Consider the following 263,523-nt stretch of genomic DNA (forward strand, 5'->3'; position numbering starts at 1 on the left):
AGGCTTATATAATAATAATAATATATTTTTTTGCAAAAAACAGTATACAATGGTGTTAAATTTTATAATAAGGAGCTTATATTTTTTGCTAGCACTATACCTAGATGCAAATATTTTAATACATGAATATCAGAATTTCGTTTACATAAATTCCTGAACACTATAAAAATTATAAGCATTTAGCCTATAGCTTATTCTTAAATAATCTAGAATTTAAATTTTTAATGCTACTCCGTAACTTATTATTATGAACACGAACACAATTTCATACACAACTTTTATTATATTTAGTTATTTTGGGAACATCGTGTAGAACGTGTCTTTAGAGTATTTAGATCATTAGCTGATTTAAATGATTCCTAAAATATGAGTGGCGAACGCAATAGTTCAATTCTGGACGCGATGTTACTAGGACTCAAACCGGACTAGGCATATCTTATATCTTTAAATGAGCAATTCTTGTATATATATATATATATAATCTGAATCTCGGAAACGGCTCCAACGATTTTCATAAAATTTAGTATACACGGGATTTCGGGGGCGATAAATCGATCTAGCTAGGTTTCATTTTAAAAAACGTAGTTTTATCCGTGCTTTAATGAGAAACAGCTACCATAACATTAGAATACAAAGGTAAATTTCGCCACTATATACAAGACTGTAATAGCTCAGATGAGATGGGACATTGGGTGATCCAGAAAGCAGAAGACCCCGGTCCGAATCCAGATGTTCTATTAGTTTTTCTTTAGTTCAAGTTTTGTACATTCTTACAAATCCGAGCAAGGCTCGGTCGTCCGGATATTAATAATAATAATAAGACCTGTACTGTGGATGGACAATCACAGAAATCACTTTCAACACATGGGTATACTTATTGTAGTGGGTGGGTACACACTCAGGGTGAATTTACGAAAGTAGCATTATTTATAATATGTCATAAAATTTAAATATAAAAATGTAAAATGTTATAATGTTTGTACCTCTATCGCATTGGAATATTCTGTAATGATAGTGTGTATTTTGATAAAATAAATAAATAAATTATAATAATACATTGATTATTTATAGAATGAATGAATACATTCCAAATAAAGATATAGAACAACACTATAAATACAAGAGATAAAAATATAATCATAATTCCAAAAAAAAGATTCCAAAGAAAAGAGAAGAGCAGTTTTTTAATAATATTCCAAATAATATAAAATTACTAGCTGACCCAGCAAACGTTGTATTGCCGATATTAAAATCGCGATACAAAAGTAACTGTTGATCGTAGCTGGGTGATAATTTGAAGTTTTATGTATTTTTTAATGTTGACCCATAATCAAACAAATATAAAAAAAAATGTCAAAAAAATTAAAAAAAAAAATTGGCGTGGACCACCCTAAACATTTAGGGGGATGAAAAATAGATGTTGTCCGATTCTCAGACCTACCCAATATGCACTCAAAATTTCATGAGAATCGGTCAAGCCGTTTCGAAGGAGTTTAACTACAAACACCGCGACATGAGAATTTTATATATTAGATTACAATAAATTAAAAAATATATATAACAAAACGACTCATTCAAAAAGCCTACGATACGTTGAAGGAATATATAGAGTATATGGAACTATGGTTCCATATCCTCTATACTTGTTCTATTTCCATAGAAAATAGATGTTCCTGGCCCATAATCATAATTCTTCATGTTAGGATTGTATAATCTTATTTATATAAGTAAGTATATATTGTTTATTTAAATAAAATCTTTAAGCATATAAAATACAACCTGACCTGGCAATTTTTAGTGTTTGACGGTTTTTTTTTTCGACGTATTTTACAAAAACAACTAGTAGATATTTTTTTGGAAAGCTAAAAGCCAGGTAGGCTGAGAATTTCACAGGGTTGTAAGATAAGGTTTAGTAGGTATCGATGTACCTATTTACTATGTCTCACCTAAATGACTTGTCGTTCTCACTACACACAGACAATTGATTTAATATCAATAACGCCATGCTGGGCTTTATTTTTGTAGTGTTTTACTTTCCTGTCCTTTTATGGGATTTTTAAATTTTATAATACTTACACATTATTTTACCGGCAACATAAGGTATCAACTTGATAAATTTTATTAAATTAGGTGCATAAGTTGTTGTGCCTTTAGCTATATTATAGGAAACTATAGTTTTCTTTTTTTCCCACGGGAACTCGTTAATTTTCCAGGATGAAAGGTATCCAAGATGTTGATCGGCAATATAATTATCAAAATGCGAAATTTATTAAATTATGTGCATAAGTTATTGTTTACTAAGCAATATAAGTTACTTTAGTTTTTTAAACATACAACGGGAACTCTTTAATTTTCTGGGATGAAATAGTTATTTATGCAACTGTTGTGTAATAAGGGGCATTAAAACACGAATTTGGATTTATCACAAGAGGCGAAGCCGAGTGTGATAATAGTATCACATGAGTGTTTTAATACCTAATTATCAACAGTTGCATAAGACTTTATCTACACCCAGAATATGAATCCTCTAAAAGATTCTGAAACTTTCTGTTAGCTTACTGCTTACATTAAAATACCAGTCCTAGTAGTAACCTAATATCATTAATTACTGATTATATGCAAATAAACTAAGTATTAATGAAACAATTATTTATTTTAGTAGTAATTTACATTTTGTATAGTGCAATAAGTAAAATTCACTCGAATATAATGTTCTTTTGCAGCGTTTAAAATGAATCGCTCATTTTTTGTAACAAAACAATAAAAATAGCGAAGAAAAATGGCGGGGATTCGAATAACCTAAGTAATTTTTTTTACGGCGCGCGACGTTCTGGTAGTGTGGAACGCGCGTAAACGAAAATATTCTTTTTTCGAAATTCATACGGATACCACGCATCGAGCAATAAGAATCTGGCTGTCTGTTGAAACTCTTTACACATGAAGGGATCGAAAAAAAAAACAAAGGAGTGTTGTTATGAAATTCAGTACATGATTACAACACTCGTTTGGATGATGTAATGGTTATTAGGACATTGGGTGTTTTAATGTTGGTAATAAGCTAACTGATTTAGAATCTTTAATAGAGGATTTAAAGCATGGGTGTAGATAAAGTACTTATTTAAAGTGTTGACCAGCAATTTAAGGTATCAACATGGTAAATTTTACTATATTATATATAAGTTGTTGTGTACTAAGCTATATAAGTAAGTAGAGGATTTTAATTGTCCCACGGGAACTCTTTTATTTTCCTAAATGAAAAGTATGTTGACCGGGGATGTAAGGTATATGCAAAATTTCAATTAAATCGACCCAGTAGTTTCAGAGCCCGTGCAAACAGACAAACAGACAGAGAAACAATAAATTCCAAAAAAATCGGGACTTGTTCTATTTCTCTTCTTCTTAAGGGGGGACCCTGACTCTGTTTTCGTCACTTTATTTTTTGGAATCAATTTCTTTGTACAGAAATTTGATTTCTACAGATTTATAATAAGTATAGATTTAAGTGATCATTTATTTAATAATTTCGTAGTTATCTTGCGTATGGCAGCATCGTGTAGCGGATCGTCACCTTCCCTCAAATAATCAAATATGTGTGACGTGAACGGTGGCTGGTTCATGCATCAACTTGTGAACAAGTGTTTGTGGTCGACCTATTAAAGTATTAATCATTCTATTTATTTGATGCATGATTACAAATTATGACTGCAAAGCTCTAAAGGTCGATGCATCCAACAGCCTTACAAATTAAATTGATATAAAGTTATAATTGAGAATAAACCAAGAATAGGCAAAATGTTGACAATATCGCTGACAACACTGTAAATACCTAGTCTTGCCATAAATACTGAAACATGAATTAAAAAAAAATATATTGCAAATAACATTTATTACCTTTACAGTGTGTTAGTTTATTACATAAATATAAAACAATTTAAAATATAAAAAGCTTATTCGAAGTGGTCGCCATTGGTTGCAATTGAACGTTGAGGCAAGTTATCAATAGAAGCACGCACTCTTTTTATGAGAAAATTCCTCACTGCCAACCGTACGGATTGTTCTAGGGACTCCAAATTATCATGGCGTTTAGAGCAAGCCGTACTTACTCTGTAAAACTGACCATAAATCATAATCTAGCGGATCAAGATCGGGACTAGATGTCGGCCAGTCTTCAGCTCTGATGAAGTCCGAAACGTTCGTTTCCAACCAAGACTGCGAAGGCCGAGCTTTATGACCGAGTCTTGCTGGAAGGATCATTCTTGGATATTGAACATGGAGTTGATATGGAGCTTCACTGCCTTCTCATGAATAGTATCTTTATACACATGTTTTGATACCTTTTTCAGAAATGTATGGCTCAGTCACTCCTTCATAGCATAGTACCCAACCAAACTGTTGGCGATGGTTCCACCTGGCATAACAACCATAGATAGAAAAAAATTGTTTTTAAAATTAGAATTTTTAATATGAAGTCGCCCCACATCAACGAATATGCGAGGCGTCAGTTGTCAATTACCGCCCAAGCGCGATACCACGCGCGCCCGCGTTACTTTTGTATTTTATATTATAGTCAGTGCTGTGTGTGTGTGTGTGTTCTTCACAATAAACATTAACATCAAGTTCACAACTTTTTTAATCTCTTCGCCCTATCACCAACACAAACCATCACTGAAGTCGGATTGCCCACGTTGCACTCTGTCGACTAATTGGGATGCTTCCTTAGAGTTTTGAGCATAATTACGGTCATATTGTTTGTTAAAATATTGATAAATTGAAAAAAAATCTCATTCGTTAAAAAAATGTTACCTCCCTTTGCTTACCGCTTCAGTAATTGTTTCAATTTTACCACCCTCTTATTTTTTAACCAGTACGTCTCTTATCGAAAGTCTTAAGTCATCTTTTAAAATACGCGACATGGTGTTATCTTTATCTCCCGAGATAAAGTCTTTTGCTTTCGGACAGGATTTCTTCGAATTATTTCCCTCAAGTTTTTTGTACGAACACTACGTGGACGGCCAGATCTTTTTCTGTCGCAAACAGAGGAGGTCTCATTGTACCTAATAGGTACACTGATAGCTCGGGACACAAACATTTTACTAATACGAAGCGTATGGATAGTTTTAAGTATTGCATTTGGCTCCATACCTACTTTGTGTAATGCAATCACAGCGATTCGGTTCTCTTTACACCCCACTCCATTTTAATATCGCAAAATATTGTACATAGCGCCAAAACGAGATAACTCAATGAACAATCATATAAAAATGACAGATTCCAAATTCAAATGTAATATATTTTTTTTAATTATAACATATTTTTAGCCAGACTAAGTATAATTCTGAAGTTTTCAGAATGTTAGGCAGCCTTGCAAATAAACGCGGGAAACGTTATAAGCCAATCATAGGCAAAATGTCTATTTGTAAACATTTTGCATATTCTTGGTTTATTCAGTTATAAATTTACCGAGTTTGTTTGTAAAGCCGATAGATTTTATTTTTATGAAATATTTCATATTTAAAACGCTTTTAAACTTTGAATATGATTCAAACAGCACCTTACAAACTAATTTGTTACGTATATTAAAAGCCAATGTAAAATAATCTATTTGATTTAAAACAGTTGAAATTCTAGAATGTTCTTCTCACGAGCTCTACTTTTTCCGAATATGTGGTAGATTCAGTAATTAAAATTAAATATTAATAATCACGATTTAATAGCACTTAAGCCTATTTTAATAAAATTTATTTGACTTTGACTTTGTCATAGCCCCTCGAACTGATGTAGCTTCATGACGCTTACCAAGTGCTGTTGCAATATGTTATGTTATTGTCACTCTCTATGGTTAATAAATATAGTTCTATTCTATTCTTTCACCGGCCGTGCCAGCATCTCCCGGGATAGCGTCGACGAAAACCGGAACAAGGTTTGTGTTTCAATCGAGACTATGCTTTGCAAAGTCTCTGAATGGGGCCGAAAAAATTAAGTCCAATTTTTACCCTAATAAGACACAAGTTTGTGTACTCACGGTTAAAAAGTCTCCCTTTGTCGACTTCGATTCGAGATCACTCTAACTCCACAGCCTGTATCGGCATACTGGGAGTCGATATACCGAGTGACGTTCAGTTCCGTTGTCACTTGGAAGAGAAGACCAAACTGGTCTCTAAAAAGCTGTACTCAGTAAGGCAACACAGTACTTTACTACAAACCACCACCTGCAACTATATAAGGCGCAAATTCGTCCTTACGTGGAGTACTGTTCTCACCTCTGGTCTCACTCCCCAGTACCAGCTTGTTCCATTTAACCGCATACAACGAAGAGCAGCTCCAATCATCGACGATCAGGTCACCTCCGATTGGCTTGATTATTTGGCGTTGTGTTAGGTTCTCTCTACATCTTCTCTGGCATTCTTCAAACGCGCGTTTTGCAAGGAATTTCTTGCCTAACACAGCCACATTGTGGAATTAATAACCGGTTGCTGTTTTCTAGAACCGATACAATTTAGAGCCTTCAAGAATAGAGCATACTCCTCCTACCTTAGAGGCTGGTAACGCATCTCTAGACTTGGTGTTACAGATGTTCATAGGCGGTTGCCTCAGCGCTCCCCGTCACGTGAGGGTCATGCTCCTTTGCCCTCTCTTTTATGAACAATGAGAAAACATGAAACAGAGTTTCCAACAACAGAATACGTATTATAGCGAAGTCTCATACCTGTTTATCTTCTTCATCACAATTCAACTTCAGCAAATGAAACCCTTACTAGGTTATAGGTATATGAAATATGGACTCTATTATCAGAAGCCGATTTTGATGATCAATGAATTATTGGTACTTCAACTCAGTCACCGAATCAAAAAGCACTCAGGGTGTATTAGAAAATACTTCAATATTATGAATTGGGGTGGGTTTGTTTATTCAACTATATAATTAAATATGTTAAATGTGGATTGAAATTGAACTGTCCATAACAGTTAGAGGGTTTTTCCTTCGTCTCCAGATTTAGGAAATAACTTGCCTACGTTATTGACGTTTCTTATAAGCTTTTAAAATTGTCCCTAGATCAAAACTGATTTTTTTACGGAATAGGAGGACAATCGAGCGTACGAATCACCTGTTGTTAAGTGAGCACCGCCGCCCACAATCTCTTGCAACACCAGAGGAATCACAGGAGTGTTGCCGGCCTTTAAGGAAGGTGTACGCGCTTTTTTTGAAGGTACCCATGTCGTATCGTCCCGGAAACACATGTAAGTTCATTCCACAGCTTTGAAGTACGAGGAAGAAAGCTTCTGAAAACAGCACTGTGGAGGACCGCCACACATCCAGATGGTGGGGATGATATTCTAACTTGTGGCGTGTTTACCGTGGTAGTATATTTCATTCTCTATCCTTATGTTTTAACAATATTGACTCATTTTACACAAAATATCTAACCTCCAACTAGTCATAGCCTATCGTACCTACTATATTTTTTTTTAAATTACGAGACAACTATAAATTTAACACAATATATATAATTTAACATATTCTACACATACATATTATAAGTATTCGTGACTCAGAGACAAACATCCATATTCATCAGATATATGTTTGCACCTAACAGAATTCGAAGCCGGGACCTCTAGTTCAGTGGACAGGGTCACTAACTACAAAGTCAAAGTCAAATATTCTTTATTCAATTAGGCTTAAAATAAGCGCTTTTGAATAGTCACTATAAATATTTCTATTAAATTACTGAATCTACCATATGTTCGGAAAACGTGAGAAGAACATACAAGAAACTCAACGGCCAATTTTTTTAATCAATGGTGTCTTCTACAACTGCTGTAATATAAAAAACAAAAATAGTTTGTAAGGTGCTGCATCCCAATATATGAAACGTACTAAAAATTTAAACCGATTTATATATTAAATGTTTCATAAAAAGTAATAAAGTAAATATTCCATGAATATAAATTAAACTGTATTGGATGCCTTAGACATTGCCATTGTTTGTTTAAGGATGCTTTGTGAACATGATGGTCATGATTACTGTCATAATTAGTAATCGCATCCAACAAATACAATGATTTTAAAACTATAACAGGTCAACCGACCTGGCACCACAAGCACCACCCGTTCACGAGTTAACGCATGGACCAGTGGGCTATATCGGTGGTCAAATCAACATGGTACGCAGCAGAGGCTTGTAGAGGAGATAATATGCAAATATGTAGTTATGTATTTGGAAATATTGATATTTTGCAAAGTCCTCTTTAATGCACATAATGAAGATGAATCGTTTCTTTTATAAGTTTTTTTGTATATTTATATAATACAGCTGTCACACACATTTTAATCCGCATCATCAATTCAGCCGGAAGACGTCCAGTGCTGGTCCAAAGCCTCCACCAAAGATCACCATGACGATCGGTCCTGCGCTGCCAACGTATTCCGGTGATCTTGACCAGATCGTTGCTCCATCTGGTGGGGGGCCTACCAACACTATGTCTTCCGGTACGTGGGTGCCATTCCAGGACTTTACTGCCCAACTGCCACCTGTCTGTCGAGCTATGTGCCTTATCCACTACAACTTCAGTTTCGCAACCACTGGGCTATGTCGGTAACTTTGGTTCTCCTATGGATCTCCTCATTTCTGATTCGATCTCGCAGGGAAACTCCATAGCATAGCCCACTCCATAGTGGTCAGGACATATAGCTAAACGGACAGATGGCCTTTGGGATAGTAAAGACCTCGAATGGTGTCCACGTACTGGAAGACGTAGTGTTGGTAAATCTGGTCAAGATCGCTGGTATAGGTTGGATGAGGGCAGGGCAGGACCGATCGTCATAGGGATCTTTGGAGGAGGGCTTTATCCAGCAGTGGACGTCTTCAGCTGAAATGATGAATCTTGCCACCGGTATTGTTACAAAAACATACGTGAGACAATAATTTTCAAATTTAAATTCAAAATCACTTTATTCATGTAGTTCACGGAAATGACACTACCGCTACTTCGTAAAGGGTTGAGCTAGTGAGAAGAAGTAGCAAGAAACTCATTTTAAATCAAGATTTACATTTTCATTGTTTTACAAATCATTTCAATTACGATATAATATGTAAAGTGATGCAACAAACATACTCAAACGTCAAATAGTCAACACCAATATTATCAACACCTAAGAGCCCTACGTGATACGTGACCTTGTAAGTGCGATGATGGGCGCGACCGCGAACTCATCACACTCACCCTGTTGACCATGAGCGACTGAACATGAGTTAAGGGAAATTCGTGTGATATTCTCGAGTAAAGCAGTCATTGTAATTATTATGACGGGTACTCACGATACATATTTAAACAATTTGATGCCGATATTTCGGTCCAATTGCATGAATCGTGGTCGCGGCGGAACTGCGGAGGCGGCGAGAAACTCTTGACACATTGACACTTGAGACTAACAGTATATCAATCTGTCCACGTGGTGCTTAATTCATCATTCATTGATACACTCACGCCTTGTTCCCGTCGGGGTAGGCAGAGACAATAGAATGCCACTTGCTTCTATCCTTACAAACCTCACGCGCTTCCTCTGCATTTATTACTCTTTTCATACATGCTCGCCGGTTGCGAGTGCTCCGGATCTTTCCTTTTTTTCAAAACGTCCCCAATTTGGTCGACGAATATTCTAGGAGGTCTCACGCGACCGACTTGCCCACATACACATGCCTTATATTCATTCATTTTGGTATTTGAATCCCTAGTTCACGACACACACTACTGACGATGTACATTCTTTGGGGTTTTTTTTTTTTTGTTGCAATTGTACTGCAGAGTGAGGCCACGGGATTCCATGTTAGCGTTGGTCTAAAACCATCCTTCCTATTAAAATTGTTAGGATGCTTTTTAATTTCAATAGCTTCTCTAACAAGCCGTGGGATGTATTGGCATTCAGCAGAAGTCACCCGTGGGTCATGCAGCTCGGTCCAGTGGTTGGCACCGGCTTAAAGCAATTTATCCGCATAGCCGAAGGTATTGCAGATTTTTTTAGGATCGTTAAGAAATATCGGCAGCAAATTTATAAAATATATATCTTGAGTACCCGTGTAAATAATTACAATGTTAAAGTTCCGCAATGAGAAAAGTTTAAAAATATATAAACCACACATCTTGAAGATGCTAAAAATTACGTAGAATATACTACATATAGACACATACATGCCAAGGACTTAGAAAGCGTATAAAAATAATAACTTTTCGATCCATTTGACCGCGTGCAACGTAGGACACAGTGCTCTGTGAACGGCTGGATTGTGTGTCGTCTACCGCATTCATGGGGAGTGTTCTGAAGAGCTGTTTCATCTGATTCCTGCCACCGAATTCCACCTTCGCACGACACGCCACAAGTTTGGAAATCATCCTCACCATCTGGATGTGTGGCGATCCTCCACAGTGCGGTTTCCAAGGAGCTTTCTTCCACGTTCTACAAAGCTGTGGAAGAACTTCCTTGTGCGCTGTTTCCGGGACGATACGACATGGGTTCCTTCAAAAAAAGCGCGTACACCTTCCTCAAAGGCCGACAACGCTCCTGTGATTCCTCTGGTATTGCAAGAGAATGTGGGCGGCGGTGATCACTTAACACCAGGTGTCCCGTACGCTCGTTTGTCCTCCTTTTCCATAAAAATAATAAATAAAAATAATTAAGAACCTTCTCTTTTTAAAGTCGGTTGAAAACAGATTATGCATAATAAAGTTCGTTCAACGCCTTTAAGATATCGCGGACTAAGCTCTAAATGTAATAATTAAATTTTATATAATAATAGTTAATGTTTATTATGTTTCCTATAATCATTAATTATTATCAAAGTGTGTATAATAATATAAGCCGGATAAATAATATTTTTTCCAGACTCTTACATAGATAATAATTTTTATAAGTTTATTGACATTCCACGCGCTTGTAAACTGATTGAACATAATCTAATATTCCGTATTTTTTAAATCAATGATGAGCCATTTCATCGAATTTACGATATCATATCGATAGTTCAGCCTTGAGATGAATACAGACGAGCTTTCATAACCGTGGACCTTATCGATAGTGGGTTAATGAAGGGAATTGCCTATTGCACCGGAACGCATTATAAATTCAATCAGTAATCTTGTGTTACTGGGAGTACAGGTTAGTGTGGTAGCCAAGTGTATGAAAGATGCACTGCAATTAATGATGTAGAGCGTGAAATGGGGCGTATAGAACTATAGCAGAGTAAGAAGTAGTTATATTTGTACTGAGCTGTATGTACTATATAGTAGGGCGAATCGTGTCGGCGAGTGTCAGTAGCTTCGCGGTTCTTCTGAGACCCTAGTCGCTTCGCCGCGCCGGCTGGTCTTCAAATACTTCGTAAAATAAATAAACTTTATTATGATGCTCGACAACAAGTGGACATACAAAAATAATACTGTGACAAGTAATTATTCTTTCATGCTTTTAGTGAGCTTTAATGGAGAGATGATATCTCCAGCATGTTTGCAGCACTTCCAGCAGGTAAGTTATCTATAGTTATAACTGAAAACTATTAAGTTTTATTGAAATTAATATATTTAATGATTTATTAACAACAATTATTTCAATCGCAAGGCATATAAATATTCTGTTTATAATAACATCTTAGATAACCGCATGTTACTTAAAAAACTATTAATATTAATTATACATTCAAACATAAACACAGTAACTTAATAAAATCGCAAGCACGAAATTGATAAATTAAAATGTAATTATTATTAATTTATCAATTTACGTTACGTTGTTGCTACCATAATTTCTTGCTCTTCCTATATTATGAGCGAGTAAAAACTTAAGCAGGTGGAAACTATAAATTATTTACAGTATACTCTTCTAGTGAATTATGATCTTTGATTATACTGTTTACACAATTATCGCGTGTTTTTGGCATCAGGATGTGCTTGTAATGGTCTACAAGTTATGGCCACATAATTATTAAACGTTGCAGAATGTCAAAGTGGACGCAAAAAAGTTGACTGGGTGGATGTCATCTTGTATACATGATCATAAATAGCACAGATATTAGTGTTAACATAAATCTATCTCTGTGCATACGAACAAAACACAAATCTTTATGTTATTTTTACTTTGTAACGTGCGAGCGTACGCCCGAAACTTTGCACGCGGATATGTCGCCGAATTATTACAATTAACTTTAAATTTTTATATGTGAGCCGATTGTTATGAAACAAACACCACATATTTCGGGGTGCTTGCCAAAATACATCACTGTGTATTCATATCGGCTTAACAGTTTCTGAATTAATCGTGCGTAAATAAACAATCAAACCAAAATCTATTTTTATTTCGTTCGTTGAAATATGTACAACGTGTATATAAGTATTATTTTTTATTGAAAATTTAAATGTATCGTAAAAAATAACATCTATAGGCCTAATTAAATGTGAAAGTCTATTTGATTGATAAAGATAGCTGGGATTAATGTTTCTAAATTTATTGTTAATCAATATTGTGATACTCAGTTGAAGGCTATTGTAACTTTTGTAATTCATCCTGACTTGAACTAAATAACTTATAAGGTTTTGCAGTGAATAAATATGTTTTGAATTTGATTTACACTTTTTATTTTTTATAAACCTGTAATTGACGTCACCCAATCTCAAAGTATATTTTTTTTTGCTTTTAAGAAATAACATCGAATCTGTTCAGTTTCTTCCATCTAGACAATTCAAAATTCAAATTTCAAATATTTTTACTCCAAATAGGATTTAAGATCAGTTATTAAACTTCAAAACCATCCATTCGAAATAGTTCATTATTTTTATTATATAATAATACTCTTTTCCATTACATTATTGGTCGCGTAAAATGAGTCAAGTCCAGTCTTCAAAATGGCCGATTACCTTGATCGTGATTTAAATCTCAGCTTACTTTCCGTGGTTTCTGGCAATTAATAATTAATTAATTAAAAAACACAGCTAAATAATTTACAAAAATACCTTTTCTTTATGGTGACATCGTGGTGCGGGTCGTTACTGGCTTAATTATGTCTTGTCCTCTAATCTTTGAGCATTCAATACATAAATTTCGTATTATGAAATATAATATTACTAGCTGACCCTACCTACAGGCGTTGTTCTGTATATAATAATAAAAAAATTAATGTTTTTTTATGAATTTGTCAATAATTTTTCATAACATCAAGAATAATTATTTCTTAGCGTATGCTCCTTGTTGTTATAATGAAATTGTTTCACAGCATAACTGTCAAACCGTGCGTCAATAAATTCTCTCACAGAAAATATGTCGATACAAAACAAATAATGGAAATAACAATAATTATGGGTCCCAAATCGAAATAAAAACTGTCCTATCTCTCAAGTTGGACTAAACTGCACTCCATGAAGTAATCCCCATTAAAATTCCGTTGATTAGTTAAGGAATCCATCGCGGACAAACAACTTGTCACGTAATTTATATATATTAAGATATAGAGGTATATGATCTACAATACACAATAATATTTAGTAAAGTTATTTCTTATGTTATTTGGTTAAGTTCTGTAGAGCAAACTTCGTCACGTTCGCATAAATGTCAATGCTTGTGGCGGTGTCGTAGGGCAAGTCGTTGCTTTCCCTAAAATATGGGCTGGTCATGTCACTGCTTCTATTGTTAAATTCTTATATAATTTATGCGTCTAGATAGTCTTTTGCTGTTAGTGTACCGATAACAACAGGCCGGGAATATTAGTTTAGTGTGCGTGACGATTTGTATGTCAGTTTGTGTTAGAGTGCGTGCGTTGCTCAAAATAGAGGTTAACTGGCAGCCTCAATGACATAATCAGCAGCTGTTATAGTCTTTTTAGACGTATAAATGATCTGAGGTTAAATTTAAAGCAATACATTTCTTAAGCTACTCTCTACACATTTACAAACTGTTCACATTACACCTTTATTTATGCACAGTGTGTGAAGATTGATTTTACGTAATAAATTTAGCTTTGAAGCTTTATTAATATAAATCATATTTAGTTACTTTGATCAATCGTAAAGTTAATGGATCAGAATGAACATTTGCGATTATGTATATTAATGTTTAACACGGCCTTCCCTGAATTTTCATGTCATTTGCATTTAGGTGATAATATGTACCACGTACTCGAGAAGACACCATGGTCGTCTGTAACACGAGTGGATTTTTTTTATTTGTCGCTAGATCTAGGGCAATACTAGGGTATCTAGCGCATAGTTACGCGCTAAAAATATCGAGAGGAAACTGGCGCAAACTTTATATTAGTTAGCAACCAAATTGTGCAATAATTTTAAGCCGCGCCTATTTACGGTTTGGTAGCTCTTAAAGAAAGTATAGGATCGTCATATTTTAGCGTTTTTGACTATTGTGCGTTTGCGGTCCCTTAAATGAAATAAAAAATGAACTAATTTAATCCAATAAACAGATCAATATGGCCATCTTACTATAATATTTTATATCGGTAAATTAATACCAATGGGAACTTTGCCACTAACTTAGAATCACGAAATTTGGAAGGAGAAGTCTGAAAATCATTTAGATCATATTAAGTTTATTGAAGTATGTTTATGTCTGTTTTGTTGTGGCTCAAAGTTATAGTAAATGTCAAATGGTCAATGGAATAAAAAAATACGAGTTGCTCTGCGGGAGTGCTGGCAGAAGTGAAAACTTGAGCAAAAAAATACAAATATAATTATCGCCTTAGGGATAATGACAAATCTTAAAAAACCAAACTGTAAAATATTTCACGGCTGTGATTCGATCCCCCGACCTCGCAGTGTTTCGGCTTCGCAATCACAATGATTCAACTACTGGTCCATTGACCGTATGATCATTAAGTTGAAATAGCCGAACTATAATTGGTTAGAAGTGTAAATCTTTCATCCATTATTTCAACGTCTTATGAAATTTCGATCAGCCCAGACGGGAGTTTAACATTTTATATCCATCCCAAGAAAAGTGATCAACGCCTCTAAAGAAGTTTAAGCATAATAAGCCATCTACGAAAAATTCTGCGTCGGATGGTCACAGTCCGATCCAGTCAAAGAAGTCTTTTAATATAGTATATTACGTAGATTTAATATTAGATAAGAGCATCCCATGAGCTCGCTTAGCAATACGTTCTCGTGTTTGGCAATGCGTGCGCCAATTTGAGCGTATCGTTCAATATTCAACATCGGTTCACTAACAGTTGTAATACATTTTCAATTCAAACGGTCGCTTACTTTATCTCCAAGGTTGATTATTTTTTGTCGCTTTTTATAATTTAAAGCGAATATACTTAGATATCGGTCAGTATATTTGCTATGAATGTCGCGCGACTCAAGAAATTATTTGGTTCAATTTGACGATGGGATGGGATTTGTAAAATGATGCTGTAAATATTCATTTAAAATAGTGGCTATGAGTTTATTGCTACTTATTCTCATTAAAGCTCTATGGTTAAACATGAAACTTCGACATTAATAAGTGTCATTTCAATGTGCAACTGTAAACTCCCATAATCGCAACGTGCAGTTATTTCACGGTGGAAAGATAGCTTATTCATTGACCGATATAACTGCCGGCTCTTTGGTTTCTAGCAGATATATAAATTGAACAAATACTGCCTTTGTACAATCTCCGCACGCACGGGCCAAGGATCTCGACACTAAAAGGCACAAGTAGGAAGACTGAGGCTGACGTATTTTTTGAAATGTTTGACCATACATGACACACATAAGACCACTCGTCCATTTGTTAGACAATAGTTTAGCCACGGTTTGACCATACATAACACACATAAGACCACTCGTCCATCTGTTAGACAATAGCTTAGCCACGGTTTGACCATACACACACATAAGACCACTCGAACATTTGTTAGACAATAGATTAGCCACGGTTTGACAATACATAACACTCATTAGACCACGCATCAAATTTTTAGATAGTAGTTTTGTCACGGTTTGACCATACATAGCACACATAAGACCACGCGTCCATTTGCTAGACAATAGTTTAGCCACGGTTTGACCATACATAACACACATAAGACCACACGTCCATTGGTTAGTAAATTGTTTAGCCATGGTATGACCATACATAACACACATAAGGCCACACGTCCTTTTCGTAGACAATTGCTTAGCCACGGTTTGACCATTCTTATCATACATAAGGCCACACGTCCATTTGCTAGACAATAGTTTAGCCACGGTTTGACCATACATAACACACATAAGACCACACGTCCATTGGTTAGACAATTGCTTACCCACGGTTTGACCATACTTATCACACATAAGACCACGCGTCTGTTACTTATTTTTCTTGCCATTATCTTCTTGTCCATATTTGATCGAAAAATTGTTGCCATTTAATAACATCGTGTTTATTTACTATCCATTTGAGCCGGAAGACGTCCACTGCTGGACAAAGGCCTCCCCCAAAGATCGCCATGACGATCGGTCCTGCTGCCCTCATCCAACCTATTTCGGCGATCTTAACCAGGTCGTCTGCGAAGGTCCATCTTGAGGACTACATGTACTATTAAATCACATAATAATTGCAACATATTAAATACTTAAATTAGGTTATGTATATATTTGCTATATAAATTTAAATACCACAATTACTACCGAGAACAAAGGAGAACTTTCATGAATGAATTCTATCATGAAACCACTTTATTTTATACTCCAATTACCTGTTGAACACACAAATAACGATGACTCCGGGACATTGGTTTTAGTAAACACAGCTATCAAATATCAGTTGCATACGATATATTATTGATTACGCAAGCCTTACATATTTTATTCATCCGCTATTAAGGCACAATATACGATTGACACTGGAACCAAGTGTAGAAATTTAAATTAGTTTCATTTCAGAAGTGCCCGTGCGCCGCTTTTTCTACTGTGAAGTAGTAATGATTGTTGTGATTCGCTTTGAAGGGCTAGCTATAAGACTGGGCTATAAGACTATTATGACTTATAGTGACGAGCGTATTTACGACGTCGTTCATATTTTGGGTTCATTCAAGAATCTTATTATTATACCTACTACTCGGCTAAGTCGAGTTAGTAAGTCTTTTGTGGGTTGAAGTATATGCTTTTACAACAACATCCCACAAAATGTTCAAAACAAATGTACATATTACGATATTCAATGGAATTGTTACAAGACGTTTATGTGGTAAAGGTTAGTATAACATAAAAAAGTTTCAAAGATGGGGAATGGAGCGACTGTCGTCAGGCTATTTAAATTATAAATTTGATTGTATCTAAATTTTATAAAGAAAAACACAAAGCCCGCTGAGCTTTTCTTGCGCCCGTTCTTCTTATGTCTGAGACATTCATTTCCAAACGGGTAGTAAGCAGGTTTTGACTTGCAATAAGTGATTTCATATCCTACTTTGAACAAAAAAATTGAATTTAAATCCTGGTCGGCATTATAACGGGCAGCATACTACCAGATGAACATCTTGATCATTTTGTCACTTTTTATTATAAAAAAAAGCCACTAAAATACCAGTTAGGAGTTTTCAAGGCTTTAGTTTAGGTTTAGTTTTCATACACAATGAGTAGATTGACAACACAATTTCCAAGAGCAAATACAGATGAGAATATTTTGCAAGGTTGAGTTACATGCCACAGTCAGACCACAATTATAGTGAACACAAAACAGGTCGAAAGTCTAAAGAATAACAGACTGCGTAAACAAGTTATGGCGAATGTAAGAATCCAGAAAGTATGTCAGGACCATCAGGACCTTGGCAGAAGCGATACGTAATGATTGCTTACAGCTCTGGGAGACAGGCGTGAGGATATATAAACAAAAATAGCTTGACATACATGTTAAGAATTGTAGTTAAGACCAAGGATTATATCATATAATATTATATATGTGTATCTACGTTTAACTGACGTTCGTACTCGTACACTGTGAAAAAGCGTTGAGTTTGCGTTAAATTTGTAACATAGATATATTTGCAATTTAATTCCTAAAATTATATTTTTTTTATTTTCTAAACCTATAAAGCAATCGGAAGAAATCGTGAATCTTCTAGTCAGGGGGTCTACTCGTAAAATCGACAACAATTCGTATTCCATATCGGTCATCGTAACAACAGCGTAACCATAGACTTATTTTGATTTTTTTACGATGTTAGAGTGAAAGAATTATGCGCAAACCTTAAAAAACTGAATATTATCTTTGCTATATCGCTGTTAAGTGTCAAAAGTCAAAACATAGTTTAGGCGCTAAGGACCATGCCAGACTTTGCACCACCAATTTGCATCATTTAATTAAAATGTAAATATTCAAAAATTATGTAACGAATATAATATGACCATTTAAAATTGAATAAGTAATACAAAACTTGCGGATAATAAAATGTAAAATAAAAGTAACTCAACCCTTCTCGTCGACTTTCTATTTTCCAGGCGGCCATTTGCATTACTTTCTACGCATAAACGATCAACAAAATAACTTAAATTACTTGTTAGTAAAAAAAGTCCTGTTAAATAGTAAATCACATATAATTATTTTAATAATCTTTATTAAGTATATAATATACATATATTGTATGGCATTAGTATAATATATATATATATATATATATATATATATATATATATATATATATATATATATATATATATATATATACATCTTGAAACGATAATAGCAACGACAGCCTAGAAGGTGTCGTTGAGATTATCGTAAAAGTGACGTTTGATTATTTGTCAAATTCGAATATTCGTCTCTGACATTTTCAACTAAGAGTAGGGTTATGACCGATAATATCGAAAAATGTTTCATTCGTTCAATCATCGTTTCGACATTGAATACGATGTAACTAAGAGTAGGTTTCGACACGAGTAATGCCACGATATACGAATATCGATTTTAGGAGTAGACCTCTAACGCCCGATTTCTGAATTGAGTATTCAAGCTGAGAACGACTTAAGTATCGTTTTGTCTCATTCAGTTGTTAAGATTTCAATGCGACAGAACGATACTTAAGTTGTTCTCAGCTGGAATACTCAATTCAGAAATCGGGCGTAAGTCTATTGCAGGCAACGGGTTTGCCTCGACCCTCCAAACATCAATCTCGCAGGAATCGTTAATATTCTCCTCATCTCGTAAGCGTTAAAAAACTAAGATCAAAAAGTAAAAATTGTAGCAAGACATGTCAGTCTTGTAAGCGAAGACGCTAGGAGCTCAAGTTGTAAGATCGTTAGGAAGGGTAATATTTCTTAATTACGACTAGGTGAGATGTAATACGCAACCTTTGTTGATATTAATATAGTTCTAAGTGATTTCTTTAATGATATAAGGTTAAATACTAAAGTCATAAATTATTTGCCATGGTAGAGTGAACTTTATACAAGCTTGTTATGTAAAAGACAAATAAATATGTGGTGTACAGAGAATAGACTGGGTGTTGCTACATATCTGATGAATTTACAAATAAATTGAATGTAAAATGTGTTAAGTGTGGGAACTAATGTGTGAAGGAAAATCCTTTAAAAAAAATTGCAGTACCTATTTGAATAATACTTCGCCACAAAAATGGTACAATACTTCATCGTGCAATGAGACACGGGGCAAATAGTAATTCGCACAGAGGTAGTGGAACGCGTCTACAGAATATATTTTTATCTCGGCAGATACGTGTCAAACACTGGAGGAACTGAACAGGTTATCACTTTATGAATCACCAAAGCATGAGCAACCCTTGAGTATACTGACTTCCCAATAGTTTGCCTATGGACATCCGCCTCGAGCCAATTTAATTACACTTCCTTAGCTTAATTTAAGTCTAAATAAATAAGTAGATATCTATATATAAAGCGACTCATTCCTGAGCCGTCGAACTGTCTGAACAGTTTTGCAGGGTTTTGTTATCGTGTGAAATGTAAATGATTATTAATTTAATAAATAAATAAAAACGGGTTACATTTCGGGAGTGCCAGCAGAAGTAAAAACTTGAACATTAATGTTGTGCATTTTTGAATAATTTGGAAAGATTAGGAAATAATTTTGCACGAATTACTTTATTTATCGGTATAAAAGTACTAGCACATAAATATGTGGTTAAATACAATATTCATTTACATTAAAAAGTTTATCTCTCAGAAAAATCAATCTTTCGTCCTTAATTTCAAGGACTATCTTACGAATTTTCGATCACGTCACGTGTCCTGACGCGAGTTTAAAATTTCATACCCATCCCACGGACGAGTAAAAAAGGAAGGACTCCGCGCCGTGATTATAGCAAGTTATGCTAGTGTGCGTGCGGTTACGGGGGATACTAGTTACACAATTTTTTCTCCCTTAAATAATCATATATGGCCACAAATACTAATACCGTATCGTTTATACTCTTTTTCACAACGCACGACGGCATGTATATATATACAGGATGTCCCACGGCACGGGTGGAACACTCTGTATAGTTCCAATATAAATTGTCAAATGCCACCCATACGGATGGTTGCCAGGTGCCTTGAAGGTTCGCTGAGTAGGGTACGATTCGTGGAATAAGTTAGGAAGTTAATCGATCGGAAAATAATTAAATGCTAATCCTTTTTATGCTCTCGAGACCACAGACAAGACATTTGAGATTCTAACGTTTCGTTGTAAAACTATACCACGCTGGCATTTTTAAAAAGATCACGGACACAACAACGCGACACTCCACTCGTATTGACCGCGAAAACAGCTTAGGGGCCTCGTCGATGCGCATGTTTGTGTGAGTGTGTTATTTCTTACGTTTGTCAGTAGTTTCCGTACTGGTACGTATGTGTACTGTGACTATACGCATCATTTGATTGATAATAAAGCTGTCGGTTAATTACTAGGTCAAACCTATTTTCTTATAAATTACAAATAATATTGTAAGCCATGCTTGGAATACAGAAAAAATAATTAATTCCCATTTGTTTCTATCTTTAATGAAAATTTACGGTGTTTAATTATTTATAGGTTTTGTTGGATAAACCAGGGTTGAACGTTTTTTCCAATCGTTGACTCATTTATCAGAACACATTCTAAATTATAGTTATATTTATTTAATTCTTCATCAACAAACAGCACTTAATATATAATGTACCTTTTGGAGGCGTGTCTCATTACGACTCATGCACAATTAACCGGTTAGTCTGTAAACGTAATATGACAGTCATTACCTATTTTAACCGTTAAATTTAAAACCGGTTCCGAGCAATGATTGCAATGGAGTTCAAGTTTATTTATTTATTTTTCTTGGGCTGCCAGTTCTACAGCGCTCGAAATGCCAGTACCACACAAAAAAGGCATAAAGGAAACAATTTTCTCAACATTGATTCCTTTAGAATTCTTTTTAATGACATTTCTAATATACTAGATACTACTACCGCTTCGGAAACAAATGGCGCTCTGAGAGAGAAGAAGCGGCGCAAGAAACTCTCCCAGCTTTTTTTTTGCTCTCTTTTCAATAAAAATATACAATATTGTACAGTAATCTAGCACTATCAATTTTGTGACGTAGCTTTAACCAGCCTATAGGTTGCCTGATTGCATAGAGATATATACGGTATAGTTTGATTAATCATTGTGATGATTGCCTGTGATCACCAGCGCCCGTGTTATCTCACAACAACAGATTTTATAGGCTGTTATCACATGCTGTCATAGAGAAATCTCGTTTGTAATAAGCCATAGTTTAAATCTAATTTAAATAATTAAAATCATCACATAAAATAACAGTTTTTTTTACATAAGCGGAGGAAAACGGGCAATAGGCTCACGTGATGGGAGTGGTGAGTTTCGTGTGAGTGAGCGTTGCCAGCTCTTAAGGCTCTTTTCTTGAAAGTCCCTAAGTCGGATCGGAACAGCAGCCGGTTATTGATTCCGCAAAGTTACATTACAAGCTCAATTGTATGAATTGAAATGAATTGTAAATGTACTGTCAAATTTGCACAAGATGCCGGCTAGATTATGGGTACCACAACGGCGCCTATTTCTGCCGTGAAGCAACAATTTGTGAACATTACTGTATTTCAGTCTGAAGAGCGCCGTAGCTAGTGAAATTACTGGGCAAATGAGACTTAACATCTTATGTCTCAAGGTGACGAGCGCAATTCTAGTGCCTGAATGGCACTGCATTCTAATGGACAGGGCGTATAAATAACCATCAGCTGAACGTCCTGCTCCCTTTGATGTCGAGACACTTGGCCCGTGACCTGGGGCCCAGATGCGCGGAGAATGTCCAAAGTACTATCTATTTTTTTATGAAAATCTATGCGACTCAATAGGTTTACTGGAAGCACAAGCGCTGGGAGCTAGTATCATCAACGTATCAGCCAAGCTATCCAACTTGGAGAAGCTGCTGGTATACTTGGGAAACTTATTCGCTGGGTATATGGTCCGTAAATATGTCACAATACAAAAAAACCGTGAATATGTAATGTTAATTTACTTGGTATAGGGGATGCGATCCTAAGTGACAAAATAAAGAACAATTATATAAAAAAAAAAAATTTATTGATGTTTTGACCATATTGATTAATTATTAGGTTATGCTAATGGTTAAAAGAATTTCGTAATTTTTTCTATCTTGGCTGATTTTAAAGGTTCATTGGTTGTATTAATAATGCTTAAGGACCACTTTACTTTTTTATTTGTCCATTAATTGACGACGCGATGATAAAGGATACTGGGTTGGATACCTATTGGAATCATTATATATATATTTAGCCGTGAATAGGTATTGGGTCGCATTTTTTTTCTTTCGTGCATTCTGAACTAAAACTATGGCGATCTTATGCGAGAGAGGTTACCTTGCTCCGCTCGATTCCTCAAGGCCATTGTCTCGGTCCCCAGCCTTAAATAAAGTCGTAGTGTAGCGTGGCAGAGCTAATCGAGTATTTAATTAATAGGTACAATGTTATGGTGAATGTATGATCACGAAAAGCGCCATCTAGGAAGCATCAAGTTAACAAAGCGAGTTTTTAAAGTCATTTTATTATCACACACAAACACAATGACTTCGACGTAAAACTATTTCCTACCTTCGAATGAAGCGAGGTCGGTTTTGTTATAGTGAGTAGTTTTCATAAATTTACTAGGTTTTACCCGCGACTTCATCCGCTTGGAATAGTTACGAGCATTTTTTATATTTTTTAATATGCTTACTTTATAAATAATATACATACAAACTACTGTGGTTAATACATTTTTACAAACTATTTATTACCTATAGAACTGTCATCCGCCTTCATCATCCCCACACAAGTCAAATTTACAAAAAGGCTAGAACAAATATTAAATTATTTCTTATCAAGTACCTAAATAAAAAGTTTCATGGTGTTATCTTTGATAATGACGAACTTCCAAACAAACCTCCACCCCCTATTTCAACCCATCTAAACCTCTAAGGGACGATAAAAGGTAGCCTATGTCCTTTTTCAAGTTCTAGCCTATCCCTGTACTAAATTTCATGAAATTCGTTTCAGTGGTTTAGACATGAAAGCGTAACAAACAAACTAAAATTCAAATTTATAATAGAACCTGTAACGGTACAGAATATATCGGAAATTAAAATCATGCCTGGATTATAGGCTGACTGATGTTGTCACATCCGTTACACAGATTAACTCACGACAATATGCTCGAAGGTGGATTGTGATTACGTACATCCATTGCTTGTAGCATGAGAGCCTCAGTGGATAAGCCTTATCCATAATACCAGTGGGAGGGTCCGTTCCTTTGGATGATATTTCGGCTCCACAGGATGCCGGCTAGATTAGTTTAGATTAGATTATGGGTACCACAATGGCGCCTATTTCTGCCGTGAAACAGTAATGTGTAAACATTACCTTCTGTGTTTTGGTCTGAAGGCCGCCGTAGCTAGTGTAATTACTGGGCAAATGAGACTTAAAATCTTACGTCTCAAGGTGACGAGCGCAATTGTAGTGCCGCCCAGAATTTTAGAGTTTTTCAAGAATCCTGTGCGGCACTGCTTTGTAATGGGCAGGGCATATCAATTACTATCAGCTGAACGTCCTGCTCGTCTCGTCCCTTATTTTACATAATAAAAGCCTTCAAAAGCTACGTACCTAAAAAGCTATACTTGTTCGACTCTCAGGTTGTGGCTCCATCTACAGGATCTACTTTACATTTGATAACGTGCTCAACACCAAAAATTTAATATAAGGAAATTGTCTTGATTCCCATTGGAATCCTTTTTATTAATAAGTATATGGAGACACAACCTGAAACTTGAACAAGATATATCAAAATTAACGACCCAAGGTGAAGGTAATCAATGAGCTATTTCCACAACTCGACCTTTAGTTTGCGGCTTCCGTAAAAACAGCCCTGAGTTCAAACCCTTTGAGCCTGTATGTAGTTTAACAACTTCACACGTCACAGCCTGTGTACGTCTGACATTAAGAGCGTCGAAAAGACGTAGATATACATTCGAAAACACATTAAAATAAAAATAAAAACACAAAAATATAAAGCATTTCTGTGTATATTTAATTTTCATAAACAGATTATATATCTTAAGGTGTGTAAATATTGTGGCTTATAATTTTTTCAAAGAAATAACAACTTATTTTATTCCTGAATATCATTCTATATTAAAACATTAGACTTGCAGATTCACATTTTTGATTAAATTAATAACATGAATAAAACATACATAATATTATAATCGAAATAAAATAATGGAATTCGCTTCTAATTTTGAATTCCTATCATAATCAAGTTTAAAATAGACATAAAACACATATTTGCAAATAAAAGCGCGAAATCACATTGTCTATGCCATGCCACAGAACAAGTAATGTAACAGAAGTTTCACTTAGTACACCTTTTGAAGCTATAGCTTAGACTTTAGAAACCTGCAATTTACTGACCCATTTTAAGTCCTACTCAGTTAGCAAATACGGTGAGTCCACTATTATGAATTTTTGAGTCCATAAATAGGTTGACGAGTTCCACTTGTGAGCAAAAAAATCGACTCGAGCGACACACCTGCAACCTGGGCCCCAAAGCGGCGCTCATAGAAAAATGAGATAGTATAGTAAAAGATCGAGTAAAGAAACTCATTCAATCCATTAAGAATCGATTAGAAGCTGTTGTTAGGGACATTAAATATTGATAAGTTAATTTAAATTAATATTTTGACGAATTTAAGCTCGAATTTTCATTGATGTTAATTATAACGTTTTATCATTGCTTAAGACTCCTGCCCATTTAATACATTTTTCTTTACTTAAAAAATTAAATAGCATCTCATTTTGAAGCTAAAACTAACAGCTTGAAGACATTAAAATTAGAAATAGAATGAAAGTTTCAGATTTTTTTACTAGAGACTTTTAACCGTGTGCGTGGTCTCTGTTAACTGTCGACTTCAATTTATTTCGACGTTTCACAACAGTCTGTATTAGTGATCTAAGCACCCCGATGTCAAATCGACTAGCGTTTAGCTTTATTAGCTTCTGTCAAAAATTATTTCGTATAAGCTAGTTTCATCATCGTCATCAGCCGGAAGACGCCCAATGCTGGACAAAGACCTCGGTCCTGCGCTGCCCTCATCCAACCTATTCCGGTAATTTTGACAAGATCATCGGTCCATCATGTGGGGCCTACCAACACTGCGACTTCCGATACGTAGTCGACATTTAAGGACTTTGCAGCCCCAAGCTAGTTAATTCTTGTTATTTATGCAACTCAATCCATATAATGATTATTTATTAGTAAACAACGTATATTAGTAAACAAAGTGAATTACGCAACTGTAGAACAGTTAGGGCTGAAAGATGTATCATAATATCGAAATACTGTTTACTTTGTTGTGTCTACTCTTACTTATAACAGGTCGCCAACTAAACTACCCCATTTGTATGGTAATTGATAGCCAAACCGGTTGAAAACCTTGATGATACAAAATTCGTATTTCGTAGTGTCTACTTATCCATGAATTGCCTTGAACCCTCACAAACTGGTATTTTAGACAATCAACACAATTCTATTAATTTACTAGCAGACCCAGCAAACGATATATTGCCAAATAAAGTAATAAAAAAAATGAATACTTAAGATTTTTGGGGCACAAAAAATAGATGACGCCAGATTCACAGACCTACCAAATATTGTATTCGATCACTATTACTACAATTATTGTACTAAATTTCCATCTTCCAACCCTATTGCGGATCTGCGGATGGAACAGAATAATATAAAAATCGTGATTTAAAAACAGAGGTTAATCGTAGAAGGGTGAAAATTTTAAGTTCATTCAGAATCATAAAATAATAATATAAAGAAATTTATAAAAGAATAATAAAATATAAAATATTAGGAAGTTTTTCTAAAAATTATGACATTTGAAATCATTGAGTCATTTGAAAAAGTTTTTGAATTAGTTATTAGAAAGGAAGATAGCCACAATTGCCTAGTAAAATACTTAGATTAGTGAGTGATAAATCATTGAGTCATTTGAAAAAGTTTTTGAATTAGTTATTAGAAAGGAAGATAGCCACAATTGCCTAGTAAAATACTTAGATTAGTGAGTGATAAATCATTGAGTCATTTGAAAAAGTTTTTGAATTAGTTATTAGAAAGGAAGATAGCCACAATTGCCTAGTAAAATACTTAGATTAGTGAGTGATAAATCATTGAGTCATTTGAAAAAGTTTTTGAATTAGTTATTAGAAAGGAAGATAGCCACAATTGCCTAGTAAAATACTTAGATTAGTGAGTGATATCTGTAAAAACAGCTCCTTAAATACGGCAACTTTTAATATTGTATACGTTAATCGTATAACTTTCTTATTTCTTTTAGTATCTTGTACAGTGTACACAGTTCACTACGCAAACTGGTGTTTTATTTCGGGTATCCATTAATATATATTCAAATACTCCACACACCCACCTTGCAGAATAAATGCATCGAAATTGTCTCAGGAATTGGGTACATCGAGTTTGGCATAGTATTGATGCCACATTGTACAAGAGCGTACGTCAGCGGTCGGAAACGTGGCGCGCGTAGGAAGACCAATCATTAAATAACACTGCTAACGACACTACCCTCAATGCTATTTTAAAACAAATTACAGTACGTAACGAAATAATAGGTACTTCCAATAAAACAAAAGAACATGTTGGTGTTGTCTAAATAACATTTTAAAAATATTTACAAAAACCACCAAAGTTCTGTTAATGCGTATAATTTAAATAGGTCGTAAATGTGCTAATAAGTCAAAAACCAAAGTTTTAATGGATGCTAATTGATTAAAACAAAGATAAAATTTTGCAGGTAGCCTACTAAAAACATCGCGAGTACTTATATCTGTTTAGGAAGAATGTAATTTATTCCGCCCTCGGTATTGTACGCATAATCAAAGAATATTAATTAGAGCAACATACCATATATCTTACAACAAAATAAATTAGAGCATCATTTTATTTTAATGCGCTGTCTGGCCCGCGGCGTGTCTGAAGGTTACGAGTACAGATTGTAGAAGGGTAGAGCGGGGCCGCCCGCACAGTAAAGGATATATGTGATGGAATACTGACACATATCTGTGGATACACTGAAACTGGGCGGCCTTCGGGATGTAAACCGACCGCCACGGACGCGGGAAGCATATACGTACCTATTTTATATACTCTGTCGCAAGCAAAAAGTCGCCGGGCATGGGATGAACATGTCGAACGCTCTCGTAAAATCCATTGCCTTTTTCATTTTGCTCTCATAATAAACCGGAGCCTTGTTAGATTCTATTACGTGTACAAGAATCAAGAATCAATGTGGGGGGCAACAGTTACACAAACACTGATGTTTTATTTAAATTAAAGTTTTACTCAAATTCAATTATTACAATAACATTAGCAAATTTGAACACTAATAGAATATAAAAGAATATTTCAGTAAATGCAACCGCAACTAGAATGAAGTTTAAGTAATAGTATTTGTTTGTATTGAAAGTAAGTGGCAGTTGTACGGAATTGGTTGTATTGCAATCAATTAAGTTTTCTGTGAACTTTGTGAACCGGCCTCGATAAATGCGGAAGAGAAACATAATATCCACAACTTCACTAATTACCTTGTTACTGAGTTATATTTGTCTCTTACATGCAAGGATATCATATTTCTTTTCAGAGATCTTGTAAAATTCAATGAAAACATGATGAGAATCATCAAAACAACGATTTTGAACTATCTTTGAGTTTAATGATTTAAAATACTTCTGCCTTTGCCTGTCAGTCCACGCTGGTCCCGAGGGAGCATGCAAACTTCACAACCTTAATCTTTGAAGTTATTGGCAGGTGTGTAACCTACACTCGTGAGATGTTACACAATTTTCTTCGAAATGAGAGAGTCGAATAAACTTACATAATCTTAATTCGACAATCAAGAACATATTAATACCTGACAGGGTCAAACTGGCACCTACCAGATGAGAGAAAATAATTGCTGTAACCTTTGTGCCAACTTTTTTCGATCTATACGAACTCATAAAGTAAACGAACAAATATATACTGAGTCACGTTCTGAATATGAACCTAAAGGTATTGATAAAAAAATCAACCAAATAAACATTCTTATTACTTAATGGCACATATTTAAATATTGGTAATATAGAAAAAGTAAACATTAAAACTGATAACTCTTTTATTCTGCAAATTATATTTAAAAAAAAAATAAACGAAACGATTTATTTGAATGTCGCTGATAATATCGATGCAAATACCAGACGCAATATTTGTTGCAACAAAACAAATATTTTTAAAGTAGCTGACAAATATTATATCCAATTAAGGTGACAAATGTGAGGACATTTATCGTGTATTTTTACTGTAATTTTATTTGTATTTTTCAAGTGATACGTTCTTATGGGAGGGTATACCGCTTCGTAACGTAACGCGTTATGGCGTCAGTCTGGCTTCTATTTCTCTCACGCATACGGCACATGAACATTACAGACACAATATAAATAATTAAAATTTTGAACTTATTTCTTCATAAGCACAGGAGCATATATTGCCTTACACGAGATCTAATAATTGCAGCAAATATGAACAGATTGTACCTTTCACAAAACTGGACGTAATAAGCTCAGCTTTTTGGTTATGGTTTAAGAATATTTATGTAACTTATGTTGTCTCAGTATTATTACTGAGAAAACTTAAATTATCTAAAAGTAAAAATTACGCATGCAAGGTATGCATTCAAGATATTAAAACTTTCGTGAGACATTGTAACTTTATTTATTTACACGGCTTTACTCACGTTTTATCGGTGTGGGCACCGACTAGTTTCAGATCATCAGGGTGAGTGCAGTAAGTTCGCGGTGATGTCCCGTCCAAAACCAGTAGGATTTCCTAATATGAAAAGTGAGTAGTCAGAATTCGTTAAAAACCACTAGAACAATAACTAAAACATCGTCGCACAAACAGCGTAAACAGATCCGGATCGCTAGTCACAGAATATGGTTTCACATTTGAAATTACAAGTTCGGAAAAAGTATAATTTATAAGTATATATTATGTGGTACATTGAATTACTGCCTAATTTGCAAGGCTTGTAAATTCGTTTTTCGGTTGACCCCCAGATCTCAACCAAATACTCTAGGTGTGGTTTGACTAGAGAATTGTAAATTATGTATCTTACATTTATTGGAAGACATTTAACATAACCTTGTATCGCACCTGTTAGAGATCGCATTATCGAACAAATCTTCTCGATATGTGACTTCCACTTTTAGTTGATTGTTGAGAGTGAGACCAAGACATTTTCTACTTGTTTTCTTGGATATGACTTGATTATTTATTACAAATGGCTCAAAATCCGGTACTTTTTTATTTTTGGCTGCAAAGATAAGTAGTAAAAAGTAGTTTGTCTTGTCAACATTAATCGTCAGTACGCTCTAGATCCGTTTGTGCTTCTTTGATGATTTTCTGTATAGATTGACTAAAATAGAATAAACATCTGCCGTTGGCATATAGACTTATATGCCGTAAAGCAGTAATGCTAATTGCTATTTATATAAAACAAGAAGAAAAGTGGTCCTAATATGGAACCCTGAGAAATATACGTAATATACTATAAAAGTTCGCATTCATTTTGGCCTATCGTTAGTACTTGGTATCTGTCCGAGGGGTAAGACTTTACTACGTAGAGTGCTACTCCCAGTAACACCACTCTCATATTATTTCTTAACTAACTTTTCATGGCTGACAGTGTGAAAAGCCTTTTTAAAGTTGCACTCGGAGTCTTTATAGACCATAAGACTCCGAATGCAATGCTTTTGGTCAATTTTGATTTTAATGTTTGTAACTAGGTCGATTCTTGCAGACAGTGTAATTGACTTAGGTCTGAGCCCGTACTGTTTAAAAGAAATTTATTGACTCTAAGTAGGTACTTTTAAAGGTGATTATGTTATTTTCACCTTTAAAACCTTATTACCTTTTCAAATATTTTGGAAGTTAATGATAGCACAGAAATTGGCCGATATGTCACTTCTGCAACCCTTAATAAAAAGATATACCTATTATAGAAAAGGATTAAGAATTCTATAAAAAATGAGTATTTAATTTTGGATAGCTTTTTACTCTTTAATGAATTTCTCAGCATGCCTAACAATGTCAAATAATATTTTTTATATAAAATTTAAAAGTTTCATTCATGATTTAATTTAAAACCATAGCATTGCAATGTCCTAGTAGTAAGCTAACTAGAGGATGAAATTTTTACAATATCAATTGTTATCTTACTGTTGTTTCGAAACTACCAAATGCAGCAAGATATACAAATGATTATTCATGATTATGATTATTATAATTATTACTACAAAGTAGTTATATCTCATTCACTCATTTTCATGCCTCTAATGTCGATCTTCGCACTTCGACCTCATCATGTTGACGCGGACGGTTTCCCTCATTTGGTGTCTTTTTGCGGGATTTTCTTGTTAATGCAACCAAATGTTGTGGCGAAATTCATTCCGGGCTGTTGACACATAAGTATAAGATTAAAAAAAAAAAAAGAATATTTTATTTGGCAGCCAGTAGGTACATCATGCAATGGTGACAAAAGCAGTAGGTATTTACTTACGCGCTCTCAATTTTTTGCTCCAATTCCATTAAATAGCGATTCCTTTTAAATTTTCGATACAATTTTATAATGAACACGTTATTATTTGTCGGATGATATTTTACGATGTTCAAGTTTGCGGTTGCATTAATCAGACATGAAACGGGTAAATTATTATGTTACGGATTATAAAACTTGTATATATTTAAACCAGATAAAAATCTGCCGGAATATTATAAAGAGTTTTTTGACCTAGGCACCTCCGTTAAGCTCGAAACATTCTGATAATGCTGTGATATACATATTATAAAAGATAATTCAAAAATGGCTCTACCGTACCAATATATAATATGTCTTACGCAACAAGACTTCATTTTACGAGTATAATATTATAGTTTATTTTTAATTCGTTTGAATCGTAACGGTCATAACACATTTTGATGTAATTTGTAAATGAACTAAGAAAACATATAAATATTTTTTTAACACACCCATACTTCATAATATATCGCGAAAAATTTCCAAATGTTTGCACAATCATAATATTTTATGTGATGATAAGTTAATGGATATCACAAATACAACACTGATAAAGATTTAGTCCATGTAAATAAATCCTCAAACTTGATCATCTTCAAAATTGGAAGCAAATAGATTTATTTAAATAAAGAACAATCTACAACGTTGCCAGTTGGTCGATTAAAACCTAAATTAATTCATGATGATATACATACACATCTAAATTACTCGCCATAGGCTCGGCGAGCCGAAGGCAATCGACGTCGTTCTCAGTGTCCTTGAAGAGGCAGGATACGTGTTTTACGATTGTTATCTGACCTTCATGCGACCCCTTATTTTGGGGAGAGCGATTGCAAAACTGGGGTGGATTATATTATATTGTGTATGAATGTTAATACGACCAACGGATATATTATTAGCAATGTGTATGCAAGTTTATAATATAACTAGCTGATGCCCGCGACTTCGTCCGCGTAGATAAAGGGTTTTTAAAAATAACAATCAAGTTTGGAATTGCAGATTACCTCATGTCCTATTCAAATTCAAATTCAAATATTTTTATTCAAAATAGGATTTATAATCACTTATTGAACGTCAAAATCTACCACCCATTCAAAAGAGACTGCCTCAGACCTGAGAAGAATGGGCGCAAGAAACTCAGCGGGTTTTTTTTATATAAAATATGGATTACAATGTAATATCGTACAATTAACATTAATAATTAAAGAGCCTGAGGGTGTTCGCTTTAATCCCAGTCCGTGGTGTCATTAAGAAATTCGTTTATGCTATAATAACCTTTCCCACACAAACGTTTTTTAACAATTCTTTTAAATTTCGTAACACATTTGTTTTGTACATTTTCTGGGATCATATTGTAGAAGCATATACATCGCCCAACAAAAGACTTACTAACTCGACCCAACCGAGTAGTAGGCATAACAAGTTTATGTTTGTTCCTCGTGTTAACATTATGAATGTCACAGTTTCTAGAAAATTCCTCAATGTGCTTATGAACATACAAAACATTATCAAAAATGTATTGAGAAGCAACAGTCAAAATGTATATTTCTTTAAATTTTTCTCTTAATGATTCTTTAGGACCTAGGTTATAAATCGCGCGAATAGCCCTCTTCTGCAGCACAAAGATAGTATTAATATCGGCCGCACTGCCCCATAACAATATACCATAGGACATAATACTATGAAAATAACTAAAGTATACTAATCTCGCCGTATCTATGTCAGTTAACCGTCTGATTTTCTTAACCGCATATGCTGCAGAACTAAGCCTATTCGCCAATCCTTCAATATGGGGGCCCCACTGCAATTTGGAATCAAGAGTAATGCCAAGAAATATAGCAGATTCCACTGGTTTTACCACCTCTCCATTTAATAAAATATTCGCATCTACATTTTTGACATTTGGCGCGGTGAATTTAATATATTTGGTTTTATGATTATTTAACAATAAGTTATTGGCGCTAAACCAGTACACGATGTCAGATAGAGCATTGTTTACTTCGTCATATAAAACTTGGCTTCGTTTCACTTTGAATATAAGTGAAGTGTCATCCGCAAACAATACCACCTTGTGTTTTTTTTCTACAAGGTTAGGTAGATCATTTCTATAAATTAGGAAGAGGAAGGGTCCAAGAATAGACCCTTGTGGTACCCCCATACCGAGAGGAGTCCCAGGAGATCTCCTGCCATTCACCTCGACCCTCTGAATCCTTTTATTTAAATCCTATAATTCCAGTTCCGGTTCCCGTTTTCGCTCCCGTCCCAACATATATTATGAATCGTATTTCAAGAAAGATTGCTATAGAAAACTAAACCTACTATTGGTATAGTTACAGCTCGTCGACGTGAATTTCAGTTTTTCACAAATACCGCGGGAACCATGAATTTTTCTGGGATAAAATGTAGCCTATGTGTAAACAAACTTACATTCACATTTACAATATTAGTAGGGATTACTTTCGTCAATCTAGACTGAGTCAACGGTGTTCTCTGGATCCTCATCCCAGTTAAAGTCGTGTTAATGTAATGTACCTTCATTTTACTATCGATAAAATCAGATGGAATTTCATAGAAGTCATCGACACCGCGGCAGGTTTTCAAATCGAGTCCCGTTAACATCAACAAAGCTTCGATGATGTTGATTATTATGAAATCACTGCGGTGCTATCTATTTGTTATTTGTAAATCGTTGACGTTAAATTCCAATCGTATCCACGTCTCGCTTAGTTCTAAATCTTATGCTGTACCAAATTCGCAACTTACAGTCTTATATTAAATGTTTCTCTGTCTTCATATCACATGATATCAAAAATAATATTTAGCGAAGCAACAAACAAACTCAGATATTTCTAAGCGAGACTGTGCTCTTTGTATGTGTCAGTCAGAATTACATTTTTATATTACAGATTAGGACAAGCATCTTAAAATACTTTGCTGCTTTGTGCCTTTTTATTTTACTCGTGACCATACTGACTGACAGAAAAAGATAAGGGTCTGTTTGGCTTTTGTAGGTTTTTAATGTCATTTCAATATCAAAATGGCCGACGGTAGCATATCTCGACTAGTTTACTATAAATAATAAGTTCCTTACTAATTTTTCAGATGTACAATATATGATTTTATAAGACAAAACAAGTTTTCTCAACGCAATTAAAATATTCTCTCTTCCTGTTTCTTTTAAAATTATATATTTATAAGGTTAATCTTAAAAAGTTTTTACTGCTTTAAAACTTACGATATTACGATAAAAATATATTGTGTATCTTTATTATTGTTTGTGTTTATTATTTTATGCCAATAAACGAAAAAATGTCAAATTGCAATAGAAGTTACATTGTATCAGCTTAAATAATTTAATCAACAAAATTAAGGTAACCCTGAATAGTAAATTTATTTTTATTTTATTTTTCGTTAAATTTGAGAGCAGCAAGAATTAGTAACTATATTTATTGTATCTCTAATCTCCGTGCTATGTTGATATAATTGTCAATAAGAACATTCACAATTTCAAATATTTTTATAATCTACAAAATGTATATAAATCTATGATGTAGTAGGGTGTGTGTAAAAAACCTGAAACGTCTAGACTACAGACATACATCCAAGTAGATAACGTAAATCCATCCGTCTATATGAAAACCAAGCGTGCCCTTTTTTTGTACCTACTGTGATGTCGTTAAAAATGGCAGTGCATCGAGCCTAAAGTTTAGCCACTCACCTCATCATTAATTGACGTTTTCAGTACATCAATAGTCGGTATTGCTTATTACTAAAATCGACAATGTATTATAAATCATAATAAAAAATAAAATAATGGCGTCAAGGAAGAGCATTGCTCATCTTTTTGTCCTCTTTTTGACACGCGAAGTACATACACTCGCGGCATCTATTTGGATCCATGTCTGTGGTCTGGACCCATTTTAATTAAATATTAGGTAATCTTTAGATTAGTTTGGCATGTTTGGATAGCGATTAGACCAAAATATTTTATTTTTGGATAGGAAAGGTCTCTTTTATGCAAAGTTATTATGTATATTAGTGTTCTTCTACTTAAAAGTATTTTATTTGCCAAATCTCTCACTTGTGCGCATTATGCTTACATTGTCTATTTCCATACATACACCACGGACTAGTAAAAAAAGAAGGACTCCGCGCCATGATATTAGCAAGTGAGGCACCTTAATGCTAGTGTGAGTGCGGTTACGGGGTATACCAGTTATACAATTTTTCTCCCTTAAATAATCATATATCCACAAATATATTTATAGTATTGTTTTTATACTTTTTCACAACGCACTACGGCATTTTTAAAATATTTTATAGCGATGCAAACTGATCTGTCACAGACGATGGCAAATCTCATGATGGCGGCCGATCGGCTTGTATTAGTGGGGCTATGTATTTACACGTTTACCGGCTTGTTTTGGTGCCTCACTGTTATGTAAGATGATACGGAGTCCTTATTTTTTTACTCGTTCGTGACATACACGAGCTTTATATTTCACTATTTTCTAACAAAGTGTGGAGCCATGGTTCAACTTAGCACGAGATAATATGATAATTATGCAAATTTTGAATGACTTATTATTTCAATGAAATAAATAAATTAAATTGTTTGTAGACTTGTAGCTTTACTTGAAGATTTACGGTTCTGCTGATTCCTACAAAAATTTAACCTTCTGCGTCGTAGCCTCAATATTTGACTCATATTCTTATACAACACGAAGATTCTTAATGTAAGTTATTTATAGCTAGCTTATAATAATGTCAGTGCCAAATTTAACTATAAGATGAAACAATGCTCATAAGATTTTCGCTTATAAAACGAATAGATCCCTTCCTCCGCTATGTCCGGCTATATCTATAAAATTTCATTGAGATCTGTTCAGAGATTCAGCTGTTTTGCCGTTATTGAGTAACAAATACTAAACATACAATGTATAATATAGTATTGACACACTTTTACATAAATTATCTTGCCCCAAACTAGACATAAGCCTGTGCTATGGGTTGCAAGACAACTATATACTTATTACAATATACTTACTTAAACATACATACTTAACATCCATGCCTCGGAAACAAACATCCATATTCATCACATAAATGTTTGCACCTACCGGGACTCGAACCCGGGACCTCTAGCTCAGTAGGCAGGGTTACTAGCCCCTGGGCTGTATGGTCGCCAATATACAATAACTGTCAATCGAATACTTACCGGACAGTACAAAACTAATAAATATAATATTAATTAATTTTTGTTTGCCCGACGCACCAATAATAATAATAACCCTAAATTCAGCTCTCCAGACTAAAAATATATTTAGTCATGGCAAAAGATGTCAGTCTTGGGCTGCGAGGCGCAGGCTAGACTAAAAACGAAACGGTGGACAAGGAAGTAATGTGAACAGCCTCGTTCGAGTTACGAAAAGCATTTCGTTGCAGCGGAGGTTATGCACGGCCACTTAAGGTTACATAACCGCTTGTTGCGTAAAACCAATGTCAAGTGCATTGCGTCAACGAGATGTGATCTCGAGGCCGTCGACCGACACATCAAAACAACGCCTCTATTATGACCAGTCAAGTTACGTCACGGCCACGTGGACTCTGTATAGTGTCTGTACACAATCAATACATCATTATTGTATTTTGAAGTTATACTTCTTTAGGCGCGTTATGAAAAAATGACGAGAGTGAAATTTTAAGATGCGCGCCCATCACTATAACACAAAACTAACAGCCTGAAACAAGTTGGTTCCTAAAATTTTCTGACGTTTGAGTCATTCGTTCTTTTTTTTTAGTTTCTTCGTCCATTATAAGGACAAGCAAAGGGTTCAAGCGCATACAGCCCGTATTCATTATTAATTGATAAAGCCATTTTTGCAAGATTTTTACAAAATTATTATTCCTAAAAACGTAGCACGAGGCATAAATCATTTTAATGCTTTTTGCTTTGTTAGGCCAACGAAGTATAACTTCTTGCGTGCATACATAAGTACACACACACTTTTTTTTATTTTATTTACAGTGTAGGGTTCGTACATCTGAAAAAAAAATTTGCCCACTGGTGAACCATCTAATGAGAAGCTTCTTTGACCAGAATGCCCGCTAGAAGGGTATCACAAACTATGGAATAAGCTTCCTGATGCGATGTTTCGATGACGTTAAGATATGACCGCTTCCTCGTGTATGACAGCTTAATGCAGGCGACGGTGATAACTTAATAAGTGACCCGTTAAAAAACAACGCATTATTTGAAGTTTCAATTTAGTTACATCTTTTATGTATTATATTGAAACTTTACAAGAAAATAGTCTCGCTTGATTTATATCAATCATAAAATTTACAGTTAATGTTATTTGACGCTTACCTTGCTTCTGGGCGATTTTGCGCACTTGCTGTAGCACACTTTTTGTAGGAATCAGCAGAACCGTAAATCTTCAAGTAAAGCTACAAGTCTACAAAACAATTTTATTTATTTATTTCATTGAAATAATAACTCACATAATATGGTATTGAAAGAATTACCTCACGGATAAGCTACGCCAAAAACGCCTTTTCAATAGATACTGTCATGTAGGTACAATATTTCAACTGTTTTCTGAGGTTATTCAATTGGAATATACACGCGCGAACGCCATATAAGTTGTTCACAAATTAAATATTGTTTTACTGACGAACTCTTTGGTGTTGTGAGTTTTGTTGTGTTGTGAGAAAGTTTAATCGCATTTAGTTACTGATTTCAGTCGCTAGTGGCTCTTCGTGCGTGGAGGACGTATCTATCTAGTTTTATGTTCCCGAATAATAGTAATAGCCTAAACAACTTTCACAGATAGTTTTTATCAGCAGGGCTTGGGATATTAAAGAAATAAAATTTAAAGCTTCATATGAATTTCCTGTTGCAAGAAATCTTAGTGTTACGGCCAATTTTTCTTTTGCACTAGTACTGTCTGATGTCTCGTAGGAGTAGTAGTATCTAGTAGAGATCTTAGTATATTGCTCTTTAGTATCTTGCTTTTGAATAAACGGTGTCACTAGATTTAATTATATTATGTCAAACGATCTCGAATCTATTCGTAGATAATTTCTGAAGTCTGCTGTTTCTAAAACACCTATTCTCTTTGTAATGTTTGCTAACTTTCACCCATGATTTTCATTTTCGTTTTTCACAGTGTGATCAGAAGCTTCTAATGTGTTTCTAAATTTGCTTCTCAATTTAGATGACTTAATTCAGTCAAGTGTAATAACCACATTACTTCTAATTGATCAAGAAATCAATCTAATTTGGCGAGTGACACGGCATCAGGTGAATCACCAGATACTTTCCGCGCGTTATGGTTTGTAAAGCGGCTTTGATCCAGTACAGTTCAGCCCTGTTTCACTGCGACCAATGTGATCTATTGTGATAGCCACTGATAACTATAGCTCACTACCACCATTGATTCTTTTCATGAATCTTATTATGTATTTTGCAGTGAGCTGACGTATCTCAAATGGTTGAAGAATTGGACTTCCCAAAGAGATGCTACGTTTACGCATTAAAGGACCACATTCAGAGAGTCAGAGAGAATGTGTAACGGGGTTTCATCTGCACTATTACAGAACCTACACGCTCTGCAATCTCTGAGACCTAAGATTGAGAGGTGTTTGTTTAATCTGCAGTGCCCCGTTTATGTCCTGGTTAATATTCGTAAGTTTTCTCTACTTAGCCCTAGTGCCTCATTCGCAGCCTTCTTGTTGAAGGCTTGGATTAGGGTTTTTTTTGTATCAAAATATACTGTTAACAACTCTTGTCTATAGAGTTTTTATTGTGAATGTTCAAATTAAAAAAAATTTTCATAACCTGTCGCCAGGGAAACTTCCTCTGTAAAATAAGTACCACCGATATCTACTTAGTCATGTTTCGTATTCATCTCGACATATCCAAATCTAGTCAGAGAAATTATGTCGGCATTATTAATGAGTATGGAAACAATTATTCAACCTAAGTTGTTTCTTTTACAGAGTACTCCAACACCTTTGGTAGATTGGTCTGGAATGCCTACGATCATATTGGCAGTACTGGTAGTAGTGATCGGAACTACCGCAATCCTGGTGCGGCCTGCAGAGCAAAAGAAGAAAAAGATTCCTCGGCCGCCGTCTGTGCCATTTCTTGGAACGAGATGGCTTTTCTGGATTAGATACAAGTTAAATAAGCTCCATGAAGCATATGAAGGTAAAACAAGTCCCAGCTATCGGATTATACGTCTGTTAAATATCTCTCTCTATCTCTACTATAAAAAGAACGGAGAACTGCAAGTTGGCTTGCCTTTCCGAGGGTTCAGAACTAGTTTTTTTTTTAATTTATAACAAACATATCATTTTACAATTGCTATTGATTTCCTTCAGAGTGTCGAAATATATCTTTGTTTTTTGATTTTTTTAAACGAATAAAAATCAAAAAGTAATATATTTATAGTATACTCTTAGATAAACATGTCACTAATGGCATGTAAGAAAGAAAGCATTCACCCTAGTAGTCACAAAGAGAGATTTGCACGCAGATATGTTCAGGCGTTACGGGCTGATCTTCGAGGAGGTGACCCCTGGGGGAGTCATCGTATCGATAGCTGACCGAGCAGCCCTGGAGGCGGTGTTGCGGACAGCAGCGAGGAGACCCTACCGACCTCCCACCGAAATAGTCCAGATGTACCGACGGAGTCGTCCTGATAGATACGCATCCACCGGACTTGTCAATGAGTGAGTGTTCAGTGTCAATTATTCAAATTATAATTTTCTAATATATAAAATTCTCGTGTCATGGTGTTAAACGTTGAACTCCTCCGAGACGGCTTGACCGATTCTCATGAAATTTTGGGTGCATATTGGGTAGGTCTGAGAATCGGACAAAATCTATTTTTCATCCCCCTAAATGTTAAGGGTGGTCCACACGAATTTTTTTTTTAATTTTTTTGACATTTTTTTTTTCAAATTTGTTTAATTATGAGTCAGCATTAAAAATACATACAACTTCAAATTTTTTTCACCCATCTACGATCAACAGTTACTTTTGTATCGCGATTTTAATATCGGCAATACAACGTTTGCTGGGTCAGCTAGTTTCTATATAAGGATACATATGCCCATTTATATGGATGGTGACGAGGGCTATGCATATTGAAGCTGTAACAGACTTAACATCAAAAGGCTTTCTGGCTTCGTTTAAACGCTTTACATCAAGAAGAGGCCATTGCCAAGATCTGTACAGTGACAATGGCACAAATTTTGTTGGTGCTGAAAAATTATTACGAGACATGTTTAACAATTTCAAATCAAAATTTACTCACGACATTGCCGAAGCACTTACACTCAAAAATACAAACGGGCACTCCATTTCCCCTTAAGCACCAAACTTTGGTGGATTATGTGAAGCCGTTGTACGTTCTGTTTAAACACATCTTAAGAAAGGCTAGATTAACAAATCTAACGCAATTAAACATAAACTAATTAACATTATAAATGTACATTTTGAAAAATCTACCTCAAACATAACTACAGATATCGCGCGAGTCGAATGGAGTCGGGGCCTGAGGTAAAGAGAGGAAGCATCTCCCCCCGCATGCCTCGCCTCGCGCGCCAACAGTGTAGTTGCTCTACCATCGTTGACAGTTATCGTACATTTACAGTGTTATCGTGTTAATACTGAAGCTACGATCCCGTCTTATTTTTTCATTTTAATAATGACTGATCATAGTCAATCAGGTTCCGTTAAAAAAGCGAGTTTTTATTCATCGCCAATCACGAGAAATGGCTAAAAATGCTATAGACATGTGTGTTGCAGAAAGGCCGAACAAAAATTTGAGATGTAAAATTAAGACATTGCGTCCGTACAAAGTACACATGTCAGAAGTGAAACCTGCATGGTGCATGAACCTCTAAACTGCATATGAATTCCTGGTACGTGTTGCTAGGATGCCACATGATTTCAACCGCTATGAAAGACATTCCTACCACCACTAATATATATAATAATATGTTCTCCTGGTGTCTATGTAGTAATACGTCGTCAGAATTTATTAAGGTATACTCGCGCCATACTTAAGACAATCTCTTCTTTAACTATGATCGCCTGGTACCAAAACATTGTATTATGCTTGGTTATAAGTTAAACGTAGATACACATATATATTACATAATAATCTCTGTTCTTAACTACAATTCTTAACATGTATGTTAAAGCTATTTTTGTTTATATATCCTCACGCCTGTCTCCCAGAGCTGTAAGCAATCATTACGTATCGCTTCTGCCAAGGTCCTGATGGTCCTGACATACTTTCTGGATTCTTACATTCGCCATTACTTGTTTACGCAGTCTGTTATTCTTTAGACTTTCGACCTGTTTTGTGTTCACTATAATTGTGGTCTGACTGTGGCGTGTAACTCAACCTTGCAAAATATTCTCATCTGTATTAGCTCTTGGAAATTGTGTTGTCAATCTACTCATTGTGTATGAAAACTAAACTCAAACTAAAGCCTTGGAAACTCCTTACTTGTATTTTAGTGGCTATTTTATAATAAAAATATGTTCTCCTGGTGTCTATGTAGTAATACGTCGTACGCTTGGAGTCAGAATATATTAAGATATACTCGCGCCATTCTTAAGACAATCTCTTATTTAACTATGATCGCCTGGTACAACAACATTGTATTATGCTTCCTTTCTCATTATCTCCCATGTTAAATATTATGAACTGATTTGACTGCTCTTTTTATTGTCGCTTTTTCGTTTCATCGACTTTTTCAAATCACAACGATGACAAAGAACTTTTAAATTCAATAGTATGCATATTTCTGTCTCATTCTTTGCCGGCTTCATCCTATACATTTTTGTATTTGTGTCTCTTACCTGTTGTTGTTTCCGTTGCATCGATTCTATAGAAGTTTCACTTCAAAATATGCTTTCATCATTTTGACGGAGTCTAAAATTGTAAACTTAAAGCATTGATTGATATTTATCGACACACTCATGATTATGGTCATCAATTATTATTAGATCACAGCACTATCGCATTCCTGAACTCTGCATTCAACTCATGCGTTATCTGTATACACAGAATAGGTAGAGACATGCTTTATGTCGATAGATTATTGTATTGTAAGTAAGCGTAAAACGATAGATTTGTCTACCTCTAGTAAGTTAAACTAAGGATAGATAGGTTGTTGAAAACGGCCGTTAAACACGTGGTTGGCAAACCGGATAAACGCGAATCCATAATATAATAATTGAGATCCGGATAAGATAGTCTCTACTGTATATTGATATAATATTACGTATTTTTTGTTGTGTAAAGCTGCATAATAAATATTTAAACTAAGATTTTTTCGATTAAATACTTTTAACTTAACATTAAAACACAATCGGCAGTGTTTTAATATTTGAGATTATGATTTATGAGCCTTAAAGAAATGTAATAAGATTCACATTATGAGCAAGTTGTTGAAAAATATTTATCCAGACTGAGAACCTTAGATTAAGGATTGGTCCCCGCTGCGCTCCAACTAGATGCCGCAGGCGAGACTCAAAGTGCAGCAATTATTACTACGCCCAAATGGGCGTACTCGAGCTAGTCTCGAACAAATGTGTGACGTTGACGTGCCACATGTTCTGCTAAATTTTGCTAATAATTGAAACTTTACTGCCGGATTGCGTGGTAAAAAATTGTAAAAATAATACTACAAGAATTAAGAAAGATACCGGGATCGCATATCATCAGTATGTATTTTGGTATTTTATTAATTTCATTGTAAAATAACACGAAGCGTATCTTATAAAATTTTAAAGATGCCATTGAGTGTCAAGATGCCACGCAGACAAGTATCTAATAGTTGCCAAAATAAAAAAGCTATTTTTCTAGCAGCGGAGACCAATCCTTGATCTAAGTTTAGAACTTTATTCAAGTCACAAAGTGCTGAGACTTCTAAGAACCCCAAAGTTCAGTGAATGATTCAAACGGCGTACCTAACACATAAAATCGCGTGTAACTTATTGCTTAAATACTTCCTGCCGTGTGCCCACAATGATAATGATGTGTCTGTTTTATAAAAATCATTGTAGGGTAGGACCGCTGATATTAACAAAATAATTGTGCTGCAGAAAAGGGCAATTCGAGTAGTCTATATTCTATGAAATGCGTTCAAGGAATTAATCGAAAGAAAAGTACAGTGAAATTAATACTATGACAGTACACTGCTAGTACATATACGGTATCCCCTGTACGCTCATAAACATATTATTAGCCAATTTAAAAAGAATAGTGATGTACATAATGTCAATACTCGAAACAAACATAAACTCGCAATCGTATCTGCTAGGCTCCGTAAAATTGCTAAATATTTTAAAGTGGACTATGTTATATTTTATAATAAACTTCCAAATAATATTAAAATATTAACAATAAAACAGAATATTTCCCTTATAGCACAAAAGTGCGAGTGTGTTTGGCACATTTACCGTTAAATAAAAATGTACATGACATCAATATGATTAAGGTTTTTATTTTACACTCTAATAATATGCTTTAAAGGCCGTGCCTTTTGCTTGGTTTATCAAGAAGAAGGTAACAGCTTTAAGGTACCTAGGCCTTAGGTCTTGCCGACATAACAAGACCAACGTACTCGTTGTGTGTGTGTGTGTGTGCGTGTGTGTGTGTGAAGAACATTCCCTAGCTTTGGTTACTACCAAAGTAAGAACATTCCCTAGCTTTGGTTACTACCAAAGTAACCAAAGCTAGGGAATGTTCTTCACACACACACACGCACACACACACACACACACACACACACACACAGCTAGCATCGTACCATGTCCACACGTCAATAACTTTATTCTTACTTAAAGGATATTTATTGACAATATGTATATAATTGAATAATGATGTTATTTGCTGCTCGTCAGTTTGGACTGATTAATTTTTTTTTTATTTGAAATGAGTATACTTCCAGTATAAAATCATTAAAATCAACAGCTTACAAACTATTACAAACTTAACAAAGTTCGCTGAATATTTCGTTTTTAAAAGCTAATAATAATAATACCCATTTAGATTGTATTCATCGCAGCCGGTCAAAAGTATATTTCATTGTTCGTTAACAATTCAACTTCATTGTTATAAGTTACACGTGTTTTTACATTCCATTGGTACCAATAACAATTTCGGCAAGCGGAAATGCTACATATAAATAGATTCAAACAAGACTATAAAGTTTGGAATACATTATTATTGCTGTGATCTCGTAGACATATAAATTATCTAAGATATTTTACTGTGGTTTGAAAAATAAAATATGAAGACCATTTTTGGTGAGTCGTAATTGAGAATTAAATCATTACGATTGAATAAAAACCGGGTCGTGTCCTGAGAAAGTCCTGTGTATTATTTTGGAGAAAATGTACACCTTTCTTAGTGATCGCGATGCACTAAAGCCGCCTTCCATAATTTCGGGACTACGCCGGATGAGTAGGAAAGCTGGAAAAGACGGGTAAGGACCGGTGCGAATTCCGGAGAATATTAAAAAGTCTTAACATCGATCAATCAAATCGCACCCAGCGCATCCGTTGTAAATGCAATAATATAAAAATCATTTATTTTCTCGAAATTACTCAAATAATTAGTCAGCTCTGGCATTCCGACATGATAATATTTTGTTTTCATAATATCTTCGAACAATTTTTCATAATCACTTTAAGTAAGTAAGAAGCTACAAGTCGGTAAAAAACACACTTAGATCACGGATTCACACACCTGACGGAGAGTGCTCAGGGATTTTTTCACGTATGGGTTTAGTCGAATACCACCAGCCGAATTACCCGGACATAACGTCAAAACGCAAATTCAATCCGCACCATGTTGACGTCTGGAAGTCTACTCGCAAAATCGACAACGATATATTCGGAACGATGCGATAATACTCCTAATATATCGCACCTACCCTACTCTAACAAATGTTCGTATACCACATCGTTTATCGTAACAACATCGTAACCATAGACTAATATTTTGATTTTCTTACGATGTTAGAGTGAATAAATTATGCGCAAGCCTTGAAAAACTGAATATTATCTGTGCTATATCGCTGTTAAGTGTCAAAACATAGTTGAGGCGCTAAGGACCATGCCAGACTCTGCACCACCAATTTACATCATTTACACAAAATGTAAATATACAAAAATTATGTAGTAAATATAATATGACCATTTAAAATTGAATAAATAATACCAAACATGCGGATAATAAAATGTAAAAGAAAAGTAACTCAACCCTTCTCGTCGACTTCCTATTTCTCAGGCGGCTATTTACATTACTTTCTACGCATAAACGATCAACAAAATGACTCAAATTACTTGGTAGTAAAAAGATCCTGTTAAATAGTACATCACATGTACTTATTTTAATAATATTTATTAAGTATGTATATTGTATGGCTAATATATCTATACAACTTGAAACGATAATTGCAACGGCAGCCTAGAAAGTGTTGTTGAGATTATCGTAAAAGTGACGTTTGATTATTTGTCAAAATGTTTCGTTCGTTCAATCATCGTTTTGACATTGAATAACTAAGAGTAAGATTCGACACGACTAATGCCACCATATATCGAATATCGATTTTAGGAGTAGGCACCCTGGCATTCTAGAACCGCGCGTTCTGCAAGAGTTTGTTTGACCCGCAACAGCACTTTGAGGAGTCAGCAGGCTGCAGTAAACAGACTAAACTGAACAGATACGACTTAGGGAACTTTAATTGCCATGTTAATAGTAATAGTGATAATAATATGAATTACTGGATATTGGAAACCAAAAACCAAAGTAACTTGTAACAACTTAAAATAATTAACTGACATTTTGAATACGCTGCACTCATGTTTAATACTTAATAATAGCATGCTCACTTAAACTTTACTAAGGTAAGACTTAGCTGAGTATTATAAAACGCGAACTCTACTTTTGAACTGCGCTGTCTGAACTTAAGCTCAGTATAATTTTAGCCGTCAAATGACTATAAAAACGAAATCAAAGTAATCATTGATAGCATGATTGCTAATTTTACACTCAGCTATGTTTTGCTAAGTCTGACAAAAGTCTAATTTCGCTCTATAGATGTCAACCTTAGTGTTACATTGTGGCCCCTTCTCCGATAGACGAAACAATAAGTTCAAATCAATGTTGTTGCAGGCAAGGGGAGAAATGGCAACATTTACGACGTCATTTGACCTGCGATTTGACGAGTCCACAAACTGTACTGAGGTTTATACCTCAATTGAACAGTATTTGTGACGATTTCCTGAATCTTATCAAGGGAAGCAGGGAGCACGATGGAACTGTTTCCGGCTTTGATCACCTTACTAACAAAATGGGCTTGGAATGTAAGTATATCCTATCTAACAATTGGTTTCCCCTTAGTTCCTGTAACACTTCCCCAAATCTCACAGCTGCAGCAGAGGACAAACATTGTGAATCTCCGAATCGGCCCTGAGCTGATAGTGAAGAGATATCTCCTGATCAAACCCCAGGTCTTCCCGATGGATTCCACTGTAGAGCTTGTACGTATTTTGAAACCTTTTTGAGTTTGTAGCGCTCAATCTATGCATATTTTTTTACTTTTGCAAGTAGACGTAATTGTTCGGGAATATATCGGAATATAGATGATTCCATAAAGCGGCACAACGATGCAAGTAATTTACACGAAACGCGCGGTTTTGGAATGCCAGAAGTCAATGTGATGTGGGTTGATTTCAGCTGCTCGTATTCTGAACGATTCCCGAGAATACTCACTTAAAGAAAATATAAAAGAAATCAATGAAGCTTGTGTATAGCAGAGCTTTAAAACTCCCTGCTATAGTCCGGTGGTGACAAGTGCTTTCAATCATAGGATATCTCCTGCTTAGCGTGCTGACCACTCCTAGATCAATTGATAAATAACTTAATAGTCTTGCGTTAAGCACCAAGCACACGATATCGCCCCCTATTCATATGCAAGTAATAACATCTATAAAATACATTGACTATACAATGTTGGTATTATTTGCTCTTTGTTGAACAGTGGTATAATATTGGTATTCTTATTTGACTCGAAAGTATTCGAATTGGGACGTATTTTGATATTAAGCGACGCTTGTTTACACTTATGCGCAGATGTCAAACACTAACTGCTTGACTTTTTAAATACTTTTTTCGGTTGTTTGTTTCGGTGAGGATATAACGTGTCCATAATATTATAATATCATTAATAACTAAACAACATCTGTGACTCAACTCTAAATTGGCCCTCAAGCGCTTTTGTTGATATTTTATTTAAAAAAAGAACGGCAAAGGGTTCAGTAAATTCATACAAGCTGTAACACTATGTACCAACATTTAAATATTAATGAAATGGATATTGTTTCTTTGTTTTGCATGGCGACTTTTTTAAAATCGCAGTAGAGTATCGCATAGATACATAACGTAGCGTAGATAAGTATTTTCACTTCAAAATTAAAGAGAAATTATTTATGCAGTATTTTTGTAACTGTGTTCTTATCGATGGAGAGATAATGAGCGGTGACGATCAATAGAAAGAATAAGTCTTACAAAATATTATTATCTAAATATTATGTTAACATTTAGAGGCCGAACATCAAATCACTTACCCTAATAAGAAAAATAAGTATAAGAAAATATTTTTAGAGGTACATCATCTTTTTAATATGTATGTTTACATTTAGAGCCCGGACACTAAACTTGCAGATAAGACGTCCGTGTATGTATACCAATTAAGAGATTTCATATCCCTAATATTTTGTTCGTTTAAGATAAAATATAATGATCGTTGACTCCAAATACTTATCTAAATGATGTGGCGACATAACTTAAACATTTTATTGTTTTGGCGATAACTTGAATTCTTTATTGCTTCCTTTCAAGTTTTTGTCTATTTATCTAAGTGTTTAATATTTTTAATCTATGGAAATATTATTGATGATCGACTGTCCGTGACTCAATTATATATTTTGATCGTTTATTTAAAATTATTTTGATTTTTTTTTTATTGAAAATAAGGGACGAGACGAGCATGACGTTCAGCTGATGGGATTTGGTACGCCCTGCCCATTACAATGCAGTTTCGCTCAGGATTCTTGAAAAACCCCGAAACTTCTGAGCGGCACTACAACAGCGCTCGTCACCTTGAGGCATAAGATGTTAAGTCTCATTAGGCCAGTAATTTCACTAGCTATGGCGCCCTTCAGACCGAAACACTTACACATTACTGCTTCACGGCAGAAATAGGTGCCGTTGTGGTACCCATAATCTCGCCGGCGTCCTGTGCAAAGGAGCCTCCCACTGGTAAAGATTCCAGAGGGCTTTATGTTCTTTGTTTGATTGGTCTTGGCGTCATTATTGCCTAATATTTGACCATACACTAGTATTTAAACATTATTTTTTATTTTAAGAGTGAAAACTTCTTTAGCCGAGTTGGGCAGTTATTGGTAGGCGAAATACTTATACGTTCGCGTCACCGACATACGTTCGCGATAAATAAATAATTAAAAAATAAATATAAATATATGTAGAGTTAGATACTTCTTGGATGGGTGAAATGTCGTGTTTTTGTTTGTTTTATTTTTGTACACAGACTTAGTTTACCTCGCTTCGCTCAAATATTCGCCGCAGCAATGCGGTACGACGACCGATTGCGGCATCCTAGTAAATACAGTAGTTATTATATTACTAACGTCACTGTGAGAAAATAATCGAGTTTTGTTGAATATCGATTTTTGCTCTTGAGGTTTTGTTCTCATTGGTCGTATATTCAAAATGTTAATAAGTTTCATTGCTAATTTAAAAGAAAAAGTAAATTTAAAAAAGTAAAGATTTCCGGTTTGTACTGTAATAAATATAATTTAATACAAAAATATCCGATTTGAATTTTTTTTTATGAAGTTTTAGAAACTTCTTTGAAATCATTTCAATCAAAAATCAATTTAATTTTTCAACCGTTAAATTAAATATTAATGTAAAATAAGTTAATGTATATATCTGTTAATTATTCCTAAAGTTCCAATCACGCGTGAACATCACACGCACATACCATTTTTTCATCACATATATATATATACTTATATATACTTATTATTATATTAAAGCGTGTTTTATTAGTTTTGTTCAACTGACATCGAACATTTAGTGCCGTGCATATTAAAAAACCCTAACGGGATGGGATGGTTTATGAAAATAAGGGACGAGACTAGCAGGGCGTTTATCTGATAGTAATTGATACGCCCTGCCCATTACAATGGAGTGCCGCTTACGATTATTGGCAAATCCTAAAATTCTGAGAGGCACTACGACTGCACTCGTCACCTTGAGACATAAGATGTCAAGCCTCATTGGCCCACTAATATCACAAGCTAGGGCGCCCTTCAGACCGAAACACAGTAATGCTTACACATTACTGCTTCACGGCAGAAATAGGCGCCGTTGTGGTACCCATAATCTAGCCGGCATCCTGTGCAAAGGAGCTTCCCACTTTTCAGCACTTCCACTTTATCCACCTCTTCAAAAAAGAAACGTGAACAATGTTGATTTGCAGCAATTTGCTGTCAAAAAGAGCAAGGGGTTAAATCTTTTACTTCTTATCCTTTTCAGACTGGGAAAGTCTGACGGAGAATTTTGATTTTGACCTCATTTTACTTGTTTTTTTGGGGCAAAAGGATTAATCGACGACATAATATCAATACCATTTCAATCTATACAGAAGTTATGGCCGTATTAAATTATGATTGTGTAGTATAATAATTAAGATATCGATGAGTGACATAAATTTATTGACTCATTAACTATCTGTGTTTACTTTATGCATACTCTAAGTCGCATAATATTTACATATTCACAATAACATTAGAATTTCGTAATTAGGTGCTATTGTTTATAAATAAATATTGGTTGGAGGTTACACTCAAACACCATGATTTTTAGCCGACTTCGAAAAGGATTAGGTTCTCAATTCGTCGGTATTTTTTTTATGTTTGTTACCTCAAAACTTTCGACTGGGTGAACCGATTTTTATAATTCTTTTTTTATTTGAAAGCTGGTGCTTCCCGTGTGGTCCTATTGCTTCAGATCTGACAGTGGCATCCATGAGAAAACCATAAAAGTCTTAAATTTGCTATACGTATGTGGCTGATAAGTAAATTTGTCATTGCTGCATTGAAAAATTTTGTATATCTACACGTATTTAGACAAATTGTTTAGTGTTCTTCAAATTACCTAAAAATAAAAAAATAACACTAAAAACTATCGACTTCAAAAACACTATCCAAAACAATAGATATAATATACACTAAAAAGTATAAAAATTATTGTGTATTTTTATACAATTTAATTAATAAATCTAATTCTAGTTACGATTATTGTAATTTTTGGAGTCGGTGCATCCAGGATAGGTTTGTAACTACATACATAGTTATAGGTGAGATGTGCTTGAGTCGTGAGGAGCCGAGAGGCGAGAGCGGGTCGCAGCGGAAGGACACCGACTCCAAAATAACAATAATCTTTACTAGAATTAGATTAATTAATTTGATTGTATAAAAATACGCAATTATTTTTATACTTTTTAGTGCATAGTTTTTGAAGTTGGTTGTTATTTGGTTATTTTTTTTTTTTATAAAAGGAGGATAAACGTCATATTACGCACGGGTAACCTGATGGTATGTTTTCACCGCAGCCCATACTCAGTTGTTACACCAGCGGAATTACAAGAGTGTTGCCGACCTTAAGCGGCGAATTAATAAACATACTATGAAAACACGTTGGTACGTGGCGGGCTATACATGTGAGAGGCTCCTTTGCACAGGATGCCGGCTATATTGTGGGTACCACAACGGTGCCTATTTCTGCCGTGAAGCAATAATATACGAGCATTATTGTGTTTCAGTCTGAAGGGCGGCGTAGCTAGTGAAATTACTGGGTGAAATGAGACTTAACATCTTAGTCTCAAGGTGACAAGCGTAATTGTAGTACCGCTGAGAATTTTTAAGTTTATCAAGAATCCTAAGTGGCACTGCATTTTAATTATAGGGCGGTATCTAGTTGGAACGCTGCCGAGAACAATCCTCTAAGCAAACAAATAATTTTTTCTGACAACTCAATACACTTTGCTCTTAAACACAATATTATACGATTTCATTTTATTACAGGATATTTTTATCTTCAATAACATACAAACACGACCTAATAACAGAGATAAAATTAATTGACCGCTTTTAAAAGCACCGAAAATTAATTATCTAACTTATGCCTAATAGATCAATCAGGTTTTTATATATTTTGTTATTTATAAAGAGGCAAAAAATTTAAAAATTGTTACTTAGAAGATAATAACTTGTTATTTGCGATTTATTTCTTTCTTTCTGAGGTTCACTGGTGATAATTACAATATTACTATAGTTATTATGCTATAATGCTTCATCACCAGCCGGAAGACGTCCGCTGCTGGACAAAGGCCTCCCCCAAAGATATCAACGACGATCGGTCCCGCGCTACCCTCATCCAACGTATTCCGGCGATCTTGACCAGATTATCGGGCCATCTTTGTGGGGGGCCTACCAACACTGCGCCCTCCGGTACGTGGTCGCCATTGACTTACTGCCCCAACGGCCATCTGTCCGTCGAACTATGTGCCCTGCCCACTTCAGTTACGCAATCATTTGGGCTATAATGCTTACAATGTTTTTATTGATAAATGCATCACCTACCTTTTAAGGTAAATAGCGTATACGAAAATACATGGTAAATAGTTTGTACATCAGTTGGTGCTGGGGCTGCTGTTTCGACTGCCGAAGACGGCAAGCCTCGCAAATATGTTGTTCTCAGTGAGTCATACATCTTTGTGCCGTTTGGTGTCGAGACACTTGGACCATGGGGCCCAGAGGCGCGGAGTATACTATCTTTCAAAATACTATCTTTGCGCCTCAATAAGGCTACTGGAAACCCAAGCGCTGGCAGCTATTTCGGTCAACGGATCAGCCTAGCTATCCAACGCGGAAATGCTGCCAGTATTCTTGGTACGCTTCCACGTAATTAAAGTTTTAATTATATGTAGTCATAGTATTGTAAATATAGTTATAAGATTTGTTTTGTTTGATCATTGATGATTCTATGATCTAGACATATTAAAGAAAGAGAATCTAGCAATCGAATCGAGGCATACGTAACAAATCAAGAATGTTAATTAATTTGTTTACATCCTTGCGATACTTGGCTCTTCAATTTGAAGCTCATTCTATGATCTAAAGACTAATTTACATAAAGATGGAGTCCAGAAACAAATGAAAAAATGTATAACCAATAAATTGAAACTTGATAAAATGTCTCACGTATATAAGTAATTAATTACTTGGTATGTTTATTATGGTACCTGGCTGGCAGAGTATCTGAATTTCGTAAATATTTTTGTTCCCCACCTTGATGAAAACGTCGCTTTTAGTCCCTGGTACAATGGACTAAAATGGCCGGGACTTAAAGCGAGCTTTTCATCAAGGTGGGGAAAAAATCGTAAACGCACCACGTGAGATAAGTAAGGACATTGCCAATATTCCGCGGATGACATACTTTTCTCCCTAGGTGCGTAATATACTATTTCAATTTCATTGAGTGATAGTAATATAATTCAGATGAATCTATGTATAAACTCTATCTTTTATCTTGATGTATGAAGCATATTTACAATTTTCCGGATCAATCATGCTCGGCTAACGGCCGTTCCCAATATTCAGTCTATCTCTTACTTGAGATAAAAATCGTAACAATCGTTGACTTTTCTGTCCCAATAAACTTATCGACGGTAACTCACCTTATCGGTAATGACGTATGAATAACGCTGATTGTCAAATGGGAGGACGTATAGCTTACCAGCGATATAAGTTTGTATGGAAATTGCAATTCACGCGTCCCAATATAATGCGATAAGAATGACTTATCGGGTATATTGGGAGAGCTTCAGATTATTGACAGCTAATACTATCTGTAGATAGTATATTGCGAACGGCCGTAATACGAGAAGATATTGACAGCTTGGTAGTATTGCATGTATTTGGCAAGCGATCCAGTTGCTAATGTCATAACGGTCACATTATTTCCTTAGACTCCCTAATAAGCGTTTCGGATTTATAATGAAGATATTTAATTTGGTTTTGTATATTTATTATATATACAGTCGCGAGCAAAAGTTTGGAATCACTTACTTGAAATAGGTTCCGCGCGATGTTGCTTATCTAGTGAATTAATTTTTAACTATCATAAAAATTACATCACTATAAAGGTTCAACTCTTAACTTTAAACTGATACTGAATTCAGTTAAATCAAGCCAGTATTTAAGAAGCTATCCCGGATTAAGTGAAGGACTAACGACGTAAGTGATTCAAAACTTTTGCTCGCGACTGTATATTACTCGCTGACCCAGCAAACGTTGTATTGCCATATAAAGTAATAATAAAAATTCAATAATGAAAATTTTTGGGACTAAAAATAGATGACGACCGATTCGTAGAACTACCATATATAATATCATACATAAAGTTTATCATACCTACATTAATCATTATATTCGAGTGTCATCTTGCAACTCTATTGCGTGTCTGTGGATGGAATAGAATAATATTTAAATCGCAATAAAACATAGGTGTTGATCTTAGTCGGGTGAAAATTTGAAGTTGTATGTATTTTTAATGCTGAATCATAATAAAATAAACATAAAGAAATGGACAAAAAAAAATATAAAATATATTTAAGGATGGGTAACCCTTATCATTTAGGGGTATGAAAAACAGATGTCGGCCGATTCTCAGACCTACCCGATATACACACAAATTTCCAAACAAGTTGATTTGACCGTTTTGGAGGAGTTTCGTAATTTTTTTTTATTTTTTTTTATTTTTATGAAAATAAGAGACGAGACGAGCAGGACATCCAGCTGATGGTAATTGAAACGCCCTGTCCATTACAATGCAGTGCCGCTCAGGATTCTTGAAAAACCCCAAAAATTCTGAGCGGCACTACAACTGCGTTCGTCACCTTGAGACATAAGATGTTAAATCTCATTTGCCCGGTAATTTCACGCGCTACGGCGCCCTTCAGACCGAAACACAGTAATGCTTACACATTACTGCTTCACGGTAGAAATAGGCGCCGTTGTGGTACCCATTATCTAGCCGGCATCCTGTGCAAAGGAGGTAGGTAGGAAGGTAAACACCGGGACACGAGAATTTTATATAGGAAGATATTATTTACCTATTTATTAAAAAGAGGGAAAAAATCGGTCTAGTACAATAAAATATAAGTATAACTATTTTTAATTACAAAGTTCCAACGGAGTTATATTTAAAACATTAGATCCGCGAACTAACGACTGTCTTCTGACAATACACATAGTAAGTTAATATGACAACATTACATCCCAGTTCCAACGCGCGGGGCTATATTTAAAATATCTAGCATTTTTTCTTTTATTTTCCCAAATTAACGAATGTCTTCTGACAATACACATAATATTTTAATATTACAATGTTTCATCCCAGTTCCAGCCCGCGGGATTAAATTTTATAAGTACTAACGAACGGATGACTGCTTGCGATCCTCACTCCTCCTTTAATTAGGGGAGATTCCCTTCCTGTTTCAGGGTGATAAATAGATAGTGTACCCATTACCTATTTATCTTTTTAAGAGAGTTTTTTGCGCCGCTTCTTCTCTCTCAGAGCGGCATTTGTTTCCGAAGCGATAGTGTATCTAGTAGTTATTATAAATGACATCAAAAAGAATTCTAAAGGAATCAATTTTGAGAAAATAAATGCCTTTATGCCTTTATAACATCTTATAATTAAACTAGCTGACCCGGCAAACGTTGTTTTGCCATATAAAGTATAATTCACGCGATAGTTTTATAAGTAATAAAATATTGCCTATATTATAGCCTGTACATCATTTTGTTCTATTGTCAATAGTTTTTGCAGCGCACGCAAAAATAGGTTTTCGATTTTACACCTTGTGTTACAAAATAGCAATTTTATTACGGATCCATAATTTTGAAAAAAAAAACATAGCCTATAGCCTTCCTCGATAAATGGACTACCCAACACTGAAAGAATCATTCAAATCGGACCAGTAGTACCAGAGATTAGCGCGTTCAAACAAACAAACAAACAAACACTGCAGCTTTATAATATATATACTTTATAATTAGTATAGATAAAGCAATTTTACTGGATTAAAACGCGTGTAATTGTAACTGTGTTCTAACATTAGATCTTACGTAAAAGTTAAATTTTTTTATATTACATATTTTATATTTATATTTTCACAATCAAACTCAATTCGGACGCCGAATTGTGTATGACTGCTCGCAAATAAATTTAATATTACCAACGCCATTTAATATTTGTTGTAATCTAAATCAGTTGCTTTGCTGTAAAAACCTATTAATATTCTGTTTACTTATCAAGGTTAACATTTCTTGCTTATCACATTGAAGAGTGGTTTTTACACACAAGCGTTTATAAAAAGCTTTTAATACGCGGTACAATAATAGTTCACTAGATCAATTAAATTCAATGGGATTTTTTTTGCGTCGATTTGTTACAAAGAGCGTGTGAAATAGACACGTGAATAATTCTCGGAAACAATTGAGGATTAGTGTATTATATTTTGATGTCGATTGAATTTTCTTATAGATGTTATTTTAATACTTTCGTACTCATAAAATACAATAGAATCCCTTATTGGATGACTTCATTGTCTGTATATCAAGGCTCATTGTGGGAGGAACCAAGGAAGTGAATATTAAAGAAATAAGAAAAAAAGAAGAAAGAAACAAATGTTTATTGACGTCATTATACATTCTGATAATAGTTCTTAAAGTAATACTAATCTAATTATGATTAATGACGCCAATGGGCCCCCAACTCAGTTATAGTTGTGGTTTCGAAAGAATCCACAACGCTGGTCTTCCGTGGAAACCCAGAGAGCGCTACTAACGCACAGTCCTGTCACACGAAGATGTACAAACTATGAGCACAAAGCACAAAAAATAGTGAAACTCGGATGTAAAATTAAAACTAAAGCAATATTTTTTTTTTCCGGAACAATACAATTAAACTTGATTTAAACTTGCCATTGCCACACAAAACAAACGAATTTTTTTAAATATTTTAAATTGATTTTTGGACATTAATTAGATATTCCTTGTATTTTAATTTAAATAGCCCTAAACTAACGCAGTTCCGTATGGGAGGCGGAATATTATTCCAACACTTCATGGGAGCATACCGAAAGCTGCCACGAAATGCAGTTGCTAAATGCTTTCTTACAAATTATTAACCGACTTCAAAATGGAGCAGGTTTTCAATTCGATATTATATAAACTGCAGTTTACAGAACAACCTACTACAGACCCAAAAAATTTAAAAAACTACGTAACATTTAAAAAAGCCGACTTCAAAAACTAAAACTAAACAAAATTACTTAATAAAGATTTAATTTAATACACCTCTTATGCAAACCTAGTTTTCAATTCAAAATGTCAAGTTCATGACGGTAAAGAGTTTCTTTATAGTTATTATCGGGCTGTCAGTTCGACTATTCGCTACTATATTCTAACGGCCGTTTTCAATAACGTATCTCTAGTTATGGATACATTGCTGTCACCGTTTAATGACAAGATCTTATCTATCCATAGTTATGTCCAGTATAGTTATAGTCCAATGCTTTATGTCGATAGGTTATTGAAATGTAAGTAAGCGTAAAAGGATAGATTTGTCTTATCTCTAGTAAGTTAAACTAAGGATAGATAGGTTATTGAAAACGTCCGTAAGTTTATGTGCCAGCAATACGTTTGAATGTTGATATTGAGAAAGCATGCTTAAAAAAAACAAAACAAAATATTTTACTATAGAAACAAAATAATAATAATAAAACTCTTTATTCAGATAATAATAAGTTAAAGATAACTTATAGCGTAATATTTATATATTTTTTTTTGTCTTAAGTTTGTTTGTCTACAATCTGTTTGACATTTCAACCAATAGTTCTATTCCTTTCTATAGCAAACTTTGAATGTGAAACCAACCCACTGCAATACCCGACACTGAAACTATTGTTATTAATACAACATTTGTGCTGCAGAAGAAGGCTATTCGCGCTATTTATAACCTAGGTCCTAAAGAATTATTAAGAGCAAAATTCAAAGAAATTAACACCTTGACTGTTGCTTCTCAATGAATTCTTGATAATGTAATGTACGTTCATAGGCACATAAGTGAATTTGCTAGAAATTGTCATAACCGTAATGTTAACACCAGGAACCGACATAAGCTTATTATGTCTACTTCTCGGCTAAGTCGAATTAGTAAGTCTTTTGTGGGGCGATGTATATGCTTTTAGAACAAGATCCCAGAAAATGCTCAAAACAAAAGTATTACGTTATTCAAAATAATTGTTAAAAAACGTTTGTGTGATAAAGATTACCTACTATAAAATAAATGACTTTCTTCATGATATCATAGATTGGGATTGGAGCAACCGCCCTCAGGGTATTAAATAATAAGTTTAATAATTGTGCAATATTACTTTGTAAACCTATTTTTATGATGAAAAAAAAGGACCCGCTGAGTTTTTTTGCGCCCATTGTTTTCAGTTCTGGGGCATTCGTTATGGAATGGGTGGTATTTTTTTTCACTTTCAATAAGTGATGTCACATCCTATTTTAAATAAAATATTTGAATTTTAATTTAAATTTAAATTATAACAATACGATTTTATTAAAAGAAAATAACTTACAACAAACGATATGACCTTTTATAGTAATTGGTTACTAACGACCGAATTGAAAGCACTAATCTTTGTTCCATTCCACCTTCGCACGACACGCCACAAGTGAGGATATCATCCCCACCATCTGGATGTGTGGCGGTCCTCCACAGTGCGGTTTTCAAGGAGCTTTCTTCCACGTACTACAAAGCTGTGGAATGAGCTTCCTTGTGCGGTGTTTCCGGGACGATACGACATGGGTACCTTCAAAAAAAGCGCGTACACCTTCCTTAAAGGCCGGCAACGCTCTTGTGATTCCTCTGGTGTTGCAAGATAATGTGGGCGGCGGTGATCACTTAACACCAGGTGACCCGTACGCTCGTTTGTCCTCCTATTCCATATAAAAAAAAACTTATCTTTGTACTTGTTTGAAACAGATTGATAAAGGACGGGACCACCCACTTAAATCGATATCATAATTTAAATTCCAGTTGCTAATATTAATAACGAGTCCGAACAACACTTTTAGTAGTTTATTTGCACCGAGTGGTTTGGCAGACATAAACTGACGTCACTTAACTAAAACGAATTATAATTTATATGAATAAGCTCTGCGCTAGCAAAAAAATTAATCAAAAAACTACAAGCACCGAATGACAAATTAAGTTGGATTTACGCGCTTTAATACCTCAATAGTATATATAGACGACCTGTATAGCCGAGTGGTTAGCGATCATACCTACTAAGCTAGAGGTCCCGGGTTCGAATCCCGGTAGGTGCAAGCATTTTTATGATGAATATGAATGTTTGTTTCCGAGTCATGGATGTTTAAATGTACTTATGTATGTTTATAGGAATTTATGTATGTTTAAGTAAGTATATTGTATTAAATATGTCGTTGTCTTGTAACCCATAACACAGGCTATATATGCTTAACTTGGGGCAAGATAATTTGTGTAAAAAGTGTGTCAATATTATTATTATTATTAATAGTAGATTAGTAGCCAAGGGCTGTAAGGCCAACCAGAGATATTTAGGCGCACGAGCGCAGGGAGGGCGCCTATAGTTCGAGGGTGCAATTGATGCTTACACCCGAGCTAACTACTCTGCTTTACATCTCGATTCAAATTCAAATTCAAATATTTTTATTCAAAATAGGATGTGACATCACTTATTAAAAGTCAAAAAAAAAACTACCACCCATTCCAAAATGAATGCCTCAGACCTGAGAAGAATGGGCGCAACAAATTCAGCGGGCTTTTTTTTCATCGAATAAATATGTTTACAAAGTAATATATTGTACAATTAAGCTTATTATTTAATAGTATGAGGGCGATCACTCCATTCCCAATCTGTGGTATCATTAAGAAAGTCATTTATGTTATAGTAACCTTTACCACACAAACGTTTTTTTAACAATTCTTTTGAATAACGTTATACTTTTGTTTTGAACATTTTGATTGTGAGGTAAGTAGAAAAAACTGGCATTATAATAATAAAATATTGTTAATTGCTGCTTCAGCTTCCATTTTCATTGAATTGGAAGTGCAGCATATATATTCATCATTTGCAGAACTCATATTTTTTTCCTAATTAGCACGTAATTATAAAAAAATCCCAAAAACAAACAATATGTAAAGTAAAAGTTTTCTCATCTTTTTTATTTAATTATTTTTTTCAACAACGAAATTGAGCTTTGCCGTTCGATATTTAAAATTGATGACTATTATACTCATACGAAGACAAGGCTGAATAGCGAAGCGACCTCTTTTGTCATTGGGCTGAATGCATGATGTCTATTGCCAGTATGATGGTAAGATGTACGCGAACTTTTTGAAAGAGTGAAGAGTTTTTTTTAATTACTTACCGCCCTAGGGCTTTTCTAGCTACATTATTACAAGCCCCATTTGGGGGTAATAAGGACCTACTTACCGAATATGAGAGATGTAAATGTATATTAAATATAAAAATCTTACACCTATTAAAAAACATGTACATGCCTGCGAACTAAAAGAACGGGCGCAAGATCCTTTGCGGGCCCTTATTTTTTTTACTGAAATTGCTCCCTTATATGTTTTTCTTTTAAAAAAGGGACAAGATCAGCAACACGTTCTCTTGATTTCCATAGCCTTAACACAATCGGATTTGGTACGGCCGAACAATCGGACTCGGTTTGGTAGCGGCAGGGGCTTGCATATCATATAGGCAATTAGGCAGTGCCTACCACGTTATAAACATAAATAAATATAGCACTAGTGTTAGAGTTCATTTACTACCTCGCTACTACGCGTTTCATACAACTTATGTCGTACTATCCGACTAAAGCACAACTACGACTAGTTAGATCTACCTTGCTAGAAAACCAATGCATGCCCCTGGGTAGTGGACTATATTCGATAGTATGTCGCATTGTTCATCCCCCAAAATTATTAATATTACCGTCAGGACTGTCCCGAGTACAACGCGGAACCAACTGAACACTAACTGGATATGGTATGAGATAGATACAAAATATGTCTCAGATGATGTGTCTAAATAGGTCTCGACTGTTTTACTGAATATGTTATTGTTGTGAAGAATGCACCTACAAATGAAAATAACCATGAGATATATCAAATAACGGAATGCACTTACAAATAAAATATGACCATGCTATTGTGATGTACTCGCATGAAACCTCAAGTTTACAAACCGTGGATCGCGTAGCTCACGGGTGAAGTTTCGTATTTCATTCGCAAAACAATTCCTCCGGTATATACCTGTCGCGGACAATACCCTGCAAAAACAGAAAGTGAAATGTTTTAAAAGGGTGAATGCAGATATACTTAATCCTGCCATAAAGAAACAAAGAAATAAAAAAAACATCTATTGCAAATAACATTTTCAACAGTCAGTTCTATACAAAAATATAAAACAATTTAAAATATAAAAACTTTCGCCTTCGAAGTGGTCTCCATTGGCTGCAATACAGTCCTTTAAACGTTGAGGCCAGCTATCAATAGAATCACGCACTCTTTCTATGGGATAATTCGTCACTGCCAATCGTACGGATTGTTTTAGGGACTCCAAATTACCATGGTGTTTAGAGCAAGCCGTACTATCTAAAACTGACTATTAATCATAATTCAGCAGATTAAGATCGAGACTAGACGACAGCCAGTCTTCAGCTCTGGTGAAGTCCGAGTACCGAGTACGAGTAAATTACCGAGCTTTCTTAGAGTTTTGAGCGTAAATGCGGTTATTTTGTTTTTTAAAATGTTGATCAATTGTAAAAAAATATTCTCACCCGTTTTACCAACCTTTTTTTAATTATCAGTTTAGAAATTACCAGTACTTCTCTTATAGGCTGCAAGTCCTAAGTCATCTTTTAAAATACGCGACATGGTGCTATCTTCATCTTCCGAGATAAAATCTTTTGCTTTCGGACAGGATTTCTTCGAATTCCTTCCCCTTATTGCTTTGACCACCTTTTTCGTACGAACACTAACAGAGGTGCTCTCATTGTACCTATTAATAGCCCAGTACACAAAAATTTTACTAATACCATGTGTATGGAGAGTTTTAAAAATTCCATTTGGCTCCATACCTAATTTGTGTAATGCAATCACGGCGATTCATTTCTCTTTATCACCCCATTCCACTTTTAATATCACAAAATATTGGCGCTAAAATGAGAAAACTCAATGAACATAAAAATGACAGATTCCAAATTCAAATGTAATATTTTATTTATTTTTAATTGTGACAGTATTAATGGACACACTAAGTAGTTACGGGCAGATTCCGCTGTTAATCAAAAGGATTATCTTCCGATTCCGTAACTTACATACATTAAAAAAGTTTCATTCAATTCTGATTACTAGCAGGTTCGAAGGTTATCGACGACTACACGTTTTTTATCTGAATCACGTTCCTCTATTGACTGTCTTGATTGCCAACCCACGGCTTATCAATAATTTGTAAACTCGACATTCTTAAAATAAATTCGCACAAATACGACTAATTGCGCACAACAGAATATCAAATAACAAGATATGTTGCTTCTCTGGATAATTTGTTTGTTATTGCTATCGTTACATTTTCGATATTGACTGTTGCTTTATACTCGTACGTAATCAAGTCTTGTGAATATATAATATGTTCCTTTCTGTTTAATTACCATTTATTATTCTATTTGCCATCTTAGTTTTTACTTTTTACGGCAATATTATGATTTGATCCACACCTTATTCTGTGCGAGTCAAATTTTGCCACAGTTTTTTTAACAGGCTTTTTTTATAAAGGGAAACTATGTGTTATTTCCAATTTACTGCTATGTGTTAGAATCATTCGAAAATTCCGCTAGGTACATACATACATATAGGTGAAGCCAATATTATAGTCATATCAGGCCACTGCTGGACAAATATATCCCTGATATATATATAAGCCAATATCAGGCGTAAGTATTAAAAAGATCAATGTAGACATAGCGAAAGCTAAAATAACTTTGTATCAGAATTACCAAAAATGTTAGATAAAATATATTAAAATCAACCCGTTGGCATCGACCCAATAATTAATAGCCCTTCTAAATGCAAGTGTCCATGGTTTGATAAAGCAAGGTCTTTTCTTTTTACGACTATACGTAATAACGGTACGATATTTTCTTGTTTTGATGCGATGTTTTCTATTCATCTACTTGAAGAATAACAATTATGACCACTATGAATATAATTCTTGAATGTTCTGTATATTACAGGATTTTTTTTGATACCACATATACATCGTTCTCCAGGACGACCTTTCTTTCCTTTTGATTTTTTTTTTTAATTCAGTGCATTAATTTCTGCGGGCCTCTTATTTTAATAAAGTTTTTTCTTACAATTAGATTAATTATTAATCAAACAACTTGAGGGTGGTCGTTCCATTCCCAATCTGTGGTATCATTAACAAAGTCATTTATATTATAGTAATCTTAACCACAAAAATATTTTTTAATTGTTCTTTTGAATTTCGCGTCACATTTGTTTTTTACTATTATTACTAGTAGTACATACATTTCATTATCAAGAATATGTTGAGAGGCAAGAGTTTATATGTTAATTTCTTTAAAATATCTCTTAATGATTCTTTTAAGCCAGGTTATGAATAGCGCGATCTCTTCTGTGGCCCAAAAATGGTATTAATATCGGCTGCAATGCACCACAATAATATCCCATAGGACATAATACCACGAAAATAACAAAAGTAAACTAGTTGTGCCATATCTTTGTCCGTTTGTTTATTCAGTTATATAAGTAATTTCATTAAGTAAGCCTTTTGGGTCATCTTGACTGCGTCCTGCGAATCATTGGTGAATGGGCGTGATTCTTTTGCGCTGCCATTCGATGAACCATCAATTTCATTTTAGATCACCCATTAATGACTTATCACATCATGTTTATTTCCAAAAAATATTACCCCCGGCTAAATTGAGCGGAGTTATACCGAACTCCTTAGGCGCAGTCTACGCCAAATTTAATCAAATCAAAACAGATTCTTCCATATGACCTCGCCTTACCTTTGGCCGCGCTTTTTTGGAGCGAAAATAGTTAAAGTAATGCGTGCCGCGTATGCGTGCTATGAAGTGCGCGAGAGTAAATCTAAGTTTCTGCTGATGTATGGCGGGCTCTTATGCAATCACGTACAAAAAATGTGCCAACGCGTGAAGGATACACCTTTGCAGCACCTTTGAAGGATAGCCTGCAAATGAATTAACATTTTTGTTTATGCTGGCTTGTTCAAGTATATTCATCGAGGGAGGTACTTATAGAAAAAGTGAACATAGTTACATTTCCACTATTATTTAAATCTAACTCTGTAAATCTTTGATAAACAATAGACCTACTTAAAGTCTGCAAGACAATCTAAGTAGCTTCATGTTATCATATTAGGTGAAGAATATTGCATGATTTGAATCTAGGTCTCTTACTTGTTATTATACAATTTCAATACTTTTGTAGTTTATTTTGCATCGATTTCTTGGACGTCATGACCGTGACCTGACGTCTTTGTAGTATTCATAATAATCTTATCGTCCTTTGATAAATTATTTGTATTCTGTAATAATTCAAGAAATAGTTTAATTCAATCATTTTCATCACATTTGCACACACAGTGGATCTTATTAAAGAGCACTTAGGCTCATAATCGAAGATATTAAATGTGCGTCCTTTCTTACGAGTATATTGCCGCTTGCGTCAAGAGGCTATCTAGTTATCTATCCCACAGAGTAAATATTTGTACTGTGGTTATGCGGCTATATAAAATGCCTTTAGTAAAGTTCAGTGCAGTCCTGTTTTACAGTGCCCAATGTGATAGCTCACTGCTAAGACTGATTCTTTTCATGAATCTTACTATATATTTTGCAGTGAGATGCCGTATGTTAAGTGTTTGAAGAATTGGCTTCCACAAAGAGATCCTACGTATACGCATTAAATTGACACATTCAGAGAGGATGTACAACGGCGTTTCATCTGTACTATTACAGAGTCTATACGCTCTGCAATCTGTGAGGCCTAGGATTGAGAGGTGTTGGTTTAATCTTTAAGGTCCCGTAAGTGTCCTGGTTAGAATGCGTAAGTTCTTCCTACTTAACCCTAGTGCCTGATGCGCAGCCTTTTTGTTGAAGGCTTGGATAAGGCTTTTGGAATTGGTTAAACCCGGAGTGTTGCTCCAGAGTTTACTCGTATTATACTCTCGGGAACATGATGTATCAAGGGTTGATTTAACAAGACTCATTGGGATACCGCAGAAGGGTTTAGCGCTAAATTGAGCGCTTTTAGCACCAATTCTTGCAAGTTCGTCAGCACATTCATTGCTTTCGATCACTACATGTTCTGGAACCCATCGAAGTGTAAATCTTTGTGTTTCTCACAGAGTGTTCAGAATAGTCCGGCAATTGTCTACAAGTTTTGAGACTGCTCTTGTTTGAGTCTATAGTGGACAGAGCTGACTATCCGTGTGGGTATAACACACTTGCTGACGTAGCCTTGATTAAGTATTGTTTCCTCACTTTCTATTATGTCGTATACCTCCGACTGGAAAATGTAGGTCGGTTTTCCCAATTTGACAGATTTTTCGAATTTGGAACACTCTCCGTAGATTTCACAGCTAATGTCAGATCCTGACTTGGATCAATCGGTATAGCATTTGAGGATCTCGTTTTTCCAAGTAATTCGGCAACATGGCGTCATTCACAATGTCCAGTACAGGGCTTCTCAGTAAGGTTTGTTCAAATAGCCGCAGCGAGCTTCAGAGCCAGTTCGTTTGCGTATGTGACTTTAATCTGTGCATGCTGGCCCTCATCACCTTAAGCTCTACGAGCCCTCCTGATTTCATATTGTATTCCGTCAAGGCTTTTATGAAAACTGTCTAATTTTGGGTGTTTTATGTGTTGTTGAATAAAGAGAGGATTTCTTTCTACGCTTTTCTTGTTTAGAGTTCTACCACGATGCTTCTCGATTACAGGTTTTTGTTTCTAGTGGACAGCTCTATTAATAGTGCTTACGTCTAAATATACATATATTATAAATGGCAATGATTGTAAGTATGTATAATATGTGCTTATATAGGTTTGGATGCTTGTTACCCAAACACGACAAGCGCCTGAATTAAACCGGGTTAGTCGGAGAGAACAGATAGTGTTGGTGTGACTGATATAGCAACAGAAGAAATGAATCCCTTGACCGACATTGATAAGTCTATAAGTATAGCAAGAACATGCAACCAAATTTTTCAAACATTTCAAATTTGTCACCTTTGACTCTAATATAAATAAAGCTCATATTGTACTGTTTGAAAATATTTTATAAGTACACCACAGAATATGTATTGTACCTTTCTGTTATAATATGAAGGTACTTCGTTAATTTAATTTAATATGTTAATATTTAAGTATACGTACATGTATTACTCGTTTAATAATATAGGATATTAAATAAATAATGAACACCTTCAACAGCTGTTTGCGGTCTCATGCTGGGGACAAGATTAGGGTTCCTGGAGCGCTGCATGTCCGATCGGGCAGCCACCTTAGCTGCTGCTGTGAAGGCACACTTCAGAGCACAAAGAGATAGCTATTACGGTGCACCATTATGGAAGTTTGCGCCGACAACAATTTACAAGACTTTTGTGAAGAGCGAAGAGACCATTCATACGTGAGTTTTCATGCAGTCGACGTTAATTTTGCCACAGTTGAGCGTGGAGCGACAATAATCTCCATTTCATATATATGGGGGGTCAACGGATAGTTTGCTCACGGGATAGGAAGTGTCAATGCAATTAACAGTCATTAGACATCCTCAATACAAGAGCTCGAAATATGCGTTGCCGGCCTTGCTGACATGACAATGATTCGAGCCGTTCTTTGTTGTATGCGGTCAAACGGAAGAAGCTGGTACTGGAGAGCGTCAATCCAGAGGTGAGAACAGTACTCCATGTGAGGCCAATCTTGCAAATTATATTGTTGCAAGTTTTAAGTTTTTAGAGGCCAATTTGGCCTGCGTCCTGTCTTCTTGCACGTTGGCGTCGGCTTTTTTGGGAGTTTGCTCGTAGGTCCCTACGTCGTATCGATTTGGGAATACTACTGCCGGTGAGAGCGTCGGTGGCCCGTTAGTGCCGTTGCCTTTCATTCGGGAGGCACCGGTTCGACCTGTGAGCCACGTACAGTTATTGCGTGTTTCCTTTTTCGAGTTTATATGTACGTTTATTCAAAGCTCTTACGGTGAAGGAAAACATCGTAAGAAAACCATCACATACCTGAGAAGAAATTCATAGTGGGTGATTACAAACCGGTATATTTTTACGCAAACAGGCGCACAGTAGACGTCGAATATTTCTGTAATTACCGGTATCTGTATCGGTAAATTATTCCAGTTACACGGCACTAAGCCACTTCACGCCGATTTTATATGCGAGTGTGATACTTAATCCGGACGAGTCTGAACCGTTCGTGCTGACAGATGACTAATATAGAACACGTATTCTTTCACTTGTCCCCAAAGGTTAAAAGTCGCGTGAGGACAGGAGACCGCGGCGGCAAGGCGACACCACCTCGCCGAATCCCGCGAATTGGAGATACTCTCGAACGGCGCCCGAAAAATATGGCGTGGGCGCTCCCCGTAGTATTCGTAGTGTCGTATATGGACTGGAAAGGCAGCATCGGTCAAAGGACAGCGGTATACGGTGCGAGTCGAGATGCCTCGCCTTTTTCATTTGAGCCGCCGCTCAGCTGACGCTAGCTCTACGCCATGACTGACCGAGTACAGGGCGATGACCCTATTTTACTGGTAGAATAAATAAGTCAGGGGTTCTCAAGATTTTTGAAACTATTTATGAAATTATGAAATGTTCTTTCTACTGTAGCATTAAATCTAAGAGGTTTTGATTTTTAATTTATTTTTAGTGGTGTCTGCGTGTTCTACTTCATATCCGTGTCAACAGTCATACAAGGTTTTCTTAAGACACACATATATATACTTAGTCTCGCCATAAATACTGTTACGCATGGTATTAGTAAAATTTTTGTGTACTAGGCTATTAATAGGTACAATGAGAGCACCTCTGTTTGTGACAGAAAAAGATCTGGCCGTCCACATAGTGTTCGTACGAAAAAGGTGGTCAAAGCAGTGGGATACAATTCGAAGAAATCCTGTCCAAAACCAAAGAACCATGCCGTTTTAAAAGATGATTTAGACTTGCAGCCTGTAAGAGACGTATTGCTCATTTCCTAACTGATAATTTATAAAAGAATAGTTTGATAAAATCGAAACAACTACTGAAGCGGTACGCAAAAAGAGTTCACAGAAAATTTTTGTTTACGGATGAGAAACTTTTTACAATTGAGCAAGAATTTTAACAAACACAATGACCGTATTTATGCTCAAAGCTTTAAGGAAGCTTCTCAATTAGTCGACAGAGTGCAACGCGGGCACTATCCGACTTCAGTGATGGTTTGGTGGGGTATTAGCTATGAAGAGTGACTGAGCCATACCTTTTTTTAATGAAAAAGAAGGACAAACGAGCGTACGGGTCACCTGGTTAAGTGATCACCGCCGCCCACATTCTCTTGCAACACCAGAGGAATCACAAGAGCATTGCCGGCCTTTAAGGAAGGTGTACGCACTTTTTTTAAGGTCGTATCGTCCCGGAAACACCGCACAAGGAAGCTCATTCCACAGCTTTGAAGTACGAGGAAGAAAGCTTCTGAAAACCGCACTGTGGAGGACCGCCACAAATCCAGATGGTGGGGATGATATGCTAACTTGTAGCGTGTCGTGTGAAGGTGGAATTCGGTGGCAAGAATCAGGTTAAACAGCATTGCGGAACACGAAACGACGTCTCTACGCAACGCCAAGTGATCCAGCCGTTCACAGAGCACTCGGTCCTCGACAATTCTAGCTGCTCTGGGTTTCAAGCGGTCAAATGGATCGAGCTGATACTGGGGTGCGCCAGACCAGAGATGACAACAATACACCATGTGTGGCCGGACCTACGCTTTGTAGAACGCTAGAATTTGGGCCGGCTTGAAGTATTGCCGTGCTCTATTAATGACGCCCAGCTTCTTCGAAGCTAATTTGGCTTTGCCCTCCAGATGGCCACGGAATTGGCAATCGCTCGAGATTTCGAGACCCAGTATTCCGATACTAGGCGAGGCTTTAAGGGAAGTGTTGTCGAAGAGCGGTGATACGACAAATGGGGTTTTTTTAGTGGTAAACGCGCAAACTTAAGTTATACCTTTGAGAAAAAGGCATCAAAACATCGGCACAAGTGTATCAAGATACCATTCTTGAGAAGGTCGTGAAGCCCCTTAACAATACCATGCTCAATAACCAAAGATTGTCCTTCCAGCAAGTCTCGGCGCCGGGTCATAAAGCTCGGACTTCATCAGAGCTGAAGATTGGCCGTCGTCTAGTCCCGAATTTAATCCGATTTTAGGTTAGTTTTAGAGAGTACGGCTTGCTCTAAATGCCATGATAATTTGGAGTCCCTAAAACAATCCGTACGATGGCACTGAAGAATTTTCCCATGGAAAGAGTGCATGCTATTGATAACTGGCGTCAACCTTTAAAGGACTGTATTGCAGCCAATGGAGACCACTTTGAATAAGATTTTTATATTTAAAATGGTTTTATATTAAACTAACACACTGTAAAAGTAATAAATGTTATTTGCAATAGAAAATTTTTCTTTTTCTTCGTTTTAGTATTTATGGAAAGATTAGGTGTATATAAATTATGTGTGTTTGTGTGTGTTAAAAAAAAACTATTTATATATTAAATTATTAGTTATATATATATATAGAGGTTCTCAATAATTGTGAAATCATTTATTATGAAATGTTCTTTTTACTGTAGCATTAAATGTAAGGTGTTTATTTTTTTTTAATTTTTAGTGGTTTCTCCGCATTCTACTTCATATCCGTGTCAATTATCGTACAGGGTTTTTTAACACACACACACACATATATATATACATATTTTGATCGACTATCAAAAAACTCCTCCTTGTCGTCTATGGCATATTAGGAAAATAGACACCAGGGGTATGTTCCAATATGCACTGCAACCACTGTACAGTGTGACGTCAATTTAGTATACTGTGAAGCCGTTCCTTTATAGCCAGTTATATTGGTTACTATTTAAAACGGAACGCAGTCCCTTATACTGTCAGCTGCATTTTTTGACGCAGCATTCAAATGAGTGTATTAAAGGTTTCTAATTCATTAAAAAAGCTTATGTTGGAGTACTGTCAAATTAAAAATATTTTAATTAATATTTAAGGCACTCGAGTGGTTTTGACTGATCACGTGATCAAAGTACTGCGAGTTCCTTACCTCGAAAACGCCAGTGCTCACAGTAGTGGCGGCGATTTATGACGTCATATATTTTTCCCTCGGGTACTGCGGCAGTATACTGGCAGTCCATAACGGAATGATTTTTTCTACAGTGATAGCACTGTGCAGTGCTCGCAGTGCATATCGGAACATACCCCTAGTCTTTATATTCCGATATGCTGATGCACTGAGCTGTTGTCACTTGCAAAGCGACAATAGCGCTCAAAAAGAATAGTAACTACTTAACTACCGTAATTGTAAATTTAAGTATAAAGTCATTAATAAATTGAAAGACTTGTTATTTAAAACTACTGATTGTTATTAACATTTTAGTAGGTACCTTTCGCTTTCGACGAAAGAACCCCGCTTTTTAGTATTAATTTTTCAAAAGCGTGCTATTGTTTTGTCTTACAACGGGTTCAACTTTATTAACTAAATATTAATGTCTGGAATGTTTCACAAGAATAAGAATCAGAGGATAGGTAGGTACAATATCTGGAAAAATCGCGAATGGATATCAAAGGTAAGATCAATTTCAAATGCTTTAATGGTCATATTTTTTTTGATTGACTTTGTCAAGTTCAAGTTTGACAGTTCTAATTAAATAAATGGCGTGAAAAATATATATTAGAATTTCAAAGTTCAGAAGTGCCGATGGACAGTTGACATTCAAGTGACACAGTCACATAGAGTTGAAGTGATTAATGTTAAAATTTAACTTTTGATGAACCAACTATTGTCGTTCCAATTTTGTTGAAAGGTTTGTCCGGACGCGGACGTAATGTAAATTGTCAGCTATTTATCATTTCAATCACTATTAACTATAACCTCTCCATATGAACATGATATGATTATAAGATTGAAATCAAGATTTAAAAATTTTCAATCAACTGTACCTATTTAAAAAATAGCTCGTCATCTAACAACGCTTCTCGCGACTGATACACCAGATGGGGTTTGGTAACAAACTGAGTAATATTTTAGTGTATTTGTTACAAAGCGCTGCCACTATCCATTGATTATAATAAAATATATAAATAAATTCAGTCCGAACTATTTCTTTTCCTAATCTGCTATCATGCTTTAACGACAAAAGAACTACGTAAAAGTATGTACAGTTTTTTAATATGTAAGTCGCTTACTACATAGGACGATACTAAGTTAACTTGTTTCGCTGGCTTCCGAAGATGTGAAAAACAAGATTGCACTATAGAACTGCAAAACGGTAACGATATTTATAATTATTTATATTGTATTACAATCTACATATTTTGTACGATAGTACACTATGTCACCTTTTTAATTCGTGTACGGACAGCGAAGACAAACGAGAAGCCATTAGGGATAGAAACTAGAAACGAGCTAGCGATTGTAGATCCGATAGTTTTGTAGATAGCGAGATTACAAGAGCGACGGGCGATTACTCGTATACTGTAGCAAAAAATTACCACTGGCTCTAAGGTCTACAAGTATTTCACCGGGAAACTATGGCAGCGCAACCAGTCGCCGCTACCAGCAAAATATATACAGCTACAGCTACTATAGAGAGTTACTCACTGGTGTCCGTTTGGTTGCGCAACTAATTTGGAGGCGCGACCAACTCTTTGGACGCGTGCACGGAATGCTGCTATCACTAATAACTATAGAGCTGTATGCTGTGTCAATCCTACCTAAGTGACATTCCTACCTCAATGCATGCAACACGTGTGAGTTGTGTTTTTCCTACTTACAGCAGTAGTGCTATCTCTTCGGGGTACATTTTAATACCGTCTCAGTGTGGTGCGGCGACTCTGTGACTGTACGGTGTCTAGTTTGGTAGCTTACGGAGTACGGACACAACTGTGGTGCGACTGATTGCGCCGCCATAGTGTGCCGGTAAAATGCCCTTAGTGTGCAGCGTGTATTTCTGGCCGCTAAATGAACTTCGCTGGTGGGGTATTGTCTTTAGCATCTCTTGTCGTAGCGACAGACAAGAGCAGAGTTCTTGCCAAACAGTGTGAATATATCTCCTTTTCTACTATTGGTTCTTCGGCGTGAAAATTGTTGATAGTATTTTTTTTCGACCACATTTTCTTGTCGACTGTAGGACAAGTCTCTAAATTCCCATTCTCTTCGGGAATGGATCCTGACATATAAGATGACATAGCTTAGCTTCATGATTAACAGAGAACAATATGCCTGCAGGATCGTTTCCGAGCTGATGGAGGAAGCTAAGTCAAGGGCACGTGCTTCCGCGAATGATGATGGCATGCAGGAGATCTTCCTCAAGATACTATCCAACCCCGAACTAGACATGCGTGACAAAAAAGCCGCTGTCATTGACTTCATCACGGCTGGCATTGAAACTGTGAGTACACGCGTAAGATTGTAATCTACGACAAAGGCTCATATGAATCACAACTAGCGTATCTAATACAAAAAATCAGACGATATCTGATTTTGTGATGTTATAAACTGTTTCAACTGAGTCTTGTTCTTTCAACCGACTCCAGAAATGAAGCGGTGTATAACTCGACTTTATATTTAGAATAGTCGTTCCCGCCCGCTTTGCTGGGCGAATTTTAAAAGGAAATAAATTTAAACAATAATAAAGAAGTAGCCTTAAACAATCTAGGCTAAATTTCACATTGAATGGTGGTAGTTTCATGTCGATACGATCAGTGGTTTACGGAGTCGTGGAGTCCATCGCGGACAAACAACGTGTCACGTAATTTATATATATATACTAGCTGACCCGACAGACGTTGTTATGTAAATAATAAAAAAAATACTGTTTTATAGGAATTTGCCAATAATAATTTAAAACATCAAGAATTATTTCTTAAAAAATGCTCCCTGTTGTTATAATGAAATTGTTTCACAGCGGAACTGTCAAACCGTGCGTCACAAAATTCTCTCATAGAAAATATTTTCATACAAAACAAATATAGAAATTAAAAATAATTATGGGTCCCAAATCGAAATAAAAATATCCTATTTCTCAAGTTGGACCAAACTGCACTCCATGAAGTAATCCCCATTAAAATCCTAGTTTAGGATTCCATCGCGGACAAACAACGTGTCACGTAATTTATATATAATAAGATATAGATAGCCCAGAGTTACTTTATAGTATCTAGTATATAAGAAATGAGATCAAAAAGAATTCTAATGGAATCAATTTTGAGAAAATAAATGCCTTTTATATATGATTTTGTAAGTTACCCAGTGTAAAAACAATGATGATGAAACCTATGAGTAATTAAGTAAGGGAACTATTCAAGTTTTATGAGTTTTTGATTCTTTCAACATAAAATCAAGCATTTCTATACAGAAAATATCATAAAATAAGTAAGTAACCTGATGATTATGATGAAAACCTCAAATGGCCACCGGCTATTTTAAGTGGTGAGTATTTTACGTGTGGTGGGAAGATATTCAAGCAACTATTAGCAGCCATAGCAGCCAACTTCAAAGGGCATAAAAATATTAAAATCGAACAAATCTGAACTCATTAATAGCATCTTGTATCCTTGCCGTTCTTGGGAGGTGCGTACTCTTAATTATAATTCCACCTTCGCACGACACGCCACAAGTTAGGATATCATCCCCACCATCTGGATGTGTGGCGGTCCTCCACAGTGCGGTTTTCAAGGAGCTTTCTTCCTCGTACTACGAAGCTGTGGAATGAGCTTCCTTGTGCGGTGTTTCCGGGACGATACGACATGGGTACCTTCAAAAAAAGCGCGTACACCTTCCTTAAAGGCCGGCTACGCTCTTGTGATTCCTCTGGTGTTGCAAGAGAATGTGGGCGGTGGTGATCACTTAACACCAGGTGACCCGTATGCGCGTTTGTCCTCCTATTCCATAAAAAAAAATTGCCATTCTTTATATTGTAAGGTACTGCTTCAAGTCAGCTCACAAGTGCTTTATAAAGAACACACCACCATATGTTGTGGAGCACCGGTGAAAAAATTTCACCTCTGGTCTGGTGCACCCCAGTATCAACTCGAACACTTGTCCGCGTGTAAAACAGAGCTCTAATTGTCAATGTGAATTATTGACAGGTTTAAATGCTCGATTAATTGGCGCTTAGTTGTGTGCCTTCTGTCGTATTTATTACTCTTTCTTTAGACTCTTTTCTCTTTTTCTTATGATTAAACACTTCCTTTTCTGTTTTTTACTGAACTAACACAAGTAATTCTATTATTAGATTTTGAGTAATTTTGGTGTATCACTTTAAATTCATTATAAAAATATAAAACTACTAAATGTAAAATGCTGAAACTGTAAGATTAAAAGGAGTAGCAATGAGTTTCTAGCCAATTCCTCTCATCAAATCTCAACTTTTCCGAAGTGGTCGTAAAATATTTGGCATTTCTAAAGTGTCATTTTGTTCTGGTGTAATCTTTCAATAAATATAAAGTTTTGAAATATATTTATATATATATAGTTTTGAAAATAGATATAAATAAACACTATACTATTTATACGCGCATTTACACGTTATTTTTTTTTCCTGATCGTGTATTATATATTATTGACATGAATGATATATGATCGTATATTACATAGGAGTTAATTGAAAATTATTATTTTTTTCTATAAATTAACATTTACTTACACTCGTTATTTCAAATATTTTTTAACGTAAATTAATCCACACCTTAGGCCAATCAGGCCCTCACTGTTGCTTGTTCCTTGCTCTCGCTCGTACGCTCGGCTCAGGCGGAACGTGACATTGAGTCATGTTTTTTCGTGCGTGCAGACGGCTTCATCTTTTTATACATTATCACGTCAAAATTGATCATTAATAATATGTTTTTCGCATATGACCCTCCATACTCGAGTTCGACTTGCATTTGTCCGGTTTTTTTTTAATTAGCTTAACTTTTGAAAACAAGTCACATAAAGTGTGACCCCGTTGTCTTGTGAGACGACTACAATGCAGTGCCGCTCAGGATTCTTGAAAGCTCAAAACTTCTGAGCGGCACTACAATTGCGCTCGTCACCTTGTGACATTTTTTTAATTTAAGATAAGTTAAGTCTCATTTACCCATTAATTTCACTAGCTACGGCGCGCTTCAGACCGAAACACAATAATGCTTGCACATTACTGCTTCACGGCAGAAATATGTCCCTTGTGGTACCCATAATCTAGCCCGCATTCGCTCTTATTTTAAGATCTTTAAATAAGTTAGTATAAGTCGCTACCTGTTTCATTCCAGCTTGCGAACAGTTTGGTCTTCCTTCTATATCTATTGAGCAGTCGACCTGACTGGCAACAGAAAATCCGCTCCGAGTTGCCATCCTGCGGAGAACTCAGGATAGAGGATCTATCATCTGCACCATCTGTCAAAGCTGCTGTCAACGAGGCTTTCCGGGTGCTGCCCACTGTTCCGTTCCTGGCAAGACTTCTTGAAACTTCTATGACCATTGAGGGCTATACGATACCGGAAGGGGTGAGTATATTTATCAGATTTAAGTACCTACGTACGTACAAATCTTCTCGAACGACTTATAGACTAAATAATAGTAGGATGAAACCCGTTGGAAATGGAAGAGAATATAATAAAATTGAAAGGAATAATGAATTACGAACGGAAAAGGGGACGCCCCCTTTAATCCGCGTTACGCTAACTACACTAAGGACGCCGTTTAAGGGTAAAAAACGGTCTATCTCGATTTCCGGCGAAACTAAAAGTCCTATGGAAAAAAGTCAAAGTTGTATGTAACAACTTTTGTTTTTACACTTTTTTCACATAACCTCAAAATTTATGTGAAAAATTCAAATAGCCAAGTGTTTGGTTTTCTTTTATCTTTTACAAAAAAAATCCACGAAATTTGGTAAATAGGTCCCTTTTAATATGATTGTATGATGATAATGATTTGAAATATATATTTTTTCACCTTATTTTGACTCAAATATCGAAAAAGAACTCTAATTTTCCATTAGAAATTCAATTTCCTCAAATTAAAAACAAAAATGAAAAAAAAGGATATGATAACACTGAATCATTATCCTTTTTACATTTATAAATAGATTTGATTAATTGTAATCTATATTTTGCTGATACGAAATAACAGGAATGAATTCTGTATGAAATGCTTTTTGATGGGGTTTGTATGGGGTTATAATAAATTCTTTATTGCCATACAAATCATTACAAATATAAAATAAACATTTAGGATACGCGATGAAACAAAAGGCAAAAGGAAAAGGCTCAGCTTCACCTGACATGGAATCATGGATTTATGTTTCCATGCAGCGCTGTTTTTCAGCCATCCCCTCCTCCCTAAGGTGTTGAGCGGGAGTGGATGTATTGTGACTCCCCGATTCCCTACTTAAGATATCTTTTTTTTATAAAATGTAATATTGGAAAAAAAAAACTGATTACCCTTGCAAGTGTATGTAAGTGTGTGTGTATGTATGTGTGTGCTTAGGTATGTGCATGAGTGTGAGCGTGTGTTTATGTCCGTACACAGAAAAAATCTTATTTTCCAAACATTTACCATAGTAATGTATATTTTTTTCACTTCATCAAACAGTAGGAATTTCAACGAACACAAAAGCTCACTAATTTTTTTGAAAAAGCTGATTTTTTGACGGAAGAATTTTTGATTGAAATTTAGGGGAGATGGACCGTTTTTTACCATAAAACACCTTTTCCACTTCCCGACCTCAGATCGCGCGTAATTTATTATTCTTTTCATTTTTGTTATATTCTCTTCCTTTTCCAATAGGTTTCATTCTACTTTTTTTTCACTTTTTATCATTGTCAAAGGCTTCAGCACTGGTCTATTATAGCGTATTACTTGGTCCATAATTTGAATTGGGATAAACATCATATTTTCAATTAGGTTTTAATTATACGTGCCTACAAGATAACCGAAGGAAACCCTACCACCCTAAGACTCTACTCCACTACGTACTACGTAAATACGTTCACGTTATTTTTATACTTTTATTTCTACAGATTAAAATAAAATAAAAATATTTTATTTCGGACAGATTATACCATCCATAGCCAATTTTGCATTAACAAAGGTATATAACATTACTTAATTAATTAGATGACATTTATTAATTTAAAAATAAAAATATAAATTAGAATTAAAAAGTAAAATTAATAATATTAAAACAATGTTAAAAATTAAAAATTAAAAATACTAAATATTAAAAATTATTAAAAATAGCATTATTATATAAGAAAAAATGTCTAGATGTGTGTATGTTTTGTCATGTGATATTAAATTACTAAACTCTTGGATATTACCAGGTAAGTACCCGACTTACCTTAAATTCAACGGTATGTATTGTTAGGTGTTGTTAAGTAATGAATAGTACAATGAGATGATATTATGGTTTAAGATAACATATCAAATAGGATTGTCTGTTATAATTCTAAAGCTCATTTGTTGTTGTCCAACTTCTGCATACTATCTTGTTTTTTCTTCTACAAACCAGACTAATGGCTTTGCAGATGTGTTTCTCGTTCACATAAAACCAATATCCCTGATCCATAGAACATTGATTAGTCCCAACAGCATCCATCTGATAGATTTATCCCGCTACTATTGAGGTGTCTCGTGCGGAGGGGGATCACAGAAATAAGTTTGTTTCCTTAATCACTCTCGGAGTGCAGTGTCTTTTACTTAAAGTACTTTGTGTTAGAATTGATGGATGTTATCCGGGCCAGGCAACAAAATAATATTATTTATCTTACTTTACTTATATTGCGCGTCTCGACCACTCTGAGTCATCGCAAGGTTGATATAAAGCTGATTACTTTATTTGCTTGGAAGCTTAAAATTGTTGATTGATCCCCTAGATCTGGGATTGATTGCTTGTGTCAGATTGGAGGAATAATTCGATAAAGTGGCAACGTATTTTTCATTTGTCGCTGCTGCGGTGAGCCTTAATGCGCAATGGAATAGAATGGTCAAAATTATAAAATATGTGAGCTGTATTGTCTCACAGCAGAAGTGAAGAATAAAAAATTGTAAATTACATCCTATTCGTTTATAGCAGATGCCAGCAAGCAATGTGTCCGCGTGGACGTGTCGACACCAAACTATGCTTTAACGTTCCCAACGATTACATCTGTAGATTAGCGCGTAAAATGCTTGGCTTCTTATTCAGAAATGCAAAACCGTTTAAAAACCTCAAGACTAAAACATGCAATTCGCCGAACTAGTACGAAGTAAACTCGAGTATGGGACGGTACGTGGGTAACACTGAAAATGTTTTAGTATATTTCATTCATTCGTCATTTGTTTTTGTGAATTGGCGGCAAATCTAAAAGTCTTGTTACACGTGAAAATGAATGCTAGAAGGTGGAAGGACAGTTACTGCAGACTAGTATGTCAATCGCTGTTTGCCTGTTATCTTCGAAAAAATTCGACAGCAGCGCCCTCGAAGCAGCGTCCTAAAGGAGGAAACCACGACAATACTTCAACGCACTACGCAAAACGGACTGTTGAATATTTGACTATGGCAGGTGTCGAGATAAGGAGTCATCCGCCATACAAGCCTGACCTGGCGCCCTGCGACTTTTATTTATTCCCAGGAACTAAAGATAAAATTCAAAGTATTCGCTTTATGAGCCCTGAAGATGCGGTGAAAGCGTACGAAAATGCCATAGAACTGACCCCTTAGGAAGTTTGGGCCCACTGCTTTTCTCGGTGGTTCCATCGAATGTGACGATGTGTAGAGAGGAACGGAGATTACTTCGAAAGACTATAAACATATTGACAACTTTCTACATTAAGCCGTTTTTCATTTTCTCCCAGTTACCAAATACACATAGATCGCTTAGAAAGTATCCAAAGACGGTTCACACAATTGTATTCCATTGGACATGACAAAAGATCACCTTATATCTCTCGTCGAAAAAAGTTAATTTCACTGTTCGATAGACACAAACTATATGATATGTTATTCTTACACAAACTCGTAAACGGTACCATGAATAACTCGCAACTGTTGAGCCAAATTTCTTTCAAAGTTCCCTCTCGTATACCGCGGTATCCTACTTTACTCTTTCTACACCGAATCTACAGAAAAATAAAACTTGTTTTAATAACTAGTAATTTACTTGACTCTCAAGTGGGAGATGTCAAGCACTAACTTCTTAGAATAGTAAATGTTGTGTGTTTTCTCACCATTATTTTTTTTATGTTCATTTATATCCGTTAATTCTTAGTTCTGTCGCACGACTTATCGGTATAAATTTGCATGTAGTTGCCGCCTGTAAATGGAATTAAACTATGTAAAAATTTTGTGTGTAATTCTGTTGGTGGTTCGAATAAAATAAAATAAAATAAGAAAAATGAAGTAAAAGTTGAGGGTTTAGATAAAGACGTTATTTTGGCATGCTGGCTTTTGCTTACACTCCTATAAACTTTACTTTTTTACTTTATTCTTTACTTCTGCTATAAGGCAATACAGCTCTCATATTTTTATATTTTGGTCCATTCTATTCCATTTTGCAATAAGGTGCGTTCACCGCGCAACACAACCTATCAATACCAGATCTAGCAGATCAAGCTGGATCTGGATAACTTTTTTTTGGATCGCATGGTCATGGCATTACTTGACTTTTTTCATTTAGAGCTCCTGAGCAGTTTATTTTTATTTTAGGATATCCCGATGTAAATCAACACGTGTAAGTCTAGTTGTAAACGTTTCAGACATTTGTGTTAGCGCACACAGTGACTGCATGCAGACAAGAAGAAAACTTTTGGCGAGCGAACGAGTATCTCCCCGAGCGATGGATTGATGTCCGCGAGCCTCATGCTGCTTCGCTGGTAGCCCCGTTCGGTCGAGGGAAGCGAATGTGTCCGGGGAAGCGATTCGTTGAGCTGGAACTACATTTGATTCTTGCCAAAGTGAGTACAACATTGGAGCGGCTCACGGTAGACGTATGAACACGTCATGTGAAAAAATAAATATTTTTTTAATTGTTATTCTATTTGTTTGTATTGTTCTTTTATTTGTATGTCAGGTATGATTATACTTAAATCTGTAATGACAGTAATTACAGCCACTATAGACATTCGATTAATGTGTTATGTCTCTATTAAGAAAAGTATCCACTATATTAAAAAAAAAATACGTTAGTGTAAGGCCGCGAGAGGACTATCGAAGGACAAATTGTGAAAAATATTGTTAAAATATGCGTAAACTTTCATGTGACATATAAAAGTTTAAAGTGATAACTTATTTTGGATTTTAATGACGAACGAAGTATGTTTTTACTGTAGAGGTTCTACTGTAGTCAGTAGAACCTCTATAAGTCGAACATCAAGGGAGTCGCCAAAATATTCGACTTATAGAGTTTTCGACTTATAGAGAATTTCTTATAGAATGACTTGCCCCGCTTAAGTTCAAATGACATAATAAAATATAATGATCTCTTACTATATAGTTCATACAGCCGTTGTCTGCTCCTATGAATGTCAGCTGTTGCCCAATCATTTAATGACAAGAGACCACCTAAGTCAACTGTCTTAGAAGTAAATACAGAAGCAAACTCTGTTTTAATTATTTTAAATAACATATCATACATCTACATACAAATGTAATAAATTGTAATTTGAGAGTTCATTGAAACATTACCTCTATTTTCTCCATTCGCCTATAATAGTGAATAATAATTATTCACAGTTACAAACGTAAAGTTTTTAATTGTAGTACATTTATTAACCCAATATTAAAAAAAGGCTTATTTTCCAAAGTGGTTTGGTCTCAGCTTGGTTATTATTGACTGAGGATAGGATTGGTAAATATATTATCAATACAGCTTTTAGAGGGACACCCGTAACCGGTAGGTTACTCAAGTAGGCTTTAAGAAAAGACCAGAAGTTTCCCCAAAACTTTCAGCATTCATGTTGCAATTTATAAAAACGTGATTGATTTTTCGGTCTATAGCTATCCCAGCCCATGCCGTTAATTTCGAGCCGCCATACGGGTGGACTTCCTGAAAACATCTTACGTTTTATCGAAACGTTAAACTGAGCGACGATACAACCTCCTTGTTGCACTCATAGTATCCATGGTCTGCACCATGAATAACGACGAGCTCGATTCCTATATATATCTGTGCGTATTCCATTTCGGGCAGATCTGTAGGTCTTTGCATTTCTCCCACGTTAAGATGACGCCACTTCAATACTACACTAAAAACTAGTGGTACTTTTCGCCAAACATTTTAACAACAAAAATTAAGAGTTACTTAGTATTTTTGGATTTGGATTTTGCAGATCATTGGAGTTATAATTAAGTAGAAGTAAAATCAAAGCCTTTAAACAAAAATGTCTTCCATATAAAAATGGATATGCAACATTGAAACGAATGTTTCTTACATAAAGGTAGTCTAAAAATAAGCCGACTCGTTGTACGACAAACTACCCAATGGAACTTGTTTATTTATTAATAGTTGGTATTAATAACCAACCGGGAGGACCTCTCGCCTCGCCTTTTTTATGGATTAAGAGAAACGTAACACTAGGACTAAGAACGATAATCATCGTTGGTAAAGTTGTGCACGCCTTTAGGTATCTATTTTTGTAACGGAAGTACTAAGTTCGTTAGCTATAGTTCAAAGTACAACATATTTACTGTTGCTTACCAACATACCTACTCTTAGTAAGTACCTACTTAATGTTATAGGCGTATTAATAAATTTTCAATATCAAAATTGCGACTATCGCAATTTTGATACTAATACCAGGAACAAATAAACTTCTTATAATTTATACCGGGATAAATCAAGTCTGTTGTTGTACGTATTCAAAAATGTGTTGGAAAGATCAAAAGAATTTTTTAAAAATTTGGAAAGTCCAAAAGTGCATGCCTCTTAATCTCATTTTCCACAACATTGTAAGGTGAGGAAAAAATACTATAGTAAAATGTTAGGTACTTATATATTACATCCTAGAAATATTCATGAATGGAATGCTCATATTAGTGAAGGAATTCCGCAGTTTGCAACTTTAGATAATAAAAGAATATTCCGGTACGATAATTTTATCGACCCTTTTCACTGCCACCATACACCACATAAAATTGGCAGGCCGTATCAGTTGTCACGCCAGCATTAATGAAGCCATCCGCAGGGCATTTGCCGCTCTTAATATACCAGCTGTTTTAGAACCAAATAGTATTACCCGCCGTGATGGCAAGCATCCTGATGGAATAACCCTGGTGGCTTGGGCACGGAGAAGGGCGCTGGTGTGAGACGCGACTTGCGTCGACACTCTGGTTCCTTCTCATGTCCAAGCTACGTCAGTTGGTGCTGGGGCTGCTGCTTCGACTGCCGAAGACAGCAAGCGTCGCAAATATGTCAGTCTCAGTGAGTCATACATCTTTGTGACGCTTGGTGTCGAGACACTTAGCCCGTGGGGCTTAGTGGCGCGGAGAATGCACAAAGTACTATCTTCACGCCTCAATAAGGCTACTGGAAACCCAAGCGTTGGCAGCAACGAATACTGGCAGCTATTTCGGTCAACGGATCAGCCTAGCTATTCTACGCGGAAATGTTGCCAGTATTCTTGGTACGCTTCCCCGTAATGATAGTTTTAATTTTATGTAATCATAGTATTGTGAATATTTTTGATTGTGATTTGTTTTGTTTGAATAAATGATAAATTGTTATTATTTAAACATATTTTATGACAACCTTGAGATTTTGGTGACAATTAAATCACGACAGTGCTTATTACTATGAACAATTATAATATTATACAATACTAGCTGACCCGACAGACGTTGTTCAGTTAAGTTGACCTCTACTTGGCGAATGGAATATTCCTACCAAATTTCAACTCTTACGGCTTATGGTTCCAGAGATATCGTGATGAGTGACTATATACGTAGAAATCTCTTATATATGTATTATATAGATCATTGACTATGAAAGTAAAGTGCATTCTGAGAGAGAAGGGACGCCGAAATAAACTACTCTCAAAGTATTCTTTTATTGCGCTCTTTCAATAAAATTTATTTTATCATTTCATAAATATAGGTTGGTATTAATTCCTGGCGGTGCAATCGCTTAGATAATCTGACAATGAAAATCCACAGCAATTTTCAAAATTTACTTTTAAATAGATACATACACACACTGTTCGAAAATAATCTGGCAATTTATTATAAAATTGAGTACAATAAATGATATCTAACATCAAAAGTTTACCTTAATTTGTGTTCCTTCAGAACTGCAAAATCCATTGCCTTAATTTTTATTAAACTGAAATTTTCTGTTAACAGATCCTGCAGCAATGGAGAGTTGAATTCGATGGTGAAATTGACGTTCAGTTCGATTTCCTATTATCGCCGAAATCACCGGTTTCCATCCGACTTGTGGAGTGGTGAATTGGTAGGATTCAACGTTAACAACATTCCACCGATGATTAAGTTTCGTACTGATTTATTATAATTTATTAGATAGTTAAAGATCAAGATATTGTATAATTAGGCCTATCGCAGACGACACACATTTTGAGCTATCGAGACTGCGGCAAACAAAAGTCTGGATTGCGCACAAAATGTCTTTGGCAGATATTTCACAGACTCAACACACACGACGTACATTTTTGGTTCATTTTGTCGGCAGAACTGTAGGATATTATTTCGTACTTGAGATACAAAAAAAGAAGAATAAATAAAGAATTGAGTTCATTCTATTCTTTCAGGAAGATTATTAAAGGGGCCGTTTCATAAACATTCAATTCTAAAACTATATTCAAATAAGTCTTTCAAATTTTATAAGATGCCTGTTACTACATTTGACGAGCTGCTATTAATTAATTATATTGAAACCTGCTTTAAAAAATTTAAATATAAAGCATTGGGAAATTTAACTTTTTCGTGAAACAAATACATTTTGAAAATACATATTATCGAACTCCTTGTACTAAAAAATAGATTTTTATCGATAAGACATTATTTATTAAGGTATGTTCCATGTTTTTCATAAAATTTATATTATAATAATTAATAAATATGTAATATTTATTTACATTATTATAAATGCAATCTCGGAAATTAAATCGATTCTTTAGATATTGATCATTTAGGCCTTCGATTTATTTGTGAATCGATTCATCAGCTAAGGATTTGAATCGATTTAAAAGTCAACCTTTGGAAAGAATCGCCATCCCTAGGCGTCACGTCCCGTGAGCGTCGTCTGCGTTATCGCGTGTTGACGCAATCGTTATATTTTTTGGCGCAATTTATGTACGGCGCGGTGTGACGCGGTCTGTCAGATCTGCCAGAATATTTTGTGTGTCAGACTTTTTGCGCGTCGGCTCATCAAACTTAGCCCCCCAAAAAAAAATTTTTTCTATTTTTGAATTTTCAATATCGCATATCGTTAGTTCGTAGTTTGTTCTTAATTGTTCGCTTTAAATAATTGTTTGTTCTTTTGATGTTTATTTAAAAACAATTAATTAAAAATGGGGGGAAACGCCTACTATTTGGTTCTGGCACTCGCCGGCCGCTGCCGCGGAACGCTACGCTCGGCTCGTGCGTTGTTTTAACTGTTCTAACATAACCTAACCTAACCAATTTTAATGAAATGCAAATTTAAAAAAAAAAATCGAGAACAAACAAACGTTTATAGAGAACAATCAAGAACAAATGGCGAACTAACGATGTAATAAAAAAAAATAAAAAAAATCTGGGGGGGCTAACTTTCTTGAGCTTTGCGCGTCGTATGCGTTACTGCTTATAATTGTATAGGTTTTTTTTATCACAGACTAAAAAGTGCCTCACGGATAGTCGTCGTCTGGGAAAGGCCTTATAGTGTTAAGTTTTCATCTGTTGTTTCATATACCTGTTTGTTGGGACATATTTTCCGATAACTGTTATTATTCCTTAGATAATTTATGCGTCTAGATAGTCTCTTGCTGTTAGACAACCGATAAAAACTAGTCAGGAATATGAGTTTAGTGTGCGTGACAAGCTACGTCTTACACTCGCGATTTGTTTAAAAATTTAAAGTTAGTGTGTGTTAATTGTTCAAAATAGAGGTTAGTTCTAAACTCAATGTTTTTCGACGTTTTCACAGCTTTCAGAGTCTATCTAGTCGTATAAATGATCTAAGCCTATTTCCGTGAACAAGTGTATTGTTGTCTCTGTCTTCAGAACTTTGCATAAAAGAGACAACAATACGTTTCGGGAATACGGACCTTAGACTTGTAAACTTTTATGAGATTGTTTCATTGTTGAGCAGCTACCAATTTTAGCTAGCCTTAGCTTAAAAAATGTATAAGCATAAAACTTTATGTAGGTATAAATAATAAATTTTGATAGGTTTTACCTGAATGACTTTCTATAGTCGATAGCCGCCAGATTAAAGATATTATATTAAATAGATTTCGTATAGAACCAATACAGACAACCCCTCTAAATTTAGATTAAACTACTTTTCAACTTTATGACAGTGGGTTTATGATTTTTTGTTAGTTATGTTAAACTTATCACCTATATTTCGATCGAACCAAACACATGTTTTGCCCACCGCGCTGTAGCCTTTCTGGCGTGCCCATTATCCGTGCAATTAGACCGAAATATCGGCGGTACAAATGTTGAATCTATAGTATGTATTTGATATCAAATGTGGCTAGGATACAGACAAAATTTGATAACAAATTCGTGCCAAACGAAACTAAATCCAGACTATTTCGGTTACAAGTAATTACGTATATAAAATATAGGTACTAAGTAAATATAACATTAAAAATGAATTAACTGATTTTATCATTCCAACATTAACAGTTACAGAAGTATGGTGTCCCAAAAAACAATTAAGTTCTACTTTGGTGAGATACATTTAATAAACGTTGTTATAACAATTGTTATTGTTACACTGTTGCGATTTAATATCTAATGTAGATATAAATAGATAATATAGTCGACATTACACAATATAAATAATATACAACAGGGTACTTCGACACTCTGCTCAAATATAGTCTTGAACTTCCATAATCCAATTAAATTCTAAATAGTTATAAGTAATTGACACTTACAACCCGTTCGAGTTAACTGTACACGTCGCATTGTGTAATTGTCTTTGGTCGGTAACAGTACGGTTTGCTTAAATGTGAACGTTACATCAAGTTATTAAAATATTTTTTATAGTTTATTTGAATAGTCAAAAGTAGTATTTAAATCAAATAAATATAAAAATATGCTTAATCACTGTCACTATTATAGTTTCTTCCATCGCCAACGTAGTGTCATAATATTCGTCATTATCGTTGGCAGGAATGAGAGAGTGTTAGTTTACTTTCAAATTGTAAAAAACTTAAAGTTTTTTATCAAACTGTTGTTAGTTTCATATAAGCTTTTCTTCAGGAGAGTAACAAAAACAGGCTACTCTAAAATTAATAAAATGAATTAAAAATAATTAAAATAAGAAGAGTACTTAGGTAATAACTTTTAACCTTGACGAGCAAAAAAGGCAACAAAAATTTTACTTACCAAAATAAGTTACATACTTACGTTACGTTGTTTAAGATACAGTGTATATCATAAAACTGCAAAGAACACCAAAAAAAACGTTGACCAAAGAATAAATAAGTATATAAAAATAAAGTAAAGCCACATTGCAAACAATGAAGTATTAATAATTATAACTGGTAAAGTTATAATAATTAATACTTCATTCAATCTCTAAATCAATATATAAAATTATAGAAAAGGAATAAATGTAAAATAGTACAGTAGAGCCACATTGCAAACAAAGAAGTATTAATGATAACTGGTAAAGTTATGATCTTTAAATGTAAACCGTAGCCAAATTGAATAGCATTATCTTTACAAATCTAGTGAGATTGTAGACGTAGATAAAATCGCGCTTATGCTACCTAAATGAACTAGATGGCTTGGAATTAATGACGTTCTATACATATGGACATATCATTCGCAGTCTGATAACGGAACGGCAAAACTGTGCTTATAGACAATTATACACACTTTTCTCCTTAGTCGTGTGTCAACTGTGTGTCAATCAACAAGCCTTAGTGTGCTATATGAAGTGCCTATACATTAAAGACTCAAAAAAAAGATGGTGTGACTTATCATCGGTAAAGTTATTTTATTGGTATAAGATTGATATGCAAAAATCGTAAGTAATTTAATAAAAACGAACATTTTTTCATTAATTATGGTACAATTATTGACAAGTCCCCAGACAACATCCCCTTGTCAGAATGGGACACAGTCAGAAATGAAAACAATAGAGTCGCTCTTTTTAACCGACTTCAAAAAAGGAGGAGGTTCTCAATTCGTCTTTGTGTTTTGTTTTTATGTTTATTACCTCAGAACTTTCGACTGGGTGAACCGATTTTGATAATTATTTGAAAGCTGGGGCTTCCCGTATGGTTGCACTGGTCCAATTTGGTCCAACCACGAGAAAAGCATAAATCTTAAATTTGCTATAAGTACATGCGCAACAAATATACGAATAACTCAATATAGCACCAACCGATATCGATAATTCTTTTTTTATTGGAAAAAATATACTTCAAAGGTAGTTTGGTCATAGATTGGTTAGGTTCTGCTTATGGGATTCAAGACAAAGTAACGGAACTCTTCAATTCTTAGGATCAACGATACTAGACCGAAGCTTTTTTATGCTATACGGATATTTGAGTCACCTACCGTAACGTCGTTATGATCAAGTAATTGTCGTAGTAAAATATGATATTCAATGGAACTCTTTAACTACTGACAGTAAGGGTGCGATCTGTCGCAGAATTTCTAACAGTCTGTAATAATATTGCAATGCGCTTACGTTCATTGCTGCATTGCAAAATTTTGTAGATCTGCACAAATTTAGACAAATTATTAGTAAATGTAGTTTGAATTCACTAAAAAATCTAAGAAGGCCTAGGGAACAATGATTAGCAATTTTGTATTTTGTGTAATGTGAAAGGCTTACAAGAATGTGAACAATTACATACTACTTTAACGTTATCACGGAAGTATTGTTACTGTGATAATCGATACTTATTTACATCGCAAATATATAAAAGCTTATATTTTTCAGCTTTTCCGTATACGAGATAATGAAAGAGAATTAGCGCCAGTGGTAGCAAGAGAGAGAATTGAAGAAATTTACAAACCAAATAAGCATATTTATATTTCTCCACTAAAATATTTAAGATTTTGGATTTAACCACATTTAAAATTTGACTAAACCTGTCATACAAATATATGTTGATGTCCGCTTACACTACATATCCTGGAAAAGATATCTAAATCTAAAAAACAATTTTTATTTAAGTCAAGGAAGCTAACATTTAAATAACCAGTGATGAGAGTGATTTTTGTTTAAAATGTAAAAAACCCCCGACTGAACAGATCTTGACCGGAAAATAAGGACAGACTGACGAACGTGATACTTATACTACTAGGGGACGTTCAACAACGGATGCAAGTGTTGAGCTGATCAAGAATATTTTTGATGCCTGGGAGGAATCGCAGAATGCACTTAGCATCTTCTGTGATTTATCTAATGCTTTGGATTGTGTTCAACATTCAACGCTGGTCAGGATGCTATGGCATAAAAGGAACTGCGCTCGATCTTCTGACTTCATATCTAAACAATAGAATTCAGAGGGTCGACGTGAATGGCAGGAGATCTCCTGGGACTCCTCTTAGTATGGGGGTACCACAAGGGTCTATTCTTGGACCGTTTCTCTTCCTTATCTATATAAATGATCTTCCTAATCTTATAGAGAAAAAACATAAGGTAGTATTGTTTGCACTTCACTGATTTTCAAAGTGAAAAGAAACCAAGCTATGTATGACGAAGTGAACGATATTTTATCTGACATCGTGTACTGGTTTAGCGCTAATAACCTATTGTTAAATAGCAAAAAAACTAAATTCATTAAATTTACCGTACCAAATGTCAAAAATGTTAATGCAAATGTTTTGTTAAACGGAGAGGAGAATAGAACCGGTGGAATCTGCTATATTTATTGGCATAACTCTAGATTCCAAATTACAATGGGGCCCCCATATTGAAGGATTGGCGAACAGACTTAGTTCTGCAGCATACGCGGTTAAACAGATTAGACAATTAACTGACATAGATACGGCGCGACTAGTATACTTTAGTTATTTCCATAGTATTATGTCCTATGGTATATTGCTATGGGGCAACGCTGCCGATATTAATACAGTATTTGTGCTGCAGAAGAGGGCTATTCGCGCTATTTATAACCTAGGTCCTAGAGAATCATTGAGAGCAAAATTCAAAGAAATTAACATCTTGACTGTTGCTTGTCAATATATTCTTGATAATGTATCTTGATAATAATGTTCATAGGCACATAAGTGAATTTGCCAGAAACTGTCATAACCATAATGTTAACACCAGGAACAGATAAACTGATGATGCCTACTACTCGGCTAAGTCGAGTTAGTAAGTCTTTTGTGGGGCGATGTATATGTTTTTACAACAAGATCCCAGAAAATGTTCAAAACAAAAGTATTACGTTATTCAAAAGAATTGTTAAAAAGCGTTTCTGTGGTAAAGGTTACTATAACATAAATGACTTTCTTAATGATACCACAAATTGGGAATGGAGCGACCGCCCTCAGGCTATTAAATAATAACTTTAATTGTACAATCTTACTTTGTAAATGTTACTTTAATTGTAAAACATATTTTTGATGAAAAAGAAAACCCGCTGAGTTTGTTGCGCCCATTCTTCTCAGGCCTGAGGCATTCATTTTGGAATGGGTGGTAGTTTTTTTGACTTTCAATAAGTGTTTTCACATCCTATTTTGAATAAAAATATTTGAATTTGAATTTGAATACAGCAGCCCACATTTCGTCTGGGTTTAAAAAAATACCTAACTGCTACTCCACTGATGTCGCTGTCCAAATCGGGTTCTAAATTCAAAATACGCAGCTGAAACTGAAATAGTGTATACATTACTGTCTATTGACCAATAATATTTTAAGCAATTGGAGTAAACGCAGAAATGTATAGACATAGCAGTCGAAGGTTATTAAGGTGTAATTTGTGGCATGTGCCATATTTCGGCTTTGATTTTGTATGAGGTGCGTTGTCTATATGTATAGAACGTCATTGCTTGGAATTAATTATACTTAGTGTATAATTAATATGTAAAATTTTTCGTTATGAACTTTTATTGGCAAACGGAAAGTTACATATTATGTCATTAAAAGTTTAGCTGTTTTTAAATATGCTGAAGTAATCATAACTTTCTACTCCATTTGGTAAGCAGTTTAAAATAAACCAAAAATATATAAATAACTAGTATTTAAGAAACTTAACTATGTGAAAACTTAACAAAAATATATTTGTTAATTCCGATGGTAGAAAACACGCTGTCGATACTATGCGTTTCAAACACGAGGTGGCCGGAGGGGTTTGAGTGGGAGAGAAGTCGAATTCCAGCGAAGTGTACAGTTAATTCGGCCGTGTTATACCTACACAACCTAGTAAATAATAGTAATAACACGCTATGGCTGTGTTAATTAATATCTTAAGTAGGTATCAATTAAAAATAAGGCTCAATTTACATTCCGTCAAGGACCCCATCTCGGCCCACTTAAGTTTACTTTATACATTAATGACTTGAATTAAAAATCCTATTTGCTTCGCCTATCAACTAGATTATTTGATGATGAACACTTGAACGGAAGTGTATCCCGTAAAACAAACCTTGGAGTTGTTTCGACTCAAAACTATATCTACAATAACTGAACCCCTTGTGTATGTAGCATACCTGTATTGCTTGGTCTTGACTGTTGTATTTAGCTCTTAGATTTTCGAAAACCGCTTTCATAAATATCTTGGCGTACAAAATAAGTATGAGCCATAAAAGAGCTCACGCTTTTACCGTAAAATTTACACGCCTGTACGGCCTTACAAATAAACTTAGCATAAATTATATCTGGGAATAAACCAACAATATGTAAAATGTTAAAAAGGGCCAACAAGATAGATCGTAAAGTTAAAAATTTAGTTCCATTTCTATCCCCGGCAAATTGAATTGAGTCTAAACGTCTACCTCTACTATGCTGCAAGCTCGCATTTGTACACCAACTATTTGTATTTGCAGTACTTGTATTTTAGATAAATTAGCTTTAAGATGTTTTACAACTATAAGATTCGTGATACTAATATTGTTGTTATAGTAATCACGAATTATTATAATAATGTATTTAAAGCTTTTGTCACTTATGTTAATCTGACATTGTAAGACCATTCGGTAAATGTTATTAACTTTGTTATATTTTATGTATGTCATAAAAGCTATTTTTGTATGAAGCGAGAATATTGTTAACAACAAGAGTGTTTTTGGTCTGCATATTTTTCCTGTAATTGTGACCTACTAATAACTATAACATAGAGCATTATAAACTCGTGTTTCTCGGTGAACATGAGTGTTTTAGGTCAGATGGTTATTTTATATTGACATTTATATAACTTCACGAAATAGTGCTATTTCTGTATGTAATCAAAAAGCATATGCATTTTTAGAGATGGGCAAAGTTTTCAATATAGGTATTGTGTAAATATTTTCTAAAACATCCACGGACGAGTAAAAAAATTAGGACTCCGTGTCACCTACATAACAGTGAAGTATCAAAACAAGCCAGTTAACGTGTAAATACATAGCCCCACGCACATACTTACACTAATATAAGCCGATCAACCGCCATCATGACATCTGCCATCGTCTGTGACGGACAGTGAAAATGTTGTGGAACAAAACTCCAATACGGGTATCGTTCTCATCTTTGATCTGGTGCATCCCAGTATCAGTTCTAAACATTAAATCGCGTGCAACGCAGAGCTACCCAAATTTGAAATCAAACAAACGAATTTAAGAATTAATTTTGTGTAGGTATTCTTCAAAATAAGAAATGTTAGTACGTCATTTTTATATCAGTTAGAACAAAGATACTACAAACAAGACATGGACACAGAAATAAAACCCCGCAATCCTTACTTTCAAGGTGTACCTGTTTTTTATGTAATTTATTTATTTACTCATGCTATACCTGCGATATTTATTTTTAATATAAGAAACAATCTGACTATCAGAAATTAGAAAATCGGGGTGAAAAGTAATGTGGCTATATAATACTATGACTTATAACGGGACATAATTTGTGTTAGCTGGTATCCCCCGTAACTGCACACACACTAGCTTAATGGTGCTTCACTATAACATCACGGTGCGTTTATTACTCGTGCGTGAAAACATGGACGTGGACTTTCTGTAAAATTTTGTTTTGATTGCAATATTTTAGATGTTTTGTGAAAAATATGTAAGTATTAAAGTGATAAATGCTTTTGCTTTGCAAAACAATGCAATTTAAAAAAAATGCGGCTTTAGCCTTATTCAGCCAAAATACTTTCATAGGTTAGTAAACAATTTTAAGTGACATTGTAAAGAATGGTACAATTTCGTGAATAATTCTACTGGATTTTGGTATATTGCTTACAATATACGCCGGGATCGGGAAGTGGACCGCGAGAAAAAAATTCTTGCGGTTCACTTCCCGATCCGTTAAATGAAATGAAATGAAAATGAATTTATTTTGGAAGAAAAACTGACACATTCACACAAAAAAGTTAATGAGAACAAAATATATGCTTAATCTAATACTCAATTTATTACGTTACTGCATTATCACTGTGGATCTGTAGATGCAGACGTGAGCTACGAAATTGACTAATTGTATTCTTATGAGCACATGAGGCATAAAACTTCTGGAGACGAACTCTTAGTCTCCGTCTGAAATAATAAGAACAGCAGTCAATCTTAAGATGAAGCAAAAGTCTACGTTATTCGTAAAGACCGATACTTACAGTATTCTTGTTTATCTACTGCACGAGAATGCTCGTGAATTATTCAACAATCCACGTAAAGTTGATATCCTCCTATTATATAACAACTCTTTCAGGGACGCTGACATAATATAGTGGAGGATTTAGAAAATTACTTACTCTCCTAGATCGTATAAGAATAAATTTATTAATTATTTTAAAATAATATAGTAAATGTATTTCGTAAACATGATTTATTCCACATCAAATTCAAATTCAAATATTTTTATTCAAAATAGGACTTAAAATCATTTATTGAACGTCAAATACTTTTAAGATATTGTGACTCAGACCTGAGAAGAACAAGCGCAAGATACTCAGCGAACTTTTTTTATCGTATTTTAATTCCACACTTACAGTTGGCAACATTTACGCCTACTCTCATGATATTTATGTTTAAAGTTGTTTTGCAAGTAGCCCTAACTTTTGAAATAGTGTGAAAAATAATACTAGAGGCTACAGTTGATTTAGATTGTATTCTTGATATGATAAATACCGACGTAGACTTTAGCGTGTAATTTTTATTTTATCGTGTTTTAATTTTAAGCATCGAAAATTGTACCTATTTCGTATCGAACAGTTATCGTTATTAACTAAAAATTATAAAGAATTGACGTTTAGATTTTACTGACCAAAAACACCCTTATTTTATACTAATGCGTTACGTTGAATAAAGATATACAAAGTTAAAAAAAATGTTTTTTTTTCACAACCCTCAATTATTATAATCCCATTTCATCCGACAAAATCTCGAATGTTACTTTTTAGTGTGACAACAGCAATAAATATGCATCAACAATGTGGATCATTAATATTAAATGCCTCATTTCTTTATTTCTGTTTAATCGATAGATAATTATTTGACTTTCGCCGAGTCAACAACGTTGTTTTCTTAGTTCTACGATTTTGTGATGCTTAACTTGTAAAATACATTTAAAATAAACACAAAAAGTGATTAAAAAAATGTAAATTAATAAGTAAAAATACAAGAGTTATAGAGTACATAGTAAAGAAAATAAGGGAATTAGGTATGCGAGCATTTTATTAGCTATTACTTATAAAAAAATATGATAACATTAAATAAAAAAAAAAGAAATAAAGAAACATGAAACAGACTTCCCAGTGAAAGGATCATCCAGCCACCATAAGCAGCGCCCGTTCACGAGCATGACGCATGGACCAGCCATCGCGGCCCTTAACTATATTTTAGGATGTTCATACACATATTATGCAATAAGTACTCACGAAATGCCTCTTCTTACAATTTGACCATTTTGTTTAAATTTACATAATATACCTCAAAAACGTACTAGAGAAGATGTTTTTTTTTATAACAATAAGGGACGATACGGACAGGACGTTGATGTCAATTGATACGCCCTGCCCATTACAATGCAGTGTCAACAAAACGGGAACCTTGAGGTACATTTTGTGGTTTGATCCCTATCAAAGGCAAGGTGCAGAAATTCCAGAGGAGTACCTACTGAAACTTAGGATTCGGTGCAAGTGTGGTTCTAAGGTTTGCGGATATTTAGCGATCAATTATTGATGAAAAAGGATACTCTCTGTGGTATTTCTCATTGATATGCCATGCATTGGATATGAACTAACAAATCGTGTGGCAAGTACATAAAAATAATTGTGGCGAGAGATCACTTGACTTTTCGACGATCCGTGGCTGTGGATTTACTGGAAAGCTATAATAACCCCTATAATACTCACAAAAATAGCCGCAGTCCAAATTAATTGCATAAACAATCTCGTTACGACTATGGTCATTACTGGTATATTACTAGCATATCAAGCAATAATAATACATAGTTGTATGTTGATACGAAGTATCATATGGTGCTTTTTCCAAAAAATGGAAATTGTACGAATGCAACCCCTACGCCTTCGGGGTACCTTCGTACACGGTGTGGAGCACATTCGTACATAGTGGTGAGCCTCCGTACAACGTAATAAAAAAGCCATTTCTTTTAAGCAAAGGCTTTATTTTGATCAAAATAAACACAGAATTGGCCTTAATGGCAGTATTAATTAACAATATTGTTTTTCTACACTTTAGTGGTTACAAAAATTAAACAATTGAACACTTGTCATAAAATTAAAATAATATAACAATTTTTATAAAGTTTTCTTATTTCCTTAAATAATCAAACAAAATTACTTACTATTTATAAATCAAAACAGAAAATGGCACTAGATAATGGATCTTTTATTGCACATTGTACACACACAGGGTATAGGTAATTAAAGTTTGTATTCAGAGTGGCTTTATTATCATACCACCCGTCCAATATAATGTAGAACCGTTTTTTTCTTTTCAAATTTGACCGGTAAAAAGCATTATTTTATGTTTTCCCTCGTAACAGGATTTTCATCGTAAATATCCAAGCTCTTCAGACATCTATTGTGAGGAAAAACAACAACTTTCTTTTTAACCTCTAAGAGTCTCGTCCTCACTGTCAGTCTCTACAGTTTTCTTGTGCCTCTTTCCTTTAGTTTTGATATTTGTCTCTGCCAGCAAGTGTATATCTGGCTCTTTGTTTCCTTATACGCTCGTGCTTCTTCAGCTCTTCTGATTTTTCCGTTTCTTCCAATCTGTTCTTTTCAGGTGTATCAATATATATATATACTTGATTTTCCTGGTAATGTTCCTTTCTTTTCATGCATTTCTGTCTAATTTAGGGTCACATAATTGCTGGCGTATCTAATCCTATAGCTGATGAAATTAAGGCAAATGGTTCTGACAGCAAAGAGGGTGATACAGCTGCTGTGTTGATTAGGATCCATTTCTTCAGGTATAGCTTCTATTCGCGGTTTGATTCTTTGCAATCACATTATCTGACCTCAATGGGGAGCATTCGTACAGTATGAATCCACCCCATTCATAACTGAACGAAGGTGCCCCAACCCAAATATTTGACAAACCGGCCAAGTTAGCCCAAAATGAATACTGACCTAATAAACTAAGGCAACAATTCATGAGCCATAAGACATTACTTCACAATTTGAGCAAAAAAATTAACATTAAACAGGTACAAAGGTACATCGAAAAATTACTTACGAAGCGTGAAAACACGTTACGCCTCGTTCCAACGAAGCTCGCAGTCGTACTGCCACCCCCCTCTTGCGGTTTGTCTTTATAGTAATACATATAATACAAACGCATCAGTGTGTTGAATAGTAATAATATGACCACTGTACGAATTCTCCATCTGTACCAATCCTACCTGCTCTCCCCTAGTGAGCACCAGTTCATTTTACTACTGTTCCTTCAAAAGAACAACACATCCCCCTTTTTCCTGGGGAGTAGAATTTTTTTTAGACCATAATAATAACTTTAAATAAAACGAAATAAAATTGCTCATTTTCCATCTCAGTTTTTCTATGTTGTGATCCCGTTCATGCACGGTTGTCGGTTATATTATTAATAATTATTTGCTTGTCACATCCATCTAAATACTTCATCCAAGATTTTGATAGTAGCTGTGGTTGGAACTTAAGTTGGAGGTTGCCCTTGAATGATAAAATAAGTTTGTTTTGAAATCACGGTAGCTGTTTGGTTAGATAACAGGATAACAAACACACAATATGCGATAACGTAGTAGCATATTCATTTCACTATTTACATAACAGTTATTTAAACTTCATACACAGTAGGTATGTGATTAAAATTTTATTGCAATTTAAGAATTGAATAAAATGAAGTTTTGTGCGAATTTATCTTTTATGTTCACTGAAGGGGCAACTGTACTAGAAAGGTACGCTTTAGCAAAGGATGCAGGTTTTAAGGCCGTTGAGACTGGCTTTCCCTTAGGTTTTAGTATAGATCAGGTAAAAAAAGCTAAGGAAAATGCGGGTGTTGAACAAGTTCTCATTAATTTGAAAACAGGTATGTAATTTTATTAACATTCTATTATTAAAATTTTCTACCAGTTCTTATAAGCATACCTATTGGTGATGCATATGTACTTAACGATATATATAATTTTTTTTATGCTACAGAATATTATAAGTATCAAATGGTTATTACTAGGTGATCTAGCAAAGGGAGAGTTGGGCGTAACAGCTGTGCCAGGAAAAGAAAATGAATTCAAAGAAAATTTAAAAACTACAATTGATTATGCAAAAGCACTTGGTGTAAGAAAAGTGCATATCATGTCTGGCAAGGTGGACCATGTTACTCCTGAGAATTGGGAGGTTTTTGAGAAAAATCTGAATTATGCAGCTAATGAACTGAAGAAATATGAACTGTTGGGTGTCATTGAACCAATAAACCAACATACTGTACCCAAATACTTTTTAAGTGATTATGGAAAAGGTATAAAATAATTTCTTTTACAATATTATATTATCCTGAGTGGCACTGCATTGTAATGGGCAGGGTGTATCAATTACCATCAGCTGAATATCTTACTCATCTCTTCCCTTATAAAAAAATATATTATGTCACCTTAGTAACTAACTTTAAATTAGAAAATGACTGAAGTGCATAAATCATGATAAAAATTTCCAGCTGTTGAAATAATCAAGCGAATTGGATGTGAGAATTTAAAGTTACAATTAGATATATTTCACCTGCAACATATTATTGGAGATCTGTCATACAATATTAAGGAACTAATGCCATATGTTGGACATGTTCAGGTATGTTGTACATTTATTCTTTGGAGAAATAAGCATTACAACAATAATATTAGTGCCTAATAAGCCACTGTTCCCATAATAAGCTGGGTATTATTATATTACCATGAATATTATGTGTACCTAAAGCCCAGACATGAAACAGGAAGAATTTTGTATGTTAACCTGTTCACATCTCACTTGCACAGCCTCCATGCTCGGGGATTGTAAACCTTTTACAAGAACATGTAAAGTTTATTCTTGTTTGCATGTGTTTTTTGGTTGGCCTTGAGTATCAACAAAAAAAATCCTTGGTTGCTTGACAAAATTAATTATTTTCACATAACAAATAAATGACATTCCATCTTAAGATGTGTTTGTTTCTCAGACTCAGTTTTCAGAAACAGGGGGCCTACCATGAACTCTTATTGCAATTCAATTGACAACCTAAAATGATCTGTTTTGCTATTTCATACCACAACATGATTAGAGCTATCTAATTTAGGTTGACATCAAATCAACTGATTAAAACTGATTTAGTTCGTTCATTCATACCATGAGGTAATATTTCGACCTAAACTGGATAGCTTATGTGTCAAAGTGAGCGATTCGAAAAAAGGTGCTACTTAAAACATACAGAAAAGGAAAATTTTATTGATTAAAGATGAGATGAGAATACTTTATTGGTCTTTTTTGTAAAACAAAATACTGATAATAAATACCAAAATGAAAATACTAAAGACGAGGCAGTAAGGGCCCGGGCTATAGCCTGTTCGCAAAAACGTATTAAAAAAATGTACTCTGTGGTCCTATCAAATCAAACATGAATGGAGGTGCGTTCATAACTCGTTATTTTACGAAAACACATAAGCAAACATTTAATTTGTAATTCAAAGTACAATATTTATTTATATTACTATTATTTAATAAGTACAAAAAAGGGCGTAATGGTTTATAATTTGAAGCTATAAAGCGCAATTTTAAAATGTATTTTTAGTATTTTCTACGCAAAAAAACCGCTAAAATCATATCATTTTAGGTTTCGAAACGCAACGCATATGGTTCGAGTAAGAGAGACAAACTTATGCAACGACTGTAGATCATCATCTCTTTCTCTCACTGCGGACCACAGACAAAGTTATTTCGTTCATTCTTCATAAGCTTAACAATAAGGGTTCCATTTTTACAATTTTACTAACGACGGCTCCCAAAAAGTTTTAAGTTTACAATTATTATTTCTTGTATATTATATTATTTATGAATGTATTTTTGTTGAGGGTTTATTACAATAAGATAATGGGAGAAACAAAAAATGATCCATTGCTTGGAAAGGGCAGTGTTACTGAAAAAACTCCTACGCAAGCACATAGCACTTACTGTCTATGTCCGCTACCTACCCTAAAACTTGTTTTTGTAGTTTGATAGTTCAGCTATACGCACTTGTTTATTAAAAATATTAAATTTCGTATTACATTCACTGTAGCAACGCCTTTTTTCCATCATTTCCCAAAATATACTACCTCGATCATCCCGCAGCGGACAGGGTAGTTGCGGTATATTCGGAGTATTATCGTATCGTTCCAAATGTGTCGTTGTCGATTTTGCGAGTAGACCTCCTGGTACGTTACATACATTCCAAGATTAAGTACTAATAAAATATCAAATAGCCTGCTATTACTAATCTCATTCTATACCACCTTTATTATAAGACTTTGAAAGCCAGAACTTATTATAATCATCATAATATTATTTAAGAAAGACGCTCACTAACTAACAAGAAAACTCAAGTTCCGCAATCAAGTGGTTACGAACGCTATGTATTCTGCCTACGATTTCACTTCTGGTTGATTAACCTATGACACATACTATTTGTCCTTGTCGCGCTGCAGTTGACATCATAATCTCTATCTTGCTCGAACCACCACGTTAATAATTCGAGATTTATTTGTAAATAAGAAATAAAATCGTGATAAAATACAAATACGACGTTCTTTTATATACTTTGGTACGGTATGAAATACCTTCACTCTTATATATCTTTCAAACATAGTGTTTACATTTTCTTAACACACAGGTTGGCATTTTAGATTATTATTATTGTCAAGCCACGAAAACGTTCCGCTTAGCTCGCTGCTATTAGCCGACTAAATGAAATTACGACAATTGTCTGAATTTGTCTGCAACATTTTGCGCGCGCTAGTCGATATCAACCTCTTTATTGTATATAATATCATTGATAGTCTTAATTTATATAAATTACGTGACACATTGTTTGTCCGCAATGGACTCCTAAACGAATGAACGGATTTTCATGGAGTGCACTTAAGTCAACTTGAGAGATAGGATAGTTTTTATTTTTAATTCCAATATTTGTTTTGTATGGACATATTTTCTATGAGAGAATTTATTGACGCACGGTTTGACAGTTCTGCTGTGATACAATTTCATTGTAGGTTCTGGTAGAATCGGTTGAATAGCTACCACGCGCGAGTCGAGTTCGGAAATTCAGTGATCATTTTCTTAAGGGCTTTGTGTAACGTAGCCTATTGTTAATTTGATTTCAGGGGTTTCCTTTTCTCTTTTTGGTGGTGGACTTTTTTATGTTTGATAAGATTAGTTATTAACAATTAACATAGACATCCGTCTTACATTTTACTAACAACTTAATAATGGATATTTCTCCCCCGGAACCTCCGGATCCTTCGGATATTCCCCCACTCGCCGGATCAAAACGGCGCTTACACACAGATAACTCAGCAGACAACGCTGCAAAAAAAACTATTACTGACACGGATCTGGCTTCTGCCTCCATTCAGAATGTATATTGTGACCCAAGTTTAGTTATTGGTTGTAAACAATATACGGATCTTGACAAAGGACCATTTATGATCCATGTTTCTCGTATCGAGGAAGACCCTTCCTCAGGCCAAACTATAAAACCCATTAAATTCGGTCAGCTACTGCATAGGCATAAAATTGTAAATATTTGCCCTGACGGCATCAAAAAAATCGGTAGACATAAAATATCCGTAACATTCAAATAATCTGGTGATGCTAACAAATTTTTAGATAGCCATGTATTATCTGCCAACAAATATACAGCAACAATCCCAAACTTTAACATAACCAAGATGGGTATAGTCCGCCGGGTTCCTGTGCACTTATCCATGAATGAGTTTGTAGAGTCAGTCAGTCTTCCCACTGGTTGTGGTAAGATTTTAAAAGCTCGCAGATTCAACAGAAAGGTCATTGAGGAAGGTAAAGTTACTTGGTTACCTACTCAAACAATTGTAATAACATTCCATGGTTAAGTGCTTCCCGAAAAAATATTCCTCTTCCATAATTCTCTTCCTGTTGAAACCTACCTCTTCCCTACAATCCAATGCCTAAACTGCTGCCGATTTGGCCACATCAAAACTGTATGCAGATCCAACCCAAGATGTTTCAAATGTACTCAAGCTCATGCTGGCAGCTCATGTGACATATCTGAAAAAGATGCTATTTGTATTAATTGTTCAGGACAACACTTTGCCACAAACAAGGAATGCCCTGAACAGGGCAGACGAAAAACAATTAAAATCATTATGTCCCAAGAGAACATTTCCTATGAGGAGGCTTCAAATCGTTGCCCAAAGGTGATGAGGCCATACTCAGAAATTCTCCGTAACCCCTCTGTATCCCATAACTACTCCACAAGTCACATGAGCCAGACACCAAATCCTTCTCCCACAGTCAGCTATAAGAAAACTGTATTTTCATCCCTACGTTCCAAACCCCTATTAAGTAAACCTTATGATCGAGCTGCTCACCAAGCTATCATTGCTGATGTACCTTCAGCCTTCCCGAATGGCTCTGCCCTAAACCACCTTGTAACTTCTTCTTCATCATCACAGGATGATAAGCTCTTGGAGGTCCTCTTGTCAATCTTACTCTCTTTGATAACTAAGAACAATATTAGCCTACCGTCCAACGTTGCCCATCAACTATCACAAATCTTATCCAAAATTAATGGCCCCAGTGTCTCTTCTTCAATGGAACACCAGAAGCTTTCATCCTAAGAAACCCAGCCTTATACACCTAATTAATAAGTATCTTCCTTCTGCCATCGCTATCTCTGAGACATGGCTGGTTATCATAGAGGTCTTACTCATAGAAGAAGAAATTAGTGACTTTTGGTTACTATGACTACAAAGCAGTTATTACGTTGTCATGCTTATAAAAAGTTGTAATTAATTTATAAAATTGTTTTCTTATATTAAATAATGGTGAATGCACTGATTTGCTCATAGTCTACTGCTGATACTCTGCTCTATCTCATATAACAGGTGATGGGCCCAGAAACGGGAATAAAAGAGAAAAATGAGTAATCACGTGCACATAGAACAATTGAAAAGAGAAAACTACGATACATGGAGGATCCATGCAAAAGCCGTACTATTAAAACTTGGCCTTTGGAGCTATGTTTCAAATAAAATTAAGAGACCAACGCGAGAAGGTGATGCATTGAATGACTATATGGAAAAAGATGAGTTAGCATTAGCCGAGCTATTTCTCATAATATCACCGGGCGAATTAAAACAAGTTAAAAATTGTCAAACAAGTAAAGATGTCTGGGATACGCTAGAAAGCATCTATTATAGCAAAGGTCCTGCAAGAAAAGCAAGCCTATTAAAAGAGTTGATATTGAAGAAAAAGAAAGATGGTGATAATATTGTCAATCACTTGAATAAATTTATGGATATCGTCGATAAACTAGCAGATATGGACATACCAATTAATAAAGATCTTCTTAGTATTATGATGCTTTACAGCTTACCTCAATCTTTTGAAAATTTTAGAATTGCAATAGAATCCAGGGATGATCTACCAGATCCAGACAACTTGAAAATAAAGATAATTGAAGAAGCTGAGGCAAGAAAAAATATAGCTAGTACAAGTGAACAAAACTCTGAACAAGAGGCGCTGTATAGTAGACAACGTGGCAAAAATAAAAACTTTATTGTTAAATGTTTTAAATGCAAAAAGAAAGGACACAAAGCTCATGAATGCTGGTCAAAAGTGGACCGAGTTAATAAAAAAAATGCAAGTCTATGTTGCTTAGAAGAAACATGCCTAAATACGTCTGATAATAAAGAAAAAATTAAGAAATGGTGTCTTGACAACGGATGGTCACTAATGAGTCATGAATTGAAAAGATTCATTAATATGGACAAAGCTGGTAACAAAACGTTAAGGTTAGCATCAGAGAACTGTCTTGCACAAATCGAAGGACGAGGTCCAGCAAAACTTTACACCTATAAAATACCAAATCTGAAACTAACTGAAGCCTTGTACGTACCATCGCTGACTACAAATCTAATGTCAGTTGGAAAAATAACAGACGAAGGTGGAACAGTTTTATTTAAACAAAATAATGCTATCGTGATGCGAAACAATAAAATTCTGTTAAAAGCAGAGAGACATTCAGACGGTTTGTACTACGTTAAAGAAAACATAGAGGAGAAAGCTAATTACTGCGAAGCAAGCAAAATCCAGCAATGGCATAGAAAGTTAGCACACCTAAATGAAGGACAAATGAGAATAGCACTTGATAAGAAAATTATGGAAGGCTTAGAATTCAATAAAAGTGACACAGTTAAAGACTGTGAAGTCTGTGCTAAAGGCAAAGCAACAAAACTACCGTTTAATGCATCTAAAAATGAGCAACGTACAAATGAAAGATTAGAAATTGTGCATACTGATGTATGTGGTTCCATGAGGCAGCCATCGAAAGGGGGTTCCAAATACTTCATCACATTTACAGATGATTATTCAAGATATACAAGAGTATATACAATGAAAACTAAGGATGAAACTCTATCAAAATTTAAGGAATTCAAAAATGAGGCTGAAAGATTTACCAAAAAGAACATAGTATGCTTACAAAGTGACAATGGGACAGAATATATTAACAATAATTTTGACAAATATTTGAAGGAGAATGGCATCAAAAAGAGACTTTCCGCACCATACACGCCAGAACAGAATGGTTTAACAGAAAGAAAAAATAGGACATTGCTTGATAAAGCTAGATGTATGTTGATAGACGCCAATATGAAAGAAGTTTTTTGGGCTGAAGCTATTAATACAGCTAACTACTTGGCAAACCGTAGTCCTTGCACAAGTATTGATAACGCGACTCCATTTGAAAAATGGGTAAAGAGAGTTCCGTCAGTAAGACGTATAGTAAGTAGTAGTAAGGCGTTTGTACATAAAAATGGAAAGAAAATGGAAAATTTGAAGCCAGAGCGACACCTGGAATTTTTGCAGGATATTCGGAAAATCACAAGGCATACCGGATTTTCAACCCAAAAACAGACCAGGTAATGATTAGCAGAGATGTCACAATACTGGAAAAAATGTTTTATGAAAACGAGATCAAAGGAGAACAAAAACAAGATGTAGTTAATAAAAAGGAAATAGAAATTATATTTTCTCTTGAAAAAGAAAATGTAGAAGATAATAAAGATTTGAAAGAACATGAAATTGATAAAACTGACCAGGAATTGAACAATGATGAAATATTTGTTGACGCAAATACAGAAACAGATGAAATAGATCCGACTAGTTCTACTGATAAAAGACAGAGAAAACCACCAGCATGGCATCAAGATTATGAGATGGATGCTGAACAATCATTCCTCTGTGAAATAGACGAGAACATGGATGAATGGGAAGATGCAATAACAAGCGAGATTGAATCTTATCTTATTTTTAAGATTACAATTACAATACAATTTTCATAGTATTATTTTTAATACTATGAAAATTGTACACAGGAACGAAAGCAAAAATTTGATTGATAGTAAAATGATTTTAAAATATAAATATAATGCAATGGGAGAAATAGATAGACGAAAAGCACGACTTGTGGCGCGTGGGTTTAATCAGAAAGAAGGAATTGATTACACTGAAACATTTGCACCTGTTGCAAAAATGAGTACTCTTAGAATACTTATTGCACATGCAATTGAAAATAAATTTAAGTTATCCCAACTAGACGTGTGTACTGCATTTTTAAACGGCGATTTAGATGAACAAATTTATATGAAGAAGCCGAAAAATCTGGATAAATATTTTAAATACATAATTACACATGGAAAAGACATAGAGTTGATTAAAAAAGCAAAAGAAATGCTTTTAGATATAAAAATAATGGGATATGTCAACTAAACAAAGCCATATATGGTTTGAAACAAGCAGGAAGACAATGGTTCTTAAAGTTACATGAGAAATTGTTGGAAATCGGATTTAAGAATTCTTCAGCGGATCCTTGCTTGTATATATTAGAAAAAGGAGGAGAAAAGCTGTTTGCAAACATTTATGTGGATGACTTAATACTAGCATATAAATCAGAAATGTTGTTACGAGAAGTCAAAACAAAACTGCAAAAAGTTTTTGAGTTACGAGATATGGGTTCGCTCCATCATTGCCTGGGCATACAATTCTCCCATGTAGGGGGAGAAATAACATTGTCACAGGAGAATTATATTGAAAATTTAATAAATAAGTTCAACATGGCTGAATGTAAGCCAGTGTCAACGCCCATGGAGACTGGTCTGAAACTGGAGAAGGGTAATGGACTCACAGAGATGGAGAATATACCATACCAAATGTTAATTGGATCTCTAATGTACCTCGCTGTAGCCACAAGACCAGAGATAATGTTTGCTGTTAGTTATTTGAGCCAATATAATACATGTTTTGATAATACACATTGGCATGCTGCAAAAAGGGTGATTCGTTATTTAAAAGGAACGAAGAATGTAACCATCAGATATAAACAATCAGGAATGGCACTAACAGGCATGGCTGACGCTGACTGGGCGGCATGTACCGTTGACCGTCGTTCATATACCGGTTATATTTTTAAGTATGGTGGTGGCCTTATCAGTTATGCATCAAAGAAACAAAGAACAGTGGCTTTGTCAACAGCAGAAGCCGAATATATGGCGATGACAGAAGCAACGAAGGAAGCTTTACACTTGAAATATCTGTTGGAAGATATTGGAGTTTTTCAACAAACTGTTACGATCTATAATGATAATTTGGCTGCACAGATGTTAGTAAACAATCAAATGACTGGTAAGAGATCGAAACATATCAGCATAAAGGAACATTTTATACGGGATTGTGTCCAGAAGAAATTAGTGACCATCCGTTACAAGGACACAGAGCATATGGAGGCAGACCTTTTTACAAAGGCAATACCACAGCCAAGATTGTTAAAGCTTCTAAAGATGATAGGCGTCACTCAGACCTGAAGCTCATCGTGAGGGGGAGTATCATAGAGGTCTTACTCATAGAAGAAGAAATTAGTGACTTTTGGTTACTATGACTACAAAGCAGTTATTACGTTGTCATGCTTATAAAAAGTTGTAATTAATTTATAAAATTGTTTTCTTATATTAAATAATGGTGAATGCACTGATTTGCTCATAGTCTACTGCTGATACTCTGCTCTATCTCATATAACACTGGTCCCTGGAGCTCACTTCAGGGTCCCCGGCTATATGTGCCTTAGGGATGATAGAGCAGAAAGTGTTGGTGCGGTCTGCGCCTTATTTATAAGACGCACCCTTCCCTTTTCCCCAATTATCCTTCCTAATCCGAATCCTGGTATAAATATTGTTGCAGCAAAGGTAATGAACATCTCCTTGGTATCAATATATGTGCCTCATCCTCAGTCAACTATGATTGCAGATATTCTCCTTTTGCTATCTTCTATTCCCCCTCCTATTATTATAATGAGAGACTTTAATGCTCATCATCCTTCATGGGGTTCAAGTCACACTGACTATTTTGCCCTTTCTCTGTTGGATTGATGAGATCAATCTCTGCATTATTAATGATGGCTCTCCAACCCGCAGGGTTTCACCTTCTCAGAATCCCAAAAGTGCGGTTGATCTCGCCTTATGTTCTCCGTGTCTGGCTCCTCTCCTTTCTTGGAACATCTTACATAACTCCCATGGTAGTGACCATTTTCCTATCATCATCTCTATCCCTGACAAAGTAATTCCACCCCAAAAATTTTCCCCATCTCTTAAATATAGATTACTTGATGCAAATTGGCTTAAATATTCTTCGTGTCTAGATAAAAAAATTGCTGAGTTTCCAGTCACTAATCATTTTAATGCAGTAGATATGATTACTTGTGCTGACAACAACTTCCCTTTAAAAAAACCTGGTTTAAATAAGATTTCAAGTCCTTGGTGGGAGTGCACTGCTGCAGGTAAAGAAAGGAAATTAGCGGAAAAAAATTACATTAGAAACATGTCTATGTCGAACTTTATTTATAATAAAAAAGTGGCGGCCAAGGCTGCCCATTTATTTAGAAAAATGAAGGTTGGATTAATTTTTGCCAGAATTTAAAACCTAGCACTCCATCCTCAAATGTCTGGGAACAAGTTATGGTTTCAGAAAGGGCAAGAGCTCCCTAGATAGCCTGGGTATCCTTACAACTGACATTAGAATAGCACTCCTCAGAAAAGAACATCTCTTGGGAGTTTTCCTTGACATAGAATCTGCATATGATAACGTTTCACTTCCTCTACTCAGGAGTAAACTCAACCAGCTGAGTATCCCCGTGAAGTTATCTCGTTTCATATGTAACATGTTGATGGAGAGAACCATCACTATTAAAGGTCCATCCTCTTACCTCCCTCCTAAGTCAGTTTGGAAAGGTTTAACTCAAGGCTCAGTCCTTAGTCCCCTTCTATATAATCTGTATACCCACGACATCAATACTACCGTAACACCTTTCTGTCAGATATTGCAATATGCAGATGACATTGTCCTGTATTCTTCTGTCAAGTCTATACAAGATTCATCTAATCATTTAAATAATGCCCTTGATTATCTTGCTGAATACTTAATGCAATATGGACTATCTCTATCAACATCTAAAAGCAAAGTAGTTTTATTCACAAATAACAGAATTCTTCATCCTATTAAAATTAAAATCTACTATTAATATAATGTTGAACTACCAGTTGTTCATAATGTTAAGTTTCTAGGTATTTGGTTAGATCACAAATTATCAGGTATCAAGCATTTTGATTGTGTCACAGAAATGTGAGAAAAATATTAATATTCTTCGCTCATTGTCTGGTGGGGAGCTCACCCCTTAACTCAATAACTATTATACAATGCCATAATTCGCACACATTTAGATTATGGCACAATTTTTTTAATCCCAGGAAACAAAGCAGGTCTGAATTAATTGGACAGAATTCAGGCTAAATGTTTACGCATAGTATTGGGAGCTATGAAATCCAGTCCTATTAATGCAATGCAAGTAGAATGTGTGGATCCTCCCCTCTCACTACGTAGACAATTCCTTGCCAATAAATTTTTCTTTTAACTAGCTGGCTGCCGAGCTCATCCCTTACTCCAAAAATTAGAACAATTATCTGTTTTATACAATGATAATAATATTGTACCTGAAGACAAAAGACCTTGCGTGATAAATAGTTACCTTTTATTTTCTCAGCTCTCTAACCCTCTCTTTCAATATTCTAAATTGCCTTTATTTTCTGTGCCTTTCAATGCTCTTACTTTCCAACCCTCAGTAATTTTAGACTTAGGTGTTGATAAGTTTTCTATAGAAGCAAATAATTTTTTTCTCATATAATGGACTGAGATTTTCGACATTGGTATAAAATCTACACGGATGCTTCAAAAACAGACATGAGTCCGGTTGGGGCTGCAGTATGGATTCCCTCAACAAGAATTATACTGAGTTACAGCTGCCCACCTACCACTTCTGTGTTTACAGGGGAATCAATCGCCATACTTGAAGCTATTCTATTTGTTAAGTCTCACAACATGAACAATTCTATTATCCTTTCAGACTCTAAAAGTTGCCTCCAATCAATTCTCTCAATTCCGTTTAAGTCAAAAAGTCAGTTTCCCATTATTCTCAAAATAAGAGAAACTTTGAAAGAGTGCTATGAACTCAAAATTAACATAGTTTTAGCTTGGATTCCAGGTCACATGGGCATCTCTGGTAATGAAAATGCAGATTTATGGAGAACTCCAACCAGAAATTCCTCAAAAACCTTGGTTGCGGGGGTGGCCAACCAACGGGCAAAAACCTTAACCAATACGAGGTCGCTCCAAGAAGTCTATGAACACCCCAGGAATGTTCTGAACTTCTGGAAGGAGCTGGGCTGGTTGGAGTAACCGGCCATTACTGCACGCAAAATGGACACATGCTAGTGGTTTAATTGCGGAAACAGGAGCCCCTATACCATACCATACCTTGGTTCTCAAAATGTAGGATACATAGTAAAACAATAATCTCGACTATATGCCGCTTACGTTTAAACCACGCCTGCACTCCAGTTTTTCTGGCTAAACTTAGAATAAGAGATCATTCCCTATGTGATTGTGGCCTTGATGATGGAAGCATGGATCATTTGTTCTTCAGTTGTCCCTTAATGCAATCTTCTCTGTACAATTATATACCTGCTGAAGTCATCCGTCCAACCTCCATTAAATGTCTCCTCTCCCTAGTTTACACTCCTTTTGTAAATATTTTGTGTAAATATATTAAAATAAATAAGATTAAGTTGTAAATATCATTAGGTACTTATATTAATTAATAATTTAAGTAATTCTATCTGTGTAAGTCCTTTATAGTGTAATAGCATGTTTATTATTTGTTTCAGATATTATAAGAAAATAAAACTTTATGTAATCTTAACACGGATCATTACCGTTAAACTTGGAGACACATACTCATAGCTTGGTAGTCTACTTTAACGTGATACTGGCAAATCTGCGGTGTGTCTTCCACAGAAGCCACAGTAGGAAGAATAGAATAGAATTGTAGGTTCTATACATAATAATATAGAACAGTATTTTATTTATTATGCACAGAACAATGTCTGTCGAGTCAGCTAGTAGTGTATAAATAAACACGTACTAATGTTTTTTCACTTCTAAGTTTTAATAATTATGAAAGTGTGTCTTGTGTTAAAATGTGTTGAGCAAGTGATTATTTAACTGTATAATATGTATATCATAATTATATTTAAATAGCAATATACAGGCATACTCTAGTGGTTAATATCCTTGACCTAGCTAAGGGCCTGGGTTTCAAGACCTGGTAGATGCAAACACTTACAAGATGAATATGATTTTTTTTTGCGGATGAATTCTATTATGTTTCAGTATGTATATAATTTAAACAATATAGTCTATTCTAGATACTTTTATTTTTAAACTTGCCATAATATAATGTCTGCAGCTTTCACATAAATATGATAAATTAGCTAAGTCTTTATTTATGTTCTTTTAGATAGCCCAGGTTAAGTATGTATATAATTTTAACAATATAGTCTATTCTAGATACTTTTATTTTTAAACTTGCCATTATATAATGTCTGCAGCTTTCACATAAATATGATAAATTAGCTAAGTCTCTATTTATGTTCTTTTAGATAGCCCAGGTTCCAAGCCGAAATGAGCCAGATGTTCTTGGTGAAATAAATTATGAATACATCTTGAAGCATTTAGAAAGCTCTGGTTACAAAGACTGGGTTGCATTGGAGTACAAACCTGCAGGGAACACCAAGGAAGGATTGAAATGGATTACAAAATATGGATATACTTTGTAATTCTTTTGATGTGTTTGTGAATTTTGGAGGGGTATAGAGGAAAATAAAACTGTTATGTTAAATTACAATTTTATTACCTATATTTTACAAAGTAAGATTGAGAGTATACTAGTTACTGTCACTATTCTTTCAGCAGTATTTATATACTTAGCAATTATGTGTTCTTGATTGTTATTAAACAGAATAAGCCATTTATAACATATAAATGATAAAATACATAGCATAAAATTATTTATGTAATTTAATTTAAAGAAATAACTAGTAAGTCATAAGTATGTATGTCTACTAAAGAGTCATATTTTTAGTCCTTTTTGTAGAATTTTTGTACCCAATAATGTTTCTTTACACCATCTAATGACAATCTATACTTGCCTGTGGTTTGCAGGAGCTGCAAAGAAAATGCCTATTTTAACACAAAATAATTATTAACATTGGTTTAGGTTTACAGTTTTAGGGTTTTTCAGCTATGAAGTTTTTTCTAGCTTTATTTATGACTCCCAGTTTCTTTGAAACGGACAATTTGGCTTTCATCATCAATTGATGATCTATGAGACCAAGTATTCCGATACAAAGTGAGCATTAAGGGGAGTGCTCTCAAAGAGTGGATACTGTCATCTGCATAATTTGCATGTTGGACACATCCAACATATCATTGATATGTAGAAGAAACTGTCTCTGTCCTTTTGTTGAAGGAAGTACCCAATATATCTTGGTTGGGGGAGGGATGGCTGGTTCTTGACACTAACCGATGTGAAACATGGTGACACTATACTGCAATTTTAAGCCGGTTTTTTGTGTGAGTGAGTCTGTCGTCATAGGAGAGATTGTGTGAGTGAGTCTGTCGTAATAGGAGAGATTGTGTGAGCGAGTCTGTCGTCATAGGAGAGAGACTGCTACATTGAAAAGGTTTTAGTGGCCTTAAAAGTGTTGTTAGCAACACTTTTAAGAATGGGACTCCCATTACTCTTTTTACGGCCTGGGCGACGTGGTTTTCTATTTTCATAATAGATTTCAATCTATTTCCAAAAACAATAAAGTGTATTTGATACCAAATCAAGCGAGCATCTGTGCTCGGTGCAGAATGTTTATTCTGAAATGGATTGAAATTCTTGGCTTCAGCATCTTTCCTAGACCTAATTGGTCTAAGAAGATGAAACACAAATTATGGGAAAGGAAATTGATTTTAAAAAAGGTTTCAACATGCTTGATGTCCTCTCAGTACATCTAAAATAAAAATAATATTTAAACTTACATGAGAAATGAGATCTCTAGCACCCTCTGACACAAAGGACGGGTAACTAAGGTCTAACGCCAATATCCTTTCTTTTGTTCTGTCTTGCGCTTCACTCTCAAACGGTGGTTGCCCCACCAAGAACTCGTACAACAAGATACCTAAACACCACTGGTCCACTGTTACATCATATACTTCCCTTTTTATCATTTCTGGTGGTAGATAGTCCAGAGTACCACACATTGTTTTTCTCCTACAATAAAATGAATGTTATAACAAATTAACCATTTATTCCTGTAATTATTTATTGGAATGTGTTTTACTATTAATATAATAGATATATGAAAACAGCAAACAGAGAATAACTCTCAGCATCAGAGATCATCTAAGAGAACAATCACTTAATATTTGGATGATCATTTAAGTCATTACCTATATAGTTATCACTCTGCCAAAAAACATGCTCCAGTTAAAATCATTCTATGTTACAAAAACTATCAGTTTCTTATTTTTACCTGACTGCCAGAAGGAGGGTTATATGTTTCAAGATAATATATACATATAGATAGTATAAATGTATGTATGTATAATTGTTTGGCACACTTGGCAGCTAAAGGGCTTCATGGATTTTAGCTTCAGGGGTGTCGTTAGAATTATATTTCCTATGGTTCTCTAGTCACACATTAAAATAATAAAAACACAATGGCAGATTTTCATTGCCAATTTCAATGTTAGGCATGCTCGCCTGAACCATTGATGGATTTTAGCTTGAGAGGTGTTTAGATTCCTATTTCCTGTGACAGTGACACTAGGTATATCAAAATAAATAAATAAAAAACAAAATGGTGGATTTTTGGCGCCAATTTCAATGCTTGGCACTTACGTATGATGGGTGACATGATTGATTTTAACTTCAAGGGATAGGGTTTTGGAGACTTTCTATACTTATAATGGTACAGGTTATATTAATCATAGGAGCTTTAAAATGCCCACATCAAATTAAACTGGAATCACCGAGATAGGATGTTTATTCTTTAGTTAATTTCACATTCATGAATGCCTACTATAAGGTCAGGGAAAGTCTTTTTGCATATGTAGAGCATATGCAACACAATTTACTAATAAAATTTGTTACTTTATGGACCAAAAGCAGTGTGAGTAAGAGTAGCACAAAGTTTGTTTAAGTGTTTTCCATCTGGTAATTTTGGTGTTAAAGATGCACTTTGGCCACCCTGTCACTGCTAAAATGGAGGCCATTTTTGAAAAAATAAAACAAGATTAATGACACAGCTGAATGACTGGGAAAACTATTTTGAACCATTTGAAAAGAGCTTGGTAAACACAATGTTTGATATTTTAGTGCCATACAAGCTCACTGAATCTAATGAGTGATGTACTCTTTTTACCAAAAGGCACTTTGGCTGGGAGGTGTTAAAGCATCCACCACATAGCCCTGACATTTCAACTTCAGATTTTCACCTGTTTGTCCCTTCAGAATTCCTTACTGAGTGTATGATTTACATCAAATGCAAAATGGAGCCAACTAAGTGGTCTAATTGTGGTAACAGAAAGGGGGCTCCTTTACCATGCCATGATTAACATCAAGAGCTACCAAAACTACTTGCAGCCTTTTTTTTATATGGATCATGAAACTAACTTCAGGATAGCAATGGTCCTCAAATAAAAAGGCACAAAACTGTAAATAAACTTAAAAAAAAATGTCTTGAGTTTTCATATCATTTTATATGAAGAATTTTTTTTCTCCAACTTATAATTAATCATAAAAAAATTGATTTAATGTTGGTTTTACTTTTCCGAAGGTGCATGCACTGACCACCCAAAGTCAGCTAATTTTAAATCTCCATTCAATGCTAATAATATATTCTCTGGTTTTATATCCCTGTGTATAACATGATGTTTGTGACAATATTCAACTGCATCTGCCACCTACAAATAAGAACTAATTATTTTCATGAATTTATATATATATAGAATTATGTAATTGCCATAACAATGCTTAAATATATTTATGTGCAAACAGTAAAGTTTATTGTCTCAGTAAATATATTATTAAATATTAAATCATATTTTTTTTTATAACACACATAATATAAACTACAATTTTCATTTATATTATACCAGGAAAACCTATTTTATATGGTACTGCCAAAGTTTGAGTAACCTTAGCATAAGTCCACTCAATAATGCAATAAAGTTTTAAGATGTGCAAGGGTTTAAAATGTGGTCAAGTCTTGCATGGACACCAATTCAACCTCCATTCACCATACACAAGATAGAACAGATCACCAAAAATTGGAATCCTTAGGAAAATGAATAATGCCCAAGTCAAACATAATATAATGTTTATTAGGCTTTTGAGCCTACCAGTAATCACTGCAGAAACAATGGCAATTGGCAAGATCTGTAGAGAAATGAGACACAAAGCTTAAACCAAAAAAAACAGACCTGGTAAATATACTTTGCTGCTACACTTTCAGTCAAACGATGGTTTGGAGCACTAGTTATTTGTTTGTACAGTTCACCACCAGCTGCAAATTCCAGCACAAGGAAAATTCGTTTCTCATCATGAAACCATGTTAGCAATCGTAGAATATGAGGATGCCTGAATTAATAATAACATGTATCAATTCTTGGGAATTTAACACAACAAAATGCATTTTTGTACAGAATATTAAATGTGCAGAGACACAATGAAAGTAATTATTATAAGAATGAAATAAATACAAGTGTAGCTATTATTTACTGTTCAGTAATGAAACCACTGAATGCTCATTGATTATAACAGGTCAGCTTAGATAATTTATGTATAGATAGAGTCTCTGATAGACAACCCATAAAAATAGGTCAGGAATATGAGTTTAGTGTGTTACTTGATTTTTATTCTATAATATTAAATATAGTTAGGTATTATACCACTGCACTTACTTCAGATGAGATTGAATTTCAATTTCTCTTAAAACTTGTCTTTCACATCTAGACTGTTGTATTTGAGATTTGAAAAGTGCTTTTATCGCTACAAGAATACCAGTCTTCTTTTCCCTTGCAACGTGAACACGACCGAACTTTCCTTGTCCTAGTGGTACACCAAGCTCGAAGTCTCGTGGTGACCATTTATATCTACAATTGAAATAGTTAATACAATTACAGTAACGTAAAAAAAAGTTATGTCTTGTAAATGTTTTTGATAATAACTTACGGTTTTGCATAAGCTTCGTGATTTAATATTTTGGTTTCGATTTCTTTTACTTCGTCCTCTAGTGCTGAATACATAATATGAAATATGAACACAATCGCTAGGTACAGAATTATAAACAAGTTTTTATGTAGAAGCCTAATTAACTATAGACACGTAATCTATACAAATTACACACGAATGGTCAGAGGAAATATTATCATTTAATCTAACGAGCCAATGCTACGGTTTTTTTTAAATATTCTCAGGTTTTAAGATTAGACTTTTTGAGCAAGTTTTGAAAATGCAGACTATTATCAATAGTTACTGTACGTTACATTAAATTTTTAAATTTATCAGACAGTTATCTTTTTAATTTTATTAAGTTATTGACTCGGATACAAGTTCTTCTAGTCATGGATTATTGCTTCATCTTCGTTGGGCAGCCTACTAACAACAATATAATTATATGATAATATTGTTTGTCTTGATATCCTTTAAATATATTCTAATTCTGTTTCAATATTATCATATCCTTATCGAAATCATAGGTGTATAATATATCACGGAATACAAAAGTCTGTCAAATTAACACGGGACCTGGCTTGAATAACAGCTGTAGGAAGTACGGTCAGCAAGAAAAACCAAAGCGATTTAGGTTAAAAATAGAATTTAACCTCGCACAAAATTTCCAACCCAATTTTTGGAATGAAATTCCTTACGAAAGGTTTGGAGGAGATGGGGATTTTGCTGCGTGATCAAACTGAAAAAATGTGACACTAGAAACGTAATATAAAGGGAGTGCTACAGTCGTTTTTGAAATATTTTTATACAACATTTTATTGAATGTTGCTGGAAACAATTATTTTTTTAATTTTTCTTTGAAGTTGTAGCTGTACCTACAACAAATAACATCAATCAATATAAATGGTTAATCCAACCTTTACCGTAATACCTTTTGTTCAGGCGTCTAAAAACGTGCACGGCGGTACGTCAAAACGCGTCAATATTTTTCTAACATTACCGACAATGTTGTGGTTGGATCTGTCACATTGATTTTATAGACACGTAATGGTGGCCGCTCGCCTCTACAAGACAGTCGTCGACTCTTTTCCTTACCCCTCACTTCCTGCTTGGACGCCCGCTGATTGCGTTACCTTCACCGAGCTTAGAAGATTGCAAGGCCTCTTAATTGAAGAGATACCATCGGATAAAACAAATCCAGCAGATTTTTGACGTAGATGGCAGAAAGAATATTTGTCCAAACTCCAACAAAGATCAAAATGGAGGACTAATGACTCTTCCCTGAATGTTGGTGATCTAGTATTGCTAAAGGAGGACAACCTGCCACCACTTTGCTGGCGTATGGGCCGCATCATCAAACTCTATCCTGGCCCTGATGGCGTAAGCCGTGTAGCTGACGTTCAAACTACCCATGGATGTTACCGGAGGCCCTTACTAGCCGCGGAGGAACTCATCGAGAGTTAAAATTCAGAGACATTTAACGGCCGGGAAGATGTTCAGGCGTCTAAAAACGTGCACGGCGGTACTTCAAAACGCGTCAATATTTTTCTAACATTACCCACAATGTTGTGGTTGGATCTGTCACATTGATATTATAGACACGTAATGGTGGTTGCTCGCATCATTCTTTTTAAGAAACTTCTATTGTAATTAACGAGTACTTACATTAAACCGTTTTCTACAATTTATTCGATAATATTATTTTAAATAAGTACTCCAGTGTACGAGTAACGTACACCTTTATAGAATTATAATAGATCGCAGAAATATAAATGGTGCATATTAATAGTGTATACAGACAGATTCGTTCTTAAAAGAACATATTTAATATACCGTAGCTGTACATCAAGTCATAGAATCATGTAGATCACCAGTACTCAGCTCATCGAACTACAAGTCACGTTCTCTCGAAGACTGCAGTAATTCTCATGTGATCAGTCGTATGCTCCGCGTTACACAACCTCACAGAGTGGCCGCGCTCCTGCTACTAAAAGAGCATAGATGCTAATTCCTATCCATTCAACTTTAGTGAATGAATTATGAAGCACGCCATTGAGGCTACACAAGCAACGGCTGGCCAGCTAACTTGACATGTTTTACTGCGATAGCACTAGTTTTAGAACGAGATAGAAGATATTGTATTGCTCTCAATTCTAATTGAATGAAACATTTAACTATTAGTCAAAATGTATGCTTTGGTATTGGTGTGTTATTTCTAAATTTGTAAAAATAATTCTTATAATAACAATTGGTTTTTAGTTTTAAAAAGCTTCTTGAGCATTATCTGGATTATACGCATAGTTTAGTGAAGCTCCGTGCAATTTATAATTTAAAATAGTTAAAATCGAATATCAGAAGTAAAATTTGAATACACATATAAAATAACAATTTATTAAATGTGTTTAATAAGTTTTTTTAAAGAAATAGTTAAAATTTTCGTTACATTTACAAAATCGCTGTGTTCGCTTTAAAAAACATTGACCTATAATAGTTCGATCCAGCAGTCTGTTCGTGTTTTATAAATTGAAAATAGTGTTAATTAAATACCTATCTAAGTAAATATATAAGAAGATAAGTACTAAAAAAGTGTTATATACTATTTATTAATTACAAATCAAAAGTGCTTATTGTGAGTTGTAGGTAGTTAAAAAACTTTGCCCTTGATTCGACCTAGTAAGACGTGTTGTTCGTTCTGCTCGAATACTAAACCCATTTAGCGACTTGACGTCACTAGCCTCGTGGCACACTGCGTTAGTTTTATATCAACACTGCATCGAACCGAGTTCGAATCCCATCCACATAGATAAAATATTTTTAATTTAAATTAATTGCAAAATAAATATAAAATAAAAGCAAAATTATTTCACTTGAGTATTTCGAATGTGCCGACACATAAATATACTGACGTTCTTCTAGTGTTTCGTGTTCGTGTTCTTTAGCACACAGTGTCCTGATTTTAACTATTTTATTTCCATGTGGCACAACAATTTCCGAAAGATATTTAGTTACTTTTAGTTGTTTGGCATTATATATAATTATAACCTCCACGCATACGTATGGATCGAAAAATAGTATTGCGCGACGGCAATCATGGATTTGAAAAAAGATCCCAAATTCGTTCTCTGCACCCTCGAGAACCTCAGATACCCATATTGTTGAAATCATATTTTTTGCGCGGCGGCTACCTTCGATTTCAAAAATGATCCCATAATTCGTTCTTTGCACCCTCGAGAACCTCGGGTACAATAGCCATATAGTTGAAATCATAATTTTTCCCAGCGGCGGCCATCTTGAATTTCAAAAATGTCCCATAATCGTTCTCTGCACCCTCGAGAACCTTGGATGCGATACCAATATTGTTGAAATCATAATTTTGTGCAGCGGCCATCTTGGAAAATTATCCCAAATTTTAGTTACTTTTAGTTGTTTGGCATTAGGGATATCATTATAACCTCCACGCATACATATGGATTGAAACAGAGTATTGCGCGGCGGCAATCTTGGATTTAAAAAATGATCCCATATTCGTTCTCTGCACCCTCGAGAACCTCATATACGATACCCATATTGTTGAAATCATATTTTTTGCGCGGCGGCCATCTTTTATTCCAAAAATGATCAAAATTCGTTCTCTGTACCCTCGAGAACCTCGGATACGAAATACATATTGTTGAAATCTTCAATTTGTGCGGCGGCCACCTTTGATTTCTAACTACCCTAGCACATGCATACAACAATCCCGCGTGACATAATATACAAAATAGCATTATGTATATTTTATTTTAGTACTTTCCGACTTCGTTTACCTTTTTAATTTACCTATTATATTTTAACATAATACGCTACGGCATCATGATCATTTATTTACTATGATTCCCCATTTGTACTTGATTGCTAAAATCTTACGCAAGGCCGCCCGAGAGAAAGAAATACAGTACCGTCCTTAACAGTGGTCACGGGCGTACTGCTGGTATGCAACCAAAGCGTCGCGTTTGGTTGATTACGAAACAAAAGTGATATAAAATAATTCACAAAGCGTATTCATAAAACCAACGAAGAAAATTTATAAATACTAATAAACTATCAAATAAAATAAGTTTTGTGTAGATAGCTATCATAGATTTATGATTATATAAAACAATTCAATAAAAAAAGCCTATTTTTCAAAAAATAAATCTATCGAGATGTTTTTTCGTAATCGTGTTTTCGAAACTGCCATAATTTAGATAAAGAAATGAAGATAAACATGTCATAAATTTGGAAGCATAGTATTTGTAGAAGTATTTTAAGTAGATTTTCAAAAATGTTAGTTTTTAGGACTATAGCGCCATAACAGAGGGAAATCACTGCTTTATAAGGTAGGCACCACTCTTCGGGCTCCTATGGTTTTACATGGTACCTCTGGGCGGGGGTGATCACATCATTTGTAGAGCCGCGTACTCTTTTGTCCTCCTCTTCCATTAATGTAATATAAATGAAAAAATACCAAGTTATTGTGTAGTGTATCAATTCACCTACACTCTAAATAAATAAAGATATTATGCAAGCACTATATTAACGACTATAGTTATATATTTATTATAATAATAATTATTACATATTTACTATCATCATCATTATTATTATATATTTATTATCATTTCTTTCTTAATAATAAATAACTTTAAGTAATTTTAACATCATCAGCAGTTTCCGATGACAGGATAATCCAGGGACATGACGCATGGACCAGCCATTGCCTCCATCGACCATATTTTTTTGGGATGGAAACGATCCGCCCTAGGACGCCGCCACATGCAATGCCATTTAAGCGAGCATGGCGAAGCCAACCAAATAACAATAAGAATTTATCAAACGGTGATGGTACCATGCCTAACCTACCTACCTACCTTTACTTTTACCGTTACCTACTTAAAATTCATGGTTTTTCTGCTTACTTTCTTAGGTAGGTACTTTCAAATATGCTGCAATATCAAAAATAAAGATGTTTGTCGAAAGATAATTAAACTGCTTAAATAAACTTGACAGTATATGGACAAATTATCAGTGTGATGACCTTCAACCTTAATGAGTAAGATAAACACAGTTTGCTCTTAATAACATTATTGTGTCAGTAATTTTGTAATTTGTTGCTCATATATTACATTGAGTCCGTGACACAAAATATGCAGGGCTTCAGAACGTTTTCGAAACCTCATTTATTTGCTACACAAGTGCGCCGTTTAAGTGATAAAGCTCATAATGTGAAAAAGACCCCTTTGTATAATTTACACGAGAAATATGGAGGTAAAATTGTTGATTTTTCTGGTTTTCTTCTTCCCGTGCAATACACCGATATGAGCGTTTCGGCATCCCATCTCTTTACCAGAAGCAGTGCCTCTATCTTCGACGTATCTCATATGTTGCAGACTAATGTTTACGGTAAAGACTGTGTGAGTTGGTTTGAATCAATATGCCCCGTGGACCTAAAAGGCATGGTTGATGGATCCAGCTCCCTTACCGTGTTTTTGAACGACAAAGGGGGTATAATTGACGACTTAATCGTCACTAAAGTAAAAGGAGATCAGCTGTATATAGTTTCTAATGCAGGAAGATTAGAAGTAGACAAACAACATATGCGTGACACCTCTGAAATATTTCGGAAATCAAATAAGGACGTCACAGTTGAATTTTACGACGTCAGTGAAAGGGCTTTAATAGCAGTGCAAGGGCCAAAAGCTGCCGGTATATTGCAGAAGCTTACGAACTTCTCCTTAGATGATCTGACGTTTATGACCAGTCGAACTGGAACCGTGGCAGGAGTTGAGTGCAGAATAACTCGGTGTGGTTATACGGGTGAAGACGGTGTAGAAATTTCGATACCACCTGAGAAAGCGGACATAGTAACTGAAGCTTTGCTTCAATCGAGCGAAATAAAATTGGCTGGGTTAGGCGCACGGGATTCTTTACGTTTGGAAGCTGGATTGTGTTTGTACGGGAATGATATTACCGATAAAATAACTCCTGTAGAGGCGAATCTGACATGGTTGATAGCAAAAAGGCGTCGCAATGAAGCAAACTTCCCTGGGGCTGATGTTATATTGAAGCAAATCAAAGATGGAGTGAGTAAGAGAAGAGTTGGAATAAGGATAGAAGCGGGCGCCCCAGCAAGAAAAGGTGCAGTGCTTAAAAATTTTAACGGAGATGTCGTTGGAAATATTACGAGCGGTTGCCCCAGTCCTTCACTAGGGGGCAATGTAGCTATGGGATATGTACTTGAACAAAACAAAAAAGTCGGCACTGAACTTCAAGTGAATGTAAGAAATAATAACATTGCTTGTGTTGTATCAAAAATGCCCTTTGTACCCTCTAAATACTACATAAAGAAATAAAAAACCATTGAATTAAGTTATTCTTTATTTACAAGTCAACTTAAAAGTTTTACAATAAAACGAACAAAACAATAGCTTATATACAAACAAATTGCAATTGTAAGACAATTGAGCAATAACTATTAACAATAATTAAATTCGAAATAATTTCAAGAATTAAATGGAATATGTTTGATAGGAATGTCAACTTTTAGAGCGTTGTCAATAAGCACAAAATGTTTTTCAAGTATTTATATGTATTTTTTTTAATTTTAGTATTATTGATCGCCCGGATCTTCTTTTAATCATAGATAGTCTATACATATATAATCAATGCTTACTGAAATTTGATTTCATCATGAGACAGTTTAAAATTTTAATGTCAAGTCAATAAATTATTAACTTTAAATAATTTGAATAATCCGTTCACAGTTATTTGGCCTATGAAATTTGCATTTAAATTTTTGTTCCGCGAGTTTAGCATGTTGCAATATAGCACTTAGGTTTCCAACTTTACAGCAACAGGCAAAATCACTCTAAACGGACTGTACCTAATAAAAATTGTCTTAGTCATCCTTTCCCTTATTGTTATTATAGTAAATGTTATTGCAAATGTAAATAAAATTGAGTTTTATGAAGCAAATGACTGATCTAATGTTTTCTTAAGTCGATTGCATATATATATTATATATAGGTAATAATTAATTAATATTAGTGAGCTCAAATTTTCACTTAGGTGTTTAAAAGATTTAATAATCCATTACGCGTATTTGCCTTTTACTTCATACAGATATCTTGGGATCTCTTATATCTTCTCCTACTCTTCAGAGTTGCCATTTAAAAAAACTAGGCTAATACTTTTGATTTCAGTTTAAAAAAATGTATTAATTATAGAAAAATATCTTATTCTTGTCTAAGTTCTCTTTATCTTTCTTCTTACTATTAATTTATTACTGTCATTTATATAAAAACCGTACCTACTTTAAAATATGAAATCAGTCAGCACTAGCAATATGATAATAAGAATAATTTCATGAATTGTAGTGGCTTTGAAAACCTGATATACCTACCACCTACAAGCATTTCTTTCGTAAGTTTGCATTCAGTCTTGTTATTTAAATCTAATAAATTATATATTGTATAAAATTAATACGCTCTGAAAACGACATTAAAAATCATATAAATAAGACTGAAACGAACAATAAAAATTGAGCTATTGAAATAATTTATTTCTAAAAAGAACTAGTATAGGAAAGATATGATAGGTTGGAAGGACTGCACAGTCCCCTATATGAGTCATGAGCACGCTTTTGATTGGGCGATATCAAGCGAGACCACGTGCTATTGGATAAAATCGGATGCATGCTGCACAGCTGAAATTGGCACCATGCATAAACTGGGGGAGTGCTAATTAATCAGTTCATGGACATCAAAGTACACGCGGTGTAGGTATTTACCCAATATTTCTATTTACATATTTTATTTTTAATAATGATTAAATTTTAGTTCAAAACGATTCTGAATTAAATTTTTGACTCAAATATTACTTTTCTAAAATAAATGTTATAGAAATCTTATAACTTGAGCTATTCGCCAATGAAAGTTCCATAAAAATACGTTTGGCCGTTTCACGACTCACGCTATCAGCAATAAAACTCTACAATCTAATTTAATTAAGGTATTTGTTTGTAGATTAATGATAAGGAAGGGTTTAATATAGATATTTAATTAATTTCAGTTCCTAAAAGTTTAGAGTGGCATTTTATATCAAAGCACATTATTATTGTGGGACGGAAATTGTATCAAACAGATTTTGCATGTTTAGTCTTAAAAGTTTTAGTCCAATTAAATCATTTTGCGAGATCATAGTTTTGGACTTAAAGAAGTTGAGTGTAACGATGTCACAAGATACAATTTTCTTGTAATGCATGTTATGTTATTCGAATATTTTCCCGGTTTCATGTTTTAGTAAATATTGGCAACTAAAAGGAGGGCCCAGTGAATTTTATGTTTGTTCTTAAGAGCCTTATATGTTCTTTTATTAAACATACGATTCAGAAAATGAAATAATGTATTATTAAGGGCTTAATCTAATATTAAGCTCTTTTTTAATTTTATTAAGATTATTTTAGTTCGAGTTTAAATAAAATTTATCGACGCTCGAGCCGTACTTCACCAATGAAAATCAGAGATGTGCTAAGTGCCCGGCTCAACCTCAATTGCTGAATTCAAACAACAATTATTAATCTAGCAACATTCGCGCAATCTCTAGCAACGATCAGTTGTTGACATGGTCATCACAATTTTATTTCTAAATCGAATCATAAATACTATAGAATTACTATAGAAACAGAAAAACAAAAAAAATACTATAGAATTGTTGCGACTAATCGACCGTTTTGAAGTTGGTTTAAAATCAGAACAGGTTAAGAGGAAAAAACATAATAAATTAATAAATGTAGACAGAAATAGTACTAATAGTTGACATTTTTTATGCAGAAAATTATTTAAAAAATAATAATATAAATTAAAATACGGAATAACATTAAAATTAAAAACGAATACTTAATTTTGTACTATAAGATGATATCTTTGTATTACAAACTTAACATAGAACTACATTTACATTTCAAATATGGCAACACCATAGTTACTTATATTTATAATATTGGGGCGCCGTTGATTCGCACAAATAATGTGCTTGTAAATATAAATTTAATTCGATATTTTAATACTTCACATCATATAAGAATTTTCGTACAACATCGACGTATATGTACGAAGGAATGTCAATATTTATTATTTAGCAAAAATCAAAGTAGGCCACGAAAACAGTGATTTTCTGGTTACTTTGAATAATTCGGACAATTTATAGTGATGACAAGAAAATATTTTTTCTAGCTCAATGCCACCTGTTATTTAAAATGTTTACCAAAACTTGTTATAACGTAACAGTGTAAATTGTTGACATTGCCTTCTGACGCTTGGCTTTATTGCCAAATATCATATTCTTCAACAGCAGAACAGAATATAGGGCACTGCCCCTGTGTAAATTAGTACACAACAATTACGTAACACTCTCCTATAACGTAGTGTTTTATATAATTATTTTATACTTATTATCAGTTTTATGTTATAAATAATATAAGAATTCGGTATTGTGTCAATAATTCAGATTACAAAAATATTTCAAACCCTAACTCATTTAGCATTCAAAGTCTATCTTCTTCACAAAGTTTTTCACTGCCTATAGAGAGAGATTCCAATAACCCTTAACCCCATTATTCACAATGGTCCGCTAACTTTAAACAGCCGCTAAGGATTGTTTTTTCCCATTCTGACTTAGGTCAATAGAAGAAGACAGAGTGAGAATTAGCAATGCTTTAAGTTAGCAGACTATTATGAATAAGGGGGTAAATATATAATCAAAATACAGTAACGTGTTATTTATTGCTCTGTGTCGGCGTTACGCTGTCCGCGAAGTTAGAGTGGGCAAGACGAGCGAAATCTTCGTTAAGTTTCTTCATAATCTCGGTACACTGAAAAAACAACATGTGTTTTTACATTATTACTTGCTAAGACAACAACCATACGTAGCTATTTTCAAACAGACAGCGAACCGAAAGCGTTTTCATTTTGTTACGTATAGTGTCATTTGAATCAAGTCACATAGAAAAGCGAAAGCAAACCGAATACGTGGTGAACCGAAAGGCGTGTCACGACAGGACAAACCGCGAAGGCAGGCGTGAGCGGGATAGTTGTATTAGCTGGCTTTGTACACACGACGTCAAACAGAGAGCGAATGGATGATGCCAAGCAAGTGCGAAGCGCGACGGATGAGTTTATTTAGTATTTACAAAACTTTGACACAAGTGGTATCCATCAATGCTTCGATTTCGGTTCGCTGTGCCTACTTTGTAGTTCGACTTCTCCACTTCGGTTCGCATTCTCCATGCTTTTAGTTCGGTTCGTATTCTCCATGCTTTCAGTTCGGTTCGGTTCGGTTAGCATTTTCCATGCTTACAGTTCGGTTCGGTTCGCATTTATGTTTGACAATACCTTTACTGTGCACTACAGTGGCTGAACTTGAAGCCTTAGCCTAAAAATTTATAGCCTTGATTTTGCTTAAGATTGCTTTCTTACGATATGCCTTATTGTTACAAATAATTTATTCCTAAACATAACTATAGCCAAATACAAAGCAAAGTTGCTTTACAAAGGCACATTACAAATTGGTACAATGGTCTTGACTCTATATAACGCATTGCTTTTTCTGAAACAGAAGAATCATTATCAGCGGGAAGACGTCCACTGCTGTACAAAAGCCAAGATCTCCACGACGATCGGTCCTGCGCTGCCCTCATCCAACGTATTCCGGTGATCTTGACCAGATCAACAGTCGTTCTTGTGGGGGGGCTGGCCTACCAACACTCCGTCTTCCGGTAGGTGGCCGCCATCCGAGGAATTTGCTTCCCCACCGGCCATCTGTCCGTCAAATTATGTACCCTGCCCACTGCCACTTCAGTTTGGCAATCAGTATGTAACAGAAGAATATAAGACAAAACATCTACTAACATCGTATGGCTGATACTGTTGTGCCTGTGAACCACCCCTCCTCTCCTCGTTGACGCGACACTTCACCAGGTAGTTGATCTGCTTCTGAAGCGCCACAAATATATTTCTATACTCTTCCTGTATCCTGGTCATCTCGCTATTTATATGAGAGTCCTTCTTAGACATGTAATCCTAAAAAATAGAAAATATAATAAAAAGGATCGGACATGTTATTAGCATGCGCATTTCATGATTTGAAAGATAACCAATTGGGGCTGACTTTAGTGGTTGGCAAACTTTTGTAAACAAATGTTGTTTATAAACCTTTGACGGGGAAAATGAAAGCTGTTTTTTTTTTCTCTTAACTATAGTTGATAGGGGTTTATCAATTTTGTGAGCATATATGTATAAATAAAAAAATAATATAATGTTGCGTAAACATAGACTTTGGTGCTTTTTTACCAAAAAATAATTTTGGTAATGTTTTGTGCCTTATGAAATTATGAATAATACAGTGAAAAATAATGTATCAAAAACCAGACACCTTAGCAGGTCAGACTATTAGAAATAGAATTAATATGAAATATTTTTAAAGAAAGGCTGTTAGCACACAGGTTTGGCCCGATACAAGCCCTTAAACTCTCGAACTTTGCAAAAAGCATACAAATTTTCACAAATACCTTGTAAGTATAAACAGTTTTCTTCACATTTTTATATTTGTCAAGCAAAACTCCATGTTCAGACCTCACACTCTTATATTCCTCCTCGATCTGCAACATCTGTGACTGCAACTCATTCAATTGGGCTTTCAAACTGTTACATTCCTGAGTCTTCAACTTCAATTCGTCTCTTTCTTTCTTTAGGACATCATCAAATGAACTGAGTCTTGCCAATCTCTCTTTGTACTTCTCCGCTTTGTGTCTCCATTCCATCGCTTCTTGCTTCACATTCTGGCATTGTGCCTGTAGTTTATTATGATCTTTGATCAGCTCTGATATCTCATTCTCCTTTGACTCTAGTACTTGTGTAACTTTTGCTCGTTCGGATAGTATAAAATCTTTCAGTGTGCCGACCTCTTTGGCTTTCCTCTCCAATAAGTCTTTCAGTTTGGTGACAGTGGTTAGCTGTTCTGTTTCCATTTCTTTCAACTGTCTCGCAAAGTTCATTTCCATTGTTTTCATTTCGAGTGTGAATTTGTCCGCTATTTGTTCTCGTATCTCTTTCTCTTTCTTCATCAACTCAGTCTGTAACACATTGAAGTTTTAAACTTTTCTATATTTTTCGATGTAAGAATATTTCGCATAGAACATAAATTATCTTATCCACTTTATTTCATTAATACCAAATCCAATCGGAAGTTATTAATGGTTTCACCTACCCTACAGTTAACGTAACGTCAGGCGTACCTCAAGTAAGTATTTATTATATGATTTAAAATTGTATTCCCACATTGTTGATTATGCAGGAAGACTTGAATAGGTTAGATGACTATTGCAAAAGTAACAAACTCATTTTAAGTTACAATAAATGTAAGCATACCTCTTTTACAAAAAATAAAAACAAAATTGAAACGACATTACACTAGGCGATTAAGAACCTGAAAAGTTACCTGTTTTCGTGATCTTGAGGTATACCTTGATGCCAAGTTGACACTTAATGACCACATTGATCACATACCGAATAACGCATATCGTATGTTAGGCTTTATTACACGCGTCTCTAAGGCATCTAAAGATAAAGATACATATATGTGTCTTTATCGAACAGTTGTGCTGTCGCAGCTTGAATATGTTACTCCAATATGGAATCCGCTGTATAAGACCATCAGGTCGAGATAATACAAAATAAATTCTTGCGTATCTTAAACATTCGCTTGGGTGGACGTCGAGACCACTACAAGAAAAAATTAATATTCTTTCATTAAGCCTGCGACGCAGTTTAATTGAATCTGTCACTTTGAAAAAAATATGTACGAGTGAAATTATATCCTCAGAATTACTTCATTTAATAGATTTTCATATACCAGCCCGTGTTACACGCTCTAATAATTTATTTCATCTCTCAAACACCAGGACAAATACTGGTTATACGTACGCCACTGCCCAGAATGTTTGCTCTCCATAACTCAAGATTTAATGATGTAGATATTATGGTTTCGTGTTCCTCTAAAACTTACAAACTCATAATAAAATAAATCCTGGCACAAACAGTGTAAGTTAGAAATCACGAAATTTCTTCAAATTGTAACAATGTCTACAACTGCATTTTGTTAAATTTATTTATTAACTAGCTGTTTGCTACGTGTAAGTGTAAATTTAAATATTAAGTGTACTTAGTGAAACTGTTTAAGGAGACATCCTTGTTTTCATATTTCAATTTTTACTGTATCTACTTTATGTTTAAGGATGTATCTGTATTTATTTCCAAATAAATAAATAATACTATTTAAAATAAAAAATCTTAATAAAACTTTAACGTGCATAACCTGAAGTACCGGAAAAAAATTAACCAATGAAAACAAAAAACAGTCAAGTGTTAATCGGACTCACACCGAGGGATGCCTAACATCGTACAAGATATAACACTGTGTACTATTTTACATGACCATAGATATTAAATTCGCCATCTTGGATTTTATCAAAATTTTAGATGTGTAACTATTGGGTTTTATGAAATACCTACAGCCCTTTGACACACAGACGGGCGGACGGCGAATAGACGCACGGACAGCGGATGCGTGGCAATAGAGTTTCCTTCCCTTTGAATAGGAAGCACTAATAGTTGTTTCATGAAACAAATGAAATCTTTACCTGAGCAGCAATAATATTGTCACCATTAGTTCCAGCCTCCTCGTCTGACGCACAGCGCCCGTCCCCGTTCACAATGGGCATGTCCTGGTCTACTTTCCGCTGATCTTGTTGAATCTGCTTGAATCGCTCCATGATGTAATTTTGGAAGAACTCAGCTTTACCCCTCAGCTCATTCATAAGGGTTTCATTGCTCTCTTGAGACGCTGTGGATTTAAATTGTATTTAAATAGCTATTCACGTGTTGCAATTCTTAAACTATTAAATACTATTATGTGTACGCATTCAATGTTTGTCACAAATTAATATTTTTATTTAACCTAACCTTTAGTTGTTTTCCACAAGAACGGTTGGCAGAACGTACCGAAGGAGCCGAGAAAGTCAATGTGAAAGTTGTCAAATTACATATACTATGTATTGTATATAGTAATGTAATGGTAAAGGGGCTCCTTAAAACCAATTAGTAATTGGGTCCATTTCGCGTGCGGTATTGGCAAGTTATTCCAACCAGACTAGCACCTTCCATAAGTTCCGAACACTCCTCGGATGTTCGCAGACTTCTCGTAGCGACCTTATCTTTCCTAAGGTGTGCCTCATACTAAAAAACAGGAGTGTCCTGTCATTTCTAAGATAGATATAGGCGAAGCTAATATAACGCGTATATAAATCTAATGTTATGATACGACCATATCAGTATGGGTTTTCATTAAAACGCTCGAAATATGAAATGAATTTTAATAATCTGTGTAAGGGATATTGGCACTTTATTATTTAAATTAAAAGGACATTCGATGACATTATGTATGGAATATAATTTCAGTCAATTGTCCACCGCGACTGCGTTGTGTCCTGGTGAACCAATTTTGAATGATATGTTCGCATATTAAAAAATGTCATGAAGAAACGCGAATAATGTTGGCCAGGGAAGCAGGTGTCTGCACTGATATCAGAGATTTCACGTAACGATCTCAGTGGCTATCATTTGAAATGAAGCCCTCAAACTTATCAAATTAAAACAATTTGTTATGTTTTTAAAGTGATAACCCTCACTTCCAGGATTACTACACAAATAAAATATGAAAAACAAAATTTTATGAACGACTCGAACCCACGACCTCTGGCGTTCCGTGCCAGTGCTCTTACCAACTGAGCTAACCGTTCGAGTGATGTATCGTCATAAATTCTTGTATACCTTTGTTCAACTCTCAGGGTGCGTTGTTCAAAAGCTACATCTCAAGTTAATTTCCTAATATGCAAATATTGGGGTTGAGCATGTTACTGTAAAGTAAATCCTGTAGATGAAGCCACAACCTGGCCAATCAATTTTCGTTGGGTATTTAGCCGTATATTCAAACTTGAAGCGTCCACAGTGGACTTCACAAAAAAATTTACAGTTTTAACTTACATTACGAAAGGTTTTGTTGGTTAAGAATGGTTTATTCGAATGATGAACGCAACTCAGATTTTTGTGTTTTTTAACTGAGCGGCATTGTATTGTTATACAGGGCGTATCAATTACCAGCAGGCAAGTTAGTCTTGTCACTTTAAATTGTAAAAAAAGAAGTAATTACCCAATCGAATGTTACATTTATTTAGTTGATCTTCTAAGTACTTGATATGTTTCAATTGGTTCTCGCACTGAATACAAGCTTCCATCTCTTTCCGCATTGCACATTTCTCATCTGAAACATAACTGTATTTTTATTATTTACTTTAATAGCTCACACATTGATCTTGAACAACACTGGGTAATCTCACCCAGTACTGGGGGGAGACTCCATTGCACAGGATGCCGGCTAGATTATGGGTACCACAACGGCGCCTATTTCTGCCGTGAAGCAGTAATGTGTAAACATTATTGTGTTTCGGTCTGAAGGGCGCCGTAGCTAGTGAAATTTCTGGGCAAATGAGACTTATCTGAATTAAATGACATCTTATGTCACAAGGTGACGAGCGCAACTGTAGTGCCGCTCAGAATTTTTGAAGTTTTTCAAGAATTCCGAGCGGCGCTGCATTGTAATAGGTATCAGCTGAACGTCCCTTATTTTTATTTAAAAAAAAAACGATTTGCCGCATGCATTATAAGACCAATACAAAGCCTTCCAGAAACAGAGTTATGAATAAAGCGAGAAAATGCTTAATGCCGGCCCCACAGAGAGATAGCCGTAGGCTCTTTAAGGCGCGGTTACATATTCAGTATTGCTCTCGCTCTTGTGATTCCTCTGATGCCGCAAAAGAGCATAGTCGGTGGTGATCACTTACAAAGTATGACCATAGAGTCATTTGACCACGTACACAGCAGACCTGCTAGAATAAAAATGCTATTTTGAAAACAAAACAAATAGGTAAAAAAATAATTTGGATGCAACGTAGGCCTCAAAGTATTTTTATATTTAAATTGTCGATCTAAGCGCTGCTGTGACTGCATTAAAATAAACTCACTCATTATGTTATGAGCGGGCCTCTGATGGCGCAATGTATGACGTAACGCGGGCATTTCGCGCCATCTGAAATACAAAATCGACCAGTGCCATTTGGCACTAGATCTTTAATCTACACCAAAATCTTAAGTGCCGTTTGGCACACTACGCCCTGAGCAAGTTCTGTGTTTCATTTTGTTTATAAGAGGTCTTGTAGCTTGTTTCAATAGTTTTCTTATATATTCTCTCATATCATCCTAATTATAAGCAATCTATTAATGCACGTAAAATAAATGCGCAAAAGTAGACGCCAGCGCCAAAATGGCGCCGATTTATTACGCGGGGCACTTGCCGATCGTGTAAGGTTTATTTTAATACGAGGGGCACACTGAAATGATCGGGAATAGAATATTTTGGATTGAGTTACAATAAAACCTTTTTTAAAATTTAAATACTGGCCTCTTAGAATCTTAATGACATTCATGAAATTAAAAAAAAAAGTTCACAAACAAAAACTATGTTGGTTTAAAGCTAAGCGAACGGAAGTCAAATGCCGTTTATAATATCGTCTCAGGTGACGAATCATGGATTTATTCATACGAACCTGAAAGAAAACATCAGTCAGCAGTTTGGTTCTTCGAAGACGAGGTCAAACCAACGAAAGTGGTTCGCTCCCGCAGCGTGTCAAAGAAAATGGTCGCTACGTTTGTCTCGAAAAAGGGGCATGTTGCTACAACTCCTTTACAGGAACGCAGAACGGTTACCGCTGAGTGGTATATCATGGTTTGTTTGCCAGAAATGATAGCCGAACTGTGAAAAAATAACCCGAAACGTCGCATCATCTCACATCACGATAATGCGAGCTCCCATACTGCTCGGAATACAAATGATTTTTTGCAGCAGGAAAACATTGAGGATGGCCCATCAGGGCCATCCTCCGTACAGTCCTGACCTGAATGAAAGATTTATTACACGGTCAACGGTTTGAAAACCCCGAAGCAGCTGTGGAAGCGTACAAATCAGCCTGGAATTATTGTTTTAATGATTGGTTTGCACGAATGGAAAAGTGCATTAAGTTGAACCGAGAATACTTCGAAAAACAATAAAATACAATTTAGTATGTACCGTGCATGCAGTTTTTCTGATTCCCGATCAATTCAGTGTGCCCCTCGTAATGCGGAAACGAAAATTATCAATAACATCAAAACTACTCGTTCGTTTTAATTTTTTTTTTATGGAATAGGAGGACAAACGAGCGTACGGGTCACCTGGTGTTAAGTGATCACCGCCGCCCACATTCTGTTGCAACACCAGAGGAATCACAAGAGCGTTGCCGGCCTTTAAGGAAGGTGTACGCGCTTTTTTTGAAGGTACCCATGTCGTATCGTCCCGGAAACACCGCACAAGGAAGCTCATTCCACAGCTTTGTAGTACGAGGGAGAAAGCTTCTAGAAAATCGCACTGTGGAGGACCGCCACACATCCATATGGTGGGGATGATATCCTAACTTGTGGCGTGTCGTGCGAAGGTGAAATTCGGCGGCAGGAATCAGGTTAAACAGCTCTTCGGAACACTCCCCGTGATAAATGCGCTAGAAGACACACAATGAAGCGACGTCTCTACGCAACGCCAAGTGATCCAGCCGTTCACAGAGCACTGAGTCCCCGACAATTCGAGCTGCTGTACGTTGCACGCGGTCAAATGGATCGAGCAGATACTAGGGTGCACCAGACCAGAGATGACAGCAATACTCCATGTGTGGCCGGACCTGCGCTTTGTAGAGCGCTAGAATGTGGGCCGGCTTGAAGTATTGCCGTGCTCTATTGATCACGCCCAGCTTCTTCGAAGCCAATTTGGCTTTGCCCTCTTGATGGCCACGGAATTGGCAATCACTCGAGATTTCGAGACCCAGTATTCCGATACTAGGCGCGGCTTTAAGAGAAGTGTTCTCGAAGAGCGGTGATACGACGAATGGGGTTTTTTTAATGGTAAACGCGCAAACTTGAGTCTTCTGGGGGTTAAATTGGACAAGATTCAATTTACCCCATTCCGCGACCTTCTCGAGAGAGGACTCGATAGAAGACACAAGTTTCTCCCGGCACTGGTCGACGATTTCCCGAGAGAGACCTGCATGGCCCGTGTATACGGCATCACCAGTGCATCTGCATAGCAATGCATGTTGGAGGTGTCCAACATATCATTGATATGCAGAAGAAACAGCGTAGGAGATAGCACACAGCCTTGGGGCACTCCAGCATTCACGGGCTTCGTGTTCGAGCAATATCCGTCGACAACGACCTGTATGCTACGCCCAGTGAGGAAGCTGGAGGTCCACTTGCATAAGCTCTCGGGAAGCCCAAATGATGGAAGTTTGGAGAGGAGCGCCTTGTGCCATACACGATCAAAGGCCTTCGCTATATCCAGGCTAACTGCCAGGCCTTCCCCCTTGCTTTCAATAGCCGCCGCCCATCTATGTGTTAGGTATACCAGAAGATCACCTGCCGACCGTCCATGGCGAAAGCCGTACTGTCGGTCGTTGATCAACTGGTGACCCTCTAGGTATACTAAAAGCTGGTGACTAATTATGCTCTCCATTATTTTGGAGAGCAGGGAGGTGATAGCAATAGGACTGTAGTTCGCCGGATCCGAACTGTCTCCTTTTTTTTGGATCGGACGGAAGGGCTGACTTCCATGAGTCAGGGACTACGCCTTTGGAATAAGAGTGCCGGAATAAACGCGTTAGCACCGGCGTCAACTCAGGGGCACACGTTCTAAGCACGATTGGAGAAATGCCATCCGGCCCGCTCGATTTTCTGACGTCCAACGAAAACAGAGCTCGCCTAACAGTTTTCTGTCTGAACTGTACTTCAGGCATAGAGCTCTGACACCGCGGGATGGTCGGCGGTGTTTTTCCGTTGTCGTCAAGAGTCGAGTTGGAGGCGAAAAGAGCGCACAGGAGCTCGGCTTTCTCTTTTGCCGTATGGGCCAGGGTGTCATTCCTCATGTGCAACGGCGGCATGGACGGCTGGTTGAAGTTACCAAGAGCAGCTTTCGACAACGACCAGAACTTGCGTGTTCCGGTCGGGTAACTGGAAAGCTGCTCGCCGATTTTGACGACGTGCTTAGACTTCGCACGGGCGATTTGCCGCTTAAAAAATCTGGAGGCACGGTTATATTTCCTCTTAAGAACTTTGCAGTTCGGATCCTTTGTGCCCAGCGCCGCAACCCAAGTTCGATACGCCTGTTTTTTGCAGTCAGATGCTGCTTTAACTGACGCATCGAACCAGGGCTGTGATCTGCCACCGATCGGTACTACAGAGCTTGGTATAAAAATATCCATGCCCTGCAGTATCGCATCGCCTACTGCAATGGCGCAGGCACTAGGATCATCCGAAGGGAAACAAACCTCGCCCCAAGGGTAGGATGCAAAAAAGGAACGCATCCTATCCCAATCTGCTGACTTGTAGGTCTGCGACGTTGGCGTCGGATAGGCACTACACTCCTGACCAGGCAATGGTCGGACGTTCCGAGAGGGGCGTCGACAAAGACCTGGTAACCATCGGGATGTGTAGTCAGCAGAAGATCTAATAAGGACGACATGTGGCTATCCACATCCGGGAGCCGCGTTGGCGACTCAACCAATTGGGACAGACCATACGCCAATGCAAAATTATGCACAGATCGCCCTGCGTAGTCTGTGGTACGTGATCCACGCCATTCGGCATTGTGCCCGTTGAAATCACCCAAGACTACGATTTCAGCGGAGGGGATCTGTGCAAGCACGACGTCAATTGCCGCTTGAAGGCAGCCCATGAGATGATAGGTTTCTGCGTTACCACTATGGGACCTGTAGACACACGCATAGATACGGACGCGGTCGTCTAAATCTACGCGGAGCCAGAGAGTAGACAGGTCCCTACCCTCAAAATTGCCGACACGGCGACAGCAGATATCCTCCCTTACGTACACACATACCCCGGCATGAGGCAAAGAGTTGTGCTCAATTTTGTACCCGGGGTACGTTAAATATGACGTATCGCTAGGTCGAGATATCTGCGTCTCCGTAAGGAAACACAAGGCCGGCTGCTTCTCCGGCTCTGGTAGAGCCGGTACCCTCCTGGGGTAATATCTTTTTACGGACCGCTCTCATATTTTGTCGGGGGGGAAGGGATGGCCTCCGGTCCTCGACACTAACCTATGCGAAACATAGCGGCACTAGGCCGCTACTTCACGCCGGTATTCTGTGCGAGTGTGGTAATTAACCCGGACGAGTCTGGCCCGATTGTGCTGACGTCATAAGACGGCAGCGTGACTCTCCCACTTCGAAAAAGCCCTTAGTCGCCTCTTACGACACCCATGGGCCTGGGACTCCCCTATTCTTTTTACGCCCCGGGGAAAGTACAGGGCGTAATATTAGAAAAAACCCTAGTGTATCTCTAGCAATTTCAAGTTATTTACGTTTTGTGTCTTCTACCGCATGTATCACGGGGTGGATTCCGTAGAAATGTTTATTCCTACCGCTGAATAACAGCACCAAACCATATTCCACAAACTTAATATCATTCTCAACATATGGATGTTTGGCTTCCTCCACAGAGTGGTTTCAAGGAACTTTAAAAATGAATTGTGGAATGCACTTCCTTCCGCTGTTTCTATTTATGTGTATATCCTGTTTAGATATGAAAATGGTACCTTCCAAAAAAACCCCTACTCTCACTTAAAAAGGCGGCAACACTCGTGTAATTATTGTAGTACCAGTAGATAATCAGGTGTCGTATGACCCCTTGCACGCGTATGCCTACCTAATCTATAAAAAAAATGCGTATCGAAACACATACCGCAAAAAATGATTTTACAGTGTTTAATGTGTTCGATGTCTACCAGTTACCTAAATATTTTTAAGTATACATTAATATATATAAACTCACCTTCCAAGAACTTATTCAATTTATCAGTAAACTCTTCCTGTTTATCCGTAAACTCCGTGTGCAGTTCCGTTATTCTCTTATTAGCTTGCTCTAACTCTTGCTTAGCGTTATTCAATTCTACTCTCAATTTCTCCACCTGTTGCTTCTCCTTCTCTATCCGTTCGATGTAATCTTTCTCTTGCTTTTTGAAATCATCTCTTTCTTTTAGTATCGAGTTTCGAATTTCCTTCATTTCTCGTGTAACACTGTCACGAGCACTGCATACCTATATAGACAAAAATATTTAATTTACTTATGCTCGGTTTCTGAAGTACTTTTAACGGCAGTTTATCTATTCGATAGCGCTATTGGCTCGATAACCCACAAAAGTGTGTTTCTGAACGACGGAACACTAGTTAAACTACAGTTAACTGATCAATGTGTGCCGTTGAACTGTTCCATAACTATATTTGACGTTTCATTTCAGTTTTAGGTTATAATATAAATAATAAAATACCTACCTCTGTATTTCAAATATATTAGAAGTATTGTTTTTCGTGAAAGTTAAATATTTTTTATTATTCGGATTACAGCATAATGGATTTTCCGAGTAGTTCTTCAGAATCTAATTTGGAATTACTGGACTTTATTTCTAATATATCTGTACCAAGAAACGTAAGACGAGGAGGAATCCATTTGAAATATATATTATGTTGTAAGTAATGAATACAAATTCTTTGCCTACTTCGATGAGAAGCACCTTCTCTCTTTCGGTGAAGTTTTTGCTACTTTTGATGGATTCCATCTTTTAATTACAGAAAAGAAAACAAGAAATAAAATATTATATTGAATGTTAAACGAAATGCACACTACGAAGTTCGAAATACGATTATCGAAACGAAAACAATCGTAGACTGAGTAAACAATAATGAGTCTACGAAAACAATTGAATTTCGAAAACAATAGTTTCAAATTGACATCTTAAAAAAAACGGCCAATGCTGATGTACATACAGCCACTGATATCTATCAGTGTTTTCATCTGAAAAGTATTATAATGTTTTAACAATTTATTATAAATGCACTTATTTATAATCACAGTAAATAATATTGTACTTAAAACTGGAATTAATGATGAATGTAAATGAATATATTAATTTAAACTTATCGTTTAAAACAGAGCCCTCTAGTGGCACAATAAGGAACCAGTTATCGATTGCATAACTATTGAACGATGCGATCGGTATTCAGAAACAGTAAGTGACAGTTAACCGACGCTTATCATATACATAACTTTAACGGACCAATTGCTAATAAAAGTTTATCAGAGAGCTTCAGAAACCGGGCATTAATCTATCATTTTATTTACTGAATCAATAAAAATGCGCGCAGTAGTGGATTTATATAATAAAAAAATATTGAAAGCAGTGCGAATTCTATGTGAGCAAAGGAATTTTCACTGATGACTTAAAAAGTATTATAAAAAAAAAACAGTTTAAATAAATTATTTCTAATCACTTTAAATTGTTAGCTATGTTACAAAATGTTTCATCAAATTTATGGGAGCTTGTTATTGTAAGAGTCTTAACGCCATATTGTCAAGGTAATATACCTAATTTCTTAATAACTTAATATTAACACACCTGTAAGTACAATGTCTTGAGTTCTCCGTTTTCCTTGAGCGTCTCTTTCATACTGGAGCTGTATCTCTCCAACTCCTGCAGGAGATCCGCGTTAGCCTCGTGCGCAGCCCCCGCACGGTTCGTCGCGATGCTTTGAAGCTTCTCATACTCCATTTCTAAATCCGCATATTTCAATTCTAGCTGCAAATTTTTTGGGACATAAAAATTGAAATATAATTTATATCGGCTCCTCAGGACCAAAACTTCTTTGGTAATTTTTACGGTTCCGTATGTCTTAATGAACGGGCAACACCTAAGGGATCTAACTAAAGGCCTTCAGCCAGATAGTCTATTACTCGCTTCTTTAACTTCTTACCCTAACCAGTTAGTCTTCACATACATCATTACCAAAAACCGAACCGAAAAACAAATGAACGTTAGAAATTATTTTATATTGATTTTGTCTGCTCGTTAAATCACGTAAGCAATAAATTTAGATAAAACTTTAAGCCTGCTTACCTATGAAAGTACAAAATAAGTGAGGAAGGTTCGGCCCAGTTTTCAAATCACAAGGTATATATTAATCCTATTATTATGTCGACAGGATACTTACATTCTTTATCTCCGCTCTTAGATCTTCTCCTTCTTTTCTCAACCTGTCGTTCTGTTGCTTGTACTCATCCAGCAGTTCCCCGTCCGAGCTGCTTCCTAATAAGTCCAATTTGTTTTGCAACACAAAAACACGGGAGTTCAACTTCATTTCTACATCTCTTTGTTCTTCGAGCTTCAATTGTAATTCGGATTCCTGTTTCCGATACTGTTCGATCCTTTTGTCTCTGGAAACATTTAACTATAGGTAAGACCGTTGGTCAAATCTTGCTTAGCAAGTAAACCTTGCCATATGCTTATTATTAAGTTTTTATGGAATAAGTGAATAAAAGTGGCCCACAACGTCACCCGATAATTTCAAAGGGAAAAATACACGCCTTTTTGTGTACACGTCATGTCATTACGACCTTTAGGTACTAATTGTTCGTAAACTATTGTATTATAACAAATTATTTTCTTAATCATGTGATAGACTGGGGAAAAAAAGCCCCCTAAGTTTGTTGCGTCCGTTCTTCTCAGGTCTGAGGCGCATTAGTTCGCATAGGTGGTAGTTTTAGACGTTCAATAAGTGATTTTAAAACTTTTTATGAATGAAAATATTTGAATTTGAACTGGTACAGCATAATTTATTAATACATTTATTCAACAAGGGGAGAAAGTAAGCTATTTCTAACAAGGTTGCAGTTTGTGAGGGCTAATACAACCGAATAGTTGAATGTCACTTTCCCCCGAGTGATACATCATCATCATCAGCCGGAAGACGTCCACTGCTGGACAAAGGCCTCCCCCAAAGATTTCCACGACGATCGATCCTGCGCTGCCCTCATCAAACGTATCCCGGCGGTCTTGACCAGATCTTCGGTCCATCTTGTGGGAAGCCTACCAACACTGCGTCTTACGGACGTGGTTGCCATTCGACGACTTTACTGCCCCAACGGCCATCTGTCCGTCGAACTATAAAATAGCGATACATAGTGCTTTATACTATACCTGCGAGGAAAATAAAAGCTATTTTTTACAATTTGTACAAACAAATTGTAATTATCAATCAAGCAAATTTAACGCATATAACTTTTCTGTCCTGACAAATGGAAGTACCCTAACACTAAGTATGGAACCCAAGTCGCCAAAATTTATCCGTTTGATAATTAATAATTGTTTCCAGAACGATACGACGTGGTTTACTTAAAAAAAGCACGTACACTCTTCTAAAAGGCTGGAAACGCTTCTGTGATTCCTCTGGTGTTAGGAGGATGTGACCCGCATGCTCGTTTGAACCGTGAAGCAGTAATGTGTAAGCATTATTGTGTTTCGGTCTGAAGGGCGCCGTAGCTATTGAAATTACTGGGCAAATGAGACTTAACATCTTATGTTTCAAGGTTACGAGCGCAATTGTAGTGCCGCTCAGAATTTTTGGGATTTTCAAGAATCCTGAGTGGTGCTGAATTGTAATGGGCATAAAAAAACAATAATAAGTAAATAAAAACTTTTTTGTACTTAATTATAAAAATGTATAAAATAAATACTCACAGCTGGCGGCTCAGTATACGCTTTATCTAAACACGCCTTAATAAGTTTCTGAGGTAAATCAAGTTGTGCCATTTGTTTACAGATGAAGATTTTTATTTCGTCTCGCAGACCTACCTATATTTTATCACATGCATTCGAATTTCCCGCAACATACCTTTTAGTGACTTCCTCTTTCAATTGGCTTAGTTTATGTATGTTTTGTTTGTACGAATGCACAATTTCTTTTAACGTTGCTAATTTACCGGGCGAAGTTGGATCACCTGTAAATGTACCTTTAATTAACAAATGTATTCAGAGTAAACATTATTGTAATTTAAAGATATTCAACGCAAATTTCCATGCTACAGATGTGATAGGTCAAACATGATTTGAGATATTTTTTTTACCGCAGTTATGTTTACTGAGCGGATTTGTGCTTTATTTTGTGGGTACTTAGATAAACTTAAACTTTAAAGTTTATCGAAGTACCTTCAAGTAACTTTTTCTTCAAAGTTGAATCAGAAAAAAAGCAGTAATGTAATTTCACGGGAGTATGATTTTAATTTTAAGATATCAAGGCAAGGCAACGGTTTCTATGCATTCAGGCAATTCAATTTCAATAATTTATTTAAATTATAAATACTTTTGTGTTGTGATTTTCATTTCTCTGATTTTACAAGATATTATAGGACGCGGTGATCACATACCATCTGTCAGCCAGGTGTCTTCTATGTATGTTCGTTTGTCCTCCACTTCAAAAAGCCGAAGTTAACATTTAAAATATAATTTATCTACAACCATGCTTTAAATCCTCTATTAAAGATTCTAAAACAGTTAGCTTATTGCCAGCATTAAAACACCCAATGTCCTAATAACCATCATATTATCCAAAGGAGTGTTGTAATGAAAACGGATCCGTTTTCATTACAACACTCCATTGGATAATATTATGGTTACCTACTAGGACGGGCTTTTTTAATGTTAGCAGTAAGCTAACTATATCGGTATCTTTTATAGAGGATTCATAACTTTGTCTGCTAACTTAAAGCATTGCTAATTCTCACTCTCTCTTCTTCTATTAACCTAAGTCAGAATGAGAAAAAACACTCCTTAGCAGCTGTTTTAAGTTAGCGGACCATTATGAATAAGGGGGAATGTCTTGTATGCAACTGTTGATAATTAGATATTAAAACACTCGTGTTACCCACATTCGTGTTTTAATACCCCTTACTACACAACAGTTGCATAAATAACTATTACAAGACGAAGCCGAGTGTGATAATTGTATCACTCTATAAAAGATTCTGACAACATTAAAAAACCCAGTTCTAGTAACCATTACATCATCCAAAAGAGTGTTGTAATGTTGTACTGAATTTCATTACAACACTCGTTTGGATGATGTAATGGTTATTAGGACATTGGGTGTTTAAATGTTGGCAATAAGCTGTTTTAGAATCTCTAATAGAGGATTTAAAGCATGTGTGTTGATGAATAACTATTACCGTTGTTATGTGTATCCGGTAAGGCGTCTTTCAAAATTTGCTGCAGAGTGGATCGCCACGCGTCGAATTCGCGTTGACTCGCCAATTTATTACGACACTGCACAAGCTCCCGCGCTGTGGTTTCTAATTTAGACTGAAATCATAACATTATTTTCGATTTATTTTTCGTACATAACGACGATAATTTACGACCCATGTGGCCCAATATTGTTCAGTGACCCTGACATGATAAAATAGAATCCCGGGTTTGAATACTGGCAGGTGCACACATAAGGTTAGATCAATTATTCGTCTAGTTAGACTGTGGCAGCTGTGAAAACGTCGTAAAAAAATGAGGTTGACAGTAAACCTTTATTTTGAGCAATTCACGCACACTAACACAAAGTGAGATACAATTCGCAAGTGTAAGACGTAGCTTGTCACACACACTACACTAATAAAACTCTAAAGTAAAGAGTCTATATAGACGTATAAATAATCTAAGTATTTAAATATGATCAAAATAGATTCTTTCAGAATCATGGACGTTTTTATGTATGTTTCGCCTTGACCTTCGTCGTTATTTCTTATTATGTGGTTTTTTATATCCAAACCATAATATAATATTGCAATGTATTGCTGTCGTAAAATACGTCCATATCAACAATTGATTTGATAATGTATTTCCTACAGTTTGGCAAACAGCTTTCGTCAAGCCCTTTATACTAAAAAAAATGACAAAATATAAATGATATGAAGGAATTACGACCAATCAAAAGTAATTTATTCCTTAACGTCTAAAAATTACGCTTGCGAATGTTACTCTAGGAAAGTTTTGATGAGATAAGATCACATAAAAAGTGGGAAAGAAACCCTGTGCGCTTCGTTTAAAATCAACATTTGGTTAAATATTAAGGTTGCAGGCGCATCAATATTACCACAAACGGTCGATATTTGTAAGCCAACCTGTATAGCCGAGTGGTTAGCGATCCTACCTACTAAGCTAGAGGTCCCGGGTTCGAATCCCGGTAGGTGCAAGCATTTATATGAATAATATAGATGTTTGTTTCCGAGTCATGGATGTTTAAATGTATTTGTGTATATTTATATGTATTTATGTATGTTTAAGTAAGTATATTGTATTAAATATATCATTGTCTTGTAACCCATAACACAGGCTATATATGCTTAACTTGGGGCAAGATAATTTGTGTAAAAAGTGTGTCAATATTATTATTATTATTTGTATCTTACTTACTTACTTTCCTACTTACATTACTTTCTTTCACGTACAACTAAGCTAAATTAGCCTTGTGTGGTGTATCCTGGAAGATACAACATGGGTATACCATTAAAAAAAAGCGCGTACACCACTGGTGTTGCAAGATAATGTAGGCGTCGTTGATCACTTAACATCAGTTGTACGCTAGTTTTTCCTCCTCTTAACATAAAAAATAGACCATATTGACACTGTTAAGGGCACACAGAACCAGTTTTGCATAAGTTGGATCATCTACATCATTCTGTACCATAAAAATATATTCGATTAGATCAACTCACGCCCAGATCTTTAACTTGTTCCCTAGCAGTGTTCCTTTCACTGGTCAGCTGAAAGACTTTTTCCTTTAACTTTGAAGTTTCACCGCTGACCAACTTGTTCTGCGCGGTCTCCAGTTCGTTCGCCAGTCGGTTTATTTTCGCTGATTTCTCTTCAAGAATCTCCTCTTTTTCTCTAACACTGTCTCGATATCGTTTTTCCAGAACTTTAATTTCATTGTCCTGAAAAAAAAGTTAAGAGGGAATAAATAAATAATTAAAAAAAAATCGGTAAAGAAAATTTATAAGTACATACACAACGCCTGTCCTCCGGAGGAAAAGACATCAAATGAGGCCACGAGAACCAGAGTGGTCTAACTATATTATTAAAAAAAAATATATAACAGCATTATGGTGGTATAACTTGGGTAGCCTGAGGAATTTAATAAATAATAATAATATATCTTAAATAAATTATATCAGTTTTAGGCCACCTAGTTCTAGCAAAATAATTAATATGATAAAAACACTTGACCGCTAGATGGCGGTAACAATAAAATTTTGTAAAAAAAAAACGTAGTATAGAATGAAGCAATTTGAGATCATACCCTTTCATCGAGTCTACTTCTCGTCTTTAACAACTCGTCCTGTAATCTGTTCATTTCTTCGCGATGCCTGAAATCATTATATTTATAACTGTGTACCCCAATTGTTTATAAAAATGTCTTTATTTACATAATACGGCAACGCTCTTGTGGTTCCTCTGGTGTTGCAAGAGAATGTGGTCGGCGGTGATCACTTAACACCAGGTGACCCGTACGCTCGTTTGTCCAAAAGATATTGTAAGCTACTACTGCTAATTTGGTGTGCTCAGCACAAAAATTATTTGTTCAGAAAAAAGCAGTTACAATTTATCAAAACAGAATTAAAACTGAAATATATCTTAAAAAGACCTTAATGTTATTCTTCTTATTCAAATTGTGAAAACGGGGAAGTGTGTACAAATGAAAGTATATATATATACAGGATGTCCCAAAACTCAACGATAACCTGGTACCGGGCGAGAGGCCAAGGTATACCAGTTATGAAAAAAATAAGAAAAAAAATCTATGTCACTTAGTCAAGCGATGATAGACATTTTTCGAAAATGTTAAAAATTTTACACCTTTGTCGCATTTTTAGGTACTGTGATCGCAATTTTCACAATTTTACAGTAATTTTTTTAATAATGTTATCTCAAATAACAGTGCTATTAATGGTAACCACAAATGAAAGTAATAATCATTGTTAACTAAGTAAAATAAATTAAATTTTGACGAGTTATGGTTTATAAAATTTATGTCAGTCAACTTTGACACTCTACGTTGGAAAAAAAATGTACTACACTACCTATGCCAAGTTTTTTTAAAAGATGGCCCATTTAGTCTAGATTTCAAAATAGTACAACACTTGCCACTTTTCTTGCCAATAAAACTGCTATTTCGTATGCTATGCGTAGGGATCCCTCAGTAAAAAAAAATACCTAATATTCTTTTGTTTGAAAAGTTCGAAGTCTCCATTGTTTGTAATGAACAAAAGTGATAAAAAGAAATGGATAGTAGTTATGGTATTTGTCAAAACGAGACGTCACTATCCGTCTCACTCACAACGACTCATCAGTCGTTCATAATAAAATTTAAACAATAACATTTAGTACGCATCGTTTCTTCGTTTACTGCGTATCTCTCGTAATCATGTTACTTTCGTACTATCGACTTTGGCTTGTGTTACCCTTTACTTGATACTCTATCCGTATTTGACGACTCTGGCTTTGTTTTTTGGACTTTGTGCTGTGCAAACTGTGTGTGAACAACATGCCGCATTTGTACACACCGCAAGAATATGCAAATATGCATCTTATCTACGGTGAGTGCCATTGTAATGCCTCTGCGGCAGCTCGACTGATTATAGATTATCGTGTCTTCCAAAATGTGCACGCATCATACTCGGAAGGACGATTACCCAGTGCTCGTACATCTGGTGGGAGACCTCAAGGAAACTACGACGCTGAAGTTTTGAATGAAGTTGAAAATGACCCCAATACCTCAGTACGTGCGATTGAAATTGCAACGGGTGTGGCGAAGAGTACCGCACATCGAATTTTAAAACGATACGATTTTCATCCTTACCATGTACAACGTGTGCAGAGCTTGTTACCACGTGAACCCAGAGTTGATTTCTGCAGAACCATGTTAGCGAAAATTCGTGAAGATCCGGATTTTCTAAATAAAGTTTTGTGGACTGACGAATCGACATTTAAAAGAGATGGTTATTTAAACTTACATAACCTTCATAGTTGGCATACGGAAAACCCGCATTTGATGCGTGAGGATCCCAATACCAATTTAAAGTCAACATGTGGACAGGAATATTAAATGGTCAAATAATTGGACCATTTGTATTCACTGAAAATTTAGATGGCGCCACCTACTTGCATTTTCTTCAAAATAATTTGCCGACATTGCTAGAAGATGTACCACTCAACATCTACAGAGAAATGTGGTATCAACAAGATGGTTGCCCAGCACATTATGCCCGGCCTGTAAGAGAATATTTAAACCAATTATATCCCGGTAAATGGATCGGACGCCTTGGACCAATTTCATGGCCCCCTCGGTCCCCAGACCTGAATCCAGTAGATTTTTTTTACTGGGGATGCATAAAAGAAAAGGTCTACTCAAAACCAATTCAAAATGTAACAGAATTGCGCCAAAAAATTGATGCAGCATCAGAAGAAATCAATGCGAGGAGATTTGCAAGACTGGTGAACAGGTCATTTCTGAGGCAATGCAGAGCTTGTATTCGTGCTGGAGGGAAACAATTTGAGCATCTGCTTTAATTTTAAGAGGATAATAAAGTGTTACGATAATTTACCGTTTTATATTGATTAAATTTTCCATGATTTCCTTTCGCAAAAAATACGAAATAGCAGTTTTATTGGCAAGAAAAGTGGCAAGTGTTGTACTATTTTGAAGTCTAGACTAAATGGGCCATCTTATAAAAAAAATTGGCATAGGTAGTGTAGTACATTTTTTTCCAACGTAGAGTGTCAAAGTTGACTGACATAAATTTTATAAACCATAACTCGTCAAAATTTAATTTATTTTACTTAGTTAACAATGATTATTACTTTCATTTGTGGTTACCATTAATAGCACTGTTATTTGAGATAACATTATTAAAAAAATTACTGTAAAATTGTGAAAATTGCGATCACAGTACCTAAAAATGCGACAAAGGGTGTAAAATTTTTAACATTTTCGAAAAATGTCTATCATCGCTTGACTAAGTGACATAGTTTTTTCTTATTTTTTTCATAACTGGTATACCTTGGCCTCTCGCCCGGTACCAGGTTATCGTTGAGTTTTGGGACAACCTGTATATACTTTATATATAAATGATTTAATTTACAAAATCTACAAGAAAACATACAATACATAAAAAAAAGAACGTGTTGCACTCCGGGATCGCCGGCAGAAGTGAAAACTTGAACATTAACGTTGTGCATTTTTGAATATTTTGGGAATGGTTACTGAATAATTTAGCACGCTTTATTTATCAGAATAAAACTACTAGCATTTATGTGGTTAAATGCAATATTCATTTATTGCGCATCGCAAATCGTACATTAAAATTCCAATTTATGTTTCATATAAAATTAACACTTCAGAACGATTACAATTTTACATTAAAAAGTTTATATCATAATCAACTTACATTCATAATTTGAACGACTGTCTTACGAATTTCCGATCAGGTCACGTGTCCTGACGCGAATTTTTACATTTTATACCCATCACTTGTCTTATTTCACTTCAAAATACACAGTAAAAGTTTAGGCGCCCTTTGGACGCTGTAACGCGAATTACTGTATTTTATCTATTATATCTACTTTGAAATTACGCGGGAAAACGCTTGTATGTTATGGTTATGGTGGCCGATTATGATCTCGCCTCAGCATCTCAATACTTATATTGAAACAGATTATTTTTTATAATCCTTTCATTCCATATTTCTTGCTTCATTCTTTCTCACAGATTGATTTTTTTTTTATGGAATAGGAGGACAGACGAGCGTACGGGTCACCTGGTGTTAAGTGATCACCGCCGCCCACATTCTCTTGCAACACCAGAGGAATCACAAGAGCGTTGCCGGCCTTTAAGGAAGGTGTACGCGCTTTTTTTGAAGGTACCCAAGTCGTATCGTCCCGGAAACACCGCACAAGGAAGCTCATTCCACAGCTTTGTAGTACGAGGGAGAAAGCTTCTAGAAAACCGCACTGTGGAGGACCGCCACACATCCAGATGGTGGGGATGATATCCTAACTTGTGGCGTGTCGTGCGAAGGTGAAATTCGGCGGCAGGAATCAGGTTAAACAGCTCTCCGGAACACTCCCTGTGATAAATGCGGTAGAAGACACACAATGAAGCGACGTCTCTACGCAACGCCAAGTGATCCAGCCGTTGACAGAGCACTGAGTCCCCGACAATTCGAGCTGCTCTACGTTGCACGCGGTCAAATGGATCGAGCAGATACTGGGGTGCACCAGACCAGAGATGACAACAATACTCCATGTGTGGCCGGACCTGCGCTTTGTAGAGCGCTAGAATGTGGGCCGGCTTGAAGTATTGCCGTGCTCTATTGATGACGCCCAGCTTCTTCGAAGCCAATTTAGCTTTGCCCTCCAGATGGCCACGGAATTGGCAATCGCTCGAGATTTCGAGATCCAGTATTCCGATTATGTTATCCATCCAGAGATTATATCATAAAAATGTTTATACTAACCTGTCTTGTTGTTCCCGGAACATTGCATTAGTGTCGTGGGAGTGTGCGACCTGTTGAAAAAATATAACTACTTATCAATGCTACAATTTTAATTAGTGATTGATACAAAAATATGTTTTATCAGAATAAAACGGGGCGCTCTCTAACGGACATGCACATGATCACATGCGGGTAATGAAATGAAATGAAATTATTTATTTTGCCTTGGAATAGGTCAGTAGTGCAATAGGTCAGTATCAGGTAGTCCAGATCTTAAATATTACAATGTTGCCACTATCCAGCTTAAATTATAAGCATGCAAAAACTTAAAACTTAATTAAATATTCATATTATTGAAAGTATTTTTTTACTCCAATATTTTTCCAGCTCATGATAATTCTTCTGGCTAGTTTATAGTAGTCCGGTGTTAAATTTAACTCGACTCTTTAGTTCGTGTCCCGCATCGTTCATAAAATTTTGTTTTCAAATTTTAAATATATATATTTTAAAGTTCAGAAAATTTATGCTCAAATAAATTTTGTGTGTAGATCGCTGATTCGTTTTACTGGCTCATCGATTCCAGGTTATCGTGACGTTTTGGGACTGAATATTATGTTGTGATTAGGGACGGGTCGTCAACGTATTTAGTATGAACGAAACTAGACCGATCATTTTCTTTCGACTAGAAGCCCATCTACAAGACAGAAGAACGCCCATCGCTAGTTGTGAAGATATTCATATCCTAACCAATTATGATAATGGGCTGTCACTAATGAGTACCACGCGCCCGCTCACCTCACCTTGTTTGCTCGAATTGTTTGCATCAAGAATATATAAGTATTAGAAGTCTTCTAGGGTAATAAGGAACATGGATTATCCTTAGTGATGAAACAAGCAGACGACCCACCAGTTTTACCAGTGGGAGGCTCCTTTGCACTGGAAGCCGGCTAGATTATGGGTACCACAACGGCGCCTATTTCTTCCGTGAAGCATTATTGTGTTTCGGTCTGAAAGACGCCGTAGCTAGTGAAATTACTGGGCAAATGAGACTTAACATCTAATATCACAAGGTGCCGAGAGCAATTGTAGTGCCACTCAGAATTTTTGGGTTTTTCAAGAATCCTGAGCGGCATTGCATTGTAATGGGTGGGGTGTTTTAGTTACCATCAGCTGAACGTCCTGCTCGTCTCGTCCCTTAAATTCTTAAAAAAGACCCACCAGTATCATCCATCTATAACAGTGACAATATCGTATTCGTAACACATCACAAAACCGAAAATGTTACCTGAATAGTGTGCATTTTTTGCTGCACCTCTTGTAGACTGAGATTGGCTGCAACAAGTTCCATCTTCAGCTGTTCATTCTTGAGGTTGCCTTCTTCCACTCTTTGTCGCAACAAGTCAATATTCTGCTCCAAGGCAATTGTGTGATGCTTGCTCTTTGCTACAAATTTTGTGAAATTTAACTTTAAATCAATTTAATGCTAGAAGCATCGTAGGTGAAATAAATAATAATAGTGGATCAACTCCCAGTTCCACCGCTGAATAACCTACTACGCTGTCTCGACCTCTAGTTGCTAAAAATATTCAAGGGGGTTTTAAATATTCAATTTTAACGCACAGCCATTTACAACACAGTTTGTATGCAAATTTAAAGTTAAAAAAGTATTAACATGATAAAAAAATTCACTAGGTACCAAAAATGGTGCTATGGCATCAGAACTACCTAAAACGAACAAATAGTTTCGTGTACGTGACCTGCCTAGATACGAGTACCGATACGCAACGGAGTGAACCAGTACTGACTACAGATGGCCCGGGCCAGATGGGGATGCTTCGCTCCTTTATACCACAACCCACCATTGCTCCGTCAAGTGGAAGAGTTGATTCACTAATAATTATTACACATAATATGGCAGCATAATATAGGTTAGTATTCACGGGCTATTTCGCGCAACTCGACGTTTACTGTTCGCATATTTTAATTGAAAAAAAAAGAGTCTAAGTGCTATTAAACTTACAGAATAAACATTTGAATTAAATTGAAAACTGCGCTGGGAAAGCCTTTTTTATGAAAATAAGGGACGAGACGAGCAGGACGTTCAGCTGATGGTAATTCATGCGCCCTGCCCATTACAATGAAGTGCCGCTCAGGATTCTTGAAAAACCCCAAAAATTTTATTGTAGATTTTTGGTCTACTACATCCTATCTTCGACCTACACAAACCTGCGAATTTCTTCGCTGGTGTGTCTTTTTTACGACAACTTGTTTTTTTTTCCTTTCTTTTAGGTTTTCTTACAATGTTTTCTCCTTCACATTAAGAGTGTTGAAAGTTGAACGTATGAATTAAACAATCAAACCCACACTGGAAAAAAAGCGGCCAAGTGCGAGTCGGGTTCGCCCATGACGGGTTCCGTAGCAGCATGTAACATAATATAAATGTTATATAGAAAGAAAAATGATATTAAATTATTTGAATGGAAAAGGCCAAAAATCTTTGCTCAAAATCATACAGTGCAAATGAGCTCTCATCATTTACACGTATTAAAAAAACTACTTACTAGATCTCGTTCAAACCAATTTTCAGTTGAAGTTTGCATGGTAGTGTAATTCATATATTTTTTAGTTTTATCATTCTCTTATTTTAGAAGTTACAGGCTTTACAGGTTACAGGGACACACATTTTACCACTTTGGAAGTGTCTCTCGCGCAAACTATTCAGTTAAGAATTTTTTTTTATTAGAAACCTAAATATCATTTTTAAAGACCTATTCATAGAAAAATTTTATTGCGTTTCAGTTTCTAAGTATGGGGAACCCTCAAATAAATTGTTTTTTTTTTATTTCTTTTTTTGTGTGAAAATCTTAATGCGGTTCACAGAATACATCTACTTACCAAGTTTCAATAGTATAGTTCTTACAGTTTTGGAAAAAACTGGCTGTGTCATACACGGACAGACAGACAGACATGACGAATCTATAAGGGTTCCGTTTCTTGCCATTTGGCTACGGAACCCTAAAAACAGTAGTGGAGATAAAACCATTGCCGCCCGGATGCGAGACAACGGCCCTAATAATATTTTCCCCATTAATTTTATTTCCCCCTTTGCTGAGTTACTCGCCGATTCTTTACAACATTCTCGGTGATAATAATATAGTTATTTATGCAACTGTTGTGTAATAAGGGGTTTGAAACACGAATGTGGGTTTGTTTTTGTCGTGATGTGAGTTTGTTTGTGATAATAATAAACAGTTGCATACAAGACTTTATCTACGCCCAGAATATGAATCCTCTAAAAGATTCTGAAACAGTTAGCTTACTGCTATCATTAAAACAGCCAGTCCTAGTAGTAACCTAATATCATCCATTACTGATTATATACAAATAAACTAAATTTTAATGAAAGAATTATTTATTTTAGTAGTGTTTCACATTTTCTATAGTGCAATTATTAAAATATCTGGCGGTGTGCTGTCAAAACTTGAATCGCAATTTTTTTGTAAACAAAACAATAAAAATATCCAAAAAATGGCGGCTAGTCGAATAACCTACTTTTTATTACGGCGCGCGACGTTTTAGTAGTGTGGAACACGCGTAAACGAAAATGTTCTTTTTTTAAAATTCATACAGATATCACGCATCGAGCAATGAGAATGAGGCTGTCTGTTGAAACTCTTTGCGTACTTTAATGGTTCTTTTTTACCACCAGAGAAAAATATGCTTTCTCTTATACTCCCACTAATACCATACATACATACATACCAAGCAGTCCATGAGCTTCTTTCAAAGACAACTCTGCTTTGTCCTTATCATGTACGGACGCGGCCAGTCTTGCACGTAAACTGTCTATTTCAGAATCCAGATTTTGTATCTTAGCCACAAGCTGTTCACATTCTTTCTCTTTTATCTGTTAATATTAATAATAATGACACTAAAATAAATATAAATAAATCAAAGAAAATAGTATAAAGCATGGTGTCGTTGGTGATATTAGATTTCCTTGGTCTTAAAGAATAATTTATTATAAACTCTGTTGTGAGTGTTACACGATCTGATTGCAACTTTTATCTGAGTTTCAGAACTCCATCACAAGTCAGAAATATATCACCTTCACCGACTATCTATAGGTGTGTACATCTACTAGTGTTGTATTCACCCTTTTTTAGTTTAAAAAACTGGATGTACTGGAATCCTTTGGAATAAACTTAATTGTGCCATGTTCTCTGAAGAATGCTATTTGTGTTTTGCATAAAAAATAAAGAAGATTATCCAAAGAACAGCCAACAAAAATTTTTTAATTTTTAATTTAACTTTTTTTATTAGTTTTGACATTGTTTTTATTTGTGAACAATATTATATTCTGTGTTAATAAGTGTAATTGGTTATAGGATTCGTTCTTGTTAACAATAAATAAATAAATTATAACTACTTATATGATATTGCAAAATAATAAGAATTTTTTTATTTAAGCTTATATGATAATGATTCCAAAGAGACAAATTTTATATACAGCTCCCATACTTTACAGATTAATTCATTTTAATCAAATCCTTAGATTTAACGCGACCCCACCCAGATGTGCCGATTTTCACAAAATGGCTGCCACAGTTTAGCAGTTAAATATTTATTTAAATTATTAATACTTACTCCAAACATTGTTTTCAGATTCTCATGATTTATGTGCTCTTGCTGCGAGTCAAAGTTATGATATCCATTTATATGTCCTGAAATAATATATGTTATAAGAAAATGGTAAAAAACTTACTATAAAAATTGGACTTCATTTGTAACAGTCTTGTCGATGGCACAATGGCTAGTACCATTGCCTCTCATCCAGTAGGGGCAGGCCCACTCCCTACCACATGCCAATGAATTTTTTTTAATTCAATATATTATGTGCATTACTTGTGTTTATATTAACTGTATTCACATTAAGGCACATTGTCACTTACATTTACACAACAATTAAAATGTTTTATAATTTATTAAAGTCATTTGGTAGGTATCTACGGATACAGTGCAATACTACTAAATCGGACAAGGTTTTGCAACATGTTACATAACATGTTTAAAATAATTATGATTATTTTAAAAGAGAAACTTTTAAAATAATCATAATTATTTTAAAAACTTTTTATTATAAGTTTATTTGATGTTCTTAGGTTGAACGAAATTCTGAGCGATCGACTCCAAAAATTACAATAATCGTAACTAGAATTAGATTAATTAAGTAGATTGTATAAAAATACTTTTTAGTGCATATTATATCTAATGTTTTGAAATAGTGTTTTTGAAGTCGGTTGTTTTATTGTTAATTTTTTATTTTATTTTATCATTTTTATTGTTGTTTTATTGTTAAATTTTTTTTTTCTTATATAAAATATTATGTATAACATAAGTATGATTTCACTGGCCATAAAGTATAAAATCACATGATTATAATTTTGTTGCACATTAACATTTGTCACATTAAAATATTGTTGCAATGACAAAAGAATTGAAAAATACACTATGCAGGAGTTGGATTTAGGTATCTGTGTAGGTGTAATATATTCATAAAAGAATATTATGATGTAACAATTTTTAGAAAATTAGAATAATTGGGAGTATCGTCACCTTCAACAATAGCTATAAATTAATTTCTTCAATGATGGAGGAACCTATGATACTGATGTCAAATTTGCTACCTTTAAATTCCTGCTGATAATAATTATTTTGACAATCTCCTCCACCATATGGATTGTAATGGTGTTTTAGTGGCTCCTCAGGATATCTCATGTGTTGGTTGTGGTGGCTCTTTGGTGTTTCACAATGTTGCTTTGTGGAGTCTGAATCCACCATGGCATCCTTCAGACGATTCAAAGACTCATCATATGTGGGAGGCAGCCCAGTTCTTGGTGGTTTGCCTACAAATGAAATGAAATAATTAATTTGTACATGCTCCATTATTGGCTGATCTGAATCTGATTTAAATTAAATCTCTTAACTGCCCTTTATGCCTTATAATAGTAATAATAATATCTTTAATAAAAGGTATGCACCAAGTTAAAATTTCAATAATATAATACAATTAAATTTAAAAATTAAATAAACTAAAATACAATTCTGTATTCAGGTCTATTTAATTTCTATTAGCCTCCTGGTGCACCGGCCAGCGTGCTCAGGATCTCATTTTTAGATTCTCGCAACCGGCTCCTGAATGCACTCTGGCCTCAGCGAACATGTCCGACGCGCGGGTACAGAGGTGAGCCACCGGATTTTTTTTACATATGAACAAAGACTTACAAAGCTTGGACTCAGCACCCTCAAAAGCAGGTGAGAAAGAGGCGATCTAATTGAAACATACAAAATAATTATTATAATGTCCCAAATTTTGAGAGCATATTTCCAAGAAAGCAATTCTAGACTAAGGGGACATAAAATGAAGCTAGAATATCAATTAGCATCATCAAATCCATTAAAACACTTCCTGACCAACAGAGTTGTTCATAAATGGAATAGATTGCCCAAGGATGTGGTTAAATCAAAATCTGTTAATTAGTTTAAGAATAGACTGGACAAACATTTGAATAGATATTGCAAATGATATAGACACATCAGCGAAAGCTGCTTAGTCTATTATAAATAATAATAATAATTCACCATTTCTTTAGTATATTCAAGGCGCGTAATTTCTCCCACAGTAAATTGTAATTTACGAGATCGAAAGCATAACTCAAATCGAGAAAGCATGTGTGAACAGATGTAGCTCTGCAGGTGGAACATCACTGAATGTATGTATATTAGTAATTATGGCTGTATTATTGACAGATAAAAGATGAGGAGTAGAAAAACATATTTTTCTTTAGAATACATCATAATGTTTGTTTCCGTTTTTTTTTTTTTTTTTTCAACAAATAGTTTGACATCTTGTGAGGCGGTAACAGCATCAAAACCTACAAACAATTGAAAACTCTAGCCACAATGCTGAAAGTTTGACTCTTAATAGTAAAGTTTTTTATTTTTCAATAAAATGGTTGGTACTTGAGTACTAATGTGTGAAGACCCTGATTTTTTTTACTGGCACATCATCACACCTTTCATATTGGTGGACCTTTCCCCCGATGGTAGGTTATCTTTCTGTTCTGGGATATGAAGTTATATTATTTTACAATAGGGTGTAACATGATTAACAATATACAATCTTATGACATTCTGGAAAAAGCAGTGAATGTGTTTACATGAATACTGTAGAACCTCAATAAACAAACCATCAAAAACATTTTATCTGAGACTGAGAGAGTTCATTTTTGTCCCAAATTCCCATTAATAGACTGTCAAGGAAGACAAGGATGTAGCATGCCGAGCCAGTAAAACCCTTTTATTTGTTAGACTCTTATCTTGAATACATTCAGATTATGTTATTCTGAAAAAACAAGAACAAAGAGTGATGGCTGTATGCCCATACATTATAGTGATAAAAACACTTGAAGCCAACACAATAATTATTAATCTTGAGTTTGGGTGGATTGGTAATGTAGAAAAGGGGAAAAATTGTGTTGGGGACACAAATACTAGAGCCATCCTTGAGGTGGTAGTTCAATCCTCCACATACCGATGTGATTTTCATTTTCTGAATAAAATTCAAAGGTTTTGTGTGAAAATAACTAACTCATACTGGCTTAAAAAGGGCATTAACATGCAAAAAAGGCCCACAGTAAATGACAAGTTGCAGAAAAATATCAGGGCTTAAAGAGATCAAGTGTGTGAATGTGTAGGGTGGTGTCAAAATTTGTCTGTCAGGTTATGTGAATTCTTCCCGCATAATATATAACACTGATATAATATGACAATTCAATAATTAACTCTGCAAAAATTGTCTATGTAGAATGATAAAATTATGAAAACAAAAATATGTTATATAATATACTATCAACAGATATTGTTAATTTATTTTGGATAATCTAGGATTTTTAAACATTTCTGACTGTGTGTTAATATATTAATCAATAAATTTGATAAAGTTATATGGAAGTTGTAGCATTCTCACAAAAAACACTTTTGAGAAATAATATAGAAATATCATTCTGTAATATTTTAGTCTTGCAGTATATATTTTATAAGATTGATCAGACAATGGCATTATCAAACAATATCAAATAGTAAGCTATAAGCACCTGTGTTTTGAAGTACTGTTTATAGTCACATTTTTGTAAATACAAGGTAAGGACTATTAACTTGTCTATGTTTTATATGATTTAAGTATATGATGAATGTATAAAATATAAAACATTCATTGTTCCTCAAAAGTATATTAGAGTTGATTGATTTATTACCAGTTTTTCTTACCATTTGCTTGTGTATTATCTAGGGTATAGTTTCCACTACTGTTCACACTTGCTTCATCATCTTCATGAAGATCATCAAATGCATTTGCTAATTTATGTTCAAGCTATAAAAAAAGTTAATTTTTTACATATTATTTCTTTAAAATATTTGTTTTATTCGCTAAATGTTTGTAAACCTCACCTCTTCCTTTCGACGTTTTTGGTCTTCCAATTCTTCCAGTTGCTCTAATCTATCCTGGGCACTATTATTCAAATTAATACTGGCAGCTCCTTTAAATATACTCATACCTTCCATATTAGATGCGTGTATTTATTCAATTTTGAAAAATGTTGCTAATACTTCGGCTTTCACGCTATTGTCAAACAATGCATTACCTAAAGATAGTGTCTTTAACAATTAGGACATTAGATTAGATTTTTAACATACAAACATTTCTATATTAAAGTGCTTATTTTAAATCTAACTAAAGTACAATATCGTTAGAGTAAAAACTAAAATGTAAATACATATTAAAATAGTATTTAGTAAACAATTTGTATTTTCGTTTCAACTTTCAAGTTGGTTGGTTGATAGTTGTCATTGTCACTTGATGGATTGTTAAACTTTGTGTGTGTTCCGATAAGCACTGCGGTCTGCGACCACTGTACAGTGTTACGTCAATTTAGTATACTGTGAAGCCGTTCCTTTAGGCAGGGAGGTGGGCGTTATAACACACAACACATTATATATCCTTTTATTCCTATTATTAAGTATCCTATTAATATTATAAATGTGAAAGTTTGTATGTCTGGATGTATGTTTGAACTTCTTTAACGCAAAAACTACTGAATGGATTTCGATGAAACTTTACAATAATATAGCTTACACACCAGAATAACACATAGGCTATTATTTATAAAACTATCGCGTGAATTATACTTTATATGGCAAAACAACGTTTGCCGGGTCAGCTAGTTACAATATATTTTTACAACAGTATAACACATTATAAAATTTGTCACCATACTGTTATAATTATATTATTTCCGTAGTGTTAAAATTCGTTTGAAATTTAATAACAGCGCAATCTAGTACACTAGTGGAAAGTGGTGCGTTTCTTTTATTAAATTAAAATTTTGTAAATTTAATGTTTTTTAACAGAAGGACCTTTTTCTAATTCACTTTAGTTTTCAAAGTAATGTGAACACTTCACATATCATAAGAAAAGCTATTTTTACTTGCGACGAACAAATTTAAAATTATAACACTGTTGTTTTGGATTGAAAGGTATTGTAAGCACTCTTCCTATACACATTAGAGCTAGTTCTACTTGTGATGAAACGAAGATGAATAACATTTTGGATAAAACAACACTTTCATTCAATAAAATATCTCCATCGAGAATCATTTACACATTTGCGAGTTTTTAAATTGACGAACTGCTAGTTGTCTTTTGAATATTATTATTATGATATTTGAAGTAAAATTTTTGAATATAGTGTGAATAGTAAATTAAATGGATATGTTTAATATATTATATAATACGTCTTGAGTTATTTTTATTTTTTTATGTAAATAGACAGTGTTAGTGTAAAAATATAAGTTTTGTGAATAGTTTAAATATACGTTAAGTTAATAGTTTCTGGAACTCATTATCTTTTTCTTCAAAAATCTTTCTAAAAAGCACAACAAAAAAAAACATCTACCTAGTCTAATTATTCCTCTTTAAATATGTTATAATATAACACTAAATAACTGCAAACCTCAACAACAACAACTAGCAGTGTAAATAATTTCGATTAAAAGTTATAACATCTAATATATATTATAACAGTTTACAACAACAGTTAGAAAAATATAACACAACAGTATAATTCATTGAAAAATTATAACAGTTTAGCCCAACGTAGGCAAAGATAGAACGGCGCATGGCTATTGATCTTGCATCTCTTTCGCGTAACCCATTTTAATGTTTGCGACAAAAAGTGCAAGAGCTGTCATGGTATGGGTTGGCGATTAGCTTGCGAAAAGTATTTTTGTTGTTTTATTGTTTTCAAACTTAGAATAATAACGCTTAGAACGTGAATAGGCCCAAGCGAAATGAAGCAGTTTAAATGTGGTCGTTTATGACCACATACGTTTCCCGCCGCGTCAGTGTCATTTTTTCAACTTACAGGACAGTCAGTGCGCGAAATTTAATTGAAAAATGACTTATTGTGCAGTGAAAGGGTGTCACAAGGCGTCTTATAATAAAAATTATGATAAGAAAATCACATTTCACACCTAAATACTATTTCATAACTTTTAATTTAAGCTAATACATTCGTCAAAACGGCAAAATATTTTGTAAACAAAACAGACGCCATTAAAAGAGTATTGCCATCTATGAAAGTACTATATACCCCGAGTTACTTCGCTGAGAGTTTTTTGTGTTTATTGGTAGATATTGATAGGAGGCTATAATGTACGACGCCACATGATGTTAAAATAATTTAAGGTCAAAGTCAAATAATCTTAATTCAATTAGGCTTAAACTAAGCGCTTTGAATAGTCACAATAAATATTTCTTTTAAATTATTGAATTTACCAAATGTTCGGAAAAAGTCGAGCTCGTGAGAACATTAACGGCCTTTTTTTAACCGACTTCAAAAAAGGAGGAGGTTCTAAATACGTCAGTTTCATTTTGAAGTTAAACTTCTTTATCGACGTATGAGAGAAATTTTATAACAAATGATCACGATTTTCGGTTACGCGCCATTTTGTTATTTTAAATCCAAGATGGCCTGCGTTATTATTCTAAGTTTCCAAAAATATTTGGTGTGAAATGCGAATTCCTTTACAGTTATAAATGTGAAAATGTGTTGTTGCCGGATCAATATAAGAGCTCTGACTGTAATATTCACACAATATTTTTATAGACAATTATGATTTATGTGAAATTACTATTATTATATTACTACTAATAAATAAATAATTATCATTACACCCTTTTCATTATTGTGTTTAATTCCGTTACATTACCAATCATCTGTGGAGTATGTGACATTGTGCTGTACGATTTGTTGTTTTTTTTCTTTATGGAATAGGAGAACAAACGAGCGTATGGGTCACCTGGTATTAAGTGATCACCGTCGCCCACATTCTCTTGTAACACCAGAGGAATCAAAAGAGCGTTGCCGGCCCTTAAGGATGCGCATTACGCGCTTTTTTTGAAGGTACCCATGTCGTTTCGTCCCGGAAACACCGCACAAGGAAGCTCATTCCACAGCTTTGTAGTACGAGGAAGAAAGTTCCTTGAAAACCTCACTGTGGAGGACTGCCACACATCCAGATGGTGGGGATGATATCCTAACTTGTGGCGTGTCGTGCGAAGGTGGAATTCAGCGGCATGAACCAGGTTAAACAGCTCTTCGGAACACTCCTCTTGATAAATGCGTTAGAAGACACACAATGAAGCGACGTCTCTACGCAACGCCAAGTGATCCAGCCGTTCACAGAGCACTGGGTCCCCGACAATTCAAGCTGCTCTGCGTTGCACGTGGTCAAATGGATCGAGCTGATACTGGGGTGCGCCAGATCAGAGATGACAGCCATACTCCATGTGTGGCTGGACCTGCGCTTTGTAGAGCGCTAAAATGTGGGCTGGCTTGAAGTATTTCCGAACTCTATTGATGACGCCTAGCTTCTTCGAAGCCAATTTGGCTTTGCCCTCCAGATGGCCACGGAATTGGCAATGGCTTGAGATTTCAAGACCCAGTATTCTGATACTAGGCGAGGCTCTAAGTGAAGTGTTGTCGAAGAGCGGTGATACGACATATGGGGTTTTTTTATTGGTAAATGCGCAAACTTGAGTCTTCTGGGGGTTAAATTGGACAAGGTTCAATTTACCCCATTCCGTTAGGTAATTTTAGTCATAAAAAAAGAACACCTAAGACTCCTAGCACGTCTAAGACCATTCCTATCAAAATCTATTAAAGGCTACAAGAGGCACGCGGAGACTACTTCTAATGATCATATGATTCTAATATGCAAAAGGCTTAGCAGATAGAGTTTCTGAATATTTGCGATTTGTTTGTCAATTTGTTATAATAGATGCCTTACCTTTTCTATCTTGCTGTATCTTCATTAGAGTCTCTTGCATGCTTTTTTATCTATATACATAACGCTGATATATTTTAAGTCTATGGTTGGGAAAGATAAGAAATAATATTGTCTTTGGTCCATTGGCATTTTAGGAGCAATTATTCTATGGGTATGGGTACTTGCCACATCTAGTTTTCCTTTTCCGGTTCTGCATCGAAGCTGTAACCATGCCGGTGTGTAATTAATAATTTTATTCCGAAATATTTTGGTGTTTAACTCAAAATAGTTTAATAAATCATTTTTATACATACCTATTTTATATAAACAATCAATGTTACTAAGTTGTAATTCAAAACTGTGTTCAAACGAAGATAAACACATGGCACATTTTGACGTCTACGATTTTAATGTTACTAAATATAAGTTGGGTCCTGAAAAGTGTGATAGTGTATTAAATAACTAAAATTAGGCCAAAAATTAAGGGGATGCCAGCAGAATTTTATTGAAGATAACGATTCAAAGTTTGAAGGACTCATAACCTAAATTTACTGCGTTTGTACTTTCAGCTCGCAGTGGATTTATTGCACCCATCTCCCGCCTCGGAGAGGAGGAAGCATAAGCTAAAACGGCTTGTGCCTCACCCAAATTCGTATTTCATGGACGTTAAGTGTCCAGGATGTTATAAAATCACAACTGTATTCAGTCATGCACAAAGAGTAGTCGTGTGTGCAGGATGTTCAACAATCCTTTGCCAACCCACAGGAGGACGTGCAAGATTAACTGAAGGTATCGTACATTTATCTACTTGCATATCTTACCACTATATCTGTAACTGCCATTGATATTTGTAAAACCAATAATTCACTTTCTATAAGAGATTATTTAAAAATCAGTACAGAAAATCCAGAGATTACCACCTATGTGCAAATATTTAAAAAAAAATATATTTGTGTAGATAATGTTATTGTTGCAACATGTAGTGTAAACAATATGAGTCATGACTGTACTTGCTAAAGTTCTTTTTTTAATAATTGCCCAATAGCAACGCAATAAACGATACTCAACAGTTCCCAATAGATATTTTTCATTGTGTCCCTCTTCATATGACCCTGTTACTGGACTTTGACAAAAATATTAATATGAAGTACTTATATATTTGCAGCCAAGTATAGGTTACACTTAATTATGTTATCATCAACACATAAAATGCTATGCATATTAATATTTTTATCACTAACATTACTTTGGGTGTAGTTCCTGAAAAAGTTCCAAGCCACAAACATCACATTTTAAGGAATTCATCTTTAAAGTTTAATAAATGTTAGTGTAATCCATTCATGTGGGTTGGGCTACTAAGTATTGATGTTGTTTAAAGAGTGACAGTAGGGCTGCCATTTTTTGTCAGTCCGTTAATATGAATCATGTGACCAGTTCTGTGTTCTTAACTCAATTTTGACATGATTGTGGCTTGGAGCATTTTTCTGGAATTATTTCCATACATATGTATGTATCAACAAGTGTCATGTCCATTCTCTATATTATATTTAGCATGGAAGTATGTTAGTGCCTGTCCCTGGAAAGTAAAAACTTTGCATTTGTAGAAAGGAGCATAATATAATATATTGATAGTTTTGAATACCTAGCAGCTATTATTCCCTAATAAAATATTTAAAACTGATTTTACCACTTTCAGACCAAAGCTATAAAATATTTCATTATATATTCAAATTTATTTATAATCCATAGTTTGAAAAAATCTTCTTCATTTCTGTGCTAATTGTATATGTATCCTTGCTCATGTAATGTGAAGATCAATACAAATATCCATTGTTTTAGATAGTTATGTATAATTATAACTTAAAAATTAACATTGTGTTGATTATCATTTGATTGATTGATTTTATTATTATAAAGATATTAATCAATTTAATTAGGAATTAATTTATTGTGCATTACGTGACATCTACCTCAGTAAGTTGACTTTGAAATGCCCCGAGGCCATTGCTCCTTATGTCCATACTTGCTATTGAATACAAATAATTTAAGTTTTCTTTAGTGTTAATTCTGCCAATATTTGTTTTAAACAATTTGACACATGTTTCGCCTCTACATTAGGCATCCTCAGGACGTGTTGTCTCGCCAAAATCTGGCACGAGACTCGAATCATCATATCTAGTAAAGTATGCATTTATTCATGATAACACAAAAACATCAGTCTTGTGCCAGATTTTGGCGAGACAACACATCCTGAGGATGCCTCGTGTAGAGGCGAAACACGTGTTGAATTGTTTAAAATAAATATTGGCGGAATTAACACAAAAAAAAACTTAAATCATTTGTATAATTATGGATTTCCGCAAAGTAAAGCCTACTTCAATAAATTTGCTATTGAATAATACTAAAAAGAGACACCCACTTAGTTTGTGCCTGTTCTCAGGTCTGAGGCATAAATTATCTAATGAATTTGACCTTTTCTAGTACAGTTATAATATAGCCAAGGGGTGGTTTTTTACCTATAAATAATTCATGTTAAATATCATAGCTGACTTAAAATATGTGACATTTAAAAGAATTTTTAAAATTAGATCTTATCATGTAAAAAAAATCAGTATTTTTTAAGTAGAATTGCATTACATAAATAATTTCATCAAAGAGTCTGCTCTGCATCTCTTTAATTTCATAACACATTTTGTGTGTTTCCGGGTTTGGGACTCAAAACAAAAAATATGCTAACTTGACCAAGCATTTTGTTAACATATCTAGTAAAGTGAAGTATGCATTTATTCATGATAACACAAAAGGTTATATTTGTAGTAAAATTAACAAATTACAAATAGGATCATGTAAAGGTCACCCACTCAGCATTTTTGGAATTGAAATAAGGATCACCCCAATTACAACACTAATTCTCAGTAGGTACCTACCAATATGACCTGTTGACAGCAGCCGTAGACAACACGGTTCCTTTTGTTATAGGTCTTAAAAGTGACCGTCTAAAAATAGTACAAAAAGAGAAGAAACTAAAAAGATTAATTTGTAATGGGAGTTTTACAAGTTTTATTTTTTTATTATATTAAATAGGATATATATATTGTTTATTTTGTGATTATTATTATTTTTATGCGACTGAACACTTGTTTCTCTAATAGAAAATATATTAGTTTGTTTTTAAAAGAGAATCTTTTTTATCTTTAATAGGTAGTAGTAGTGTATTCGCGGCAAATCATTCCAGCATTTGGAGATGCTCTATCTATTTTGTTTCTTCCTGGTATTAATGTTATGGATATCATAATTTCTGGGAAATTTTTTAATTAAGTAGGAGGTACATGCCATACAGAATTTAAGGTTTTCCAAGAATTCTTAGTGGCACTAGTTTGTCATGTGCAGGATGTATCACCATCGGGTGAATGTCTTACTAATCTTGTTAGTTTAAAATAAAACAATAATTATCAAACACTCATTACAATTGTTGAGAAAAGTGATAGCAAATATTTTAATTTCCTTTATGTGTTTATTTGAATGAATACAAACAGTATAGTACTATATTTAACAGCTGAAACAACTAACTATACTGCCATGGTAATGTTGTAATCACAGCCAAAGCTATTTCATGAAATAATTTAGTCAAAACCTATGGCAGCTTAAAAAAATATAAATATTCCCAATAAGTTTCCTATTACCATACTCAGGCCAAAGGCATTTCGGAATGCGTGGACAATTGTGACTCTGCTACTTTAAAATTCAATTATTAATACAAAAATACTTATATAATATAATTACTAACCATGCCCAGTCACTTTCTGGAATTAGCTACCTACAATATTTATAAAACAATATCAATATGAATTGAGTACTTTCAAGTTAACAGAGACCATGAGCAGTAACAACATTCAGGCAAGCTACTTGCTCAAATTCCCCTCAACACTCTAAAAAAAATTGCATGATGTTCCAAATAGTTCAGTCTTATATTATAATTTCTGTAGAAATTAAGTTTAAGGTTGATTTAATTCAAATATACAGCTTAATCAGTAAAACTATTTTTTAGTTGATTTTATGATTTGTTTCCATATGATCATGTAAGTTATTATTTTAAATGAGTATGTATTGTTTGTTTCAGGATGTTCATTTAGAAAAAAACAACATTAGGATCACCTGGAGATAGAGCCCTACATTTAAGATTTGCATTTTATTTCTAATTGTGTGAATATTTTTCATATTCATCTGATTTGTTAAAGCATTAATAAAGGCTTTTTCAAAAGGTATTGGATTTTTTATTCATAGTATAATAATTTCTTTATAACTCTTATGGATGTTGATGAGCCCTAGTGATTTGACCATTATATCAACAGTTATTATTCGATTTGTATGAATGTCAAGTCTTTATTTTTAACAGTTATAACCTGTTGTATCTATTATTTTGTTTTAAGTATAAACATTTTGGTATTTGTTTTATGACCCTTATTAACCAGATAATATATAATTCAAGAGTGGAAATGGCATGAGTGTAACTTTTGGTAGGTATGTGGTAGACCATACACTCTTTTTATGTGGAGTTAAACAATTACTTGCTCAATACCTCTAAAACTGCTTGATCAATGTATTTACAGTGGGAAAAGACCAATTTATTAAAACATAACTAGTAAGCTTTTCAGTTTTGAAGCCTAGTTGAGTATCAAACTGATTTTATCAATGCTATTTCTGAACCTTTTTAATAATACAGGTTATTGTTAGCCATCTAAGAAAACTTTCTCATCCCTGTCTGGGCTGGTCTCGTAAAGTTAAATACACTTTAGACCAGCCACTTTTTTTAATGATACAGAAATAATTATTGATGTGATGTATAATTAATAGAACAACAAAAATTTTTTAAACAGATTTTATTAAAAAAAAAATTAACAACATTTGTAAAAATATATAATTTATTTAGACTGTAGACAAAATTTAACAATCTTATTATGTAGGTATGTGTGGAATATTAAATTCTATTAATTATTCGTAAAGAAGCTATGAGTCTTTAGCTTCATTGCATTGTCTGAATCAAGTTCTTTATGTGCATTCTCAATGTCTTGTTTGATAGCATATATCAATTCATCTAATGAATTGAAATTCTTTTCAGGTCTTAAATATCCTACTATACATATTTTCAATAATGATCCGTAGAAATCTTTATCAAATTGGTGCAAAACATGTGTCTCCTGAAACAAGATAAGAAATGACAAACCACTATTCATTAGTTAATTATGAATATATAATTATATGACAAAGAAACTTATTTAGATGGCTACTTATTGGCTTCAAATTATAAAATGGATAATAATCTTTTGAGATAATAATAATTTTCATTTGTCAAGACAGACCAAACTACTTTTTAAGCAATAGCTTTTAAAAATTTTGGCTATCAATCATGTAAATAAGTCTCAATTTTCAAGGTGTCTAATAGACACCCTGAATGAAAAGTTATATTATGGGTGTGTTTGTTTCATAATGTTGGATAGGACAGATGGTTTGTATGTAAATTTTATTAACTTGGAGTACTCTAGTAAAGAACTATGGCCAAAATGTGTAACTGACATGGGTCTTTTTTTTTTCAGAATTAAATCAATTAAACATTCCACAACTTTTCCTATGGGCGGGCCTGTTAAAGAAATACATAGCAATATATCACTTTTAATGTATAGTCAGTAGGTACTCAAATTTTTAGTATCATTTTTCTTCACTATTAGTAGTACAATTAAATTGTGGAATTCTGTAATTGGCTCTTTAGAATTAAAATTGTTAACTGTTAATTAAGTTTTTATAGCTATTGATTTTCCTAATAAATAAGTAGATTAAATATTATTTAGTGTTTAATAGAATTATTGTTCATGAAGTGTTTATTGCTGCTAGATAGGCATATCGTAATTTAATAATGATTACTTAAAGCAAACATGTGTATGGCATACTGTTCCAAATAGGTACAAAGATATGACTGCATTTTATATACATACTGATAAATGGATTACATATAAAGGTAAGGCAAACAGTAGGTACGTTTATAACACAAATTATAATTATTCAGCACATTGTTTCTCCATAATTTTAATAATTTTATAGCTGTTACTGAATAATTTTAATTAATATCCAGTAAACCCATTATAACATCTACCAATACACATCACCTTACAAAAATGAATTATTACTTGGTAGTTTTGTTACATTATTATTATTCATTAGACAATAAGCAATAACTTCTATCTTATAAGTAATCTACTGTCATAAAATGTTAGGATTATATAAAAGATAAATGGATAACAAGCACATAGATTGTCAATCCTTTAAATACTTACAATGGACATTTCTTTATTTTGATAAAATGGACACCATCCAATATTAACAACCATTTTATAAACAGAATTAGAATCCACCTGGGCCCAGCCATAATAAACTCCAGGCTTGATATCACTTGGTAGAGATTTTGCTACATCTCTAGGATAATTAGCTGAAATAACAGAGGATGAGCTTGTTGCATAAAATTATTACAGTACACAACAATTGATGAAGTTCAAATATAAATGATATAATTTTAACAATATTGTGTATATAAAAAATAACACTGACAGAAAGTAAATAAAATGTAGTCAACTTTAGGGATAGGATAGGAAATCCTATGAAATCACATATAAATCTGCATTAAGGAATTTTGTAAATACCTGTGGGACAGCCCAATTCTTTTGATCCTCTTCCAAATCCTTGAACAACTTCTCCTTCTATAAAAAATGGAAGGTAGGCGAGCATAGTGGAAATTAGAAAACAATAAGAAGTTTGTTTTCAGGTTTCATACGTATGTCTAGTTGATAAATATTGGTGTTTTTCTAGTTTATGTAGGAAATGATTTTTATCTAAAATATACAATGACCACATCCAGCAGTATAATATCTGTAGAGGAGGTGTACTACCAAACTCGAAACAACAAATTTTATTTTCTCTGTTCTCCAAAATTCTATAGTTCAGACTTCACACACAACTGATACGAAAGTTGAAACTTGTTTGGTCGAATTCCGAAATCTTATATACTTTTATAAATTTATTTTATCTGATATGAAGTCAGAACCAAGAGTCAAGACGAAACGTTCGATGACATTGAAATTTAAATATTATGTCAAAAGTCATTTAGGCGATTGGCAGCATCCGTCAAAGCCGTAGACTGATTATCAATAGACAACTAACTACCGTACCGCGTGTTAGGTAGAATGATAGGTGGGTATTGCCATATAAGAGCATCACCCTGATTTTTAAGAATCCCTAAACACAGCCATAAATTGTATGAAAAACAGTGAAATGAAATAAAAAATAGTCTGTGACAGATTGGACGGCTTCACCAATAATTATTTTTTGATAAACGGAAAACATTCATAAAAGGGTTCATTGTTATTTTAAACCACACTTTTAGTAAACGTATTAAATGCCCAAAGCTCTATCAACAACAATTTATTAAAATTGGTTAGGTTATGTTAGAACAGTTAAAACAACGAAGCCAGAACCCAATTTATATCTTTTTTTTTTCTATGGAATAGGAGGACAAACGAGCGTACGGGTCACCTGTTGTTAAGTGATCACCGCCGCCCACAATCTCTTGCAACACCAGAGGAATCGCTTTTTTTGAAGGTACCCATGTCGTATCGTCCCTGAAACACCGCACAAGGAAGCTCATTCCACAGCTTTGTAGTACGATGAAGAAAGCTCCTTGAAAACCGCACTGTGGAGGACCGCCACACATCCAGATGGTGAGGATGATATCCTAACTTGTGGCGTGTCGTGCGAAGGTCGAATACGGCGGCAGGAATCAGGTTAAACAGCTCTTCGGAACACTCCCCGTGATAAATGCGGTAGAAGACACACAATGAAGCGACGTCTCTACGCAACGCCAAGTGATCCAGCCGTTCACAGAGCAATGGGTCCCCGACGATTCGAGCTGCTCTGCGTTGCACGTGTTCAAATAGATCGAGCTGATACTGGGGTGCGCCAGACCAGAGATGACAGCAATACTCCATGTGTGGCCGGACCTGCGCTTTGTAGAGCGCTAGTATGTGGGCCGGCTTGAAGTATTGCCGTGCTCTATTAATGACGCCCAGTTTCTTTGAAGCCAATTTGGCTTTGCCTTCCAGATGACCACGAAATTGACAATCGCTCGAGATTTCGAGACCTAGTATTCCTATATTAGGCGAGGCCTTGAGGGAAGTGTTGTCGAAGACGACAAATGGGGTTTTTTAGTGGTAAACGCGCAAACTTGAGTCTTCTGGGGGTTAAATTGGACATGGTTCAATTTTCCCCATTCCGCGACCTTCTCAAGAGAGGACTCGATAGAAGACACAAGTTTCTCCCGGCAATGGTCGACGATTTCCCGAGAGAGACCTGCATGGCCCGTGTATATGGCATCACCAGTGCTGTCGTCTGCATAGCAATGAATGTTGGAGGTGTCCAACATATCATTGATATGCAGAAGAAACAGCGTGGGAGACAGCACACAGCCTTGGGGCACTCCAGAATTCACGGGCTTCGGGTTCGAGCAATATCCGTCGACAACGACCTGTATGCTACGCCTAATGAGGAAGCTGGAGGTCCACTTGCACAAGCTCTCGGGAAGCCCAAATGATGGAAGTTTGGAGAGGAGCGCCTTGTGCCATACACGATCAAGGCCTTCGCTATATCCAGGCTAACTGCCAGGCCTTCCCCCTTGCTTTCAATAGCCGCAGCCCATCTAGGTGTCAGGTATACCAGAAGATCACCTGCTGACTGACCATGGCGAAACCCGTATTGTCGGTCGTTGATCAACTGGTGACCCTCTAGGTATACCAAGAGCTGACAGCTAATTATGCTCTCCATGATTTTGGAGAGCAGGGAGGTAATAGCAATAGGCCTGTAGTTTGCCGGATCCGAACTGTCTCCTTTTTTTGGGATCGGATGGACAAGGGCAGACTTCCATGAGTCAGGGACTACGCCTTTAGAATAAGAGTGCCGGAATAAACGCGTTAGCACCGGCGTCAACTCAGGGGCACACGTCCTAAGCGCGATTGGAGAAATGCCATCCGGCCCGCTCGACTTCCTGACGTCCAACGAAATCAGAGCTCGCCTAACAGTTTTCTGTCTGAACTGTACTTCAGGCATAGAGCTCTGACACCGCGGGATGGTCGGCGGTGTTTTTCCGTTGTCGTCAAGAGTCGAGTTGGAGGCGAAAAGAGTGCACAAGAGATCGGCTTTCTCTTTTGCCGTATGGGCCAGGGTGTCATTCCTCATGTGCAACGGCGGCATGGACGGCTAGCTGAAGTTACCAAGAGCAGCTTTCGACAACGACCAGAACTTGCGTGTTCCGGTCGGGTAACTGGAAAGCTGCTCGCCGATTTTGACGACGTGTTTTGACTTTGCATGGGCGATTTGCCGCTTAAAAAATCTGGAGGCACGGTTGTATTTCCTCTTAAGAACTGTGCAGTTTGGATCCTTTGTGCTCAGCGCCGCAACCCAAGTTCGATACGCCTGTTTTTTGCAGTCAGATGCTGCTTTAACTGATGCATCGAACCAGGGCTGTGATCTGCCACCGATGGGTACTACAGAGTTTGGTATAAAAATATCCATACCCTGTAGGATCACATCGGCTACTGCAACGGCGCAGGCACTAGGATCATCCGAAGGGAAACAAACCCTGCCCCAAGGGTAGGATGCAAAAAAGGAACGCATCCTATCCCAATCTGCTGACTTGTAGTGCCAAACGCGGCGGGTCACTGGTGGTCTGCGACGTTGGCGTCGGACAGGCACTACATTCCTGACCAGGCAATGGTCGGACGTTCCGAGAGGGGCGTCGACAAAGACCTGGTAACCATCGGGATGTGTAGTCAGCAGAAGATCCAATAAGGACGGCATGTGGCTATCCACATCCGGGAGCCGCGTTGGCGACTCAACCAATTGGGACAGACCATACGCCAATGCAAAATTATGCACAGATTGCCCTGCGTAGTCTGTGGTACGTGATCCAAGCCATTCGGCATTGTGCCCGTTGAAATCACCCAAGACTACGATTTCAGCGGAGGGGATCTGTGCAAGTACGTCGTCAATTGCCGCTTGAACGCAGCCCATGAGATGGCATGGTGAATACGGTTTTCAAAATAGCGAGCCAAAACGGCTTTGATCAAATGAACCTCAGTGAATAAAGATTGGCAACTTTTCAAAGTTGAGGATATAAGTCGTGGTATTATATTATTTTCTCCAAAGAATGATGTCTATGCAATTTTTTTTTTCAATATTTTTTCTGCCAACCTACAGATTTTGTCAATTCTCGAGAGGGATAAATTAGGCCTTCTTTATCTTTCTGTAATATAAGACCTGCGTACTTTTCACTAACCAGATCCAAAAGACAGTCTTTGCATTTTAGTAATTTATGTACTCTTCTGACCACAAATCCACCAATATATGGAATTATTTTCTCAGTATGTACTGACAACCTAGAAGGGTCCGACAAATAATCATGATGACTTTCAATTATAAGGTTTACATCTGCTAAATCGTTATTTCCGATTTCCGTAGCGCCATAGGTATAAGCGTTAAGTTATTTTCGTAGCATACTTAAGAATTTTAATCTCTTCTAAAGGGATACAATTGCCAGAATTGATACTTTTTATTTCTCAATGTACTACCAATTTTTTACATGCGCTTTAAAACTGGAATGCTTTAGGGTTATTACTAAAACCAGCCTTTGATCTTATGGAATTAAAAAAACATTCAAGGTGGTCCTGGCTAAGCTTATAAAACGATAGGAATTTTAGTTTCTCAGTTAGCATGGTCTGTGAAGTCCTTCAAGATATAAGGAAGTTATAGCATGTATGATATAATAACAAACCAATACTCTATACTAATATTATAAAGCTGCAGTGTTTGTTTGTTTGTTTGAACGCGCTAATCTCTGGTACTACTGGTCCGATTTGAATGATTCTTTCAGTATTGGGTAGTCCATTTATCGAGGAAGGCTATAGGCTATGTTTTTTTTTTCAAAATTAGGGATCCGTAATAAAATTGCTATTTTGTAACACAAGGTGTAAAATCGAAAACCTATTTTTGCGTGCGCTGCAAAAACAGTTGACAATAGAACAAAATGATGTACAGGCTATAATATAGGCAATATTTTATTACTTATAAAACTATCGCGTGAATTATACTTTATATGGCACAACAACGTTTGCCGGGTCAGCTAGTTTGTATATATAATTGAATTCACTCTTGGTACAAGTATGAAAAACAATATAAATTTTACTATGGCAAAAATAATGTGCTTTGGGGAAAAATAATTTCATAAGCAGGTAGCACAAAATATAAATATTTTGACTAATTGAATTTAACTTTTTTGCATAAAACGAACAAGGTTCAGTTCTTAGTTGGTTTGTATATTGTGATTAAGTAAAAAAAAATTGAAGCTATTCACAATCTAAAATGCTATGCTTACGTGCGAAAAGACAAATCGGGATGCTTACGTTCACTGTCACTTTTGCAACTTCATACACTACATCGACCCACTTTTCAATTCAATGAATTTCGGATAGAAAAATTGTTACTCGTAGCTGAGAAGTAATTCAACGTGTATTTCCGTGCTTACAACGAGTATTAATTTTATATTTTAGACACAAAGCGTTGCAACTATAGCGAACTGTTAATGTTTATTTTGCGCAGTGCTCCGCTGACCTTGAAAAAACCGGCATGCTACATAAAACAGAAAATAATATGATGTTATCTAATTTCTTTACCTGACTATTGCATAAGCTAATCTCTTTCTTGTGTGAATGAGATGCAAGCTATCTAGTAGTCTATTGTTTACTCAGTCTACGAAAAATTTAAAACAAATAATATTGTACTTCAAGGATGGGTATTACCCCCTTAGTGATGTGCCACATATAACGACTAGATCTCGACGACTCGCTAGAAATAGATGCTCTTATAGTTATTTATGCAACTGTTGTGTAATAAGGGGTATTAAAACACGAACGTGGATTTATAACACGAGGCGAAGGCGAGTGTGATAATAGTATCACATGAGTGTTTTAATACCTAATTATCAACAGTTGCATAATTCAAATTCAAATATTTTTATTCAAAATAGGATGTGAAATCACTTATTGAAAGTCAAAAAAAACTACCACCCATTCCAAAGTGAATGCCTCAGGCCTAAGAAGAATGGGCGCAACAAACTCAGCGGGCTTTTTTTTTTCATCAAAAATATGTTTTACAATTAAAGTAACATTTACAAAGTAACATTGTACAATTAAACTTATTATTTAATAGCCTGAGGGCGGTCGCTCCATTCCCAATCTGTGGTATCACTAAGAAAGTCATTTATGTTATAGTAACCTTTACCACACAAACGTTTTTTAACAATTCTTTTGAATAACGTAACACCTTTGTTTTGAACATTTTCTGGGATCTTGTTGTAAAAGCATATACATCGCCCCACAAAAGACTTACTAACTCGACTAAGCCGAGTAGTAGGCATCATCAGTTTATGTCTGTTCCTGGTGTTAACATTATGGTTATGACAGTTTCTGGCAAATTCACTTATGTGCCTATGAACATACATTACATTATCAAGAATATATTGAGAAGCAACAGTCAAGATGTTAATTTCTTTGAATTTTGCTCTCAATGATTCTCTAGGACCTAGGTTATAAATAGCCTGAAAAGCACAAATATTGTATTAATATCTGCAGCGTTGCCCCATAGCAATATACCATAGGACATAATACTATGGAAATAACTAAAGTATACTAGTCGCGCCGTATCTATGTCAGTTAATTGTCTAATTTTTTTAACCTCGTATGCTGCAAAACTAAGTCTGTTCGCCAATCCTTCAATATGGGGGCCCCATTGTAATTTGGAATCTAGAGTTATGCCAAGAAATATAGCAGATTCTTACAAGACTTTATCTACACCCAGAATATGAATCCTCTAAAAGCTTCTGGAACAGTTAGCTTACTGCTTACATTAAAACACCAGTCCTAGTAGTAACCTAATATTACATTACTGATTATATACAAATAAAATAAGTAATAATGAAACAATTATTAATTTTAGTAGTAATTTACATTTTGTATAGTGCAATAATTAAAATTCACTTGAATATAATGTTCTTTTGCAGCGTTTAAAATGAATCGCTCATTTTTTGTAAACAAAACAATAAAAATATCGAAGAAAAATGGCGGGGTTTCGAATAACCTACTTTTTTTTTCGGCGCGCGACGTTATGGGAGTGTGGAGCGCGCGTAAACGAAAATGTTCTTTTTTTGAAATTCATACAGATACCACGCATCGAGCAATAAGAATGTGGCTGTATGTTGAAACTCTTTGCGCATGAAGGGATAAAAAAAAACATCTTTCAAACACTCTTTTGGGTGATGTACCTAATGGTTATTAGAACATTGGGTGTTTTAATGTTGGCAATAAGCTGTTTCAGAATCTTTAATAGAGGATTTAAAGCATGGGTGTAGATAAAATAAGTAAGGTGTTATATCCCGTCACTGGCTAAGCTACCACAAAGCGCGTGGCGCACATGCCCGTCTGAAGCCGCCGCGCGTTACCGACGCCAATTTCAACGGGCTCGTGTTACAATAAAATTTATTGCTTTTGAAGTGTTTCGGCTTGTTTATAAAAACGAACGTCAATGCTTTTGTTATGAAACAAACTAGCGCTTTGTTAGATTACATAAACAATAGATACTGCATAATTTAAACAAATTTCGTTTAAAGTAGGGCATGTCATGCATTTTTTATGATTTTTTTAGATTTACCTACAGATTACATTTCGATTATTACTAATGAATGTAGTAATTTTTTATAACTAAAACATACTTCAAAGTTACTAATTAACATAGAATAGTTACTAAAATATAAGATAATACAAAAAAGATCAGGTTATTAAAATAATAAACGGCTGACCGCATTTTGACGGCTCGTCGTATTTACACAGATAAGGTTTTAAAATTAAACATTCTTACTTTTATAGTCTGTTAAATTACCTTTCTTGTGGTATATCGTGTAGCTTGTCTTACTCTGTGTATATTTAACGAACAAATATCTGCTACTGTTGTGTGCCAAGCAGACGTGAGACGTCTGGTTTGGCACTCAACGGTAGTTTTGATAGCAGACGTCGGACGTCTGATTGGTAGGTACCTCGCGGGTTATTTATTTAATCAGAAAGATATACCCCTTAATATAATTCCTTAGGACATGACACTATGAATGTGGCTGAAATATACAAGTCTACCCGTTGCAACATCTGTCAGCTGCCCATTTTTTGTATCGCAAATACTGCAGACCTTAGTCTTTTACATAAGTTTCTCATTAGAGCGCCACCTTATAGCTTAAAGTCTAATGTAATTGATATAATATGAATATTGTCGTTTCTGCCACATCAAATTTGTCACTATAAATTTTTATAATCACAAACTTGAAACAGAAAAGGATCGTAGCAAGTGGAAAGAAGGGGTCTCTGCCTACCCCTACGGGAAAGAGGCGTAATTGTATGTATGTATGTATGTTGGTGCTTTATGTTTGAAATATTAGGTAAACCTAAAAATACATTTTGTTTTCCTTTCGTCTAAAAATGAGTTATTAAAAAGGCATAAAAAGGCATTTACTTTCTCAAAATTGATTCCTTTAGAATTATATTTGATGTCATTTCTAATATACTAGATACTACTACCGCTTCGGAAACAAATGGCACTCTGAGAGAGAAGAAGCGGCGCAAGAAACTCTCCCAGCATTCTTTTTTTGCGCTCTTTTCAATAAAAATATACAATATTGTACTGTCATTTCTATCGTTATAAAATAATCACAATCTAAAGTACCCGTCACGAGAAGCTATAAATTATGTAAACAAACATCTTTTACTAAGTAAACATTTTATACTGCGAGATAATAATAAATTGACCATATTCAATCGACATGAATTATAGACGGGTTATATGAAAGTAACAACCTATTTAATTTAGTCGGATCATATTTTAACGATGCAAAGCGCTATAGTAGCAATACGTTTGTGTTTCTTGGTACCGGAACGCGACCGTCGCAGGGATTGTAAACTATCGGGACGCCATTTTGAAATAAACGCGTCATTCGAGTTTCGAATGCGTACGAGTTTGTTTCATTGCTTTGCATATATCGCGGATCTGGTTGTTATTGTTTCGTTATCACTTTTTTATTGTTGTTACTTTAATTGTTGCGTTAATTTTATTTGTTATTACGTATAATGGAGCCAGTAGCCAGTACATCTAAGGAAATGAATTCGCCACGAAAAAAACGTCAAAAGGTGCGTAATACAATTTATCTAAAATATATAATAAGTAAAAAGAAAGAGTTGTTTGTTCAAACGCGCTAATCTTTGGAAACTTAAGGTTAATATTAGAAGTAGGTTTTAAATTGTGAAGTAATTGGTTAGGTTAATTGGTATACCTGTAGATATAGCTTGAGCTTCATGTGACAAGTGACTACAGGTGATTTTTACAGGTGACGAGCTTTACGGCTAATGAGAAAAATATGGTGATCAACGTATATAAGTACGTGAAAGAAAATTGGCCATCGAATGAATATCCCTACAAAACCGAAATAAATAAAATCATCGATTTTGGGAATAGGCATAGCATCTGTGTATAATTTATTAAAAGAATATAAATCAGAAGAGGGAATATAATCACCTATCAAGTCTAAAGACAGGCCTAAATTTTATCAGAAAGTAGACGATTTTGATAAATCCGTAATTAGGAAAAAAATCACAGTTTCTTTTTAAATGGCCAATTACCAACAATTCCCAAGATTCTTCAGGCAGTCAATGACGATGAAGATTTGCCAAATTTTAGCGAATCAACTCTCAGGCGGCTAATAAAGCATTTAAACTTTAAATATATAAAACGACGACGAGTTACACACTCGTTTACTCGTTTTAATAATAATATACTTCAGCTCTTTTACTGCGCAAGACGCTAATTAACAAATGTTTAATTGTTTTTACAGGACATACCGTAAATAAAACTTGGGTAGACAAACAAGTTAAAAGTAAGAAGCAGGCTTTCCTAGAAGGACTTAGCATTGGTGCATGTAACCCAACGTCAAAAGGTAAACGATTAATAATTACCCATATCGGCAATGAGAACGGTTTTGTAGAGGACGATGAAAATATATTTGAATACAAAAGACGGGAGATTACCATGAATCAATAGATGCAACACATTTTGAACAATGGTTTGAAAACGTTCTCCCAAAACTTGGAGAAAATGCAGTAGTGGTAATGGACAATGCACCATACCACTCAAGGCGTCTTGAAAGAATTCCTACTACTGCCTGGAAAAAAAATGATATACAAAATTGGCTTGTAAGTAAGAATATTTCTTACGACGACAATGAAATTAAGACTGAATTACTGCTAAAAGTAAAAATGTTAAAGACAATTTTAAAACATATGTAGTGGACGAGCTCGCAAAAAAATATAAGGTTGAAGTATTGAGACTCCCGCCATATCATTGTGAGCTTAATCCAATTGAGCTAATTTGGGCCAACGTAAAAGGATATGTTGCTTGCAAAAATACAAATTTTAAATTTGACGAGGTAAAACAATTATTACAAGAGGGACTGCAGCAGATTACTTCGGAAAATTGGAAGCGTTGTGTGGAGCATGTTATCAAGGAAGAAGATAATTTTTATTCCAAAATCGATGAGATGATTGATAAAACTGTAGACAGCTTCGTGATACATGTCACTGATTCTGACACATAAATGGAAACATCTAAATCTGACGAATAATTATTCTTAAATAATATATGTTCATTAATATTTGTTACTTAATAATTTATTAAATCTTAAACAAATTAATTTTTTTTGTTGGTCCAAATGTTGTGAACTCCTGAACACTTGTTTACAAAATTTATAGCTTCTCATGACGGTTACTTTAGTCCCAGGCTGTCCGATCATTTAGATATTCAGCAGTGGAGTAATAGGACTTACGACAGAGCCATTTTTTTTATAAAACATTTAAATTTATTTATAGATAATGCCTGAGCAGTGGCTGGGACTTTATTATAGAAGTGTATACATTTACCCTTAAAGCTATTATGTATCTTATGAAGCCTACTAGAATTAGTTAGAAGCAATCAATTATTTCTAGTGTTATAATAATGAAAATTACCATTAAGAGCAAAAAGGTGACGATTTTTGTGAACGTATATTAAATTTTCATAAATGTACTGACAATGAACAGTTATAATATATTTAATTGCTTTAAATTTTTCTTTGAGAGACTGTCTATAACCAAGCTGATATATAGCACGAACAGCTCTCTTTTGTAGAGCAAACACTATATCAATGTCAGCAGCATGACCCCATAGTAAAATACCGTACGTCATGATCAACATTAAATAAATCTACTACTTCAGCAATGTCGTTGTTAATTTGACAGATTTTTTTGCTGGCGCTATATTTAAATAACAAAGATGTATCGTCAGCAAACAGTATACAATCATGTTTATTTTGAATTAGATATGGTAAATCATTGGCGCAAACCAGGAACAAAGAAGGATCCAAGATTGAGCCCTGTGGTATCCGTTGATATGATAGAGCCAGTTGATCTTTTCCCATTAGTGTCTACTCTTTCAAATCTACTACACAAACACGATTTTAGTAAATTTAGAGAAATATCTGTAGCCCCATGTGGATAATTTTTTTAAGTAAAGTTTATGATGGTCGCAGTCGAATGCCTTGAATAAATCAGAAAACACTCCATCACATGAATCCTCCCAAGCATCCATGACCATCAGCTGAACGTCCTTCCCTCGCTCGTCTCTTCCCTTATTGTCATTAAAAAAAATCTCTGTTATTACTCTGTGTCCTCCGCCAATCGCCACTGCAGTCATCAAACATTGATAAATTGTCAGACATTGACCATTGTATTTTCCCTGAACTGTTGCCCAGAAGTTACAGATTCTGTGTTCAGATCAAGTACATACCTATAAAAATATAATTTCTTATTATTTTCCATCATTGTGAAATTTGTTAAAATTTTCGGGTAATAGTAATGTTCCGCTTATTTATTTTACTTCAACAACTTCTTATATCCAAGAAAAAATAAGTACATTGAATCATAAGAAATATAAGTATCATTGTTGTTGTTCAAGATACAAACGCTAAATTGGATTGAATGACTAAATATTGGACAACTGCATTTAAATACATATGTTCAAAGTGCTAAAATTAATCAAATGTAGCCGTGCAACAATCGTACATAATATTTTATCCCTCTGATAATCATTATTTTAATGTGAATTCAATGTTCGGAGTACGTATATCATATGGAAAAAGTTATTGCAGAAGATGAGTGATAAAAGGAATGAGGGCGAAAGGAAATCTGCATGGGATATTCCTGGTCCTTCATCCATAGCAGCCATTCTTGATACTGTCAATACATCATCTGCATCTGAAACTGTGCAAAGAAATGGTAAATATATGTATTTTTGTTAGTGAAGGAAATATTAAAGCTTAATCTATAATAGATAAGAAAGATGGAATAAAATACCAAAGAAAATAAAAGTCATATCATTCTGTTATTTGCATGGTTTAAAAAAATGAGATAATAATATGAATTTGACTTCACATTTGATATTAATTTTAATATTATAAAATGGAGTACAATATGAAATGTAACAAAATTCTTGTAGTATAAAAAACTATTTATAACTTCTTTTAATGAAATATATATATAAAATTATTCTTTTGATTTCATTGTTTTGACAAAACAATTGGCCTGTTTCTTGCCATTAATTTTAACCTAACTGCAGAAAACTAAACCTATATCGCTTTATACTACAGTTCAGACATCAAGTTATTGTTTTTATCATAATAGCTGCTGCAGCTTTAAGATAATGTTTTACTAAAATTGGCCTTTTATACCTGTTCCTTTACCAATAAAAAACATCCTATAATTGGTAATCTAACTAACTAGTTATTAATGGAACTCCATTATTGTCTTTAGTTTCTTTGTGTTAGTAAGGCTTAGTTAGACTTACTGCAAGAGCTTTCTTGCTGCATTATATTGACCTTTGATAATATGATGCACTGTGGATTGTCTTATCAATTGTGGTGCATTGTATAGTATGTTTTATAGTAATAATATATTCAGCACACTCCGAATTATGTTTAGGTTCATTATTTGGTCCATTTGGGTGATCACTTTGTAACCAGATTTTTTCATTTATTTTATGATTGGGTTGCCAACAACTTGTTGTATTTTGACATAACGGATTGTGCAAGACATAACGATTTTGATATAACTGAACATGCTACCTAGGTTATTTTAGTGGATGGTTATTGATGAAGAAATGTTTTTAATTTCAATAAATCTTTTGTAAGTAAAGATTCATGTGATGATTCAGTAATTATTTTATATGTAATTGAAGTTGATTATCTATGTATCGTTATTTTCAAACAATGTTTTCTCGTTTTCACTTTATCTACATAATTTTAGTTGATGTGGTATAAACACAAAACAGGTGTATTATGAAGATGTTATTAAATATATTATATTTTTATTATTGCAGCCAAACACTTTTATATTTGCACTTGTACTATCAGAGCAGTTTGAATGGTGTAGTGCCAGCATAATTACAGGCACATGAGACACTATATTTAAAAAAAATCTAGATTATTGCTTCTTATCTGTGGTGGTTTTCTGAAGTTATGACTGTGGACATATTATTTATGATGTCGGCAGACCATGCAGCTGGTTTTAATTTCTCCACAAAAATTATACAATTAAATTATTAACCTACATTTAGAAAGTATTATATAAGATTTTTGTAAGGATTTTGTATAATTTCACCGAAAACAATTCAATTTTGATAAATGTCATGCTGTTCATGTTTATTAGTTAAGATGACATTGAGAAAATGTGATTGTGGGCTTTAAATATTTAAAATGTATGGGATAATTCTATTTAATTATTATTTAGGCTTAAAAATTTGATCAGCTTTCTCAGGATCAATATTATTGATTTGCTCTTGGCGAAAGAATGCTTTTCAACATGTATTTAGCAAGTCTTTATATCCAAAAAGTGTACATATTGACGTTGTATCCTGACATATGTCTCTCTAAAATGATATTTTTTTTTAGATGATATGGAATGTGAAACACTTTTTGCTGAAAGTGATGATGATGTGGAGGTGTTGCCAATTATATCTGACTCTGTTGAACATAGCAGAACAAAAGGAGGCTATATATCATCTAACAGAATTAATTCTACTTCAGCAACTCATTCACATGAAACTGACTCCTCACTCACATATCCCTCTGCAAATACTCCAGTGCCAGAGGAATATCAGCCCCTACCAGATAGTTCCAGTTCATTTGATCAAGTAATAAGAAACAATGCTGATTGTATGCTTAGTGAATTTGTAGATACCAGATATCAGCCGAAACCATTACCCCCTTATTATTATCCTTATGTACGGTATCCAAATGTGCAGCCATCAGAAGACTATTTACCTTCAGTTCCTTACACAAGTAGTACACTACCTATAAATTATACTGTAGCGTCAAGTTCACCCCAACCTCAAGAAGAACAGATGAATTATGATCAGATACAACCTACAATGGGACACTCATGCAACTCGAGGTCAAACAGGAGAATGGACTCAAGTCATCTTAACTTAGAGCGACCTAGTAGAAAACTAAATATTTCACCCAGAAGAAGACTTTCTAAAGAGAATGAAACTCATTCTAATTTGATTGAAGTTAGTTCTGAGGAAGAGGACAATATGTCCACACCTAGAAAAAAACAGTGTGAAAGTGGTATTGGATCACAAGGTCCAAACATCAACAATAACCCGCAATTAGGAAGTTGTAGCCACTTAAATGTTTCAAGAGTTGGTATTAAGAGTGAGCCAGTAGAACATACCAATGTAAGGGCATGTTCAAATGAAATAGAATCTAACAATCATTCTGAAAACATATCTCGAAGGAAACCTAGCAATCGGCAAGGGCTCCAACATAATTGTAACACACATGTACAAATAAAGCAAGAAAATTCGGCAGTTAATAATCATGGCTGTGTTTGTAGTCATCGAAACACATTGCAACCCTCACTTAATGTAAACAAAGCAAATCCTAGTTGTTTTAATAGTCGCAATGGTTCTCATCATCATCATCAGAATCGTCGTAGAAATTTCCAATGTTCTCATAGCCCTCATACGCTATCAGGGTCATCTAATACAAACATTAAAGAGGAACCAGGGATTAAAGTAAATGTGAAGGCTGAATCAAGCACACAAAATAAAAATACAATAATTTATAAGAACACAAATACATCTTCTATTAAAATTGAAAATGTAGAAAGGCCTGTTGTAAAACAGGAGCCAAACAATAACAGTAGCAGAGTAAATGACAACAGTGTGACAGTGAAATCGGAAAGCAGGGATAATCGCCATTGTTGTAGTGAAGGATTAGGTATAAGGGGAGTAAAAGAAGAGTCCCCACAACCTGGCACTAGCTCTGGCCAAGCGCAGTCAGGAAACTCTTCAGCAGCGGGCTGCAGTCAGGTACATGACAATTTATTTCACCTTAAAATAAAAAGTAAAGTATTTCTCAGATTATTTCTTGAAAACTTAATTTTCTGAGTGCAGCCCAATAGTACTACACCATGAGACATATTATTAAGTTGTCAAATTTCAAAAGCCCTGTAATTTCAATAGCTACTGCATTCTTCAAAGTAAACCACAAAAAGCGTAAACACACTCATTGATTGAAAAACTGCTTATCATTAAGTGCGCTTATTTATGAGTATGTACTTACTTAACTATGTACTTTGACAATGTATAACTCTGTCTGTTGCCTGCCTGAAGTAAATCCACAATAGCCAGTAGCGGTTGTTTATGATATGTTGTGATTGGTACTTGATATGTTGTGGTCATTACCAGACTAATGCGCATCCGCACTGGATGTCACATCCGCCCACCTATCTTGTTTATTGAATTGCAAATATATAGGTATTATGAACAAACATAAACTTGTTATGCCTACTACTCGTTTAAGTTGAGTTAGTCTTTTATTGGGTGACATATATGATTCCACAATATGATGTATTCCAGAAAATGTACAATACAAATGTGTTACGAAATTTAAAAGAATTGTTAAAAAACGTTTGTGTGGGAAAGGTTACTACAGCATAAACGATTTTCTTAATGACACCATAGACTGGGAATGAAGCAAACACCCTCAGGCTCTTTAATTATAAAAGTTTATTTTACGATATCACATTGTAATCCATATTTTTATATAAAAAAGCCTGCTGAGTTACTTGCGCCCGTTCTTCTCAGGTCTGAGGCAGTCTTTTTTTGAATAGGTGGTAGTTTTTGACGTTCAATAAGTGATTTTGTATCCCATTTTGAATAAAAATATTTGAATTAGAAGTCTACAATATAATAAGATTCTAAGGTGACATACTTCCATGCTTTCTTCCACTTTTATTGACTCTTTCTTATAAAATGTCTTAACCTTTTTGCTTGACCTGGTTCCTGTTCAGTACAATTCCCTGCCTTGCGCTTTATCCCTATAGATTTATGCACTGGATCCGCATCCATCCTTTCTACTTGATCAAACTAAAGGAACTTTCGTACTGTCTCATCAAAGTCCAACTTGGTCAATGTGTGTATAACATTGTAAAATTTGTAGGAATGCCAGGGTGGCTCCAGCAATGTGGATACTACAAGTGCAACGTCTGCCGCTCCACTTACTGCACCAGACTTGCAACTCGATTGGGTCTCAGACAGTTCTGATGATGATGTCCAAGTGCTGGTTGAAGAAAACCGTGAAGTAAGTCACATATACACTGTTATTTTAAAACTACCAAAACACACTGGTTTATCAGTTATCATTGCTAAACATACATAAAAATACATGTCAAATATCATTCCATGAAATTGCTGAGCATGGACCAATTTCAATCCCTTTCTGTGTGTGTATTTTCTTTTATGACAATAAAATGACGACGAGACGAGTAGGACGTTCAGCTGATGGTAAATGATACGCCCTGCTTATTCAATGTAGTGCCGCTCAGGACTCTTGAAAATCCCAAAAATTCTGATCGGCACTACAATTGCGCTCGTCTCCTTGAGTATGTCGTACATGTCGGTTAAGACTTGTGGTCGAAACCCAAACTGACCATCTTCAATACTTACGGCGCTTGTGTAGCAGTGGATGACACGTTCAAGAACCTTGGCCATTATCATGGCCAGTGATACATAATATGAAATGTTGTTTTTACTACATAATTTAATCTAAGGGGTTTTAATTATTTATTTGTAATGGTGTCTCCGCATTTTATTACATTTCCGTGTCAAATATGGGGGATTTTTTAACGCAGTGTATATCTTAACAAAACTTATAATGTATTTATTTATTGAAACCTCAGAAATAAATAAAAAATAATTCAATTCGAAATGACTACCTTTTAATGCACGCCTTTTTTATGGAAAAGGAGGACAAACGAACGTACGGGAGACCTGGTGTTAAGTAATCACCGCCGCTCACATTCTCTTCCAACACCAGAGGAATCACAAGAGCGTCGCCAGCCTTTAAGGAAGGTGTACGCGCTTTTTTTGCAGGTACCCATGTCGTATCGTCACGGAAACACCGCACAAGGAAGCTCATTCCACAGCTTTGTAGTACGAGGAAGAAAGTTCCTTGAAAACCTCACTGTGGAGGACTGCCACACATCCAGATGGTGGGGATGATATCCTAACTTGTGGCTTGTTGTGCGAAGATGGAATTCGGCGGCAGGAATCAGGTGAAACAGCTCTTCAGAACACTCCCCATGATATATGCGGTAGAGGACACACAATTAAGCGATGTCTCTACGCAACGCCAATTGATCCAGGCGTTCACATTCGAGCTGCTCTGCGTTGCACGCGGTCAAATGGATCGAGCTGATACTGGGGTGCGCCAGACCAGAGATGACAGCAATACTCCATATGTGGCCGGCGCAGGTCCGGCCAGCAGCAAGCCCACATTCTAGCTCTAAAGATGGCCGCGAAATTGGCAATCGCTCGAGATATCGAGACCCAGAATTTCGATACTAGGCGAGGCTGTAAGGGAAGTGTTGTCAAAGAGAACAGAGAGAAGAGGTGATACGACAAATGGGGTTTTTTAGTGTTAACGCGCAAACTTGAGTCTTCTGAGGGTTAAGTTGGACAAGGTTCAATTTACCCCATTCTGCAACCTTCTCAAGAGAGGACTCGATGGAAGACCTAAGTTTCTCCCGGCACTGGTCGACGATTTCCCTCGAGAGACCTGCATGGCCCGTGTAAATGGCATCGCCCGTGCTATCGTCTGCATAGCAATGTATGTTGGAGGTGTCCAACATATCATTGATATGCAGAAGAAACAGTGTGGGAGATAGCACACAGCCTTGGGGCACTCCAGCTTGGGCTTGGGATTCGAGTAATGACCGTCGTAAACGACCTGTTAAAAAATTATTAATAATTATAATGGACAGACGACATCGTCATCATCATCAGCCGGAAGACGTCCACTGCTAGACAAAGGCCTTTCCCAAAGATTTCCACGACGATCGGTCCTGCGCTGCGCTCATCCAACATATTCCGGCGATCTTGACCAGATCGTCGGTCCATCTTGTAGGGGGTGTACCAACAAAATAATAACAAGATGAAGATAAAAAAAAAGTGTAATCAATGTGGTACCTACCTGTTACAGATAATAAAAATTGGCTGATGATTGTTTGCGTAATTTCTCATAGATAATAATAATTATTTTTTGTTTCACTTAAACGTCAACTTACATACAGTAAACTGTACTTGTAGCGTGAGGTGATAGACCTGACAAGTTCGCCGAACCGCGACAGTCAAGAGGAGAGCAACGTGAACCCCGCGTTGGGGGCGGTTCGTTCGCCACGCCCCCTTTTCGAGTCCGTACCGCACCGAGATCCGCCGCTCTACCACACAGCCCCTGTGCCATGCCACGCGCACTTACTGAGAACCAGGTATAATTTATGTAAACTTCTCATCAAAAAATTTATGTGCAAAAAAAAATCAAATTTCTGTATTTGCTAATAAAATATGTATAAAATTACTTATTATATATAGCAATTTACAATTAAGGCTTATTTATGTAGGTCTCAGAAAACTTATATCTACAACCCAACACGTAGTTGAGGGATAAAACTTTATTATGCTAATACATATGGTTTGTGGGGGAAAACCCAGGAAACTGGGAAAACCTGGCTATTTGCTATCACTTAACCTAACTTAAGACTAATGACTGGAACTTAAAAACTAACTTGAAACTAAGGTTAATAAATACATAGATATGTAGATACATGTTTATTATATAAATATAAGAGGGGTGGGGGATCGCGGGTAAGGAAAGGAGGGAGAAAATTGAAGTGTAATATATCCAGGCGGAATTCAAAGAAGAGAAAAAAAAAAAAAATTAACAATAAAACAATCGACTTCAAAAACACTATTCCAAAAAAACAATCGGTGTCCTTCTGCCGCTCTCTTTCGCCTCCTCACTACTCAACCACATCTCACCTATAACTATACTATATATATATACATAGTAACAAACTTTCCATGGCTGACACCGACTCCAAAAATTACAATGATCGTAACTATAATTCGATTAATTAATTAGATTGTACAAAAATACACAATTATTTTTTACTTTTTAGAGCATATTATCTGTTGTTTTGGAATAGTGTTTTTGAAGTCGGGTTTTTTTTTTTGTTAACATATTTTTTATTTTTTTTTATTTTTAGTGAATTTGAAGTACACTAACTAACAATTTGTCTAAATATGTGTATATATACTAAATTTTTCAATGCAATGAACGTAAGCACTTTGCAATTTGGTTACAGACAGTTAGAAATTCAGCCACAAATATAAAGTTCTACAACTTTCACTGTGCGAAATAGCTATGTATAGTGGCTATTAAATTGCGCACGCACTAAGTGTATTTATAATTATTATTGATAGCCTATTTACGTAAACAACATGCAAATGAACGAAACATCGGGACAGAAGATAAGGAGACCATATTTAGATCATGCGACATCTCTGTACGCGACAATGGGAGAAATTAATTTTAGTAAATGCAATTACTACCCGGTTACATTATGTTTGGAACTGACATCGACGACGTCACATCGTCGCTTTGCAACGGTGTGCAAAAAAAGCATCACTAGGATATTATTGTTAATAAATAAACAATAAACGATTTATTTTTTAATATTATATATCGATGTAAAAGTTGATGGAAAAATCGATAAGAGAATCTGGCTTAAGTTAGTAAAAAAACATATTTTTCAGTACTATAATAGTGACACAGGACAACAAAATCTACAGAAATATTAACAATAAAAGCTTCAAAGCAATGATAGCAATAAAATATGACGACATGAAATTGCAAACCGTACTGACAACAGCGAGAGGTTACGGCAGGGGGATTCACGTTCCAGCGAGGTCCAGAAATAATATGGCCTTGTAGTACATAGCTATCATGAATGATGTTAAGTTGGTAGCTGTTTTATGAAATGATATTATAATGTGAATGCCGACGCGATTTTAATAAGAATGCGTTCTGTACGGACAGATCGGTATTGAGGGTACTTGCGAATTGCATTGAAAATATTGAAAATTAAGTCTGTAAATAAAATTAACACTTAGTTTGCAATGGTCTTTACATGGCAAACTAAGTGTATATGTTTGTAATTGTAAGCAAAACAAAAAATAAAATAAATTTCTTTAAAATAATTTCGTTAAATGGTACAATACATACCTTAATTTTGAATCCCGTTTAAATAAATTTTAAGAGCAGTGCGATTTTATTGCGTGCCGTTGAACTCATTCTGAAAATTATTAAAGTGAAACTTTTATAACATCGTCTCAATTTTTTTCGTCCATCTATCGCATGTCGCCTTACACCCGGGCGCATTAAATAGTTAATTATTAATTAAGCTTGATGTTGAATCAATAATTTCAACTACACTGGCCTGCAAAAGTAAGTATCACACTTTTCAAATTAATTTTTTTTTCTTAACGGTAGAGATTTAAGATTAAAACGTTTTGTTGCAAATTTTATAGGCTTTAATTCTTAGAAACTAAAATTATACATTAGTAACATTTTTAACTTAAAAAAGATAAAACAATGAAAATAGACATTTTTAGTTTAGTGTAAAAAAATTCAACTAAAATGTATTACATGTTATTTAATTTTTAATAACTGGTATTGCCTCCTCGAGCTCTGATTACAGCTTCGAGCCGGTTTGGCATACTGAACACTAGGTTTCGGAGCCGATATTGGGGAATATTCTCCCATTCTTCTACCAGGGCCTGCTTTAGTGCCCTGAGGGTAGTACGTGGTGGTCTGCGATTTCTGACTAGCCTCCCGAGCTCATCCCAGGCGTGTTCAATCGGGTTGAGATCAGGACTTCTTGATGGCCAAGCCATCACGCTGATACCGACCTCCTGAATATACTCTTGTACGATATGAGCCGTGTGTGGCCGGGCATTATCATGCATCAGCATCGATCCATCACCCATATTTGCCCTGCGGCCCTGCATACTCATTGAGAATCTCTTGAGCATATCTTTGCCCAGTGAGGGTGCCATTTTCTATGGCTACTAGCTCTGTGCGACCTTCTGAAGATATGCCAGCCCATACATGTACACTCCCTCCACCGTATTGGACTCTTTCTGAGATGCAGGCTTGAAGGTATCACTCACCAGGTCGGTCGCCTGGAAACACTTCGCCTTCCATCAGAAGTGTAAAGGGAGAATCGAGACCCATCTGCAAACAAAATTCTTGACCATTCTTCTTCATCCCACTGCATGTGTTCACGGGCGTATCGCAGTCGCTACTGGATGCTGTCTCTCGAGTTTTGGGCCACTCGCTGGTCTTCGGGGTTTCAAATTTGCTTCAGCAAGTCTTCTTCTCACTTCTCACTAATGTAGTCCCTCCGGGTCTGAAGTAGCTGTTGCTGGACTTCAACTGCATTTTGGTGGCGATTTCTTAACACAGTGGAAATAATATAACGATCTTCTCGGGCACTGGTACACCTGGGTCTGCCATTACAAGGTCTCCTCAGATGGTGTCCAGTCTCTTCGTACCTTAGCTTTACCTTCTGGACCGTTCGTACCGTCACACCTGATGCCTAGTTCCAGAAAAGCCATGATCCTAGCACATTCTTCAACTGAAAGAGGCATGATAAATAAATGTTATGTGCTTTTTAGCATAAATTTTTAAAACAAGACCCATCGATCTTGAAAAAAATTTAAAACAGAAAGAAAAATGTGAATGGTAAAATTGTAATTCGGAAACGTCCACTTTGAAAAAGGAATGGTTTTGTTTTTGAAGTTTTCTTTCAGCCGTTCTTAAAAGAAGGTTACCGACTATAAAGTTTTTATGTACAAAATTAAATTCTCTTTGGAGTCCTTTTTATTTCGAAAGTCTATCTTGTGAACGTAAAACGTTATCCCAATTTTAAAAGTGTGATACTTACTTTTGAAGGCCAGTGTATTTACTGATTTCAAACCAGGTCGAGTGGTCTAATGCGCCAGATTTAAGCTATGTTTCCCGAGATGGAACAACGGTTCGAACCCCACACCTGATAGAGTTTTTTTTTATTATTTTACTTTATGATTAAGTAAAGCATAGTATAATATCATTATTTGTTTTTATTTATTTCGGTTATTATGTTATTTTGCGAAAACCTTCTTGCTTTTTTCTATGTTCGCGTAATGAGTCAGCCGCTCCGCAACGGGAGTCCATTTGCATGATTGCAACATTGTCGAATGCGCGCGAATAACGAAAAAAGCAAGTAGTTAGGTAACCATCCTGCAAGAGAAAATTTTATCGCTAAATTCATGTTTAAATAATTATAAAATGTGTAAGTACTACGCCGTAGCCAGCATTCAAATTACGTCTCAAATTCTAATCTACCGTAAAGATTACTTTAATGGCGCACCTTCGTAACAATTTGTTCTGCCGAGATTATAAGTGGTTCTGTAACAGTTCGGTGTAGTTGTGAATAAGCCCCCAAGTGTGTTATGAATTTGCAGCAAATTCAACTTTCTTCAAAATGCATTTTTGCATTAGTTCTATGGAAGGATTCGTCGTACAAATAGATGAAGTTATGTGAGTGTATTCAATTGTTTATTGTGCATATTGGGATTTATTGTAGTTGAATGGATGTTTGCAGACAGAGATTCACTTAAAGATATGTTCTTTAACCTGTTGTTCTTGAAGTCCGGCATGGGCGGCTGTGATCTGGTGAACGTCTTGATCGCCTTGTCACTTTTTCGCTTTAAATAAACCTTAAATGTGTCTATCGTAGCTATTTTTTTAAAAGGTGTATTTAATTAAAACTTCTGTACTGTCCTCTTTACTCTGTACTTCTGACATTGCTAATGTCCATGGGCTTTTTACTTTATTTTCCACAATTATATTACAAATTTACGATAAAATATATTTAATTCATCAAAAGACACACCACATATACATGCGCGTCAGCGAGCGTGCGCGCGCGAGTATGTGTGTGTATATACTTTGAAGTAGATCACCTGTCTCATCAAATTTTAGTAATAGCTATTCTGCACTCGGAGTTAGTTAATTATACATCATCATTTCAGCCGTACGTCTGCTGGACAAAGGCCTCCCCCAAAAATCGCCATACGATCGGTCCTGTGCTGCTCTCATCCAACCTATTCCGGCGATCTTGACCAGATCGTCGATCCATCTTGTCACCTGGGGCCTACCAACGCTACGTCTTCCGGCACGTGGTCGCCATTCGAGGACCTTACTGCCTCAACGACCATCTGTCTGTCGAGCTATGTGCCCTATTAATGATATTAAGTCTATTTATTATATAAACGAGGGGCAAGCTGAAAGTTCTTAGAAAATTAATAACTTATTAAACTACCAAGTTATTAGTTTTATTATATCTCAATACATCACTGCGTGTGGGAAAAGCTCTATACCCACTCGCCCTTAGGGGTGTCACCCACAGCTGCCTCGGAGTTCATAAAACGTTCGTTTTCCTCGAAGTTTTTCTTTTATTTTCGGATATAAATAAAATCGCACGGCGCGAGGTAAAAGCGGATACACTCTGGCCCATAAAATTACTATTTTTGTTGAGAGGTGTTTGATGAAATTGAAGCTAATGTTTATTTCTTGTATTTATTTTGAGAACATCATTTTTTTTATGAAGGTACTGCTGTTTTTATAAACATACTAGCTGACCCTGCAAACGTTGTATTGCCGATTTTAAAATCGCGATACAAAAGTAACTGTTGATCGTAGATGGGTGAAAATTTGAAGTTGTATTACGCAGTTACAGTAGGTACCCTAAAAGGGCGCCGCTGTGGTGCACATCTAGTCGGCATAATAAGCAAAGGAGTCTCATTGGTAGAAATATCAATTAAATAATACTAACTGCTTAAACGAATAATACAATAGTATTGTTAAGAAAATTATCACGGGGAGTGTTCCGAAGAGCTGTTTAACCTGAGCTTTCAAGGAGCTTTCTTCCACGTACTACAAAGCTGTGGACTGAGCTTCCTTGTGCGGTGTTTCCGGGAAGATACGACATGGGTACCTTCAAAAAAAGCGCGTACACCTTCCTTAAAGGCCGGCAACGCCCCTGTGATTCCTCTGGTGTTGCAAGAGATTGTGGACGGCGGTGATCACTTAACAACAGGTGACCCGTACGCTCGTTTGTCCTCCTATTCCATAAAAAAAAATTATGTAACAACAATAACGGAGAATGCGAGGATCGTAATTTTTGCCAATATTAGACACGAACAAAGTTGTACAAAATAATATAACGAATACATACATTGTTGAAAAAATAAGCATTTAGCTGCCTATACATGACTTGCAATAAATTAATTAACCGAATAGCAGAGCAAAAAAGCTTTCATGTAAGGCGACACTAAATGCCTGCGATACTTAAATGCCAAGGTCGCATGGCATGAGCGCAATGCACATTTTTAACTCTTGTATTTCATATCTAGCTGGTAACCGGTACGCTTCGTTCCATCTGAATAAATGCATATATATACAATATTAAAATGCTTTTTTTTTATTACAAAATATTTTGTAGATGTCATGTGTCACGAATCGATATAATAACTATGCTATCTCTCAAGTTGCATCACATTGAACATAGTGTGCATAATTTTATTAAAATCGGTTCAGTAGTTTAGGAGTTCATCGCGGAAAAACAACATGGCATGATTGTTTTCTGTACATAATATAGATATGCTAATTTAAGATTCGGTAGAGTTTTAATAATAGCATTTTCATTTAAATTTACTTATCTTACTTCATACTTTATTTTTTTGCCAGTGTAAGGCGTTTATTTTTAGTGATTTGGGTTTACCAACGATCCGCGTTTAGTGCTTTAAAAATAAATAGGTACTCCATATTTTACAAAAGAATTGATAGCTATACGTAACAAATGATTAAAGAAATGGTCTTGTTGTTTTTTTTTTGTTTTCAACACATACGCATACAACATAGCATGCGTAACTCGAGATATCTCGCGATAGGAGACAAAAGCGTTGTCTACGTCGGGTAATTTGTCGCTCAACCTAAGGGCGCGTTCCCACTTTGTCGTGACGACAAATAATGGTGTAGTTTTAAGTGTCGTGGCTTATATGTTTAAATGGATGTGTTAAACGATAGAATAAAATAGAAGCGACTGTAGATTTGTAGCTTGCTAATGATATATTGTGTAAACGACAAAGTCACGCCGTGAAACGATAAAATTTCATCGTGATCCAATGGGAGCAGCTAGATACGACAGTCGTCCAACGATAAATTAATCGTTACGACATAGTGGGTACGCGCCCTAAGATACCCTACGTACGACATAATTCTCGTCGAACACTGGGCCTTGTCGAGTAGACAAATTAAGATGTTGCCTTTTCACAAGAATAAACGACATTCTTATATTGCAACACCGATTTACTCATGTTAAAAAATATTTTGAATAGAACATTAAACACAAAATGACATTTGTCAGCATTCAAATAATCATTAATATACCACGACCTGTATAGGCGAGTGGTTAGCGATCCTACCTACTAAGCTAGAGGTTCCGGGTTCGAATCCCGGTAGGTGCAAGCATTTATATGAATAATATAGATGTTTGTTTCCGAGTCATGGATGTTTAAATGTATTTATGTATGTTTAAGTAAGTATATTATATTAACTCCCTTATTCATAATAGTCTGCTAACTTAAAGCATTGCTAATTCTCACTCTGTCTTCTATTGACCTAGGTCCACAAACTTAAAACAGCCGCTAAGGAGTGGTTTTTCTCATTCTGACTTAGGTCAATAGAAGAAGACAGAGTGAGAATTAACAATGCTTTAAGTTAGCAGACTATTATGAATAAGGGGGTTAGTACCTACCTGATTTTCTTTTATATCTTTTTATTTAATATTTAATGTTCAAATTATTATTATTTTATTACCATCTATTTATATGCAATTCGGAATCGAATGGCACCCTAATTCATATTTTTCCAAGACTGCTAAAATAAGTTGACGTGAAAAGCACAATAATTGTCGACTATTATGGCTTTGTTGGTTGTTAATTAAGTATGGGAAATTGTGAGTTTGAGTACACACAATAATAATAATAATATTGATACACTCTTACAAAAATTTTCTTGTCCCAAACTTGGCATAGCCTGTATTATGGGTGCAAGACAACGATATTTTTTAATTCAATACACTTACTTGAACATCCATATATACAAATAAACATTCATGCCTCGGAAACAAACATTCACATTCATCATAATATAAATTATTGCAACTATCGGGATTTGAATCCGGGATCTCTAGCTCAACAATAGTAGTTTGATTCTCGAAATTGAGAAAAATAAAAAATTGCGTGTGTACAAAGTACACATGTCAGTAGTGAAACCTGCATTGTGCATGAACCTCTAAACTGCATATGAAGTCCTGGTACATGTTGCTAGGATGACAGACGATTTCAACCGCTATGAAAGACATTACTAACACCGCTACCATATTTATGTTCTCCTGGTGTCTATGCAGTTATTAGTCGTGGGTATGACATAAGAATATATTAAGATATACCTACTCGCGTCATACATAAAAATAAAATAGTATGCATATTTCTGTCACATTCTTTGTCGGCTTCATCCTACACATTTTTGTATTTGTGTCTGTTACCTGTCGTTTTTTCCGTTACATCCGGTTTGAAATCACAACGATTCTAAAGATGTTTCACTTCAAAAAGAGCTGGGGGTGGTTGTTGATGTGTCCCCCCAGAGTGTGGTGTATATGAAATGTATTTATGTATGTTTAAGTAAGTATATTGTATTAAATGGACGTAGTTAAGCAGAAAGGACTCAAACTCACACTTTGGTCAAAATAGAGTCAAGTATGCCATCGTACTCCTGAAGGTCGAATCTGTCATGTAGTGAAAACCCTATTTTTAAAATGTACACAGAAACTGTTTTTTTTTGGATATTTATGTGGAATATTATTTAGAGAAACTGAAACTTCAAATCCCTGTAACTCAAAAGAGCCTTTGTGTGGTTTGAATCCTTTCTGCTTAACCTTTGAACCCATAACACATTTCTCGAAATTAAAAAAAAAGAGCTGAGGGTGCTTGTTGATGCGTGTCCCCCCCCCAGAGTGCGGTGTATGGTCCCGTGCCGCGGCTGCTGCTGCGCCGGGCCGCAGCCGCACGCGGCGCATGCGCACGCGCACCCCACACACCCCGCGCATCACCCGCACGCCGCGCACTCACACCACATCGTGCCGCCGCACGCGCACCGTGAGTTACTGCATTTTTTTTTATGAAAATAGGGGACGAGACACAAGAATTCTTGAAAAACCCAAAAATTCTGAACGGCCACACTTGAGACATAAGATGTTAAGTCTCATTTGCCCAGTAATTTCACTAGCTACGGTGCCCTTCACACCGAAGCACAATAATGTTTACACATTACTGCTTCACGGCAGAAGTATGCGCCGTTGTGGTACCCATAATCCAGCCGGCTTCCTGTGCAAAGGAGTCTCCCACTGGTAATTACTTACTCACTAGTCGACTTCATTGCTAGCGAGCCCGTGGCCGATCTCCTACCAGATGGACCGACCAAATAAAAAACTCCAAGTCCCCGAGGTTTAGTTCCGCCGTCAGGGCCGCAATGGACAGAAGCCGATGGAAATAAATAGTTCACTCCAAGTATGAGGGAACGAATAGAGAGAAAGTGTCGACTTAGTCATATATTTTTTTTATTTAATTTTTTTATATACATAACTTAAATTCTTGTTTTTGTGTTTCTCAGTAAGCGATCGACGCTGTGAGTCAATGCCGACCGCGCCGCCGTATCTCGTGCACGCGCGGATGTGGCAGCGACAACAGCACTCCTTGGTATGTCCGCCATTGTCTATTAAAGTTGTTAACCCCGAAACAAAACATGGGAATTAACCGATTCTGATGCGGTTTTATATGTCTGAAACCACATTGATAAACACGTCTTTAACCGACTTCAAAAAGGAAGAGGTTGTCAATTCGATCGTTATTTTTATAATTCTTGCGAAATAAATGCCATTTGGTCCCATAAAAAATTTACATGGTTTGGTTCAGTAGTTTTCATTTTATGAACATTTATATGAAAATTTTCGTCTACCTGGATGAGGTAGCACATTTAAATAATAGTATTTTATTAATATTAAAGATGAAGGTTTGCATAAGAGGTGTATTCATTTTAATTTTTAGTTATTTGATACTTTTCAGTTTTTGAAGTCGGTTTTTTTAAACGTAGTTTATTTTTTATTAAATGGACGTTGATCGAATGTTTTTAATCATATTCTTAATAGCTAGTCATTTTTCAGTGTGTTTTTTTCTTTATTCAAAATAGGATTTAAAATCACTTTTTAACCGTCTAAAACTACCCATTCGAAAATGTATACCTCAGCCCTGAAAAGAACAGACGCAATTAACTCGGCGGGCTTCTTTTCTTCGTACAAAAAAATATTATTATTATATAGGCTGCGGGCGGTCGGTCCATATCTCCAATCCAATCTGTGGTATCATTAATATGTTACAGAAACCTTTACCACACAAACGATTTTTAAATTTTTTTTTGAATTTCGTAGTACATTTGCTTGGTACCTTTTCTGGGATTTGTCGCTGATGTCTTACATTATGACTAGTGGACCCAACAGACGTTGTCCTGTACACATGTTTTAAATTTGAAAAATCGGTCCAGCCCTTAGGAGCAGTTCACTAACATACACATGAGCAGGAGAATTATATTATATGGGCGGAATTGAGAATCTAAACCAATCTCAAATTCACTGAAACAAACAAAAAAGTCATCAAAATCAGTCCAGCCGTTTAGGAGGTAGTTTAATTGTGAATCTAAACCATTTTCGAATCCACCTGAAGACACACACCAATCTCAAATTCACTGGAGCACACAAAAATATCATCAAAATCGGTCCAGCCGTTTAGGAGGTAGTTCAATTGTGAATCTAAACTATTCTCGAATCCACCTGAATACACACAGAAAGTTTCATTAGGATCGGTCCAGCCGCCTAGGAGGAGTTCAATGACATACACACGCACACAAGAATGATATATATAAAGATTATAACCGTTTCTAGCAAATTTGCTTATGTTCGTATGTGTTCAATCACGAATCCTGATCGGCACTCCATTGTAATGGTCAAGGCGTATCACCGACCATTGTGGTGAACGTGTTGCTCGTGTCGTCATTTTTTCTCGTAAAAAATTTATAATAAAGATCGTAATTTTAAACATTTTAAATTTTAATTAGTAATGCAACAATGTATAAATTTATGTTTAACACTCAAAGCTTTTGTTATTCAAGTTGTCTGTCGTTATCAGGGCGCTTCGTGTACTTCATCTATATACAAAATATATCTTTATCATACATTGAACTCTATCTCATATTGTGTTAGCTTATATCGATTGTATGTCAACTTACATTGATATTATGTATATTTACAATAATATAATTACCGATACCGCTATGCTGTTGTATTTTAGGCATTACATTGTCAATATATAGTTTAGTAAAACTAGAATAATGATAAAAAACAAATATTGACACACTTTTACACAAATTATCTTGCCCCAATCTAGGCATAGCCTGTACTATGGGTACAAGACAACGATATATTTAATACAATATACTTACTTAAACATACATAAATACTTATAAAAATCCATGGCTCGGAAACAAACATCCATATTCATCATATAAATGTTTGCACCTACCGGGATTCGAACCTGGGAATGGTTCCCTATTCTAGTTTTACTATACTACTAACTGTGTACAAGAAATAGGTTATATAAATCAAATCAAAATCAGTTTATTCACGTAAGTCACGGAAATGACACTTATGAATGACAAAAAAAAAATCTTATTGAATCTACCGCTACTTCGTAAAGGGTTGAGATAATAAGAAGAAGTAGCAAGAAACTCATTGCCAATCTTTTATATGAAGATTTACATTTACATCCATTTACAAATCATTTCAATTACAATATAAAATGTAAAATGGTGCAACAAACACACTCAAACGTCAAACAGTCCATGTCTTACATGAGTAAGTCAAAAAAGTAAATGTAAATTAATACAAAAGTTATTAAGTACAGTAGCTGCATCATCCACATACACCATAAATAAATGATTAAGGTTTGTAAGTGGCTGAATCAGTTTCGGGTTGCCCTGTAAAAATACACTTCAAATAATTCAATTTAAATTATCGCGCGTATTGCTATAACCCTATGATGTTATATTAGTCATGACGTCAGTTCTTCATGTAAACCAATGTGTTGAAATAATAAAGAAAAAAGACCATTTGTAATGTGTAGGCGCATTCGGTAAGATTCTTGAAAGCGGATTCAGCGCTGAGATTATCATATTCGTATCCTCTAATATCGACTATACAAGTGGCGCCACACTTTCTGTTGCGGAATTGATATGAATTGCACTCTATGATCTAACATATTATTTACATGTATGCGACGCTTTATAAAGTCAGCAACATAGATGTCGATAATGGTTGAAATTTTATATTAGTTAACTATTAACTGATAACAAAAAAATATATCGATATTTTTATTGGTTGAAAATATTAGTTAATATTATTAGTCAGTTACAACATTTGGTTATTGAAACGAAATGAAAATGAATTTATTTGGGAAGAAAAACTGACACATTCACAGAAAAATGTTTATGAGAACAAAATATATGCTTAATCTAATACTAACTTACTTAATACAAATGAAACAAAAGCAAAACTTGATGTGGCAGTGGTCTTCCAAAACTGGAGTCCACTCAGTTATAGTTGTGTCCATACATTATGAGCACAACACTGATTTTCAGTGACCCCATTGTGTGAAGTTTGGAGCTGAACTGACATATTTTAAAAGCAAAATATAATTAATTGTGGCACTAAAATAAACATTATAAAAAAAAATGGATGATGTTGAATATTTCATATTAGTTAACAGTTAACTAATAAAAATATCGATATTTTATTGGTTGAAAATACAACAGACTATTATTTGTAAAGTACAAATATTTGGTTAATGGTTGGTATGAATGAATTTGAATATTTTATCATAATATGGTAGCATATAATATAGATGTTAATAGACAAAATAAATTATTGGTTGAAAATATTAGTTAATATTATTTGTCAGCAAAAACATTTGGTTATTGGTTGATGTTGAATATTTTATATTAGTTAACAGTTAACTAATAAAAATATCGATACTTTATTGGGTTAAAAATACAACTGTTTATTATTTGTCAAGTACAATATTTGGTTATTGGTTGGTGTTTATGAGTTGAATATTTTATCATAATATGGTAGCATATAATATAGATAAAAATAAATGAACTTTTCTTCATACTTGAACACTTAATAAGATACATTTGTTTTGCGATTACCTTCCTTATAAAACAACGACTTGAAAAATAAAATTAACAATAACAAGTTGCTTACTAGTCGCACTTTTTTTATTTTATGGAATAGGAGGACAAACGAGCGTACGGGTCACCTGGTGTTAAGTGATCACCGCCGCCCACATTCTTTTGCAACACCAGAGGAATCACAAGAGCGTTGCCGGCCTTTAAGGAAGGTGTACGCGCTTTTTTTGAAGGTACCCATGTCGTATCGTGCCGGAAACACCGCACAAGGAAGCTCATTCCACAGCTTTGTAGTACGAGGGAGAAAGCTTCTTGAAAACCGCACTGTGGAGGACCGCCACACATCCAGATGGTGGGGATGATATCCTAACTTGTGGCGTGTCGTGCGAAGGTGAAATTCGGCGGCAGGAATCAGGTTAAACAGCTCTTCGGAACACTCCCCGTGATAAATGCGGTAGAAGACACACAATGAAGCGACGTGCGTAGAGACGCAACGCCAAGTGATCCAGCCGTTCACAGAGCACTGAGTCCCCGACAATTTGAGCTGCTCTACGTTGCACGCGGTCAAATGGATCGAGCAGATACTGGGGTGCACCAGACCAGAGATGACAACAATACTCTATGTGTGGCCGGACCTGCGCTTTGTAGAGCGCTAGAATGTGGGCCGGCTTGAAGTATTGCCGTGCTCTATTGATGACGCCCAGCTTCTTCGAAGCCAATTTGGCTTTGCCCTCCGGATGGCCACGGAATTGGCAACGCTCGAGATTTCGAGACCCAGTATTCCGATACTAGGCGCGGCTTTAAGAGAAGTGTTCTCGAAGAGCGGTGATACGACAAATGGGGTTTTTTTAGTGGTAAACGCGCAAACTTGAGTCTTCTGGGGGTTAAATTGGACATGGCACTATAGTTATTTGTTTAAAATAGTCGCCAACGCTATGTTGATTCCTCTGGTGTTACAACTTACAAGACGGTATGGGCAGTTGTAATCGTTTACCATCAGGTGGGTTATACGATCGTTTGTCCTTAACTTCCATAACAAAAATACTAGAGAATCCGAAATAGTTGATCAACCGTTTACTTTACACTTGCATATATTCGCTTTGGTGATAGTCGGTTGATGTCTTATCGAATGCGCCCACGGAACGTTCAACATGTATACATTGATAAGTTGGCATTTGTTTACATGACCTGATGACGTCATATTATGACGGCTACTACTGCTATGTACAATAAGAAAGTAAAGCAATTTTGTTATATCAAAAAGGGACGAGATCAGCGGGACGTTTAGCTGATGGTAATTGATACTTCCTCCACATTACAATGCAGTGCAGTCTCCTTGAGACATAAGATGTTAAGTCTCATTTGTCCAGTAATTTCACTAGCTACGGCGCCGTTCAGACCGAAACACAGTAATGATTACACATTACTGCTTCACGACCGAATAAGGCGCGCGACGTTGTGGTACTCAAGGAATAAATATTATGACTGTTCATTATCAGTACATTTATGAAAATTTAATTTATTATTTTATAGCAATAGAAATGAAAATGCTGGGAGAGTTTCTTGCGCCGCTTCTTCTCTCTCAGAGCGCCATTTGTTTCCGAAGCGGTAGTAGTGTCTAGTATATTAGAAACGACATCAAAAATAATTCTACAGGAATCAACTTTGAGAAAATAAATGCCTTTTTATGCCTTTACTCATAATCTAGCCGGCACCTGGCATTTTTCACTCATACTTATAGAGTATAATTATTGTGACCCCCCAGGAGATGCAGCGTCGCAGTATGATGGGGGACATAAACCATGACATGGCACCTGGCATCATTCCCCACATCCCGCCCGCGTATGTCCCCAGACCGACGCCGGTGCCCATGCTCGGGGTAATGTATTCACCAATCACACACAACACTCCCTAAATGATATATAAAATAGTTATTTGCTGTCATAATTAGTTGCACCATTGTTAGTCACCTTAAAATATGTTGATGTTTGTTTTCTTTGACATTTTACATTCCACAACTAGGTAGAGACTGACCCCCATGTCACGGGCTGTCCTAGTTTGGGGGTAGAGGGTAATTTTAAGCAATATTTTATTTTCTTTTTGCAACGAATAAAGATTTATTATTATTATACATGCATACCACATCAATCACTCCGTATCGAAGTCTTAAATCAACGGCTCCGGACAGATGCGAGCCATTTATATGATCATTAATATCTGAGGCACGACCTCGTAATCGGACGCTATGACAGAGTTTTCGCGCAAGATTCAAATCACATCGACAAAATACAGTTTTTTTCGTTTAAATAAATAATCATTGAATTCACCATTAAATTCTTCTTCTTTACCTCACTTTGAAGGTTGGCCGTTAACTTTTCGAATTAATATAATATTGACACACTTTTTATCTTGTCTCAAATTATGCATATTATATCAAATTATTGTTTTTTTCAAATTGTTTTTTCAAATTGCTTGTCTCAAATTATCAAATTATACATATATATTCTGTGGGTACAAGGCACGATATATTTAATTAAATTTACTTAAACATACATAAATACTTATAAGCATCCATGACTCGGAAACAAACATCCATATTCATTAGAATATAAATGTTTGCACCTACCAGGACTCGAACCTGACCACTGGGCTATTGAGTATATGAGTCATCTGAATGAATGACTGATCGTCTAATTATATTAATCTGCAGTTGAGTAATAAATTTTCAGCAGAGTGATTGAATAAAATATTAAAATTTACTAATTAGGTATGTGTTATATCGTCTGAATATAGGTTTGGACAATATAGAGATTACATATTATCATTCATGAATTGATAAACTAGTAAAAAAGTGAATCAATTTCTCTCTTTTGAAAAATAAATTATATTAAATTTGTTGATGGTTAGAAAACTTTAAAATCACCACCACAAATATAGCTTAAATTAATACTTGAACATCTTTTTATATTAGAAAAACAAATTTTTTTTCTATTAGAAAAACAAAAATGTTCAGAGGCATAAAATCAAAAATAAACAGCATGAATAAATAAAATAAAAAATCAAAATATGTCTTATTTAATAAAATTAAAATAAAAATATTTTTAAACTCGTTTTCCAATTCAATCTTTTAGTTTCTTTTATTTTATTTTTCTACTATTTTTGGATGGTCACTTTTAAGACCTATAACAAAAGGAACCGTGTTGTCTACAGCTACTGTCAACGAGTCGACTTGGTAGGTACCTACTGGAAATCATTTCCAAAAATACTGAGTGGGTGTCGTTTTCATGACCCCGTATTTTTTTTATTTGTTAATTTAACTATGTATATATGTTTTGTGATGTCATGAATAAATGCATACTTTACTTTACTTTACTTTTTGAATAGCACCATTAAAAAGTGTTTAGCTATCATAAAGTATTCATGAAACGATCAAAGAATTACAAGATAATCCTCATCGTAAGCTTGTCTGAGATAACGCTCATTTGATGTCAGTAACTGCAGATGTTATTCGTCTCATACATATTCAGTGTTATAAGGAGCAGAGTTTTTATGTTATTTTTTTAAATATTCTATTTTCAATTTTCAGTTTCCCAATGAACTAGACCAAAGTGATATGAGTCCTCGGATGCTGGTGTAAGTATATTGAAAGTTATACCAAAATTATACTAATAATATAAACGCGATGTAAAGTTATTCCAAATTTAAAACTTTTTGTCTCTATCTTACCTTTGTCACTCCAGGATTACATAACAGGAAGAAGTGGACCACCAGTGGGAGGCTCCTTTGTACAGGATGCCGGCTAGATTATGGGTACAACGGCGCCTATTTCTGCTGTGAAGCAGTAATGTGTAAATATTATTGTGTTTCGGTCTGAAGGGCGCCGTAGCTAGTGAAATTACTGGGCAAATGAGACTTAACATCTTATGTCTCAAGGTGACGAGCGCAATTGTGTAGCCGCTCAGAATTTTTGGGTTTTACAAGAATCCTGCGCGGCATATCATTGTAATGGGCAGGGCGTATCAATTACCATCAGCTGATCGTCCTACTCGTCTTGTCCCTTATTGTTAAATATCATTTTAAACTTGGAGTAACATAACATTGCGTTTATTGATAAGAAATTTCCGATTTGAAGTAAAATGTTTGTATCGTCCAGATATTTGAACACAACCATTTTCAGGGTGATCTTTTGCAAGACTAGAGTTAGTTGTCGATCTTTTTAACAGGAGGTTTTCACTAGACGACATAAGAGTACATTCGGATGCTGGCTTACACAAGCGGCTCCAACGATTTTCATAAAATTTTGTATACAGGGGATTTCGGGGGCGAGAAATCGAGCTAGCTAATAGGTTTCAATTAAAAAAAATGTAGTTTTATCCGTCTTTTAATGAGAAACAGTTACAATAACATTAGAATACAAAGGTAAATGCAAGACTACAATAGCTCAGATAGGGACATTGGGTGATCCGGAAAGTAGAAATCCCCGGTTCGAACCCAGATGTCATTTTTTTGTTCAAGTTTTGTACATTCTTAAAAATCCGAATGAATAATTTGTTACGACAAGGTATAGTTTTAACTACTAGAAGTACAATATCATAAAAGGTAAATAACGCAGATGTAAAGTCAGACGCTTTCAAATGGGTTCAATGACTATTTTTACAGTAGAGGCAATAAAAAGTGCATGAGAAAGATAAAGTTATTGTTATTCATGTTTGGGATCGAAATAGTACTTCGAAAAAAAGAACTACATAGTAGATTTTTGAGGAAGAAAAACTGCTTAAGCCAAATACTACTGTAGTTCATTCCACTTTTTCTTGTGTGACGCCATTTTGTTCTTATAGTGCAGTGTACTCGGTACAGTGAAAAACCCGATTAGCTGGGAGCATGCGCTTATTTTGATCATACACATATCGTATCAACGAGAAACATCGCGCTGAGTAGCTCTACCCATTCGGTAAAGCTTCCTGAAAACCGAACTGTGAAGGACCGCACAACCAGACGGTGATGGTGATATTTGTTTATACTTATGTGGTGCGATGATGGAATTTGGTGAAACGTCTCCTCGGACTCTTATTAACTCCCACCTAGTGAATAAAATAGGAACTGTAGGAACCACAATGGCGTTACGGGCTTGTTTCTTCAGCTATTCATTTTATTTTATTATTGTTTTGTTGAAAGGTTGGACCTTTGCCAATTTCCTGTTTTTAATATTTCCTGTGTATATCATGTTCATCTGGATTTAAAGTACGTAATAAGATTACATTGTGTACTCAATCAAGTTAAATATTCTCGAATGACTGTTATTCATAAACAACAGACCACGGGTTGTTCAGTCGCTAGGTTTGTTATTACTTTACCAGTGGGAGACTTATTTACACATAATTCAAATGTAAAATAAAAATACCGTTTTGCTCTATTAAAAAAGCAACTTACTACGGTGAAATTGAACCACATCCACTGGAAATGCCTTACTCTAAAATATTTTTTCTATGTGCGGACATAAATGTGCGTGTAGCACACACGGAAACACACATACTTACATACACTTTCAAAGGTAATTAGAAGACTTTTTTTAATATATTACATTTTATAAAAAATGATAGCTTAAGTAGGTAATCGGGGAGCCACAATTCATCCACTCCCACTCAATACCTTAGGGAGGAGGGGATGGCTGAAAACCAACTCTGCATGGAAACATAAATCCATGATTCCATGTCGGGTGAAGCTGAGCCTTTTCCTTTTGCCTATTATAATATATTGTTTCATCGCGTACCCTAATTATTCATTTTAAATTTGTAATGTTTTAAATGGCAATAAAGAATTTATTTATAATTTAATGCCGTCACATTGGCGACCCTAGATCAGACATCAATTGCTAAATTATGGTAAACAAAAGGTGGCAATACTTTTATAAATCACATAAAGGATATTGGACTGCGAAAGATTTTAGTGTTTTGAATGCCACAGTAAAAATATGTCGGGTAGTCGAGAATTCGAAAACGAAAGTACCCACCATAATATGTTTTTCAATTTGTTTGGTTTGAAATATTTTCACGTTTCAGTGACGGACACGTGCAACACCATATGCATCACTACCTACAAATGAATCCTCCACATCTGCACATATCGATACAGCATTCACTCATGGTAAGTAGATACTCATCTAGAGAGAAAAGTCCCTGCTAATATTATAAATGTGAATGTAAGTTTGTTTGTTACGCTTTAAATTATTCATATAAGTTACAATAAAATTTAGTACAGAGATAGACTAGAGCTTTAAAAAGAACATAGAATACCTTTTATTGCAAAAAAATATGGGGGGGGGGGGGGGGGGGGTGAAACAGGGGATGGAAATGTGAAATTCGTCATGATCGAAAAACCATGAATCTTTGAAATGAAATGAAATGAAATTTATTTGCAGGAAACATTGTACTTAAGGTGTTAACAATATAATGGATAATCCAATATGATTCGTCAATTGACATGCAAAATATGTTACAAAATTGTCTAAACACTAATCGTACTGTTATATTGAAACATGTCGGATTTCACAATGATATCAATAATATTTATAAAATAAAATTTTAATACTTATATAATATTATAATATGAGACGTAAATAACTTAATAATTCATTTGGTACCTATGTATAATATTAACAAATTCAATGTCATAAAAGTATATTAATTTACATATATTATTATCAAATAGACTAATTCATTTTGTATTGAAAAATTCATTTAAACTATAGAAGCACTTATTTGTTAACCACTGATGCAGTCTTCTTTTAAAAACTTTGAACGGTAAATCTTTCAATTCATTGGGCAATTTATTATATATTTTCACAGACATGCTGAAACAATTTCTACTAAAAGATGCAGTTCTACAGAAGGGCATTATGAGTTTATTTGGATACCTTGTATTTAAAACCTTCTGGCTTTTTTTTGTATAGAAATCACACATATGTTTTTGAACAAATAGGCTTATTTCATAAATGTATAGGCATGGCAGCGATAGAATTTTCAATTTTTTAAATAGCGGTCGACAAGAATCTAGGGGGCCGGCTCCACAAACCGCCCTGATACACTTCTTCTGTCCAATAAATAAATGCCCTATGCTCACCGAGTTGCCCCATATGACCAATCCATATCTTAAAGCTGAAACCACGAATGCATGATATGCCATTAGCGCTGTTTTTTCACCTATTGTTTTTGATACGCGTTTGAGGACAAATACATGTTGGTTAATTTTTTTGCTAATTTTGTCAACATGTGACTTGAAGGACAAGTTGCTGTCTAAAGAAATACCAAGAAAATTGACAAGTTGTGCTTCTTTAATATTCTCATTATGATAATTAACATTAATATCTTTTCCTTTCCCATTCTTATTATAATACTGCATATACATTGTTTTTTTTATATTTACGGTCAGGTTATTTTCAGTAAGCCATTCAATTGTGTCCTTTATTGTTTTATTAATTTCTATATCATATGTCAATTCATTGTTACATTTAATTACAATAGAGATGTCATCAGCAAAAAGAGTACAGTTATTAGTAGTAATGCTAGGTAAGTCGTTTATGTAGATTATAAATAGAAGTGGACCCAATATACTTCCTTGTGGTACACCTTTTGTTTTAAGTCTTAAGTTCTGATCGATAAGGTATTACTTCTTGTTTATTATTTAATTTAGCAATTTCAACGTATTGAGTACGGTTTGAAAGATAACTTTTAAGCCAGTCATTTGCTAGACCTCGAATACCATATTGAGCGCATTTATCTAATAGTTTTTCATGACAAACATTGTCAAAAGCTTTGCTCATATCAAAAAATACTGATGTTACTGGAATTTTTGTATCCATGCATTCCGATATTTCTTTTATTAGCGAAAAACACGCTAAAGTTGTTGATTTTCCTTTTTGGAAACCATTTTGTTCCTCCAAAATGATATTATGTTTAGTTAAAAAAGATGTTAATCGCTTGTGCAGTATCTTTTCAAAAATTTTTGAGATAACAGGAATGAGTGTGATTGGTCGATAGTTGTTAATATCCTTTTTATCACCCGCTTTGAGTAAAGGTGTTACTTTTGCCTTTTTTAAATTTGATGGGAAAGTACCTTCTTCAAAAGATAGATTTATTAAGTAGGCTAGGACTGGAGCTAGTTCCTTTGCACATTCCTTTATTACCTTTGTTGCTATTTCATCGCAGCCCGTGGAATTTGAATTATTAAGTGACTTAATAACGGTTATTATCTCCATTTCATCAGTTGGCATTAAGAAAATATTTGAATTGTTATGTTTTAATTTATATGTAGGTTTTTTATTTTTTACATTTTGACTTTGACTTTGTGTGACTGTATTTATAAAATAATTATTAAAAATAGTAGCAATCTGAGTTGGATTATTTATAATTTTATTTTCATATTTAATTTCATCGATACTTCCTACATTAGAGTTAGTTTTATATTTAATCACATTCCACGACGCTTTGCATTTATTTTTCGAGTAAAGTATATATTTGTTGTTACTACTTCTCTGAGCTAGGTCTATACACTTGTTGAGAATCTTTGAATAATTAGTAAATTTGTTTTTGTTGGCAGGTATTTTATTCTTATAATATTGATACCTTAATTTTCTTTTTGTTGCACATGATTTTTTTATACCTCTGGACAACCATTTTATTTTTGAATTTGAAACATTAATTTTATACTTAAGAAGAGGAAAACATAATTTATAAAATATGATTAATGTATTGTAAAATTCATCAAAAGATTCGTCCAATTTCTGGGCATCATACACGTCTATCCAGTTAAGACTTTTTATACAGTCCTTAAATTTGTTTATGTTTTGATTACATAAATCTCTTTTGAAAATTAACTTATACGACGGTGTTGAATTATTTATTTTTGTCGGTACTACTAAGAATTGTGCTGTGTCATGATCCGATAGGCCTAACTGACGAATCTCCCCTGTGGCATTTTCTATATTACTAACAAAGAGGTCAATACAGGATTTTTGCCGAGTAGGTTCATTAATATGTTTAAAAAAATTATAATTTCGCAATAAATTTGTAAACGCCAGATTCGTTTTAGTATTTTTTAGAGTGTCGATATTAAAATCACCAACAATCACAATATTACTGGTCTCCCAATATCTTAATTTGTGTAAAAGTAAATCAAGCTTATTCAAAAATTCAGCAACGTTCGAATTCGGCGTCCTGTATAGACATATTACAATTAATTTGTGCTTTGGTATTCTTAAACCACAACATTCGAAAGAATATTCTACACATAGCTCATCCATGACATCAAATTTTACAGCCTCAATATAGTCTCTGACTAGAATGCAGACCCCACCACGCTTTTGCTTAAGTCTACAAAAAGCAGATACCATTGTATATCCATTCAACTTAATATTAGATCTGTTTTCTGCATTCACGAATGTTTCGGATAGACATATAACATCTACTACTTTTCCATTTTCAAAAAGTTCAGTTAGAGCTATGTTTAGTAGATCTTTTTTACTTAAAACGCTTGCTATATTCTGATGCATTATATTAAGATAAAATTTGGACTCGAAAAAATGAATCGCTTTTGAGGTCATTATTTTGTTCTTTACTTTTTAGTTTGAAATAATATGGTATAGTACCTTTTATTATTTTACTATTGGTGATAGTTTTGGCAGACTGCGATATTTGAGCTTGATGTTGACTGCCTTTCGCACTACGAGCCATGATAATTTTACTACCGGGTACTAAATATTTTTGCCTATAATACATTGAGTCGATAAGCTTATTTATTCTATAACAAAAATCATGAATGAAGTGTTTCTTGCCAGGGTACGATTTTGCTAAAGTCAAGTATGTACAATTTTTATAATTTTTACAAGTCAGTTCCAATAAATTATTCAGTTTTCTTTCATTAATGTAGTAATTTTGCAGTACACTGGTTACAATAACTGTTGCTTTATTATGACGCTTTAAGAAAAAACCAAGTTCCATTATAATTTTGTAAGGATTACTATCCTGTTCGCCTAAACATAAAATTATTTTATCATTATGATTAAATTCTGTATTATTAAACGTCGCAACGAGTTCATCGCACGTTGCATGAGGTTTAACGAAAGAAAATATTTGATAGTTTTCGTATTTAGTATTCTGACGTGATTGGATAAGGGATCTTGCTAAATTGACACATTGTTGTCCGCCAAGTATCATAATTCGCATTTTGTCTGAATTTTCAGGTTTGGTGTCCGTGTCACTAACCGATGAAGGATTTATTTCATCTTCCCTTATTTTGAAGGTTTCTCCCTGTGTACTCGTAGTTGGCGTAGGGACGCATCCCTCACTCGAACATACTGCTGTCTTCTCATAAGTTTTTTCTAGACAAATGCAGGATGACTCCGATTCTTGTAGGGACTCCTTAGTACTTGAATTGGTGGGAAATTCCGATTCTTGATTTGTTTCAGTATAACTCGAATCTAATTGTAAGGTTTGAGCTAATTCCAATAATCTAGGATTATTCCTTTTTTTTAAAGAAGTGTTTATTGTTTCTTGGACTAAAACACACTTTTTTAAGGACTTCTATTTGATTTCTCTGTTCCGTTATTAGTTTCTTCAACTCATTAATTTCTCCTGATAGTGTGAAAATCTCCGTGTGTGCACTATTTAGCTGCATGTTAAGACTTGTAATTTCTTCTTTTAAATCAATAATTTCTTCTTGTGTAACTATTGTAGACAAGTCTGGCAGGCTTCTTGCTGTTTCCGAACATAATGAGTCCATTGACTCGTCTTGTTCTAGACAAAATGAAGTGTGAAATTTGGGTTTTCTTTTTCTCAGAGTAATGTTATTAGTCTCCACGGTTTGTAAAATTTAAAAATCTACTGTACCACGCGGTTAATTAAAGAATAACAAAATAAATAATAATAATAAGAATTAAATTACTTCAAATAAGAATAAACAAAAAAAAAACAGAAAAAAAAATGATGTCGAAATGGCACCGTGGATAGAACCCTCGACGTTCCGCCGAATCAGTCCACCTCACTACACAATACTCCAACGCTGCTATGACCTAACTTGCGAATTTATTAGTCTGTTAGCACTAGTTAAATTGTCTTCAATGTCGAGCGTACTGTGGAGACAAGGTAATCCGGCACTCGGCTGATTCACACAAATGTTTTACAACTACCCTGCACTTTTTAAGTCACAATCATTTCAAAATAATAATTGTTTTGTTTATAAAATATATATTATTGTTTTATTATTGGTGAATTATTATATTTATCAACGTTTTTGATGAATTCAAATGTTCACTTTCTTGTAAAACTTAATGTTCCGATATTTTGTTTGAGTTCACGAATTTTAAAACTTGAATTCCTTAGTATACATGTACAGCACAGATTTAATTACATTAATTCACACTTTACCTGACGATATATATTTATATACGATATATATACGATATATATTTGTATTTAGGCACTTGATAAGAAATAATTTATAAACATTTGTTCGAGCATTTTTGAAACTTTGACTTACATGGGGATGAAATAGGAGATTAAAGTTCACAGGGAAATACTATTAAAGAGACTGTCCACAATGACAAGGGATATGCGCTGTATCATACAAGAACGCTGTCAGCAGCAGAAAGAGCACTTTATATGTGTATTATTTGATAAGTATCCTAAAAAATAAAACAAATTGCCCAAAATTCAACGCTGACGAAGTTGCGGGTAAAAGTTAGTTTATAAATAAATTATTCGCATCTACAAAATACAGCTAATTAAGGGACCATGATCAAATTTTTCTTAACAGCGCGCGTCCCGATATAACATTATGATGTAAAATATGTTTTACAGAATGAAAATTTAAATGTCACATCGACGGAAGTTAGGTACTCTAATTCTTAAATATGGGGAGATTTTCCTTGTTTTTCGTAGTAGGCATAACAAAGTTTTGTTCCTCGTGCTAACATTATGGTTGTCACTGTTTCTAGCAAATTCCTTAATGTGCTTATGAACATTTAGAATATTATCAAGAATATATTTAGAAGCAACAGTGAAACCCCTAAAAATCTAGATTATAAATAGCGCGAATAGCCCTCTTCTGCAGCACAAAGATGGTATTAATATCGGCCGCACTGCCCCATAACAATATACCATATGACATAATATTATGAAAATAACTAAAGTATAAGTAAAACGATGCAAATTTAACTGCATAAAGCAAAATTGAATTTAGTATTTAAACCCTTAAGGGTTTTGTCGAGACTGAAATATTGTATTATTGGTTTAGAGCGGTGGGTTGGGCGTGACTACGGCGGGGGGCGCCGCCCTCGCCACCCTGGTGCAGGTGGGCGACGTCGGGGACGCGCGCCGCTCTCGGGGGGCCACGCGCGCTGTCATCGAGCGGAACACGTACCGCCACGCCTACAGCCGCCCGGGGGAGCACCTCGACGAGAAGTGCACCATCTGTCTCTCTATCTTCGAGGAGGATTCTGACTGCAGGTAATTCATTGTACATAATATATTATCATTCATTTGCGGCCGTTTTCAATCACGTATCTATCCTTAGTTTAACTTCTAGAGGTAGACAAATGTATCCTTTTACACTTACTTACATTTCAATAACCTATCGATATAAAGCATTGGACTATAACTATATTGGACATAAGTATGCATAGATAAGATCGTGTCATTAAACGGTGACAGTAATGTATCCGTAACCAGAGGTATGTTATTGAAAACGGCTGTAAGACTATGTCGGTAACTATGGTAACTATTCGATTACTATTTATTATTACTGATTCGATCTCGCAGGAAAACTCTTTCTCATAAGGCCCTTAGTTAGCGACCACGTCTGCGTACCGTAAGTAATCACTGGTCATCATCGCCGCAATACGTTAGATGAGGGCAGCGCAGGACCGATAGTCGTGGATGTCTTTGGGGGAGGCCTTTGTCCAGCAGTGGACGTCTTCCGGCTATTGATGATGATATAATCATTGAAGAATTTACAGACACATTGACCAACACAAAACCAATACCGCAACCATAACCATCGCAACCCATTGCAAGAAAATGGAGGTACAACCAAAATAAACACTAAAGACTGAAAAAAAGAAACTTCACAATCTTTAAAAAAAAGGATATTATATTAATCGTTATGGGTGTATAATTGGATAGTACACCATGCTCAACTAATAACTAGTTATTTATGCAACTGTTGTGTAATAAGTGGTATTAAAACACGAATGTGGATTTATCTCACGAGGCGAAGCCGAGTGTTATAATAGTATCACATGAGTGTTTTAATACCTAATTATCAACAGTTGCATACAAGACTTTATCTACACCCAGGATATGTATCCTCTAAAAGATTCTGAAACAGTTAGCTTACTGCTAACATTAAAACACCAGTCCTAGTAGTAGCCTAATATCATTCATTACTGATAATATACAAATAAACTAAGTATTAATGTATCAATTATTTATTTTAGTAGTAATTTACATTTTGTATAGTGAAATAATTAAAATTCACTCGAATATTCAGCATTTAAAATGAATCGCCCATGTTTTGTAAACAAAACAATAAAAATATTGAAGAAAAATGGCGAGGCATCGAATAACCAACTTTTTTTAACGTCGCGCGACGTTCTGGTATTGTGGAACGCGCGTAAACGAAAATGTTCTTTATTTGAAATTCATACAGATACCACGCATCGAGCAATAAGAATGGGGCTGTCTGTTGAAACTTTTTGCGCATGAAGGGATCTAAAAAAAATAGGAGTGTTGTTATGAAATTTAGTACAACATTACAACACTCGTTTGGATGATGTTATGGTTATTAGAACATTGGGAGTTTTAATGTTGGCAATAAGCTAACTGTTTCAGAATCTTTAATTGAGGATTTAAAGCATGGGTGTAGATAATAGTTATTTATGCAACTGTTGTGTAATAAGGGGTTTTAAAATACGAATGTGATCATAGGATCACGTAATACTTAATTATCAACAGTTGCATACAAGACTTTATCTACAGTCTACACCCATAATATGAATCCTCTATAGAAGTTTCTGAAACAGTTAGCTTACTGCTAATATTAAAAAAGCCAGTCCTAGTAACCATAATATCATCCAAAGGAGTGTTGTACTGAATTTCATTACAACACTTGTTTGGATGATGTAATGGTTATTAGGACATTGGGTGTTTTGATTTGGCAATAAGCTAACTGTTTTAGAATCTTTAATAGATATAAGCATGGGTGTAGATAAAAGAATTAACAGCAAAGTGGGTTATTAATCAAATTTATCAATGGTACCATTATTGAATAGGAAATTGAAATTTCTCCTGCTAATATCATACCCATTTCGACAGGAGACTTCCATGCATGCACCTGTTCCACATGGAGTGTGTTGACCAATGGCTCAGCACAAACAAACATTGTCCAATCTGTCGAGTTGATATCGAGACACACCTCAGCAAGGACGCTTCGTTTTAACTCAAGGTAAGCAATGTCTGCCCTACGAGTACTTGTATTTGTAGACAGTAACTAAGTTTTATCGTAGATTACATAAAATATAAATTCGAATAGAATTGTGATAAAATATTTTATACATTTGACCAAAATGTAGACTTTTCCATGTGTGCCTTTCATGTGTAGCCTAGCCTAACCTTTCGGAAAGTTATACTTTTCCGCACCAGTGATATATGTTTCCTCTTGCATATAATAAATTAAATCCTCCAATTGTATGAAGTTTTTTAATTCAGTTCTTCTATTTAATTTGTTTAATACATAACGACATTAATATTATTTAGATTCCTCAAAAAATTGTTAATTTGAAAAAAATATGTTCTTATATTGGTTCCATGAATATATATTTAAAAAAAAAACGCTGTACGATGCACGTGCGGAATTGTGATTTCCACTCGCCTTCAACTTGCGGCTTTTTCGGCGCCTCGTCAACAAACCTGGACTCTTGAAGAAAAGACATACTTTATGCACTCGTATCAAAACCTACTATTTAATTGTCACATTGTAAGAAAGGCGTTTGAAATATTTCAAACGCCTTGCACACGTTTTAATAATAATTGAAGCAAGAGAAAATGCGATTGCACTGCTACTGTACTATTGTTAACATTCTTCTCTTAATTAAAAACAAACTATAACTTTTGTAATTTTTCAATACGGAATGGTGCACGAGTCATGTTCGCTTCTTCTGTCTTCATTATCTTAATGTCTCTATTGTTGTCAATAGGTTGGCTTTAAAATGGGTATGAAAGAAACAAGATTTTTGTTCTAAAATATATATTCTGACGGATTATTTCTAATTACAGTAGAAACTATTTGAATTGAACCAAAGGTTGACAAAAAATTTAAGTTTCGATTTAAGCATGGTAAATACCGTACAGTTGTCGTGAAAAAAAGCGAATCAAAGATTTTATAGCCTTATAGGTTTTACAATTGGGGGAAGGCAGGAAACATTTTGTTGAGTTAAACGTTTGCATCTTAAAGATGTTAGACACCATCTGCTAGTAGTTCCGTTACTTACTTAAATTTTAAAAAAATGTTCAGTTAGGGGCCCCCAATTTGCCCTACCAACTAACGGTCCGCCCCTGTGTCGCACCTGTGTATCACTCGCAGTGATTCATTTCGATGCTTTAGATCCGTAGACATGTCGTGTACGATTTCTTATCTGAGTGTTGCATAAACATTTTATTTTTAATGTATATTACTTTTTTGTTGGCTTTTTACTCGTTAATTTTTCTTCTAAATCGGGCGACTGTATTATCGCTTGCTGTTGTAACTCCAAACTTTCTTGTTGCAGCTCCTGGTTCAATTTCATCTGAGTTTTGCAAGTCCTGAAATTCAACATCATACAAAGTACACTATTTATTTTATTTAAGAGTAAGTCAGTTGATATGTATAATATACTGCAGCAAAAAATGTATATAATTAATTTTTTTTTTGTTATATATTTGCAAGTCTATGGTCAGACATCGGTTGTGTTCATTGTAAAAGTAACTACTTATATTTTTATGAAGTTTTATTATGATTTCTGTGTATTGGCGAATAATACTTTAAATAATCAATTATATGTCTGTATTTCTACACAAAGACTTGCAATAATTCTCAAATATTATTTAAGTTACGTAAATTTGTTATGTTCTGAATGTTATGAATTAAACAAATACGACAATTTAACGTTGAAAAACCTATTATAAAAAGTGAATAATACTTTAATAAACTTTTTGTATTATAACAGAGTATTTTATTCATATAAAACCATATGTAGGTATTGTCATATTTTTTTTAAGGTGGTTAACAAACAAGTATATTATTAGCAATGACGACGTGCTCACTCACACTTACGAGTTTATGGGAGTTATTTTTTTTAATGAAAATAAGGGACGAGACGAGCAGGACGTTGAGTTGATGTTAATTGATACGCCCTGCCCATTACAATGCCGTAGCGCTCAGGATTACTGATAACCTAAAATCTGAGTGGCAATACATCTGCGCTCGTCACCTTGAGACATAAGATGTTAAGTCTCATTTGCTCAGTAATTTCACTAGCTATGGCGGCCTTCAGACCGAAACACAATAATGATTACACATAAGTGCTTCACTGCACTGTTATGGTACCCATAATCTAGCCGGCATCCTGTGCAAAGTAGCCTCCCACTGGTGAAATCTGACCAATAGCGTAGCTTTACAAATATTTATATTTCCCAGAAATTATAACACTTTAAAAAAAACATTTCCTGATCAAAATTATCATCCAAAATATTCATTGTTCAATGTTGTCTATGGACAGTGTTTAACTAGGGTCTAGGGTTTCCGATTTCTCGAGGTTTTTTAGTTCTCGGGTGTCGAGACTTCTCGAGCCTGATTTCTCGGGTCTTCTCGGGTTGTCGAGAAAAAATAAAATACGTCTAATTTTTTGTTTAATTAATAAAAAGAGTCTTTAATTTAACTGTGTTTATTTTACATGAAAAAAATCAACATAATTTTTAACAAAAAAAACAAGTTCTCAATAAAAAATCAGCTCAAAACAAAATTGCTAACTAAAAACAATCATACTTCTTCTCCTTATCATAACTAATCTCATCTCACTAATCTGTAATAAAAAACAAAATCTCTGTTAACAATCAGCTTAAAACAAACATCTTAATTCTTAACTAAAAACAATCATAATTTTTCTCATCATAACTAAAGATCACTCACTAATCTCACTATGTGGGTGGTATGGTATCACATTTTTGGCAGTTTTAATGTAATTAAATAAGAGATATCCATCTACTATTAATACGAAAAATATAACTGTCTTTAAGCCTGCTTATTAATTCTTATGAAATATGCCTTAAGATAAACCAAAGCATTAATAGATTTATCAGACAGCCGGCTCCTAATCTTACTGACCACATTTCCCGATATGGAAAATACCCTTTCATTTTCTGTTGAAGTAGGCTTGACTGAAATTAATGCTTTGTATAGTGTTTCCAGATTAGGGGTCCTCGTGCCTGTTTTTTCAAATAGCAAAAACTCTTTTTTTATAATTGATTTGGAAAGCACCACAGCATTAGTTGATTCACCATTTCTCGAAACACCTTTTATTGCTCTCTCTAATTGAGCTGCAAAGCTGTCTTGTTCAGTTTCTGATTCGCTTACGCCTGCTTCGACAACTTCTGAATTATTTCCTGTCGAAGGTTCTGTAGTAGTGGGAACAGTGGGGTATAGACGATTGAATAAGTCTTCAGCGTATCCAATTAAAAATGTCTTGCTATTATCGGTAAAATAAGCACTCTTTTTGAGAATAAAATTATCGGGGCTGTTTAGGTAGCGTAGCAGCGATATTAGAGGTGTATTCCGACGATCTGATATTTTCATTTTAAGAGATTCTACTAACTGAAGAGCCCAAGGGTCGTCGATACTTTCTAATTGTTTTAGCAACACATCTGTTATAGCCTCTGCAGTTAGTAAATTGGCATCTTGTCTGCTCAATGCTTCAACTGCAAGTTTAGTTGGCGTCAATATCAACCGCAATTTTTGTAGTATAGGAATATTTTCCTCCTTCCATTTAAATGAGCTATCTAAATCAATCAAGGCTTTTTTAATGGAATTTTTTAACTTCAAGAAACGCTCAATCATTGTTAGCATTGAATTCCACCTAGTTCTGACATCCTGTAATAAGACTAGTTCGGCCCCGAATTCAGTCTTCACATGTTTTTGTAGTGTGATATTTCTAAGGGGACTCTTTCTGAAAAATCTTATGATCGAACGGGTCTCATTTAGCACTTTGTTTATGTCGTCAATAGGCTGCAATATAGATTCATCATCAGATTATTCGTCATCGTTATCAGTGCTGGCTTCATCAGAGCTGCTGTGTTCATCGTCGCTAACAGGTGTGTTTCTTCTAGCAACTGTAGTTACTGTTTTTTTTTGCAAAAGGTATCAAGAATAGCCAAATGGATGGCATGGTTTACACAGAGGACCATCTCACAGGGGCTCTCTCTGCCAAATTTTTTCATAACATTTGGCCCGTCGCTTGTTACGGCCAAGACATAATGCTCGAAGTTTACCCCAAAGTATTTCAAACGCTCCTCTACTATTTCTCTAACCTCTGCGGCACCGCATTTTCCGGGTATGTAAACTAGCCCCAAATTGTAAACTTTTGCCTCTGCTGTATGAACACAGACGCTAAAATATCGTCTCTTTCGTATGCTCGTCCACTCGTCGATTGTCACACTTAGCCGGTTTCCTGATGTGCAAAGCTGAGAAAGCTCTTTTATCATCTCTTTCTCCTTTTCATCATAAAACTTCAATATTAGGTTCATAACTTCGGTTTGGGTCTTTGGAAGTTTATACCCCTTGGCAGCAAGTGATTCACGGATAAATTCACTTTTAGTAATGCCTCTTATAGTAAAACCATCTTGGGCTGAAAGTTTAGCTAAAATTTCACCAACGATTTTCTGGGTTGAACGTCAAATTTCAGTGTTTGCTGTACGTGCATAGTTTCAAAATCACTTCTTAATTTTTTTGGTGCCGTCACCCCGGAACTAGACGAACTGGTAAGATGCTTCTTCTGTGTCCATTTGAACCTCGGTGGATCTTACATCAATTTTGTGTACATGAGCTAAATGCCTCACTAGTCCGCTTGTGTTTGATCCTTTACAGGCTATGGTTTTAGGACATTTTAGACATTGCGCATTTGAGGCGTCCTTATTTTTCTTGAAATATTTCCAAACTTTGGAAGTTTCCATTTTGGTTCATTAGTTGTAAAATCTATAACAAACAGTTCAAGAATTAGTAAGTATTTTAGTTTAGTACCTACAAAATAGCTGACGCAACAGTGGGGAGGCCTATGCCCAGCAGGGGGTTGATGTGGTTAGGTTAGGCTGATGATGATGATGAAAAAATAGCTGTGTCCTTTTGTATACTACGTTTGGTAGGATTGGTTGGATACGTTTTGTGTTATTTGTAGTAGATAAATTGCCATAAAACAACGTCTTAATATTATGTGTTTAGTTTAGAACTTTAGGCTTTTGTGGGATTATTACAACATCTGCAATACAAATGCAATTAATGAAATCGGTAAATATTTATGCACTAACAATTCTCTTATTTGATTAAAAACAAAGGTTTTATTTCTTTAACATACCTATTCATTTTAAACAAAAATATTATTTTGGTAATACAAAAGTACTTACAAAACAAAACAAACACTTGAACTATTTAAATAAATAATAACAATACTTACCTGTTTGTTCTGCGATTCTATTACTCGTGCGTCACTAAATAGTAAATACACTCACTATGCTGGGTTTATGATCCGACCGATCCGAACACGGCGGGAGTTGAAACACGAATGAACAAAATACAACTGGGGCCGCGTCGCGCTTGCGTTTGTCGGCAAAAACAAAGGATACCGACAGACACGAGCCGTGCTGTCAAAGGATGCCGCTGCCGTCTCGCATTTACAAAGAAAGCTAAGCGTAAAAATGTTTATTTAAACTTCTCGATGTCTCGACTTTTCTCGAGCTGAATTTCCCGGGTACGAGACCGACCGATTTCCCGGGAATTCCCGGGAACAAACCCTAACAGTGACCCAGTCGAAATATTGTTTTAGACTTTGCGTCTAAAATATAACCAGAATTTTTACAATATCATGAATTAAGACAAAATAGTATTTACTATTATTTATAGCTGATGTAATGTGATCTTAAAATTTAAAAATTACCTGCTTGCATGATCGATTCTTTGACAAATAGCATCTGATGCTGTAGTGTTCCCAGATGAATAAGATATCTCGGCTGCTATTGTTGCCAGCTTCTCCGCATAATCCATATAACCTAGAAATAGGGTACATAGTTTTTATGAAAGTATTTCATTATAATATTGTTAAGCTTTTTGTTTACATTACTTAAATGGACATGGAATATGTTACCTACTGTTATAAATATTACTGAAAGTAATATTTGTTAATCAAATTATTGGCCAGATAAATGTAAATAAACATCAGTTAAAAGAAAGCAGAACAAAAGTGACATAGCCGCGTTAAACATGTTGACGCACAGGTAAACTATAGAACTCCAGCAAGTAAGTATTGATTAGTTTCAACTATTTTTTTAAATAAAATATCCGGCGATAATTTTACACTATGAAATTCTAAATTTGTTCGTATTGCCGTCATTTTGCACATGTCCCTAACTATCTGGAGTGTGGCAAGCAATAAGTGATACATAGCAATGTAATGGTACTGTTTCCGCAATTAGACCACTTAGTTGGGTACATTTTGCATGCAGTGATGGCCAATCATTCCAACCAGCCCAGCTCCTTCCAGAAGTTCAAAACATTTCTTCTTCAGACTTCTCGCAACGAAATCACATTTACTAGGATTTTTGCCCGCCACACCTGCACATTCCAGGATAACATGAGTAACTGTTTTGACATCGGCCAGACAACTTCTGCACGTAGGGCTGTCCGTAACGCCGATTGTGAGAAGGTGCTTGTTTATTGTGGTCCCCACTTTCGAAGTTCATCCGCTGCATCATTCTCCAACGAACCGCTGTGTCCATTGATCCATTGCAAAGTTATCCAGTTCTTATAGGAAACTCGCTCCAAGGATAATGACTCGTATATTAAGGCTGAGTTGTAGGTATTGCTTCCCAGAGAAGTCAGCACCGCCATATCTCTATATCGGATAGAATTCGCATTTTGTGTCTGTACTTTCCTTAGTGTCGCGTTTGCAGCTTCCTTGAGGGTTACATTCACATTGGAATATGGAACTGTTGACTTTCAATAAGTGATGTCACATTCTATTTAGAATAAAAATATTTGAATTTGTGTGCCTAAGGGTATTGGTGTGTGTATTTTAAGATCTTTTGAGAAGATGCCAGTTCCGGTTTTAGCTGCCATATGTTTTAGGTAATCTATAGCAGGGTGCCTCACAGAGTGAATACTCCTTTTTTACTCTGTTCGAGAAATTTGCTGTTAAGCAGTCTTGATTTTATCCATACACCTAACAGCTTCAGGTGTAGATGCGTCATTGTCGCCTCTTACTCACTACTTAGGACTTAAACATACTGCCTACGTTATATCTTCAAGGAATAGATGGAGAAAGATGTCTTCACAATGAAAAAGTTTTACCAGAAGGAAGCTATAAGAGCCTCCCTCTGGTAAAACTTGGCACAGGGTGGGGTCTAGATTAGGGTACCACAATGGCGACTATTTCTGCTGTGATGCAGTAATGTATAAACATTATTGGGTTGAAACTTAGTATCCTGTAGCAGGAATCATGAGGTAATAAATATTGTAATTGATAGTTTTAGTCCACGATTATAATGCTACTGCTCTTATTACAAGGTAATGCACCGTTCCAGAAAAAAAAGCATTATAAATATTATAACCTAACCTCAAATTATGATATATGATAAGGATTGGGACATTTTTATGGGAAGGAAAGAAAGGGAAACACCTAGAATTCGTTTCTGGCACTCGACGGCCGCTGCCGCGGCCCCCTACGCTCGGCTCGTGCGTTGTTTTAACTGTTCTAACATAACCAATTTTAATGAATTGTATTTGATAGAGCTTTGGTCCACTATTATAGTACTACCACTCTTATTACAACGTAATACAGTTTTCAAGAAAAAAACGAAAAAGAAATTCTACCCTCCCCACTCCCTAATTTTTTAATGGGGGGGGGAAACATCTACAATTCGGTTCTGGCTTTTTTTAACTGTGCTAACATAACCTAACCAATTTTAATAAATTGTAGTTGAAAGAGCTTTGGGGATTGATGAACATGAAGAATGAACCCTTTTATAAATGTTATCGTTTTCTAAAAATAATTATTGATGAAGCCGTCTAATCTGTCACAGACTCTTTTTTACATTTCATTTCACTGTTTTTCATACAATTTATGGCTGTATGAGCTTGAACCCTTTCTCTTGTCCTAATATTTTAAGAAGAAACCAAAACCATTTCATGACAGTTTTTAGCCTTATGTAATTATAGCAACACTTATAAAATGCATGTGTTTATGTAATTTAACTGTTTTAGCTTAGAATTTTTTTCGTTATTATATATCATTATAATTGTGGACTAAACCTGTATCAACTACAATATTTTTTACCTTCACATTTGTGCTATGGGATACTAAGACCAACCCCAATGGTGGTTGTTGCATGCATCCAAGTGTACACCTTTTTTGGAATTGGATGCATCAAATCTATCTTCCATAACTCGTAGGTAACTCTGACTCTTCAAACAACTAATTCAAATTTTCTCAACAAAAATACTGTAAACAATCTAAACTTACCAAATAATGTACTAAGATTATGCTTGAGGTCAGAAAGTGAACCTCGAATTGCCACAAGTTGGTCCCAATGATTAGGAGGTGTTGCATCTCCCCATTCCATAGCTTGCTTCATTAAAAATATTTCTTCAGCTAAAACATCCCTTAATCTGAAAATGATCAGATTTATACTATTTATGCATTGTAATCTCAATGAGGAGTGATAAATTGTTGTATGTCAAACCCTAATCACAAAATTATAGGTAATATAACTGGCAACTGTCCCACAAACAAGCATCTATTTTCAAGGTATAACAGACAGTCCAAAGGATGTGTTCTAATTTGTAAGCAGAAGAAAGATTACAAATTAAAGGAGTACCTTTCGCTTGTATCTTGAATTGCAACTATAGTAACAGTAAGAAGTTGGGTTGCGGCATTAACATTACATGTGGTTGCTTGACGAATTAGAAATTCATGGTCTAAGCTGTTGGCATCCCAAGATTCCTGTGACGGTTTAACGTTATCTTCACATCGCACCGTGCTTAATAAGCAATAAGTCACAGGCACAAAATGATATTTGGTTGATAACGTTTTCCTACTCAATCTATAAGCCGTCTTTAAAAAACTGAATAATTTAAAACGAGACATAGTGCATTTCATATAGTTTTTATTGTTTTTTACGCCATAAGTATTGGTTTTTCACGAAGTCACCTCGTGGCTATTAAAACATTTTGATTACGAGAAACTTATATTATATTGTTTATGTTCAGGTAAACTCCTAGCCTTAAAAATCTATATTTATATATTTTTTATCAATTAAAACAGCATTTCACTCAATCAGCTGTTAATGTTTACCATGTTGACTGTTGAGTTTTTGACTTTTGATCAAATACAAATTACAAATAGTGTTCTGTAGTTACTATGGTTTTGACTTTGAAGTTTGAACATGACCAAAGAGTAATTTATATGGAAATGAGCACTAACTCGATCGTTTCACAAGCAATGCTTTGCAAGCCTCTAACAACGCCATCTCTATTCATGGCAACTTTATTCATATGCCGCTATGGCGCATATTCCTACCTACGTAAAGATTGTTATGTAGCCTAGGTACATTATAATATTTACAATATAGTAATTATCTTTGTTTTTAAGGTAGGACAAATTCAAATAAAACAACAACATAATACTCCACTCGACGAATAATCTAAGAAACAAAATACAATTGTTTCAGATGTCTTCACAAGAAAACAACAAACGAACCACCAAAAACATGCCCGTGTGATTTTTTTTTGTTTGACGTTATATTGTAATAGAGAATAATAATTGTAATAGAGAAGTTTCCATTTTTTTAAATGGATATATTACATTATTTCACAAGCAATGCTTGCCCTGTACTTTCCCCGGGGCGTAACAAGAATAGCGGAGTCCCAGGCCCATGGGTGTCGTAAGAGGCGACTAGGGGCTTTTTAGAAGTGGGAGAGTCACGCTGCCGTCTTTTGACGACAGCACAATCGGGCCAGACTCGTCCGGGTTAATTACCACATAGAATACCGGCGTGAAGTAGCGGCCTAGTGTCGCTATGTTTCGCATGGGTTAGTGTCGAGGACCGGTGGCCATTCCCCCCCCCCCATCCCCAACAAAGATTATGAAAGCGGTCCCTAAAGAGATAGTACCCCAGGAGGGTACCGGCTCTACCAGAGTCGGAGAATCCCTCCCCGAGCACTCTAGCTCGGGCTGCCCTTCGTATTCTGGGGAGGGCACAGAACCGCGCATGATCAAGGACAAATAAATGAGAACGTGCTTGCACAGATCCCCTGCGCTGAAATCGTAGTCTTGGGTGATTTCAACGGGCACAATGCCGAATAGCTTGGATCACGTACCACAGACTACGCAGGGCGATCTGTGCAAAATTTTGCATTGGTGTATGGTCTGTCCCAATTGGTTGAGTCGCCAACTCGTCTCCCGTATGTGAATACCCACATCCGTCCTTATTAGATCTTCTGCTGACAACACATCCCGATGGTTACCAGGTCTTTGTCGATGCCCCTCTCGGAACGTCCGACTATTGCCTGGGAGTGTAGTGCCTATCCGACTCCGACGTCGCAGACCACCAGCGACCCGCCCAGTTTGGCACTACAAGTCAACAGATTGGGATAGGTGATGCCCCGGGGAAAGTACAGGGCAAGCATTGCTTGTGAAATAATGTAATATATCCATTTAAAAAAATGGAAACTTCTCTATTACAATTATTATTCTCTATTACAATATAACGTCAAACAAAAAAAAATCACACGGGCATGTTTTTGGTGGTTCGTTTGTTGTTTTCTTGTGAAGACATCTGAAACAATTGTATTTTGTTTCTTAGTTTATTCGTCGAGTGGAGTATTATGTTGTTGTTTTATTTGAATTTGTCCTACCTTAAAAACAAAGATAATTACTATATTGTAAATATTATAATGTACCTAGGCTACATAACAATCTTTACGTAGGTAGGAATATGCGCCATAGCGGCATATGAATAAAGTTGCCATGAATAGAGATGGCGTTGTTAGAGGCTTGCAAAGCATTGCTTGTGAAACGATCGAGTTAGTGCTCATTTCCATATAAATTACTCTTTGGTCATGTTCAAACTTCAAAGTCAAAACCATAGTAACTACAGAACACTATTTGTAATTTGTATTTGATCAAAAGTCAAAAACTCAACAGTCAACATGGTAAACATTAACAGCTGATTGAGTGAAATGCTGTTTTAATTGATAAAAAATATATAAATATAGATTTTTAAGGCTAGGAGTTTACCTGAACATAAACAATATAATATAAGTTTCTCGTAATCAAAATGTTTTAATAGCCACGAGGTGACTTCGTGAAAAACCAATACTTATGGCGTAAAAAACAATAAAAACTATATGAAATGCACTATGTCTCGTTTTAAATTATTCAGTTTTTTAAAGACGGCTTATAGATTGAGTAGGAAAACGTTATCAACCAAATATCATTTTGTGCCTGCGACTTATTGATTTATTATATTATTTTGATCTTAGTAACTATTAATAATAGCTACCTATTTCTGATAGATATATTATCTCTATAGCCCAGTGATTAGTAACCCTGCCTACTGACCCGTAAGTGCAAACACTTATATGATTTTTTTTATGAAAATAAGGGACGCGACGAGCAGGACGTTCAGCTGATGGTAATTGGTATGCTCTGCGCATTACAATGCAGTGCCACTCAAGATTAGTGAAAAACCCAAAAATTCTGTGCGGCACTAAAACTGCGCTCTACATTTTGAGACATAAGGAGTGAAGTCTAATTTGCCCAGTAATTTCACTAGCTGCGGCGCCTTACAGACCGAAACACAGTAATGCTAAAGTTTTGTGGGGGCGATCTGCTCAAGATCGCCGGAATAGGTTAGATGAAGGCAACGCACGACCGATCCTCATGGCAATCTTTGCGGAGGTCTTTGTCCAGCAGTGGGAGGTCTTCCGGCCTAAATCATGGGGAGCCTTAAAGTTTTTTTCATGGCTTCAGGTTTATGTGAACATTTAATTTCAATATTATTGAAATAATATACATTTGTTAATATACTGTTAGGAGAGGAGGCCTCTAACATAGGATGTTTCTTTGACAAACAGAGACCGCACTTTCAGACCTTGACATTTTTAATAGTTTCTATGTGGGTTTTGACTTGGTCTTCAAGAAATTTTCCTGAAACAAATGTAATACACCCACTGAAATACGTGAATATTATAAAAATAAAAACGTTAATATCAAATTTATGGCTTTTATTAGTGTTATACTTCTGTCATTTATATTGTAATAAAGTTTACTAGAATTAACCCCCTTAAAGTTTTTTCAGCGTTTAGTAACCAACTATATTCATTCATATTTCTTATAGAGAGATCATTCATTTTTAGAAATTAACTTTGATTCGATGGTGACATTACTTGTAGCAGTGATAATGCAGGTTTCGTGCGGTATCAGTGTGAGTTGCATTCACAGAACACTTTTACTTGGTTGAAGTGAAGTGAAGATTAGTGGAATACGCGAACTAACCTTTAACTGCACTGCACGAGTCAAACGACAAGCAGTGCAGTTGCAGATATTTAACAGAATTGCCATGCAGGTTTTCAGCGGGAGGTAAAAATGTGTACGAGGTCTTCCTCTCTGTATGTTGTGTGCTGGCGTGATTGACAATGAAAAGTAAGCAATGTCAGACGTCAGATCTGTCAGTCGTCAGATGTGTCAGTCGTCAATGTCAAAATGCTATTGCATTGTTACAATTTGTAAACGAAACAAATGATTTAAAGTTAAAACGAGTTGTACGAGTTACGAGTTTACGACTTACGAGAGAAAATTCAACTTGCTAAAAGGAATCTTCGAAATGTTACGTGTTCCATTTCTTTTAACGTGAATTAGGTACAAAAAAGAACGTGTCTGTTAAATCATTACAAAGTATCTTACTTCAAAAAAAAGTGTTTTCAGATTGCAGTTGATATTTATTATAATTGCGTTGTTGTAGTGTTGTTCTTTTGTGCATATTTCAATATTATGGACCTTTTCAAACAAGGTGTGTATAAATATTTTTTGTGATATAAAGGGATATTTGAATGGTTCCAAAAGTTAAAAAAATATTTGATACCTGTAAATGAAGTAACGAACTTCACCAAGGCCGTACTCTTCCGTAACAGGCACCATGCAATGTAATGTATGTGATTGTGATACTGCATATCGAAAACTGTAATTACCAATTTAGTCAGCAGTGGGTGGATCTCAGCTAATCATTATATTATTTGAGCATATCCAGTGTAATTTTAACTCTTCCTGTTATCACACATTTTTTATCAGTCAGATACAAATACAATTGCGTTGTGACGTTTGGTTCGAGGAAACAAATATTATTTGTACATTGTCATGTGTTATAAGTAGTACTCTAAGTAAGAGTTAATCTTAACATAATTTAGGAGTGATTGCTTCTGAAAGTTTTTTTTGTAACTGATGACAAAATAAGGTATGATATTCTAATAATCATAAAAATTTCAATAAACATTATATTCAAGTCCTTAAAATAATAAAATTTTAAAAGATACTGTTGGGATATTTTTGGGACTAATCCTTTTGAAATAATATAATTTATGATTATTTCTGTTTGTAAGAAACTATAATTTTACACACAACTGTGTCTGTATGCAGCTTTTAAATTTTATTTAATTCAATTAGTTATAGATTTATTTACATTTAATTAAATTTAAATGTCATTTTAATTAAAATACAATAAGTTATTCATAAAACATACAAATTATTTAATTTTTATTATATAGAAAGTAATTATTGTCTGGTAATGTAATTTGTTTATAAACATAAATTTTTTGGGGTTTTATTGTTAAATACTTGTAAATAAAACATTGAGAAACAACAATCTTCCATGAAACTGAGGGTAGGAAACTAAGTAAAAAAATTAACCAAGTAACTTCAATAATTATTAAAAAATTATAAAAAAATTATTTCTCTGTCTTAGGAATGAAAGCACCAGTAAGGCCTGCACCGGGGCTTCCAGGAAAAACGGTGAACCGTTATTCTCCTGTTACAAATTGGAATGATGATCCTTTCAGTGCAGATGTATTTGAACCATCACCAGTCTTCGCACAGAAAAAGAAACCTCCTCCTAGGCCGCCACCACCAAAAGTATTGAAACAACCAAATATTCCTTCAAAACCTATACACTTTATGAGGAAACCAACAGTTCTTACGTCCCTATTAAACCGCAAAAGTAAACCAGAAGTAAATCAAGTTATTGTTTCCAATTTAAATAGTGATGTGGATGCTCAGAAGCTTTTTCCTAAATGTGTAAACAGTAATATACAGACAGGAACTCTCATAGATCTCTCATCACCACCAAGCTCTCCAACATTCACTACTAGATCCAGTAGTGATGGAATAAGTGTGGACAGTTTTGGGTCTGATGCAACAACTTCAACAAATCACCGAAATGCACTAAGTGGTAGTAATGCATCACAAGCTGAGAGTGGCTTTGAAGATGACTTTGATTTTTTCTCAAGTTCAAGGAAGCAAATGAGTAAAGAGGATACATTTGATGATTTTACTTCACTAGATCCCTTTTCACCTGTAAATAAACCCCTAATTATGAAGAAGCCATTACTCAAAGATCCATTTGAATCATCAGCGAATTTAACTAATCAGTATTCATCTGTTCCATCACTGAATGGGCCCACCATAATAAGAGCGAAACCAGCAAGACCAAAGCCACCAGATAATGCGGCATTACTAAAGAGTACCTTTAGTAATAGTTATCAAGTGACAATGAGTGTAAATACAACAACGCCAATACATAAAGTAAACAACTACTATGGAGATATTGCTGTAAGTTGTTTCATCCTCAAACTATTTTGTATTCCAAATTTGAAATTCTATTTGAAAATCATCCATTTTAGAATGATTGTCTGCATATTGAACTTATAATGTTTATGGCAGTAGACAGGTATATAAAGTAACCCAATAGTACAAAGTTTACAATTATTTGATAGTCAAATTAAACTATATATCATCTGACAAATTGACTTTAATATTTGAAATGTAGTGGAGCCTTTTGTTTTAAAATTTCACTTGCACAGATTCTGCAGACCTGTCTACTAAGTAGCAGGAGGTAGGCAGAGATAATATATTGCTACTTCAATTCTTTCATACCCGCTCACTTATTCTTGGTACTCTTAGTAGTGGAATTGGGTATGTTTACTTTTTTTATTGCATTCTGTCATTTAGTTGATTCATGTTAATGGCTCACCGCAACATGAGTGTGTTTTATTCCACCCATAGTATTTTCTGTCATTTATTTATTTGATCAGACTTTAAAGAGTTCTCAAACATGGTGAAGCTAAAAAAAAATTTTACAGTTAAGTTAATTAGGCATTTTTTTCTTGTGTGATTGTCCTTGACCGCCACACAGCCAGAATTAGATGGAAAGGTTACGTGAAACTGATACTTTCTGTCTTTTTCGCGTCTCAGACCTTAGTAGGTACCCAATAATAAGTATAGTTATGTACAGGTATATAGTACCCAATAATATCATAGTCTGTGTAGACTTATTTTATATGTATTAAAAATTAATCGCAGCTGTAATCTGTATGATTAAAAAGGAATCTTTTTAATGGGCAGTGAAAATTGTTTTTTCTGTAAAAGTTGTTATGAAGTGAACCTTCTGTACTTCTCCTTATTCTGCTCTAGAATTGATTCTTTAAGTTGAAGCAGTCAATCTACTTGTATGTACTCATACTTACTTTTGTTTTAAATCCATATATTATTTATTTATAGCAAAGGAGTCACTGAAAATAAGCATATGTTAAATATATTATGCCTGTTTCAGGATTTAAATTCATGTAGTTGGGAGTGTGAAGAAAATGAACCTGATCGGGAGTCAACACCTCCAATGCCAACAATACCACCCCCACCTCCCCCACAGTTGGATGATGTAGATTTACCAGTTGAATGGCCTGATGATATTCAAAATTTTGTTGAGCCAGACTTTATAAAAAAAGAAGAACCCTATGCCATAGCACTGTTTGATTACTGCACAGATCACAATGAGGATTTGAGATTTTCGGTAAGTTTGGACATATTTTTTTGCATTTTTTACAGTGTGGGATGTTAACAAAAAAATTAAAAGTAAGAATTACTTACTTTAAATGTAGACTACATAAGCAACATTAGATATTATTATTATTATGTCCTATGGTATATTGTTATGGGGCAGTGCGGCCGATATTAATACTATCTTTGTGCTGCAGTAGAGGGCTATTCACGCGATTTATAACCTAGGTCCTAAAGAATCATTAAGAGAAAAATTTAAAGAAATAAACATTTTGACTGTTGCTTCTCAATACATTTTTGATAATGTTTTGTATGTTCATAAGCACATTGAGGAATTTTCTAGAAACTGTGACATTCATAATGTTAAGACGAGGAACAAACATAAACTTGTTATGCCTATACTACTCGGTTGGGTCGAGTTAGTAAGTCTTTTGTTGGGCGATGTATATGCTTCTACAATATGATCCCAGAAAATGTACAAAACAAATGTGTTACGAAATTTAAAAGAATTCTTAGAAAACGTTTGTGTGGGAAAGGTTATTATAGCATAAACGATTTTCTTAATGACACCACGGACTGGGATTAAAGCGAACACACTCAGGCTCTTTAATTATTAATGTTTATTGTACGATATTACATTGTAATCCATATTTTATATTAAAAAAAAAGCCCGCTGAGTTTCTTGCGCCCATTCTTCTCAGGTCTGAGGCAGTCTCTTTTGAATGGGTGGTAGATTTTGACGTTCAATAAGTGATTATAAATCCTATTTTGAATAAAAATATTTGAATTTGAATTCTATAGATAAACTCTATTTAACCAATTTTCCAAATGCTTTCACAAGAAGAATGGTATATAGTCATAAGATGAAAATTATTACTTTTCTTTAACAAATTAACCAGCCACTTAATTATAAAGTTTAAAATCTGTCAGTGGTTGGGTATAATGAATTGCTTAAAACCGCAGTTATTATTTAAAAAGAGATATGACTTCTGTTATTGGTCATGTTTCCTCTTCTACATTTCAGGATTAAATTTCAGAGCATATCCATACTAAAACTATCATCAAATTATTTTTACCAGTGAGAGGCTTCTTTCCACAGGATGTCGGTTAGGTGGGTGCGACGGCGGTGCCTTTTTCTGCCGACAGCCATTCATGTGCGAGCATTATTTGTATTTCGTTTTGAAGGGCGTCGTAACTAGTGAAATTACTGGGCTAATGCGAGTTATCATCTTGTGTTTCGAAAGTGATGGGAGTAGTTCCGATGTAGTCCAGAATTTTGGATTTTCCAAGAATCCTGAGCGGAACTGCATTGTAGGGGGCATGGCGTATCAGGTCTTTCTCGTTCCATTACTTTTTCTAATAAAAAAATATATCGTATAGTCCAATTGTAGTGCAGATAGATACTTCCAAAATAGGCATGAATTGCTAAAATTATTATGGATTTTTGAATTGTTTTATATCATATTAACACGGCACTCAGGTCCATAATGGCATTTGGCCAAGCAAGTCTATCTATAATTAAATGATATTCGGTTTCTTGTGTACAATTTCTTGTTGGTAACGCCCGAGTTCATGGACACTTATTGTTTGATTGCGGTACTTCAAGCTATCAATTGTTTAACTAACTATTTATATAATATTTATCTTTTTTTGATGTGAAAATGTGACTAGACAAGCAAGATGTTCACTTGGTGGTTAGTGTTTTACGTCCTGCCCATTACAAAGCAGTGCCGCTCAGGGCTCTTGGATAGCTTAAATTCTGAGCGCTATTGCAATTGCGCTCGTTACTTTGACTACGGTGCCCTTCAGACCGGAACACAATGATGCTCACATATTACAGATTCACGGCAGGAAAAGTCCCCGTTGTGCTACCCATTATCTAGCCGGCAACCTGTGCAAAGGAGTCTGCCACTCCAAACCCAAAAGCAGAACAAATTCTGACAGATGCCAGTATTACTTCCGCACTATAAACTCGACGTTATTCGAGTTAGTTTTAACTAGCTCTTACTTCAAAAGAGGTTCCTGTTTATAGCTCACCAACTATTTAGCAGGAAGACTTAATGATTTTTGCTTGTGACCTGCTTGAGGTCGATACGAAATGGATGCTTTAAAAAAAACTCCAAAGCTCCTGTTATTCTTCTGCTGTTGCAAGGGAGTTTTGACCTAAGGCAAAAAAAAATTAAATAAACAAATAAAATTTGAAATACAAAATTTTATGAACGATGCGGGATTCGAACCCACGACCTCCGGCGTTCCGTGCCGGTGCTCTAACCAACTGAGCTAATCGTTCGAGTACCGCCTCGTTATAAAATTCTGTTTGCTTTGTTCAACTCTCGGGTTGTGGCTTCATCTACAGGATCTATCTAGGTGATAACCTGCTCAACCCCAATATTTGCATATTAGGAAATTGACTTGAGATGTCGCTCTTGTAAATCTAAACAATATGTTTTTAAAGTGATAGCCCTCACTTCTAGGATTAATACACAAATAAAATTTGAAAAACAAAATTTTATGAACGATGCGGGATTCGAACCCACCACCTCCGAGGTTAAAAACATAACATATTGTAATAAAATAAATATATTTTTTAGGACTGGTAGGTAAATTATAATAAGCCGGCATCTACAGTAGCCCTTTATTTAAATGGCGTAACTAAGTAAAACTCCCGTACTATTAACTGATTTTTATTCTGTGGTATTGATGAGATAGTCGCGTCAGTACTTAACTCCACGTACAGAATCACTATCACATAGCAGCGGTGTTAATGAATGTATCGCGTTTGTTTGCTAGCGCGGTTCTGTTGAATGTTTTATATCCTGGAAGTCTGTTTCTTGGCTTTGTGGCTTCGTCATTCGATGTCATTGAATATTGCCTTGTAGGAACTAATAAAACGATTTATACTTATTATTGTTTGTGTGTTTTGTTATAATGTATTCTATACCTATACGTGACATAAAACTTTGTAACCTTTTTTAAGCTTAAACACATTTCGCGCACGGATATTATAAATAAAACTAGCTGACCCGGCAAACGTTGTTTTGCCATATAAAGTATAATTCACGCGATAGTTTTATAAGTAATAAAATATTGCCTATATTATAGCCTGTACATCATTTTGTTCTATTGTCAATAGTTTTTGCAGCGCACGCAAAAATAGGTTTTCGATTTTACACCTTGTGTTACAAAATAGCCCCCCGTCGCTTAGAAATCAAATTAAAATAATATTTTAAAATAAATAACTAATTAGAATCTTTATATTATCATTTTAACTTTCACAGGAGGTAAGAAATAAACTTAATTTTAGCTAACTATAGTTGGTAGATTAACTACAGCTGTTGCTAATCTGTGAGATTATTTTTATGTAGATCGATAAATCTTAAGTCGTCATATATTTCTTTAAGACCCCAAAAATTTTAAGTATTGTTTTTTTTCTTATTACTTCATATGGCACAGCGTTTGCTGGGTCAGCTAGTGTTTGATAAAAATGTACTGATGTGTGACATCGTTATGCACTTATAAATTAAATATTCATATGTTAATATAATTGTGTTACTTAAAACACACTATGCGTTGAATAGTTACAAAATGTGCTTCTCAATCGCGTGCACCATTGCTAATAATAAAACATATTTAGTAGAAAACTGCGCTTGCGAACTTATGATGACGTCACGCCTATTTCCATCTGGCAAGGTGACGCACTTTATTTTGTTTGTTCAGGTTTAATATTATGTACAAACACACACAGACAACGATTCGCAAAAATGAATGGGTATAGGTGAGTGTATGAGATGATTTACGTATTATTTCCGGGCGTCCGTAAATATAAAATAATAATAAAGATTTACACAAATAAAATTTGAAAACAAAATTTTATGAACGATGTGGGACTCGAACCCACGACCTCTCGCGTTCCGTGCGAGTGCTCTGCCAACTGAGCTAACCGTTCGAGTGACGTATCGTCTTAAAATCTTGTATGCTGTTTTCAACTCTCAGGTTGCGGCTTCATCTACAGGATCTACTTTACGGTTGATAACCTGCTCAACCTCAATATTTGCATTGTAAACAATTCCAATAATTGCAATTCTAGCGCTCGCACGGAACGCGAGAGGTCGTGGGTTCGAGTCCCGCATCGTTCATAAAATTTTGTTTTCAAATTTTATTTGAGTATTAATCCTAGAAGTGAGGGTTATCACTTTAAAAACACAACAAATTTTTAATAAAGATTTTGTTCAATCTATAATTTGAATTTTGATTTATAAGAATGAGAATTGAACATTACCTATTAGATGTTGCTTTCCTCCTCCGTACCTTTCTATTACTTTCTTTTGTAAGATAGCCATTTGTTTCTTGCATTTTTGGTTTAGTTTAGTTTTACTTATTTAGAGCATTGGTAATACCAGTGGGAGGCTTCTTGAACAGGATGCCGGCTAGATTATGGGTACCACGACGGCGCCTATTTCTGCCGTGAAGCAGTAATGTGTAAGCATTAATGTGTTCGGTCTGAAGCGCGCCGTAGCTAGTTATATGACTGGGAAAATGAGATTTAGCATCTTATGCCTCAGGGTGACAAGCGCAATTGTAGTGCCACTCAGAACTTTTAGGTTTCTCAAGTATCCTGAGTGGCACTGCATTGTAAGGGGCACGGCGTATCAATTACCATAACTGAACGTCCTGATCGTCTCGTCCCTTATAATCATAAAAAAAGACTCAAACCAAAATGCAATAAAAGAAGGAATATTTTAACCATTTTTCAATATACTCCATTTCAATAAAAAACCCCGTATGTTTATGGGAAAAAAAATCTTAATATAGGTAAGACCTCCGTATGTATTATATACCAGGGTGGGTCAACTCTCCTTGCTTCTTTGGTCTTTCAGCATTTCCCTTTTCTCTAGGCCCTGTTCATTTAATTGACATTATGGTTTCCCTAATTTTCTTTGATCTTATGTATTCCCACGTGGCCCATTGTTGTTTGAATATCAATGCTTTTTGTGGAGCATCTGTCTGTTTTGGTTCAACATAATTATCAATATATTATATCAATGTTATAATTCAAAATTTCAGCTGTATAACTGCGGTTTGTGAGCCCGCTTTTTCCAGAGGTGTTCGCACACTAAACAACACTGGAATTATTTTGTACCAATAGCTATAATTATGATGTGGGTTATTTGCGTTGGATGTTTATTGATAATAATTTGCCGGGCTTGATATCGACCGGAGCACAGGAACTCGATATCGTGAACTTCCGAGTACATAATATTATATTCTGTTGAGTTATGACTTTTTTAGCCTTTTAAATTGATTTCTGTCAAATCGGAACAAAAAATGCGTTCGAACCGCGATATATTATCCGCGTTCTCTGGCGTAATAGTGATAAGTAAATACAGTCTTCTATATATAAATATCGATCCTTAGAACATCTGCAAAATGCATTTATGACAAAAATTATTGTACGCGGGTGAAATGCACAACTAGTCAGGGAGAAAAGGATGTTATAAAGCCGCGAACCGTATTGAGTGGCCAGCGAAACATTTTTTTTGTGCTCAGACAAAGGGAAAGGGCTACCCTCCGGGATAACGACGGGAGCGAGGTGTTGAATGCTCATGCATACCAACGCAACCTAAGTCTGTTGGTTATGTGGGACACACGAAAACCTAATTGCCTACCCACTAAACACCAGCTGAGGTTGGCTTTGGGCATATGCCCTCTAAGCCTTCATCAAAGGCGACCTTCTCTTGGGGAGAGAGAGGCGCAAGCGGCGCTCCCTATGGATTATCCGCTGGGATATAACACAGAAGGTGCCATCTGATTGGGACTCGTGACATCAGAAGCATGATCACAAACTAGTAGGGAATCAAAATGCGTCTGATTATCCCCGGATGCCAAGAGGCGATCCAGGTCAACGGTAACGTACTGACATTGATAATTAACTAAGCGACAAAGTGCGAACGTCGGGTTGAAGCACCAACTTATATTTGATGCGATCCTTCTTGAAGTTAACAATGGTCTTTTGGGGAAGGACTGGCTTAATAGAAGCTGGCTTATGTCAAACGCACGCAGAAAACTGTAACATTTGGCTTTTTTGTGTCCTAAAATGTCAAATATTCCGATTTCAAATCTATTGTATCCTTTGTAGATCCATGCTACAGCACCTCCCAGACCAACTGCTGTGATGATGTTAATAATGGTCTTTTGGGGGTGGACGTTACTCTTGACCCGGTGTATTTACCTGGCTTGGAGGAACCATGACAATCCCACAAATAAATGTCAGACTTGGAACTTTTTTGTTTCCCCTTTTTAGGGTTCCATAGCCAAATGGCAAGAAAATTGGTTTGAACGAGATCTAGTACGATACGCCATATTTTAGGATATCATCCCCACGGTGTGCGGTCCTCCACAGAGCGGTTTTTAAGGAGCTTTCTTCCACGTACGTGGAATGAACTTTCTTGTGCGGTATTTTCGAGACGATACCACGAATCTTTTTTTGAAGGTACCCATGTACCTTTAAAAAAAGTGCACATACCTTCCTTAAAGGCTGGCAACGCTCCTGTGATTCCTCTGGTGTTGAAAGCGATTGTGGGCGGCGGTGATCACTTAATACCAGGTGGCAGGTAAAAAAATCTTTTAATACGCCATAAATAGTTACAACTACAAGAACTTTAATGTAAAGTTATGTTTCATGCTACATCATCGCTCCCAGACCTCTGAGTAGCTCGGATTTTTATGACAGCCATGTTACTTTCTTGTGCAAGTGTAGTCAAGATACAACACTTTAAGTGGCCTAATAACACGCTAGGCTTGGCCTTCAGTTAACTTTAGTTGCAACACTAACTTTATAATTATTTATTATGGTCGGCAGTATAATCGCGCGCTATGTTGAAACTATTACTAACTGCATCGTTTCATATTTAAATTATGTTGAATTACGTTCTTGTTACTTTATTTATTTAAAGGTTTGAGCGTGTCTGTACTAATATTAGCTAACGGCCGTTTTCAATAACCTATCTATCCTTAGTTGTAACTTACGGATACATTGCTGTCACACGTTATTCACACATTCCACCTTCGCACGACACGCAACAAGTTAGGATATCATCCGCACCATCTGGATGTGTGGCGGTCCTCCACAGTGCGGTTTTCAAGGAGCTTTCTTCCACATACTACAAAGCTTTGGAATGAGCTTCCTTGTGCGGTGTTTCCGGGACGATACGATATGGGTATATTCCTCTGGTGTTGCAAGATAATGTGGGCGGCGGTGATCACTTAACACCAGGTGTCCTCCTATTCCATTAAAAAAAACCGTTTAATGACAAGATCTTATCGATCCATAGTTATGTCCAATATAGTTATACGGCCGTTTTCAATAACCTATCTACTCTTACTTTAACTTACGGATACATTGTTGTCACCGTTTAATGACATCTTATCTATCCATAGTTATGTCTAACACTATCTGTCAATAGGTTACTGAAATGTAAGTAAGCGTAAAAAGATAGATTTGTCTACCTCTAGTAAGTTAAACTAAGGATAAATAGGTTATTGAAAACGGCCGTAAGTACGAGGTGTGTTAAAAAAATAACGAGAATTATTGTTTTATGAAAAAAATCTTTATTTATTCATCAATATCTATTTTGTCCTCTTCAAAGTAATCCCCCTCGGATATAATACACTTGTGCCAACGCTTTTTCCAATCCTCGAAACACTTTTGAAACTCGATCTTTGTAATGGCTTTTAGCTCTTTCAGCGATTCGCTTTTAATGTCACCTATGCTTGTAAAACGACGGCCTTTTAATGCAATAATAAATTCATATCCGTAAACCCATGTTTCGTCACCTGTTATAACACGTTTTAGTTGTTCTGCATCGTTATTAACATCATTTAGCGACTCCTGAGCAACTTCCATTCGCCGCTGTTTTTGTTCGAAATTTAACAATTTTGGAACGAATTTTGCTGCAAAAATTTCATGGCATGAGCCAACTGATATGCCAACATCATCAGCGACTTCTCTGATTTTGATTCGGCGATCGTTCATAACCCTTTTCTTTCACTTTTTTCACGTTTTCATCGGTTGTTGATGTGCTTGGGCGTCCGGGTCGTTCGTCATCTTCAACGTTTTCGCGGCCATCTTGGAAACGCTTATAGGTACCACTCGTAAATCCTTGCTTTACTAATAGCAGACTCACCATATGCCTTTGTTAAAATTTTACAAACTTTACTACACTTTATTTTATTTTTTACGCAAAATTGAATACAAATTCTTTGATCCATTTTTTTTCACAAACGAAAATCACCGAGCTCGAAAAACACGTCTAGCGTTAGCGGCTGCCACTCAAGCAATGAATATTGCTGAAAATTTTATCGTACTTCAGGGGCATGTGTACCAACATTTTTTTATACAGGCGGACTCTCCAAACCCGCGAAATTTAAAAATTCTCGTTACTTTTTGAACACACCTCGTATATATCTCATACCAAAGAGGTTTATGTAATCCAAAGTAGTCAGGACGTCAAAACGGTAATTTCATACTTTCCTAACCCCTGTTATATTTGAATTAAGATTGATGACTACTAGTATAAGTTACACCTCTCAGCTAGCCTTATAATAATATGCTGTGTTAAAAAAAACTACGTTTAAAAAACCGACTTCAAAAACTGAAAAGTATAAAATAACGAAAATAGTAATTTAATACACCTGTTATGCAAATCTTTACCTTTAATATTAATAAAATACTATTATTTATATATTACTAGCTGACCCAGCAAACGTTGTAATGCCATATAAAGTAATAAAAAAGTTTTTGGGGTGTAAAAAGTAGATGCAACCGATTCTCAGACCTACCAAATTTATCGTACTACAATTATTGTAAGTATTGATCCATTGCCATCTTGCAACCCTATAGCGGATTTGTTGATGTAACAGAATAATAAAAAAAATCGCGATACAAAAATAGGGGTTGATTGTAGAGGGTTGAAAATTTAGGGTTGTATGTATATTTTAATGCTGTAGGTATCATAAAAAAATAAAAACAAAAAATTACGTACAAAAACAAAAACAAATTGCGGGTGGACCCTTAACTTTAAGGGGGATGAAAAATAGATGTTGCCCGATTCTTTACCCTAGCCGATATGCATGCTAAGATTCACGAAAATCGGTCCAGCCATTTCGGAAAAGTTCTATTACGTACACCGTGACACGAGAATTTTATATATTAGATATGTGCTACCTATTGACAGGTTTTAAGTCGGTGTCGGACCAAATGGCATCTATTTCGCATCGAACTAAAGAAGAATTACGTAAATAGGATCATAAATCATAGCATAATCGGTGTACATACATAAAAAAACATACCGATCGAATCGAGAACCTCCTCCTTTTTAAAGTCGGTTAAAAAAGAAAATCAACACGATGTTATTGCACTATACCTTATTTAATATTACATTACAACAATATTTAACTATAAATAAAGCGTATTTAAGATTATAACTATTGATTTTTATTGCATATTTATTGTAGAATAAGTTATAATAATTACCTATAAATTATAATAATTAACAACAAAACAGTCATTTATGGTATCTATATACGTGTGTAAATGGCACTACGCGACGCATTAATAATTTTAATGTGTAATATTAAAATTCTAAAAATTCTCTTCATAGAAAAAAAAATTAACAAAAAAACAAACGACTTCAAAAACACTATTCCAAAACAATAGATATAATGTGCACTAAAAAGTATGAAAATAATTGCGTATTTTTCTACAATCTAATTAATTAATCTAATTCTAGTTATTAGTAATCGTAGTAATTCTAGTTATTAGTAATCTAATTATGTATTGTAATTTTTGGAATCGGTGTCCTTCCGCCGCGACCCGCTCTCGCCTCCTCACGACTCAAGCACATCTCACCTTTAACTATGTATGTAGTAACAAACCTATCCTGGATGCACCGACTCCAAAAATTACAATAATCGTAACTAGAATTAGATTTATTAATTAAATTGTATAAAAATACACAATAATTATTTTTATACTTATACAAATGATTTAAGTTTTCTTTAGTGTTAATTCCGCCAATATTTGTTTTTAAAATAATTCGACACGTGTTTCGCCTCTACACGAGGCATCCTCAGGACGTGTTGTCTCGCCAACTTCTGGCAAGAGACTTAAAAACAAATATTGGCGGAATTAACACTAAAGAAAACTTAAATCATTTGTATAATTATGGATTTCCGCAAAGTAACGCCTAATTCAATAAATTTTTATACTTTTTAGTGCACATTATATCTATTGTTTTGGAGTAGTGTTTTTGAAGTCGGTTGTTTTTTGTTAATTTTTTTTTATTTTATGATTTTTAGTGAATTTGAAGTACACTAACTAATATATTGTCTAAATATGTGTAGATATACTATAGCATAAAAAATATTCGGCCGAGTATCGTTAATTTGCTCCTAATGATTGAAGATTTCCGTTACTTTGTCGTGGATTCCGTAATAAGAACCTAGCCAAACCCTCACCAAACTATCTTTGAAGTGTATCCTTTCCAATAAAAAAAGAATCATCGAAATCGGTTGGCGCGATATTGAGTTATTCGTAAATTTATCATCCACTTTGCTATACATATGTACAGCAATTTTAAAGACTTTTATGGTTTTCTCATGGATGCCATTGTCAGATCTGGACCAAATTACAATGGAACCACACGGAAAGCACCAGCTTTCAAATAAAGAATTATCAAAATCGGTTCACCCAGTCGAAAGTTTGGGGTAACAAACATAAAAAAAAATACCGACGAATTGAGAACCTCCTCCTTTTTTGAAGTCGGTTAAAAAGAACACTAAAGTAGAGCATTTCGCTACGTTCTTTTCTTTACAACGCAATATTTGAAGGTAAAACTTTACAAGAAAATGATTTCACTTAATTGATTAATATTGAAAAATCTTATTCATGGCGTTTACGTAAATTGCTTTTAGACGATTTTGCGCATTTGCTATCCCTCTTACCTGGTTTTGAAAGGGATGCAATGCACATATAATATAGTTGATAGTTATTATGGCAAAGATTTCGGGCCAGGTATTTTTTATGGGTTGAAACTTGGATCAAATATGTGCTAGAACAGCTAATGTGTTGATGCGTTAAAATGCCTCGACTTAAAATAACCACCGTAAGAGCGCTTTCGCACTACGTCCTATCCTCATCCGATCCATACCCGTGAAAAACGGTCTGAAGTAGTCGTAGAACAATTTCTAACGGTTGACTAAAAGAAATCGGATGACGGAAGCCGGATCTAATGCGTAAACTACCATCGAAATAATTGTTCTACGACTACTTCGGACTGTGTTTTCACGGATACGGATCGGATTCGGATCGGACGTGTGCGAAAGTGCTTTAACTGTTAGGTTTCAAAAGGATTCCTTCTTTCGGTATGTACGCTGTTTCGCGGTACATAACAATTAATTTAAGAAAATTGCATTTAGCAAATGTTTCGTCGTTTGGCCAAAGAACGATTAATAAAAGGCATATATTTTCTCAAAATTGATTCCTTTAGAATTATTTTTGATGTCATTTCTAATATCCTAGATACTACTACCACTTCGGAAAGAAATGGCGCTCTGAGAGAGAAGAAGCGGCGCAAGAAACTCCCAGAAAAGAATAATAATCTGTCCATATGAAGGCCACACTTGAATAAAATTTTACAAGCCCTCATTACTAATAAGTACGGAGCAAAAAGATCCTACATTATGTATAACAATTATTTTTACTTTGCGACATTTCGATAATTTTGTATTCCCGCGCAATGTAGGGGAAAGGTTACTGAGATGAAAGCGTATTTGATTTACTCAAGAAATAGTCTTCCGCTCTGTTGATATTGTACGTTCCATATTTATATATTTGATAGAAAATTTGGTATCAAACCATTAATTAAAATTAATATGAGAAAAATATAGTTAGAAACAACAAAACACAAACTTTTTGCTTTACTCAAAAAATAAAGTTCGTTGAAGTATCCGTTTTAAATAGCGAAAATAATTTAAAAAAAAATAAGGCAGACAGGAAAGATTATTTTAAAGATATTTTTATGAGGCCTTATATCGTTAACATCTAATTTATAAGCTATTTCAAAATATTATTTTGTCGTCTATTGTTTAAGTTAGTCCTCTAACAGATTTTATAATAAGTAATATGTATATGCATATTCATGCCAGATATGAACGTCAGTGAACTTTGTTTTTAGTTTATTGAACTTCTTTTGTTATTTTTAATTTAACTAGCTGTTAGATTATCCGGCTAGATTATGGGCACCACAACGGCGTCAATTTCTGCTGAAGCAGTAATGTGTAAACATTACTGTGTTTCGGTCTGAAGGGCGTCGTAGCTAGTGAAATTACTAGGCAAAATGATACTTAACATCTTATATCTCAAGGTGATGAGCGCAGTGCTGCTCAGAATTTTTGGGGTTTTTCAAGAATCCTGAGCTGCACTGCATTGTAATGGGCAGTGCGTATCAATTACCATCACCTGAACGTCCTGCTCGTCTCGTCCCTTATTTTCATAAAAAAAAAACAAAATACGTGATGTCTTATCAAGTTGGTCTGAAGTGTTTAAAATTAGAAATATCATGTAACCCATAACCTTATTAAGTAGCTTGAAATGAAAATTTGCCATATTAATTTCTACTCAACGTTACTTAACAAGTTGTTACTTATTAATTCATACTCTTATAACCACGATATAGAATATAGTGAAGTCTCACTTATTGTCTACATCTTTATAAATGATATCTTTGAATATGTTCCGCTAAAACTTCCTCATGCAGCAAATACATCTTCCGTGGTAACAAATGGCGCTAAACGTAAATTATTAGTAATCTGTGGCTAAACTTGGCGATTTCAGTCTCGACTGCTCGGCACGCGATATAATGCAAATTTTTCGTTAGAATTCATATTGATATTCTGTCATTCATCACTTGAGTGCTCATCAAGAGCATCGATGACGCAACGGTTAAAACCATTGCTTCTAATACGCGAGGGGCCTATTCAATCTCTGGATGGATATAAAATGTTAACTAAAATGTTAGACACGTGATCCTGATCGAAAATTCGTAAGACAGTTGTTGAAATTATGTAAATAGAACTTTCGGTGAAAGGTTATAGGATTCAAATTAGATTATCGAACTTTAACTTCAGTTGATATATTAACATCAACATTGACTATAAACTTAATTTTTTTGAGAGATAAACTTATTAATATAGAATAATTGTAATAGTTCTGAAGTGTTAAATTTTTTATGTAAGTACTGTATTTTTGTGTACGATAGCGTATTAAATGAATATTTATTCCCTAAGCATTCCACCTTCGCACGACACGCAACAAGTTAGGATATCATCCTCACCATCTGGATGTGTGGCGGTCCTCCACAGTGCAGTTTTCAAGGAGCTTTCTTCCACGTACTACAAAGCTGTGGAATGAGCTTCCTTGTGCGGTGTTTCCGGGACGATGCGATATGGGTACCTTCAAAAAAAGCGCGTACACCTTCCTTTAAGGCCGGCAACGCTCCTGTGATTCCTCTGGTGTTGGAAGAGATTGTGGGCGGCGGTGATCACTTAACAACAGGTGACCCGTACGCTCGTTTGTCCTCCTATTCCATAAAAAAAAAACATTCCAAATAAACAAAAATGCACCACGTTTATGTTCAAGTTTTCGCTTCTGCCGACACTCCCGTAGTGCAACCCGTAATTTTTTTTTTTTCGAATTTCGAACGTACTTAATATAAACGTTTGTTCGACGGTCTTACAATAAAGAAAAACATTTATCTATTTACTCAGATAGAATCAGAAACAACACATATTTATAAAATTATGATTTAGTAAGTATTTATATGGGCTAGTACAATAAGTCATGCCTTACAGGTGTAAACATCATTTACTCGTGTGATAAAAATAACAATGTTGAACTATTGTGTGATGTAATTAAGGATTTGCTTAAGTTACGGGGGTGACATAGTCATCTTTGACTAAACCTCAAAAAAAAGGAATTAAAATTATTTTTAAAATTAAATAAAAAAACATTTTGTAAATAAGTTAAGAAATAAAGAGATGATGATGGCAATATCTTAAAATCACATTTCTATAAAGAAAGAGATAATTAAAAAGTATAAATATAACATTCATATACCTGTGAAGAAATTCAAGGGTTGTTTTTATAGTGTAGTTCGTCTACCTTGGATAAATAATCCAGTTGGGAGGGTCTTTCGGGAGAGAGGTCACTCGTCAAAGCCAACTCCGATGGGCAGCGTTCGGGAAGCTCCGTAAAATCTCTTGTACAAAATACCACAGTGTCTGAAGACGAAGGTTTTTAACCTGAGAGTGTTGCCATTGATGACAAACGGAACGCAGACGTGGTCGCTAACTGTGGGCCTTATGAGGAAGCTCATTGTCGCTCGGAGGGCAATGGAGAGGGCTATGCTCGGAGTTTCCCTGCGAGATCGAATTAGAAATGAGGAGATCCTGGGGATGGTTGCGAAACTGAAGTCGCAGTGGGCAGTGCACAGCTCGACAGACAGATGGCCGTTGGGACAGTAAAGTCTTTGAATGGCGACCACGTACCGGAAGACGTAGTGTTGGTAGGCCCCCCCATTAAATGGACCGACGCGACGATCTGGTCAATATCTCCAGAGTAGGTTCGATGAGGGCAGGCAAAAAGGAACCCAGGGCGTTTTCCTGCGAAATAGGTGCACTATTTCCCGCAAATATCTATTAGGTATTGAGTCATCATCCTTGTATTTAAAAATTTATTGTGATATTCGTCGTACCAGTTGTATAGTTAGTTGTATTGGCAAAATACGTATATATAAAGTTATGATAATATTCTTAGATAATTTATACGACTAGATGGAGCCTCTTGCTGTTAGACATCCGATGAAAACAGGCCAGGCTTATTACTTTAGTGTGCGTAACAAGCTACGTCTTACACTAGCGATTTGTATGTCACTTTGCATTGCTCAAAATAGAGATTGATGGCCGTTCCCAATCTGAAGCTGTCCAAATATACCCGATAAGTCATTCTTATCGCCTTATATTAGGACGCGTGAATTGCAATTCCATACAAACTTCTATCGCTGGTAAGCTATACGTCATCCCATTGACAATAGGTATGCGTGTACGGATAAGGTGAATTACCGTCGATAAGTTTATTGGAGCAGAAAAGTCAACGATAGTTACGATTTTTTATCTCAGGTAGGCCACAACCGGAGATAGATAGAATATTGGGAACGGCCATAAATGATCTAAGATACTATTATTCTAGATTTATAATTTTTAGTATTGATGTTCATAAAAAAACATTCGTCATTGACGTAACTTGATTTATCTCAATTACCGGCGAACAGCAATCGTTGCAATTGTTCATCTTTATTTCAGCACAAGGCTAACATAATTACGGCTAATTATTATTCTGCCCACGGCTAAAATTGTATTCAATTTGCAACTGACCAGTTTAGTTTAAAAATATCTCGCACTGATCATTTCGACCGCTCTGTATACATTCTAATTAAACAATTAACAATGTGGTAAACATCATGCTTACGAGACGAAACTACAAGTCTCGGATATAGATAGTTCTATTGTGTTGGTGTGGATTGTTCATCTATAGTTTTGAGGAAGAGTGCAAAAAAAGAATACTCGGAGAGTTTCTAGCGCCCCTTCTTCTCTCTCAGAGCGCCATTAGTTTCCGAAGAGGTAGTAGTATCTAGTATATTAGAAATGACATCAAAAAGAATTCTAAAGGAATCAATTTTCAGAGAACCAATGCCTTTTATTTACGTGTTTCTTAAACTGCATGAAAAGTAGGCACCTGAATTACAACTCATTTATGAATAGTTTAATAATAACAATATCTAAGAAATGGTTGTCCTACATAATGTGATACATTTTCTACTAAACGTACAAAGACTGACTATACTGGACAGTGGATGAGTTGGCAGACTCCGACCAATAATAATATGTACTTATTAAGGCGACACTAAATGCCAGCGACCTTGAATGATATGAGTTCACGGCTGCCGGCTCGCCATCTATGTAACAAAGCCAATATTTTCCAAATTCTTGGGTGGTAAACAGTTTATATGCTTACAATCCTCGTTATTCACTACTAATCTAAATATAGGAACCTACACAAAAAAGTACAAGCTATAAGAATAACTTTTCTGAGAGAAGTACCAAAAAAATGCGTCACGCCATGCCAAAAAACTTGTTTAACTTCAAAGAAAAGTGGTAGTTCAAAAAGGTTCGGCAGTGTTAACTATAACCAACAGCAAGCATTAGCAACCTACAAATAAGACTTAAGGATATGTGTAACAGGATTAAGTAGTGTTCATAGCTCGAATACTTTCACCACAAAACTTGTCTAAAAACACCATGTTTGCGTGTTTTCTGCTTACTCTTCGCCTTAAGGCACACTGCATTCGTCAGGCTTAGGTCCATATTCCACAAGATACAATACGTAATCATAATACGTACACAAAAAGGACTTTTTATGAAATAATTTATCTTTATCCCTTTAACCGAGCAATCCTTGTATATATATATAATCTGAATCTCGGAAACGGCTCCAACGATTTTAATGAAATTTAGTATACAGGTAGTTTCAGGGGTGATAAATCGATCTAGCTAGGTTTCAATTTTAAAAAATGTAGTTTTATTCGTGTTAGAATACAGAGGTAAATTTCGCCACTATTCAAGACTGTACTAGATCAGATGGGACATTGGGTGATTCGGAAAGCAGAAGACCCCGGTTCGAATCCAGATGTCCTATTAGTTTTTTTTTTGTTAAAGTTTTGTATATTCTTAAAAATCCGAGTAAGGCTCGGTCGTCCAGATATTATTATTTAAACACGACTCATATATTGGATGCAGCACATTACAAACTAATTTGTTATGTATATTACAGCCATTGTAAAATACTCTATTTGATTGAAAAGAGTGGCCGTTGAGTTTCTTGTATGTTTTTCTGACGAGCTCAACTTTTTACAAACATAATATGGTAAATTCAATAATTTAAAAGAAGTATTTGTAATGACCATACAAAAGCGCTTAGTTTAAGCGTAATTGAATAAGGTTTATTTGACTTTGAAATTGTTATCCATTAGTATGTCGTATTTTTTTTAGACAGAGAGACCTCTTGTAATGCGGGCTTAAGATTTAAGATGGAATGTAAAAAAAGTGTAATAGTTTGTGTACAGTAAATACACTGTGATATCTCTAACTAAATATTACTTATAATTTACTTTCAGGCTGGTACGAAAATCATCCTACTGAAACGAGTGAACGAGGAATGGCTACACGGCAAACTAAACAGCGGCTTGGAAGGATACTTCCCGGCTAACTTTGTAGACATCAAAGTGCCTCTACCGAACGACAGTATCACCGTCACAGGCAATGCCGTCGCCTTGTACGACTTCGATCCAGTACAGGACGGTGACTTGCGGTTCATAACCGGTGACAACATCCGTGTCCTCTCGAAGATCAACGACGAGTGGTATTACGGCGAGTGCAATGGCCTTAAAGGTCAGTTTCCACTCAATTACGTGCAAATTTGTTAGTGATCCGGGTATTATGTCTGCAAGTCTGATTGAGTCAGAAGCGGTACTTTATTCATTGTGAAGGTTTCGATTCCTTATGGAGTCGAGTGCTCAAAGCATTCTAATCCATGTCTGAGTTTTATATTCGAGAATGGTAGCGATGGCGTCAGTCTATCGTTGGGTCAAACCATAGATATAGAGAACAAGCTGTATAAAAATTGAAATTAATGTCACTCATAAAAGTTTGTAGTCTATCACCCAATCGGAAATAAAAATGTACTTTCGAGGTAACTGATACAATGACAGTGCTGCTTAGAATTTTGTTTTGCGAGAATTCTGAGCGGCACTGCATTTTATTGGGCAGGGCGCATCAGTCACTATTGCGTGTAGGTGTCGCTAACCTTGTCATTTCTTGTATAGAATAATAAATTTGCAGTGTATCTTCAATATATCTTTCTTCTATATCTATGAATACTTTAAATCTACTGAAAAGAGGCATTATTTCGATTTGTATCTTTCTAGAGAGCTCAGTCTATTATTATATCTATGGTTCAATGCTGTGCAGCTATCTCAAAATAAAAGAATTCAATTAAAATTAAAAGTTGATAGATAATATTACCTATACGGCCAATTGTAAAGTTCTAGCAAAACTGTAGATTAAATAATTAATATGTGTGATTATGAAATGAACCGAGCAATTGTCCTCAATAGCTTATCGCCTATGTCGTAACGCGACACTAGTAAATGTACACACTTAGTCGCTGTTTTAAATTCTGTATAAGGAACTTTTTTTCTAATGGTAGCACTTCACATAGCTATTTGTGTTCGCTATTGGGTGTTTGTTGTATTTGGCAAAATATATGACATTCAGGCAAACATGCAAATAAAGGCAAGTACAACCATCCACACACGGCAGTCAAATAACAAACACGCAAACATTTGGAAGCAGAACGCAAGGTTCACGGCGCGTGCGCTTCTAAATATGGCCATTGTGTGGACGGTTTATTTGCCTATTTGACCCCATGTGCCTCGAAAAACCGACAAGCGCACGGTAACGCGTATTTGGTATTGGCCTTATTTGTCAAATAGGCAAATAAGGCCAACACTTTGTCAAATAAACTGTCAATTATGGCAATTATTTGCCAAATATAAAAAATACACAAATACAAATAGCCATGTGAAGTGCCACCTTTATATTCACATCTGCCATAATAACATAGGTATTTCATTTTATACAATCGTTGGAAGCACAAGAGCTTACTAATTATTAAATACGACGGAATGTTTAGGTATATTTTTATATTGTAGTGTATATTTCCAACAAATACGCATATCACTTGAAACAGCTATTATTTCAAATGGATTTTCTTCACACCTATTTCTTCAGCAAAAAAGAGATTTAATTGTGATTGTTGTATTTTTATTTGGAAGGCGAGGACGCTGGAATAATTAAAGGCACGCGAGACATTCCATCCTTAGGGTTGCGACTTTCTAGAGGTGGCGCTAACTCTCAAGTAGTTTTGTAATGTGTTGCAGACTCAGTAAATATTGTTATTCGGTCATGTTAAATCTCATTTGCCTAATAATTTCACTAGCCTTCAGACGGCGCCCTTCAGACCGAATCACAATAATCCACACACATTATTGCTTATTTGCTGTTTTGGTACCCATAACCTAGCCGGCATCCTGTGCAAAGGAGCCTCCCACTAGTTTAGTCTTCAATAAGTACAGCAGAACACGTCTACATAGTTAACCTATTTTTCGCGTTTCTTTTCTGATTATTTATGTAACATAAAGTAAAGTAGATTGCATCCTTTATTTTTTCCGCTATTTTAATAGCTGTCTCAGTGTGGTATACATGCCGTTTGAAATCAACAATGCATATTGTATTATATTAGTATAGGAACGGTTGTATAAAATATATTTTTACTTAATGATCTGATTATTGTAGATTAAGTATTTTAATAATATTGACCATCACAGCATGGGTATATATAGTTATTTAATTGTATAAAGTGTAACATATTTTTGTATCAATTTTATAATAAGTACAGTTATTTGGGGCTTACAACAGTGTTAACCTGGTAAGTTTCCCGGCGTTACGAGGCCGACTATGTCTCCGCCATATTAAAAAAGTTTTTAATATATGTCTGTTACTATAAAAAAAAGATGTATTAAACGAAAACGATGTAACTATTTATATTAATTGTATTCAATTCCAAGTAGTATCAAACACGCGTTTTGGCCAAAGGGCAAAACTTCAGTGATTCAAAATCTAAAAATTTTCTTTCTCAAAATAAACACTTTTCACAACTCACAGAAATCTACAAATGTAGGTAACAAAATGACTGTATTAAATAATATAAATAATCTGACATATTATCATTCTAAATAAAATCCACTGTGTATCCTTCATTTATATTTTGTTAGCTAATTTTTTATATACAATTTTTATATAAATAACTAAAAGAAAAGAGTAATTTTATTTTCATTATAATTGTGGCTTTGCAATATTTTGATATTAAGTTGTGTATAATTATAATTTTGATCATTCTTAATGTGTCATGTGGATGTTTCGGGACCATATTGATAAGTGCCTTTAACATGGTGTATTATAATAAATTAATTTATATAATGCACTTTTTATTTCTAATGACCCTGATTACATTACCCTGATAACAAAGGTGGCTCTCGCTAAATCATAATGGTAAAAAAGCTTGTGTGTACTTATGTATGCTTGCAAGAAGTTATACTTCTTCGGCCTAACGAAGCAGAAATCATTAAAATGCATTAAATTAAATCATTCCTCGTGCTATTCTACGTTTTTAGAAAGAACAATTTTGTAAAAATCTTGCAAAGATGGCTTTGACAGTTAATTATTAAATAATGAATACGGCTTATGGGCTTGAACCATTCGCCTATCCTAAAAATGGACGAAAGAACCAAAAAAAAAAATAACAAACGCGCAGACGTCAGAAAATTTTAGGAACCAATTTCACCTTGTTACTTGTGTTACAGCGATGCGCGCGCATCTTAAAATTTCAGTCTCAAATTTTTTTTATAACGTTCGTATAACTTCAAAAAGTAATTAGATGGGTCAAGGTCAACTTATGCTTTGACACATTCCATTACTTCTATTCCTGAATATTATAAATTAATTTTGTTATGCAGTCACAATATTAATTATTGAGGCGCAAGTTATTGTAATACTCTATGGGAAACTAAAAAGTTCTTTGATAAACTTATAACAAAAACTCAACCGATGCACTTCATCAAAAGTAGCCAAACTTTGATAGATTTGGTCTGTTCTAACTTGTAGCTGAAAGGTTTCTTCAGATTTGGTGGTTTCCCTCCGCGGTCACTTTTTAATATTTTGTTTATTAAATGTCAGGCGAGTAAAGCCGGTTTCTCGTATTATTATGTATAGACCAATGAGAAACTTTTGAAGTCTTTCTCTGAAGCCCACCATTAGTCAGGCTCTTTTACCAAGAAAAGTCTGCAGATTTTAAAACGAAATACACATAAATAATAATTTACGTAATCCCAACCATCTTTAAAAACATTATCATTAATTTTATCTAAAAGTTTAAGTCTACGAAGTTCTCAAACATAAAAAAAATATTACGACTCTTAAGTCTTCAAATAGAGGTCTAACCTACGTCTTACGGTTTTTCTTGTAATCGAGTATATTGAAAAATGATTTAGATATTCTTCTTCTATTTTAGTTTGGATTGAGCTGATGGTCTTGTTCAATTCAATTCAATTTTTGTGATATGGCGTGTGGCTGCAACAGTCGGGCGCAAATTATTTCGCCAATGTCGAGTGGAATTGAAGAGACACGTTATGGAAATTTAGTATGAATTTAATAATAATAATAAATTTAATTTAGAAGTGGCAGGTTTTTTTTTTAGTATAGTGTTATTTTATAATATGGTTAGTTTCTAGCCTGGAACAACACAATATTATACAAAATACACTCTACATTACATATTTACAGCTTAATATTATTATATTTGACATATTTACATAAAAAATTACAATAAGGACTAAACACAGACGTTAACAAACATTCAACGTTTACTGGACGGGGAAATTTCGGTGGAAGAACGTCATAAAGGGGATGAAGAAGTTTAGGACAGGAAAATATTATATGAGATACAGTACAGTCGTCCAAGCCACATTCACACAAGGAGTGATCTCTAACTCTGATCTTGTGCAGGTGAACAGGTGTGCCGGAATGACCAAGACGTAGGCGACATATTGTGGAGGTAACCCATCTGTCTGCATACCTGTGGGAAAAAAACCATGGACGCCTTGGTATATCTGGTTGGACTGAGGCATAGAATTTACCTTTAACCAATTTTGATTCATTCCAGTATGTATTCCAGGACTTGTCGAGATAAGTTTTAGAAAGTGCACTCAGATCTTGGGAACTATTTTTATAATGTTCATAAGAACCCATTTGTATAGCAGATTTAGCACAAGAGTCTGCTGTTTCATTGCCTGCAATGCCAGAATGACCTGGAATCCAGACAAGTGTTAAATTTATTCCATTTTGATGACAGGAAAATAGAGCCTCCCTAATATGAAGAATAATTGGATGTCTTGACTTACTCCGGAATGGGTTTTCCTTGATGGATGATAAACAACTAAGGTAGTCAGTAAAAATAACAGTTTGATTCAGGTTATGGGAGCGGGTAAACAGGATTGCTTCTAATAAGGCAACGGCCTCTCCTGTAAACACCGAAGACTCAGGAGGACATTTGAATTGTAAAACGACTTCAAAGCTGGGACCCAGCAGGCTGCGCCAACACAACTTTGCTGAGACATCTTTGAAACATCAGTGTAGATAAGAAAGTGATCCCACATTGTGGAATGGCCACCGGTCCTCGACACTAACCTATGCGAAACAGCGGCACTAGGCCGCTACTTCACGCCGGTATTCTGTGCGAGTGTGGTAATTAACCCGGACGAGTCTGGCCCGATTGTGCTGACGTCAAAAGACGGCAGCGTGACTCTCCCACAACCGACCGACAATACGGGTTTCGCCATGGTCGGTCGGCAGGTGATCTTCTGGTATACCTGACACATAGATGGGCTGCGGCTATTGAAAGCAAGGGGGAAGGCCTGGCAGTTAACCTGGATATAGCGAAGGCCTTTGATAGTGTATGGCACAAGGCGCTCCTCTCCAAACTTCCATCATTTGGGCTTCCCGAGAGCTTGTGCAAGTGGACCTCCAGCTTCCTCACTGGGCGTAGCATACAGGTCGTTGTCGACGGATATTGCTCGAACCCGAAGCCCGTGAATTCTGGAGTGCCCCAAGGCTGTGTGCTGTCTCCCACGCTGTTTCTTCTGCATATCAATGATATGTTGGACACCTCCAACATTCATTGCTATGCAGACGACAGCACTGGTGATGCCATATACACGGGCCATGCAGGTCTCTCTCGGGAAATCGTCGACCAGTGCCGGGAGAAACTTGTGTCTTCTATCGAGTCCTCTCTTGAGAAGGTCGCGGAATGGGGAGAATTGAACCTTGTCCAATTTAACCCCCAGAAGACTCAAGTTTGCGCGTTTACCACTAAAAAAACCCCATTTGCCGTATCACCGCTCTTCGACAACACTTCCCTCAAAGCCTCGCGTAGTGTCGGAATACTGGGCCTCGAAATCTCGGGCGATTGCCAATTTCGTAGTCATCTGGAAGGCAAAGCCAAATTGGCTTCAAAGAAACTGGGTGTCATTAATAGAGCACGGCAATACTTCAAGCCGGCCCACATACTAGCGCTCTACAAAGCGCAGGTCCGGCCACACATGGAGTATTGCTGTCATCTCTGGTCTGGCGCACCCCAGTATCAGCTCGATCCATTTGACCGCGTGCAACGCAGAGCAGCTCGAATTGTCGGGGACCCAGTGCTCTGTGAACGGCTGGATCACTTGGCGTTGCGTAGAGACGTCGCTTCATTGTGTGTCTTCTACCGCATTTATCACGGGGAGTGTTCCGAAGAGCTGTTTAACCTGATTCCTGCAGCCGAATTCCACCTTCGCACGACACGCCACAAGTTAGGATATCATCCTCACCATCTGGATGTGTGGCGGTCCTCCACAGTGCGGTTTTCAAGGAGCTTTCTTCCACGTAATACAAAGCTGTGGAATGAGCTTCCTTGTGCGGTGTTTCAGGGACGATACGACATGGGCACCTTCAAAAAAAGCGCGTACACCTTCCTTAAAGGCCGGCAACGCTCCTGTGATTCCTCTGGTGTTGCAAGAGATTGTGGGCGGTGGTGATCACTTAACAACAGGTGACCCGTATGCTCGTTTGTCCTCCTATTCCATAAAATAAAAAAAAAATAAAAAGTGATTTGACCAATTCTGATGAACTAAGCATTGAAATTTCGAATAAGTATCGGGGGCTCCTTTGACCAAACCAAGATCAGTAACGATGGAAGGATTGAAAACCAAGGCTTTATATGATGTGGAGAATAGAGGACTCATCGATAAAGATAACAAAGGATGAGGGAGATTGGTAAACTTACGGAAACTATCCAATAGAAGAGGGATTGCGTGGGCTAAGGACTTGAGATAGCTGATCCAATTTGGTCCACAATGGGTGGGAGGAAAGCTGTAACATTTTGCTGACAAACCGGTCACATAGGTATTGCCGTCGGAGATATAAAGGAGGATCAACACATTCGACTTGTAGAGCGTTAGTGGTGGAAGACTTCATTGCACCCAGAATAATTCTGAGGCAACGATATTGAATTTTTTTTAGCTTCTCAGACACTGTTTTTTAAGGGGTCTAAAACAAACGAACAGTAATCAATATAGCTACGAACTAAAGCATTATATAAGAGTTTCAGGGAGTAGGCATGAGCACCCCACCAGACTCCCGCTACTGCGCGTAGAACATTGATGCCCTTTTCACATTTATTAATTACATATTCGGTATGAGCCAATCCGTTCAGTCTGTAATCAAGGATAACTCCAAGGAACTTTACCTTATCTACCAAGTTGATGAGTTGGTCCTCATAGTAAAAGCTAAAGGTAGGGATAAATCTCTTCCTTGTGAACACAACTGCCTGGCATTTAGACACTGACAAAGATAGGCCGCGGTCGAAGAGCCATTGCCCTAAATAGTACAAAGCAGAGTTGAGGCATTGGGATATTTCCTCTACAGAGCCTGAGCTATGATAAAGAACAATATCATCAGCATACTGCAAGATGTTACAAAAATTATTAACGGACAGTTCTAGATCCTGAGTATATATGCTGTATAGCAAAAGACTGAGAACAGAGCCTTGGGGAAGACCTTTCCACAATATTCTGGGTGGGATACTGGAAGACTGGTGTTTTACGATAACTGACCTGCCAGAAAGCAGGTTACATATGAAATGTGTTATCCTCGGCGGTACACTCAGCTGGTGCAGTTTTTGCCTGAGCAACGGAAGAAGTACATTACCATATGCAGAGGCTATATCGATAAAAACACCCACAATATTCACATTAGTTATATAGTATTCACCCTTACCAAAGGCAGTTCGAATGTCTGTAGTCAGTAAACTGAGGCTGTCTGCAGTACTGAGGCCCTTACAGAAACCGAACTGCGAAGGGGCCAGCAGTCCTCTGCCTCCATGATCCACTCTAATCGGTTCTTAAGGAGGATCTCCGTAACTTTTGCTAAGGTGGACGACAGTGCAATAGGTCTGTATGCATTGGGATCTGATGCTTTTTTCCCAGGCTTGAGAAGAGAGATCACTATTTGAGACTTCCAGGAATCTGGAATTATTCCTTTTTCAAAAAAACCATTAATCAAATTTAGAAAGGAATATTTAGATTTGTTATTTAAATTTACCAAAAAAGAGTAGGGTACACCATCTTCTCCAGGGGATGAATCTTTTAGGCCTCCAAGAGCAATCTGAAGCTCTGAAAAAGAAAAGGGAGCATCCATTTCGCACATTATGGGTGCTGGAGTAGAAATAGGGAAATCGTCCGGATGGGGAACATATGGTGGAGCAAGTTTGTCAGCGAAAGTACTAAGCCACTCAGATGGATTGTTGGAGTTTGGATCGGAGTAGTTAAGAGTTCTGCGAAATTTTCTTATGTCTAAACATTGGCTAACCAAACAATAGAAGAAGGCGATCTGGGATTAAGTGATTCACAGAACTTAGTCCAGCCAAGCTTTTTCTTCTTTGATACCATCCTTTTAGTTTTAGCATCAATACGTTTATATTTCATGAAGTTCTCTTCTGTCATTTGGGCTGCGTACTCTTTCTCTGCTACCATTCTCTTATTGAACAAGTTCTTGCATTCCCCATCCCACCAGGGAGGGGAAGGCAAATTATATGAGACAGAGAGATTTTTACGGGGAATATTGGAATCGGCCGAAGAAATAAGAGATTTGACAAACTGTTTATAGTAAGTCAAGAGGTTACTATCACTCTGAAGATCAGGAAGGGAGTCCAACAAATCATCCACGGTTTGAGCATAGCGAGACCAATCTGCGTTCCGCAATTTATATTTAAGTAAAGGGTTAGGATTGGGGCGAGGAATTGTCCTATTATTTAGAGTAAGGACAATAGGGAAGTGGTCGCTACCATAGGTAGTAGTAAGAGTTTGCCAGGATAACTGAGATGCAAGGGAAGTTTGAAGAAAGGGATAGATCTACTGCCGATTTTTGGTTCTGATTGGGGTAAACTCTGCGGGTCGGAGAGCCATCATTCAGGATACAAAGATTCATATCCTCAAAGACGTCAACCAACAACGGAGCAAACCCATTACAGTTGTAACTCCCTCACAAAGTGTGGTGGGCGTTAAAATCACCCATAATTACAGTGGGACTGGGGAGAGAAGTTAGAATAGTTTCAATTTCTGGAATAAGGGAGGGGCTTGGATGTGGAATATACAAAGAGAGGAAGGAAATATTTACAGCTCTCACAGCAACAGCATTAATCTGATTACTGTGAGGGGGGATAGGAATAGAAGAAAACGAAATGCTTTGCCGAATGAAAATTGCACTACCCGCATAGCCGTCATCTCTGTCATCCCGCAAACAGAAGAAACCAGGGACCTGAAATCGGGCTCTAGGCCTAAGCCATGTCTCCGAGATGGCAATTATAACAGGGCTATGAAGGTTAATAAATGATATAAGATCTTGTTTCTTAGCACGGATACTTTTAGAGTTCCATTGCAGAAGAACTGTTGTGGCCATTGTTCAAGATCTTAAAAAGAGGGGTTAGATTGTGGGCAACGTTGGGCGGTAATGGAAGTTCGCTGCATGGAGCAACGATGCTGAGGAGCAATGACGAAAGGTCTTCTAACATTTTTCCTTGGGATTGAGGGAAGTCGGGTTGGCTGTTGCCAAGAGCACAGCCATTGGGTAGAGAGGAGGGTGGAAGATTGATGATAGCGTAATGGGCCTGCTTGTTGTAACCCTTTGCTAAGGGGGTACGGGGACGAGGAGAACAAATAATTGTCTCCCGATAGGATCTTTTAGGGTTGGAGCTGGGTTGAGATGAGTTGGTAGGTTGGGAAGAGTAAACGGGCAGAGGGGAGAATGAAGTAGAGGAGAAGAACTCCCTTGTCATCTCCGCATATGACCTGCGGACTGGGGGGAAACGAGCCGATGCATCTAAATACGATATATAATCCTGAGACATAATACGCTTTATGTTTTCTTGGCGTAAAAACTCTGGACAGTTCTTATCCGACGCAAAATGACTGCCTGAGCAATGTAAGCAAGAAGCTTTTTCTTTTGGAACATCGCAGGACTCACCTGTGTGGGGCTGGGCACATCTGTAACACCTGGGCTTAGACCTACACTGTGCTTTAACGTGGCCAAAACGACAGCAATTCAGGCACTGAATAGTCGGGAATTTATAGATTTCTACGGGATGGGACGTATAAAATAAAAAAAATTTGGAGGGAAGCATTTGGCCTCTAAAAGTCAAAACAATCGATTGAGTGGGCACCCACTCGACAATACCTTCAATGATGTTCTTGCGGTTTAAGCGGCGGGCTTTCAAAACCACGCCACAGCAAATCGGCAGCTCTAGGGATTCGACAAAGTCCTCCATAGACCAGTCCACAGGGACACCTCGGACTAGGCCCATCCGAGTAATATTAAAAGTCGGAATTACTGCTTTATATTTTGTCAAAGTCAGAATTTGGTTACTTAGAAAGTCATTAGCTGCTTGAGCGTTTGAAAATTCGACACTTACTCTGTTGCAGCCAACACTTTTAACACCGTCCTTAACAATGTGCGTGAATTTATTTTGGTGTAGGAACAGTCCATACTTCAATGCACGGATAGATGTGCCTGCAGATGGGTCCGAGACCTCCCTGGAAACGTGAACTATAAACGGACCTTTGTCATCCCCACTGTAACCTTTAGGACCTTCAGCGAACGAAGGATGCGTGTACATAGTTTGTACGGACGCTTGGGGCGGATTTAAACCTGATTTTTTCCCGCTTTCTGTAGTGGGCTCATCGGATTCTACATGCCGCTTCCGAGAGGAGGCAGCCTGTCGAGACGTATTTCTAGACCCATCGGGGTCTGGTGGAACCGGAGGGGGTTCCACCTCCATTCCCAACACACTAAATTACACCACCACCAATAAACAATAGGTAAAACACAAAAAACCGGCCACTTTTCAACAAAAAAAAAACACTCCGAAAAACACCACACGTGTATCAACCAAAGCCAACACGACGGTACTCCTCATGGTCTTGTTACCAATGCTGTAAATAAATAAAACTAAAACAAAAAAATTGTCAAGTGTTGACACTTGACAGTTGACTGTCAACGTCAAACACTAACAAACATTTCACGATACGATCACGACATTCCGCAATCCGCTGCACTGCATTTGCAATAGCGTCAAATTTTGTTGTTTGGATTTTGGAATTCTCGAATTATTTAAAATTAGAATATAAACATGGATGTAAAGGAATGTACAGATTTGAGCGAAGAAGTAAGTAAACATTTATTTTAAAATTACTTGTGTGGACTTAGTGTTAAATAACTTTTCGTAGTATTACACTTCATGAACAAATGGATAATTGAAGTGAAATCACATCCATTATTGTTATACTGAGTATGCTTTAATTTTATTCATTCGCAAAATTATAGAATCAATTCATCGTGGATGATGTCAGCAAAATTATTAAAGAAGCTGTCGAAAACTCAATTGGTGGGACTGCATATCAGCACAACAAAGTCAATCAATGGACATCTGCTGTTGTGGAATCATGTCTTGGACAATTGACTAAGCTTCAAAAACCTTATAAATACATAGGTATCTCTTGGAACATTTATTATATGATTGACCTTTTAAGTTTACTTTTTGTTGTATAAAATATTTTATGTTACTATGGAAATGAAGGACTTACATCGCCTAAGCTCTATTCCACACATGGTGAAAGTGTGAGTTTTAAGATTTGTTGACATTTATCATAATACTGTTTGTTTCCTATACATGATAAATAAAAATAAAATATATATTCCCCACCAGGGAGGCAGACCATTTTCTTTTAAAACCATAAATTCATTAAGGAATATTATAGAACATAACTGGAAAAAATAGATGGACAGTGGTAATTTGACCAAGATATTGGATTTAGTTTCCAATTTTATGTTTTTAAGATATGATAAGGACCAACAATATGCCTGTTGTTAAGTAATTACAGCCACCTACACTCTTGCACCACCAGAAGGTATCAAAGGAGTGTTACCTGCATTTAACGAGGGTGTAGGTGTTTATATCTTTAAGATCCCTTATTCATTTTGAACAATAAAAGTAGCTTAAGTTACTCCAACAAGTACTAAGCTAGAGAGATGCAACAGCTAGACAGACGGAAATTTTTAATAATCATATTTCTGTGACAAAATCCATGGAAATACTAATATTTATGTAGAAATTTACTGTATTTTGGACTCTGGAATTTATTTGTATGTACATATTGTTTTAAATAAACATTTAATTTTGTATTTACGGTTTTCAGTGACTTGCACAATAATGCAGAAGAATGGTGCTGGGCTCCACACAGCTTCCTCTTGCTTCTGGGACAACAACACGGATGGATCTTGTACTGTGCGCTGGGAAAATAAGACCATGTACTGTATTGTTTCTGTTTTTGGTCTGGGCATCTAGATATAAATCTACTGTAATTAAATTAGGCTACACTATAATACTTAAACATTCTATTGACTGTCTAATTACTCAAAGCTCTCCCAGTATTTATGTGCTAATAATAGTTTATTGCTAGAAATTTCTAGAAGAATATTGAATTGTTAACTTTTCTCAATGCTTTTTATTAAATTTTATTTCAGAATATTTGTCATTTTTTCAAATTAAAATTTATGTAAGTCATTACTATAATTTTACTTTAAGTTAGGATATATTTTCTTACACAGTAAAAAGCAATAACTTTTATATTGTTTTATTTTTTTCATAAAATTAATTTTTTGAAAGAGTTATGAATATGGATGCAAGATAAATTATGTCTCATTTTATGAAAGCAGAGGACAAACAAGTCTACAGGTCAACTGATCCTAAGTGATCACTACCATCCGTATTCTCTTGCAATACCAGTGGCATCACAGGAATGTTGCTAGCCTTATGGAAAGGTTTACACACTTATTTTTAAGATACCCACGTCAATATTATCCTGGAAACACTACACAATGAAGCTCAGTCCATAGTTTAGAAGAAAAATACTAGAAAACCACACTGTAGAGTAACAACAGACACATGTCATTGTGATGACCACAGAATTGGGAAGCGCTTGAGAGTCAGTATTCTGAGGTTCATTTTGCCACCCTCTCAAGACTCCATAGAAGATAAATTTATTTAGACACTAGATGGCGCTTTCCCGAGAGAGACCTAATAATGTAAATTTAAGAAAAGTAGAAGAGGTTAGAGATTTGGGTGTAATTTTAGATTGTAAACTGAACTTCATTCCACATTACAATAAAATAATTTCTGAAGCTGCTCAGATATACAGCTTTATATAGCCAGTGACAAAAGATTTTAAGAGCACCAAACCTAAAATTATTTTATATAATGCACTAGTGCGGAGCATTCTCGAATTTGGCAGTACAATATGGAATCCATACTATTCAGTACATAGTGACCGGATCGAGAGGATAAATCGTACGTTTACTAGACATCTATGTAAAAGCAATAGAGATGATTATAATAGCAGGTTACAATTATGTAATTTACAAAAATTAGCAGCACGTCGGCGTATGCTTGACATTACATATCTGTACAAAATTGTAAACAATAAAATAGATTCTGTAGACATATTAAATTGTATAACATTTCAAGTACCTCAACGTAATACTCGAAATAAAACAAACTTTTTCTATTTACCGGTTACGAGAACTAATATTGGACAGATTGCACCTTGCTATAGGATTTGTTCCACATACAACTGCATAATTTTAAATGATGCTGATCTAGATCTCTTCAACGATAATTAAGCGGATCTCAAACGAAAATTACTTGCAATTGCTTAATATTGTCATAAGATTGTATGTATTAATAAATTGTTAATTTCAATTATATTTCTTTTATTTATTTATTAAGTACAACCACATTACATATATTATCCTTACAAACTAGTTTTATACATACAGGGTAACGTGCCTGATATGTGCAACAATTACGGTGTACATAGCTTTGCCAAAACACACACAACAACTATTAACAATAATATAAACTAAATTCTTAAATGCTCCCAAAGCTGGAAGTAACAAAGAGTCATGAAATGCGACCATTTAATAAATTGTACTCCTCAAGAATGCGCTTGACCGGGGACTGTAAGCCTAGATTCGATCTACACGGTGGGGTATATAAAATTTTAGATAACTTAGCTCTCGGATACTTGTAAGGGACCTTAATTTCAATACGAGTGAGCAGGTACTCACGCTAAGTGAGGCGTAAATGATCTCTGAATACTCTCAACTCGTGATTTGTTTGCATAAAAAGGACACCATGCAATACTTGCATATTCGAGATGGGTACGAACTAGGGAGTTATAGAGTATAATTTTAGTTTTAGGGAATTTGAAACCTTTGATGTTTCTTTTAAGAAAACCCAACCACAATGGTTTATATGAGAAGTGAATTTCAGCTTGTTATATATAATAACGCCTAAATCTCTAATTTCTTCCACTTCCTCAAATTCAGCTCCACCAATCTCGTACCGATAGACGAGTGGTTTTTCTTTCTAGTGTACCTCACCAGAAAACACTTCTTCAAATTGAGAGTCATGAGGTTAGCGTCACACCACTTTCTTATCTCGTCAAGGTCAATCTGAAGTAAGGTGGAGTCGTCGTGAAATTTGACTGGGCGAAAAACTTTGATCATCGGCGAATAGGAGTGCCTTGCAATGATTGATGTTATTTGTTATATCATTTATAAAAATGGAAATAAGTAGGGGCCCCAGATGGAAACCTTGAGGCACACTAGATGTTGCAAGATATGTCTGAGAATTATGTCCGACAACGCACTGAGGTCGATTCTGCAAATAGGACTCAAACCATTTCAGCAGCAAACCCTCGATGCCGTGATGATTTAATTTAGAGACAAGTAGCGTATGGTTCACTTTGTCGAAGGCCCTTCTGAAGTCGGTGTAAAATGCATCAACCTGAGAGCCATGATCTATTTTATCTGACAGCTCCGAGACAAATGGAAATAAATTAGTCAAAGTAGAGCAGCCTGATCTAAAACCATGCTGATGTATGCTAATTTGGTCATTAATAAATTTACATATCGATTGAAATTGGCCGGTAATTTCAAACTTCTTCGCGATCTCCTTTTTTTAAAATTGGCATGATTCTAGCCTTTTTCCACTCATCAGGAAAAATGTCAGATTTAATTGAATTGTTAAATATTAGAGACAACGGAAACTCTAAAAGGCTAGAGCACATCGTTTTATAAACATGGGGGGTATTGAGTTTGGCCCAGGTCATTTCGTAAAAAGATTAATTTAATTTACTCGTATTTTGTTTTAATTTTTAAGTCTTGTTTTTGCCTTTTGTAAATATCTATTATGAAATGCTGTGGATGCCTTTAAGTAATAGATATACTAGACTATATAGATCTTAATAGTGTGTAAGCAAATGTCATAATTATCTATTGTTGGTTTTCCAATAAATAAATAAATAAATAAATAAGAAGTGTACGGCCCCTTTTTTGGCATCTCTAGACGTGCGTAACAACTTGACAGAACTAGATGTTGGCGACGTCCAACATATTAATATGCAGAAGAATAAAGGGGTTCAGCTTCAGGTTCAAACAATAACCATATACTACGACCTGTATGCTGCGCCCAGTGAGGAAGCTGGTGGTCCACTTGCATAAACTCTCTGGAATACAAAATGATCGAAGTTTCCCTAGTGCCATAAACGCTCGAATGCCTATCTACCTATATCTAGACTAACTGCTACGCCTTCTCCCTTGGTTGCAATATCCGCCACCCATTTACATATATGTTTATATCAGATCGCCCGCCAACCTACCTTGACGAAGGCCGTACTGTCGACTGTTGATCAAGGTACACTAGGAGCTGGCGATTAATGCTTTCTATGATTTTGGGAGCATTTAAGTAATACCAATATCTCATCATGAGTCTGAGGCTGCCTTTTGAATATAAGAGAGTTTTGAATACATCATAAAAAGAAATAAAAAATAAACTAAGTATCATCACAATATATCTAAATTATCCTATATTGGATGCATAAGAGCTTAGTAAGGATGCTCGTTAACATAATGGTTGTGATTACTGTCATAAAACAGGTAGACAAGGTACCACAAGCAACAGTCGTTCACGAGTTTACGCACGGAACATCCATCGTTCCCGTCGCACATGTATTTAAGGGAAGGACACAACTAATCACACGATGCCGTCTATCAATCCCATTTTAGTGAGCATGACGACCAGTGTTATAACATAGATACGCAAGATAACTAAAAAATACAACAATAATGCTCACAATATATATTAGAATTATTATGATTATTAATAAGAATCTTTTATTTCGGAGCTTAGTATGAAAATATTCATGCCGTGTAGTAGGTATCACTTCGGCAATTTCAAAGGCATAGGCATTGGGATCATCCAAAGGGAAAAAGCCTGCTTAATCTGCGTTGCTGCTCTGCAGAGTTTGGGCAAGCTCTAACTCCTTTCTGACACCCACCTATAGTAGGGAGGTACGATTCTATGATTATGAATTGTATCATTCAAAGCTGCATTAGGTACTTGGAACGAGCTTGTCTTTAAACACTAGAATTTACTAAGGCAGTTGTACGATCTTTGTTTCTACTAACATAATATGGATGATAAGTACCTACTTATTGAAAAAAAACTTATTTTTATTTATTTGAAGAGATCCTCCCGAACGAACACACATACCCCGTCATGAGGCAATACATTATATAAAAGCAAATTTTTTTTTTCTTTAGCAAGTATAAATATATCTTATATATTATTATATATATAAATCAATATTCATGATTGAAGCCTCCTTTTAGGCACTATAGCGCCTGTGTTACAAGACTCCGCTCTTTCATAGCTTATTAATACTTATTACATTATTTACAGACCATCAAACATTCTAATTACTAAGATAATATCTATCTAAGAAGTAAGATGTATGTGTGCGTTGGGTGTGTTGTGACTGATAAGTAAGGTGTGACAGGAATAATCAAGTGTGTGTGAGTTTGTGTGTTTTTGTGATCAAATGAATGAATTTTTTTAAGTGTGTCTATAATTAAATGTTTGTGTTACTGTTAAATTAATATGATTGTGTTAAAAGTTCTTCAGTTTCTGTATAAGTGAGTGAATTTATCCAACTTACTAGCATTTTTTACATTCATGAAGTTATTTTGAATGGATGTATATTTCCTTATTTACCCTATTATAAAGCATGGCTGAAAGCTTGGTGTACTGGCGATTGGCAAATCCGGTTTTGGTTGTAGGAATTCTTGCAATAATATATTCTATTCTTCTTTTTGATAAAATGCTTGTATCATAGGGAAGGGTTTTAAATGTTTTTAGAACTATAGCAATAATGTATAATTTTCTAAAAGACAGAAGGTTACTGATATATATTATATAATCTTTCAGAGGTATATAGCCTATTTTTGAAATTCATTGTTTTTATTATGCACCTTTGTCCACGTTCCAATTGAATAAATTTGGATTTAGCAGCGCCGGCCCACAAAGGGATACAATAAACTAGCACAGATTGTGCTAGGGCAATATAAATTTCATTTAAAATGTGTCTGCTGGTGCCTGGGTCATTGTCTATTGTTTTTAAAGCGACATGTCTCAGTGTTTTGAATATCCACTCCAGTTTTCTTATTCTTCCAGTGACGTGCTCAATGTGTTGGTAAGCTTTTGATCACTAATGACACCTAGAAAATTTTGTGAGACTTTTTCAATAATTGGACATGTGCAGTTATTAAACATTTTCACAAGAATGTATTTTTAATATTAATACCTTTATTTAGTTTTGAACCATTGGATATACTAAAATATACACAATTAGTCTCAGCTGTGAAGATTTAAGCTAAGAAGATTGCCTTTATGCCAATCAGAAAGTTGCCCTTCTCAGCACTATCCCTTGCTTCTGACCAAATCTTCCCATGAAAGACAACAGCAGTATCATCGGCATAGGACAAGATTTTTGCGTTTTTGACTTGGACGTTACAAAGGTCATTTATATATACCGGGAATAATGTTGGGCCTAACACGCTTCCCTGGGATACGCCAAATGTTACATCTGCCTCGCTACTAGTATAGGATGCTATCTTAACCCTCTGTTTTCTATTACATAGGTTGTCATTGAATAATTTTAGAGGGGTTCCTCGTCTTCCAAATTTTTTTTTGTTCAATTACGCTCTACTTTGTGAGCGAAGTAAGCATATCAATGTTGTTTCGCTCGGTCGAGATATATGCATATCCACAAAGCTGGCTACGCCGTCTTAAGGTGGAGGTTGACTGCGTTTAAATTTGAGTGGTTTCCCCTAATATTGCAAAAGTTCACATAAAGACATTAATTGCGACTTATTTTTTCTTTATACAATAATGAATGGGAAAATTAAC

At 35.4% G+C, this 263,523-nt stretch overlaps 11 protein-coding genes and 1 long non-coding RNA gene across 20 annotated transcripts; 8 read left to right on the forward strand and 4 right to left on the reverse strand.

Moving 5' to 3' along the window:
* The first annotated feature begins 11,327 nt into the window (after positions 1-11,327).
* Positions 11,328-91,252, forward strand: LOC126970515 (ecdysone 20-monooxygenase). 3 transcript variants are annotated; one of them, XM_050816470.1, is made up of 9 exons: positions 11,328-11,518; positions 39,156-39,366; positions 39,695-39,890; positions 46,364-46,554; positions 65,950-66,145; positions 72,007-72,169; positions 75,030-75,263; positions 79,495-79,692; positions 83,075-91,252. In XM_050816470.1, the coding sequence occupies exons 1-9, from the start codon at positions 11,396-11,398 to the stop codon at positions 83,177-83,179; spliced, it is 1,617 nt and encodes a 538-aa protein (XP_050672427.1). In that variant the 5' UTR covers positions 11,328-11,395; the 3' UTR covers positions 83,180-91,252. The 3 variants fall into 3 exon arrangements, with proteins under 3 accessions (XP_050672427.1, XP_050672428.1, XP_050672429.1); XM_050816471.1 differs by having other exon boundaries at positions 39,705-39,890; XM_050816472.1 differs by lacking the exon at positions 46,364-46,554 and having other exon boundaries at positions 39,705-39,890.
* Positions 91,253-96,186: 4,934 nt separating this feature from the next.
* LOC126970513 (putative hydroxypyruvate isomerase) lies at positions 96,187-110,050 on the forward strand. 5 transcript variants are annotated; one of them, XM_050816468.1, is made up of 5 exons: positions 96,195-96,595; positions 96,740-97,024; positions 97,220-97,350; positions 109,038-109,197; positions 109,812-110,050. In XM_050816468.1, the coding sequence occupies exons 1-4, from the start codon at positions 96,406-96,408 to the stop codon at positions 109,044-109,046; spliced, it is 615 nt and encodes a 204-aa protein (XP_050672425.1). In that variant the 5' UTR covers positions 96,195-96,405; the 3' UTR covers positions 109,047-109,197; positions 109,812-110,050. The 5 variants fall into 4 exon arrangements, with proteins under 5 accessions (XP_050672423.1, XP_050672425.1, XP_050672422.1 ...); XM_050816466.1 differs by lacking the exons at positions 109,038-109,197; positions 109,812-110,050 and adding an exon at positions 108,356-109,016 and having other exon boundaries at positions 96,187-96,595; XM_050816465.1 differs by lacking the exon at positions 109,038-109,197 and having other exon boundaries at positions 96,212-96,595.
* LOC126970532 (aurora kinase B-like) lies at positions 110,041-114,739 on the reverse strand. The gene is made up of 6 exons (XM_050816499.1): positions 114,437-114,739; positions 114,166-114,357; positions 113,686-113,842; positions 113,030-113,166; positions 111,241-111,472; positions 110,041-110,376 (listed from the first exon to the last, which is right to left on the reverse strand). The coding sequence occupies exons 1-6, from the start codon at positions 114,508-114,510 to the stop codon at positions 110,290-110,292; spliced, it is 879 nt and encodes a 292-aa protein (XP_050672456.1). The 5' UTR covers positions 114,511-114,739; the 3' UTR covers positions 110,041-110,289.
* A 4,795-nt stretch (positions 114,740-119,534) lies between these two features.
* LOC126970523 (aminomethyltransferase, mitochondrial) lies at positions 119,535-120,823 on the forward strand. Its single transcript, XM_050816485.1, has one exon. It carries the CDS (start codon positions 119,602-119,604, stop codon positions 120,805-120,807), a length of 1,206 nt encoding a protein of 401 aa, XP_050672442.1. The 5' UTR covers positions 119,535-119,601; the 3' UTR covers positions 120,808-120,823.
* LOC126970505 (early endosome antigen 1) lies at positions 120,815-155,928 on the reverse strand. The gene is made up of 19 exons (XM_050816451.1): positions 155,545-155,928; positions 155,365-155,467; positions 152,724-152,942; positions 151,684-151,760; positions 150,799-150,943; positions 148,322-148,479; positions 147,058-147,107; positions 142,842-142,908; positions 142,258-142,476; positions 140,719-140,851; positions 139,389-139,494; positions 137,709-137,931; positions 137,117-137,296; positions 135,496-135,760; positions 129,719-129,829; positions 128,151-128,353; positions 126,021-126,584; positions 125,362-125,532; positions 120,815-124,325 (listed from the first exon to the last, which is right to left on the reverse strand). The coding sequence occupies exons 1-19, from the start codon at positions 155,656-155,658 to the stop codon at positions 124,230-124,232; spliced, it is 3,204 nt and encodes a 1,067-aa protein (XP_050672408.1). The 5' UTR covers positions 155,659-155,928; the 3' UTR covers positions 120,815-124,229.
* A 3,593-nt stretch (positions 155,929-159,521) lies between these two features.
* Positions 159,522-163,688, forward strand: LOC126970545 (40S ribosomal protein S27). Its single transcript, XM_050816514.1, has 3 exons — positions 159,522-159,659; positions 159,993-160,212; positions 163,544-163,688. The coding sequence occupies exons 1-3, from the start codon at positions 159,654-159,656 to the stop codon at positions 163,570-163,572; spliced, it is 255 nt and encodes an 84-aa protein (XP_050672471.1). The 5' UTR covers positions 159,522-159,653; the 3' UTR covers positions 163,573-163,688.
* Positions 163,689-164,286: 598 nt separating this feature from the next.
* Positions 164,287-166,533, reverse strand: LOC126970541 (putative riboflavin kinase). Its single transcript, XM_050816510.1, has 3 exons — positions 166,116-166,533; positions 165,753-165,904; positions 164,287-164,621 (listed from the first exon to the last, which is right to left on the reverse strand). Exons 1-3 carry the CDS (start codon positions 166,198-166,200, stop codon positions 164,412-164,414), a joined length of 447 nt encoding a protein of 148 aa, XP_050672467.1. The 5' UTR covers positions 166,201-166,533; the 3' UTR covers positions 164,287-164,411.
* LOC126970552 (uncharacterized) lies at positions 164,547-165,264 on the forward strand. The gene is made up of 2 exons (XR_007730662.1): positions 164,547-164,933; positions 165,018-165,264. It is a non-coding gene; the product is annotated as an uncharacterized LOC126970552 (long non-coding RNA).
* A 10,832-nt stretch (positions 166,534-177,365) lies between the features above and the next one.
* On the forward strand, positions 177,366-242,672 carry LOC126970508 (LIM domain-containing protein A). 2 transcript variants are annotated; one of them, XR_007730655.1, is made up of 13 exons: positions 177,366-177,917; positions 179,588-181,011; positions 182,144-182,284; positions 184,291-184,469; positions 193,163-193,305; positions 193,820-193,905; positions 199,209-199,322; positions 201,030-201,076; positions 203,503-203,587; positions 209,732-209,943; positions 211,810-211,939; positions 213,261-213,493; positions 242,663-242,672. XR_007730655.1 is itself a non-coding variant. In XM_050816457.1 (13 exons), exons 2-12 carry the CDS (start codon positions 177,794-177,796, stop codon positions 211,931-211,933), a joined length of 2,679 nt encoding a protein of 892 aa, XP_050672414.1. In that variant the 5' UTR covers positions 177,381-177,488; positions 177,791-177,793; the 3' UTR covers positions 211,934-211,939; positions 213,261-213,695. The 2 variants fall into 2 exon arrangements, 1 of the variants encoding a protein (XP_050672414.1); XM_050816457.1 differs by lacking the exon at positions 242,663-242,672 and having other exon boundaries at positions 177,381-177,488; positions 177,791-177,917; positions 213,261-213,695.
* Positions 212,724-221,098, reverse strand: LOC126970538 (uncharacterized). Its single transcript, XM_050816506.1, has 4 exons — positions 220,609-221,098; positions 220,254-220,399; positions 217,674-217,785; positions 212,724-213,294 (listed from the first exon to the last, which is right to left on the reverse strand). The coding sequence occupies exons 1-4, from the start codon at positions 220,887-220,889 to the stop codon at positions 213,165-213,167; spliced, it is 669 nt and encodes a 222-aa protein (XP_050672463.1). The 5' UTR covers positions 220,890-221,098; the 3' UTR covers positions 212,724-213,164.
* Positions 224,529-248,048, forward strand: LOC126970519 (uncharacterized). 2 transcript variants are annotated; one of them, XM_050816477.1, is made up of 4 exons: positions 224,529-224,802; positions 225,751-226,613; positions 227,614-227,850; positions 245,126-248,048. In XM_050816477.1, the coding sequence occupies exons 1-4, from the start codon at positions 224,784-224,786 to the stop codon at positions 245,432-245,434; spliced, it is 1,428 nt and encodes a 475-aa protein (XP_050672434.1). In that variant the 5' UTR covers positions 224,529-224,783; the 3' UTR covers positions 245,435-248,048. The 2 variants fall into 2 exon arrangements, with proteins under 2 accessions (XP_050672434.1, XP_050672435.1); XM_050816478.1 differs by lacking the exon at positions 224,529-224,802 and adding an exon at positions 225,074-225,243.
* An 8,184-nt stretch (positions 248,049-256,232) lies between these two features.
* Positions 256,233-258,972, forward strand: LOC126970544 (dynein light chain Tctex-type 1). The gene is made up of 3 exons (XM_050816513.1): positions 256,233-256,380; positions 256,539-256,704; positions 257,411-258,972. The coding sequence occupies exons 1-3, from the start codon at positions 256,345-256,347 to the stop codon at positions 257,557-257,559; spliced, it is 351 nt and encodes a 116-aa protein (XP_050672470.1). The 5' UTR covers positions 256,233-256,344; the 3' UTR covers positions 257,560-258,972.
* Positions 258,973-263,523: the final 4,551 nt, after the last annotated feature.

Source organism: Leptidea sinapis, chromosome 21, assembly GCF_905404315.1.
Source record: "Leptidea sinapis chromosome 21, ilLepSina1.1, whole genome shotgun sequence".
In the NCBI taxonomy this organism is placed as follows: domain Eukaryota; kingdom Metazoa; phylum Arthropoda; class Insecta; order Lepidoptera; family Pieridae; genus Leptidea; species Leptidea sinapis.

Bases quoted from the DNA above. Each gene is read 5' to 3' on its own strand.
- LOC126970541 (XM_050816510.1), bottom strand. From the start codon at position 166,200: ATGCTCGCCTACCTTCCATTTTTTATAGAAGGAGAAGTTGTTCAAGGA. The intron at 165,905-166,115 runs GTATTTACAAAA...CTGTTATTTCAG, and splicing joins AGAATTGGGCTGTCCCACAG to CTAATTATCCTAGAGATGTA. The intron at 164,622-165,752 runs GTAAGTATTTAA...ATCTTGTTTCAG, and splicing joins AAAATAAAGAAATGTCCATT to GAGACACATGTTTTGCACCA.
- LOC126970513 (XM_050816463.1), top strand. From the start codon at position 101,686: ATGAGTAATCACGTGCACATAGAACAATTGAAAAGAGAAAACTACGAT.
- LOC126970532 (XM_050816499.1), bottom strand. From the start codon at position 114,510: ATGTATTCAGCACTAGAGGACGAAGTAAAAGAAATCGAAACCAAAATA. The intron at 113,167-113,685 runs GTCTGTTTTTTT...TCTTATTTGTAG, and splicing joins CAGCAAAGTATATTTACCAG to GTGGCAGATGCAGTTGAATA. The intron at 111,473-113,029 runs GTAAAACCAACA...ATTTTATTGTAG, and splicing joins GTGCATGCACCTTCGGAAAA to GAGAAAAACAATGTGTGGTA.
- LOC126970505 (XM_050816451.1), bottom strand. From the start codon at position 155,658: ATGGAAGGTATGAGTATATTTAAAGGAGCTGCCAGTATTAATTTGAAT. The intron at 140,852-142,257 runs GTGAGTTGATCT...TTATGATTTCAG, and splicing joins AACAAGTTAAAGATCTGGGC to TCTAAATTAGAAACCACAGC. The intron at 139,495-140,718 runs GTAATAGTTATT...GTACATTTACAG, and splicing joins ACCGGATACACATAACAACG to GTGATCCAACTTCGCCCGGT.
- LOC126970515 (XM_050816470.1), top strand. From the start codon at position 11,396: ATGATGCTCGACAACAAGTGGACATACAAAAATAATACTGTGACAAGT. The intron at 11,519-39,155 runs GTAAGTTATCTA...TTTCTTTTACAG, and splicing joins GTTTGCAGCACTTCCAGCAG to AGTACTCCAACACCTTTGGT. The intron at 79,693-83,074 runs GTGAGTACAACA...TTCTGTTAACAG, and splicing joins TACATTTGATTCTTGCCAAA to ATCCTGCAGCAATGGAGAGT.
- LOC126970538 (XM_050816506.1), bottom strand. From the start codon at position 220,889: ATGAAATGCACTATGTCTCGTTTTAAATTATTCAGTTTTTTAAAGACG. The intron at 217,786-220,253 runs GTAAGTTTAGAT...CCCTATTTCTAG, and splicing joins TAATCTTAGTACATTATTTG to GTTATATGGATTATGCGGAG. The intron at 213,295-217,673 runs GTAATTTTTAAA...GTTGAATTTCAG, and splicing joins AGAATCGATCATGCAAGCAG to GACTTGCAAAACTCAGATGA.
- LOC126970523 (XM_050816485.1), top strand. From the start codon at position 119,602: ATGCAGGGCTTCAGAACGTTTTCGAAACCTCATTTATTTGCTACACAA.
- LOC126970544 (XM_050816513.1), top strand. From the start codon at position 256,345: ATGGATGTAAAGGAATGTACAGATTTGAGCGAAGAA. The intron at 256,381-256,538 runs GTAAGTAAACAT...GCAAAATTATAG, and splicing joins GTACAGATTTGAGCGAAGAA to AATCAATTCATCGTGGATGA. The intron at 256,705-257,410 runs GTATCTCTTGGA...TACGGTTTTCAG, and splicing joins AAAACCTTATAAATACATAG to TGACTTGCACAATAATGCAG.
- LOC126970545 (XM_050816514.1), top strand. The intron at 160,213-163,543 runs GTATCGTACATT...TGTTTGTTTCAG, and splicing joins ACGTGCAAGATTAACTGAAG to GATGTTCATTTAGAAAAAAA.
- LOC126970508 (XM_050816457.1), top strand. From the start codon at position 177,794: ATGAGTGATAAAAGGAATGAGGGCGAAAGGAAATCTGCATGGGATATT. The intron at 182,285-184,290 runs GTAAGTCACATA...CTGTACTTGTAG, and splicing joins TGGTTGAAGAAAACCGTGAA to CGTGAGGTGATAGACCTGAC. The intron at 184,470-193,162 runs GTATAATTTATG...TCCCCCCCCCAG, and splicing joins GCGCACTTACTGAGAACCAG to AGTGCGGTGTATGGTCCCGT.
- LOC126970519 (XM_050816477.1), top strand. The intron at 226,614-227,613 runs GTAAGTTGTTTC...TGCCTGTTTCAG, and splicing joins ACTACTATGGAGATATTGCT to GATTTAAATTCATGTAGTTG. The intron at 227,851-245,125 runs GTAAGTTTGGAC...ATTTACTTTCAG, and splicing joins ATGAGGATTTGAGATTTTCG to GCTGGTACGAAAATCATCCT.